This window comes from Anomaloglossus baeobatrachus, chromosome 1 (genome assembly GCF_048569485.1).
Source record: "Anomaloglossus baeobatrachus isolate aAnoBae1 chromosome 1, aAnoBae1.hap1, whole genome shotgun sequence".
In the NCBI taxonomy this organism is placed as follows: Eukaryota; Metazoa; Chordata; class Amphibia; order Anura; family Aromobatidae; genus Anomaloglossus; species Anomaloglossus baeobatrachus.
The window spans coordinates 262883334-263165133 of NC_134353.1; the positions used below are offsets into that span (position 1 = coordinate 262883334).

The 281800-nt window shown below is 45.6% G+C and overlaps 1 protein-coding gene across 1 annotated transcript; it reads left to right on the forward strand.

Moving 5' to 3' along the window:
- Window positions 1-86175: 86175 nt before the first annotated feature.
- Window positions 86176-235309, forward strand: ELOVL6 (ELOVL fatty acid elongase 6). Its single transcript, XM_075336544.1, has 4 exons — window positions 86176-86491; window positions 220406-220537; window positions 225809-225960; window positions 232920-235309. Exons 1-4 carry the CDS (start codon window positions 86403-86405, stop codon window positions 233342-233344), a joined length of 798 nt encoding a protein of 265 aa, XP_075192659.1. The 5' UTR covers window positions 86176-86402; the 3' UTR covers window positions 233345-235309.
- The last annotated feature ends 46491 nt before the right edge of the window (window positions 235310-281800 follow it).

The window sequence follows — 281800 nt, forward strand, 5'->3', positions numbered from 1 at the left end:
GCGATGTGCCGACACGCTGGAATTCGACTCTCCACATGTTACAGCGACTGTGGCAGCACCGCCGAGCCCTGGTGCAATACGCCATGACGTATAGCCTGGGCCAATGAGATGCAGAGGTGGGGCAGATCACCCTGATGCAGTGGTCTTAGATCAAGGACCCTTCTGTGCATCCTTCTGCACAGTTTCGACATTGCGACGAATATGTTTAGCGCTGACAATGCCATTATCAGCATGACAATTCCAGTCATTTACATGCTGGAGCACACGCTAAACACTATTCGGACTCAGGGGGTGGGACAACAGGAAGGGGAGGAACTACAGGAGGATTCATATGCGTAAGAGACAACAACATCACCAAGTTCCAGAAGTTCATTATCACCAAGGCGGCAGGCATGGGACCATGGGGGACAGGGATCAACAAGGGCGCATGGTAGCAGGCGAAATGTTGAGGAAGGTGCAGGAGAACATGAAGAAATGGAGGACGAACTGTCCATGGACATGGAAGACTCAGCGGATGGGGAGACCTTGGTCAAATTTCAGTTGAAAGAGGTTGGGGGGAGATGTCAGAGGAAGAAAGAACGGTTAGCACCTCTATGCCACAAACACAGCGTGGACTTGGTCCACATGGCTGCGCCAGACACATGAGCGCCTTCTTGCTGCACTACCTCCAACATGACCCTCGTATTGTCAAAATTAGAAGTGATGATGAGTACTGGCTTGCCACACTAGTAGATCCCCGGTACAAGTCCAAATTTTGTGACATAATTCCAGCCATAGAAAGGGACGCACGTATGCAGGAGTATCAGCAAAAGCTGTTACTCGATCTTAACTTGGCGTTTCCACCAAACACCCATGGTGCACGGAGTGAATCTCCCAGTTGTAACTCGACAAACATGGGACGGTCTCGTCATCTTCAACAGTCTAACCGTACCAGCAGCACCGTATCTGGTGCTGGTAACAGCAATTTTATTGAATCTTTTCATAATTTTTTTAGACCATCCTTTGCAAGGCCACCAGAGACAACAAGTCTGACACAGTCAACGGCTGGAGAGGATGATACAGGAGTATCTCCAAATGAACATCGATGCCATGACTTTGCAACTGGAGCCTTGCTCATTTTGGGCTTCAAATCTTGAAAAATGGCCAGAGCTCTCCACTTACGCCTTGGAGATCTTGTCGTGTCCAGCAGCCAGCGTTGTCTCTGAACGTGTCTTCAGTGCTGCTGGGTGTGTGCTGACAGATAAGCGCACGCGTCTGTCCAGTGACAATGTGGACAGACTAACGTTCATCAAAATTAACAAGTCATGGATCCACAAGGAATTTACTACCCCTGTGTCATCCTGGGGAGAGTAAATGCTTGTGTATTTTGACTGTGCTTGATGCAAATCTACCTGTGAAGTGTACAACTGGGGCACAAGTGCTGCCACTGAAGGGGTGGGTGTCTGTATGGCCCAATTTTTGGAAAAAGGGAGACTCCGCTTGGAGTAACCCTTGCTTGCTGTGTTTTTAAAAAGGAGCCAAGATGAATAAGTCATGGTTCAGCAAATACTTTGCTACGTACCCCGGCGTCATCCTGGGGACAGTTAAGGATGGCATATTTTTGAATGTGCTTGATGCAAATCTACCTGTGAAGTGTACAACTGGGGCACAAGTGCTGCCACTGAAGGAGTGGGTATCTGTGTGGCCCAATTTTTGGAAAAAAGGGAGACTCTGCTTGGAGTAACCCTTGCTTGCTGTGTTTTTAAAAAGGAGCCAAGATGAACAAGTCATGTTTCAGCAAAGACTTTGCTACCTACCCCAGTGCCATCCTGGGGACGGTTAAGGATGTCGTATTTTTGAATGTGCTTGATGCAAATCTACCTGTGAAGTGTACGACTGGGGCACAAGTGCTGCCACTGAAGGGGTGTCTGTGTGGCCCCATTTTTGGAAAAAAGGGAGACTCCGCTTTGAGTCACCTTGCGGTGTTTTACATCATTTTAGAAGGGCATGCCATGCCTATATCTGTGTCTCCTCCTCTTTTTCATTGTCCAGCTCTTTTGTTTTCGCATGAGTATATGTCCTTGTCACTTTCCCATGTGTTTGTGTTGTGTTGTGAGTTGTTTGCCACCTTTTGGACCCCTTTGAGGGTGTTTTCTAGGTGTTTTTATGTGTTTGTGATTGCCTCCCATTGTTTCCTATGCGGTTCGAGTGGTTCACCGAACCAGTTCGCCGAACCGAATACGAACCAGATCTCGGTTCGACGAACCGAACTCGAGCCAAACCACAACCGGTTCGCTAATCTCTACTGTTCGTAGGTTGACATACTATGATTTCAGTCACTATCATTTCCGTTGCTAGCACTATACATAATAGAGCAGGAGTGGGTAGTTAATCTTTCCACAGGACCACATGAGAAACCAGGGCTGGGATGAGGAGTAGGCAAGGTAGACACCCATCTAAGGAGCTACCTCCTGCCTTTCTGAAGAGGGCAAACTTTGCTGGATGCTTGCGGCCGCAAGGCACCTTTGTACGAGTTCAGGCTTTCAGCACACTGACGGCCATGGCGCAGGCATGGAGGTGAGTGATGTTAGTCAGTGACGACACTCACTATTCTCTATGCCTGCGCTGTGGTCATTGCTCTCTCCCTACACTGAATTGTATATGCGTCTATCACAGAGCTGGTGGATGTTAGAGACTTTGCGCTCCTCCACCTTCTGTTTGAGGATGCTCACACATGCTCAGTAGAGTTTAGGTCTGGAAGCATAGTTGGCCAGTCCAGCACCTCCCTCAGTTCCTTTAGCAACGCAGTGGTCGTCTTGGAAGTGTGTTTGGGGGTCATTATCATGTTGTAATATTGCCCGGCGGCCCAGTTTCCGAAGAGAGGGGATCATGATCTGCTTCAGTATTTCACAGTACATGTTGGCATTCATGGTTTGCTCAATGTATTTTAGCTCCTCACAGTGGCCAACACTCATGTAGCTCCAAACCATGACACTCCCACCACCAAGTCTGATGCAGTGTAAAGGCTGCTTTACACACTGCGATATCGGTCCCGATATCACTAGTGTGGGTACCCGCCCCCATCTGTTGTGCGACACGGGCAAATCGCTGCCCGTGCTGCACAACATCGCCCAGACCCGTCACACATACTTACCTGCCCGGCGACGTCGCTGTGACCGGCGAACCGCCTCCTTTATAAGGAGGCGATCCGTGAAGCGTCACAGCGACGTCACTGAGCGGCCGCCCAATAGAAGCAGAGGGGCAGAGATGAGCGGGACATACCATCCCGCCCACCTCCTTCCTTCCGCATAGTGGCCGGGAGGCAGGTAAGGAGAGGTTCCTCGTTCCTGCGGTGTCACACGGAACGATGTGTGCTGCTGCAGGAACGACGAACAACTTCGTTACTGCTGCAGTAACGATAATTAAGAATGGACCCCCATGTCACCGATGAGCGATTTTGCACGGTTTTGCGACGATGCAAAATCGCTCATCGGTGTCACACGCAACAACATCGCTAATGCGGCCGGATATGCGTCACAAATTCCGTGACCCCAACGACTCAGCATTAGCGATATCGTAGCGTGTAAAGCCCCCTTTAGTCATATGGTCTGAGCACTGACAAGTGCACCCCCCACCCCCCTTTAACCTCTGCAGCAATGCTGGCAGCACTCATACGTCTATTTTGAAAAGACAACCTTTGGGTATGACGCTAACAACTTGCACTCTACCTACTTGGAGATACCTGTCCTGAGTGGAACTTGTCTTGTTAAACCGCTGTATGGTCTTGGCCACTGTGCTGCAGCTCAGTTTCAGGGAGTTGGAAATCTTCTTATAGCCTAGGCCATCTTTATGTAAAACAACAATTCTTGTTTTCAGATCCTCAGAGAATTCTTTGCCATTACTGTAGGTGCCATGTTGAATTTCAAAGTGACAGTATGAGAGAGTGTGCGAGCGATAACACCAAATTTAACACACCTGATCCCCATTCACACCTGAGACTTTATAACACTAACGAGGCACATGATACCGAGGACAGAAAATGGCTGATTGTTAAATGACAATGGACAAATTTTGCCCAATGTACTCACTTTTGTTGTCAGCGGTTTAGACATTAATGGCTGTGTGTTGAGTTATTTAGAGGGCATATCAAATTTGCACAAGCTGTGCACTGACTACTTTACATTATATGAAGTGTCATATCTTCAGTGTTGTTCCGTAAAAAATATAATAAAATATTTACAAATACAGTTAGGTCCACAAATATTTGGACAGTGACACAATTTTCGCGAGTTGGGCTCTGCATGCCACCACATTGGATTTGAAATGAAACCTCTACAACAGAATTCAAGTGCAGATTGTAACGTTTAATTTGAAGGTTTGAACAAAAATATCTGATAGAAATTGTAGGAATTGTACACATTTCTTTACAAACACTCCACATTTTAGGAGGTCAAAAGTAATTGGACAAACAAACCAAACCCAAACAAAATATTTTTATTTTCAATATTTTGTTGCGAATCCTTTGGAGGCAATCACTGCCTTAAGTCTGGAACCCATGGACATCACCAAACGCTGGGTTTCCTCCTTCTTAATGCTTTGCCATGCCTTTACAGCCGCAGCCTTCAGGTCTTGCTTGTTTGTGGGTTTTTCCGTCTTAAGTCTGGATTTGAGCAAGTGAAATGCATGCTCAATTGGGTTAAGATCTGGTGATTGACTTGGCCATTGCAGAATGTTCCACTTTTTTGCACTCATGAACTCCTGGGTAGCTTTGGCTGTATGCTTGGGGTCATTGTCCATCTGTACTATGAAGCGCCGTCCGATCAACTTTGCGGCATTTGGCTGAATTTGGGCTGAAAGTATATCCCGGTACACTTCAGAATTCATCCGGCTACTCTTGTCTGCTGTTATGTCATCAATAAACACAAGTGACCCAGTGCCATTGAAAGCCATGCATGCCCATGCCATCACGTTGCCTCCACCATGTTTTACAGAGGATGTGGTGTGCCTTGGATCATGTGCCGTTCCCTTTCTTCTCCAAACTTTTTTCTTCCCATCATTCTGGTACAGGTTGATCTTTGTCTCATCTGTCCATAGAATACTTTTCCAGAACTGAGCTGGCTTCAGGAGGTGTTTTTCAGCAAATTTAACTCTGGCCTGTCTATTTTTGGAATTGATAAATGGTTTGCATCTAGATGTGAACCCTTTGTATTTACTTTCATGGAGTCTTCTCTTTACTGTTGACTTAGAGACAGATACACCTACTTCACTGAGAGTGTTCTGGACGTCAGTTGATGTTGTGAACGGGTTCTTCTTCACCAAAGAAAGTATGCGGCGATCATCCACCACTGTTGTCATCCGTGGACGCCCAGGCCTTTTTGAGTTCCCAAGCTCACCAGTCAATTCTTTTTTTCTCAGAATGTACCTGACTGTTGATTTTGCTACTCCAAGCATGTCTGCTATCTCTCTGATGGATTTTTTCTTTTTTTCAGCCTCAGGATGTTCTGCTTCACCTCAATTGAGAGTTCCTTAGACCGCATGTTGTCTGGTCACAGCAACAGCTTCCAAATGCAAAACCACACACCTGTAATCAACCCCAGACCTTTTAACTACTTCACTGATTACAGGTTAACGAGGGAGATGCCTTCAGAGTTAATTGCAGCCCTTAGAGTCCCTTGTCCAATTACTTTTGGTCCCTTTAAAAAGAGGAGGCTATGCATTACAGAGCTATGATTCCTAAACCCTTTCTCCGATTTGGATGTGAAAACTCTCATATTGCAGCTGGGAGTGTGCACTTTCAGCCCATATTATATATATAATTGTATTTCTGAACATGTTTTTGTAAACAGCTAAAATAACAAAACTTGTGTCACTGTCAAAATATTTCTGGACCTAACTGTATGTTAGGGGTGAACTCACTTTTGTGATATACTGTAGACCACTGTATACAGTACTAGCTGTAGTACCCGGTGTTGTCCTGGATAGTAAATAAGTGTCTCTCTATCTATCTCCCACTCTCTCTCTTTGTCTGTCTTTCCCTCTGTCTCTCTGTTTGTTCGTCTCTCTGTTTCTCTGTCTCTATGTCTGTCCAACTCTCTCTCTATCCATATCTGTCTCTCATTCTATCCATCTGTATCTCTCTATCTCTTTGTCTGTCTCTCTCCCTGTCTCTCGCTCCCTGTCTCTCTATATCCGTCTCTCTCTTTTTCTGCCTCTCTCTCTGTTTCCCTATCTCTTTCCATCTATCTCTCTTTATCCATCTCTCTCTATCTATCTTTGTCTTCCTCTCTTTGTCTGTCTCTGTCTCTCGCTCTGTCTTTCTTTCTCTCTGTCTGTGTCTCTAGGTCTGTCTCTTTCTTTCTCTCTCTGTCACTCTTTCTTTGTCTGTCTCTTTGTATGTCTCTCTCTGTCTGTCTCTGTGTCTGTCTGTCTGTTCTCGCTGTCTGTTTGTTCTCTCTGTCTGTCTCTCTGTCTGTATGTCTTTGCCTGTCTCTGTCTGTCTCTCTCTGTGAGTCTGTCTCTGTCTGTCTCTCTGTCTGTATGTCTCTGCCTGTCTTTCTCGCTGTCTGACTCTCTCTACATCTGTCTCTCACTCTTATTGTCTTTCTCTCTCTGTCTGTCTCTCTTTGTGTCCTTCTCAGTTTGTCTCTCTCTGTCTTTCTCTGTCTGTCTGTTTTTGTTTGTCTCTCTCTGTTTGTCTCTCTCCTATCTGTCTGTCTGTCTCTGTCTCTCTCTGTCTGTCACTCTCTCTTCCTCCACCGATATCATATTACCTCACACATAAGCTTCTTATACTAATGCAAGCCAGGACGTCACAGGTACTGCAACAACACACCCCACAACCCGGTTAGGCACATCAGTCACACGCAAATCCTTGTTGCCTCCCTCCAGGGGCTGATGTCCACACCAGGTGTGGTGGAGCCAGGCGGTTGGCCCCACCCACTGAGAAGTTCACAGTCCTGGAGGCGGGAAAAGGAGGTCAGAGAGAGAACGGTGAGGAAAAGTGAAAGGAGAGGAGTGAAGTGGTAGTGGAGCAGACTGACCGTGTCTGGGTACGTGGCCCGGGCACCCAAGAGCAAGGTTGGCAGACGGTGGTGACCGTCTGCAGGAGAGGCCGATTGACGCATAACCGTAAGGACCGGGAACGGGCGGTGGCCCGCCGGTACTGAACCGGGGAGCGAAGAGAAGCCAGCACCATTCGGCAGGGCCTATGGACCCCGACCAGGCTTGGAGTCGCCGTTAAAATTGTACATAAAAAAAATGGATTGGTCTCACCCAGTTGTAAGTGCAGGTCAGTTGTTAGAAGGGGGTCATCAGGATAGATAGATCGGGTGGCTGTCCATGGCCGGGTAGGAGCTCTCTCCCTGGCAGGAACTAGCTGAACCCTCAAACCCCATTAGCTCCAGCCCTTACAAGGGCCGTCCCAAACTGACCCTGAATAGATTGGCCCTAAAAATTCATCACCATGGAACCTCCCGACGCGTTTCGTCTGCCAGGATTCATCAGGGGAGATACTGTAGTTACTGTAGTTCCTGCCAGGGAAAAAATCCATTTTTTTATGTACAATTGTATGATGTATTATTGAACCGGATATTATAAGCAAGAGGCAATAATTATACCTATATGTTTACTGCCGTGACTATACTCTGAATTAAATCCAGGAAACACCACTGTGATCTTGGATGGATTTTTGTTAGGTTACGGTTGGTAATTTTTGGTGTTTCCATGTATGGTCAAAAGCTTGTTTCTTGGGACATTTATTAACCCCACACTGTACATTTCACTGGTGAGTCATCTTGGGAGATTTGGTTCCCACTGGAATATATCCTCCTATGACCCTAACCTAACTAACAGATAGGATTATAGGTTTATGCCTTGCTTACCCGGCTCATACCGTAGCAGTCATCACTTTACAGTGTCCATGAATCTTGGACACTGATTTGGTGTTGAAGCCCCTCGATGTACATCTGGCGAATATGGTATATTACTGATGGACACCACCGGGGTGGCTCCAACACTATCTGTGTTGGTCCTCTTGGACATGAATGTTGTTTCATTTGTTTGCACAAAAAATTCTTTTATAAATTGCAGCACTACGCAATTTTTTAAATGATAATTCTATTAAAAGTTATGTATTATCCCCTTTCTCACTGCTGATATTTATCTGAGTGAGTACTACCGTGCCATCTGGCACTGCACTGCCCCCGCGACCCTGCACCTCGCCAAACCCCGTCATCCACTTTTCAGTCACTATCACCGGGCCCCGGGACCACCAAAACCCCCTACCCACGGAGGGGAGAGAAACATCTCGGCTGCTCCCTGTCATCGCTCCCGGGATCCCCGTCCAGAGCAGCGGTGGTGTCCCAACCTCACCACAACCGTGGGTGGGACTGACTTCCCAAACCCCAAAAACTATTCCCCTTTCACTCACGGGCGAGGAGCGCCGCTCGAGTCCCCGGATCCGGCCCACCGCTCGAGCCACCGAGCAGCGGCAGCGCCGGACCCAAGCGTGGTGAGCGCAGCGTCTCCTGCCCGCCCGCAACACTAAGAATGTATTTTGTTGCCTATAGCAACCAATCAGAGCTCCTATTAATGATCTGTAGCTTCCAGCTTCATTGACTTCAATTTAAGCGGTTTTTTGGTGAATAACTGTAAAGTGCAGGGTTACATTTTCCCCGCAAAACATAGTCTATGACGTTCCCTCAGTCAAATGAGGTGTCTGTGCAAATTCGTGATTGTAAATGCGATGGTGCAGATTCCTTTAGCAGACATACACACATACATATACACATACACACATACATACATAAACTCAAACTTTACATGTTAGATGAGCCCTCACATTGCCCCCAATATACAGTATGAGCCCTCACAGCAAAACAATGGTGCAACCTACACAAATAAAAGTTACATATCCTTCAAGGACTGCCCACACTCTACTTCAGGATACTATTTTAGTATGGTGTGCAACTAGGGCTTATTTTTGGAGTAGGGCTTATATTAAAAGCATACTCCAAGAAGACTGGAAAATCCTGCTAGGGATTATTTGTACCGCCCCACGCTCGGCTGCAGCCGAGCCACTCGGATCCGGGCTCGTCGGTGGGTGGCTCGAGCGCCTTCGGATCCGGGGTCTCGTCGCTCTGAAAGGATGCTGGCGCTACGTAGGGGGTTGGTAGGTAGGTTTACGGCCGGGGCTGTGGTTTGAGTTAAGTTCGTGACGCCACCCACGGGTTGTGGTGAATGTAGACACCACCGCTGCTGTTTACTAGGCCCCCGGGGACGGTGTTGCACAGCCAGGTGTTGACCCCTCCGTGGGTAGGGGGTGATGGTCCCGGGGCCCGGTTGTGAGGGTGCGGGAGGATTGGTGTGCTGCGGGGCGGTGCGCGGCCCGAAGGCACAGTTGTACTCACTCTGACAGATACACTGGAGTCTCTGGTAAACCAAAAAGATGGTGGTCGGTGCCCGCAGCCAGCTGCGTCTGGTCCCCCACCCGGTTTGATGGTCCCCGCCTTTCTCCTGCACCTTGTTTTGTAGCTGTGGACTGCCTGCGCTTCAGGGACGGGAGTCCGCTCCCCGGCTGTGTGTGTGTCAGGAGAGACCGTTTGCCTGCAGACGCTGGCCCGTGGGATCTCTCTGCCTGAGCGGTGGCTTTCTATCCCACTCGTTGGGCTGTTGTCTTCAGTCGGGACTTGGTTGGGAAAGGACCTAAGGTCCAGACCTCAATCAGTGAATTAACTTAGTCCGGTAGATTCGGGATCTCGTTTCAGGGTGTGAGTACCCCCTTGTGTGCTCCAGTTTCCAGTCGGTGCTCCGGTTCGGTACCGGCGGGCCACTACTCTGTGCCTTACGGTTCCACCAGGCCGTCTTCCCGACTCCTGCAGGCGGCGACTACCGTCTGCCTCTTGGCCAAAGGGTGTCCAGGCTACGACCCAGACCCCTGTCAGACCTTTACTCCTCTCTCTTTCACCTCCTAGACTAATCTGCTGTCTTTTTCCCGCATCAGGCTATCCGAACTCTTCGGTGGGCGTGACCAACCGCCTGACTCCACCCCCTGGTGTGAACGTCAAGACCCGAGAGTGGTGACCAAAGCTTTAGGTTGGCTGCTGTTACCTTTTTAGGGGTACAGGTGTTTGTGCAAGGGCCTTTCTCTGACTACCTGGCTAGTCCAGGGCGTCAGATATTTTTTGGGGTAGGTATTCTTTTTGAGAAAACATGGTACCAGTTCTGTAAACTATATATTTAATTACTGTACAGCTATATATAGTGACTCCCCGGTCATGTTCTTTCTGATTTAATTCTACCTGTCTTTTCCATTTGGCCCAGACTGATATGACAATTTCTTCAAGCTACAACTCGTCTGCAGAGTTTACAACACGTGTTCCCACATTTCCAGCAGTATACCCACACACTCTCAACCTACATAAACTCTATATCTTGCTACTACTTCCAATTCTTTCCCTGTTGCTGTCAGATTTGCTCCTAAGGGTATGTGTACACAATGTCATTTTCAGGTGGGTTCTCTCCGCAACCTGCCTGAAAAAAGTGCCAAGACAACACTAAAAACAGTGAAAAGGTGCATTTCCTTGTAAAAATGACTTGCTGTGCATATGTGCTGCCCCCGTGCCAGCAGCCGCCGCTGCTCGAGTCCAGACCCGCTATGTGTGTCTGTGGCTCGAGGGATTCTCCGGACCTGGGGGTCGCGCGGACACGCCGAATAAAAAGGGGGGTCGTAGATGTACGGGCTAGGCCGTATTAAGTTCATGACGCCACCCATGGTGTGTGGTGAGGTGGGACACCACTGCTGCTGTTGTGGGACACCCAGGGGAGATGTAGTGGCAGCTGGATGTTAATCCCTCCGTGGGTAAGGATGGTTGCCCCGGGACCCAGTGTCTTTATGCAGGGTATGGCGATGGCAAGGGTCGGCGCACCTGAGCAAGCAGGGGGATGTTTGGTTACTCATAGTAAATGAATCACACGAGTCTTTTGGTAAACCAAGGTGCTGGTGGCAGGCCACCGCTGCCGATTGCATTAAGGTCCCCCATCCGGGCTGGTGGTCGCTGTCCTTTTTCCTCTGCACTTGTTTTGTGTATGGTGGACTGCCTGGTCTGGAACTCAGGAGTCCGCTCCCGGCTGGCTGTGGCCTAAGGAGCTGTGCCCGCAGACGCTGGCCCGTGGGATCTATGGGCCCTGGCGGTGGCCTTATCCCTATCGGTGGGCTGTTGTCTTCTTTTAGGGACTTTGGGTGGGACAGGACCTATAATCCTGCCCTCAATCGGTTAATTAACTAGGCCGCTGGTTTCGGTCCTGGCTTCAGGGTCCGAGTACCCCCTCTGTGCTACGGTTTCCAGGTCAGTTCTCCGTGTGGGTACCGGCGGGCTACAACCCTGTCCTGGTCCACCTCGGATCTGCCGATCCGTCATCCCGTCTCCTGCTGACGGAGACCACCGTCTGCCACCTAGCCAGTGGCACCAGGGCTCCGACCCTGGCACCGTTCAACTTGAACTTCCTCTGCTGGAGCTACACCTAGCTCCAGCCCACACTCCTCTCAACTTGAACTACCAAGCTATCTACTTGTTTTCCCACCCCGGGCTGTCTAGACCCCTGGGTGGGTGTGTCCAACCACCTGGTCCCGCCCACTGGTGTGTCTATCTTTCCCTAAGGGGGGTGACTAGGGTTTCAGGTCAGCTGTGTGTTACCTAGGAGAGGGATGGTGTTATGCGGGGGCCTATTTGTGACTACCTGGTTTTGGCAGGGCATCACACATATGTTCAGGCTTTTAAGAATCTCATTAGCATCACATCTATAAAGACGGAATGCGATTAAAAGAAGTTACCTGGCCACTTTTCCGGTGGCTTCTGCTCAGAAGACGCTCTATACTTTCAATATGAGTTAATGGGAAGGTTAAAAAGATAATTGTAAGACGGTATGAATGGAAGGAAACAAAACAAAAAGAAAATGTAACTACAAAAGACGACTTAAAAACGTTTATAAAAATTCTCAAATTCATGCTGAGCATTGGCGTTCACCACCTCAAAAATCTTACTCCAGCAGTGACTGGAATAGGATTTGTGGCGAGGCACACACTGAGGTGTACACCACTTGTATGACTCTCCTGATTCATGAAAAGGCATATGCTTCTGCATAAATCAGCAGCGTCTGACTCCAGCACAAATCTGCAACAAGACCAGTGTGAACAACGCCGGATTTGATTCACCGGGCCCACTATGTTCTCTTTCTTCTTGGCTTTCTTACATAGCACAGTATGCAGAGAATTATTCCTAAAAGGATTTGGAGCTCCCTCTGCTGTACTTCAATCTACAGCAAAGCGAACTCTGAAATATTATAATGGAAAACAATGGCTGAGAAACTGAGCATATTTCTGAAGAAAAAGCTTCATTCCTAAAAAAAAAATTTAAATCCTTTAAAAAAGTGAATGACACCCATGGTTTCAGCTGACATTAAATACAAAATCATGACTGACCCATAAAGATATCACACTGCTTGCCTTATAGTAATCTGTATCCCTTAATAGTCAACTAGCCAATGTGCTGTATGTGTCTCTTCACCAACCTAAACTTGTAGCACATGGGTGGGCAATTAATTTTACCGAGGGGGTCACATGAAAGACCATGACTGGTGTGGAGAGCCGAACCAATAGGCAGAAATTCTGCTCATTATTAATATTAAGATATTTAGAGCAGAATTTAGTATGCTGACATCCCCCTATATACATTATGAGCACAAACACAACACTACCCCTATATACAGTAGGAGCCTCCATACAGCCCATTACATACAGTGAGAGCCTCCTTAAAACCTTTTATATACAAAATCAGCCCACATCCAGCCCCCCTATATTCAGCATGAGCAAGTTTTGCAAGTTTTTGGCACCCCTCATCAAAATTACTGTTATTGGGAACAGTTAAGCAAGTTTAAATTGAGATGATCACTAAAAGGCATAAAGTTAAAAATGACACATTTCCTTTGTATTTTGGGCAAAAAAAAAATTTTTTTTATTTTTTCCATTTTAAAAGTAACAAATAAGGAAGATGGTCTGATGCAAAAGTTTGGGCACCCTGCATGGGGTGCACCTCCTTTGGCAAGTGTCACAGCTTGTAAAAACTTTTTGTAGCCAGCCAAGACTTTTTCAATTCTTGTTTGAGCGATTTTCATTTATTTTTCCTTGGAAAAGTCTTCCAGTTCTGTGATATTCCTGGCTCGTCTTGCATGCACTGCTCTTTTGTGACCTAACCAAATAGTTTCAATGATGTTCAGATCAGGGACTGTGAGGACTATTGTAAAACCCTCAGCTTGAGCCTTTTGACGTATTTTATTGTGGATTATGACGTGTTTAGGATCATTATCCATTTGTAGAAGTCATCCTTTTTTCAACTTCAGTTTTTTTATTTTTACAGATGGTGTTATGTTTTAATCAACAATGTGTTGACATTTCATTGAATCTACTCCTCCCTCTTCTCGTGAAATGTTCCCTGTGCCATGTACATAGATCACCTGTCATCTGGGACCCACAGCTATTATGCTGTAATCATCATTATTAACCAACAACTCTGCTGCTATCCTCCAACAATCTTTCATCTGCCTCCTGATGAACTGATATGGAGAAATGCATTCAGGCGACACATCAGGCAGACTAGCAGGGGTCTCCACAACTGCACCAAGAAAAAAGCACAACTTTCACCAGTGAGTCTGGGACACTACACGTCACAGACCAACATAGAACAAACTATAGCTGGCATGGGTGTGTTTAAACCAGCATAAATAGACGAGGAGCAGATGTGATAGGCCTTTCCATAAAATGTGATCAAAGGAAGCAAGCAGATCAGCCAAGATTAACTCAGGCTAGCCTGCCTATGAATCAGCACACAGTAGGTCGATGCCCAAGTCTTCCTGTGTTGATCCCAGACACCAGAGAAACCATCGGGAGGAGTGTCAGAATCTGCAATCTGAACAAAACCTGGCAAAGTTTGTGCAAAACTCTGTGTGACAACACTGGAGAGAAAAAGGAAATATGCCACTATCCACCCACGAGCCCTGGCCCTGAATGCCAGCATTTCAAACTTCCTGGCCTTTAAAATGCTGCCATTCCAGCTCGAGGAGATGAAATTTTTAAAAAACATATATCGGTGGCTGTCCCACATGCATTACATCCACCACTACTCTTCCAGGCAGGCCATCCCCTGTACGAAAATGTTGCTGGACAAAATCAAGTGTGTACTGCGCAGCGCCATCAGTTGCAAGGTCCACATAATTAATTATACATGGACCAGTAGGTATGGGCAGCGACATAATTTCTCCCTAACTGCACTGAGTAAATGTAGTGGCACCTAGGCCTGAGGTAGAAGGCATTTTGGCACGTCCTACCACCGTACTTCCCAACCGTGATGGATTCAGCGGGACTGTCCCAATTTCAGGGCTCTCTTCCGTAGTCCCATTGTCATAGCTGTTGTCCCGGTTCCTCCCATCAGTGCAGTGAATAAATTAACTCAAGATGAGCAGTGCATAAATGAAATTCTCATCTGAACTTGTGCACTCTTTGTCCATAAGCAGCAGCTCTATCATTCAGTCACAGCCTGTAATGAGAGGCATAGAAGGATTTGGTAATCTTCACCTGTATTACAGGCAGAAGAAGCCACAAGATAGAGATGATAGATAGATAAGTAGATAGATAGATAATAGATAGAAAGAGGGATAGATAATAGATAGATAGATGGATAGATAGATAGATAATAGATAGATAGATTGATAGATAGATATATAGATAGATATATAGATAGATAGATAGATAGAGGGATATATAATAGATAGATAGAAAGATGGATAGATAGATAGATAGATAATAGATAGATAGATGGATAGATAGATATATAGATAGATATATAGATAGATAGATAGAGGGATGTATAATAGATAGATAGAAAGATGGATAGATAGATAGATAGATAGAAAGAGGGATGATAGATAATAGATGGATGGATAGATAGATAGATAGATAGATACTGGCCCCATATCTGGAAAAACTCCCGGATCCCAGAGACCGCAGGACCCTGAGCCGATATAGACTCAGTGCCCACAGTCTAGCCATCGAATCCGCCGACACAAGCAGAGCTACAAGCCCAGGGAGGACAGGCTGTGCCAACACTGTGACCTGGAGGCCCTGGAGGATGAAACCCACTTCCTGCTACACTGCACCAAGTACTCAGCAGTGAGGGACACTCACTTCAGGAGACTCTCCCATCTCTTCCCGGATTTCAGCTCCATGAAGAGGAAGAGAAAACATATATCCTGCTGGGGGAAGAAGAGAGCGCAGTGGAGATAGCAGCACGGTACGTGAGCGAATGTCATAAACTTCGAGAAAGAGAACTATGATAAGCCATGGACTTCCATAGCCCCCAATGTCCCCACCCTAGATGCGCCCCATCCATTCTTCCTATAGTCCCCACCCTGGATGTGCCCCATCCATCCTACCTACAGTCCCCACCCTGGATGTGCCCCATCCATCCTTACTATTGTCCCTACCCATCATCCCCACAGTCCCAGTCCCTATTGTACACTTGCTTTGGCAAAACTAATTTGTATTTGGTCCTGCCAATAAAGCTGATTTGATTTGATTTGATAGATAGATAGAAAGAGGGATAGACAATAGATGGATGGATAGAGAGGAATAGGGATTGATTGATTGATTGATTGATAATAGATAGATAGGTAGGTAGAAAGAGGGATAGATAATAGATAGATGATAGATGGATAGATAGATAGAAAGAGGGATAGATAATATATCGATAGATACATAGATAAATAGATAGATAGATAAATAGAAAGAGGGATAGATAATAGATAGAAAGAGGGATAGATAATACATAGAGACATAGATAGACAGAAAGAAGGATAGATAATAGATGGTTGGATAGATACATAGATAGATAGAATGATAAATAGATAGATAGATAGATGATAGATAGATAGATAGAAAGAAATAGGGATAATAGATAGGTAGGTAGGTAGAAAGAGGGATAGATAGATGATAGATGGATAGATAAATAGATAGAAAGAGGGATAGATAATAGATGGATAGATATATACATAGAGAGATAGATAAATAGATAGAAAGAGGGATAGATAATAGATAGATAGAAAAAGGGATAGATAATAAATAGATAGATAGATCGAAAGATTGATAGATAATAGATGGATGGATAGATAGATAGATACATAGAAAGAGGGATAGATAATAGATAGATAGATGATAGATGGGTAGATAGATAGATAAATAGAAAGAGGGATAGATAATAAATAGATGGATAGATAGATAATTTTGCTCCTATAAAACTACCATAAAGAAATAAGAAAAAAAAGACAAAAATATAATTTGAGTTTTCAACCCCCACTTGGAATCAAACCAGCAGCTATCAAACACATCACAGCAGCCCTAGCAGTGGAGCCACTAGCTTTGATGATGTCAGAGGAAGGATTTTACATAGATGAACCTGCATTGCAGCCTCTGATTACAAAGAACATAGAAATGCCTTGTACAGAACATCATCTCTAGGTCCTGTATTCTAGAGGGAGAGTAAAGGATTTTTTTTCTTCTAATAATAAAATTACTAAAAATAATAAAAAAAATTGAACAACATAATTTTATTGTGCTTTTTTTTTTTAAATTAATAAACATCACAAATTAGCAAATAACATGGACATACATTTGGAGTCCCTGTAATCGTAATGACCCAAACAACAGAGCAATCGGATTATTTATGGGGATCGATAAATGGCGAAAAACATGGCACAATTGATTATTTTTCTCTATCAAAACCCATAAAAAATGTAATAAAAATGTATTGCTGAGACCGTGTTCACACGTAGCGTAAGTGTTGCGTTTTTTCTGCACCGCGTAACACAATAACAATCTTCTCTGATTATAGTGTGTTTGCTGTGTTTTTATGCATTTCCCTGACATTTGATACATGTTTGATGCAGATGTGAATCCGAGCTTTTAATGCTTTTAATGCTTTTTTAATACTACAGAAAAGCTTTGATTATGTTTTAAAGTGAAACAGCAATTTTTGACTTGCATTTTTTTTTCAAGCTCCACAAAGACATCTATAGAGAAACAAAAACACCAAACTGGACAGCTCATCAGTGTCTGTAGACGCACCGAGGGTGGAGGTTTCATGACGTCTCATCCACTTTGCTTGGACATTTAGCGTAAATGCTGGGGGTTTTTTCTGCTGCTTTTTTTTGCACATAAATTCTGCTGTGTTTAATTGTCCAAGGAAAGTGGATGTGATTTCATAAAAAGACGCCGTTGAAATCAGCATTTTTTTTTTCTCCGGAGATTTCTATGTGGAACTTAAAAATTGCATGTAAAAAATGCAGTTACTTTTATAAGTGCAGAATCCAAGCTTTTCTGTACTACACAATGAAGAGGAAGGAGGGGTCAATTCTCATGTCTTTATAGGATTTAGAACGCTACAACGACCCATACATCTGACTAACATGTGTGGAGGTGGGGGTCCAAGGCTCAAACTTTGCACCGGTGCCCATTGGGCTCTAGTTATGCCACTGCCCTTACCCCTTACTTCAATCATTTTACAACACAAACATTCTATAAAGTTTGAGTTACGTTCGGATACTAAACTGAACTTTTGACTACAGTTCAACCGAATCTGGCAAATCCTAACATCCTCGGGTCCACTCATCTCATCACAAGAAAGTGATAGGGGTCATCACAGACTTATACACTGACCTCTACTCCCACAAGACCACTAATCCCAAAGTTGACATTATGTTCCTGTTAGGTATCACTAAGCATCTTGATCCTTCAGGTGTAGCAGCCATGGATATCACTGTGATGATTGTGGAGCTGCTCTTAGCCTCTAAATCCGCACCCCGAGCAGTGTGCAGAACAGTGATGATCTTCAATAGTGCTAGGGTACCCCATTTGCTTGGACTTGTTGGTGCTGTATCTGAAGATGATGGCAGAGGGCAGAATATCTTTATTGCTGAGAGAAGAAATAATCATGAACATCGTAGTATCGATGTTTGTTCTATTCCTATCCAGAAATTAAAAAGTTCTTTAACAAATCATGTGTAGTGAACCCTCGCGGGCAGGATCCTCTCTCCTCCTGTACCAGTCTATTTTGTATTGTTAATGATTGTTGTATGTATACCCTCTTTCACTTGTAAAGCGCCATGGAATAAATGGCGCTATAATAATAATAATAATAATAATAAAGTAGGCAACATTGGTCCCATTAAAGAAAAAACTTACCGTATTCTGTAAATAAACAAGCCTCCATACAGCACAAGTGTCAGCTGAAAAATTTAAGAGCTATGACTTTTTATACACAATGTTAAAAACATAAACAATAAGCTGTGTCCTTAAGTTAATTTTATTTGGTTTAGTTGCTCCTGCCACTTTTACTAAAAGTTGTTTTTAAAGTATTATTAGACTTTTTGCAAATGAAATGTGTTAAGTTCTTAAAAGTACAAACTGTGCTGGATATGCTAAAATGCTTAGATAGGAAAACTGAAGGAGTAATGTTTGTTTTTCCTTAAGTTTTATGTGTAATTACAGAATGCAGTGTATCCAGAATTCTAACAGGTTTAGGGCTAAAGAAAGATACCGGTAGATGGAACTGCTGATTGGGAGTGCTGCTCTGCTTTGCTGTTGCAGTTTTCCTGTGGCACTTGTTATATAGTAAACATATAGAGCATCCTGTGATAACACTATATGCACTTGTTTGCTTAAAAAAACCCTTTTTTTAGTTACATGGGCCAATTGGTGTAATATATATATGTGCCTTCCTAAGCTTGCCACCACTGGGACTATAGTGATGTCAATGAATTTCAACTTTACCACTGAAGAGGATAGATCGAGGTCTGGTACATCTGCCCCATTGAAGGTCACATCCACCATGCTGGATGCCACATCCAAGCTGCTTATTGAGATGGTAACCAAGCCCTTTCTGCTGAATGGTGTAGGGAAAAGCTCAGTGAATTACTCATGGAGCTGACTCTACAGCTCACTCCATTCTTGGATTGAATTTATGTTCTTGGCAAGTTAAGCAGATTAGGCACTCTATGGTTCCCTGCTTCTTGTAGGACCACAGAGCTATTCATTTTCCAGGTGTATTTGGTCATAGTTTTCCATCTTGTACTGACTCCTAGAAGCTGCATTGTTTTCGGTTGAAATTAACTGGAGGACCATAGAGAAGCCTACATCATTTTCCCAAATATACAGTCATTGCCAAAAGAGTTGGCACCCTTTAAATTGTTCCATAAAATGAAGTATTTCTCACAGAAAATTATTGCACTTACATATGTTTTGTTACACACATTACTTTCCTTTTAGTGTAATGGAATAACACAAAAAAACAGAGGTAAAAAAGGCAAGTTGGACATAATTTCACACAACACTCCAAAAATAATCCGGACAACATTGTTGCCACCCTCAACTTAATATTTGGTTGCACTCCTTTGGAATAAATAACTTAAATCAATTGCTCCCTATAACCATTAGTAAGCTTCTTCCACCTCTCTACTGGAATTTTGGATCACTCTTCTTTTGAAAACTGCTCCAGGTCTCTCATATTTGAAGGATGTACTCTTTCAACAGTAATTTTAAGATCTCTCCCAGGTGATCAAAGGGATTTAGATCCGGACTCATTGCTGCCCCGTCAGAACTCTCCAGAATTTTGTTTCCATCCATTTCTGGGTGCTTCTTCAAGTATTTTTGAGGTCATTGTCCTGCTGAAAGACCCATGATCTTGAAAGCAAACTCAGCTTTCTGACTCTTTCTGACTCTCTGGCCAAACATTGTGACCCAAAATCCTTTTGTAATCTTCAGATTTCATGATGCCCTGCACAGAGTTAAGGCACCCTGTGCCAGTAGAAGCAGAAGAGCCCAAAATATCATTGAACCTCGACCATGTTTGACTGTAGGTACTGTTTTCTTTTCTTTGTAGGCTTCATTCCATTTTTTGTAAAGAGAATGATATGGTTTACCAACCAACTCTATCTTGGTCTCATCTTTTCACAAGACACTTTAACAGAAGAATTTTAGCTTACTCATACATTTTGCCAAACTGCAGTCTAGATTTTTTATGTCTCTGTGTCAGCAGTGAGGTTTTCTGGGTCTCCTGCCATAGCATTTAATTTCAACCAAATGTCGATGGATAGTTTGTGTGGTGCCCCTGACCTGGTCAGGCACCACAGAGTACTGCACGCATGCTAGAACAGTGCTTCCAGGTAATTCCAAAAGGCCAGAATGAGGTGTGTATACACAAACACATAGTGACCAGGTCTCCCACACCTTGAGAAGGGACCCTTGGGTAGCCCTGAAGAGGTTAGCTTTCAATTCTCAGCAAGGGGTGTAGTGGAGAGGCTGGAAGCTAGATGCAGTGGCAGACAGGAAAAGGAGGAGGAGCAAGCCAGTCTGGAGCAGTGTACAGAAGTTGCTGAAGGAAGCAGACGTACAGCCACGCTAGCCAGACACTGCTGGTGTGGTAGCTGTTAGCGGGGGAGTACAGTAATCAGAAAGTCAGCCTGAAGACACATGCAGAGAGGCAGTCGAGTACGGGGATTGCTGGTAACTACGCACGCACAGGGAACAGGTCCCTAGAGCCAGATATCGATCTACTGATCTGCTAAACCTGCCGGTGAGGGGACTAGAGGTTCCTCATCAAAGACACAGAGCTTGAGCCTCAGCAGCAACAGGGGGACCCATAAGGAGATAGGGCCAAAAGCCATCTCACCTGGTCCATGCTGCTGGCAAACGGGCCAGAAAGGGAAGGAGAGGCAGTAGCAACTTTCCCTGGATGAACCCCACGAAACTGCAAGTAAGGGGTTACCCGAAACAAAAGAAGTGCAAGGAAGGCGAGTTAATAGCTACCCTCAGAACGGCCTGCAGGAATTCCTGGTTCCACCTGGTATAATCTCAGCATCGCCCGGGTATCTCACCAACCAACTAAAAGTGAGTAAACAAGTTGAAAGACTTTCTGGACTGTGTTTGAGTTATTCTGCGACCTGTGGTTCCACACACATATACCCAAGCCCTTGGGGCCAGCCTCACTCTCGGGAGGCCATAACACCAGACTGCAGCCACATCAGCCCCAGACGCTCGTTAAACTGCAATGGCGGTCACCCCTTATCCTGACCGCAAAACCGAGAGTGGCATCACGACTCCTATACAAGTGAACCTGACATACCTGTTGCCAGAAGGGTCCCTACAGAGAAGTCCCCGCAGTGTCCTGCAGGCGACCGCTGCAGCGCTGTGGTGGGCGACTCATTTGCGCTGACACTTATGCACTCTAAGCCTGCAGGACAACTTGAATTTCTTTGGAACTTGTTTGGTGATGCTTATCCACCATCCAAACTATTCTGCATTGCAACAGTTCATCAATTTTTCTCTGCCGTTTGGGCGATTAGCTACAGTGACATGGGTTGTAATTTCTTGATTATGTTACACAGAGTAGACAAAACAACATCAAGATCTCTGGAGATAGACTTGTAGCCTTCAGATTGTTGATATTTTTCAACAATTTTGATTTTCAAGTCGTGAGGCAGTTCTCTTCTTTTTTTATTCTCCAGGAAATCAAGGACTGTGGAGGAAAGAACAGGCGCATAGGGTCTTAACTGATAAAAACAGTGAAAAGGATTAATAGGGTGCACTCACCTATAGATGTTGTGCGAAGTCACAACACCTATTGAAGCATAAACGCTGAAGGAGACAGCTGCGGACCTGTAAAATGGAAACAGAGACTTCTATAGGAAATCGGGGATCATCGCCGCGCTTGTCACCATTCAATCCAAAGAATTATTATTCCAAGTCATTTATTTGAGAACATTAACAAAGTCTACGCGTTTCAGGGGTCTCTGCCCCCTTCCTCAGGACAATGTAAAAATAATGACACAGAAGATATAAACAAGGACTGTGGAGGAAAGAACAGGTGTATAGGGTCTTAACTGATGAAAACAGTGAAAAGGATTAATAGGGTGCACTCACCTATAGATGTTGAGAGAAGTCACAACACCTATTGAAGCATAAATATCTTCTGTGTCATTATTTTTACATTGATCTGAGGAAGGGGGCAGAGACCCCTGAAACGTGTAGACTTTGTTAATGTTCCCAAATAAATGACTTGGAATAATAATTCTTTGGATTGAATGGTGACAAGCGCGGCGATGATCCCCGATTTCCTATAGAAGTCTCTTTTTTATTCTCCATGCATAGTGTGGCACACACAAACACACAATGCACCCTCTTCATTTGCTTTCAGGAGTGATTTTCATATTGCCCACGCCTGTTACTTGCCACAGGTGAATTTACATGAGCATCACATTCTTGAAGCAAAGTTTTTTACTGACAATATTGGAAAGGTGCCAACAAGTTTGTCAGGACCAGTTTTGGAGTTTTGTGGGAATTATGTCCGATTAGCTTTTTTCTCTCAGTTTTTTTGTGTGTTGTTCCAAACAAAGGAAATAAACATGTGTATAACAAAAAGTATAATTGCAATATTTTTTTGCTAGAAATACAGTACATCATTTTCTTTAACAATTTCAAGGGTGTTAACACTTTTGGCCATGACTGTAAATGACTGAGGAGAATTCGTAAAAGTTTCACTGCATCTGTCAAGCCAAGAGCATAAAATAAATGTATGAAAAGTGGATAGACTTCATAGGTCTGTAGCATAAGTTGCAGTCATTTCAAGACATTCTTTACTGCAGCTGGAAAGAATGGCCGGAGCACTGACCCCCCCCTCCCCCCGGGCATGTGTGGAGGCCAGCATGACACTGATTGGAGTGGAGGTCATGATGTCACGGGTAGGGGAGGGGGAGTAAGTCAGGGTATAGTAAAAAGGTGAAGCTGGGGGAGGAGCGGCACTTTTCCCGCTCTGGGACACCAGTGAGAGTCCCCATCCCTGTACCTGCTATGGACGCCGGGGATCAGCTCCTGGAGCGGCTGAGAGCTGCTGCTGGGACCATCCCCCCAGGTGGCTGCAGAGCCTGATAGCAAGGATCTTCAGTGGGAGTCCGGGGGGGGGGCAGGGACGGCACCCCTGCGACAGCGGCGCCCCCGGAGGTCTGGACTGGCAGAGAGGCGGTCACCTGACCTGACTCCCAGGGCCCAGCGTCGCCACAGAAGCCCCCTCCGGGGACCCTCCAGGCCGGACGCCGCGAGCTGCGAGGTCCGGCAGGCCCCGGCCTGGGAGGAATTCAGACGGGCGGCTGGGCCCGGCGGCAGTCGGCAGGCCTACGCTGGAGTTGGGGGCGGGGCCTGCTGCTGCCTTGTCGGCGAGTGACGTCGGCGGTGCGGCGGGGCGCTCTGGTGATGTACCGGCCGAGCGCCCTGAGCCTCTCCTCCCTGCAGCGATAGTATCCCGGATGGATCCCTGTGAGGTGGGCGGAGCCAGGCGGCTGCGGTCGGAACTACATCGGGCCTGGCATTCAGGGCCTGCGGCTACAGAGGCCCTGTCTGGAAGTGGGGCCACATGGAGCGGAGCAGGGGGGGCCGTGCTTGGAGAGCCCTGAGGATAATATGCAGCTCCCCCTGTTGGTCGGCGCTACTGATCGTCATGTCCAGGATATGCGGCCGGCGGGGCCTCGGGCCGCGCGGCTAAAACAGCAATGGAGCAGAGTCGGATGGGAGGAGCCAAGTCATGCTAGATCGGCAGGAGGGACGTCAGGATACAGGTGGTCCGGCTGGCGAGGTTATACCTTTGTGCAGCCTGGTGAGTATGATTACATGTTTTGTTTGTCTTCACATGCTGTTTAGGTACACAGTAAAGGGGGGGTGACGGGTCAGCTGGAGTTCGGTTTGGGGGTGCCAGCGGGTGTTAGGGGGAATGCGTTGAGTGGGGAGTTGTCAGAATTGAAGTTGCGTTCGCCAGTTGCGGGCCCGGATTAGGGGCCAGGAAAACCCCGGCGCCAGTGGCGGCTTGGGTTAATTTGTCCGTCATTGCGGCTAGTGAGTCCAGTTGGGAGTGTCTCTTCCCCAGTATTAGTGGCAGTTCAGACTGAAAGGAGTAAGGAGGTGGCAAAAATTTATTTTGACAAAGGGGGAAAAGACGATAGCAAGAAGGAAGATGGGGAGAAGTGGCGATGGCACTTGATTCCTCGGACTTATGCTAATAGGTTTAAGGCGTTGCAGTTTGGGCAAGAGTACTTGGCGACAGGCGCCAGAGAATAGTTTTCAGTGGTTTTGCTATATGGGCTCGATTGGTGAGGCCTATAGGATTTATGGGGGGTAGACCTGGATCCGTTATGAGGAGCAGTGTCATCAGAGGATGGCGACCGTCCATCCATAAGATGGGATCAGAAGGATATAGGCTTGTGGTTGCGGGTGATGGCGGCAGCCAGATATGGGCAGTCATTTCAGGTCGGGGCAGGGTTCCCCGGCCGGTCAGGAAGTTGGGGTGCCGGTGGTCAGTACGGACAGACAGGGTCCTAGAAGTCAAGTTCGTGTTGGTAAGTTAATGAGGGGGAAGGCAAGTCAGTGACACTTGTCGTTGTTTGGACATCTCCGCACCTATTGTAACGGAGCATCCCATGGGATGTCCAAGGGTCAGACACCGGTGAGCTTAGTTGCGATGCTGCCGTACTTAAATAGGGATCCTGTTAGGGCCAAAGCTGAGGTTTGAGGTTGGGTTTTGGGGAGGGTTTCAGGATTCCTTCCCCTGTTTTTGAAGTTCCAGGGACAACCAGGAATCTCCCTCGGTGTATCAGCATTTGGCGCTGGTAGGTGGAAAGTTAGGAAAGGAGGTGGCGCTGGGGAGAATGGGGGGCACAGTTAGTCACCCCCCTACCTTTTCTTATTTTGTGGTTTCGTCATTCGGGGGGGGGGGCCCAAGGAGGAGCCAGGTAAAGTTCGGCTAATCCACCATTTGTCTCATCCCAGGGGTAGGTCAGCGAATGATGGTATACTGGCTGAGCTTCGTTAGGTGTTGTATACGTCGTTTGATGAGGCTACAAAGTAGGTAAAGAGTTGTGGGAGGGGTATGTTGATGGCAATAGATGGATATTGAGGCAGCTGTCCGGCTCTTACCAGTTCATCCAAAATTGGGTTCGTTATTAGTTTGTTTTTGGAAGGGAAATTGTTTTGGAGACCCCTGCTTGCCAATGGGTAGTGCAGTATCGTGCACATTTGTTGAAACCTTTTGTTCTTTTTTAGAATGGGGGGGGCGTGATGTTTCTGGTTTGGCATCACTGGTACCTTACCGGGATGAATTGTCGGTGTGTGGGATTGGCTGTTTCGGCACAGGCACAAGAATTCTAGCAGCAATGGAATGGATAGCGAGAGGCTTTGGGGTGCCTTTGGCACCTGGGGAAGAACTGTTCGGCCAAATACCTGTATTTAGTTTATGGCCATTGTAATTGACTCAGTGATTTGGGAGGTTCGGCTTCCTGACGACAGGTTGCCACGCTTAAGGTTGAGGTAGCAAGGGCATGCCGGGTGAGGAAGTTACAATTAAAGGAGGTTTAATCGCTATTGGGGGAAACTTAATTTTGCGTGTCGGGTAAGGTCAATGGGCCGAGTTTTCACGTCGGCTAGCTTGCGCGACAGCTGGAGTGCTTGCTCTTCACCCCTACATAAGTTTGTCGGAGGAACATTGAGCGGCCTTGTTGGTTTGGGGAGAATTTTTTGAGGAGCAGGACAATGGTGGTTCGTTGCTTAAGGATGAGGTAGTGGTTAATTTCAAATTGGAATTGTTTACGGATGCTGTGGGTGACTCAGGTTTCGGGGCCTTTTTTTTTTTTTTTTCAGGGTCAGTGATGTGCGGATTGGTGACCAGAAAGTTGGATGGCGGAGGGGTTGACAAGGAATGTGTCGCTATTGGAAATTTTTTCCGATGATGGTCGCACTCCATTTGGGGAGTGACCAGTTGTGGAATAAGTAGATCCGGTTCAACTGGGACAATATGGGGGTGGTGCTAGTGATTAATAACGGCTCGGCATATTTTACCCAAGTTGTTCGGGTGTTGCGGCGGTTGGTTTTTATTTGTTGGGAAATTAATACGGGTCACAGCAGCTCAGGTACCAGGTATAGAGGACCTAATAGCGGATTTCCTTTCCTGTTTCAGTGAGATTGTTTCCGGGATTTTGCGGTAGTGGCGGACGGCAGCAGCTTGTAGTCCCCTGCGCAGCTTTGGAGCGTGGTCTTCAAGCAGCAAGACCACGGATTCAGGCAGTTTGACTGGTACCACGTGGGCGGCGTATTAGGCCACATGGGTTCCTGGGAGTGGTGGTTGGGTGGTGGCATGATGAATGAGGATTCCCAGTTAGGACTGTTCCTGGGAAATCGGGGGAGTGGCGATAACAGGTTGGTCTTCCACGAAGTTGAATCATTTGATTACAGGGTTGGCATTTGGTTTCTGGTTGCGAGGTGTACAGGATTGGGAACAAATTTTTGGGTTGTTCAGGCGTTGAAGGGTGTGCATAGGGGCCATAGGTAGACGGCCTGTGTGATTTAGCTTATTGGAATGTTTGGGTAGGGAATTAAGGTATCATTGTTGCGGTTGACTTTTCGTTGGCGGTTTTTCAGGGCTTGGTGTATTGGCGAATTGGTATTTCCCAGGGTGACGTGCCCCGGGGGCTTGGGTAATAGTGACGTCCTATTTTTGGAGCATGGGGATCGAATTTTGGATCCAGAAATCAAAAATGGATAAAGTGGGGGCAGGCGGGTTCGTTTAGGGAAGGTTATGGCATCAGGTATGTGCCATTGGCAGTGCGTTTTGAGCTTTGCAAAGGACGGGTCTTTTTGTCCAGATATTAGTTCATTAGTGTTTTGTGGGCATGTTTGAAATCATTGGGTCTGGTTGGCGAGGTTTGCGTTGCATTCTTTTCGTCTTGGGACGGCAGTGGAAACCTCTGGGTGTGGTCTCCCTGCTAAGACAGTTAAACAGATTGGTCGATGGAAGTCTCAGCGTTGTAAGTCGTGGGTTCGCAATGTTTCAGGGGCAATTGATCGGAAGACTGGTTCTGACGGAGGGGGGGGTGGGGGGGGGTGTCATTCTTTGGGGTGGTATTGGAGCTACTTGGTAATTTTGTTAGTGCTTTGTTTTTCAGACCACCCCCCCCCCCCCGTTTTTCCAGCCTGGTCTGGATCTTGGGCCATACTAATGTGTGCTGGGGAACACAGAGAGCGGATACGAGAAGGAACAGGAGACAGCTAAATTTTGTCGGAGGGATAGGGCTCCTGTCGGATGGGTTGGAATCAGGGGTATGGGGTGGAATACGGTGTTGCAGGGGGTGCATAACTATGCTCATTTGGGCAGGCCCCCTGACATTTTGGTTTTACGCGTCGAGGGACCTATTTGGGTGAGCGGCTTTCTCGGACTTTGATAAAGATACTAAGCATGACTTGTTGCGGTTATGGGTGTCTTTTCCAGGCGTGATAATTGTGTGGTGGGACATTGTTCCAAGAAGGGTTTGGGCGGAAAGCATGGTCTGTGGAGAAGCTGAATAAGGTGCGGGTGAAAGTTAATAGGGTTATCTCAAAAAATTTGGGGGCTGCAACGTGGGAGTCGCAGCTCGGCTTTTTGAGCTGGAGCGAGAGGATGACGAATTTGGTAGGCGGATGGGGTGCATTTGAATGCAGTACGGATTGATTGTGGGCACTTGGATTGCAGGGAGGTATTGAGCGAGCTTTGCTATTGAGGGGGGGTCTCAGGCACTTGAAGGTTATCAAGGTGCCCTCGTTGTGGCAGGTTTTTGGTGGGTCCTTGAAGTTGGTTCTAAATTGGTTCGGGGAACCCATCCGGGTATGGATCCCCTCATTGGCAGAATGGTTGGTCACCTGGTGATTTTTGGGGGATCCCGACGGGGTATGTCGGGGCCCCCGTGGGTGTTTTTGGTGGTTAATGAAGGAATAACCCTTACACTTTGGTGCTCCTGAGCCAGTGTGGGTAACGGCTGGGAGCAATTTGGTTATATGGCTTGGTTATGGGAATCACCAGGGTTTTAGCTTCAAGGACCTTACCACAATGCAAAATTTTACATGTTATGTATTTGTTTAATAAATGGCTGCTATGGCCAAAATTATCCAAAGATAAATTGGTGTCTGAGTGGTTATTAGCAGATAAGGGGGAATTGGAAAAGGGGTGTGTGTGCCTAATTATTATTGGCCGGAATCTACAATTCCAGGGTCAAGAATGGCCGGAGCACTGACCCCCCCCTCCCCCCGGGCATGTGTGGAGGCCAGCATGACACTGATTGGAGTGGAGGTCATGATGTCACGGGTAGGGGAGGGGGAGTAAGTCAGGGTATAGTAAAAAGGTGAAGCTGGGGGAGGAGCGGCACTTTTCCCGCTCTGGGACACCAGTGAGAGTCCCACCCGCCCTCCCTAAAGACTTTGAGTTCGCAATGGGCTGCAAGTTTTGTGGGAGGCGATATGGAAGTTTATCGGGTCGTAGTGGCCTGGTGGCAGGTTTTTGGTGGGTCCTTGAAGTTGGTTCTAAATTGGTTCGGGGAACCCATCCGGGTATGGATCCCCTCATTGGCAGAATGGTTGGTCACCTGGTGATTTTTGGGGGATCCCGACGGGGTATGTCGGGGCCCCCGTGGGTGTTTTTGGTGGTTAATGAAGGAATAACCCTTACACTTTGGTGCTCCTGAGCCAGTGTGGGTAACGGCTGGGAGCAATTTGGTTATATGGCTTGGTTATGGGAATCACCAGGGTTTTAGCTTCAAGGACCTTACCACAATGCAAAATTTTACATGTTATGTATTTGTTTAATAAATGGCTGCTATGGCCAAAATTATCCAAAGATAAATTGGTGTCTGAGTGGTTATTAGCAGATAAGGGGGAATTGGAAAAGGGGTGTGTGTGCCTAATTATTATTGGCCGGAATCTACAATTCCAGGGTCATGTAAGGAAGGAGCTGAAGGAAACCAAGGAGAAGGATGAGAAATGTAACTTCCCTTCCAGGAAACTTCACAACAGCCACACACACCTGAACAAACTACAGGACAAAAATGGAGATTTACAACGTGAGAAGGGGAAACTGATAAGGGTTATCATAGACTTCTACACCAACCTCTACTCCCACAAGACCACTGATCCCAAAGTCGCCAATATGTTACTGTCAGGTGTCAGTAACCATAATCCTGCAGGTGCAGGAGCTATGTATGTCACTGTGATGGTAATATAGAGCTGCTCTTTGCCTCTCAATCTGGACTTCAAGCAGAGAAGTCTTCCAGTACTGCTACAAGAGCTCATTTGCCTGGACCTGTTGTTACTGTATGAGAAGATTGTGGAAGAGTGCAGAATACCTCTGTTTCAAAAGGAAGGGTTAATCACGATCTTCTATAAGCATAAGGTGGAGAGATATAACTTGAAAAATTGGTGAAACATGGTCCATTACATCATAGATAGCCATGTACCTGGGACCCTTAGTAGTATTGACCAGCAAAAGGCATTTGACCAAGTCTCTAATGACTTCATTGGTAAGGATCTCAATAGGTCTAGGTTGGAAAAAATGTACCATTCCTAGGTTAACCTGATGTACCTTGATGTTTCTAGTACAGTGCTGGTGAATGGCTGGATGACTGACCCCTTTCTGGTGCTCACTGGGAATAGACATGGTTGTCATCCTTCTCCTCTCCTTTGTGTTTTTGTTATGCCTGCAACACACATCCGTGCCGCCGGTACGTGTTTGGGACTTTTTGACACGTACCGGCGGCATGAACACACGTGCACCAATGTTACCCTATGGTAACAGGCACACACACGTAAAGCCACACGGGACGTGTGTCTGTGTGGTTTGTACGTGTGTGCGTTTTTTAACACGAATGACATGTCCGCGTTTCACCGGCATCATGCAGACACGGACCCGCTAAAGTCAATGGGTCCATGTCTGCACGTACGTGACACAGACGTGTGTTTTCCGTACGGTCCGTGTGTTTTTTTTTTTTTTAAAAATGGTGAAACAGCTCAAGACACACGGACTGTACACGGACATGACACGTACGTATCTCACGCATACACAGACATTCAATCCGCACATCAATCATACGCCATCACACTGATGTCACACGTACCGGAGAAACGGACATCCAAAACGGGACACGGACCCGAAAAACGGACCGCGAGACACGCACGTGTTTTTTGCGGACGTGTGTTTCAGGCCTTATAGAGTGTTTTTTAGAGGCTATCAAGCAGAATGGAGCACATAAGAGAGGGAGAGGTCTGCAGCACTAAGAAGAAGTTACTGTTAATGGGAAATGTGGGTTCAGCAGATAAGAAGAGGATTACCCATTTAGCTAATCCTTTAAGGAATCAAATATCAACAGTAATATTAAAGCAGTGCAACTTTTCAGACCATTCATGGCTCTTCCTAAGGCTAGGTGGTAGAGCATATTGTAAGGATTCCATTTTAACATCTGCTCCTACTACTAGCCTGAAGAAGCCCTGTGACATCTTCACATATGCACAGTTAACCTAGTTGTCTACAATATAGGAGAAGCCAAGTGCAATTTTTTTACAACCCTTTATTAATTTCAGTGATCACGCTAGTAATATGTTTGGCACATTGTTTGGTATAATCACGCAATGTAATATATGGGCATTTTGTTTAAACTTGCATTGGAGCAAATATTGTGGTGAGTGGTTAAACAGGCTGATGATACAAGAAAGAGAATAAGACATACGACAGCAACAAAGATAATCCAGCCCCATTTATTAACATATTGTAGAGCAATAACATATTGTTATAGAAGTACATTGAAAGTAATAACTGAATGGGCGTTTTAAAAAACACTTGGTACTTGTAAATCTCTCATAAAATAAAATTCATTGACCAATCTCACATTATATTACTCCATTAGATGAAGCCACGGTTTGAGAAAAGGTATAAGAACTGTGACTATAACAGATAATATAAAAGCTACCTATAGGTGGCAATGATTGCTTACATTTTCAGTGACAACATAATAAAAAAAAGTCCTCAGGGACTAGTGTGATATCTTGAACATGGTGCACATGTAGTACAGACCGTACGCCGTTATTAATAGTAGCAGCAAAAACACTTAGCTATGCATTATGTTTCAGGAACCAACTGTCCCTGTGTCAGATGTGTTCACGGACCAGCAGCGTACAATGGGCTATAAATGGATATCAATTGATTAAGGTGCATTAGGGTCTGATGCCATTTGTAGAAACTAGGGAGTCAACATAGACTAGCACGAGTTTGTTAAAATGAAATCTAAATGTGCTTGCTAAACATTTGTCAATGCAGCTAAATATACTGTACATTATTGTAGATAAGGGTTCAGTAGACTTTTTATTTGACATTTTTCAGATGACTCAGCAACTTGATGTAGCTGCTGATGCTTAGAAAACTTGTAGACAGTTTTTTTCCCTCATTTTATAGTGCGCTTCAGATAGCCCAAGTGCAGTTTTATTGAATTGAATTTGTCACTAGGAGAAATACCGTTAAGGCCTGCTTCACATCCGTGCTATACATGTGCTGTACTTGTGTACGTGTGTGCCGTCCATGTGACATATGTGTGACACGCACCGGAAAACAACGCATGACACTGAAATGAATGGGTTTTTTATGTATTAAGGATGTGCAAAGATGGATAGATAGATAGATAGATAGATTTCACAGATATTAGTCAAATAAATAAATAATTAAATTAATTGGAAAAAAAACCCAACATGGGTCACCCTCATTTTTGATAATCAAAAAAAGTAAAGCAGACAGCTGTGAGTTAATATTATCAAGCTGGGAATGTCAATGATTATTTTCCCCTTCTCAGTCTACAAATACCAGCCTGCAGCAGTCCCAGAAGTCACATTAGATGCACCAATTCTGAAGCTTTGCCTTGGCTCTTCCCGATTGCCCTGGTACGTTGGCAATCGGAGTAGTGGTTTATGGCGTTGATATCAGCTCTGTAGTGTCAGCTGGCATCGAGCCCTGGTGTTAGTAATGGAGAGGCATCTATCAGACACCCCCATTACTAACCCAGTAAGCCAGAACAAGGACTGAACGAGGCTCTCATAGAGTTGTATTGAATTCTGACCTCCAGCGTGCTCCAACAGACACTGGAGCTGAGGGCAAGTCACAAATTGCCAGAGACCACCAGAACCAGCGGTGATAGAAGATGAAACTGTCGGAGTGTGACTATAAAGGGTGCTTTACACCCTGCGACATCGCTAGCGATTGCTAGCGATGACGTGCGCGATAGCACCCACCCCCGTCCGTGCGACATTTGTTGCTCGCTGCCGTAGCGAACATTATCGCTACGGCAGCGTCACACGCACATAGCTTGTCAGCGATATTGCTGTGACTGCCGAACAATCCCTCCCTCAAGGGGGAGGTGCGTTCAGCGTCATAGCGATGTCACTGCGGCGTCACTAAGCGCCGGCCAATAGGAGCGGAGGGGCGGAGATGAGCGAGACATAACATCCCGCCCACCTCCTTTCTTCCGCATTGCCGGTGGACGCAGGTAAGGAGATGTTTGCGTTCCTGTGATGTGTGATGCCGCAGGAACGAAGAACAACATCGTACCTGTGACAGCAGCGATATTAAGGAAAGGAGCGACATGTCAATGATCACCGTTTTTGAACGATTTTGCGATCGTTGATCGTCGCTTCTTGGTGTCACACACTGCGATGTCGCTACCGTCGCCGGATGTGCGTCACTAATGACGTGACCCCGATGATATATCGGTAGCGATGTCGCAGCATGTAAAGCACCCTTTAGGCCTTGTTCAGAAGAGATTATGAATCGGACAAGTGTAATGCAAGAAAATCTTGCACTCTGCAATCTGCATTTTTTTATCATACCAATCGGCATGAGGGAACATTCTCAGTATGCTGCGATTGGCAGTGTATCTCAGATCACGTGCACTCATACAAGTCTATATTTAGCAGCAAATCCAGCGAACCGCATACAGGGATATGTAAAAATTCATGCCCGAACCTGGGATATCCTGTGCTGACAACATGAGACATCTCAGACACTGAATGTGGTGAGCTGGATATTTGTGTGTATGAACTCATACAAGTCTGTAGGTGTGTGTATGAAACATCAGACTTGACTTGAATAGCATCCATGTGCAATCCGATATTCAGATATACGAAGACACAGGCAATGGAGAAGATGGAGAAATTCATGTATCCCTCTTCTCTGCACCTGTGCTCTGATTCTCGCATGCGAAGGGATCAAAGCACAGTAAAATGACACTCTGATCATGCTCGCAGCAGAGCTTGAGCTGAGCGTCATTAACATATCGCATCTAAAGCCTGCTTTACATGTTACGATTCTGCATACGATATCGTATACGATCGTAACCGCCCCCATCGTATGTGCGGCACGTTCAATTTTGTTGAATGTGCCGCACAAACAATTAACCCCCGTCACACGTATTTACCCTTCCATACGACCTCGATGTGGGCGGCGAACGTCCACTTCCTGGAGTGGGAAGGACGTTCGGCGTCACAGTGACGTCACGGCGGCAGCCGGCCAATAGAAGCGGAGGGGCGGAGATGAGTGGAACGCAAGCATCCCACCCACCTTCTTCCTTCCGCATTACCGGCCTGGAGCCGCAGGATGCAGGTAAGATCTGTTCATCGTTCCCAGGGTGTCACACACTGCAATGTGTGCTACCCCGGGTACGATGAACAATCTGACGTTCAATTCATGAGGAATGAACGACGTGCGTGCGATGAACGTTTTACCATTCATTCGCAATCGCACGTAGCTGTTACACACTGCAATGTACCTTACGATGCCGGATGTGCGTCACTTACGACGTGACCCCGCCGCCACACTGTAAGATACATTGCAGCGTGTAAAGCGGGCTTAACCCTAGAACGCGCAAGCAATTCAATCTACCATAGAAAACAAATGACCTAGCAGGCCTGCGAGGCCCCAGGTATGCGTTTTAGGGTTAATGCTCTCTCATTGGATGCTGTACGCTCATCTGACTCAAGCCTAACAGGGGTCAGGGGAATTAGATTTAAAGCGCCACTCCAGCAATACAGTAATGATAGAAAAAAAACCACAGCAATGGTGCTTTAAAAAAAAATGGGCACAGCATTGTGGTAAAAAAAAAAGTTTCTATCCTGATGGTTCCTCTGGTACCACTGCCCGAGTCCACTATTTTCTTTTCTAGCAGGATAGGCACATACAGTGAGATGTAAAAGTTTGGGCAACCCTGGTCAAAATTGTAGTGAGGAAGCCCACTTAATTTACGGGGTGCAAGTCTCCAGGAGAATGAGCTGGGCACAATATACGGACACTACAATGCACTAGACATGATGAAAAGGGCTTATTAACAATTTTTAATTCTGCAACATTCACTGCATTTGACTTCATGGGTGTTTTACTGAGACTAAATTGTCACTACACCCATAGATGAACTCCCAGATGGGTGTAATTTCCCAAATTTGATCACTTGAGGGGTTTCTGTTGTTCTTGCACTTAGGAGCTCTTAAAATGGAGTCTGAAAATTATTCTAGGAAAATCTGTGCTCCAAAAATCAAATGGCGCTCCTTCCCTCCCAAGTCCTGTGGTTCAGCCAACCAGCACTGTACTGTCACATGTGGGGTACTGCCACGCTCAGGAGAATTTGTGTACCGCATTATGGGACCTTTTTTTTTACCTATTCCCCTTGTGAAATTGGAAATCTCCTGTTACTCTTGTGAATTTGAAAAATTTGGGGTTAAAGCAACATTTGTGGTTAAAAATGTATTTTTTTCATTTTCACGGCTCAACGTTATGACATTCTGTGAAGCTCCTGGAGGTTCAAGGTGTTCACCAAACAAGTAAATAAATAAATTGAGGAGTCTAGTTTGCAAAATGGGGTCACTGTGGGGGAACTCCTTTGTTTAGGCACCTCAGCGGATCCTCAAATGCGACATTGAGTCCACTACCTATTTTAGACAATTTTAGACAACTCATGCTCCTTCAATTCCCAGCCCTGCAATGCACCCAAGCAATAGATTTCCATCACATATGGGGTATCAGTGTACTCAGAAGAAATTGCACAACAAATTGTATGGTGCATTTCTCCTGATACCCTTGTCAAAAAAGAAAGATTTGGGGTTAAAGCTAAATTTGTGTGATAAAAATATATTTTTTTATTATCACAGCTCAACATTATGAAATTATGTGCAGCACCTGGGTTTCAGGTGCTCACCAAACATCTAGATAAATTCCTTGAGGGACCCTAGTGTCCAAAATGGAGTCACTTGTGGGGGAGCTCCACTGTTTAAGCACATCAGGAGCTCTCCAAACGCGACATGGCGTCTGCTATCTATATGGAGCAATTTTAACATTAGGATATTAAGGGCTTTTTTTCCATGCAGAAAATAATCTGTAGCATGTCAATTCTTTCAGAATGTTTCCTATATTTTTCAACATTGAAAGCAATAAAAAAAATGTATGCAAAAAAAAAAGCATGAAAAAAGCTGCGGTTTTTCTGCCAAGAGATGTAGAGATGATGCAGAAATTTCAGACATCAAAAACTCAAGATGTGCACATACCCTTAGTGTGAATATAGCCAAGGAAGTGAAGCAGGCAGTTTTTTTGCTCTAGTTAAATTTGCCTTAGGCCCCCTTCATACGTCCGTGAAAAAACACGCACGTGTGTTACGTCCGTTTTTCGGGTCCGTTTTCCGTTTTTGTGTCCTTTTTTTGTGTCCGTGTGCCATCTGTGTGAATGCCGTATGCTAGCCATGTGTGCGTGTTGGTTGTCCGTTTATGCGTGAGAGAAATAACTGACGTGTATGTGTTGTCCGTGTGAATTTATGCGTGTTTGTGATGCACAATGTCATATATACATACCCGCTGACAGCAGAGTCGCGAGTAGAGAATGAACTGGGGTGAACTTCACCTGACTTCATTGTCATACCGCGGCTCTGTCTGTGTCGCGTCCTGATTAGCGGTCACCCGTGAAGGACTCACCGGTGACCGCTAATTGCCAGAGTGACTGAATGGAGTACCCCTCTCTCATACCACCGTTCCCCGATCACCGGCGCGGCGCTGCACAGCTGTTCTCTAAACTCCGGCAGCTTTTCCTCTTTTGAAAAAGCCGGCCGCTCATTAAACAATCTCGTATTCCCTGCTTTCCCCGCCCACCGGCGCCTATGATTGGTTGCCGTTAGACACGCCCCCACGCTGATTGACAGCTGTCTCACTGCAACCAATCACAGTCGCCGGGGGGCGGGACTATACTGTGCAGTGAAAAAAAGAAATACATAATTTAAAAAAAAACCGACGTGTGTCCCCCCCCATTTTGATACCAGCCAGGGTAAAGTCACATGGCTGTAGGCTGGTATTCTCAGGATGGGGAGCTTCACGTTATGGGGAGCCTCCCAGCCTAACAATATCAGCCAGCAGCCGCCCAGAATGGCCGCATACAATAGATGCGACTGTTCTGGGACTCTACGCGGCTCTTCCCGATTGGCCCTGGTGCGTTGGCAATCGGGGTAATAAGGAGTTAATGGCAGCCCATAGCTGCCAATAAGTCCTAGATTAATCATGGCAGGCGTCTCCCCAAGATACCTTCCATGATTAACCTGTAAGTTACAGTAAATAAACACACACACCCGAACAATCCTTTATTAGAAATAAAAAACACTAAAACACAAATACCCTCTTTCAACACTTTATTAAGCCCGAAAAACCCCTCCATGTCTGGCGTAATCCACGGACCTCCAGCGTCGCATCCAGCTCTGCTGCATGAAGGTGACAGGAGCTGCTGAAGACACCGTCGCTCCTGTCAGCTCCACGCAGCTAATGACGGGAATAGCGCGATCAGCTGAGCTGTCACTGAGGTTAATCGCGGCCACCGCTGGATCCAGTGGTGGCCGCGGATAACCTCAGTGACAGCTCAGCTGATCGCGGTACTCACCTCAGTTACTGTGTGGAGCTGACAGGAGCGGCGGTGTATTCTGCTGCTCCTGTCACCTTCATGCAGCAGAGCTGGATGCGACGCTGGAGGTCCGTGGATTACGCCAGACATGGAGGGGTTTTTCGGACTTAGTAAAGTGTTGAACGAGGGTATTTGTTAGAGTTTTTTATTTCTAATAAAGGATTGTTCGGGTGTGTGTGTTTATTTACTGTAACTTACAGGTTAATCATGGAAGGTATCTCGGGGAGACGCCTGCCATGATTAATCTAGGACTTATTGGCAGCTATGGGCTGCCATTAACTCCTTATTACCCCGATTGCCAACGCACCAGGGCCAATCGGGAAGAGCCACGTAGAGTCCCAGAACAGTCGCATCTATTGTATGCGGCCATTCTGGGCGGCTGCTGGCTGATATTGTTAGGCTGGGAGGCTCCCCATAACGTGGAGCTCCCCATCCTGAGAATACCAGCCTTCAGCCGTGTGACTTTACCCTGGCTGGTATCAAAATGGGGGGGGAACGCACGTCGTTTTTTTTAAATTATTTATTTCTTTTTTTCACTGCACAGTATAGTCCCGCCCCCCGGCGGTTGTGATTGGTTGCAGTGAGACAGCTGTCAATCAGCGTGGGTGCGTGTCTAACTGCAACCAATCATAGGCGCCGGTGGGCGGGGAAAGCACGGAATACGAGATTGTTTAATGAGCAGCCGGCTTTTTCAAAAGAGGAAAAGCCGCCGGAGTTTAGAGAACAGCCGTGTAGCGCCACACCGGTGATCAGGGAACGGTAAGTATGAGAGAGGGGGGAGACTGACCGACAGACAGCGAGAGAGGGACAGACAAGACAGAAAGAAACTGACAGACAGAGAGACCGACCGACGGACTGAGGGAGATTGACAGACATAGACAGGAAAAGAAAGAATGACCGACATCGCTAGAAAAAAGCACAAAACGTACACGGAGCATACAGAGATGCATCCGTGTCACGTATTGTGCGCACATAACCATTGACTTTCATAGTGTCCACGTGTGCGTGTTCCGTGCAGAAAACGGACATGCTTTCGTGCAAAACGGAAACACATACGGATCACGGACACGGACATTATGAAATAACGCACGTGTGACCTCAAACATAGATTAACATTGGTGCACGTTTGGCCGTGTCTCCGGTACATAAGGAAACGGGCCAAACACGCACGTGTTTCATGGACGTGTGAAGGGGGCCTTAGAAACACGTCATTACACAGGAAAGAATGTTTCCTAACATATTGTCCATTAAAATCTATTTTATCCTTGGTTTTCTACATTTTCTTGACACGGGCGTAATAGTTTGACAACTTTGTTTTCATCAGGGATGTGTATAGGCAACTTTCCCATGCTGTTCCCATTTCATTTCAGCGGTGTTTCAATCCATTTCAGTGACTTTCAGACCTCACGGAAAAATGCTTGTTTTTCCATTGACTTCCATTATCTTCATTACTCGAGACGAGCATCCGGGAATTAGAAATTGCTCAGCTCGAGTAATGAGCACCCGAGCATTTTAGTGCTTACCCATCACTATTTAATACCCAATCTGGAGCAAAACCTATGCCAATGCTAACTGAAAACTTAACCCTTATCGGAAATAATGTTCTTAGGCACTCAATGTAATTTCACTATATGCAAGATGACAATTGTAGCTGGCCTCTGAGCTGTAGGCAATCTTTAAAGAGGAACCAAATGAACCATTTTGTTAAAACAGTCCACCATCAACACTACAGTATTACCAGAATTAGGTACATTAGTGACAAAGACCATGGACCTAATGAGATAAGAGAAAACCCGCCGTTGACTGAAGAGAAGCTTTAGCCCTGTCACAAATTCTGCATTTACAGCCATATAAATTAACATCCTTATGAGCGTTCTGCCCCCAAAAGGACCTTGAAATAGCTCTCCAGCCAACACGGAATCATGCACTTCATTAAGAAGATCTATGTGTAAGAGGATGGTACAAACAGTTTGTTCTCAAGCAATCCAGAGCCTCCTAGATGTGCTGTATGAGATCAATCCCCAGAGCACCTACCACCACCCCTTCACTAAGAATCTTAACAGGATTTTCATCCGTCAACTCCAGAACAAAGCTACAAGCATCAGCTTTCATATTCTTAAGGCCACTTCACACATAACGAGATCGCTAACGACATCGTTGCTACGTCACAGTTTCTGTGATGAAACAACGACTTCACCAGCGATCTCGTTATGTTTTACACGTACCAAAGATCCGCCCCCTGCTGTGAGATCGCTGGTCGTTGCTGGATGTCCTGGGCCATTTTTAGCTCGTTGGAGTCCTGCTGGACAGGATGGATCTGTATGTTTGACACCTACCAACGATCTCGTTAACGACCTAGATGAGAACTTAAAGTGTGACACGTAGGCGTGTAGTTGCGTCACCTTTTCCGTGCCCCCTCTGCATCGATTGGTTGGTGCTGAGAACAGTAAGCAAACACTCGGGAACGAAGGAGGGATGAATCCGGGTGTAGATGCAGCTTAGATCCGAAAAGCAAGCAAGCAACTGGGAACAAAGTACGAATGAATCCGGGTGGAGTCGCAGGTTCTATCCTCAAAGCAAGGCTCAAAAAGGGACAAAGGATGAAGCGATACAAAGTTGCCTTCTAGGCCGGCCGCCTGATCAGAATGCAGTATTGGCCACCAATCGGAGCGGAGGGGTGTGGAAAAGGCGACGCATATGCACGCCTACATGGCTTACAGCGTCAAACACTATGCCCCTATTCGAGGTTGGAATCGTTACATAGCTGCTGTGTGACAGGGTCCCAACGACCAAGAGATCGTTATACAGGTCGCTGCATCGTTACTAAAGTCTTTGGGAAAATGACAGTGACATCTCACCAACGATCTCACCAACGACTTAACAACGATCCGGAAACTGTGACGTAGTAACGATCTCGTTAACGATCTTGTTATGTGTGACTGGACCTTTATATTCAAGGAGATAAGTCATAGAAAAATCAAACAGGATCAAAAAAAGGGCCCACTGGGCCTGTCTTGTGTTTAGACAATTGGCAGCATCAACTTACAGCAGCAAGTTTTTATAGTTGGTAAAGACTGTAACCTTATGATTATCCCCTCTTACCAAAGTCTACACTCCTCAAATCCTCCCTTAACTGCTAGAAGATTTTGCCCACCAATATCAGAGCTTCTGAGAAATAAAAGCACAAGGATGAAGATAACATCTTTCTTTTGTGAGATAACTGCACCAATCCTCACAGAAGAGGTGTCTACCTCAACCTTAAAAAGTCAAATCAATCTCGAGTTGACTGAGGATCGGAGCCTGTCTTGAGAGCAGCAAACGCCTTCAGAACAAGAGGAAAAATAAGTACCCTTCTTTGTCACATTGGCAAGAGATTTTACAATAACTGAGAAATTCATAATGAACTTTCAATAGTACTCGTAATTAGCAAAACAATTGAATCTCTGTAATGCTTTAAGGTTAGTAGGTTGTACCCAATCCAGGATGGCCTGTACCTTTATGGGGTACATCTGAAACCCCGATGAAGAAACCAAATGACCCAAAACACCTGTTGTACCCCAAATTGACATTTCTCTAGTTTGGCAAATAAATTATTGCCTCGAAGAAATTAAAGAACCTGTTGAATATGCTTATGAAGTCATCCAAATAAATTAGAACAAACCTATCTATGAAAGAGAGAAAAATGTAATTAATGAAGTTAAAAAAAAAATGCCGGAGCATTAATCAACCCGAACAACATCACCAAATTTTCAAAGTGACCCTCGGGTGTATTTAATGGGGTTATCCACTCATCACCTTTCTGAATATGTATGAAGTTATATGCCCCCTAAGGCCCCCTTCACACGCACATGTCTCCGGTATGTGCTAGGTCCGTGCCCGCATGTACCGGAGACACGGGCACACGTAAACCCAATAAAATCAATGGGTTTATGTGTACGCACGTGTGCAGCCATTGGCCCGTGCCTCCGTGTGGAGCAGACGTGAGCCCGTGTGCTCCACATGGATGCATGTCCGTTTTTCTCCGGCAGCACGGGTGTCACACAGCCCGCACACATACCACACGTATGTAGTGTGGATGCGGGCCCGTGTGACACGCGCCGGAGAAACACACGTGTCAGAGAAAAAAATAACAAAACATTACTCACCTTCTCCAGCCATCCTGTCTCTGCCGCTGCTGTCACTTGCTGCCGACCGCCGCTCATTATGCTCATTTAATATTCAGTAGTAAAAAAGAAAAGGCTAGGCACTGCAAGCCCAGGTGTGTACTCACGAGTCTGTAGTTTTTCCTTGGATCACAGATCTCCAGCCGATCCCTGTGGTGCTCTGCCGAGGTATAGGAATCCAATATGAGCTTCAAATGAGAAGGAATGGCGGCAACTCACTGGTGAATATTAACGGCAATTTTTATTGCACAATCTGCGGCATTGTTACAATGTAACCAGGGAGGGGGGAGTGCAGGGGCGCCGGACGACGGCCGTTTCGCACCGTAGCAGGTGCTTCCACAGGACCTGTGGAAGCACCTGCTACGGTGCGAAACGGCCGTCGTCCGGCGCCTTTGCACTCCCCCCTCCCTGGTTACATTGTAACAATGCCGCAGATTGTGCAATAAAAATTGCCGTTAATATTCACCAGTGAGTTGCCGCCATTCCTTCTCATTTGAAGCTCATTTAATATTCACTTCACTGCGGCGGAAGCGGCAGCAGCGGGGAGTCGGCAGGACCGGAGACCAAAGATCAGCACCACGGACAGCGATGCCAGGAACAGGTGAGCAGAAAGTGTCCGTTCTCCGTGTGTTATCACGGATAACACACGGAAAACACACGTAGTGCCATAAACACGGCACACGGAGGGGAAAACGCACCTTTGACACGTCCATGAAAATCACGCACGTGTTTCACGGACGTGTGAAGGGGGCCTAAGATCAAGTTTAGAAAACCATTTGGCTCCAGCTAGTTGACTAAACAGGTCAGGTATAAGAGGTAAAGGATATGGATTGAGAACGGTGCTCTTCCATCTTTTTTTTTTAGAAAGAAAAGCCCCACGACGACTACAGAGGTGGATGGCGGTATATGCCCCTTGGCCAGACTATTTTGGATTTCAGGAAGAGAGAGATTAAAAAAATGGGACTTGGTCATTTTGGCACCTGGTATGAAATTGATTGTGCAATCATATGACTAAAGTCTGCTTTACACCATACGATCCAGCATACAATATCGTATGCGATCGTACCCGCCCCCATCGTATGTTCGGCACGTTCAATTTGTTGAACGTGTCACACAAACGAATAACTCCCCGTCACACTCACTTACTCATTCACACGACCTCGATGTAGGCGGCGAACATCCACTTCCTGGAGTGGGAGGGACGTTCGGCGTCACAGCGACGACACACGGCAGCCGGCCAATAGAAGCAGAGGGGCGGAGATGAGCGGGACATAAACATCCCGCCCACCTCCTTCCTTCCGCATTGCCGGCGGGAGCCACAGGACGTAGGTAAGATCTGTTCATCGGTCCTGGGGTGTCACACACTGCGATGTGTGCTAACCCGGATACGATGAACAACCCGACGTTCAATTTTTAGGAATTAACCGACGTGCAATCGCACGTAGCTGTTACATGCTACAATGTAACTTACGATGCCGGATGTGCGTCACTTACGACGTGACCCCGCCGTCACATCGTAAGATATATTGTAGCGTGTAAAGCGCCCTTTATGGAGAGGGAGTACTTTATATCCGTCTCAGAAAACACATCCTTAAAATCCTGACTAAATCCAGGAAGATTAGATCTCACAGTTGCCAAGTACTTGGATAAGCAATTGGAGGAACAAAATTCCCTCAAGAATTAATCTCTTGAGTTTCCCAATTGGTGGTAGCATTGTGTTTAACCAACCAGGGCATGCCTAACACCAGTTTAGCAGTAAAGAAGGAAGGGCCATGAGTGAATTGGATTCTGTGTGTAACTCTCCTACCTTTATGCACACAATCTTCACCTTAGAAGTAACATGACTTTCAGCAAGGGGAGAATTATCGATTGCTGATACCTGAATAGTATACTTGAGTGTAGAAACACTGTAACCACATTCCATAGCGAAATCACTAGCAATGGAACCAAATCTACAAATGCAGAGGTGACAATAAATTGAGATTTTGTATTCAAAGACACTTGTAGAAAAAACTGTATGCATGAGAGATAGGTTCTAAGAATCTGAAATTATGTCATTACACCTTAAAATACCTTTTTTTTTTTCTTCAAGAAATTAATTCTTGTTCTTGAAACACTGAATTATAACATGACCAGAACAACCTCAGTATAAGCTAAAACAAGCAGATGTTCCCAGTTCAGTTCCCTCCTTGGACTCCTGGCAGGCACCAATGTGCATAGGTTCGCTCGGGTCCACTGAATGTGAGTAAAAAGTCATAGACACACCCTAAAATGTGTCCTTATCCCTAAAATGTCTGTCTAAATGAATAACCAGTGACATAGACAGCCCAGACTGCTGCCCCAAAGGGGCTCAAGGAAGGGCAACATGACTAGGAGGGATGCTAGGCCAGAGGGTATAGCAAAGGGTTAAGGTGAGCTATTTTGGGCGGGAAACCAGGAGGTGGGGCTACAGGAGTTATAGGGACATTTGATTGGTTAGGGGTAGGTCAGTATGGGCTAGTATATATAGGGCAGAGTGTTGGGGGTTGGTCATTCGGCACCTGGAAGACGTCTGCAATCGAGGATGGTCCGGCAGGAGGCCCCCGTCAGGAAGGATGTCGGCTGTGGCCGAGCGGCGTGGGCAGCGCTGGTTCCAGTGGACGCGGGAGTGGTGGACGTCGGACGAGTGGGAGGCTGAGACGACCGGACTCCCGTCGTCGGATCCAGAGACCAGCAGGACCCCGCCGGCGGCAGCAGCAGCAGTAATCTGGATGGCAGCGGCATCGAGGATGTCTGAGGGAGGCGACGACGTGGAGAGTGCAGCGACTATGGGGTGAGTGACGTCACCGCCCTTCTCTGTTGCGGCGCAGGGTCGGCATGGTGATGAGGGCGGCGCGGCCACGTGACCCACGGCGCGGTCATGTGGTTCGGCGTCGCAATCACTTGGCCCCGGCGTCCGGATGATGTGGTCATGTGGCCCGGCGGTGCGGTCATGTGACCGGACGGCGAACCCGGAGGTGCGGCCTGCGCATCCACGCAGGGCCGGTGCGCGATCCCGGGCAGCAGCAGAGAGGACGCCGGGGAGATTACAGCGATGAGGTGGTGAGTTACGTCATCGCCTTTCTCTGTTGCGGCACGGGGTCGGCATGGTGATGTGGCCGGCGCGGCCACGTGACCCGCGGCGCGGTCATGTGGTCCGGCGTTGCAATCACTTGGCCCCGGCGTCCGGAGGATGCGGTCATGTGGCCCTGCGGTGCGGTCATGTGACCGGACGGCGAACCCGTAAGTGCGGCCTGCGCGTTTGCGCAGGGCCGGTGCGTGCTCCCGGGCAGCGGCTGCGGCCTGTGCAGTAGTGCAGGGCCGGTGTAGGATCCTGGACAGCGGCGATCGTTGCAGACGACTGAGAGAAGCATAACGGAGGAGCGGCCGGAGCTGCCTAACTACTGCTCTGGGTCGGCAACAATCTTGAAGTTGGCTTCCAGCCTGGGCAGCCGGTCGACCTTGCTGGTGAAGCTGGTGAGGTCCCGAGGCCTGGGGCTGCTCGGCGCGGAGGATCACTGACGGCTGTTGGAGTCAGCCTGGTAAGATTTATGGTTCACTTGCACCTCGTACTCTGTTTATTGATTAGGTGGGGGGGTTGGTGATGCAGCATACTTGGGTTTGTATTTTGATTGTAGTGGGGGGAGTTTGGTTTTAAAGGTCTTGGTTCTGGGAGGTTACAGTTGATTGCAAGTTGTCGGCCCTGCAGCGAGCTCAAGTGCTGCTTGCATTTCTGCCTTTTGGCAAGCAGCGCTGGGGTGCTGGGGTTAACTATAGTGTTATGGTTGTCGTGTAGTTAGTCGCGCTTTGGTACAGGCATTGTGGCCTGGCTTAATATGGGGAAAAGTTGTAAGCCGGGCAGGATTGTTTGGTGGTCCTATGCTGGCGGGTCGACCAGGACAAGGGTCTTGAGCTCGGGGTGGTTTCCTGGATGTTGAATGGGAGTAGTTGCTGCGATCATGGAGGTTATTGCATTTTCTGGGGTCGGGGGTGTATACGCCGACGGTTTAATGACATGTGGGTTAGCCGGGGTTGTTGGGATTGTTGCATTAGTCTATTTTATAGCAGTGGTGGACCCTGCAGTTACTTCGGCGCTTTGGTAAGGTCCAGGTGCAATGATTTCAGATGAAGCTCATATATCTAATAAAAAAAAAAATGGTAAATGTATGTGTATACATGTATATAACCCCCTCGGCACTGATAGAGGCATGTATTGGTAGTTATTTCTCTGTTTGGGCTACCACGGGTGGCGTACGAGTGTTTTCTGTTTATTGAAGCAGTGGGGGGCTGTTGTTGGAGGCTGTAGAGGAGTGAGCTTGGCCGGTCGGGGTTGTGAGGAGTCCCCTTCTAGTGACTGCTGGGTTGCCTCACAGTAGAGACTAGCTGGGTTGTGAGGGGTCATAACGTGTCTTATCTTAATACCGTTCATTGGTACATTTCCGGGGTCAGGGGCCTGCCTCAATTCTTGACAGGAGGAACAGTGGCATGGCGGTATGCGCTGTTTGAGTTATCCTCTCGATAAGATATTTGTCCACTGTTTTCAGTTTCCGGTGTGGTTTGAGCTTTCACTGGTACAGTTTCTGCGGATGGATACAGCATGGGGTGGATTCCGGCTTGCTCGGAGTTGGGTAATTTTCAGTTGTCTTAGGCGTAGTTTGGCTGTTCCGGGTTTCGGAACAAAGTGCGGCCGGGCCGAACCCCCTATGGTTTTATGTCTGGCTGGCTTTGGACTGCTGCCCCAAAGGGGCTCAAGGAAGGGCAACATGACTAGGAGGGATGCTAGGCCAGAGGGTATAGCAAAGGGTTAAGGTGAGCTATTTTGGGCGGGAAACCAGGAGGTGGGGCTACAGGAGTTATAGGGACATTTGATTGGTTAGGGGTAGGTCAGTGTGGGTTAGTATATATAGGGCAGAGTGTTGGGGGTTGGTCATTCGGCACCTGGAAGACGTCTGCAATCGCCCACCCACCCGCCCTATTTTCGAGATGTCAGGATCACGGTGGAAGAGAAGAGGAGTGCACGCGTCGCAGCAGTTGGCGGAAAGGAGGGGGGTATTTGAAGTCGGTGGATTGCACAAAGAGCGGGGGGGAACCCAGTGCAGGAGCGGGTTACCCCTGGTGGTGCAATGGTGTGTTGGTTAAGGTGGGTCCCTGCTGTGCTGGGTCACAACGGGACATGTTAACGTGGGACCCTGCTGTGCTGGGTCACAGCGGGGCATGTTAATGTGGGTCCCTGCTGGGATCGGTCCCAGCAGGGCAGTGGTTGGGCAACACTCGGCTGGGTGTCCTCGAGTCAGTCTGGTGCGGCTGAGGGCACATGGTGGAGCTGATTTTGCAATCATGTACAATGGTACTCCTCAATTACCCCCCCTCCTTTGCTGGTGGTTATGTTTTATTAAATTATTACTATGTTTATGGTTAAAGTGTTATTATTTTGGTGATAATAAACGGGGCTGCTGTGGCCTTTACATCCAATGTCACGTAGTCTTGTGTTTTATTTTAGGTTAAGAGGTTAAAGGAGGTAAGGCCGTCAGTCAGACTTTCCATAGTCATGCCTTTTCCAGTGAACACAGGGAGGTATTACAAGTCATTATGTCTTTGATCTTACTAGAAAGTCCCTGACAAAACTCAATGCAGAAAGCTTGATCATTCCAGGAGGTGTTCACTATCCAATATCTAAAGTAGGAGCAATAGTCCTCCACCTTATGATTACCGAGTCAACTTGCGGATCACTGACTCGGCAACGGCAATCTTATCGGGGTCGTCAAAAATGACACTCAGTGCAGAAAAGAAAGTGTCTACACAGGAAAATATTTGGAGGATTCCTCAAGCAAAGAGAATGCCCAAGCCTGATAATTTCCATTTAGCAAAGACATAATAATACCCACTTGTTGCTTTTTTTCTCCATAGAAAACTGTACAGAGACAGAAATATAGTTTACATGAAGAAGAAAAAATTTAAATCTTACTTTGGTCCCCGTCGAAGCAGTCTTGCAATTTTACCCTAGGTTCGAGACAACCTTAGTATTGAACGATATCTCTGTATCGGTGGAAAGTGCATATTGTTGAAGATGGTTTTAAGCCCTGTCACTTCCAAAGACAGGGATTGAAACAGTATCCACAGCATCCATAGTGATGTTTCAGTACACACAAAAATGGAGTGAGCTGATGATAATGTTATGCACACTGACGTGCTCACAAGGAAAATAACGTAAAACTACTCCACCTGATCTGCCCGATTCTTGTACAGACTAGAGGTACCATCTGCACAGTCCCTAAAGGCCCCTGCACAGACTGGAACAACCCTAACTGTATGGACTCAGATGATCACTCAGTTCTTTGCTTCCTAAGAGACCATTGAGGGGTCCACATACCTCGTTAAGAATCCGGGGAAAGGTGCAGAGTAAAAGTAAGGTAAACCAAAACAAATAATCTGCCAAGAGAAACACCTGGAAGACAGGCTGTAGTTCTAAAGGCCGCTTTACACGTATCGATGGATCGTGCGTTCGCATGAGCGATCGCACCCGCCCCCATCGTTTGTGCGTTACGGGCAATTTGTTGCCCATTTCGCACAAAGTCGTAAACCCCCATCACACGTACTTACCTTCCAAACGACCTCGCTGTGGGCGGCGAACATCCACTTCCTGAAGGGGGAGGGACATTCGGTGTCGCGGGTGGCGGGGCGTTGCGCTCATTAACGCTCGGGTCCGGCGCTGCTGCTTGGTGGCTCGAGCGGTGGGCCGGATCCGGGGACTCGAGCGGCGCTCCTCGCCCGTGAGTGAAAAAGGGGTGGTTTGGTTTGGGGATTTAGTCCGTGACGCCACCCACGGGTTATGGTGAAGATGGGCACCACTGGTGACGGGGATCCCGGGAGCGATGGTAGGGAGCAGCTGGGATGTTGTTTTCCCCCTCCGTGGGTAGGGGTTGGTGGTCCCGGGGCCCGGTGAGGTGACGGGGAGGCAGGGCTGGCAAGGTGCAGGGTCGCCTGGACTGCGCAGCGCGGTGCCGGATGGCACGATTGTACTCACTCAGCCTCAAATGTACGCAAAGTCTCTGGTAAACCAAACGGCTAGATGGACGGGTCCCGCAGCCGGCTGTTGTGGTTTCTCCCAGACGGTTGGTGGTGGCTGCCTTTCCCTGCACCTTTGTGTATGTTCGGTCCCGATGGCTTCCCAATGGTAACCTGCTCCCCAGTGTGTATATGTGCCTGAGGAGCCCTTTTGCCCACAGGTGGTGGTCCCGGGGCCCGGTGGTGTGACGGGGAGGCAGGGTCGGTGAGGTGCAGGGTTGCAGGGACAGCGCGGCAAGGTGCCGGATGGCACAGGTGTACTCACTCAGTAAGAGATGCACAAAGTCTCCGGTAAACCAAACGGCTGGATGGACGGGTCCTGCAGCCGGCTGCAGTGTCTCTCCCCGGACAGGTGATGGCAGCTGTCTTTCTCTGCACCTTTATGTACTGTCTTGACTACGATGGGTCCCCAACGGTAGTCCGCTCCCCGGTGTATGGATGCCGGAGGAGGCCGTTTTGCCCGCAGGCGCTGGCCCTTGGGTCTCTAGCCTGTGGCGGTGGCTGTATACCCTCACGATGCGGACGGTTGCCTTCTAACGGGTCTTTGGTTGTTAGGAAACCCCTGGGGTTCCGGTCACACTCGGATTTGACTTTTGTCGGCGGCTCCAAGCCTGGTCAGGGTCCGATGGCCCTGCCTGTATGTGCTAGCTTCACTTCGCTCCCCGGTCGGTACTGGCGGGCCACCGCCCGACCCCGGTCCTACGGTTCCGCGTTGATCCACCACTCCTGCAGATGGCCACCACCGTCTGCCAACCTTGCTGTCAGTGTCTGGGCTCCGACCCAGACACCTCCACTTTACTCCTCTCACTTCAACCTCCTGAACTCTCTCTGACTGCTTTTCCTGCCTCCAGGCCTGTGAACTCCTCGGTGGGTGGGGCCAACCGCCTGGCTCCGTCCCACCTGGTGTGGACATCAGACCCTGGAGGGAGGCAACAAGGGTTTTGTGTCTAGCTAATGTAACTGTCCGGGGGTGGGGGTGTGTGTGTGTTTTGTCTGTGGCTACCTGGCTAGTCCAGGGCGCCACATTCGGCATCACAGCGACATCACACAGCGGCCGGCCAATAGAAGTGGAGGAGCGGAGATGAGCGGGACGTAAACATCCCGCCCACCTCCTTCATTCCTCATTGCCGGCGGGATGCAGGTAAGCTGCACTTCATCGTTCCCGGGGTGTCACATGTAGCGATGTGTGCTGCCTCGGGAACGATGAACAACCGTCGCACAGAAGGACGTTCGATTTTTTTGAAAATGAGCGACGTGTCAATGAGCAATGATAAGGTGAGTATTTTTGCTCATTCACAGTCGATCGTAGCTGTCACACGCTACGATATGTCAAACAATGCCGGATGTACGTCACTAACGATGTGACCCCAACGACATATCATTAGATATATCGTAGCGTGTAAAGCGGCCTTAAGCAAAGTCCATTTCAGATATACAGTATCACAAGCGGAAAATGGAAGCTTTAAATATTTTCACACAGAGGGTGATAGGGCAGACTAAATTACAGCATTGGAAACACTTATTGACAGAAAGGCAGTGAACACACAAAGTGTACAGAACTAGGACAGTGGATGAACCTGACAGTGGCTCAGTGGAGAGCGAAACAGAGCACAGCACAGGAGACTGTCAGATCAGATCTGAGGCATGACATCTTCACTTGGATTGATGCTGTGAAGGGAGGTTTCTTCACCATGGAAAGGATTCTGCAATCATCCATCACTGTTGTCTTCGGTAGATGTACAGGCATTTTTGAGTGCCCAAGCTCATCAGTGCACTCTTCATTTTTTTTTTTGCTGAAAGTACCAAACTACTGATTTGTTCACTCCTAACATTTCTGCTCTCTCTCTGATATATTATTTTTTGTCAGCCTGATGATGGTCTGTTTGTCTTCCATTCAGTGCACCTTTGACCGCCTGTTGTGGGTTCACAGCAACAGCTTCAAAATGCAAATGCCACACCTGAAAATCAGCTCCAGACCTTTTAAATGCTTAATTGATGATGTATCAATGAGAGAATAGCCTCTGCAGCCCATTAAAGAGCTATTGAGATAATTGTCCAAATGCTCTTTTGTCCCTTAAAAAAGAGGCAACTACATATTAAAGAATTGTAATTCTTAAACCCGTACTCCAAGTAGGATGTGAATAACTTCAAATACCCTCAAATCAAAGCTGAGATTTTGCACTTTAAGCCCATATTCATTATGTAACTGCATATTGAATATGTTTTGGTAAACAACTAAAAAAGCAATAATTGGGTTTGTATCCAAATATTTCTGGACCTACATAACTGTATCTCTTGGGGTGATCAGAATCATTAGAATCATCTTGGTTTCAAAAATAATTAGCATAAGGAATATTGATAACTACAACCAACACAACACACAATACTATTTTTTTTGCAACTATTACAATGCCACTGTTGTCTTGACAACCATTACAATATCATTGTTGACATGGGAGCAGGTATCAGGTCACCATTGTCATTACAAATGCATGGTTGTTGTGGATAACACCATGTCATTTTTCATGTCAGCAACTAGTGTCATGATCGTTATGTAACCATTTGGTTGTCACTTCTGCCCAGGTAATCACCATGTCCTGTCATGGGAAACAGGAGAGAATATCATTGTTGTCATGGAAACCACTACTGTCACAGTAATCACTTAAATGCTGATGCTTTTTGGCAGCCACAATAATACTGCTCTCATGGCAACCACCATGATGTCACCTTGTCAATTTTGCCAACCACTATACTTGCCATCATTGCATGGAATCCATTATCATATTACCATTGTCACGGCAACCTGTAGGATTACACTGATATTATGGTATCCAAGGATGTATTTGTAGGCACAAGGATTTCAGGATTTAAATAAAAACGGTCTGTTGCTGAAACCTCTTTCACACATTTGTGTTGCATCCTTGTTTTTAATGGATATAACACATACCCATTATAATCTATGGTGCTTTTTACATACCCGTGCAACATACATGGAGACATGTCCATTTTTTTCTGGCAGCTTGAATGACAATGGGCCAATATAGACCTATGGGTCCATCAAAAACACATAGAGCACACGGATGCCATCCATGTGATGTACGTGTTTAACATTGCAAAGTATAGTAGAAGTTTGGTATTATTTTAAATTTAATTAGCTACACGTGAAAAACACTGATGACCCATTGATGGTAAAAATGGACACATGAATGTCATACTGATGCAAAATACTGATGGACACACGTATCATTTTTTCACATACATGTGCAAACACAGATGTGTGAATGAGGACTTAAAGAAATTGGACTGATTTTGTGTAGCGCCGGCATCCCTGCACCTCTCCCTAGCAGGGACATAGACACACTAACCGCTACGGCTGACCTGCACCTCTCTCTGGCTTCCCCGCAGTCGTCCACATTCTCTGTTTCTGCCTCCTCCTCCTGGGGACTTTGCATGCCACACAGGTCCCTTGGGTATGTGCTTTGTGTACGTGCGTGCGTCCCTGCCCTGCTCTTAAAGTGCCTGCGTGCCATTTCCTGGAAGTACCTCTCAGCTTATGGCTGAGAGACACTAGCTGTTAAGGCACTTTATCACTAGGGGAGGTGCCTGAGCAACTTGGTCAGTTAGCGTTGTCGCTCTAGCTAGCTAGTTGTCAGGTCCCCTTGTCCACTGTCCATTACTTGTGCCATTGTTCATCTACCTGTCAACCATGTCTCGCCATGTCCTCGGTACCCGCCTGTTCTGGCCATATACCTTAGAAAAGAAAAGATGGTTCTGCACCACCACAACCAGCCTGACAATAATCCTGGGGGGAATGGACATCTCATGGAAACCCCATTTCACTCACCGGTCCTGGGTGCGTGTTGAAAGGATAAAGAGCCTCAATATAGCCAATGTTAGGAGAATGAAACAACCGCACAATCCAGCTCAGATCCAGTAAAAACGTCTTCTTTATTTTAGAAATAGGTGCAAATAAAATGCAGGGTAGAGACCGGGTGCAGGTCCTACCAGGACGATAGCCATTTCGCGTATAATCATGCTTCCACAGGTCCACAGCAGTGACTACAGACCATCCTCCTTAAAAGGAACACCCGATCTTCATCTCCACCAGTAAAAACTCTTACATGTAGCTATTGGATTTTTCAAGTCAGTATTCACACAGCAGTTTCTGCTATTTCATGTATTCCCCTTACATAGTCACTGGTGTTGCATACCTTATCTCCCCATAGTGATGTTTTTTTAGGTTTTTGCACCCAGTTCAGACTTAGAATGGTGTTCCAAACGTTATTCCTTATTGTTAGTAGTTTTTCGTTTGGGAACCCTCCCCACACACCTATTGCCAATCCATATCATACGCATATATAGCCTGGGTCTCAGCTTCCCATACACGGTAAGTTTTTTAACTGCATGAGAGGACACACACAAGCTAGGGACCCCAACGTAGAGAAATACTTTGGCGTAGTGTTGGGGCTCTATTGCATTGATCAATTCAGTAGCTAAATTTCTCTTTATTCATATGTTCATGGCAGTAATGCAGATTCCATTTTTCACATTTTCACTCTTACATGTAGCTATTGGATTTTTCAAGTCAGTATTCACACAGCAGTTTCTGCTATTTCATGTATTCCCCTTACATAGTCACTGGTGTTGCATACCTCATCTCCCCATACTGTCCTAGGAGTGGCACCTAGAATCAACTTCAGTAGGCGCTTAGTTAAGTCCAACCCACTAAAAGGTAATCCTGGGTTCCCCATGTGGTCCAGTTGGTCCACTTCTGCTCGCTGCCCCATCCTTCCCGGTGAGCATTACATTTTGTCTATTGCTTGGGCCTATGTTTTGCAGCACATCCTCAGCAATTTCAATGGAGAATTAGCTGCAATATAAGATACAGGTTGTACACAAGAGTGGCATTGTTTCCTAAAATTAAATTATTTTTTTTTCAAGTCATGTACAGCATCTTTAATGGCCATTGCATAGGGAGGCAGAAAGAGTTGGCGGAACCTTCTTACTAATAAATCAGTACATAAAAACATAATTCTAGATATCAATGGGAGGTGAGAGTAACTGTTAAAAGAACATAACTAAAAGAACTCTAGGGCTCCAGATTAACAAGCTAGAGGCTTAAGACTATGTTCACATGTTGGTACTTGATCAGTATCGGATGAGTGCAATGCGACAAAAATCTCTCATTGCACTCGGACCAATGTTAGACAATGAGGCAGAGCAGTTGGTCAGCTTTTTTCTCATCCAGATTCTGGATGAAGGCCTCTTCTCCACTGGCGTTTTTTTTCTCCAAATTTCCTCGCATTGAGAAACGGTTTGCAATCTTGCAAATGGTTTCTAATGATGCTGTCTCCATTTCCCTGTTTTTCTCAGACGATACACGGGCTCTCCTTGAAATCGCAGCATGCTGCGATTTGATGCGATTCTCAGCTCTCTCACCCCCATGCAAGTCAGAATCCGGGTGGCATGCGCATGTCACACGGATCCTGACACTTGCATACCGCATCAGACTGGCTACCGGAGGAATCTCCTGTAAAACCAGTCCTGGCCGCGGTTACTTGCCCTGAACCCTGGAGCTGTCCCCTGAGCTCCAGAGTGCAGCCTGAACAGCGAGTGCCGAGTGATGGATTCCCCGGCGACTGCTGTTCAGGTCAGCACAGCTGCAGACAGACCAGGCAGACGCTGGAGCTCAGGTTACAGCTCTGGAGCGGAGTGCAGGTAACCGCGGCCAGGACTGGTTTTACAGGAGATTTCTCCCGTAGCCAGTCTGACGCTGCTTACCTAAAAACTCACATAGCACTCGCATGACGCTCACATGTCATACGGATGCTATGTGAGGAAAAAAACACACACTGTACACATATCACACGCAGATCACACGCAGGATACTCGACTCACATTTTGAGCCGAGTATCACTCTGATTTATAAAACGCTAGTGGAGAAGAGGCCGAAAGAAAAGTCGCAACATGCAGCGATTTGTTGCCAAAATAGTGTGAGATTTGCCAATACAAGTCAATGGGTGCGAGAAAAAAACGGGCGCCACATGGACGGCACACAGACCATCCTAGTGGCGTCCGTTTTTATGGATAAATTACTATCATGTAGCACAGAACACTGTAAATGACTAATAACTGCTGTGAAAAAAATGGATTGCACACTGACAGCACACGGACAGCACACAGACAGCACACTGATGACAAGTGAGAAAAAAATCGTCCTACTCTCCTAGATGAGAATGGGACCCTTTTTTCATACATTCGTGTGACTCAAGTGTGTCGCTCGGGGACCAGGGGGTACTCAGATCCGGGCCACAGAGTCACTTCTGTGGGTATCACGGTGGCGTGACCCGGTCTGTGATCCCAGGCTCCACAGTATAAAGGGATTTGGTAAGGGAGATTTATATTGTCCGTGACGCCACCCACGGTTGTGGTGATTGGGACACCACCGCTGCTCTGGACGGGGATGCCGGGAGTGATGGTATGGAGCAGCTAGATGTTAGTTCTCCCCTCCGTGGGTAGGGGGTTGGTTGTCCCGGGGCCCGGTGATGGGGTAAGCAGGGAGCAGGGCGCAGTGCTGCAGTGCGGTGCCCGAGGGCACGGGTGTACTCACAAGTAAGTCACACGGAGTCACTGGTAAACTAGGAATTGCCGGTGTCCGCAGCCTTTGGTACGGGGGTGTTAGTGTCCCACACACGGTGCAGCAGCCCTTGTTGTTCTTACCCTGCAGCCAGGTGCCTCTCTCTCCACTCTCTTCCTCTTTCTCCTCAGCCGGGAACGGGGAATCCACTCCCCTGTAGTGATCCGGGTACCCAGGTACCGAGGGGCCACCGCCCTGCTCCGGCTACCTCTGGCCCCTTCCTCACTACGGCCTGTCCCGGCCCTCTCAGAGCACGCTTTGCTTTCAGCCTGGGAGCTACAGCTCCAGGCTCCACTTCTGTCTCCTTCTCCAACACTCTGCTCCAGCCCCTCCCCTCTGCTCTGCTTTTCTCCTACCCTGGGGGATGTGGTTTGTCTTGCTGCATCGGTGTGGGATCAGATTACCAAGGAGGATTAACTCTTTCTGTGACAACCTGGCTGTGCCAGGGCGTCACACACCCCCTTGGTAAAACACGGCCCGTCCTCGGGCCGTCTAGGCACCAACATTTATTAAAACTGGAAAAAGGAAAAATAAACACATTACAATCATACATCTTCCCACATCGGGAGGTACGTTTTCTAAAACTTTAAACCGTTCTGCCACCCCACACCTGCGGAGCAGATGGCCTCCTCCTGAACTTGAGGGCGTTCAACAGGGGTGACAGTCCATAAAACAGTCAACTTTTTAACTTGTGGGTAGCCGTCCATGCTCCACTACCACTGCCGCTGCCGCCACTCCCAGTACGGGGCACGGGTTCCGTGCTCTGCCTCCTGCTCAGAAGCCAGGCCCACTTGGATGCCCTCGGCGCCGGCTACAACCGGCCTCGCTAACTGCCGAGGGCTCCATCTCTCACTGGCCTGCTCCTCCTCTCTGCAGGTGCACTCCGGCTGCCCCACAGCCGTGACGGGGTACCTGGGAGCCGCTGGCGCCACATCTGGGGCAGACTTCCAATCGGGTGCCACCTCCGTTGCGGCCGGGCGGGCTGCCGGAGCCGTCGTCATCTCCGTCGCGACCGGGCGGACTGCCGGAGCCGGGTAAGATGTCATCGGGGTTGCGGCTACTACTTGTCCAGGAACGGAATTAGGCAAAGTCCTGGCGTCCCTGCCTTTACAGTCCTGGTCACATGAACTGCAGTTCCTTCCTACGGCTCCCCCTTGGTACTCGGGAGCAGTCCTTCTAGCAACTTTTAAAGTTTTTCTTTCGCTTCCGGTCCTCCGGAGCTTCACTTCCGCCCGCGTTCTCAGGGGGCGGAGCCTCTTTTTCGCGCCCACCGCTTGGGGAAGAAGGCGCTGGGCGGGAGATTTTCGCGCCCAAAATGGCGGCAAAGATGGCGACTTTCGCAATTTTTGCAGCGGAACACCGCTGACAGTCCAGAACAAGGCGCACTTCCTCCAGGTAACTGGATGGGTTCGATCCTGTTCGTGATGCCAAATGTCTCGCCCGGGGACCAGGGGGTACTCAGATCCGGGCCACAGAGTCACTTCTGTGGGTATCACGGTGGCGTGACCCGGTCTGTGATCCCAGGCTCCACAGTATAAAGGGATTTGGTAAGGGAGATTTATATTGTCCGTGACGCCACCCACGGTTGTGGTGATTGGGACATCTGGACGGGGATGCCGGGAGTGATGGTATGGAGCAGCTAGATGTTAGTTCTCCCCTCCGTGGGTAGGGGGTTGGTTGTCCCGGGGCCTGGTGATGGGGTAAGCAGGGAGCAGGGCGCAGTGCTGCAGTGCGGTGCCCGAGGGCACGGGTGTACTCACAAGTAAGTCACACGGAGTCACTGGTAAACTAGGAATTGCCGGTGTCCGCAGCCTTTGGTACGGGGGTGTTAGTGTCCCACACATGGTGCAGCAGCCCTTGTTGTTCTTTCCCTGCAGCCAGGTGCCTCTGTCTCCACTCTCTTCCTCTTTCTCCTCAGCCGGGAACGGGGAATCCACTCCCCTGTAGTGATCCGGGTACCCAGGTACCGAGGGGCCACCTCCCTGCTCCGGCTACCTCTGGCCCCTTCCTCACTACGGCCTGTCCCGGCCCTCTCGGAGCACGCTTTGCTTTCAGCCTGGGAGCTACAGCTCCAGGCTCCTCTTCTGTCTCCTTCTCCAACACTTTGCTCCAGCCCCTCCCCTCTGCTCTGCTTTTCTCCTACCCTGGGGGATGTGGTTTGTCTTGCTGCATCGGTGTGGGATCAGATTACCAAGGAGGATTAACTCTTTCTGTGACAACCTGGCTGTGCCAGGGCGTCACACAAGCCTAACAGTCAAAAAGAAAACAGTGATAAAGTCAGCTAATTAACTCTGATATATTATATCATTTATGACATTTCCTGTTGATAGCTGAGCAGGAGCTGATCAATCTGAAACAAGATGCCTAAATAGTTGAATATGTTCAATGTTGTTAAATGGACTTTGGTTTAAGGGGGACCTGTCACTCGATTCACATTGCCCAAACCACGCTCAGCATGAATTACCTACAGCAGAGCCTGTCTGCATGATTGGTTGGAGCGTTCCATAGAAAATATAGTTTGAAGATCTGGTCGGGGACAATAGGAAGCGATAGAACTAGACTGGCTCTGCACCTGACCAGCTTTCCCTAGTGCCACTACAGTTGACTGATTCTCTTGAAGTTCACACATGAGAAAGACTCATAAATCGCCTTATACGGTGCTCAGATAAACGGGCCAGGAGCAGTGCTGGACTAGTTTCATCTCTTTCTATAGTCCCTAGCTGGATCTACAAACTATATTTTTTCATTGGCGCCTTCTCTTTTTTACTTCCCTTGTTGCACCCATTTGTGCCGCCCCGACAGTAGATCGAACCGCTCGGATCCGTGGGGGTGATTATTCGTGGCTCGAGGGTCTCCGGACCTGGGGGCTTGGGGCCACACTCAAATGTGAAAGGGGGTATTTACAAGGGAGGTATAGTACGTGATGCCACCCGTGGTGTACGGTAATTGGGGAATACCGCCGCTCCCGTTGAGAGTACCCGGGGTGATGGAGTGGGGCAGCAAGGTGTTGACCTGCCTCCTGGCACAAAATTTAGATTCACTGTAGTCGCCCGGCAGCTTGGAACTTGCCTGGCCCCGCTTCCCACTGTGGCTAAGTGAGGGAGCCTGCTCTCAGGGACTCACGCTTGGGATTTCAGTGGGCCACTTGCTTGGAAAGCCCTATCCCATTCGTTGTGCTAGTGCCCCCGATCTCTGAGCTCGTGGGAACAGTCCATAAATGCCCCATTCTCCGCAGGTTAATTGCTGGGTTACCTGAAGCTTCTCCCCAACCTAGGGTCCGTGTACCCCGCCGTGCCTTTGGTGCCGGACCGGTGATAGGACCAGGCTGCTGACCGTCCTGCTTGACAGGTTCCAGGCACCTAGCCTCAATCCCCTGGGACCGAGGGTCCGAATCCTCTAGGCCCAGACCACCGTATGCAACCTAGTCTGCTTCCCCTGGGAGCCACTACTCCCAGCTTCCTCAGAGCTGCTCTCAGCTCGAGGATCACCACTTCACTGCGCTAACACCTTCCACCTCCCTGCCTGACCCCTAGGTGGGTGGCCCTATTACGCTTAAGCCGACCACTGGTGTGCCTAACTGGGTGTGGTGCAGGGTGTATCTAGGATTTGATTTGTTGTTGGAGGCAGTACCACAAGATGGGGACCCAGAACCATGAGGGGTTTGAATACTGCACGGGGAGGGCAGTTTGTGCAGTACCCTGTGACGACTTGAGTAGGCCAGGGGTGTCACACATTCTCTTCGGCCTTCTTCACCTTAGACCCTGGCTTGGAGTAGAGAGACCAAAAAGAATGTACACAATGTGGAAAGGAAAAGGAAGAGGTGCCAAGAACTTGACAGCGAGCTGCAGTGACGGTAGGAAAGGTGAGGGGTTAGGTATTTTTTTTTTTTACATCCTACATTTATTAAGCTCTGAGGTGTGAAGAGATGCTGGAGAGACCCTAACATAATAAGAAACATAATAAGGAACAACTTGGCAAATTACTTTGCTGTAAGTAGAATGTCCCAGTAAAATCTGTGTGATTTAGCAAATTCAAATTTTGTCAGCTCTGCTCATATCTACTGCACAGCTTTCCTGTCCACAATATGGGTGATGATGAGGAGCCCGGGATGTAGACCTGTCAATCAGCTTCTTGTAATTGAAAAATGTGAAATGTTTTTGAACTGGAGGAGGCTGATGAATAGATTTGGTTAGATGCTCGTCCATCAGCAGCCATTTTTGTGAACACAAGGGAGTTGTGGCGTTTGTGATAAAGAATGTTTTGATGGGTTAAAACTGCTGCCAAACACCCTTTTCCTGCATGAACCATACCACATGCTAAACTATTGTCACCCTGATTAAAGTGCACCCCACTGGTAAGGCTGAAGAGTACAAGACAATGTGGGCATTCTTGGGGCTGAAAGCCTGGCAATTTAGCAACTGTGTCCTATGTGCCTTTCCACCAAAATCAGCAGTAACCTGATTGGTGTGACAGTAAGTGACATTGCCATGCAGCTGCAGAGCACAAGTAGTAACCTCAGCACACACGTGGCCGCCTCTTTGGACGTCATTCCATTCAAGCTGCAACTGCAGATCTGTACATACTGGCGTCAGAGAGCCGAGCGAGCAGTATCTTTTTACCCGTTAATTCTATGCTTTTTTTCTGGATGTTACAAAAATTGTTCAAGAGTGAAATGCAATGTAGATACAATATTACTAGTAGGTGACATATTGGGTTTAATACAGGATGCAACAGCTGGAAAGAGTGACTGGTCTACATGCTCCTTTCCCATAAGGTTATTCATTCACATGCACTTAAACTGAAAATTAATGTACCAGAAAAAGGAAATAAATCCAATTACCACATGTATGAATATAGCTCTTACATGATTTTGAAAATGGATGGCTAAAAAACAAAAAACAGTTATTGCATAGTGCATACCTCCCAACATTTAAAGATGAGAAAGAGGGACAAAGTATGCGGTGCGCTACGCGGGCCGCGGCAATTTTAAGCCACGCCCCCTAACCACACCCATTTTGCAATCTGACACGCCCACATCCAATCCTTTTCAGCACTGCTGATCACATTGTTTAAGGCTGCGTGCCCACGATCAGTATTTGCAGCATTTTGGATGTAGCGTGTTTTTGCTGTGTCCAATACGCTGCGTTGTACAGTACAAGCACAGTGGAGGGATTTCTAGAAATCCCGTGCCCACTGTGCTTGTTTTTTCTGCAGCAAACACTGACCTGCGGAGCGTCTTTCTAGACTGCAGCGTATCAATTGTTTGCTGCAGTTGCATGCGTCCTCTGTAGGGAGAACACAGCAGGAGACCATGACTCGCCCACCCCAGGGCTATGGGACACCCGGTGCCGGGCCGGACTAGTCCGGTGGTAGTCAGTGGTGGCTGGGCCCGGCTCCGTGGCCCTGGTGGGTGTCAGTTGAATATGTGGCTTGCTTGTTAATGGTTGTGTTCGTGACGCCACCTGTGGCATGCGGCTATTAAGCCGCCGCTGCTGTGTGAGGCCTCCGGGATGATGATATAGCAGCTATGGTAGTACTGCTCCCCACAGGTGGAGCAATGCCCGGGGCACAGTTGGTGCTTGTGAAAGTCTATGGTGCTGTGTGACTAACACGGTGCAGGGCCGACAGGCGAGGAAAGAACCAGGCACAAACAACAGTCTCTTTACCTTTTCCTCTTTTACTCTGGGAACAGTCCAGTCCTGGGAGACCGTTACAGGTGGTGATGGGGATCCGGTCGGCCTGGAAGTACTTGGGGTGATCTTTCTGGCCAGCTGAGTATGAGGCCTACTCCTGTACCTTTCTTGGTGATGATAGGACCCTGCTTCTCTGAATCCAGCAATGGCCCTCTTCGCTGCTGGGACCAATGGCACGTCCCTTCCCTCTGTAGGTGGCTGCGCAGGCCCACTCTCTGGTGCTTCTCCGCTGGGGTCCACACCGGGCCCTGATGCTGCAGCTGTACCTTGGATGTGTCTGGGCCAGGGGCTTGCAGCTCCCCTGCCCTTCGGATTCGGCTACCAGGGACGGATTTTATACCCTGGCAACCACAGACTCCGATGTCCGAGTCTCTCTGCTGCCTCCCAGCTACTCCTGCTTCTCTGGGCCAAACTGCTCCAGCTCTAGGCCCCAGATTCACAGGACAGCTCACTCTGTGTCTGTTCACTTCTGCTGCTCCCTACAGACTAACTAACTCCTCCCCCAGGTCAGGCTTAAGGAAGCTCCCTGAAACTTCAGGTTCAGAGCTCCCCCTACTGGCCTGAGGGAGAAACTGCGGTGGATGTTAACTTACTGGCCAGTAGATTTCCCCATTACCTCCAGGCTCAGCATTAACCCTCAGGAGGGCAATGCCGTTGTGGCGACCAGGTCCTAGGGCGCCACACTCCCCCTTAGTTAAATTCAGTACTCCCGGACTGTAGAAACAAAACATAACATGTCATACATTTCATCCCAATATGGGAGGCACATTCTCTTTAACGTTACAATCTTAAACATTTCTATAAGAGTCCAGTGTGGCTCCCTGCCGGGTGTCCATTACACTGCTCCATGGGGGACCCGCCGCGATCAAACCCCCAACGTAGGCTCTGGGCGTGCGTCAGAGCATTGATGACCCCACTCTATGCACGCCGGACGGGTTTTTCTTCAGGGGTGTTTGAGCACACTGGTGCTAACTATGAACAATTTAGGTGTTGGCCACCCATAGTCCAGTGGCCCAATTGTCCATTTTCGCAATCAAAGAAAAAGAAAACATTTTGTACACAACATGACAGACATTTTGCATAACTATTTACACTCTAATAAGTACTCTTTACTTTATACAGTAGACTCCCTATACCTTAGAGGGGGTTGTCCCCGAGTGCTGCGCTGGGACCTACGTAGCTCTGGTGTTTGCCCCTGACTACGTGGTGCGTCTTCTATCTCAGCACTACAGGTGGGCCTAACCCCAATAGGTGAGCGTGATGGTTGCCTTTGTGGTCTAGGAGTCGCCAAGGGTATGACAGGTTCACCACTGACAGGGGGTTGATCCTCCTGTTCCACTGCTGGCGTGTCATCTCGTGCTGGAGCGGACGATTCTTTAGGTGGATCCGGAACCTTTTCTGTTTCTGGCTCGACCAACTGCGGAAACGCCAGAACTGGTACCACTATGGCATTGTTGATTCGGGTCCAAGTTTTGGGGAACTTCCCAAGGATGGTTTGAATCATCTCCCCTTCTTTCTCTTGACTTTGGGGACTTCCTTGTACTCCTTCCATTTCTCTTTGGATTCGGCACCGTTCAGGGCACGCTTTCAGGCGGTCTCGGGAAATTGCTTGACAGGTCTTGCCTTCATCTTTGCTTATGAGGCATACCTTACTATTGTCAAAGTTGGAGGGGATAATGGTGTAAGGCTCGTTTTCCCACTGATCATCCAACTTATGCGTCTTCCGCTTCTTCTTGAGGACTTGTTCTCCAGGTGCTAAGGGAGTTGCTGGGGCTGTTTGATTGTAATGCTGTTCTTGTCTCGTTCTTGCTTGAGACAGGCTCCTTTCCACGCACTCCTGGACCTTACGGTACCGCTGCTGCCGTTCTGCATCCCAATCCTCTATTTCTTGAACCGCCTCAGGCGACACAGTCCCCATCTCAAAGTCTACAGGCAACTTGCCTGGTCTGGCTCGCATCAGGTAAGCGGGGCTGCAGTTGGTCGAATTCACTGGGATGTGGTTGTACAAGTCTACCAGATCTGGCAACTTTTCTGGCCATTGGTTCCTCTCTTCCAGCGGTAGGGTCTTCAGCATATCAATAACCACATGGTTCATTTTCTCGCACAGTCCATTGGTCTGGGGGTGGTACGGTGTGGTTCGAATTTTCTTACAACCGTACATGTTACAGAACTCTTGGAACACTTCAGCCTCGAATGCAGGACCCTGATCCGTCAGTACCCTTTCCGGATAGCCGTGCGGTCGACAAAAGGATGCCTGGAACGCTCTAGCTGCCGTCCTGGCTGTCTGGTCCTTCACAGGCACTACTACCAGGAAACGAGAGTAATGGTCCACAATGGTGAGGGCGTACACATAGCCTGACCGGCTTGGTGTTAACTTCACGTGGTCCAGGGCCACCAACTCCAGGGGCTGCTTCGTGACAATTGGCTGTAGGGGAGACCTTTGGCTGGCATCATCCTTCCGCCTCAAGTTACACGGGCCACAGTCTCGGCACCATTTCTCGATCATCTTTCTCATGTGCACCCAGTAGAACCGATCACGGAGTAAGGCCTCCAACTTCTTCCACCCGAAGTGCCCTGCGTTATCATGATACGCTGCTAGGACCATTGGAGCATCCCTCTGCGGAACCACTATCTGCCAGACAAGTTCATTTGTTCGATAGTTGACATATCTCTTGCAGAGCTTGCCCTGGTAGGTGAACAGTCGTCCCCTCTCCTTCCACAGCTGCTGGGCTTCCTCTGGAGCGTCTGGGCCAAGATGGGTCTCAGCTTGCGCTAGCTTCTCTTTGACCAATCGCACGGCCGGGTCACCATTCTGTGTTTCTTCCCAATTATGGTGGAGTAATGAATTGACCGAGACCTCGTGCTGGTTTAAGCGCTTCACTCCCACAGCATGCTCCCACTGTGAAACACCCTGGTGATGGAAAGCCGGTAACTCTATCTCTTCGAGTTCATCCAGGTCTTCTCCAGACTCGGGTAAGTGAGGCATTCTGGACAGCGCATCAGCATTGTTATTCTTCTTGCCAGCCCGATACTTGATGGTAAAGTCAAAGTTAGACAGCCGGGCCATCCATCGCTGTTCCATCGCACCTAACTTGGCTGTTGCCAGGTGTGTCAACGGATTGTTGTCCGTGAAGATGGTAAACTTGGCCGATGCCAGATAGTGCTTGAAGCGTTCAGTCACTGCCCACACAATAGCGAGGAACTCCAGCTTGAAGGAACTGTAGTTTTCTGGATTCCTTTCCGTGGGCCGAAGCTTCCTACTGGCGTACGCTATTACCCTCTCTCTGCCTCCCTGTACCTGGGACAGAACTGCTCCCAGTCCCACGTTGCTGGCGTCTGTGTACAGTATAAACGGTTGGCTGTAGTCAGGGTAGGCCAGAATTTCTTCTCCCGTGAGAGCCCCTTTCAGCCGGACAAAGGATGTTTCCAGTTGGCTGCTCCATTCAAATGGAGGGCTCTGCTTCTTAGCCTGCTTCGGCTGGCCCACCAGGAGATCTTGAAGGGGCGCTGCTATCTTGGTGAACCCATCAATGAACCTTCGGTAGTAGCCCACCAGTCCAAGGAACTGCCGCACCTCCTTCACCGTGGTGGGTCTTGGCCAGTCCTTGATTACCGTGACTTTCTCCGGATCAGGTGCCACGCCTTCTGCGCTGACCACATGACCCAGGTACTGTACCTTTGGCTTCAAGAGGTGACATTTGGACGGCTTGATCTTCAGGCCATATTTCGACAAGGACTCAAACACTTCTGCTAAGTGCTTCAGGTGGTCCTCATAAGTCTTGGAGTAGACTATTACGTCATCCAGGTACAGCAGCACGGTTTCAAAGTTGTGGTGGCCCAAGCAGCACTCCATCAACCTTTGGAATGTCCCTGGGGCGTTGCAGAGCCCGAATGGCATACAATTGAACTCACAGAGACCCATTGGTGTCGTGAATGCAGTCTTCTCCTTGTCCGCCTCTGCCACGGGAACCTGCCAATACCCACTGGTGAGATCCAAGGTGGAGAAATAGTTAGCTGACTTTAAGGCTGTTAGTGACTCCTCTATTCTGGGTAGTGGATAGGCATCTTTATGTGTAATGCGGTTAATTTGCCTGTAATCTACACACATTCTCATTGTACCATCTTTTTTCTTTACGAGCACTAGTGGAGCTGCCCAGGGGCTACAACTATCTCTGATAACCCCAGCCTCCTTCATTTCCCGTAACATTTCCTTGGCACACTGATACTGTGCGGGGGGTACAGGGCGGTATCTTTCTTTAATGGGATGATGATCACCCGTGGGGATTTGATGTTGAACCCCTTTCACCTGCCCAAAATCTAGGGGGTGTTTGCTGAAGACCCGCTCGTACTCCTGCACCACCCGGTAAACCCCATGCTTTTGGTGTGAGGGGGTGGAGTCGGTGCCCACATGTAATTTTTGGCACCAGTCTTCCGGCTGCCCCTTGGAGCCATTGTCTTCCGCCTGGTCGGACGGGATCAAGGGTTCCACTGCTTTAATGGTATTGTTGCTGACAGTGTACAATTTTGCCACAGTGGCATACCGGGGCAATTTGGCCTCCTCCTCCCCACAATTCAGGACACGGACGGGCACTCTCCCCTTGCGGACGTCCGCTACCCCTCTGGCTATCAGGACTCCAGGCCTACTGTCTGAATACATTGGTTCTACCAAGGCATGGTAATCCTGACCCTTGAGGCCTATTGCTGCCCGACACCATATCAACATTTCACTTCTTGGGGGTATTACAATGGGGAGGGGGTCACTTACCCTCACACTGCCAATTTCTCCTCCGGCCAGCTCTACCTGCTGCCTCCTCATCAGGGCTCTGATCTCCCTCTGTAGGACACGCTGCTGCCCGGAGCTGGCAGTTTCAGACGCCTGTTGTAACAAAATTATCACTTCGGCAATACAATTTTCTATCACATTTGTACCAAGAGTTAGCAGTGGGTCAGATTCTTTGCGATCAATATCTACAATTATCATCCCCTGACATGGCAATTCCACCCGCCCCACTTTAATGGTTACTTCTTTGTACCCAATCTGAGGTAAGGGCTGACCATTACTGGCCACAATTGTTAAATCATCATCTGGGCCATGGTCAATGTCTGAATCGGCCCAATATCTTTTGTACAGTTTGTGGGGGATGGTTGTTACCTGGGACCCCGTATCCAGGAGGGCATTCAAAGGGATCCCATCCAGCACAATAGGAAGGACCGGTCGTCCTCCCACATACTTGCTGCGGCTGGGGGTTGAGCCGGGCTTCCTTACACCTGGGGGTCGGCTCCTGGCCCCAGGCTCGGCCCATTTAAAGGACAGCGTCGTGCAATGTGGCCCGCCTGGTTGCAGTTGCGGCAGATCGGTTGTCCTGTTGAATCGTACCGGTCTGTGTCTCTGCCTCGGGTCGGCGGAATCCTTCTCTGTCGCATCCATGGGACGTCCTCTGGGCTGGAGGCCAACTCGATTTTCGCAGGCGAGGGGGTCATTTGTAGAGACTGCACGGTCTTGGCAAGGGCAGCCACAGTCTTGGTCAGCTCCTGGACCTGTTGTCTGAGCTCCGCAGTGGGATCCTTATCCAGGGACTGCGCCTCAGCCCCTGCAGTGGCTCGTGTTGCAGGCACCACCCCGGGGTACGTGATAGCAGGAGGCCGGAGGGGTACTGGGTCATTCGGCGTAGATTCTCTCAGTACCCTGATGGCCTGGTCCTTAAACTTGGCAAAGTCCAGAGCAGGGTTCTGCAGGACCAGGATACGCAGCTGGGTCCTGTGGGCATCTGACAGGAGCCCCTCTATGAACTGCTCAGTTAGGAGTTTGTCTTCTTCACGTACACCCTCTGGGTCCACCTGTTTAACTGCTTTCAGGGCCTCTTGCAGGTTTAGGGCATAGTCCCTTATGCTGTCTGTGGCCCGCTGCTTGCACCCAAAGAATCTCATCTTTATCTCTGCTGCGGTGCGAGTGTCAAACGTACTCTTTAGCTTGGCCAGTATCTGGGCTGCTGTCCCTTTATCTGTATCAGGCCATGACTTCGCTTCACGCTGGGCTGCGCCGGCTAGCTGTCCCATTAATATGCCCACCTTCTGGCTCTCAGTCAGCGGATACACCCGGAATAAGCTGTGCAGGCTTTCTCTGAAGTCACTCAAGGTATGGGACTCCCCGGAGTATTGCGGCAGCCATTCTGCTCCCGGTATGTATGGCATGGTGATCGGCATTACCGGCGCTACAGTGGGGGCCGGGGCGACGGCGACTGGGATTGCTTCTGCTGGTGCTGCGGCGTCTCGGGCTATGGCAGCCACCTGCCCTCCCTCTGAGTCGGACATCTTCCTCCCCCTTAGTGAACCTTACCAGGCTCCGTTCACTTTTCAAATTTTCTTCCGGGTCGCGCGGGGTTAACAGCGCTCTGCTCTGATGGCGCACTCCCTTCGCGCTCTTTGTCAGGCACGCCCCCCTTCTTCCTGCGCTCGGCGAGGCTAATGGCGGCGGTGGTCTGCAGCCAGTACACAGTCTTTTAAGCACAATTCCGGCAGGCGCACAGTACCCGGTGGGACCGGGCACGAAATCCTGTTCGTGACGCCAAAATTGACTCGCCCACCCCAGGGCTATGGGACACCCGGTGCCGGGCCGGACTAGTCCGGTGGTAGTCAGTGGTGGCTGGGCCCGGCTCCGTGGCCCTGGTGGGTGTCAGTTGAATATGTGGCTTGCTTGTTAATGGTTGTGTTCGTGACGCCACCTGTGGCATGCGGCTATTAAGCCGCCGCTGCTGTGTGAGGCCTCCGGGATGATGATATAGCAGCTATGGTAGTACTGCTCCCCACAGGTGGAGCAATGCCCGGGGCACAGTTGGTGCTTGTGAAAGTCTATGGTGCTGTGTGACTAACACGGTGCAGGGCCGACAGGCGAGGAAAGAACCAGGCACAAACAACAGTCTCTTTACCTTTTCCTCTTTTACTCTGGGAACAGTCCAGTCCTGGGAGACCGTTACAGGTGGTGATGGGGATCCGGTCGGCCTGGAAGTACTTGGGGTGATCTTTCTGGCCAGCTGAGTATGAGGCCTACTCCTGTACCTTTCTTGGTGATGATAGGACCCTGCTTCTCTGAATCCAGCAATGGCCCTCTTCGCTGCTGGGACCAATGGCACGTCCCTTCCCTCTGTAGGTGGCTGCGCAGGCCCACTCTCTGGTGCTTCTCCGCTGGGGTCCACACCGGGCCCTGATGCTGCAGCTGTACCTTGGATGTGTCTGGGCCAGGGGCTTGCAGCTCCCCTGCCCTTCGGATTCGGCTACCAGGGACGGATTTTATACCCTGGCAACCACAGACTCCGATGTCCGAGTCTCTCTGCTGCCTCCCAGCTACTCCTGCTTCTCTGGGCCAAACTGCTCCAGCTCTAGGCCCCAGATTCACAGGACAGCTCACTCTGTGTCTGTTCACTTCTGCTGCTCCCTACAGACTAACTAACTCCTCCCCCAGGTCAGGCTTAAGGAAGCTCCCTGAAACTTCAGGTTCAGAGCTCCCCCTACTGGCCTGAGGGAGAAACTGCGGTGGATGTTAACTTACTGGCCAGTAGATTTCCCCATTACCTCCAGGCTCAGCATTAACCCTCAGGAGGGCAATGCCGTTGTGGCGACCAGGTCCTAGGGCGCCACAACCACAGCGCACTGAACCCTGATCGTGGGCACAGGCAGCTGCGTTCTCCTGCGGAGAAGACGTGCAGCCCCGCAGGTCAGGACCCACTGCCTCCAGGACACAGTGAGTCCTGATCGTGGGCACAGGCATAGGCACATATACGGTACATATTTGAAGACAAATTCCCTAAAATACATATAAACAGACAAATCTATACACAGTCATCTACACTGACATACATAGATATATACATCATACATATACAGACATTGGAGGTAATAATATGGGGAAGCCGGCAGCAGCCGCACTCACCTACCCCGCTTTTCTCTATCCAGCTCCTCCTCGGCATGTGATCACTTGGCATCACTTTAACAGACCTAGCCACGCACAGTGCACACTGACACCGCCGTGTATGTATCACAAGGGAGGATGGGGGTTTATATACTAATATATAAAACCCCCATCCTCCCTTGTGATACATACATAGCATATATATATATATATATATATATATATACACTGTATATCTATACAGTATATACAGCACAGGAGGGGCTGGGGGCTACAGTATATACAGCACAGGAGGAGCTGGGTGCTACAGTATATACAGCACAGGAGGGGCTGGGGGCTACAGTATATACAGCACAGGAGGGGCTGGGGGCTACAGTATATTCAGCACAGGAGGGGCTGGGGGCATAGACAGTACTTGGAGGGGCATCCATATTAGGCCTGTTTCAGATGTCAGTGATTCTGGTATGTATGTGCTAGTTTTTATACGTACCAGAATCACTGACCTATGCAGACCCATCATAATCAATGGGTCTGCACACACATCAGTGATTTTTCACTGACCGTGTCTCCGTGCGGCGTACATGCATATCCGTGAATACCGCACAGAAACATGTCCAGTTTTTTTCTGGCATCACTGATGTCCCACAGACCACACTATGGTGTGATCCGTGAAACACGTACCAGAAAATCATGGACATTTAAAATAAAAAGCTTTTTCAACTCACCTTCTCCAGCGATGCTGAGTTCGGCAGTTGCTCTCTGCTTCTTCCTGGCCGGTTCATTATGGCATGCATATTCATTTATGCAGCCAGAGCCAACCCGGAAGTAGCTGCAGAGGTGAGAGAGCGGTGGCTGGATGCTGAATCACGGGACTCTTCCTCACCATGGAGAGCAGGAGCGGGGGCAGGTGAGTATATGTCCATGTGCAATCACGGCGTACGGATCACGTATCATGGATTGCACATGGACAACCACTGTGTACCGTGAATCATGGAGTATGAAGGACTATATCCGTGTTTAACATGTCAGTGAAGAGCGTCTGTGTTTTTCACTGAGGGGCATACATGTTACTAAGGGGTATACACATTACTGGGGGAAATAAACTTTACTGTGGGGCATACAAATTACTGGTAACATAGATATTACTAAGGGGCATATAGCTCTGGTGTTGGGGCTTATACAGCTCTGGGGGCACATACAGCTCCGATGGGGGGGATGGGGGCATACAAATTTGGTGTGGGGGCTGGGGGGCACACAGATCTGGTGGGGGGGTGGTTGGAGGCATATAGCTCTGGTGAGGAGGGGGCTGCTGGGGCATACAGATCTGGTGAGGGGGGGCTGGGATACATATCTGGTGGGAGGGGCCTGGAGGCATACAGAGCTGGGGGGCATATAGATCTGGTGGGGGGCTGAGGGGCATACAAATCTGATGTGGGGGCTAAGGGGCATACAGATCTGGTGAGGGGGGGCTGGGGCATACAGCTATGGGTAGGTGGGGGGGTCACATACAGCGTTTCTTGGTGTTGCAACTCCTCTTCCTCCAGTCTCTTCATATGTGGACAGAGCTCAGCATGTTGCTCGGTAGCTCCGCCCACAGATGAACGTCCGTAGACAAGCAGCTCAACTGAGAGCAGTGAGTGCACACTGAGCTGCAGGTGCCGATTTAAAGCGCCGGCAGCCAGGGAAATGCTGCTGCCGCCCACCCATAACAGCGGCACCACAGAGCCAGAGCAGTGAAGCAGCGCTCGGCTCTGCTCATGTGCATCAGGAGGGGGAGAAAGTCAGATGGGGAGAGAGCGGGTGGGCGGAGCCACAGGACAAAAGCCTCACGATCGTGACACCGGGACACCCGCTGAAATCCGGTACAGTCCCGCTGTATCCGGGATGGTTGGGAGGTATGTATACAGCATGTTAGAATGTGTATATAAGAGTCCACTGGTGGTGGCCGCAGCTTATAGCCCCAAATCTGGTGACAGGTTCCCTTTAAAGTGAACCTGTGAGGTGCAATATGCACTCAGAGCCAGGAGCAGTTCTGGGTGAATATTGCTAATCCCTGCCTAACTGTCATTGTATACACTAGCATAGATAAAGAGATCATTAGAACAAATATTTTTAAAGATCTTATATCTTATGCCAATGAGCGGGGGACTAGTCACAAGGGCGTTACTTCACTTGGCTAGTCGGCTCACATAGCATGTTAGCATGTTATTACGCCCCTGTGTGAGTACTAACACACTATGTGAGCCGACTAGCCAAGTGAAGTAACGCCCTTGGGACTAGTCCCTGCGCTAATTAGCATAAGATATAAGATCTTTAAAAATACTTTTTCTATAGATCTCTTTATCTATGCTAGTGTATACAGGGACAGTTAGGCAGGGAATAGCAATATACACCCAGAACTGCTCCTGGCTCTGAGTGCATATTGCACCTGATAGGTTCCCTTTAGAGGGAACCTGTCAGCAGAAATTTAGTAAAAAAAATAAGATTCCCCTCTGCAGCTCCTGGGCTGCATTCTGGAAAGGTTCCTGTTGCTATTGTGCCCCCTTTGAGACCTAAAAAAATACTTTATGAAGTCTTACCTTTTTGTATGCAAATCTGTTTTTATGGTCATGGACCTGCGCAATCACATCAAAAGCGTTCACACTTTGCACAGTGCTCAGTCCCGCGAGAGTGCCACTGGGCATGCGCAAAACTTCGGGAGGACAGTTACATGAGGAAGGCGTCCTCATGTATGTAAATGAGCAATGGGGGACTGCGTAAAGCGGCAGGAGGGGGAATAACGGACGCCAGACAGCCCGCCCCCGTGACCATAAAAAAACATTCGCATACAAAAAGGTAAGGCTTTATAAAGTACTTTTTTAGGTTTCAAAGGGGGCACAATAACAATAGGAACTTTTCTAGAATGCAGCCCAGGAGCTGCAGAGGGGGAATCTTTTAGTTTTATTGCGAAATTTCTGCTGACAGGTTCCCTTTAACTGGTAGGGGAGCCAGGATAAAGCAGAGCTGAACCTGTTGGACAGCTAGGACCCAGCAGCTCCACAGGCAGGAGACCACTGATCGGTAAGCTAATAGAAGTCTGCAGATGTAACTCTGCATAGGTTATTGCTATTGCCAGTGCTATCTGCAGGAGAGAGAAGTGTTGGTTGCACTTTCTCCTCAGCTTCCTGATTCCCCGTGTGTCTGCAGCAGTGAGAAGCCGCACACAGGGAATCAGAGAGAACAGCTGCAGAGAAGCGCAGGCTCCGGGGCTGGGGATGTCCGCTTTGGGGGAGGGGGGGGTCGGCTCTGGTGCAGGGGATCCGCTCCGGGGCTGGGGATGTCCGCTCTGGGGGAGGGGGGGGTCGGCTCTGGTGCAGGGGATCCGCTCCGGGGCTGGGGATGTCGGCTCTGCTGCAGGGGGTGATTCATACCTCAGCAGCAGTCACAGGAGTTTCAAGGTGCACGCTCGGCTCTGTAATGAATAGAAGGGAGAAACAGCGAGGCGGGGCTACAGTGGGTGGGTGGAGCCACGGGATACTCAGGCCCACGGGCGGGACTCGGGATCAAAGGCTCAAAAGCGTGGGAGTCCCGCTGTATCCGGGACGGTTGGGAGGTATGATAGTGTGCCGGCCCCCCCCCCCACCCGCCAGCAGCCGGATCCGCAGTGTGGCTCGAGGGATCTGCGGACCCGGGGGTCTCGCGGACACTTCAAATAAAAAGGGGTTTTGGGTGTATGTGGGATTTTCTATGTTCTCCGTGACGCCACCCACGGTGTGTGGTAAGATGGGGTACCACCGCTGCTTTTAGGGAGCCCCCGGGGTGTTGGGATGGCAGCTAGTTGTTTGAACTGTCTGTGGGTAGGGGTGGATGCCCCGGGGCCTAGTGTTGCCATGCTGAGGATGGTGGCTGCAGGGGCAGACGCGCCCGGTCGGACCGTTGGATGTTAGTGTGGCGCCCCTGACCTGGTCAGGCACCACAGAGTATTGCACCCATGCTGGGGCAGTGCTTCCAGGTAATCTCCAAAGGCCAGGATGAGGTGTGCACATACAAACACATAGCAACCAGGTCTCCCACATCATTAGAAGGGACCCTTGGGTAGCCCTGAAGAGGTTAACTTTCAATTCCCTGCAAGGGGTGTAGAGGAGGGGCTGGAAGCTAGATGCAGGGCAGACAGGAAAAAGAGGAGGAGCAAGCAGTCTGGAGCAGAGTGTTCAGAAGTGTGGAAGGGAGCAGACGTACAGCCATGCTAGCCAGACCCTGCAGAGTGTGGTAGTTGTTAACGGGGGAGAACGGGTACCTGTGAGTCAGCCTGAAAGACACCTGCAGAGAGGTGGCCGAGTACGGGGACTGCTGGTATCCCGGCACGCACGGGGAAAGAGGTCCCCAGAGCAGAAATCTATTTACTGGAGCTGCTCAACCTGCCGGTGAGGGTACTAGAGGCACCTCACCAAACAAACAGAGCTCGAGCCTCAGCAGCATCAAGGGAACCCATAAGGAGACAGTGCCAGACGCCATCTCACCAAGGTTTACGCTGCCGGCAGACAGGCCAGGGAGGGGAGTGAAGTCAGAAGCAGCTTCCCTGGAGGAATCCCACCATACTACAAGTGAGGGGTCCTCCCAAACAAAAGGAGTGCAAGGAAGGCGAGTTGATAGCTACCCTCAGGACGGCCTGCAGGAATTCCTGGTTCCACCTGGTTATCACAGTATCGCCCGGGCATCTCACAGAAACACCCAAAAAGTGAGTAAACAAGTTAAAAGACTTTCTGGACTGAGTTTGAGTCATTCTACGAGCTGTGGTTCCACGCGTATACACCCGAGCCCCTGGGGCCAGCCTCACTCTCGGGAGGCCGCACCACCCAACTGCAATACCATCAGCCCCAGACGCTCGTTAAACTGCAGTGGCGGTCACCCATCCCTGACCGCAAATACCCAGAGTGGCGTCACGACTTCATATAAAGAAAACCTAACTGACCTGTTGCCAGAAGGTATCCCCCAAGGGCCGTCCCCGCAGTGTCATGCTGCAGTGCTGTGGTGGGCGACTCATTAGTGTACTCACAGTCAAAGAAATCCCACAAGTCCAGTGGTAAACCAAGGTGCCAGTGGCCGGCCGCCACGGCCTTGTGTATTCTGGTCCCTTACCCGGGGTGATGGTCTGTGTCACTTTCCTCTGCACGGTTTTAGTTCTCTTTGGACTTCCCAGTGTGGAACATGGGAGTCCGCTCCCAGAACTACGGTTGGGAGCCTTGCCCGCAGACGCTGATCTAAAGGGGCCCTGGCGGATGCCCTATACCCCGCGGTGGGCTGCTGGTCTGCTCTTTTGGGACTTTGGGTGGGACAGGACCTATAATCCTGTCCTCAACTGGTGAATTAACAAAGCCGGTTGTTCCGGTCCTTGCTTCAGGGTCCAGGTACCCCCTCTGTGCACGGTTTCTGGGTCGGTTCTCCGGTGTCGGTACCGGCGGGCTCCTACCCTGTCCCGGTCCACCTCGGATCTCCGGCAGCCGTCTTCCTGTCTTCTGACAGACACGGACCACCATCTTCCACCTGGCCAGCACGCCAGGGCTCCAACCTTGACACCTTTCCTGTCTGGCTTCCACTTGAAATTTACTTTCTCATCTCCTCTCCTGCTCAGCACTCCACTACTCAACTCCTCACTCCACTCAGAACTCTCTCTTCAACTTCTCTTTTCCCGCCCTGGGTTCTCTAGACTCCTAGGTGGGCGTTTTCCTTTCGCCTGGTCCCGCCCACTGGTGTGTCTTTCCTACCCTGGAGGGGTGACTAGGGTTTTGTCGGCTCGGTGTAACCCTGTGAGGGAAGGTGTTGTGCGGGGGTCTACTCTGTGTGTAGGCGCTAGGGCGTCACAATAGCATGGTTTTGCCAACATAACTGATATTATTTATTTTGTGGCTCAAATGAGTGAGCAGTGTACGACACTTTCATATCATTATTACTGTGGGGACACTACTGTTTAGTAAGGTCTCCTTCACACGTCCGTGTATAAATGTGACGCCCTGGCCTATCAGGTCGTCACAGGGTATTGTGCAATCTGCCCTTCTGCACAGTATCCACCCTCCTTGGTTACGGATCCTGGTCCTTTGGTGTTGCTAACAGCTTAACCAATCAAAATCCTAGGAACACTGCCCACTTTAACCTACCAGACACACAATTGGGGGGCCTGAAGGGAATAGGGCCACCCATATGGAGGGATGGTGAGTGGAAAGTGAGGAAAGTGACAGTTGAGTTGAGACAGTGGAGTTGAGAGGAGGTGTAGTGGTGGCTCTTGTGAGGAGAGGCCACGGAGGAGAGCTCCTGTGTACTAGGTGGCAGACGTTTGTCTGGGCCTGGTAGGAGCTGGAACCCTGGTCGCAGGGGACAGTGTTAAGGGGCACGGACTGCCGAGGAGGGCGGCCGGCGGCCTTGAGCTATCACCGGGCAGGGGCCAGGGTACGACGGGGTTGTAAAGTAGCTTCACGCGTTCCGGTAATTTACCCGACGGGGGTGAAGATTTCAAGTGTCATCCTCAACCCGCTCCAAAATCGGGGTACTAGCGCACCGATGGGATAGGACTTTCCCACTACAGTCCAAAGAAATCCTACGCATGAACCCTGAGAGCAAGCTCACTCCATTAGCCATATAGGTGAGCGGGACCCGAAGAGTTTTATACCCTCGGGTCCAACAGAGATGAAGGTGCCAAGGATAGGGCCACAGGCCAACAGCAACACCAAGGGCACGGATCCAATCGTGCTCCCCGCGGGCTGCAGTGGTGTTCAGAATTCTGGTTTACAGGCTGTCGGTGTAGTTATTCCAGGACTGAGTGAGTACATTGAAGACCCCTGTTCCTATCCCCCACGGCACCCAAATACCATCCCAACCATCTACGGGACCCGGGACACAAAACCCCTACCCACGAAGGGGTTAAACATCAGGCTGCCACACCATCGTCACCAGGCTCCCCAATGGCAGCGGTGGTCCCTCACATTACCACGCACCATGGGTGGCGTCATGAACTTTCCAAAAAGCCCCTGTACATATCTTCCCCCCTTCTTTTAATCGAGTGGCCGCGCAACCCCCGGGTCCGGAGACCCCTTGAGCCACCGCAGATCCGGATCCGAGCGGTAGCAGCCCAGCTGCTCGCACGGGGGCGGTACATAAACACATGCATGGAAAAAAATGGTACTAGTGTTTTGGATCAGTGTGTCATCAGTGTGTAAGAAAGTGTTGGATTCTTGCCCTTGAAGACACAAATATATGTTGCGGGCGGGGGCCGCTGCCACTTCTCTCTCGGGGGGCCTGCTCGGATCCGGGTTCGCTGCTGCGGCTCGAGTGGTGACCAGACCCGGGCCGCCCGTCCTCACAACCGTCGGAAAGGGGATATTTACAAGGGAGGTTGTCTATGACGCCACCCATGGGTTGCGGTGAGGGATGGTGATGGGGCGCCCGGGGCTGATGGAGTGGGGCAGCAAGATGGGATCCCCTCCACGGGTAGGGGAGGTGTAGTCCCGGTCGGAACACGGGAGGAATGGCTGCTGGAGGTGACGCGCCAGCCCGGACCGGGGGACAGTGGTGTACTCACAGTTCAATAATTTCACACAAGTCCAGTAGTAAACCAAGTTGCCAGTGGCCGGCTGCCTTTGGAGGGTGCACTCGGGTACCGCACCCAGGCTGATGAGCAGATAACCCTTCCTCCTGTACTTGGTGTTTCCTTCTCTTTTGGACGACTTTGCATGGAATGGAGACGTCCACTCCCAGTTCTATTTGTGTTGGGAGCTGTGGCCCGCGAAAGCTGACCTTTGGATTTTAGTGGGTTCTTGGCGGACACCCTATCCCTCGCGTTGGGCTTCCGTTTCGCTCTGTCTGGGCAGTAAATTGGGACAATGTCTGGAACCTTGTTCCCGGCTAGTTATTTGGAGAGGGGCTTGCAACCTTCCTCGCCCTAGGGTCCAGGCACCCCGACTGTGCATGGCCTCCGGACTGGATTCCCACTGTTGGTACCGGCGGGCTAGAACCCTGCCCTGGTCCACTTTAGGTCTCCCGCGACCGGATCTCCGTCGCCTGTGGCTCTGCTCACCGTCTGCCACCTAGCCAAGCAGTCCAGGGGCTACGACTCCTGACTACACTACAGTCAGCTCTCCACACTTTAACTGTCAAAGCTTGTCTCTTGGGTTCCCAGCCCTGACTCCTGAGGATCCCCAGGTGGGTCCTAGTTATCATGAGGGGGTGACCAGGGTTTTATGGCTGAGTGTTATGCCTAGATGTGGGTTGTGATGGTAACAAGGAGGATGTGAACTATTTGTGACTACCTGGTTTTGCCAGGGCATCACATATATTAATGTATATATTAGGCCCCTTTCATACGTCAGTGATTCCGGTACGTATGTCGCTATTTTTATACTTAATCACGGATAAAGGCAGACCCATTAAAATCAGTGGGCCTGAGCACACATCAGTGATTTCTCACGGTCCGTGTGTTCCGCACGGAGACAAGTCCGTTTTTCTCCAACATCACTGATGTCACACGGACCACACAGTGATGTAATCCGTGTGATATGTACCGGAGAAAGCACGTGTCTGTGCAATAAAATTATTTTTATACTCACCTGTCTCCAGTGATGCTGTCTTCAGCGCTGCTGTCACTTGTTTCCAGGCCCACTCATTATGCTCATGAATTTTCACTGCACTGCAGGCCTGGAAGTAGCAGCAGGGGACACATCAGCATCAGGGACAGCAGCTCCCGGGACAGGTGAGTATATAGTTCCTGCTCTCCATGTGCTATCACGGATAGCACACGGAGAACACGTGTGCCAAAATCATGGCATACGGAGGGGAATTTGCACCTTCAACACATCAGTGAAAAACGTGTGTTTTTCTGTGACGCCCCTGGACTAGTCAGGTTGTCACAGGTTACTGCACGCTCTTTATTCTTAGTGCAGGACTCAACCACCCATGGTTCTGGGTTCCTAACCTGTAGTACTGCCTCAACCAGCATCCAAAATCCCAATCACACCTCACATCACACCCTGTCAGATACACCAGTGGGCTGCTGAGCTGGAATAGGGCTTCCCACCTAGGGGTCAGGCAGACTGGTGGGAGGTGACACAGTAGTCGGCTCCAGGGGAGCAAAGTGTGAGGAAGTGGTAGAGTCAGCTCCAGGGGAGCAAAGAGAGAGGAGTTGAGTGGTAGCCCTCGAGCAGTGAGGAGCTAGGGGAGCATGCGGCTATTTTACCCCTTTAGTGAACAGCGTAAAGAAAACAAATACAAAATGTGGCAAAAAAATTATGCTTTTCATAACACCGAAAAATGAAATGCTATTCAAATGTTGAACGTTAATAAAAATGATAGAGTTGAAAACATCATCTTGTCTCGCAAAAAACAAACTGCCCTATAGCTCTGTCAGCAAAAAAGTAGAAAAACTATAGCTCTCAGACTATGCAATACAAAAAAATATTGTTTTCTATAAAATTGTCTTTATTGTGTAAAAGCAACAAAACATAAAAAAAATTATTTAAGTCTGATGTTGCTGTATTCATACTGACATGAAGAATAAATCTGTCATATTACTTTTACCAAGCAGTGAACAGTGTTAAAAAAAACAAAAAAACACAAAAAACAAGTCCTGAATTGCTGTTTCATGCTCATTCTGTCTCCCAAAAATCAGAATAAAAAAAATCCAAAAATGTAATGTGCCAAAAACAGTTTCACATAAAAACATCATTTCACCCTGCAAGAGAAAAGTCCTCACATGACTCTGTTGGCAGAAATCTAGAAAAATTATAGCTTTCAAAATACAGTAATGCAAAAACCTTTTTAGTAAATAAAAGACGTTTTTAATGTGTGTTTGGTGCCAAACTTATAAAAACTATATAGATCTGATATAGCTGAAATCACAATGACCCAAAGAATAAAGCCGTCTAACCCCAAATACTGCATGGTAAATTGTGTAAAAAATAAATAAAAGCAATTCTTGTCATCTATCCTGCTCTCTACATTGTGCGCTTACACTGAGGTTTAGGTGTAAAGCTCTGAAATATGTGATTCAGACAAAACCTCTGTCAGAACATTCCCTTTAATGAGGCAGAGGTGGTCGCCTGGACTGTGTCTGCTTATGATCTGGCAGTGTCCATCTTTTCAGTGGTATATAAAGGCATTGTTAACCAGTTTTGTTCACTTCTGGAAACCACACAGCTTAAGGCCTGTGCCACACATCCGTGCTGCCGGCACGTGTTTGTCATTTTTTACACGTACCGGCGGCACGGAGACACTTTAACCAATGCTACCCTATTGTAGCAGGCACACACACGTAAAACCACACGGAACGTGTGTCCGTGTGCGTTTGTACGTGTGTGCGATTTTCAAAGCGCTGACATGTCAGTGTTTTCTCCGGCAGCACGGGTGTTACACGGCCCGCACCCGCACCACACGGGTGTAGTGTGGATGCGGTCCCGTGTGACACGCGCCGGAGAAAACACACATGTCAGTGAAAAAAAAAAAAAACATTAACTCACCTTCTCCAGCCCTCCTGTCTCTGCCGCTGCTGCCTCTTGCTGCCGACCGCCGCTCATTATTCTCATTGAATATTCACTTCACTGCCTGGCAGCAGCAGCAGCGGGGAGACGGGAGGGCTGGAGACCGAGGATCAGCACCACGGACAGCACCGCGGACGTCAGGAAGGACCAGGTGAGTATAATAATTACTGATTCTACGTGTGCTATCGCGGATAGCACACGTAGAACACACGTGTCACGCACGTACCAGAGACACGTACTTACCTGCACACAACACGCAGGGAAAATACGTGTCTCTCGGCACGTGCGTGAAATTCACGTGAGTGTGGCAGAGGCCTAACAGAGGCCCCACGAAGTTCAGAGTAACTATGCAGCCTCATTACAGTAAATGGATTCCTTGGGGGTGTCATCTGAATCCCATCATATGGAGATTTAGATGAAAATTGTGATGTAAGTGCTCAGTGTAGAGCTCGGGATAAATGTGATCCAAAATGTTATGTAACATGTTCCCAATAAAAGCATTAACTCAATCCACAAAAAAACAAGTCCCCACTCAAGGTCCATCATTTATGAATGGAATTAAAGGATTTTTTCATGTTATTGGTAACACAAAGGCTCTGAAAAGGTGCTATGGCTCCCCCCAAAAGAAACTCAGCAAAACCTATGCTTCCAAATCCAAGTGCCCCCCTCCTTTTGAGCCCCACAGTGTACCTTAACCACATTTAGTATAAATGTTTGGCATTACTGTAGTGAGGAGAACCTGCTTAATTTACAGCATGTGTGTCTCCAGATGTACAAGCTGTGCACAATCTATGGGCACTACAATTTATGGGTACTACAATGGCAGCTTGCAATTTTTAATCAGCAACATCCATTGCTGCTTAGTTCTGGAAAACACCCATGGAGTTGAAAACATCACTACACCTGTAAATAAATTCCCAGAGGGGTGTATTTCCAAAATGGGGTCACTTGAGAGAATTTCTGCTTTGCTGTCGCTGTACATGTAGTCCTTTCCTAGAATATGTAGTCTGAAAAGCATTCTAGGAAAATGTTTGCTCCAAGATTTGAATAATGCTCCTTCCCTCCTGAGTGACGTGTGGCTAAGCAGTACTGTACAGCCACATATGGGGTATTGCTATGTTGAGCAAAAATTATATTACACATTTTGGTGCCATTTTTACTCATTCCCCCATGTGAAAATGTTACACCCCGGGATAAACTAAATTTTTGTTTTAAAAACTGACCACATAAGTAATACTGGTGTACTTAAGAGAAATAGCACAACAAACTGTGTGGTCCATTTTTTTCTATTAGCCCTTTTAAAAATTGAAAATGTGTTGCTAAACAACATTTTAATGAATAAAATGTAATTATTTTTTCTTCATCACCCAAGGTATAAAACTGTGTAAAGCACCTATGGTGTTAATTTGCTCACTGTACCCATAGATTAATTAATTGAAGGGTGTACTTTGTAAAAGTACATGACTTTTGGGTGGCCCTGCTGTTATAGCACCTTACAGGCTCTGCCAATGTGACCCTCAAACTATTCCAGCAAAATCTGAAATCCAATGTGGCGCTCCTTTCCTTCTAAGCTTTGGACTGTGCCTCAAACGTAGTTTACAACCACAATTGGGTCATTAACGTACTCTGGAAAAATGAAAAATAAATTCTTATATTCATTTTCTACTATTACTCCTTTTAAAAAGTAAAAACGTAGGGGAAAAGCAATGTTTTATTAGAAAATATGATAATTTTACCTCAGGGCTAAAGGGGACCTATCAGATGCACTATGCACCCAGAACCACGGACGTTCTGGGTGCATATTTCTAATCCCTGCCTAACTGTCCCTGTATACACTAGCACAGATAAAGAGATCTTTAGAAAAGGTATTTCTTTTACCAAGGGCGTTATATGCCCCTACTAGCCACCCTCTTAGCATGTTAGCATGCCCAAAGTAGTGCCGGTCAGTCAGAAGCGCGGTCACAATGAACACAAGTACGCGCGTCACTGCTGGTGATGCTGAATTGAATAGCATGTTAGTACTCCCCTGTGGGTGTACTAACATGCTAAGAGGGCAGACTAGTCAGGGGATATAATGCCCTTGGGACTAGTCCGTCGCTCATTAGCATAAGATAAAAGATCTTTAGAAATACTTTTTCTAAAGATCTCTTTATCTATGCTAGTGTATATAGGGACGGTTAGGCAGGGATTAGCAATATGCACCCAGAACTTCTCGTGGTTCTGGGTGCATATTGGACCAGACAGGTTCCCTTAAAAAATGCTCACTACTCCCCTGAATGGTTCTGCAGCAGGTGTAGTTTCCAAAATGTGGTCACCTGTGGGGGTTTGTTTTGTTTTGGCATGTCAGCGGCTTTTCAGATGTGACTTGGTGACAGTAATCTATTTCAGCCAAAATGGCGCTCCAAAATTCAAAAAGCGCTTCTTCCCTTCTGAGCCATGAACTGTGCCAAAACAGTAGTGTTCCACAACAAAAGGGAAAAAGAAGCTGTTCATATGCTGATATCTTCCATGATGATAACATATCATGATATCATGGAAGATATCAGCATATGAACAGCTTCTTTTTCCCTTTTTTCTCCCTCGGCCTCCTGATGATCTGAGAAACGGGCGGAGAAACACGTTGAGGTGGTGCAGTATGCACAATGTTTAAGGGAAGTGATTTATTTTTATTAATATATGCATCTCTAGTACTTTGTATATATAGATGTTGTTGTGTGTAGTTGCCAAATGTTGTGTAGGGCGCTGTAAATGTTCTGGGTGTTGTCTGGGTAGGGGTGTGGAAGAGCGGTGTTGTTTGTGTGTTGCGTTGTGTGTGTTGCGTTGTTTGTGGAGCGCTGTGTGTCTGCAGAGTTGTGTGTGTGTGGTGCTGTGTGTGTTGCGCGGTTTGTGTGTGGGTGTGTGTGGGGTGCGTGTGTGTGTTTTGGGGTGAGGTATGTTTTGTGCAGTGTGTGTGTGTTGCGCGGTATGTGTGTATATTTGTCTGTGTGTGCCGCGGTGTTTGTGTGTGCATGGTGTTTTATGTGTTGGGTGTTGTGTGTGTGCGGCGTTGTCTGTGTGTGTGGGTGTCTGTGTAGGGCGGTGTTTGTGGTTCCCAGTGTGTGTGTGTTGTGCGGTGCGTGTGTGGCGGTGTGTGTGTATGTTTTGGGGGGAGGTGTGCACCCCTAGCGTGCTCCATCCCCCATGCTGCGCATCCCCCCATCGTGCTCCATCCCCCATGCTGTGCATCCCCCATCATGCTCTATCCCCCATGCTGTGCACGCCCATCGTGCTCCATCCCCATGCTGCGCACCTCCATCGTGCTCCATCCCCCATGCTGCATATCCCCATTGTGCTCCATTCCCCATGCTGCGCACCCCCATCATGCTCCATCTTCCATGCTGTGCACCCCTATCGTGCTTCATCCCCCCATGCTGTGCACCCCCCATTGTGCTTCATCTCCCCATGCTGGGCACTCCCCATCGTGCTCCATCCCCATGCTGCGCACCCCTCAGAGAGGAGTATAATAGGAGGACTCTAATAGGAGGAGTATAATAGGAGGAGTAGTCCTGGGGGGAGAGGAGTATAATAGGAGGAATAGTCCTGGAGGTGAGGTGACAGGAGTATAATAGGAGGAGTAGTCCTGGAGGTGAGGAGTATAATAAAAGGAGTAGTCCTGGAAGTGAGGAGTATAATAGGAGGAGTAGTCCTGGAGGTGAGGCGTATAGTAGGAGGAGTAGTCCTGGGGAGAGAGGAGTATAATAGGTGGAGTAGTCCTGGGGAGAGAGGAGGATAATAGGCGGAGTAGTCCTGGTGAGAGAGGAGTATAATAGGAGTAGTAGTCCTGGGTGGGAGGTGTCTAATAGGTGGAGTAGTCCTGGGGGGAGGTGTGTAGGTGCCCAATGTATGCGGGGGGCTGAGCCGAGCAGCCAATGTGTGCGGGGGGCTGAGCTGAGTGGCCAATGTGTGCGGGGGGCTGAGCCGAGCGGCCAATGTGTGCGGGGGGGCTGAGCCGAGCGGCCAATGTGTGCGAGGGGGCTCCATGTGGCCTCCTTTCTCCTGCAGGCTCCATGTGGCCTCCTCTTCCCTGCAGGCTCCATGTGGCCTCCTCTGCCCTGCAGGCTCCATGTGGCCTCCTCTCCCCTGCAGGCTCTATGTGGCCTCCTCTCCCCTGCAGGCTCCATATGGCCTCCTTTCCCCTGCAGGGTCCATGTGGCCTCCTCTCCCCTGCAGGCTCCATGTGGCCTCCTCTCCCCTGCAGCGTCCATGTGGCCTCCTCTCCCCTGCAGCGTCCATGTGGCCTCCTCCTGCCCTGCATAGTCTATGTGGCCTCCTCTCCCCTGCAGAGTCACATCTTCAGCTCACAGTGGCCTCTTCTCCGTCCTCCTCCGCGGCACTCTGCACACTGACGCTGACAGGCGGCAGTATGGTGAGGTGATCTCACCACGCTGCCGTGACCTCTGCAGCGGCATCACACCTCCGGACGCCGAGTCAGAGAGCAAACTGGCTCCACTGAACCCGGAAGTGCGGCGTGCATGGAGGTACGGGGATTCATTTGTATTGGCGTCTTAAAGACGCCGATACAAATGAATACAGGGAACTGGATTACCGACGCTGATTCTTGCCGGTTCGGTGAACCGGCTATTATTTTAACAACTGGTTTTCCCGAACCGGACAGAAGCGGCTGAATCCCACCGCTGGGCTGAGCCGAGCGGCCAATGTGTGCGGGGGGCGGGGCTGAGCCGAGCGGCCAATGTGTGTGGGGGCGGGGCTGAGCCAAGCGGCCAATGTGTGCGGGGGGCGGGGCTGAGCCAAGCGGCCAATGTGTGCTGGAGGCTGGGCCGAGAGGCCAATGCGACGGTTGTCACTGTAATGATGTCATTTTGGAGCAAGACAGACAAACAGACAGAATAAGGCAATTATATATATAGATAAAGATAATGTTTTAAAGGGAATTCTGTTTACACGGTAAATTTGAGTAATCTAAAATTTGGGGATAAAATAACATTTTTGTGGCAAAAATGCCTTTTCTCATTGCCATGGCTCAACATTATATATATTTGTTTGATGTCTTTGAGTAAAGGCCCCGTTACACGCAACGACATCGCTAACGAGTTATGGCGAGGGTCACGAAATTCGTGACGCACATCCGGCGTCGTTAGCGACGTCGTTGCGTGTGACACCTACGAGCAACCGCTAATGATCCAAAAAACGGCACAAATCATTGATTGTTGACACGTCGTTCCTTTCCCAAATATCGTTGCTCTTTTTGGACGCAGGTTGTTCGTCGTTCCTGAGGCAGCACACATCGCTACGTGTGACACCCCGGGAACGACGAACAATAGCGTTCCTGCGTCCTCCGGCAACGAGGTGGGAGTGACGTTAATGCGGCTGGTCTCCGCCCCTCCGCTTCTATTGGTGGCTCGCTGTGTGACGTCGCTGTGACGCCGCACAAACCTCCCCCTTAAAAAAGAGTTTGTTCGCCGGCCACAGCAACATCGTTAGGAAGGTATATGCGTGTGACGCGTACTAGCGATATTGTTTGCCACGGGCAGCGATTTGCCCGTGATGAACAATATCGCTGCCCGTGGCATCGAGAGCATTTTTACATGAAGACGCCCCTGATAAGTAACTATAATGAAACGCGTTGGTAGGATGCGTTATTCTGCAGAGGATTGAGCAAGCTATGTGAGCAGAGAAGTGGTGTTTGGTATTTACATATCCAATATTTGGAAACCAAAAAAGAAAACTTCAGCTTGCTTCAATATGCCCATTCCATAGATGGTAAGACCATTCCTTTTTCTTGGACGGGACCCATTCAGTGTGAAGGGTGGGATCCTGGGTCTTTATAAAAAGGTTTTTTGGTTGTATGATCTGTATTCCACTACATGAAACACAATCATTTCTCCTGAGGGCGGTTCCTTCCGAGTTTATGCTTTGGGACTTTGTCCAACCATTTAATATGGTGGAATAGTTTTTGTGGGAGGTTTGTTTGTTGTGCCTCATACACAACATATGACGTATCAGTGTACTCAGTAGAAATTGCACAATAAATTGTATGGTGCATTTTTTCCTGTTACCCTTGTGAAAAAAAGATATCTTGTCGAAGTAACAATTTTGTGGTAAAAATGTATTTTTTTATTTTCATGGCTAAACGTTATAAATTTCTGTGAAGCTCCTGGGGGTTGAAAGTGCTCACCATTCATCTAGATAAATTCCTTGAGGGGTCTAGTTTCCAAAATAGGGTCACTTGTGGGGGAGCTCCACTGTTTAGACACCTCAGGGCGTCTCCAAACACGACATGGCATGTGCTAATGATTCCAGCTAATTTTTCATTCAAAATTCAAATGGCGCTTCTTCCCTTCTGAATCCTGCCATGCACCCAAACAGTTGATTTCCACCACATATTGAGTGTACTCAGGAGAAATTGCACAATAAATTGTATGGTGCATTTTTTCATGTTATCCTTGTGAAAATAAAAATATTTGGGGTTAAAACAATAGTTTTGTGAGAAAAAGTAACATTTTCATTTTCTCCTTCCACATTCTCATAAAAAGGCGCTAAAAGCGCTATTCTTTTATTGAACAAACTTCTGAATTTTTTTAACCCCTTAGATAAAAGTAAAAGTATACATGTTTGGTATCAACGAACTCGAACCGACCTAGGGCATCATACCGACACATCAGTTTTACCATATAGTGCATATACTGCACTTCAATTTTGTTTCACATTATCCAGTATACTATATGGTAACACTAATGGTTTCATGCAAAAGTACAACTCGTCCTACAAAAAATAAGCCCTTATATGGCAAGATTGATGGTAAAATAAAAAAACTTTATTGCTGTCGGAAGAATTGGAGCAAAAAAAGGAAAATCACCCTGGGTGAAAGAGTTAACCTATACTATATGCTAAATTTTTATTGCATACTTTAAGGGATGCGGGGGGGGGGGGAAGGTTGGTCACTGTTTCTGTTTGTTTGTTTGCTGTTTTTGTGGGGTTTTTTGCAAAGGAAAATAATTGGCTGTTGCTGTATAACATGTGATGCTTAAATGTAATAAAAAACTATTTGGTTAAAAACGAATACTGATGTAAAAAACGCACCAATAACTCAACGTGTGCACGGGGCCAAAGAAAAAAAACCTCATGTAGAGGCTTCAAATGGAAAAAGGTAGCATGGGAGGATAATGATTTCAGGATAGCAAACTGAACATGCTGTGGTCCTGTGGGGGGAATAAATAGTGTTGTCATCAGGTTTCTGCACTATTATCATTTCCATGGGTGAGGGTAGACCAGTGCAGGTGCCAGTGAGCGCCGTGCCCAGCGAGGAGGGGTGTCAGGTGCTCCAGCACAGCTAACAGGCGGCGTTAGGACCGCAGCGCTGCAGTGCTGCTGCCAGGGTGGATGCAGAAGAAAGGAGGAGGACGGCTTGTGACCCGGGAGGAGGATAGGGCGAGGAGAGAGCAATGCTAAATCAAGGGTACAGTTAGGCACAGACACCTAGGCTTGGGAGCAGAGGCTCTCCGGAACGCTCGGGCTCTCTCTCCCCAGGTGGCATCCAGCAATGAACATGTCAGTGTTGACTTTGCAGGAATATGAATTCGAGAAGCAGTTTAACGAGAATGAAGCGATCCAGTGGATGCAGGAGAACTGGTAGGTCCTCCTCGTGTATGGCTGGGATCCTAAGGATGGGGAGAGCAGGCCTCCATGGCAGCTCCGGGGGCATGCTGCTGTGCCAGGGCCCTGCTGTATGCAATGAATGGGCAGCGCTATAGGATGCAGCAAGGCTTGGGTAAGAGGGCCTAAGCTGTAATAAGCTAATGGCCAGTAACCCCCAGCCTGCCAGCAGCGCATCCTGTATACAGGCAGATGGGCACTATATTGTGTACTGGGTGCTGCCCATCACACAGGCTGGGGATGCACCTATAGGCTGTGACCTGTGCTGTCCTTCCTCCCTCACAGACATATGTAACACGTGTGATCATCTAATGGAAGAAGCTCAGGTTTGCCATTGTGGCTTTATCCTTCGCCATTGGGTATTATCACATAGTGCTTGTACATACCGGCATTTTTGCAATTTACGGCTCCAATGTGCGCCCGTGGGGGGGCGTGGCCTGGCCGGCTGCAGGGCAGAGCATCCTGACTGCCAGCAGCGGTACTCTGACGTCTGTGACCCCTCACTCACCTGGGGAAGGCAGAGCAACGGGTGAAAAGGAGCCGAGAGGATGTGTCGGAGGTCATCCTAAGATGGCCCTGTCCCTGCTCTCCCGCCACAGCAGGAATGATCCAGGAGGAGCAGTGAATGCCCGGAGACACTGTGGGTACAACACCCCATGCCAACGTCATATAGCAGCGTGGATTACCACACTGGGACAGAGAGAAAGCTCGGCTGGGTGTATGGCCGCACATACAAAGAAATCATTTGGGGGGCCGCATTCTTTTCAGGTCAAAGTGGCATTTTTATTACTACCATATTTTTTTCTATACATCTTTGGATCCCTGCTTTTGAACATGTTCACTCATTTATTATAACACACGCGCACTTTTTTTGTTATATATATATATATATATATATATATATATATATATATAAAATAAATTAAAAATGCCTTTTCTAAATAAATATATATATATATATATATTTATATTTATTTAGAAAAGGCATTTTTAATTTATTTTATTTTTACATTTTATCCCTTTCTTGTAAGTAATATCATTTTACAATTAGCACCATATAGTAATTTTGGCCAACATATTGTGGTAATGTTCCAATCCTGGTCCTCATCTTTTTAGTAATGTTCCAATCCTGGTCCTCATCTTTTTAGTAAGGTTCCCATCCTGATCCTCATCTTTTTAGTAATGTTCCCATCCTGATCCTCATCTTTTTAGTAATTTTCCCATCTTGATCCTCATCTTTTTAGTAATGTTCTCATCCTGGTCCTCATTGTTTTAGTAATGTTCCTATCCTGATCCTCATCTTTTTAGTAATGTTCCAATCCTGATCCTCATCTTTTTAGTAATGTTCCCATCCTGATCCTCATCTTTTTAGTAATGTTCCCATCCTGATCCTCATCTTTTTAGTAATTTTGCCATTTTGATCCTCATCTTTTTAGTAATGTTCTCATCCTGGTCCTCATCTTTTTAGTAATGTTTCCATCCTGATCCTCATCTTTTTAGTAAGGTTCCCATCCTGATCCTCATCTTTTTAGTAATTTTCCCATCTTGATCCTCATCTTTTTAGTAATGTTCTCATCCTGGTCCTCATCTTTTTAGTAATGTTCCTATCCTGATCCTCATCTTTTTAGTAATGTTCCAATCCTGATCCTCATCTTTTTAGTAATGTTCCCATCCTGATCCTCATCTTTTTAGTAATGTTCCCATCCTGATCCTCATCTTTTTAGTAATGTTCCCATCCTGATCCTCATCTTTTTAGTAATGTTCCCATTCTGATCCTCATCTTTTTAGTAATTTTGCCATTTTGATCCTCATCTTTTTAGTAATGTTCTCATCCTGGTCCTCATCTTTTTAGTAATGTTTCCATCCTGATCCTCATCTTTTTAGTAAGGTTCCCATCCTGATCCTCATCTTTTTAGTAATTTTCCCATCTTGATCCTCATCTTTTTAGTAATGTTCTCATCCTGGTCCTCATCTTTTTAGTAATGTTCCCATCCTGATCCTCATCTTTTTAGTAATGTTCCAATCCTGATCCTCATCTCTTTAGTAATGTTCCCATCCGGATCCTCATCTTTTTAGTAATGTTCCCATCCTGATCCTCATCTTTTTAGTAATGTTCCCATTTTGATCCTCATCTTTTTAGTAATGTTCTCATCCTGGTCCTCATCTTTTTAGTAATTTTCCCATCCTGATCCTCATCTTTTTAGTAAGGTTCCCATCCTGATCCTCATCTTTTTAGTAATTTTCCCATCTTGATCCTCATCTTTTTAGTAATATTCTCATCCTGGTCCTCATCTTTTTAGTAATGTTCCCATCCTGATCCTCATCTTTTTAGTAATGTTCCAATCCTGATCCTCATCTTTTTAGTAATGTTCTCATCCTGGTCCTCATCTTTTTAGTAATGTTCTCATCCTGATCCTCATCTTTTTAGTAATGTTCCCATCCTGATCCTCATCTTTTTAGTAAGGTTCCCATCCTGATCCTCATCTTTTTAGTAATGTTCCCATCTTGATCCTCATCTTTTTAGTAATGTTCCCATCCTGATCCTCATCTCTTTACTAATGTTCCCATCCTGATCCTCATCTTTTTAGTAATGTCCCCCATCCTGTTTCCTTTCATGTAGTAATGTGCCCCATTCTGGTCCCTTATTTTATATATTAATATTATTAAATATATTTATATTTATTTAGAAAAGGCATTTTTAATTTATTTTATTTTTACATTTTATCCCTTTCTTGTAAGTAATATCATTTTACAATTAGCACCATATAGTAATTTTGGCCAACATATTGTGGTAATGTTCCAATCCTGGTCCTCATCTTTTTAGTAATGTTCCAATCCTGGTCCTCATCTTTTTAGTAATGTTCCCATCCTGATCCTCATGTTTTTAGTAATTTTCCCATCTTGATCCTCATCTTTTTAGTAATGTTCTCATCCTGGTCCTCATCTTTTTAGTAATGTTCCAATCCTGACCCTCATCTTTTTAGTAATGTTCCCATCCTGATCCTCATCTTTTTAGTAATGTTCCAATCCTGATCCTCATCTTTTTAGTAATGTTCCCATCCTGGTCCTCATCTTTTTAGTAATGTTCTCATCCTGATCCTCATCTTTTTAGTAATGTTCCCATCCTGATCCTCATCTTTTTAGTAAGGTTCCCATCCTGATCCTCATCTTTTTAGTAATGTTCCCATCTTGATCCTCATCTTTTTAGTAATGTTCCCATCCTGATCCTCATCTCTTTAGTAAGGTTCCCATCCTGATCCTCATCTTTTTAGTAATGTTCCCATCTTGATCCTCATCTTTTTAGTAATGTTCCCATCCTGATCCTCATCTCTTTACTAATGTTCCCATCCTGATCCTCATCTTTTTAGTAATGTCCCCCATCCTGTTTCCTTTCATGTAGTAATGTGCCCCATTCTGGTCCCTTATTTTATATATTAATATTATTAAATATATTTATATTTATTTAGAAAAGGCATTTTTAATTTATTTTATTTTTACATTTTATCCCTTTCTTGTAAGTAATATCATTTTACAATTAGCACCATATAGTAATTTTGGCCAACATATTGTGGTAATGTTCCAATCCTGGTCCTCATCTTTTTAGTAATGTTCCAATCCTGGTCCTCATCTTTTTAGTAATGTTCCCATCCTGATCCTCATGTTTTTAGTAATTTTCCCATCTTGATCCTCATCTTTTTAGTAATGTTCTCATCCTGGTCCTCATCTTTTTAGTAATGTTCCAATCCTGACCCTCATCTTTTTAGTAATGTTCCCATCCTGATCCTCATCTTTTTAGTAATCTTCCCATCCTGATCCTCATCTTTTTAGTAATGTTCCCATCCTGATCCTCATCTTTTTAGTAATGTTCCCATCCTGATCCTCATCTTTTTAGTAATGTTCCCATCCTGATCCTCATCTTTTTAGTAATGTTCCCATCCTGATCCTCATCTTTTTAGTAATGTTCCCATCCTGATCCTCATCTTTTTAGTAATGTTCCCATCCTGATCCTCATCTTTTTAGTAATTTTGCCATTTTGATCCTCATCTTTTTAGTAATGTTCTCATCCTGGTCCTCATCTTTTTAGTAATGTTTCCATCCTGATCCTCATCTTTTTAGTAAGGTTCCCATCCTGATCCTCATCTTTTTAGTAATTTTCCCATCTTGATCCTCATCTTTTTAGTAATGTTCTCATCCTGGTCCTCATCTTTTTAGTAATGTTCCCATCCTGATCCTCATCTTTTTAGTAATGTTCCAATCCTGATCCTCATCTCTTTAGTAATGTTCCCATCCGGATCCTCATCTTTTTAGTAATGTTCCCATCCTGATCCTCATCTTTTTAGTAATGTTCCCATTTTGATCCTCATCTTTTTAGTAATGTTCTCATCCTGGTCCTCATCTTTTTAGTAATTTTCCCATCCTGATCCTCATCTTTTTAGTAAGGTTCCCATCCTGATCCTCATCTTTTTAGTAATTTTCCCATCTTGATCCTCATCTTTTTAGTAATATTCTCATCCTGGTCCTCATCTTTTTAGTAATGTTCCCATCCTGATCCTCATCTTTTTAGTAATGTTCCAATCCTGATCCTCATCTTTTTAGTAATGTTCTCATCCTGGTCCTCATCTTTTTAGTAATGTTCTCATCCTGATCCTCATCTTTTTAGTAATGTTCCCATCCTGATCCTCATCTTTTTAGTAAGGTTCCCATCCTGATCCTCATCTTTTTAGTAATGTTCCCATCTTGATCCTCATCTTTTTAGTAATGTTCCCATCCTGATCCTCATCTCTTTACTAATGTTCCCATCCCGATCCTCATCTTTTTAGTAATGTCCCCCATCCTGTTTCCTTTCATGTAGTAATGTGCCCCATTCTGGTCCCTTTCTTGTAGTAATGTGCCTCATCCTGTAGTAATGTGCCCTTCATTGTCCCCTTTTACAAATTTGCCCATGCTGGTGCTCTTCTTGTAGTAATGGCCCCATTCCTGGTCTTCTTGTAGCAATGACCTCATCCTGTAGTAGTGTCCCCAATTGTGACATTCTTCACACACACACACACGCACGCACGCATGCACACACACACACACACACACACACACGCACACACACGCACCTTCTCACCTGCCCTCCATTCCCCATGGTGTCCTCTTCCCTACTTCTTCTGCCCCGTGGCCCCCTTGACATTTGACGGACCGCTGCAATGAGCTTTTTACTTCAGATGAATGATTTGCGGTGCCACGCAGTAACAAGCACTGCAGACAGCTATTCCAATAGCAACCGCCAGCCAATCAAAGGCCAGCAGCTGATGTGTATGATGTCAGCTGCTGGCCTCTGACTGACCGGCGGCTGCTATTGTAATAACTGTGCTGAGGGCTTTCTTCTGTGCAGTGCCGGCAAACCATTCATCTGAAATAAAGAGCTAACTGTGGCAGCCCCTGCATCAGCTGCGATCGTTACAGGGGACACGGGCCTGCGGGCTGCAAGAAGCAGTCTCAAGGGCCTAATGCGACTCACAGGCCACGTGTTTGAGACCCCTGCTCTAGAGCCTGAACCCACACAGTGAAATCTTAGCAGCAATAAATGCCTGCAATACTACTCTGAAGGCTGTGAGTACTCAAATGGGTGATATGAAAGCTCATATATCCTGTATAAAGCGTAAACTGCACACAGTGAATGGGAGAGCTGGAAAGGTGGGTGGGCTTGACTGAGGATAAACTAAGCCCAATATATCTCTACTGATTACCAAAGTCAACGATTTGGAAAATCGTTCTCTCAGAGGCAACCTGTGCCTGGTAGGGGTTCCAGAGAGTGCGGAAGGCTGAAATAGTAAAATAGGAAAGTCCAGCTCAAATGAACTATTTCTTCTTTATTTCTTGAGAATTTCAAGAACACGGGACATCAAAACTTGCACAAAGAAACCGCTATAATGGCATATGCATCAACGCGTTTCTGGTGTCTTTCCACCGTTAATCATGATTAACCCCTTCAGACCCCAGGCGCTTTCCGTTTTTACATTTGGTTTTTTTGCTCCCCTTCTTCCGAGAGCCGTATCATTTTATTATTCCGTCAATCTTGCCATATGAGGGCTTGTTTTTTGCGTGACGAGTTGTACTTTTAAATGAAACCATAAATTTATAGTGTACTGGAAAACAGCAACAAAATTCCAAGTGTGGAAAAACTGCAAAAAAAGTGTGATCGCACAATAGTTTTTGGGATATTTTATTCACCACGTTCACTATATGGTAAAACTGATGTGTGTGTGTGATGCCTGAGGTCGGTGCGAGTTTGTAGACACCAAACATGTATAGGTTTACTTGTATCTAAGGGGTTAAAAAAATTCACAAACTTGTCCAATAAAGTGGCGTACATTTTGCACCATTTTCCGAAACCTGTAGCGTTTTCATTTTTTGGGATTTATGGCTCAGTGATGGCTTATTTTTTGCGTCTCGAGCTGACATTTTTAATGGTACAATTTTTGCGCAGATGCTACGTTTTGATCGCCTATTATTGCATTTTGCGCAAAACTTGTGGCGACCAAAAAACGTAATTTTGGCGTTTGGAATTTTTTTGTTGTTACGCTATTTACCAATCAGATTAATTGATTTTATATTTTGATAGATCGTTCATTTCTGAACGCGGCAATACCAAATATGTGTATATTTTTTATTTTTTTAACCCTTTAATTTTCAATGGGGTGAAAGGGGAGTGATTTGAGCTTTTAGGTTTTTTTTTATTTTTTAAAACTTTTTTTATTTTTTTTTTTAATTTTACTAGTCCCCCTAGGGGGCTATATGAATCAACAATCCGATCGCTCTGCCCTATCTGTAGATTTCAGCTACAAAGCTGAGAACTGCAGATACGCTGCTTTACTCTCAATGCCGGAAGTATGTCGGCACTGAGAGAAAGTGAGTCATGTTAGCTACAGGCGTCATCACATGACCATGGCAACCACCAAAAGTCACGTGGGGGGCGGTGGTAAGTGAAAGTAATGGCCGCACGCATATACATCTCGCTGCCAGACTTTGGCAGCGAGATTTAATGGGTTAAAAGTTGCAGGTGGAAGCGATTCCACTCGTAATTTGCAGGCACACATGTCAGCTGTTAAAAACAGCTGATATGTGCGCGGATCGCCGCAACCTGCCCACGGCAGGGGGCGGGGATTAACCTCACACGATCCATGACGGATATATCCGTCATGGGTCGTGAAGGGGTTAAGGATGGAAAGACACCAGAAACGCATTGATACATACGCCATTATAGCGGTTTCTTTGTGGAAGTTTTGATATCCCGTGTTCTTGAAATTCTCAAGAAATAAAGAAGAAATTGTTCATTTGAGCTAGACTTTCCGGTTTTACTTGTTCGATTATCAGGCAGGGGCAGGGCCTTTGTCCAGTCTTTGCACAGAGAGTGGATGCAGAGATGGTGAGCTGGATTCATTGCTACTATTACATATAGAAGGCTACATCCAGTTAACTTTCTGGAATCGTGGCTGGAAGGCGCCATGGGAAAAGACATTCTTTCCCCGTTTTTTTATTTTGAAAGCGGGCATAGGGTCCCTTCCGCCACCTCCACCTGGGACACCTCCAAGGCCAGCCTATCCTCCTGAAACTCCTACACTACAAAGATAGAGACGCTATTCTTAAGCGGGCTAGAAAACTTCAAGAACTCACCATTGATGGCAACAGGGTCGTTTTTGTCTGGTAAAAGCTTAGTTTAGGCTGGCAGTAGGGGCAATGTAAACATAGCCTAAGATATTGATGACATATTCTGTGTATGTGCAATAAGTGGGCTTTATGGGTTTACACATCTGTATTAATATATAGACTCTCTCAGGACCCCTAGTATACCATTGTGATCCAAGAGAATAAAAAATCGTGGCAATAGTTATTTATTGTCACACAGAGGGTATAACTCATGAGAACTCAAGAGCCCTTTGGTGGGTTTTCATTGTAAAGTGACAAACCAATGGAAGAGACAATCTCACTGGTTGCAGGTGGTAAAAGAAAACAAATATTTATTCCAATGTAATGTTGCAAGTGAAAAAAGGATTAGAAGAGTCCTAAAATCCTTTGCAAGTGGTGTCCATCATATTTTCAATATACCTATATCTAAACATTTGCCATTTTAGTGCATTTTTTTTTCTTTACAAAAATAGTGTGTGTAATCATCAGGACAGGTGAGTGTAGACGTTTCTATGTCTTCAGAGGTCTGACTTACTGGTCACAGCGGTCCAACAATCAGCCCAAGAGTACGTGCTCCTGGCACGGAGCCGATACAACTCCATAATACAGAACCGCACAGGCTCCATTAACTCCTTCTAGACTGTAGAGAATACCACAATTTATATTCTGCTTGATTTATGCATAATCTAACAACAAAAAAAATCCAACAGCATAACATAAGAGGTCTATGGTCATACAATAGGGAACTTGTGCAGCTATGTAAAATAGATGTCATCAAAATGTGAAGTTTCCTAGTTGATGATGACTATGATCAGATGAGTATGGACATCAGTACTGAATGAAGGGTACAGTATTTGTCACGGATGTTAGAAAATCCCAGAGATTGGAAGCACCTATCGTTATCAGACAGTTTCCCGTTTCTACAGCAGCGGGCTCTAGGACCCTGGGAAACTGTCAGTTATTCTTCTCTGCTGCCAGAATCGGACTTCCTTTATAAACCTCACCCTAGGGTGGTTTGAGTGTGGATTATAGTTGTTCCTGGCTGTGGTCATCTCCTCTCGTTGTTCCAGGGATTCCTGTGGTAGCTACTCCTTAGATAACTATCTACCTGGGCTCAGGTGGTAGCATTTGTGTTTCTCTGTATTGTTTATTTTTGTCTCCTTTAGTGGTGTTGACAAGCGCTCGTAGCGCCATCCTTAATTAGGGCCCAGATCAGGGTTTCCCTAGGGTGAGGTATTCCTGCTCGGCGACAGGTGCAGAACCTGTATAGGGTTGGTGAGGGCAGTGAGGGTGATCGGCAGGTTGTTGTCAGGGGTCTCCGCATCCCCCTTTTCCTAGCGATAGGGCATTCTTTTCCCCATCCCTTTGTATTGTACTATATAGCTGGTATAGCTTCTATCCCCAGTTGTGACAGTATTACATAGAACAGTGAAGGTATTGTTTCCTTGAGGCCAAGTTGTCCAACACAATACTAAAAAAAGCTAGTTGTCCAGGCATTATATAAAGTATATATTTGATTTACATGACTCCCAAAGCTCTGGTCAAACCAATTTGGAGCAGAAATATTCTGATTTCATTGGGCACATGCTGGTTTGAAGAAGTTCCTGCCTTCCTCTAGCTCAGTGTTGCCCAACTCCAGTCCTCAAGTGCCACCAACAGTGTGTATTTTCAGGATTTCCTTAGCATTGCGCAATGATGGAATCAGCACCTGTGCAATACTTAGGAAATCCTGAAAATATACACTGCTGATGGCTCTTTAGGACTAGAGTTGGGGAACCATGCTCTAACTGATAGATTGTTGCCAGAAACCAATCGTCCATTAACTCACAATGTCGGAAAATTTTGTCAAAACCCATGATATAAGGGCACTTTGTGAATATACAAAGTTCTACATTGAACTGAGACATATCTCTTATTTGGGGCTCATAACAGAAATAGGTGTGAAATTCAATCATATTCTCTCAAACCCCAAAAATAAGTATAGAACATGGTAGGCTTTTATTAGAATCAATATACAGAAGCATTTTTTTTATTAAAACCAGTCCCTCAATAGTGTTCTTATACAATTTTATGCTTTCTATTTTATATTGTTACTTCTGATGTAATTCTTCAAGGGATAAATCTTCACTTTATACTGGATTTTGCCCATGTATAGGTCTCAATAATGTTCCATTTTATATAATGCCTTATTTATTATATTCTTTGTGTACAGTGCATGGTTTACTGCTTTTAATCCTTTTTTTGTATTGTTATATATTAATCACAATGATATCCTATATTTTTAACTTTTGATATTTTCTGATACATTTTCACTACCTTTCTTTTGTCTACTTTGTAAGTGATTTGTTACACTGCTGAGAATGGCAGCAATAGCAGCTATTTCTTCTCTAAATTACGGTATTTTCACAAAGAAGTTTTGAAATGAACCTGCTCTAAAACATTAGACTATTAGCACCGCTCCAGTATTTTTATTTATTGCAGTGCTAGAGTGGTGCTTCATCCCCTGTCCCCTGTCCTATACTTACTCCCCTTCCGGCAGCTTCATCTTCTATTGCTGTCACTCCGGTCGGTCTCGGCGCTTAGTGACTTGGCTGCTGCTCCAGTGTCTCATGGAGCGCGCCGGTGGTAAAAACTAAATACAACTCTATGAGAGCCTCATTCTAGCCTCTTTCTGGTTCTCATTGAGTGCTTGTGATGTAAGCCAGCCAGACAGAAGTTACAGTCACAAGATGGCGCCAAGGGACCTGAGCTGCGTCGGTAAAAGGTGAAGACGCCAGAAGGTGAATATATGACAGGGGGCTTACATTTAACGTGATACGTCAGCGCTGAAAAAAAACCAAAACAAAATGCTGGAGGGTTGCAAATCTGCTTCAAAAACCATGTAAAACAACTGTGAACATACCCTTAAGGCCCCGTTACACGCAACGACGTATCTAACGATATATCGCCGGGATCACAGATTCCATAACGCACATCCGGTATCATTAGCGACGTCGTTGCGTGTGACACCAACGAGCGTCCGTTAACGATGGAAAATACTCACCATATCGTTGACACGTCGTTCATTTTCCAAAAATCGTTGATTGTTGCAGGACGGAGGTTTTTCGTCGTTCCCGAGGCAGCACACATCGCTACGTGTGACACCTCAGGAAAGACGAACTACAGCTTACCTGCGGCCACCGGCAATAAGGAAGAAAGGAGGTGGGCGGGATGTTACGGCCGCTCATCTCCGCCCCTCCGCTTCTATTGATGCCGCTGTGACACGGCACGAACTGCCCCCTTAGAAAGGAGGCGGTTCGCCGGCCACAGCGATGTTGCTAGGCAGGTAAGTCTGTGTGATGGCTCCTAACGATATTGTGCGCCACGGGCAGCGATTTGCTGTGACGCACAAACGACGGGGGCGGGTACGCCCGCTAGTGATATCGCTGCGTGTGACGGGGCCTTTAGTCCTCGCTTCATCATTTGAGGTTTTTTATGTCCCTTTTTTTGTCTTGTGTATCTGTTGCCATTTTTGCGCCAGATTTTTCAAAAAGTCGCACAACATTAAATTTTGTGCAAAGTCAAATATATATATTTTTTTAACTTTAACAATTTTTGTAACTTTTCAGCGCAAAATGTCAAATGTTTTACAACATGTCACCCAAAAAATGTGGACTACATAAAATCACTTAAGGGGGAACTGGAATACATTTGCAACAAATTTTGCAACTTTTCTAAAAGTTGCAAATGATGAATCAGGTGAAAATATCTAGAAAACACTACGGGCATGTGCGCACGTGTGCATATTGCATGTAATTACGCTGCGTCTAGCACCGCAGCGTAAATGCACGCATCCTGCGTCCCTAGCACAATCTATGAAGATTGTGGATAATTAGTGCGCACAATGCTTTTTTGAACGCAGCGATTTGGATGCTGAAATTTTAATCCAAATCCGTGCGTTCAAAAATGCAGCATATCACTCCTTTCGTGCGCTTTTGATCTGCTCACACTCTGTCTATGGGAGAGGCAGCATCCAAAGCGCATGAAATCGGCATCTATTTTGCTAGGTGGTGACCACACCTCCCTGACGAAGGCCACGTTGCGAAACACGTGTTGGTTTGGCGTTGGCACGGGAGCGGGACATGACTACAGGTAGATCCCTCTCACCACCTCTTCTATTCATTTAACCTTATGCTTGGGTATTGACCCTTTATTATCTTCCACCACATTTACTATGTATTAACATTTGGACATGAGTTATTCATAATGATTTTTGCACTACTCGATTGCACTTTATTACCAATATTAGTTTTCATGTTACAAATCCTGCACTTTACTTTGTGTACGGCTATTTATTGTTTACATACGGTACATCCACTTGAATTTATAGATTTATATTTATTACATACCTCATTGATATTTTGCACTATAGTCCAGCACTTTACTCAGTGCATGTGACTATTTATTGTATTTATCTTATTTATATCTATTTATTCACTGTCACTGTTTGCTGCATTTTGTGCAATCCTGTGCTGCTTGTATATTTATTTACCATTTGATACATATACATCATCTTATCCATATAATATATATATATTTTATACTATTTGTGGTGAAACTATTTACATATATTTTTTTGAGATATTTTTTGTGATTTTGTAAATTTTTCTTGTCCCCTGTCGTGCTATCTTTTTGTGCAAATTTGCACTTTTAATCATAATTTTAACTATTTATTAATAAAACCTGTTTTATTATGATCATTTGTGTATTGGCTATATGTTTATAGGGTTACAATGTGTGCACAGGCCCTTAAGGCTATGTGTCCACGGGGACAGTGTCCTGCGGATATATCCGCAGGACATTCCGCAGGTGCTCCCAGGAAACAGTACCACAACTTTTGTCTGTTCCCATGCTGCGGAATATCCTGCGGATGTGGTGCGGGCATTCTGCATTGAGGATACAGTACCATGGCTTCGGCACTGCAGCCTCAATGCAGAACAAGTGCTGCACTGATCGGGGGAGTTCATACTTACCTCCATCATGCAGTACCTCGCTTTCCGGCAGCCGGGTCACTCAGCGTCTGCAGGAGAAGGTGGGCGGGCCTGAACTAGCTCCGGCTGTCACATGACCAGAGCTCGTGCAGGCTCCGCCCACCTCTTCCTTCCAGTACCTGGATTCACCACGCTCCTGTACACCGGACGGAGAAAGTGACTCCGGTGAGGCAGGTAAGTATATGGGACCCTGCGAAGAAATCTGCAACAATAATTGACATTCTAGAAAAAAAAAAAAACAAGGAGAAAATTGTGGAAAAATAATTGACATTCTGCAGATTTTTCCGCACGAAAATCCGCACGATTTCCGCTGCGGAAAAATCCGCAGCGTGGGCACAGCATTTCCCAAATGCCATAGAAATGGCTGGGGAGTAGCTGTGCTGCAGATTTCTGGAAAATACGCGGCTTTTCCGCAGCGTTGGCACATAGCCTAAGGGTCTCAGAAATTAGTTACACAAGCTAAATTCATTTTTTTTTTTTTTTTTACAAATATCTGAATTTTTTTCACCGCTTAAATACAAGAAACTATGTCTGTTTGGTATCACCATAAGGGTATGTGCGCACATTGCGTTCTGGCGTGACAAATAAAACACAGTATTTTGAATGCATTTTGAATGGAGAATTTATGTGTTCTGGATGCTGCCTCTACCATAGACAGAGTGGGAAAAGCATCCAAAACGCACAATAGAAGTGACATGTGACGCATTAATTTTGTAAAAAATTTGGCATCCAAAACGCTGCGTTTCAAAACGCAATGTGCGCATGGAATTTGCTTAATTCTCATAGACTTTGCTGGGACGCAGAACGCATGCGTTCAAAACGCTGCGTAAATGCATGAAAAAACGCAACGTGCGCACAGACCCTTATTGCACTGACTTGGAGAATCATACTGCCATGTCACCTGTATTATATAATGCTGTAAACACAAATCTTAAAAATTGTAAAAAGAAAGTATCAATGCTTGCTGAAGGTAAATTCCATCTCCTTTGCCAAAAAAAATGATCGTCTGGCATGTTCCTTCTTCTTTTATACAAGATTTTAATCAGCTGCATTGTACAGTTCTGGCCGAAAGTTTTGACACTGACATTTTCTGCTTCAATGTTTTTAGATCTTTCAGTCAGATGTTAATATGATTACAGAGGTACAATTCTAAGCACGTCACACGTTTTCATACTTTTAGTGACAAATACATCGTTTATGCAAAGAGTAAATATTTACAGTATTCACCCTTATTTTTCAAGATTTCGGCATATTATCCTGGCATATCAGCTTCTAGGCCAAATCCTGACTGATGACATTGACAACCCATTCTTGTATAATCAGTGCTTAAAGTTTTTTTTTTTACAATTTTTTTTGTCCACCTACTTTTTGAGGATTGACTTATGGATCTCAAATACCAAGCAACACCATGGATACTACAGTCGTAGACAAGTTTTGAGACTCACACAAATATTGGTTTTCAGAAAGTTTGCTGCTTTCGTGTTTTCAGATCTTTTAGTCAGATGTTTCTGTGGTTCCGTACAATTAGAAGTTTTAAACTTTTATCGACAAATCAAGTTTATGCAAGGTTTCAATATCATCCACATCTTGACTGGTGACAGCCCATTCTTGCCTAATGAAGTTTATCACAATTTCTGTGTTTTTGTTTGTCCACCAACTATAGGAGGATTGACCACAGGTTCTAATTTGATTTGGAGAGCTTCCAGGCCATGGATCCAAATTTGCAATGTTTTGTTCACCGCACCATTTAGTTATCACTTTTGACATCATGCTGGAAAAAACATTGTTCATCACCAAATTAGTTCTGGATCGGTCGGAGACGTTGCTTTTGGAGGATGTTTAGACACCAATCTTTATTTATGGTATTCTTTGCTCATGGAAAATTTGTGAGTGAGCTCAATCCCTTGGATTAAACCCAACCCCACACATGGATGGTCTCAGGGTGCTTTACTGCTGGTATGACCCAGAACTCATGGTAGCGCTCACATTTTTTCTCTGTCCCAAACAGTCTGATGGTGGCTTTTTCAGAGAAAATAACCTCAGTTCTTTGCAGTCCTATCCCTGTACTTCCTGCAAAATTTCAGTCTATTCTTGATGTTTATCTTGGAGAGATTTGGCTTCTTTGCTGCCCTTATTGACACCAATGCAGCTTCCAGAATCCTTTGCCTAGCCTTGCAACTGCCTGCTGCCACTCCTGAGTCGGCTCTGCACTTGTTTTGAACTGATCCCATCACTGAATCCTCTTTAGGAGAAGGACCTGGCATTTGCTGGACTTTCTTGGTGCCCAGCAACCTTCTTCACAGCAACTGACCTCTCTTTTTGAAGAACCAATTGATGGATGATTTAGGGGCAATCTTACAAGCAGCAATGTTCCTGCTTGTAAAGCCCTTCGGATGCAAAGAAATGATAACGGCACATTTTCTTGCAGGTAATCACGGTTAGGCCGGCTTCTCACTTGCGATTTTCTCGCAGTAGTGCAATGTGAGAAATTCTCGCATTGCACTCGGACACATGTTAATCAATGAGGCAGCTCCCATCTGCTATTTTTTTCTCAGTCCAAATCAAACTGAGAAACAAATCGCAGCATGCTGACTTTTGGCGAATTTCTTGCACAAGTCTCTCCAATGCAAGTCTATGGGTGCATACGGACCATCCTAGTGACAGGCGTTTTTCACAATAGATTTCACGCATGTAGCAGAGAACAATGTAAATGCTTATGTACATAACATTACATGAGTAGCAGCTGCTGAGGGTAAAAACTGATTGCACACTGACAGCACACTGATGACTAGTGAACTAAAATCGGTCGACTTTTTTTCCTGCTACTCGGACCGATTTTACACGCATAAATGTGATTCCAGCCTTAAAGGTACTCTGTCAGCACAGAATGACTTTACTTAATGGTGGAGCTAGTCATTTAAATACACCTTTTCACCTGTTTGTTTTCACTCAATCTCCACCCTCACCTCTTCTTTGAGTCACAGTTCTGTCTTCATAAAGTCAGAGAAGGGAGGAGATAAATGTGAAACAAGCAGGTGGGAGGGTGTAATTAAATGATTAGCCCCGCCATGATGCACCAAGCGCCTGAACTTGGTTTGAACAGTCATTCTGTGCTGAGAGAGGTCCTTTAACAGAAGAAGTCAATAATTCAAGCACCTTTCCCCTTTTAAAGCAACAGGTCTGCTATTATAATTCAGTCAGCATGACAGAGTGATGTCAGCTAACTTGTCCTCATTAAGACTTGCTCCGGAAATAGGGCTCTTTTATATGTCTGCAATTTGTTCCTATGTTAGATCACACTATATGGACTGGCCTCGGCTCTCCCGACCCGAGCGTGACAGCTTCATATACTTGAAGCTCCCACGATCAGGTCGGAGGCCAGTCCATGCATTATAATTCAACATCAAACAAAACTGCATGGACATGTGAAAAAGCCCTTACCCAGAAGAGCACTGAAATGATGTAAGCAGGTCACTTTATGTCAGGGCTGAAAATGATTTTTTCATGGCAAAGAATAACTATGAAATATTTTTTGCAATTCATCTGATCGCTCTTCATAACAATTTAGAGTGAAAAGGAACCTGTCACCAGGTTTTTCCCTTATGAGCTGCTCCTCCATCTTAGGCGATCGCTGTCCTCCCGCTCAGCCCCGACTGCATGACGTGTCCTGCAGATCAGAGTACTGTAGTGCACAAGCGTGGGCGGTCTTTGACCTTTCCTTGCGCCTGCGCATTTCAGTACTTTGCTCTGCCCTCAGCAAGGCCTATCATAGTGCGCAAGAGCACAACGAAGGTCTCTGTGTGAATGACGCAGGACACGTCATGCCGACGGAGCTGAGCAGGAGGCTGGTGATCACCTAAGATGGAGGAGGCGCCGAAGTGAGAGCAGCGACACCCGTCGGACTGGACCGCCCCCCAGGTGAGTATAATAAAGGTGTTTTTTACATTGTACAGAGCGACCTGGGCTCTTGTATACAGTATTCTAGAATGCTGCATACAAAAGTACACTGGTGGTGGTGGTGCTTGCAGCTCATAGGGAAAAAACGTCATGACAGGTTGCCTAAATTGCCACTATAAAAACTGAAACAGGAAAAAGCAACAGTGTCTTTAATCCCTTTCTGACCGGGCAATGTTCCTTTTTTGAGCTTTTGTTTTTTCCTTCCTTTCTTTCTATAGCCATTGTTTTTTTCATTTTGTGTCGACATAGCCGTATGAGAGCCGTATGTTTTTTACGGGATGAGTTGCAGTTTTGACTGACACCATAGATTTTACCATTCAGTGTACTGAAAAACTAGTAAAGCAATTTTTTGGGGTGTTTTTATGGCGTTCATTTTGCTGTAAGGCTATGTGCGCACGTTGCGTCGGAGTACCTGCAGTTTATTCTGCACGTTTTCCTTCCCTTGGTTTTTGACCAAATGGCTTTTGACCATTTTTTAGCGCTAAAAACGCATGCGTATTTACCGCGTTTTCAGCGCTTTTTACCTGCGTTTTCACCTGCGTTTCTGCAGATGCGTTTTGTAGATCAAGACACTGAGAAATAAAGTTGAAATAGTCAAAAAGAATGAAAAAAGAGGAAAAAAAGTAAAAATTAACTTTTAATAAAACTATGAAAAATTATCAATTTTAATGAAATAATAGTGGTTATGCACATTTTAACTGGAAAATAGGTAAAGTTTATTATTTTTTAGCATTTAAATTTTCGGTTATTTGTGTGTAAAGGAACATTAGAACCCTTTAATTTTTGGCCAGAAAAGCATGCGTTTTTGGAGCCAAAAACGCAGTGGAAAAGCAGGTAAAAAGCATGAAAAAGGCAGGAATTGTGGTTTTGGTTGCATTTTGCCATTTCTCATTGACTCCAATGTTAAGGAAACGCTGCAGAAATGGCAAAAACAACTGACATGCTGCTTCTTTTTCAGCATGGTTTTTGACCCAAAATATGCAAATTAAACGCTGCAGAAAAAAAACAAAGTGCAGACAGGATTTCCGCTTTTCCCATAGACTTTGCTGGAAAACAAAAACGCATGCGTTTTAGCGCAAAAACGCTGCCGCTAAAAACGCTGCGGAAATGCGGTAAAAAACGCAACGTGCGAACATAGCCTAAAGGTGACATAACAACATGATTCTTCAGTTCAGTATAATTACATGGATTCCAAACCTATGTAGTTTTTACATTTAAATGGTGAAAAAAAAATGTTTTTGTCATGGCAGACTATTTTGATTATAATATATTAGGGGACATTTCACTTTTTTTTTCTCTTTACAGATTTTACTTATTAGATTAGTTTCAATAGATTTTAATATATAAGATGTGTACGGATGCAGCAATACCAAAAAGGTCTATTTTTACTTAGCATTATTAATGGGGGGCAATAGAGGTGATTCAAATGATCAGCTTGTGGCTCAGTTCCCAGGAGGACTAAGGTGGCATAGATTGATGGCATTCAGATTGGTATTTAAATGGTTAAATTACATCAACAAGAGCAAGCTCTGGTCACTGAAATTACAGGCCAATGCCAGCTGGGTACCACAGCCATCATCTCTCTGGTATTGTGCGTGCTTAGGTCCTAAGCTTACTCCATACATGTGGACCCGACATAGGATGGAACTATTAAATTTTATGTTGGGAAGTGGTTACGCGCAGTGAGTGTTCCACTTTGCTTGAACTGTTAAAATCAGCAGTGCAGGTGAATAAATGTAGTATTTGCTCTACATGGTAATATAGCTTGAAAAGAGTCTCCAATAAAGTAAAGTTTGTTGCTTTAGTAATGAAGCAGTATTTGCCCCAACACATTGGTGGAAGCCTGAAGTGGAAAGAACAGATACACAGATGACAGAACAAGACGAAGCGTATTATTATTATTATTATTATTTATTATTATAGCGCCATTTAGTCCATGAGCCTTTACATATGAAAGGGGTATACATAATAGGGGCAAGTACAATAATCATAAACAATACAAGGCACAGACTGGTACAGGAGGACAGAGGTCCCTGCCCGTGAGGGCTCACGGTCTACAAGGTATGGATGAGGATACAGTAGGTGAGAGTAGAGCTGGTCGTGCGGTGCTATATCAGACTGAGGGTTACTACAGATTGTAGGCTTGTCGGAAGAGGTGGGTCTTCAGGTTCCTTTTGAAGCTTGTCAAGGTAGGCGAGAGTTTGATATGTTGTGGCAGAGCATTCCAGAGTATGGGGGAGGCACGGGAGAAATCTTGGATGCAATGGTGGGAAGAGGAGATGAGAGGGGAGTAGAGAAGGAGATCTTGTGAGGATCGAAGGCTATGTGCAGGTAAGCACCGGGAGACTAGGTCAGAGATGTAGGGAGGAGACAGGTTGTGGATGGCTTTGTATGTCATGGTTAGGGGTTTGAACTGGAGTCGTTGGGCAATGGGAAGCCAGTGAAGGAATTGGCAGAGAGGAGAGGTCGGGGAGTAGCGGGGTGGGGGGTGGGGTGGGGTGGATTAGCCGGGCAGCATAGTTTAGAATAGATTGTAGGGGTGCGATACTGTTAGAAGGGAGGCCACATATTGCCTTAATCCCATACCTGCTCAATCAAAAGTCCATATAATGTTCAGAAGTACACTATAAATTAAAGAAATTACATACTCTCTTGGATGTTATAACAGAAAGAGAACCTGCATTTGTAAGGTGTTAAATATATGATGCCCATGCATATATACACTTCTCTATGCAGATGTGTATGAGTACTGAATTTTCTACTGTCTTTAGATTTTTTCCACTTGTATCCACTTCGATGTTGAATCAGGATTTGCTGCTGACATTCCTCACCAGATCCCAAGTCCTGCAGTTGGAGTTAGTATGGATCTATAATATTCATTCTGTTAGTTTCACCACACTTTTCTATAAAAGCTTTATAAACACATTTTTTGCCCCCTCCTATCCATGGGCCTGTACTGCGGCCTGATGTGTCCCGATTTCATAGGGAAGCAAATGAAATCATGGAATGTAGCATGACATGATGCCATATTACGATGCATTGCTTCTAGGCAGGGACACAAAGCTGGAGGTGGTATATGGAGTGACAAGTGCTCCATAATTCAGGACCGCGGGGACTTTGAGGGCTGTTGTACTGGCTGCAGGACTTTGCCATGTACATGAGACCTAAGGATTCATGGTTTTCATTGTGATCTCTACATTAAATATGAAGTGTACAGATTGATTGGGACTGTACTGTAAACAGATATATTTTAGTTTTTTCTTAAATTAGAGCAATTATTTTACATTGAAATAATTTTTTTTGTTGCCTCAACTAAATAATTAATTTGTAGCCTTTTCCAGCTGTATTCATCTGGGTTTATAAATCATCTGGGTATTGATTTTCCCTGGTAAACAGTCTTTACTAATTAAAAAGAAATATTCTAACTACATGCTCCACAGGATGATGTGTTTTGTGCTAAACTAATTGGCCTCATACAAATATGTCTGAAACTAGGCGAGATATGTCATAAATATCATACTTTTATGCACTTTTATCTTCTTGCTGTCAGCTGAGCTTGGTACAGCAGGGAGAATCATACATGTACACTATAGAGTCACAGATTGCATTTTGATGTTAAAAATGCTCTGAATTATGAATCTCTTGTGAAGAACTATGTGTTTCTATGGTAACAGACTACAAACAATCTTTGTAGTCTTTTTCCGCAGTCATATTGCCAGTCATAACTCCATGGTATGAAATGGAGTAAGTAGCAGGGGAGAATGCCTAACGGATCAAACTACAGTTTAGGCCTTATTCATACATTTGTGTGCACCGTACATGCTGTATCCATTTTTTTAACGTATACAGCACGCACCCATTAAAATCTATGATGATATTGACATGTTCTTGTTTTTTCACGGACTGTGTGCCCATGCAGATCTCAGAGACATAGATTCATGTTCATTTTTTCTGGTATCTTGGATGAAAAGGGAAAGTCTATGTCAGTGAAAAATACATACAACACACGGACGTGCCATCCGTGTGCTGTCTGTATATAACATTGGAAAAGATAGGAAAAGTTTATTTATTTCTTCTATCCATGCCTGAAATACACTGGTGACACACTGATGACACACTGATGGTAAAAATGGAGACACAGACCGTACACTGATGACACAATGATGGTAAAAATGGAGACACAGACCGTACACTGATGATAAAAATGGAGACCGTACACTGATGACACACTGATAGTAAAAATGGAGACACAGACGGTACACTGGTGACACACTGATGATAAAAATGGAGACACGGACGGTACACTGGTGACACACTGATGATAAAAATGGAGACACGGACGGTACACTGGTGACACACTGATGATAAAAATGGAGACACGGACGGTACACTGATGACACACTGATGATAAAAATGGAGACACAGACCGTACACTGATGACACAATGATGGTAAAAATGGAGACACAGACCGTACACTGATGACACACTGATGGTAAAAATGGAGACACGGACGGTACACTGATGACACAATGATGGTAAAAATGGAGACACAGACCGTACACTGATGATAAAAATGGAGACCGTACACTGATGACACACTGATAGTAAAAATGGAGACACGGACGGTACACTGGTGACACACTGATGATAAAAATGGAGACACGGACGGTACACTGGTGACACACTGATGATAAAAATGGAGACACGGACGGTACACTGATGACACACTGATGATAAAAATGGAGACACAGACCGTACACTGATGACACAATGATGGTAAAAATGGAGACACAGACCGTACACTGATGACACAATGATGGTAAAAATGGAGACACGGACCGTACACTGATGACACAATGATGGTAAAAATGGAGACACGGACCGTACACTGATGATAAAAATGGAGACATGGACCGTACACTGATGATAAAAATGGAGACCGTACACTGATGACACACTGATAGTAAAAATGGAGACACGGACGGTACACTGGTGACACACTGATGATAAAAATGGAGACACGGACGGTACACTGATGACACACTGATGATAAAAATGGAGACACGGACGGTACACTGATGACACACTGATGATAAAAATGGAGACACGGACGGTACACTGATGACACACTGATGATAAAAATGGAGACACGGACGGTACACTGATGACACACTGATGATAAAAATGGAGACACGGACGGTACACTGATGACACACTGATGATAAAAATGGAGACACGGACGGTACACTGATGACACACTGATGATAAAAATGGAGACACGGACGGTACACTGATGACACACTGATGATAAAAATGGAGACACGGACGGTACACTGATGACACACTGATGATAAAAATGGAGACACGGACGGTACACTGATGACACACTGATGATAAAAATGGAGACACGGACGGTACACTGATGACACACTGATGATAAAAATGGAGACACGGACGGTACACTGATGACACACTGATGATAAAAATGGAGACACGGACGGTACACTGATGACACACTGATGATAAAAATGGAGACACGGACGGTACACTGATGACACACTGATGATAAAAATGGAGACACGGACGGTACACTGATGACACATCGATGGTAAAAATGGACACAAAAACGGTACACTGATGATACATTGATGGCAAATACAGACACAGAGACTGTACACTGACACACTCAGCATACATTGAGCCAAAATACTGATGACACCAATACCATTTTATCACGTACGGGCTTAAACATGATGGTGTGAATGAGATCTTGTAGTCAGTAACCATGGAGATACATAAGTCTGTATAGGAGCTAAGGACATAAAATGGATACTTTAATGAATTATATAAATTGCTTAAGTTTTTCTTATGTTAAATGAAATAAATTAATTTGGCTGAGGATATTTGCATTAAATTGAAGTATCTTATTAACAATATTGGGCACTGGCTCCACCAGTGGAATGTGACTTTCTGGCAATGTTTTTGGATTCAATCCTTTAGGGCTCTTCTCCACTGGCGTTTTTTTTCTCCAAAACCCATCGCCTGGAAAAACGGATTGCAATCTGTCAAAGGGTTTCATATGATGCAGTCTCCATTTCCCCGTTTTTTTCAGACTCTACACGGGCTCTCCTTGAAATCGCAGCATGCTGCGATTTGATGCCATTCTCAGCTCTCTCACCCCCATGCAATCCTATGGGGGTGAGAAAAAAGTCAGAATCCGGGTGGCATGCGCATGTCACACGGATCCTGACACTTGCATACCGCATCAGACTGGCTACCGGAGGAATCTCCTGTAAAACCAGTCCTGGCCGCGGTTACCTGCACTGAACCCCGGAGCTGTCCCCTGAGCTTCAGAGTGCAGTCTGAACAGCGAGCGCCGAGTGACTGATTCCCCGGCGACTGCTGTTCAGGTCAGCACAGCTGCAAACAGATCAGGCAGAGAAATTAATCTCTCCCTCTTCTCCGCACCTGTGAGCTGATCACATGATGAGATCACAGTAGAATGACACTCTGATCACTCTCGCAGCAGAGCAGGAGCTGAGTGCCATTAGCATCTCACATCAGATGTATGCCGCCCCAGCAGTGGATCAAACCGCTCAGATCCGGGATAGTGTCCATTCATGGCTCGATGGTCTTCGGACCCGGGGGCTTAGGGACCACACTCTAAGGTAAAAGGGGGATATTTACAGGGGAGTTATAGTTCGTGACGCCACCCGTGGTGTGCGGTAATTGGGAGTACCGCCACTGCCATTGGGAGTACACGGGGTGATGGAGTGGGGCAGCAAGGTGTCGGTGCCCTGCACGGGTAGGGGTAGGCCCCGGGACTCTGGATGGTGGTACTCGGTGCCGTGAAGGGGGAAAATCACTCAGGTACTGACTCAGCAAATAAGCAGACGCTGACAACCGGGTAAACCAAGTCTCTGGGTGCCGCTGCCTCTCAAAGGGGAGCTCGTCCGAGTCCCGTCCCCTGCATTGCTGCCTGGTGATCTGTGACCTGCCTCCTGGCACAAAGTTTAAATTCACCGTAGTGGCCCAGTAGTCTGAAACTTGCCGGGCCCCGCTCCCCACTGTGGCTAAGTGTGGGAGCCTGCTCTCAGGGCTCACGCTTGGGATTTCAGTGGGCCGCTTGATTGGAAAGCCCTATCCCCCTCGTTGCGCTGGAGCTAGTGGGAACAGTCCATAAAGGCTCTGTTTTCCGCAGGTTAATTGCCGGGTTGCCTGAAGCTTCTCCCTGACCTATGGTCCGTGTACCCCGCCGTGCCTTCGGTCCCGGACCAGTGATAGGACCAGGCTGCTGACCGTCCTCTTTGACAGGTCCAGGCACCTAGCCTCAATCCCCTGCAACTGGGGGTCCGACTCCTGTAGGTCCAGACCACAGTCTGCAACCTAGTCAGCTTCTCCTGGGAGCCACTACTCCCAGCTTCCTCTGAGCGCCTCACTCACCGGGAGCTACTTCTGTTCTCCTTTTTTTACTACACTCCTCACCTCCCCATCCTGACCCGTAGGTGGGCGACCCTATTCCGCTTAAGCCGTCCACTGGTGTGCCTGGTGGGTGTGGTGCAGGGTGTATCTAGGATTTGATTTGCTGTTGGAGGCAACACTGCAAGATGGGGACCCAGAACCATGAGGGGTTGAATACTGCACTGAAGATAAAGAGCGTGCAGTACCCTGTGACGACCTGAATAGTCCAGGGGCGTCAGATGCATACGCTAATGTGACCCCGGCTTAACAGTGATCTCACATGCAGTGGAATTGTCATGGTTTTCAGAGCAGATTTCGCTCCAAAAAGTAGCAACAATTTACAATACATGTGAATGAGGTTTTCATAATGCGGGTTCACTAAATCTGCAAAATAATTCTTCTGCTGTGTCTCTAAAGCACGAACATATGAAAAAACAGTCCCATTCTCAAGCAGGAGAGTAGAACGATTTTTTTCTCACTTGTCATCCGTATGCTGTCTGTGTGCTGTCAGTGTGCTGTCAGTGTGCTGTCTGTGTGCTGTCCGTGTGCTGTCAGTGTGCTGTCCGTGCGCAATCCGTTTTTTTCTCAGCAACTATTATTCTACACTCACTTACAGGACCATTTGCAGTGTTTTATGCTACAAAATAGTAATATAGCCATAAAAACGGACACACTAGGATGGTCCGTGTGGCATCTTTTTTTTTCTCACACCTGTTGACTTGTATTGGCGAGTCTTGCACAATTTCGCATCCACTCACAGCATGCTGCAACTTTTTTGTTATCCAGAATCTGGATGAGAAAAAAACTGACCATCTGGTCTAACTCATTAAATAACATTGGTCCGAGTGCAATGCGAGATTGTTCGATTCATACGCTTATGTGCGTGTACCCTTGGGCTGAGGTCACATGTCCTTTAATCATCTGTTAAAATGGATCCTGCAGAGATCCCTTAGCAAACCTGTGTCTGCTGGATCAATTTTTTTAACATTGGAGTCTATGGAGGACGGATCTGTTAACAGATTGCTATTCATCTTCCATTTGAAACGGATCCATTACAAATGCAAGAAAAACAGATGGTTAAAAAGCAATCCGTTAACGGATCTGTTCTTCATATATGTGTGTATATATATATATATATATATATATATATATTATGCATATGAAGGCTACAGTATATAAAGGTCACCTAGTGATGGGCACTGAATATAAGGGACACTCATTCGCTGGGCACTATATGTGAAGGGCACTGTATATGAAGGGCACTCCGTCAATGCACACTGTATATAAGGGGCACTCAGCGGATGCGCATTGTATATGCGTTGCACTGTATATGAAGGGCACAGTATAAGAGGGCACTGTATATTAGGTGCACTCAGTGGCAGGGCACTGTATATGAGGGACACTCAGTGGCAGGGCACTGTATATGAGGGGCACTCAGTGGCAGGTCACTGTATATGAGGTGCACTCAGTGGCAGGGCACTGTATATGAGGGGCACTCAGTGGCAGGGCACTGTATATGAGGTGCACTCAGTGGCAGGGCACTGTATATGAGGGGCACTCAGTGGCAGGTCATTGTATATGAGGTGCACTCAGTGGCAGGGCACTGTATATGAGGTGCACTCAGTGGCAGTGCACTGTATATGAGGGACAGTCAGTGGTAGGGCACTGTATATGAGGGGCACTCAGTGGCAGGGCACTGTATATGAGGTGCACTCAGTGGCAGGGCACTGTATATGAGGGGCACTCAGTGGCAGGGCACTGTATATGAGGTTCACTCAGTGGCAGGGCACTGTATATGAGGTTCACTTAGTGGCAGTGCACTGTATATGAGGTGCACTCAGTGGCAGGGCACTGTATATGAGGGACACTCAGTGGCAGGGCACTGTATATGAGGTGCACTCAGTGGCAGGGCACTGTATATGAGGTGCACTCAGTGGCAGGGCACTGTATATGAGGGACACTCAGTGGTAGGGCACTGTATATGAGGGGCACTCAGTGGCAGGGCACTGTATATGAGGGACACTCAGTGGCAGGGCACTGTATATGAGGGGCACTCAGTGGCAGGTCATTGTATATGAGGTGCACTCAGTGGCAGGGCACTGTATATGAGGTGCACTCAGTGGCAGGGCACTGTATATGAGGGACAGTCAGTGGTAGGGCACTGTATATGAGGGGCACTCAGTGGCAGGGCACTGTATATGAGGGGCACTCAGTGGCAGGGCACTGTATATGAGGGGCACTCACTGGCAGGGCACTGTATATGAGGGACACTCAGTGGCAGGGCACTGTATATGAGGGACACTCAGTGGTAGGGCACTGTATATGAGGGGCACTCAGTGGCAGGGCACTGTATATGAGGGGCACTCAGTGGCAGTGCACTGTATATGAGGTGCACTCAGTGGCAGGGCACTGTATATGAGGGACACTCAGTGGCAGGGCACTGTATATGAGGTGCACTCAGTGGCAGGGCACTGTATATGAGGTGCACTCAGTGGCAGGGCACTGTATATGAGGGACACTCAGTGGTAGGGCACTGTATATGAGGGGCACTCAGTGGCAGGGCACTGTATATGAGGGGCACTCAGTGGCAGGGCACTGTATATGAGGGGCACTCAGTGGCAGGGCACTGTATATGAGGGGAACTCACTGGCAGGGCACTGTATATGAGGGACACTCAGTGGTAGGGCACTGTATATGAGGGGCACTCAGTGGCAGGGCACTGTATATGAGGGGCACTCAGTGGCAGGGCATTGTATATGAGGGACACTCAGTGGCAGATGTATGAGGTGCAGTCAGTGGCAGGGCACTGTATATGAGGGACACTCAGTGGCAGATATATGAGGTGCACTCAGTGGCAGGGCACTGTATATGAGGGACACTCAGTAGCAGATATATGAGGTGCACTCAGTGGCAGGGCACTGTATATGAGGCACACTCAGTGGCAGGGCACTGTATATGAGGGCCCCTCAGTGGCAGATATATGAGCTACACTCAGTGGCAGGGCACTGTATATGAGGGACACTCAGTGGCAGATATATGAGCTACACTCAGTGGCAGGTCACTGTATATGAGGGACACTCAGTGGCAGATATATGAGGTGCACTCAGTGGCAGGGCACTGTATATGAGGCGCACTCAGTGGCAGGGCACTGTATATGAGGGACACTCAGTGGCAGATATATGTGGTGCACTCAGTGGCAGGTCACTGTATATGAGGGACACTCAGTGGCAGATATATGAGGCACACTCAGTGGCAGGGCACTGTATATGAGGGACACTCAGTGGCAGATATATGAGGTGCACTCAGTGGCAGGGCACTGTATATGAGGTGCACTCAGTGGCAGGGCACTGTATATGAGGTGTACTCAGTGGTAGGGCACTGTATATGAGGGACACTCAGTGGCAGATATATGAGCTACACTCAGTGGCAGGTCACTGTATATGAGGGACACTCAGTGGCAGATATATGAGGTGCACTCAGTGGCAGGGCACTATATGAGGGACACTCAGTGGCAGATATATGAGGTGCACTCAGTGGCAGGGCACTGTATATGAGGGACACTCAGTGGCAGATATATGAGGTGCACTCAGTGGCAGGGCACTGTATATGAGGGACACTCAGTGGCAGATATATGAGGGACACTCAGTGGCAGGTCACTGTATATGAGGGACACTGTATATGAGGCGCACTCAGTGGCAGGGCACTGTATATGAGGGGCACTGTATATGAGGCGCACTGTATATGAGGCGCACTCTGGCAGATGTGCAGTTCCCACATTGTATGTTCAGTATCTGTATCCGCACATGACACCAGTATGTGGCACTGCTGTGAGGCGTGCACGTCATTCTTCTGGCTAGGTACTTCTTGCCGGAATGCAGAACAGCACATTGTTAAACGCGTAGCGCGAATATAGGAATTTGAATGGGAGTTTTCACCTCATGTAGCATGGTACAGATGAATGACGGCTACAGCGGCTGTGATCGACCAACCAATCAGCGTTACCTTGTGATGTCTGCTGACACGCGGCCAGCCAATTGTAAAGCTGCTGCTGTGTGCTGACCGCTGGATAGAAACCGTGCTTGATAACGTCACGGGGGCGGGGTGCTCAGCTCAGGAGATGCAATCTGGTGAATGAAGGGACGCTGTGTATTGTGTCCGGGGACGGCGGGGAGCGCGGCTGCTCTGTTACCGCCAGTCACCCCGGCCGTGAGGCTCATTGTGCTCTGTACACGTGTATTGTAACAGGCTGCTATCGCTGCGCTGAGATCCCACCAGTGGCTCTCCTCATGGCACGTAGTGTTCCCAGCACCAGACCTGTGTATTGTTACATGAGGCTAGATTCCAGGATTTATCTGTAGTCTTTCATAGCCAGTCTGTACTTTTCAGTGGCCAATTGGACCTCATGCAGTCTGCATATAGTGTACAGTGACGTCATTAGACCTCATACAGTCTGCATATAGTGTGCAGTGACGTAATATTAGACCTCATACAGTCTGCATATAGTGTGCAGTGACGTCATATTAGACCTCATGCAGTCTGCATATAGTGTGCAGTGACGTCATATTAGACCTCATACAGTCTGCATATAGTGTGCAGTGACGTCATATTAGACCTCATACAGTCTGCATATAGTGTGCAGTGACGTCATATTAGACCTCATACAGTCTGCATATAGTGTGCAGTGACGTCATATTAGACCTCATACAGTCTGCATATAGTGTGCAGTGACGTCATATTAGACCTCATGCAGTCTGCATATAGTGTGCAGTGACGTCATATTAGACCTCATACAGTCTGCATATAGTGTGCAGTGACGTCATATTAGACCTCATACAGTCTGCATATAGTGTGCAGTGACGTCATATTAGACCTCATACAGTCTGCATATAGTGTGCAGTGACGTCATATTAGACCTCATACAGTCTGCATATAGTGTGCAGTGACGTCATATTAGACCTCATACAGTCTGCATATAGTGTGCAGTGACGTCATATTAGACCTCATACAGTCTGCATATAGTGTGCAGTGACGTCATTAGACCTCATACAGTCTGCATATAGTGTGCAGTGACGTCATATTAGACCTCATACAGTCTGCATATAGTGTGCAGTGACGTCATATTAGACCTCATACAGTCTGCATATAGTGTGCAGTGACGTCATATTAGACCTCATACAGTCTGCATATAGTGTGCAGTGACGTCATATTAGACCTCATACAGTCTGCATATAGTGTGCAGTGACGTCATATTAGACCTCATACAGTCTGCATATAGTGTGCAGTGACGTCATATTAGACCTCATACAGTCTGCATATAGTGTGCAGTGACGTCATATTAGACCTCATACAGTCTGCATATAGTGTGCAGTGACGTCATATTAGACCTCATACAGTCTGCATATAGTGTGCAGTGACGTCATATTAGACCTCATACAGTCTGCACATAGTGTGCAGTGACGTCATATTAGACCTCATACAGTCTGCATATAGTGTGCAGTGACGTCATATTAGACCTCATACAGTCTGCATATAGTGTGCAGTGACGTCATATTAGACCTCATACAGTCTGCATATAGTGTGCAGTGACGTCATATTAGACCTCATACAGTCTGCATATAGTGTGCAGTGACGTCATATTAGACCTCATACAGTCTGCATATAGTGTGCAGTGACGTCATATTAGACCTCATACAGTCTGCATATAGTGTGCAGTGACGTCATATTAGACCTCATACAGTCTGCATATAGTGTGCAGTGACGTCATATTAGACCTCATGCAGTCTGCATATAGTGTGCAGTGACGTCATATTAGACCTCATGCAGTCTGCATATAGTGTGCAGTGACGTCATATTAGACCTCATGCAGTCTGCATATAGTGTGCAGTGACGTCATATTAGACCTCATGCAGTCTGCATATAGTGTGCAGTGACGTCATATTAGACCTCATGCAGTCTGCATATAGTGTGCAGTGACGTCATATTAGACCTCATGCAGTCTGCATATAGTGTGCAGTGACGTCATATTAGACCTCATGCAGTCTGCATATAGTGTGCAGTGACGTCATATTAGACCTCATGCAGTCTGCATATAGTGTGCAGTGACGTCATATTAGACCTCATGCAGTCTGCATATAGTGTGCAGTGACGTCATATTAGACCTCATACAGTCTGCATATAGTGTGCAGTGACGTCATTAGACCTCATACAGTCTGCATATAGTGTGCAGTGACGTCATATTAGACCTCATACAGTCTGCATATAGTGTGCAGTGACGTCATATTAGACCTCATACAGTCTGCATATAGTGTGCAGTGACGTCATATTAGACCTCATACAGTCTGCATATAGTGTGCAGTGACGTCATATTAGACCTCATACAGTCTGCATATAGTCTGCAGTGACGTCATATTAGACCTCATACAGTCTGCATATAGTGTGCAGTGACGTCATATTAGACCTCATACAGTCTGCATATAGTGTGCAGTGACGTCATATTAGACCTCATACAGTCTGCATATAGTGTGCAGTGACGTCATATTAGACCTCATGCAGTCTGCATATAGTGTGCAGTGACGTCATATTAGACCTCATGCAGTCTGCATATAGTGTGCAGTGACGTCATATTAGACCTCATGCAGTCTGCATATAGTGTGCAGTGACGTCATATTAGACCTCATGCAGTCTGCATATAGTGTGCAGTGACGTCATATTAGACCTCATACAGTCTGCATATAGTGTGCAGTGACGTCATTAGACCTCATACAGTCTGCATATAGTGTGCAGTGACGTAATATTAGACCTCATGCAGTCTGCATATAGTGTGCAGTGACGTAATATTAGACCTCATGCAGTCTGCATATAGTGTGCAGTGACGTCATATTAGACCTCATGCAGTCTGCATATAGTGTGCAGTGACGTCATATTAGACCTCATGCAGTCTGCATATAGTGTGCAGTGACGTCATATTAGACCTCATGCAGTCTGCATATAGTGTGCAGTGACGTCATATTAGACCTCATGCAGTCTGCATATAGTGTGCAGTGACGTCATATTAGACCTCATGCAGTCTGCATATAGTGTGCAGTGACGTCATATTAGACCTCATGCAGTCTGCATATAGTGTGCAGTGACGTCATATTAGACCTCATGCAGTCTGCATATAGTGAGCAGTGACGTCATTAGACCTCATTCAGTCTGTTTATAGTGTACAGTGACGTCATTAGACCTCATGCAGTCTGCATATAGTGTGCAGTGACGTCATTAGACCTCATACAGTCTGCATATAGTGTGCAGTGACGTCATATTAGACCTCATACAGTCTGCATATAGTGTGCAGTGACGTAATATTAGACCTCATGCAGTCTGTTTATAGTGTGCAGTGACGTCATATTAGACCTCATGCAGTCTGCATATAGTGTGCAGTGACGTCATATTAGACCTCATGCAGTCTGCATATAGTGTGCAGTGACGTCATTAGACCTCATACAGTCTGCATATAGTGTGCAGTGACGTCATATTAGACCTCATGCAGTCTGCATATAGTGTGCAGTGACGTCATTAGACCTCATACAGTCTGCATATAGTGTGCAGTGACGTCATATTAGACCTCATGCAGTCTGCATATAGTGTGCAGTGACGTCATATTAGACCTCATGCAGTCTGCATATAGTGTGCAGTGACGTCATTAGACCTCATGCAGTCTGCATATAGTGTGCAGTGACGTCATATTAGACCTCATGCAGTCTGCATATAGTGTGCAGTGACGTCATATTAGACCTCATGCAGTCTGCATATAGTGTGCAGTGACGTCATATTACACCTCATGCAGTCTGCATATAGTGTGCAGTGACGTCATATTAGACCTCATACAGTCTGCATATAGTGTGCAGTGACGTCATTAGACCTCATACAGTCTGCATATAGTGTGCAGTGACGTAATATTAGACCTCATGCAGTCTGCATATAGTGTGCAGTGACGTAATATTAGACCTCATGCAGTCTGCATATAGTGTGCAGTGACGTCATATTAGACCTCATGCAGTCTGCATATAGTGTGCAGTGACGTCATATTAGACCTCATGCAGTCTGCATATAGTGTGCAGTGACGTCATATTAGACCTCATGCAGTCTGCATATAGTGAGCAGTGACGTCATTAGACCTCATTCAGTCTGTTTATAGTGTACAGTGACGTCATTAGACCTCATGCAGTCTGCATATAGTGTGCAGTGACGTCATTAGACCTCATACAGTCTGCATATAGTGTGCAGTGACGTCATATTAGACCTCATGCAGTCTGCATATAGTGTGCAGTGACGTCATATTAGACCTCATGCAGTCTGCATATAGTGTGCAGTGACGTCATTAGACCTCATACAGTCTGCATATAGTGTGCAGTGACGTCATATTAGACCTCATGCAGTCTGCATATATTGTGCAGTGACGTCATTAGACCTCATACAGTCTGCATATAGTGTGCAGTGACGTCATATTAGACCTCATGCAGTCTGCATATAGTGTGCAGTGACGTCATATTAGACCTCATGCAGTCTGCATATAGTGTGCAGTGACGTCATTAGACCTCATGCAGTCTGCATATAGTGTGCAGTGACGTCATATTAGACCTCATGCAGTCTGCATATAGTGTGCAGTGACGTCATATTAGACCTCATACAGTCTGCATATAGTGTGCAGTGACGTCATATTAGACCTCATACAGTCTGCATATAGTGAGCAGTGACGTCATTAGACCTCATTCAGTCTGTTTATAGTGTGCAGTGACGTCATATTAGACCTCATGCAGTCTGCATATAGTGTACAGTGACGTCATATTAGAACTCATACAGTCTGCATATAGTGTGCAGTGACGTCATATTAGACCTCATGCAGTCTGCATATAGTGTGCAGTGACGTCATATTAGACCTCATACAGTCTGCATATAGTGTGCAGTGACGTCATATTAGACCTCATACAGTCTGCATATAGTGTGCAGTGACGTCATTAGACCTCATACAGTCTGCATGTAGTGTGCAGTGACGTAATATTAGACCTCATGCAGTCTGCATATAGTGTGCAGTGACGTAATATTAGACCTCATGCAGTCTGCATATAGTGTGCAGTGACGTCATATTAGACCTCATGCAGTCTGCATATAGTGTGCAGTGACGTCATATTAGACCTCATGCAGTCTGCATATAGTGTGCAGTGACGTCATATTAGACCTCATGCAGTCTGCATATAGTGTGCAGTGACGTCATATTAGACCTCATGCAGTCTGCATATAGTGTGCAGTGACGTCATATTAGACCTCATGCAGTCTGCATATAGTGTGCAGTGACGTCATATTAGACCTCATGCAGTCTGCATATAGTGTGCAGTGACGTCATATTAGACCTCATGCAGTCTGCATATAGTGTGCAGTGACGTCATATTAGACCTCATGCAGTCTGCATATAGTGAGCAGTGACGTCGTTAGACCTCATTCAGTCTGTTTATAGTGTACAGTGACGTCATTAGACCTCATGCAGTCTGCATATAGTGTGCAGTGACGTCATTAGACCTCATACAGTCTGCATATAGTGTGCAGTGACGTCATATTAGACCTCATGCAGTCTGCATATAGTGTGCAGTGACGTCATATTAGACCTCATGCAGTCTGCATATAGTGTGCAGTGACGTCATTAGACCTCATACAGTCTGCATATAGTGTGCAGTGACGTCATATTAGACCTCATGCAGTCTGCATATAGTGTGCAGTGACGTCATTAGACCTCATACAGTCTGCATATAGTGTGCAGTGACGTCATATTAGACCTCATGCAGTCTGCATATAGTGTGCAGTGACGTCATATTAGACCTCATGCAGTCTGCATATAGTGTGCAGTGACGTCATTAGACCTCATGCAGTCTGCATATAGTGTGCAGTGACGTCATATTAGACCTCATGCAGTCTGCATATAGTGTGCAGTGACGTCATATTAGACCTCATACAGTCTGCATATAGTGTGCAGTGACGTCATATTAGACCTCATACAGTCTGCATATAGTGAGCAGTGACGTCATTAGACCTCATTCAGTCTGTTTATAGTGTGCAGTGACGTCATATTAGACCTCATGCAGTCTGCATATAGTGTACAGTGACGTCATATTAGAACTCATACAGTCTGCATATAGTGTGCAGTGACGTCATATTAGACCTCATGCAGTCTGCATATAGTGTGCAGTGACGTCATATTAGACCTCATACAGTCTGCATATAGTGTGCAGTGACGTCATATTAGACCTCATACAGTCTGCATATAGTGTGCAGTGACGTCATTAGACCTCATACAGTCTGCATGTAGTGTGCAGTGACGTAATATTAGACCTCATGCAGTCTGCATATAGTGTGCAGTGACGTAATATTAGACCTCATGCAGTCTGCATATAGTGTGCAGTGACGTCATATTAGACCTCATGCAGTCTGCATATAGTGTGCAGTGACGTCATATTAGACCTCATGCAGTCTGCATATAGTGTGCAGTGACGTCATATTAGACCTCATGCAGTCTGCATATAGTGTGCAGTGACGTCATATTAGACCTCATGCAGTCTGCATATAGTGTGCAGTGACGTCATATTAGACCTCATGCAGTCTGCATATAGTGTGCAGTGACGTCATATTAGACCTCATGCAGTCTGCATATAGTGTGCAGTGACGTCATATTAGACCTCATGCAGTCTGCATATAGTGAGCAGTGACGTCGTTAGACCTCATTCAGTCTGTTTATAGTGTACAGTGACGTCATTAGACCTCATGCAGTCTGCATATAGTGTGCAGTGACGTCATTAGACCTCATACAGTCTGCATATAGTGTGCAGTGATGTCATATTAGACCTCATGCAGTCTGCATATAGTGTGCAGTGACGTCATATTAGACCTCATGCAGTCTGCATATAGTGTGCAGTGACGTCATTAGACCTCATACAGTCTGCATATAGTGTGCAGTGACGTCATATTAGACCTCATGCAGTCTGCATATAGTGTGCAGTGACGTCATTAGACCTCATACAGTCTGCATATAGTGTGCAGTGACGTCATATTAGACCTCATGCAGTCTGCATATAGTGTGCAGTGACGTCATATTAGACCTCATGCAGTCTGCATATAGTGTGCAGTGACGTCATTAGACCTCATGCAGTCTGCATATAGTGTGCAGTGACGTCATATTAGACCTCATGCAGTCTGCATATAGTGTGCAGTGACGTCATATTAGACCTCATACAGTCTGCATATAGTGTGCAGTGACGTCATATTAGACCTCATACAGTCTGCATATAGTGAGCAGTGACGTCATTAGACCTCATTCAGTCTGTTTATAGTGTGCAGTGACGTCATATTAGACCTCATGCAGTCTGCATATAGTGTACAGTGACGTCATATTAGAACTCATACAGTCTGCATATAGTGTGCAGTGACGTCATATTAGACCTCATGCAGTCTGCATATAGTGTGCAGTGACGTCATATTAGACCTCATACAGTCTGCATATAGTGTGCAGTGACGTCATATTAGACCTCATACAGTCTGCATATAGTGTGCAGTGACGTCATTAGACCTCATACAGTCTGCATGTAGTGTGCAGTGACGTAATATTAGACCTCATGCAGTCTGCATATAGTGTGCAGTGACGTAATATTAGACCTCATGCAGTCTGCATATAGTGTGCAGTGACGTCATATTAGACCTCATGCAGTCTGCATATAGTGTGCAGTGACGTCATATTAGACCTCATGCAGTCTGCATATAGTGTGCAGTGACGTCATATTAGACCTCATGCAGTCTGCATATAGTGTGCAGTGACGTCATATTAGACCTCATGCAGTCTGCATATAGTGTGCAGTGACGTCATATTAGACCTCATGCAGTCTGCATATAGTGTGCAGTGACGTCATATTAGACCTCATGCAGTCTGCATATAGTGTGCAGTGACGTCATATTAGACCTCATGCAGTCTGCATATAGTGAGCAGTGACGTCATTAGACCTCATTCAGTCTGTTTATAGTGTACAGTGACGTCATTAGACCTCATGCAGTCTGCATATAGTGTGCAGTGACGTCATTAGACCTCATACAGTCTGCATATAGTGTGCAGTGACGTCATATTAGACCTCATGCAGTCTGCATATAGTGTGCAGTGACGTCATATTAGACCTCATGCAGTCTGCATATAGTGTGCAGTGACGTCATTAGACCTCATACAGTCTGCATATAGTGTGCAGTGACGTCATATTAGACCTCATGCAGTCTGCATATAGTGTGCAGTGACGTCATTAGACCTCATACAGTCTGCATATAGTGTGCAGTGACGTCATATTAGACCTCATGCAGTCTGCATATAGTGTGCAGTGACGTCATATTAGACCTCATGCAGTCTGCATATAGTGTGCAGTGACGTCATTAGACCTCATGCAGTCTGCATATAGTGTGCAGTGACGTCATATTAGACCTCATGCAGTCTGCATATAGTGTGCAGTGACGTCATATTAGACCTCATACAGTCTGCATATAGTGAGCAGTGACGTCATTAGACCTCATTCAGTCTGTTTATAGTGTGCAGTGACGTCATATTAGACCTCATGCAGTCTGCATATAGTGTACAGTGACGTCATTAGACCTCATGCAGTCTGCATATAGTGTGCAGTGACGTCATATTAGACCTCATGCAGTCTGCATATAGTGTGCAGTGACGTCATATTAGACCTCATACAGTCTGCATATAGTGAGCAGTGACGTCATTAGACCTCATTCAGTCTGTTTATAGTGTGCAGTGACGTCATATTAGACCTCATACAGTCTGCATATAGTGTGCAGTGACGTCATATTACACCTCATGCAGTCTGCATATAGTGTGCAGTGACGTCATATTAGACCTCATACAGTCTGCATATAGTGTGCAGTGACGTCATTAGACCTCATACAGTCTGCATATAGTGTGCAGTGACGTAATATTAGACCTCATACAGTCTGCATATAGTGTGCAGTGACGTCATATTAGACCTCATGCAGTCTGCATATAGTGTGCAGTGACGTCATATTAGACCTCATGCAGTCTGCATATAGTGTGCAGTGACGTCATTAGACCTCATACAGTCTGCATATAGTGTGCAGTGACGTCATATTAGACCTCATGCAGTCTGCATATAGTGTGCAGTGACGTCATTAGACCTCATGCAGTCTGCATATAGTGTGCAGTGACGTCATATTAGACCTCATGCAGTCTGCATATAGTGTGCAGTGACGTCATATTAGACCTCATACAGTCTGCATATAGTGAGCAGTGACGTCATTAGACCTCATTCAGTCTGTTTATAGTGTGCAGTGACGTCATATTAGACCTCATGCAGTCTGCATATAGTGTACAGTGACGTCATTAGACCTCATGCAGTCTGCATATAGTGTGCAGTGACGTCATGTTAGACCTCATGCAGTCTGCATATAGTGTGCAGTGACGTCATATTAGACCTCATACAGTCTGCATATAGTGAGCAGTGACGTCATTAGACCTCATTCAGTCTGTTTATAGTGTGCAGTGACGTCATATTAGACCTCATGCAGTCTGCATATAGTGAGCAGTGACGTCATTAGACCTCATTCAGTCTGTTTATAGTGTACAGTGACGTCATTAGACCTCATGCAGTCTGCATATAGTGTGCAGTGACGTCATTAGACCTCATACAGTCTGCATATAGTGTGCAGTGACGTCATATTAGACCTCATGCAGTCTGCATATAGTGTGCAGTGACGTCATATTAGACCTCATGCAGTCTGCATATAGTGTGCAGTGACGTCATTAGACCTCATACAGTCTGCATATAGTGTGCAGTGACGTCATATTAGACCTCATGCAGTCTGCATATAGTGTGCAGTGACGTCATATTAGACCTCATGCAGTCTGCATATAGTGTGCAGTGACGTCATATTAGACCTCATGCAGTCTGCATATAGTGAGCAGTGACGTCATTAGACCTCATTCAGTCTGTTTATAGTGTACAGTGACGTCATTAGACCTCATGCAGTCTGCATATAGTGTGCAGTGACGTCATTAGACCTCATACAGTCTGCATATAGTGTGCAGTGACGTCATATTAGACCTCATGCAGTCTGCATATAGTGTGCAGTGACGTCATATTAGACCTCATGCAGTCTGCATATAGTGTGCAGTGACGTCATTAGACCTCATACAGTCTGCATATAGTGTGCAGTGACGTCATATTAGACCTCATGCAGTCTGCATATAGTGTGCAGTGACGTCATTAGACCTCATACAGTCTGCATATAGTGTGCAGTGACGTCATATTAGACCTCATGCAGTCTGCATATAGTGTGCAGTGACGTCATATTAGACCTCATGCAGTCTGCATATAGTGTGCAGTGACGTCATTAGACCTCATGCAGTCTGCATATAGTGTGCAGTGACGTCATATTAGACCTCATGCAGTCTGCATATAGTGTGCAGTGACGTCATATTAGACCTCATACAGTCTGCATATAGTGAGCAGTGACGTCATTAGACCTCATTCAGTCTGTTTATAGTGTGCAGTGACGTCATATTAGACCTCATGCAGTCTGCATATAGTGTACAGTGACGTCATTAGACCTCATGCAGTCTGCATATAGTGTGCAGTGACGTCATATTAGACCTCATGCAGTCTGCATATAGTGTGCAGTGACGTCATATTAGACCTCATACAGTCTGCATATAGTGAGCAGTGACGTCATTAGACCTCATTCAGTCTGTTTATAGTGTGCAGTGACGTCATATTAGACCTCATACAGTCTGCATATAGTGTGCAGTGACGTCATATTAGACCTCATGCAGTCTGCATATAGTGTGCAGTGACGTCATATTAGACCTCATACAGTCTGCATATAGTGTGCAGTGACGTCATTAGACCTCATACAGTCTGCATATAGTGTGCAGTGACGTAATATTAGACCTCATACAGTCTGCATATAGTGTGCAGTGACGTCATATTAGACCTCATGCAGTCTGCATATAGTGTGCAGTGACGTCATATTAGACCTCATGCAGTCTGCATATAGTGTGCAGTGACGTCATTAGACCTCATACAGTCTGCATATAGTGTGCAGTGACGTCATATTAGACCTCATGCAGTCTGCATATAGTGTGCAGTGACGTCATTAGACCTCATGCAGTCTGCATATAGTGTGCAGTGACGTCATATTAGACCTCATGCAGTCTGCATATAGTGTGCAGTGACGTCATATTAGACCTCATACAGTCTGCATATAGTGAGCAGTGACGTCATTAGACCTCATTCAGTCTGTTTATAGTGTGCAGTGACGTCATATTAGACCTCATGCAGTCTGCATATAGTGTACAGTGACGTCATTAGACCTCATGCAGTCTGCATATAGTGTGCAGTGACGTCATGTTAGACCTCATGCAGTCTGCATATAGTGTGCAGTGACGTCATATTAGACCTCATACAGTCTGCATATAGTGAGCAGTGACGTCATTAGACCTCATTCAGTCTGTTTATAGTGTGCAGTGACGTCATATTATACCTCATGCAGTCTGCATATAGTGAGCAGTGACGTCATTAGACCTCATTCAGTCTGTTTATAGTGTACAGTGACGTCATTAGACCTCATGCAGTCTGCATATAGTGTGCAGTGACGTCATTAGACCTCATACAGTCTGCATATAGTGTGCAGTGACGTCATATTAGACCTCATGCAGTCTGCATATAGTGTGCAGTGACGTCATATTAGACCTCATGCAGTCTGCATATAGTGTGCAGTGACGTCATTAGACCTCATACAGTCTGCATATAGTGTGCAGTGACGTCATATTAGACCTCATGCAGTCTGCATATAGTGTGCAGTGACGTCATTAGACCTCATACAGTCTGCATATAGTGTGCAGTGACGTCATATTAGACCTCATGCAGTCTGCATATAGTGTGCAGTGACGTCATATTAGACCTCATGCAGTCTGCATATAGTGTGCAGTGACGTCATTAGACCTCATGCAGTCTGCATATAGTGTGCAGTGACGTCATATAAGACCTCATGCAGTCTGCATATAGTGTGCAGTGACGTCATATTAGACCTCATACAGTCTGCATATAGTGAGCAGTGACGTCATTAGACCTCATTCAGTCTGTTTATAGTGTGCAGTGACGTCATATTAGACCTCATGCAGTCTGCATATAGTGTACAGTGACGTCATTAGACCTCATGCAGTCTGCATATAGTGTGCAGTGACGTCATATTAGACCTCATGCAGTCTGCATATAGTGTGCAGTGACGTCATATTAGACCTCATACAGTCTGCATATAGTGAGCAGTGACGTCATTAGACCTCATTCAGTCTGTTTATAGTGTGCAGTGACGTCATATTAGACCTCATACAGTCTGCATATAGTGTGCAGTGACGTCATATTAGACCTCATGCAGTCTGCATATAGTGAGCAGTGACGTCATTAGACCTCATTCAGTCTGTTTATAGTGTACAGTGACGTCATTAGACCTCATGCAGTCTGCATATAGTGTGCAGTGACGTCATTAGACCTCATACAGTCTGCATATAGTGTGCAGTGACGTCATATTAGACCTCATGCAGTCTGCATATAGTGTGCAGTGACGTCATATTAGACCTCATGCAGTCTGCATATAGTGTGCAGTGACGTCATTAGACCTCGTACAGTCTGCATATAGTGTGCAGTGACGTCATATTAGACCTCATGCAGTCTGCATATAGTGTGCAGTGACGTCATTAGACCTCATACAGTCTGCATATAGTGTGCAGTGACGTCATATTAGACCTCATGCAGTCTGCATATAGTGTGCAGTGACGTCATATTAGACCTCATGCAGTCTGCATATAGTGTGCAGTGACGTCATTAGACCTCATGCAGTCTGCATATAGTGTGCAGTGACGTCATATTAGACCTCATGCAGTCTGCATATAGTGTGCAGTGACGTCATATTAGACCTCATACAGTCTGCATATAGTGTGCAGTGACGTCATATTAGACCTCATACAGTCTGCATATAGTGAGCAGTGACGTCATTAGACCTCATTCAGTCTGTTTATAGTGTGCAGTGACGTCATATTAGACCTCATGCAGTCTGCATATAGTGTACAGTGACGTCATTAGACCTCATGCAGTCTGCATATAGTGTGCAGTGACGTCATATTAGACCTCATGCAGTCTGCATATAGTGTGCAGTGACGTCATATTAGACCTCATACAGTCTGCATATAGTGAGCAGTGACGTCATTAGACCTCATTCAGTCTGTTTATAGTGTGCAGTGACGTCATATTAGACCTCATACAGTCTGCATATAGTGTGCAGTGACGTCATATTAGACCTCATGCAGTCTGCATATAGTGTGCAGTGACGTCATATTAGACCTCATACAGTCTGCATATAGTGTGCAGTGACGTCATATTAGACCTCATACAGTCTGCATATAGTGTGCAGTGACGTCATTAGACCTCATACAGTCTGCATATAGTGTGCAGTGACGTAATATTAGACCTCATGCAGTCTGCATATAGTGTGCAGTGACGTAATATTAGACCTCATGCAGTCTGCATATAGTGTGCAGTGACGTCATATTAGACCTCATGCAGTCTGCATATAGTGTGCAGTGACGTCATATTAGACCTCATGCAGTCTGCATATAGTGTGCAGTGACGTCATATTAGACCTCATGCAGTCTGCATATAGTGTGCAGTGACGTCATATTAGACCTCATGCAGTCTGCATATAGTGTGCAGTGACGTCATATTAGACCTCATGCAGTCTGCATATAGTGTGCAGTGACGTCATATTAGACCTCATGCAGTCTGCATATAGTGTGCAGTGACGTCATATTAGACCTCATGCAGTCTGCATATAGTGTGCAGTGACGTCATATTAGACCTCATGCAGTCTGCATATAGTGTGCAGTGACGTCATATTAGACCTCATGCAGTCTGCATATAGTGAGCAGTGACGTCATTAGACCTCATTCAGTCTGTTTATAGTGTACAGTGACGTCATTAGACCTCATGCAGTCTGCATATAGTGTGCAGTGACGTCATTAGACCTCATACAGTCTGCATATAGTGTGCAGTGACGTCATATTAGACCTCATGCAGTCTGCATATAGTGTGCAGTGACGTCATATTAGACCTCATGCAGTCTGCATATAGTGTGCAGTGACGTCATTAGACCTCATACAGTCTGCATATAGTGTGCAGTGACGTCATATTAGACCTCATGCAGTCTGCATATAGTGTGCAGTGACGTCATTAGACCTCATACAGTCTGCATATAGTGTGCAGTGACGTCATATTAGACCTCATGCAGTCTGCATATAGTGTGCAGTGACGTCATATTAGACCTCATGCAGTCTGCATATAGTGTGCAGTGACGTCATTAGACCTCATGCAGTCTGCATATAGTGTGCAGTGACGTCATATTAGACCTCATGCAGTCTGCATATAGTGTGCAGTGACGTCATATTAGACCTCATACAGTCTGCATATAGTGAGCAGTGACGTCATTAGACCTCATTCAGTCTGTTTATAGTGTGCAGTGACGTCATATTAGACCTCATGCAGTCTGCATATAGTGTACAGTGACGTCATTAGACCTCATGCAGTCTGCATATAGTGTGCAGTGACGTCATATTAGACCTCATGCAGTCTGCATATAGTGTGCAGTGACGTCATATTAGACCTCATACAGTCTGCATATAGTGAGCAGTGACGTCATTAGACCTCATTCAGTCTGTTTATAGTGTGCAGTGACGTCATATTAGACCTCATACAGTCTGCATATAGTGTGCAGTGACGTCATATTAGACCTCATGCAGTCTGCATATAGTGTGCAGTGACGTCATATTAGACCTCATACAGTCTGCATATAGTGTGCAGTGACGTCATTAGACCTCATACAGTCTGCATATAGTGTGCAGTGACGTAATATTAGACCTCATACAGTCTGCATATAGTGTGCAGTGACGTCATATTAGACCTCATGCAGTCTGCATATAGTGTGCAGTGACGTCATATTAGACCTCATGCAGTCTGCATATAGTGTGCAGTGACGTCATTAGACCTCATACAGTCTGCATATAGTGTGCAGTGACGTCATATTAGACCTCATGCAGTCTGCATATAGTGTGCAGTGACGTCATTAGACCTCATGCAGTCTGCATATAGTGTGCAGTGACGTCATATTAGACCTCATGCAGTCTGCATATAGTGTGCAGTGACGTCATATTAGACCTCATACAGTCTGCATATAGTGAGCAGTGACGTCATTAGACCTCATTCAGTCTGTTTATAGTGTGCAGTGACGTCATATTAGACCTCATGCAGTCTGCATATAGTGTACAGTGACGTCATTAGACCTCATGCAGTCTGCATATAGTGTGCAGTGACGTCATATTAGACCTCATGCAGTCTGCATATAGTGTGCAGTGACGTCATATTAGACCTCATACAGTCTGCATATAGTGAGCAGTGACGTCATTAGACCTCATTCAGTCTGTTTATAGTGTGCAGTGACGTCATATTAGACCTCATGCAGTCTGCATATAGTGTACAGTGACGTCATTAGACCTCATGCAGTCTGCATATAGTGTGCAGTGACGTCATATTAGACCTCATGCAGTCTGCATATAGTGAGCAGTGACGTCATTAGACCTCATTCAGTCTGTTTATAGTGTACAGTGACGTCATTAGACCTCATGCAGTCTGCATATAGTGTGCAGTGACGTCATATTAGACCTCATGCAGTCTGCATATAGTGTGCAGTGACGTCATATTAGACCTCATACAGTCTGCATATAGTGTGCAGTGACGTCATTAGACCTCATACAGTCTGCATATAGTGTGCAGTGACGTCATTAGACCTCATACAGTCTGCATATAGTGTGCAGTGACGTCATATTAGACCTCATGCAGTCTGCATATAGTGTGCAGTGACGTCATATTAGACCTCATACAGTCTGAATATAGTGTGCAGTGACGTCATTAGACCTCATACAGTCTGCATATAGTGTGCAGTGACGTCATATTAGACCTCATGCAGTCTGCATATAGTGAGCAGTGACGTCATTAGACCTCATGCAGTCTGCATATAGTGTGCAGTGACGTCATATTAGACCTCATGCAGTCTGCATATAGTGTGCAGTGACGTCATTAGACCTCATACAGTCTGCATATAGTGTGCAGTGACGTCATATTAGACCTCATGCAGTCTGCATATAGTGTGCAGTGACGTCATATTAGACCTCATGCAGTCTGCATATAGTGTGCAGTGACGTCATATTAGACCTCATACAGTCTGCATATAGTGTGCAGTGACGTCATTAGACCTCATACAGTCTGCATATAGTGTGCAGTGACGTCATATTAGACCTCATGCAGTCTGCATATAGTGTGCAGTGACGTCATATTAGACCTCATGCAGTCTGCATATAGTGTGCAGTGACGTCATTAGACCTCATGCAGTCTGCATATAGTGTGCAGTGACGTCATATTAGACCTCATGCAGTCTGCATATAGTGTGCAGTGACGTCATATTAGACCTCATACAGTCTGCATATAGTGAGCAGTGACGTCATTAGACCTCATTCAGTCTGTTTATAGTGTGCAGTGACGTCATATTAGACCTCATGCAGTCTGCATATAGTGTGCAGTGACGTCATTAGACCTCATGCAGTCTGCATATAGTGTGCAGTGACGTCATATTAGACCTCATACAGTCTGCATATAGTGTGCAGTGACGTAATATTAGACCTCATACAGTCTGCATATAGTGTGCAGTGACGTCATATTAGACCTCATGCAGTCTGCATATAGTGTGCAGTGACGTCATATTAGACCTCATGCAGTCTGCATATAGTGTGCAGTGACGTCATTAGACCTCATACAGTCTGCATATAGTGTGCAGTGACGTCATATTAGACCTCATGCAGTCTGCATATAGTGTGCAGTGACGTCATTAGACCTCATGCAGTCTGCATATAGTGTGCAGTGACGTCATATTAGACCTCATGCAGTCTGCATATAGTGTGCAGTGACGTCATATTAGACCTCATACAGTCTGCATATAGTGAGCAGTGACGTCATTAGACCTCATTCAGTCTGTTTATAGTGTGCAGTGACGTCATATTAGACCTCATGCAGTCTGCATATAGTGTACAGTGACGTCATTAGACCTCATGCAGTCTGCATATAGTGTGCAGTGACGTCATATTAGACCTCATGCAGTCTGCATATAGTGTGCAGTGACGTCATATTAGACCTCATACAGTCTGCATATAGTGAGCAGTGACGTCATTAGACCTCATTCAGTCTGTTTATAGTGTGCAGTGACGTCATATTAGACCTCATGCAGTCTGCATATAGTGTACAGTGACGTCATTAGACCTCATGCAGTCTGCATATAGTGTGCAGTGACGTCATATTAGACCTCATGCAGTCTGCATATAGTGAGCAGTGACGTCATTAGACCTCATTCAGTCTGTTTATAGTGTACAGTGACGTCATTAGACCTCATGCAGTCTGCATATAGTGTGCAGTGACGTCATATTAGACCTCATGCAGTCTGCATATAGTGTGCAGTGACGTCATATTAGACCTCATACAGTCTGCATATAGTGTGCAGTGACGTCATTAGACCTCATACAGTCTGCATATAGTGTGCAGTGACGTCATTAGACCTCATACAGTCTGCATATAGTGTGCAGTGACGTCATATTAGACCTCATGCAGTCTGCATATAGTGTGCAGTGACGTCATATTAGACCTCATACAGTCTGAATATAGTGTGCAGTGACGTCATTAGACCTCATACAGTCTGCATATAGTGTGCAGTGACGTCATATTAGACCTCATGCAGTCTGCATATAGTGAGCAGTGACGTCATTAGACCTCATGCAGTCTGCATATAGTGTGCAGTGACGTCATATTAGACCTCATGCAGTCTGCATATAGTGTGCAGTGACGTCATTAGACCTCATACAGTCTGCATATAGTGTGCAGTGACGTCATATTAGACCTCATGCAGTCTGCATATAGTGTGCAGTGACGTCATATTAGACCTCATGCAGTCTGCATATAGTGTGCAGTGACGTCATATTAGACCTCATACAGTCTGCATATAGTGTGCAGTGACGTCATTAGACCTCATACAGTCTGCATATAGTGTGCAGTGACGTCATATTAGACCTCATGCAGTCTGCATATAGTGTGCAGTGACGTCATATTAGACCTCATGCAGTCTGCATATAGTGTGCAGTGACGTCATTAGACCTCATGCAGTCTGCATATAGTGTGCAGTGACGTCATATTAGACCTCATGCAGTCTGCATATAGTGTGCAGTGACGTCATATTAGACCTCATACAGTCTGCATATAGTGAGCAGTGACGTCATTAGACCTCATTCAGTCTGTTTATAGTGTGCAGTGACGTCATATTAGACCTCATGCAGTCTGCATATAGTGTGCAGTGACGTCATTAGACCTCATGCAGTCTGCATATAGTGTGCAGTGACGTCATATTAGACCTCATGCAGTCTGCATATAGTGTACAGTGACGTCATTAGACCTCATGCAGTCTGCATATAGTGTGCAGTGACGTCATATTAGACCTCATGCAGTCTGCATATAGTGTGCAGTGACGTCATATTAGACCTCATACAGTCTGCATATAGTGAGCAGTGACGTCATTAGACCTCATTCAGTCTGCATATAGTGTGCAGTGACGTCATATTAGACCTCATGCAGTCTGCATATAGTGTACAGTGACGTCATTAGACCTCATGCAGTCTGCATATAGTGTGCAGTGACGTCATATTAGACCTCATGCAGTCTGCATATAGTGAGCAGTGACGTCATTAGACCTCATTCAGTCTGTTTATAGTGTACAGTGACGTCATTAGACCTCATACAGTCTGCATATAGTGTGCAGTGACGTCATTAGACCTCATACAGTCTGCATATAGTGTGCAGTGACGTCATTAGACCTCATACAGTCTGCATATAGTGTGCAGTGACGTCATATTAGACCTCATGCAGTCTGCATATAGTGTGCAGTGACGTCATATTAGACCTCATACAGTCTGCATATAGTGTGCAGTGACGTCATTAGACCTCATACAGTCTGCATATAGTGTGCAGTGACGTCATATTAGACCTCATGCAGTCTGCATATAGTGAGCAGTGACGTCATTAGACCTCATGCAGTCTGCATATAGTGTGCAGTGACGTCATATTAGACCTCATACAGTCTGCATATAGTGTGCAGTGACGTCATTAGACCTCATACAGTCTGCATATAGTGTGCAGTGACGTCATTAGACCTCATACAGTCTGCATATAGTGTGCAGTGACGTCATATTAGACCTCATGCAGTCTGCATATAGTGTGCAGTGACGTCATATTAGACCTCATACAGTCTGCATATAGTGTGCAGTGACGTCATTAGACCTCATACAGTCTGCATATAGTGTGCAGTGACGTCATATTAGACCTCATGCAGTATATAGTGTACAGTGACGTCATATTAGACCTCATGCAGTCTGCATATAGTGTGCAGTGACGTCATATTATTCCTCATGCAGTCTGTTTATAGTGTACAGTGACGTCATTAGACCTCATACAGTCTGCATATAGTGTGCAGTGACGTCATATTAGACCTCATGCAGTATATAGTGTACAGTGACGTCATATTAGACCTCATGCAGTCTGCATATAGTGTGCAGTGACGTCATATTAGACCTCATGCAGTCTGTTTATAGTGTACAGTGACGTCATTAGACCTCATGCAGTCTGCATATAGTGTGCAGTGACGTCATATAGTGAACCTGACTAAAGTACAGATGGGTCCCTACTGGGACCAGTAAAATAAATTAAAAAAAATGTATAAAAAACCTTTAAAACCTTCCCCAAAAAACCTAAAGGTTCAAATCACCTCTTTTTGCCCCATTGAGATTAAAACAATAAAAAATATGCACATATTTTGTATTGCTGGGTTCAGAAATGCCCAATCTATCAAAATATAAAATCAATTAATCTGATCTGTAAATGGCGAAATGAAAAAAAATTCCAAACGCCAGAATTATGTGATCACATCTACACAAAAATGGTCTAATTAAAATGTCAGCTCAAGACGCCAAAAAATAAGAAAATGGCGACAAAAGCGCAATTGTTTTTTTTCTTTTACAAATTTCTGATTTATTTTTTTTGACCACTAAGATGAAAATAAACCTACACATGTTTGGTGTCTACGAACTCGCACCGACCTGAGGCATCACAGCAACACATCAGTTTTACCATATAGTGAACACGGTGAATAAAAAACCCAAAAAATAATTGTGCAATTGCACTTTTTTTTTGCAGTTTTTCCACACTTGGAATTTTTTCCCCGTTTTCCAGTACAATATATGGTAAAACTAAGGATTTCATTCAAAAGTACAACTCATCCCGCAAAAAGCAAGCGCTCATATAGCTATATTAAGGGAAAATTAAAAAAGTTATGGCTCTTGAAAAAAGGGGAGTGAAAAACAGAAAATTGCAAAAACATTTTTAAAGCGTTGTTTTAGTGTGTGATAGTAGCCAAACAGAAAAACTTGATATAAACCTGGTAAAAAAAAATCAGAAGCTTGTACAAAAAAAGAATAGTGCTTTTGTCGCCATTTTCCGCCACCTGTAGCGCTCATTTTTCAGTATCTGGAGCTCAGTGACGGCTTTTTTTTGCATCTTGAGCTGACATTTTTAATTATACCATGTTTGGGTAGATGTGATGTTTTGTTCGCTTGTTATTGCATTGTAATACAATGTTGCGGCAACCAAAAAGTGGAAATTTTGGCGTTTGGAATTTTTTTCACCACACCATGTACCATCGATTAATTGATTTTATATTTTGATAGATCGGGCGTTTCTGAACACGGCGATACCAAATACCTGTAATTTTTTAATTTTTTTATTGTTTTATTTTCAATGTGGCGAAAGGTGGGTGATTTAAACTTTTTTTTTACTTATTTTTTATTGATTTTACTAGTCCACCTAGAGAACTTTATCACTGCACAGTCTGATCGCCTGTACATTTCTGCTCATCATAGCAGAAAGTCACGGACAGACAATATTTTTACGGACACATTTTACATCTACAGTAAGTATTGTAGGTGACATTTGTCTACAGCTTATACTTCTGATGTGAAGATTTTAGCTGCATTCTCTGTAAACTGTAAAATAATGATAATTGCTGTCAAAATAATTTGTACAAGTTTCTTCAGCTGTAAAAAAAATTATGGACGCCTTAAATTTTATTTACGAAGAGGGAAAAGAAATGCCCGATTTTTACAAGGGGGTAAATATATGGTCGACAATGCATTGGTGGGATTTGTAGAGAACCTGGTGAGCTTCCCTCTCTCCCTTTCCCATACCTTGCCTAATTTTACGGACTGTCCTGAAATTTCTGGATGGTTGGGAATCTATACTGGGCAATAAACCAGATGTTCATCGACAGGTGTCCCATGAAGTTGTGTCACCACTCTTAGGCGGGCTTTGCACACTACGACATCGCAGGTGCGATGTCGGTGGGGTCAAATTGAAAATGACGCACATCCGGCATCGCATGCGACATCGCAGTGTGTAAAGGCTCGATGATATGATTAACGAGCGCAAAATCGTCGTAATCGTATCATCGGTGCAGCGTCAGCGTAATCAATGATTACGCTGACGCGACGGTCCGATGTTGTTCCTCGCTCCTGCGGCAGCACACATCGCTGTGTGTGAAGCCGCAGGAGCGAGGAACATCTCCTACCGGCGTCACCGCGGCTTCCGTAGGATATGCGGAAGGAAGGAGGTGGGCGGGATGTTTACATCCCACTCATCTCCGCCCCTCCGCTCCTATTGGCCGCCTGCCGTGTGATGTCGCAGTGATGCTGCACGACTCGCCCCCTTAATAAGGAGGCGGGGCGACGGTCGCAGGACAGGTGAGTCCATGTGAAGCTGCCGTAGCGATAATGTTCGCTACGGCAGCTATCACAAGGATATCGCAGTTGCGACGGGGGCGGGCACTATCGCGCTCGGCATCGCAGCATCGGCCTGCGATGTCGCAGCGTGCAAAGTGCCCCTTAGGCTGTGTCCGCACTTTGCTTTTTTACATGCGTTTCCAAAGCGTTTTCATGCCAAAATGCATGCGTTTGGATTTACAAGCAAAGTCTATGGGAATTTGTGATTTATTGTGCTCACTATGCTGTTCAAAACGCTGCGTTTAATTTGCATATTTTTGGGCAAAAACTCAGCGTTTAAAGAAGCAGCATGTCAATTATTTTTGCCATTTTGGCAGCGTTTTGCTAACATTAAAGTCAATGAGAAGTTGCAAAATGCATTCAACATCCAAATTCTAGCATTTAACATGCGTTTTGAACAAAATAAAAGCATGCATTTTTTACATTATATAAAAGGCATTATATGTCCCTTTACACACACACATAGTCCGACAATTAAATTAATGAAAATCCATAATTTAACGTTATTTTATGCATACATATAAAATAGTTATAATTTCAATTAAATTATATATTTTGTGCATGATTTTAAATATGATAATTGTTATAATTTTTTCAGTTTTTTTTCATAGTGACTGTTTTTTATTTAGCAGTGTTTTAATGTTCAAAATGCATCTTTCTTTATGCAATGAAAAAGCATGGAAAAAGCGCTTAAAACGCAGTAAAAACGCACGCAGATTTATAGCGTTTTTGTGATCACAAGCAACTTTGGCAAAAACCACTTCTGCCAAAGGGTGCGTTTAGAACTACAACTACCTCAACGCAACATGGGCACATAGCCTTAAAGGCAGAGCAAGACAGCATTGGAGGCTGGAATGGAGGTCAGCTTGTATCTTGTACACAGTGATACCTGGAGATTGGTCTGCAGACCACCTGGACAACTTGTTGAAGAGGCTTTCATAAGGAAACATCACATCAGTCTTACGCCCAGGATTATGGTGTTGTGTGATATACAGGAGCTGAACTCCTCTAGAATTCATTCCAGGTACACGGACAGCTCAGCGTTACATTTATTTTGACATAGAACTGGTGATACGGCCATTTCTCCAAAGTGTTCCAGGAGCTGTCTTCAACATAACACCTGACAGTATGTTGCTCGTACTACTGTTAGCAGTCTGCATGGCCTAAACCTTCTACCATGGCCTGCAGTATCTCTGAACTTGTCTTCCATTTAGCATATCTGGTTGTCAATTGCAAAGGCAATCTGCCAGCAGCATATCTTGATGATTTGCGTGTCCAAGTGTATTCTGTGTAGCAGAACATTCCTCAGACAACCATTAATAACTTAATTGATTGCATGCCAAGGTAGGCCACGTGCACACGTTGAGTATTTGGTGAGTTTTTTACCTCAGTATTTATAAGCCAAAACCAGGAGTGGAACAATCAGAGGAAAAGTATAATAGAAACACGGCACCACTTCTGTATTTTTTACCCACTCCTGGTTTTCGCTTATAAATACTGAAGTAAAATGCTGACCAAATTGTAAACGTGTGCTTGTGGCCTAAGCATGTATATTTCTGCATGGCAAGCTCAGACTTGGCACTGGATGGATTGAATGCTTTTAAAATTAAGTTCTAATCATTAGCATTTCATTAATGTCATTTATCCTGTGACTTCAAAAATTCCACAATGTCTCCTTCTTGGTTCATTCACAATGTTGAGGAGTGTACGTCTCGTGTGAGCAGACCTTTTGAGTTGCTTCGTTGGTTGATCAGTGTGCAATGATTTGACCACTTTTTTGTTGGTAGGAGCAGGGCTGTATTTTGCCTTCATGCTGCCCTAGGCACTTTAAGTGGTCGCGCCCCTTAGTGACAACGTAAAACTGAGTTTTCGCACACGACATCTGTTTAAGGCAGATCTACTCTGTAGCACACTTTAAAAAGTATCAATAAGAAACGAACCCCCCCACCCCAATGGGAATCACCACAGGCACATCAAAACATAGCATGAGTATAAAATATTCCCACCACACCGTCCCCACTTATATACTGTGACTGTGACACTGCCCCTAATAAACACCACACTGCCCTCCCTTATAAACTACTGTATATGCACCACACCTTCCTCGATTATGAAATATGATCTGTACATTGTGAGGAGGGAGCAGCATGATGTGAGGACAATGTCCCATGCATGCTGCCCCCTCCTCACAATGTCCCATGCATGCTGCCCCCTCCTCACAATGTCCCATGCATGCTGCCCCCTCCTCACAATGTCCCATGCATGCTGCTCCCTCGTCACAATGTCCCATGCATGCTGCTCCCTCCTCACAATGTCCCATGCTTGCTGCCCCCTCCTCACAATGTCCCATGCATGCTGCCCCCTCCTCACAATGTCCCATGAATGCTGCCCCCTCCTCACAATGTCCCATGAATGCTGCCCCCTCCTCACAATGTCCCATGCATGCTGCCCCCTCCTCACAATGTCCCATGCATGCTGCTCCCTCCTCACAATGTCCCTTGCATGCTGCCCCCTCCTCACAATGTCCCTTGCATGCTGCCCCCTCCTCACAATGTCCCATGCATGCTGCCCCCTCCTCACAATGTCCCATGCATGCTGCCCCCTCCTCACAATGTCCCATGCATGCTGCCCCCTCCTCACAATGTCCCATGCATGCTTCTCTCTCCTCACAATGTCCCATGCATGCTGCCCCCTCTTCACAATGTCCCATGCATGCTGCTCCCTCCTCACAATGTCCCCTGCATGCTGCCCCTCCTCACAATGTCCCATGCATGCTGCTCCCTCCTCACAATGTCCCATGAATGCTGCTCCCTCCTCAAAATGTCTCATGCATGCTGCCCCCTCCTCACAATGTCTCATGTATGCTGCTCCCGCCTCACAATGTCCCATGCATGCTGCTCCCTCCTCACAATGTCCCATGCATGCTGCTCCCTCCGCACAATGTCTCATGCTTGATGCTCCCTCCTCACAATGTCCCATGCATGCTGCTCCTTCCTCACAATGTCCCATGCATGCTGCTCCCTCCTCACAATGTCTCATGCATGCTGCCCCCTCCTCAGTGTCCCATGCATGCTGCCCCCTTCTCACAATGTCCCATGCATGCTGCCCCCTCCTCACAATGTCTCATGCATGCTGCCCCCTCCTCAGTGTCCCATGCATGCTGCCCCCTTCTCACAATGTCCCATGCATGCTGTCCCTCTCCATGAGCTCCTAATGCTGCCTTCCTCTTTTCCATAATGAAACCTTCATGTTGCCCCACTCATGCTAAGACCACCACACTAACGCTTATGCTGAGACCCCCCCCCCCCACACACACACTACCTCACTCTTGATATTGACTCCCCTACATTGCTCCACTCCATACTGATCCCACACATGCTGCCCCTTCTTCACAATGAGCTCCCAATGCTGTCCCCTCTTATTCTGAGTCCTTACACTCCCCCCACCCAATCGATTTTGTCATTGCACTATCCCTCATCCCTTGTCCTCTGTCTCTAGCATTAGCCCCTCTCTCACACTCCCCCAACATCAGCCTCTCTCCCCCAGCATCAGCCTCTATCTTCCCTCAGCATCAGCCTCTCTTCCCCAGTCTCAGCCTTTGCCTCCCCCCAGCCTCAGCCTACCCCAGTCTCCGCCTCAGCCTCCCTCCAGCCTCCCTCCAGTCTCAGCCTCAGCCTCCCTCAAGTCTCAGCCTCAGCCTCCCTCCAGTCTCAGCCTCAGCCTCCCTCCAGTCTCAGCCTCAGCCTCCCTCCAGTCTCAGCCTCAGCCTCCCTCCAGCCTCCCCCCAGTATCTGCCTCTGCCTCCCTCCAGCCTCACCCCAGTCTCTGCCTCTGCCTCCCTCCAGCCTCCCCCCAGTCTCAGCCTCAGCCTCCCTCCAGTCTCAGCCTCAGCCTCCCTCCAGCCTCCCCCAGTCTCAGCCTCTGCCTCCCTCCAGCCTCCCCACAGTCTAAGCCTCTGCCTCCCTCCAGTCTCAGCCTCTGCCTCCCTCCAACCTCCCCCCAGTCTCAGCCTCTGCCTCCCTCCAGCCTCCCCCCAGTCTCTGCCTCTGCCTCCCTCCAGTCTCTCCCCAGTCTCAGCCTCTGCCTCCCTCCAGTCTCAGCCTCTGTCTCCCTCCAGTCTCAGCCTCTGCCTCCCTCCAGCCTCCCCCCAGTCTCTGCCTTTGCCTCCCTCCAGCCTCCCCCCAGTCTCAGCCTCTGCCTCCCTCCAGCCTCCCCCCAGTCTCTGCCTCTGCCTCCCTCCAGCCTCCCCCCAGTCTCAGCCTCTGCCTCTCTCCAGCCTCCCCCCAGTCTCAGCCTCTGCCTCCCTCCAGCCTCCCCCCAGTCTCTGCCTCTGCCTCCCTCCAGCCTCCCCCCAGTCTCTGCCTCTGCCTCCCTCCAGCCTCCCCCAGTCTCAGCCTCTGCCTCCCTCCAGCCTCCCCACAGTCTCAGCCTCTGCCTCCCTCCAGTCTCCCCCCAGTCTCAGCCTCTGCCTCCCTCCAGTCTCAGCCTCTGCCTCCCTCCAGTCTCTGCCTCTGCCTCCCTCCAGCCTCCCCCCCAGTCTCTGCCTCTGCCTCCCTCCAGCCTCCCCCCAGTCTCAGCCTCTGCCTCCCTCCAGCCTCCCGCCAGTCTCTGCCTCCCTCCAGCCTCCCCCCAGTCTCTGCCTCTGCCTCCCTCCAGCCTCCCCACAGTCTCAGCCTCTGCCTCCCTCCAGTCTCCCCCCAGTCTCAGCCTCTGCCTCCCTCCAGCCTCCCCCCAGTCTCTGCCTCTGCCTCCCTCCAGCCTCCCCCCAGTCTCAGCCTCTGCCTCTCTCCAGCCTCCCCCCAGTTTCAGCCTCTGCCTCCCTCCAGCCTCCCCCCAGTCTCTGCCTCCCTCCAGCCTCCCCCCAGTCTCTGCCTCTGCCTCCATCCAGCCTCCCCCAGTCTTAGCCTCTGCCTCCCTCCAGCCTCCCCACAGTCTCAGCCTCTGCCTCCCTCCAGTCTCAGCCTCTGCCTCCCTCCAGCCTCCCCCCAGTCTCAGCCTCTGCCTCTCTCCAGTCTCAGCCTCTGCCTCCCTCCAGCCTCCCCCCAGTCTCAGCCACTGCCTCCCTCCAGTCTCAGCCTCTGCCTCCCTCCAGCCTCCCCCCAGTCTCAGCCTCTGCCTCCCTCCAGCCTCCCCCCAGTCTCAGCCTCTGCCTCCCTCCAGCCTCCCCCCAGTCTCAGCCTCTGCCTCCCTCCAGCCTCCCCCCAGTCTCAGCCTCTGCCTCCCTCCAGTATCTGCCTTTGCCGCCTCCCCCCCCCGCATGCGCAGATCTCCAGTCTGCATTAGAGACACTCCCACGCTCCTTATGAATCCACTTACCTGCTCCAGTGCCCGCCGCCATCTTCTTGGCTCACGTGAGTATCCTCTTCTGACACCGGCTTCCATCACGTCCTCCGCGGCGTCCTGCTGTGAGCTCTGCATGTGACGTCCACACAGCAGTGGACGCAGCACAGAGGAAGGAGCTGATTGGCGCGCGCCTGTGACCCCGGAAGTGCAGGCGCCGGCAGTTCCGGGGTCAATCAGCTCCCTGTGCTCGGCGGCCACAAAAAAAAAAATGTAAAAAAAAAAAAAATTTTTTTTTTTTTTTTTTTTTTTTTGCTGCCAGAAGGTGCCGCCCCTCACAATCTGCCGCCCTAGGCACCGGACCACGGGTGCCTAATGGTAAATACGGCCCTGGGTAGGAGGGAATGGTTTGTCTCCCTCACATTTCATAAAATGTGTAAAATGAGAACTGTAGATTCTTGCCGTGCTCTTCATCAGCAAGTATTTTTGTCTTGTACTTTCTCGGATTATATTCTTCACAGTTCATTGTCCCAGCAATTACTTTCCCACCTCACATGATAATTCTCCATCTCAACTGAACCTGTGTGAAATAACACCTTTTCTATCTTTCCAAATGCCATTTTCTTACTGGAAGAATGTGGTGCTTGCTAATTAAAAGTTTACAGTTTTTTAGGTTTCAGGATAAGTTTTTATTCAGTGTCTGACCTGCTTAGAAATCGTTTGCCCCGTTCTTTTACTACCGTAGTTCACACACGAGCAGTTCTTATACTGGATGATGATATAGTGGTCGATGATCGCACAAATGTGAAACAATCCTAGAAGACCTTCTGAAGAAAGAAAGCCAACCTAACTCCTAGGGGTATGTTCACCTCACAATGAGTTTTTGAAGGAAGAAAACTCCAATTAGTTTTTTTTTTTGTTTGTTTTTTTCCAATGGTGTTTTGGAGCCTTTTTGATTTGATAGTGTCCAAAAGGAATCCACCCAAAGAAGTGGCAAGTCACACTTTCATTTCCTGGACAGGGTTTTTTGAGAACCTTATTGGGTAAAAAAGTCTAAAAAATTTGTCGTATCAATAGCAAAGAGAATTTTCTACTAAAATCAATAGAAAGGGTAATTAAAGGGAACCTGTCAGGTGCAAAATACACCCAGAACCACGAGCAGTTCTGGATGCATATGTCTAATCCCTGCCTAACCGTCCCTGTATCAAGTAGCATACAGTGCCTACAAGTAGTATTCAACCCCCTGCAGATTTAGCTGGTTTACACATTCGGAAATAACTTGGCATTGTGACATTTGGACTGTAGATCAGCCTGGAAGTGTGAAATGCACTGCAGCAAAAAAGAATGTTATTTCTTTTTTTATTTTTTTTTTTTAAATTGTGAAAAGTTAATTCAGAGTGTCATTTATTATTCAACCCCTCAAACCACAAGAATTCTGTTTGGTTCCCCTAAAGTATTAAGAAGTATTTCAGGCACAAAGAACAATGAGCTTCACATGTCTGGATTAATTATCTCTTTTTCCAGCCTTTTCTGACAAATTAAAGGTCCAGTCACACTAAGCAACTTACCAGCGATCCCAACAACGATAGGGATCGCTGGTAAGTTGCTAGGAGGTTGCTGGTGAGATGTCACACTTTGACGCTCCAGCGATCCCACCAGCAACCTGACCTGGCAGGGATCGCTGGAGCGTCACTACACGAGTTGCTGGTGAGCTCACCAGCAACCAGTGACCAGCCACACGTGCAGAGAGCAGGGAGCAGCGCACACTGAGCGCTGGCTCCCTGCTCTCCTAGTACAGCACACATCGGGTTAATTACCCGATGTGTGCTGCAGCTACACGTGCACAGAGCAGGGAGCAGCGCACACTGCTTAGCGCTGGCTCCCTGCTCTCCTGGCTACAGCACACATCGGGTTAATTAACCCGATGTGTCCTGCAGCTACACGTGCACAGAGCAGGAGCCGGCACTGACAGTGAGAGCGGCTGAGGCTGGTATCAAAGGTAAATATCGGGTAACCAAGGACAGGGCTTCTTGGTTACCCGATGTTTACATTGGTTACCAGCCTCCGCAGAAGCCGGCTCCTGCTGCCTGCACATTTAGTTGTTGCTGTCTCGCTGTCACACACAGCGATCTGTGCTTCACAGCGGGACAGCAACAACTAAAAAATGGCCCAGGACATTCAGCAACAACCAACGACCTCACAGCAGGGGCCAGGTTGTTGCTGGATGTCACACACAGCAACATCGCTAGCAACTTCACAAAAGTTGTTCGTTACCAGCGATGTTGCTAGCGATGTTGCTTAGTGTGACGGGGCCTTAAGACTCTCCCCAAACTTGTGAACAGCACTCATACTTGGTCAACATGGGAAAGACAAAGGAGCATTCCAAGGCCATCAGAGACAAGATCGTGGAGGGTCACAAGGCTGGCAAGGGGTACAAAACCCTTTCCAAGGAGTTGGGCCTACCTGTCTCCACTGTTGGGAGCATCATCCGGAAGTGGAAGGCTTATGGAACTACTGTTAGCCTTCCACGGCCTGGACAGCCTTTGAAAGTTTCCACCCGTGCCGAGGCCAGGCTTGTCCGAAGAGTCAAGGCTAACCCAAGGACAACAAGGAAGGAGCTCCGGGAAGATCTCATGGCAGTGGGGACATTGGTTTCAGTCAATACCATAAGTAACGTACTCCACCGCAATGGTCTCCGTTCCAGACGAGCCCGTAAGGTACCTTTACTTTCAAAGCGTCATGTCAAGGCTCGTCTACAGTTTGCTCATGATCACTTGGTGGACTCTGAGACAGACTGGTTCAAGGTTCTCTGGTCTGATGAGACCAAGATCGAGATCTTTGGTGCCAACCACACACGTGACGTTTGGAGACTGGATGGCACTGCATACGACCCCAAGAATACCATCCCTACAGTCAAGCATGGTGGTGGCAGCATCATGCTGTGGGGCTGTTTCTCAGCCAAGGGGCCTGGCCATCTGGTCCGCATCCATGGGAAGATGGATAGCACGGCCTACCTGGAGATTTTGGCCATGAACCTCCGCTCCTCCATCAAGGATCTTAAGATGGGTCGTCATTTCATCTTCCAACAAGACAACGACCCAAAGCACACAGCCAAGAAAACCAAGGCCTGGTTCAAGAGGGAAAAAATCAAGGTGTTGCAGTGGCCTAGTCAGTCTCCTGACCTTAACCCAATTGAAAACTTGTGGAAGGAGCTCAAGATTAAAGTCCACATGAGACACCCAAAGAACCTAGATAACTTGGAGAAGATCTGCATGGAGGAGTGGGCCAAGATAACTCCAGAGACCTGTGCCGGCCTGATCAGGTCTTATAAAAGACGATTATTAGCTGTAATTGCAAACAAGGGTTATTCCACAAAATATTAAACCTAGGGGTTGAATAATTGACCCACACTTTTATGTTGAAAATTTATTAAAATTTAACTGAGCAACATAACTTGTTGGTTTGTAAGATTTATGCATCTGTTAATAAATCCTGCTCTTGTTTGAAGTTTGAAGGCTCTAACTTATTTGCATCTTATCAAACCTGCTAAATCTGCAGGGGGTTGAATACTACTTGTAGGCACTGTATATAGCATGCATAAAGCGATCTCTATAAAAAGTATTTCTAAAGATCCTTTATGATGTGCTAATGAGCACAGGGACTAGTTCCAAGGGCGTTATTTACTCCAACTAATCCGCCCTCTTAGCATGTTAGCACGCCCACAGAGGTGTACTAACATGCTATTCAATGCAGCATCACCAGCGGTGCTGCGCGTACCTGTGTCCGCTGTTACCGCTGATCCGAAGTCCTGACATTTCCGGTCATGCGCACTAGACCTCTCTGAAGCTGGGATGCTCATGACTGGAAGCGCCCGGCATTCAGAAGATCGGTGACGGCAGATACTGGTACGCGTGTCATCGCTAGTGATGCTGCATTGAATAGCATGTTAGCACACCCCTGTGGGCGTACTAACATGCTAAGAGGGTGGAATGCGCACAGCAACTAACACCCGTGCGACTAGTCGCTGGCTTCATCAGCATATCATAAAGGATGCATAGAAATACTTTCTCTAAAGATCTCTTTATGTATGCTCCTAGATACAGGGACGGTTAGGCATTGATTAGCAATATGCACCCAGAACTGCTCGTGGTTCTGTGTGCATATTGGACCTGACAGATTCCCTTTAAAGCATTGCTCCAGCATTTTTTTTTTTATTGCACCGTTGGAGTGCTGCTGTACTCCTAAGCTAAGTCCCCTGACCCCTCTCCTATAATTACCTTGAGGCAATTTGTTCTTCTATTGCCACCGCTTCAGCCAATCTCCTGTGAATTGTGACGTGCCAGCAGCTCCAGTGTTTCATGGAGCACGCTGGAGGTTACAACTCAATACAAGTCTATTAGAGCCCAGTCCTGGCCCTCATACAGATGCATTGAGAGCTTGTGAATATTGTTGAGCGAGCGTGCTCGCCACTGTTCAGTACTCGATCGAGCATCGGGGTGATCGGGTAATCGTGGTGCTCGGCCAAGTATCGCGGGTGCTGGGATGTCGTCTGTGAAACAACGACCACAAAACACAATCTTGCTTCACTGCATGATGTGTGAAGGTACCCCAGTGTGAGCTATTCGCAGTCTCTGAATGGCTGTCACTGAGGTTGCAAAAACATTTTCGCATGTAGTGCATCAAAAGAAAAAAAAAACTTGTGCCCTCCCCTCCCCTCGAAAATGCTCTGTTTATGGCTGTATGTGTTCGGAGAGCCGAACTGATCAATCCTTGACTTCTATAATACTTGTTACTCAAGTTGAGCTCTTTCATTGCATCTGACCTGCTTGACGTGAGTAACGAGCACCCTAGAATTTTAGTGCTCGCCGATCTCTACTTGTGACGTAAAGTGTGACTTCCGACCAGTCAGAAGTTACAGGCACAAGAGGGCATCACGGGTCCAGAGAGGTGATAGTAAAAGGTGATGTACTGGAAGCTCAGTATATGGCGGGGAGCTTAGATGTAAAGCGCCACTCCAGTGGTGAAAAAAACTCAAAACGCTGGAGTTGTGCTTTTAAGAAGATCAGCTTCAAAATCCTCCTTTAGGCTGGAAACACACTTATGCGTGTAAAATCGGTCCGAGTAGCAGGAAAAAAAGTCAGCCGATTTTAGTTCACTAGTTATCAGTGTGCTGTCAGTGTGCAATCAGTTTTTACCCTCAGCAGCTGCTACGCATGTAATGTTACGTACAGAAGCATTTACATTGTTCTCTGCTACATGCGTGAAATCTATTGTGAAAAACGCATGTCACTAGGATGGTCCGTATGCACCCATAGACTTGCATTGGAGAGACTCGTGCGAGAAGCTCACCAAAACGCAGCATGCTGCGATTTTTTTTTTCAGTCCGATTGTAACTGAGAAAAAAATAGCAGATGGGAGCTGCCTCATTGATTAACATGTGTCCGAGTGCAATGCGAGAATTTCTCGCATTGCACTCGTGCGAGATAATCGTAAGTGAGAAGCCGGCCTAAGACGCAACATAATGGTAATTGCTGCATTAGCTCCTACTCGGTAACAAACAAGGGGTGAGCGAGTTCTTTTAGTGCTTTTACTGAGGGATATGACACTTCTAAGAATCTGGAAAAACAGAGACCAAGTAGAGCGGACCTCATATTTGTTGTAATATAAATGGACCCCATAGAATACATACAAAAACTTGTGAACAAGAAGGGGTATTTATCATGTTTTTTTAAGTAAAACTACTGTACCACAGTTGTGAAAAAGTATACAGTTTTTATTATTACAAAAAGTGCAAATATCAAAAATCACATGTGATGACAATTAGTAGTTAAGCTAGGTTCACACTAAGCGACAGCGACGACGACGTCACTGTTACGTCACCATTTTCGGTGACGTAACAGCGACCTTGTAAGTCGCTGTTATGATCGCTGCTTAGCTGTCAAACACAGCAGAAGCAGCGATCATAACGTCGCTGTGCTACATGTGCAGAGAGCAGGGAGCCGCGCTTAGCGCTGGCTCCTTGCTCTCCTAGGTACAGTACACATCGGGTTAATTAACCCGATGTGTGCTGCAGCTACATGTCACAGTGCAGAGAGCAGGGAGCCGCGCGCACTGCTTAGCGCTGGCTCCTTGCTCTCCTTGCTACAGTATACATCGGGTTAATTAACCCGATGTGTGCTGCAGCTACATGTCACAGTGCAGAGAGCAGGGAGCCGCGCGCACTGCTTAGCGCTGGCTCCTTGCTCTCCTTGCTACAGTATACATTGGGTTAATTACCCGATGCGTACTGCAGCCACATGTGCACAGAGCAGGAACCGGCACTGGCAGCAAGAGCGGAGGCTGGTAACGAAGGTAAATATCGGGTAACCAGGGAAAGGTCTTCCCTTGGTTACCCGATGTTTACGCTGGTTACAGCTTACCGCAGCTGCCAGTGCTGGCTCCTGCTCGCTTCATTTCGTCGCTCTCTCGCTGTCACACACAGCGATGTGTGTGTCACAGCGGGAGAGTGACGACCAAAAAATGAAGCTGGACATTCAGCAACGACCGGCGACCTCACAGCAGGGGCCAGGTCGTTGCTGGATGTCACACACCACAGAAAATGGTGACGTAGCAGCGACATCGTTGTCGTTGTCGCTGTGTGTGACACCAGCTTTAGACATACATAGTTAAAATCCAATTAGATGAGACAGAGAGAGAAAAAGGTCACAGGGAGGGAGACAGACTACCCCTTAACTAAAACTGGTAAGAAAGTAGTATTACTATATCCTGGGGGGGGGGCATATAAGTAACCAAAAGATATCAATAGTATACCCCCTGGGCTAGTGGAGTGATGGAGTGTCCATACATTAAACAGTAACCAACAGGATAAGGCCAAATCAGGGCCTGAGTACACCAGTATGTAACACCACCAGAATAATCTCAGAAAAAAAAAAAGTCATATAGTGGTGGGTAAATTGGCACCTGAAGGACTTACCTGTGGTATGTATAGCACCCAGAAAGGGAGTCTGTCAGCCTCACATGTGGACCCGGTCCCGACACGTGTTTCGCATGTGCTTCAACGGGAGACATTAAGTTGAATTCTCAATCTGTGCATACGCCACATCTGGCACCATTTTATTGAAGCCAGTTTGTAGAATGACAGCACACAATCCTCAGTAAAATGCTGTCGGTGATGGTGTTATGCGCAGAACGAGATTTCAGCTTAATGAAGAGGTCACTGAGCTGAACTCTCATTCTGCGCATGCGCCACATCCGGCGCCATTTTATTGAAGAGCTGCAAACCACCATCAAACTGCACACGCGTTACCCACTACAATCATGGAGGCAGGTGACTGAATAATCAGTATCATTATGGAAGAAACAGAGGAGACAGGCGGAGGGGCGGAGAAGAAGAAAAAGACGCTACCCCCAAGTCCTGCCCCAATGCACAGGCGATGCACGGATGACATCATCATGAAAACTTTAGAGGAAGATTATTCAGCAACCAAAGACCGTATTTCTTCACTCCAATTATCCATTTAATCAGCATCACAGTGTCATTATGGCCATGGCTTTACTTTATAGTGCTAAATCCTGCTGACAGGTTCTCTTTAAATAAGGAGGTTTGTAATTAGAGCTGTAGTAGTGATTATGTCGTGGATATATATGCTGAACAGCCTTTAACATTAAGACCACTGACAGATAGAGAACAACTTTATTCCATTACCGTGGCATCTGTCATGATGACAATCCCAAAGGTGTCCGTTCACATTAAATAGCTGCTAACTTTCTGACCCCATTCTGCACAAGCACAAACAGTGAAGTCGGCATGTGTACTGCATGGGGAGAGGAGAGTACATCCTAATTTAAAACCTGTTTTTTTTCCCCTCAATTATCTGACTATTTGACTGCAGTTTGTGAATCCTAATATGGGCTCATGTCCACTTGCGTACGCTTCTGATGTGAGAGCATCGATGCAAGTGATATGCTAATGACCCTCTACTGGAGGTGTCAGCCGAGGGTCATGCGACTGTGATGCTATCTTGCGATCCCATCACAGGAGCGGAGAAGATAGGGAGAAAGTGTTCCCTCCATCTCCTCCGCTGTCTGTCTCTGCGTATATCGCACTGCAGTGCAGTGCGATGTTTCACACGCTACCATAGGGTTGCATGGGGGTGCGTGAGCTGCGATTTCGCCGAGAGCACGATTCGTACCATAGAAAAATAAGCAAGAGGACACTGTCTCATTAATTAACACTGGTGCGAGTGCAATCCGATGTTTTATCGGATCGCACTCACACATGAAAATCAAGTGGATATGAGCCCGATGGCATGCTGTCATGATTCTCCACCGCCGAACGTGGGTGGTTATGTCACCACAAGTGTGCATTTTGCATATTTCCTGCCACATTCCAACTAGCCATGTCCAGCTTCACTCAATTAACTTGTATTAGTGAGGCTGCACATGTCTAGTGAGCACATGACCGCATACATGCAAATCACATACGGTACTTGCGATCATGCTCCTGATCACGTTCCCGGCGCCAACACCGCAGACTCCCGACCTAAAGTCACTGCAGACTTGCATCTTAAGCATGGTAAACCTCTTTAACATCGCCTGTTGAGTTATGTTATGCAATATGTCCAGACTGTCTTGCTGAAATTGCAGAGTTCATCCAGCTTTACTCTGTGGGGGCTTATACAAATTAGATAAAAGTAGTTTGGTAGTTGAACAACCCTAGATCGAACAATTGCAGAACCAATGCAGCCATACCAGGGCTCTCAAACTAAGCTGGGTGTATGGGCCACATAGGGAAAAAAAAATTGAGAGGGGGCGCATTCTTTGCAGGACAAATTGACATTTTTAATGATCCCATGTTTTTTTTTCTATACATGTTTAGATTTCTTTTTTTGAACATTTTTTGCTTGTTTATTATAACAAACCTGCACTTTTTTGTTTAGTTAAGTTTATATATATATATATATATATATATATATATAACATTTTTAATGGAAAAAAAATTAATGCTTTATTTTGAATTTTTTACATTTTATCTCCTTCTTGTAATATTGTTTTACAATTATCAGCATCATATAGTAATCTTAGCCAACATTTTGTAGTAATGTCCCCATCCGTGTGCCATGTAGTAAGGTGCTCATCCTTGTAGTATTGTGCCCAGTAGAATTGTGTCCATCCTTGTAGTTTTCTGCCGTGTACTATTGTGCCCATCCTTGTAGTATTGTGCCCATCCTTGTAGTATTGTGTCCATCCTTGTGGTATTTTGCCCAGTAGTATTGTGCCCTTTAATATTGTGTCTATCCTTGTAGTATTATGCCCTGTAGTATTGTGTCCATCCTTGTGATATTGTGCCAAGTAGTATTGTGCCCTGTAGTATTGTGTCCATCTTTGTGGTATTGTGCCCAGTAGTATTGTGCCCATCCTTGTGGTATTGTACCCAGTAGTATTGTATCCATCCTTGTGGTATTGTGCCCAGTAGTATTGTGCCCATCCTTGTGGTATTGTGTTCATCCTTGTAGTATTGTGTCCAATCTTGTGGTATTGTGCCCATCCTTTAGTAATACGGAAAAAAAAATAATTCTCCTCACCTTTCCTCCGCTCCCTCTTAGGACCCGTGCACACGATCATCGTTTGCAGCGTTTTGGACACAGCATGTGTCAGCTGCGTCCAAAATGCTGCATTGCACAGTACAAGCATAGTGGATGGGATTTCTAAAAGTCCTATGTCCACTATGCTTGTACGGCCCGCAGTGAAAACTGACCTGCGGTGTGACTTTTAGAGGCCACAGGATGTGAAATGATGCTGCGGAATCACATGTGTCCTAGGGAGAACACAGCGAGGAGACCGCAGCGCACCAAACCCTGATTGCAGGCTCGGGCTGCTGCAATCTCCTGCATTCTTTTCCGGAGGAGACTCGTGGCCCCGCAGGTCAGGCCCCTCGCGTCCAGGATGCAGCCGGTCCTGATCGTGGGAACGTACCTTACCTGCGTGTTGCAGCCCGTGACAATCATGGCCCTATGCTGGGGGTTGGCTCTGGCAGGACTTTAATACAATTGAATCTTTTGCGATGCCGTGCAGAGGAGATGGTTGCTGCTTGCCAATCAGATGCAAGGAGGTGACGTCATACAGCGACGTCACTTCCTTGCATCTTATTGGCAGGCGGACAGCTCCTCTACGCTGTACTGCAAATGATTCAATTGTAGTAAAGTCCTGCCGGCACAGACCCTCGGCATAGGGCCGTGATCACCAGGGGGTCTGTGGGCCGCATGTGGCCCGCGGGCCACGTGTTTGAGACCTTTGGTTTAGACCATGTTGGTCTTCACAGCTGTCTTATGACACCAAAGGACAAATATTCTGCTTTGCTTATATAATACCATTAATTCCACAGCACTTTAGAGACATCATCATCACCTTCCTCATTGGGGCTCACAATCTGAATTTCCATCAGTCTTTGGAGTGTAGGAAGAAACCTCCACAATCACGGGCAGAATGTAAAAATTCCATTGTGGGATTTGAGGACAGGAATCCCAGAGCTACAAAGCAACAATACTAACCAATTGCTGCCAACTAATTCAAGAAAAGATCGTTTGTTGACTGAAAAAAAAATCAAACCCAACTGACTTTATTTCAAATGTCGATGGTCTGTGTTTTCGGTCAGCTAAAATAATAATTTGCTTTCAAAGTATTCTGTCAGCCCAAACTGACAGTATAAAATAGCACATAGCTTGCTTAGGCCCCCTTCACTCGTCAGTGATACCGGTACGTATGATGTCCATTTTCATACGTACCAAAGACATGGACATACGGAGGCCTATTAAATTAATGGGTCTGCACACACATCAGTGATTTCTCACAGGCAGTTTTTCCAGGCAGTTTCCGTGTGTTCCGCACGGAGACAAGTCCGTTTTTCTTCGGCAGCACTGGTGTCACAGACCAAACACTGATATGATCCATGTGACATGTACCGGAGAAAACAAGTGTCTTTGAAATAAAATTATTTTCTTTACTGACCTATCTCCAGCACTGCTGTCTTCGGCGCTGCTGTCACTTGCTTCAGGGCCCGCTCATTATGCTCATGATAATTCACTGCACCGCAGACCCAGAAGCAGCAGCAACATAGACAGCAGCGCCAGAGACAGGTAAGAAATTCATGATCTTCATGTGCTGTCAGTGATAGCACACGGAGAACACACATGTTCCAAAGTCATGGCACACAGAGGGCCATACGCACCTTCAACACGTCCGTGAAAACCGTGTGTTTTCCATGGATGTATGAAGGAGGCATAATAATAATAATAAAAAACATTACACAAATCTTTGCTGATCGCTATTCTTTAGGCAACTTCTATTGTGTCTAGAAAGAAATATGCTAAATAAATTGTGATATGTTTTGAAATAGGACTTTTTTTGTGCCATTTTGCTCTTTTATCACTAGACTGCTAGCAGCATGTCCAAAATGGCTAGTCTTGTTAAGGTTTCCCATTGTGTAGTGTACAGTACCAGTGCTAGTTATGATGTGTCAGAAAACATTGCTCTTCTTACCTTGCTCTCTGAAGCTGCAGACCTGTCAGACTGACCATAACATATGAGCATCAGAACTGGACTATGAAGGTTTGGAAAATGGTGGCATGGTCTGATTAGTGTATTGCTTACTTCATATAGATGCCCAGTTGAATGTGTTGATTAACTGAGAGAGTGCAAGAAGGGTAGAAGGCCATCCAGTAGAGTTAGTGTGACGATCTGGGTAATGTACTGCTGGGAAACCTTGGACCCTGACTTTTCTTTAGCTGCTACTTTGACGAATTTCTTAATGAAACGTTGCAGATCAAGTAACCCTCGTCTTGGCAATGATATTCTAGTAGCTTAATACATTCTGCCAGACCCCAAAAATGTTCGGGAATGGCTTGGGAAACATGAAAAACAGAATTGTCAGCATTGCTGTCAGAGACCAGGGGACATATTCATGTAGCCTTATGGAATCCCTGTCTTGATGGGTCAGAGCTGATTTTGGAAGCAGGTGACCTCCACAGTATTAGGTTACTGGTTTTGATGTTATGGCTGATCAGTGTGTATATTCATTGGTCAATGCTCTTTCCTATAAATGAATATTAGAGAATGGAACTGGATTTCATTTATTTTTGGTACATTGATTGCAGTGGCTCTTTCTTTAAAGGGAATCTGTCACTAGGTTTTTGCTACTTAATCTGAAAGCAGCATAATGTAGGCAAAGAGATTCTGAAGCTAAGGCTGGAGACATATGAGCGTATGGCATCCGATACGAGAGCAACGGTGCGTTATGCTAATGACTCCCGAATCAGGGTCTGCTGCGAGCCTGAGCCGAGTGTCATGCGACTGTGACCTGATCTTGCAATCGGATCACAGCTGTGAAGCTGAGGGCGGGCGCTGCGGAAGAGAGGGAAGGGTTAATCTCCCCCCATCTCCTCCATTGTCAGCCTGTGCATATATAGAACATCCGACTGCAGTCCGATGTTTCTCTTGCACCCATAAACTTGAATGAGTGCGAGTGATATGGCTCTCTCAGAAAATCACAGCAGCATGCTGCGATTTTTTTCCTCAGTCCGTTTAGGGCTGAGAAAAAAATCGCTGATCTGAGCTGCAGCATTGTCTAACATGGGGCCGAGTGCAATGCGAGATTTTCTCGCTTTGCACTCGTCCGATTTATACACTGGTGTGAATGTACCCTAACAATGTTTATCTTAGATTACATGGTGCAGCTGTTGTGACCTTATCTCAGAATTGAGTGTAGCAGAGCTGGGAGCTGTCCCCGCCCACACTAGGCTCTCTATAGAGATTGTGCATTGACTGTCAGGTGTCAATCACAGCAGGGGGTGGGCGGTCTACTGTGCAGAGGAGTCACATCAATGTTGGTCACAAAGCAATAAACCCTTTAGTATGAGCAAACAATAGCTGAAACACAGATAAGAGAAACACAGATTTTGTTTCCTTGTTTTTTAACCCTTGCAGCATTCTGTCCTCAGCTTACATTGCAAAATCCTGGTGACAAATTCCCTTTAAGTGCTAATGTGGTATTTTCTGGACTTTGACAGTATGCATATGATCCTATAAAGGACTCTAATTCTTCCAAGTTTAGTAGTTAATGTGAACGATTAATCAAATGCGTAGATGCTACATACTGTAAAATCCGGCCTGCAGTGGACCTCTGCCAGCAGTGGACAGAGATTGTCCTCATCAGCAGAATTCCAACATGGTGTTAATCATCAGCTATTGCCAGCATCCTCACCATCTGTTATCTTTTCTAAACTGAGGACAATTTTTTTTTTTTGGCGGTTAGTAGAATAAAAACACCTGAATATCTCGCCACTCACTCATCTTTCCAGACAGATCCCAAACTGAGTAAAACATTTTGAGTGGACGTAATAAGTTTCAGTCATTATTTATAAGGCAAAGTTCATACATGTAAAACAATATGCTGAAAAGCCACAACAAAACCTGAAATGTATAACGTGGAATTACCTGCATTGCACAGAATTAAATATGCAGTAAAAAATGACACGCAAAAAATTTCCCGTGATATTTTTTTCTGCTTCATCATTTTCAATTTACTTATATATTAACTTTATATTTAAGGTGTTTTCTTGGCTGATAAGAAAAGTCTGCAGTCACCTTATGAGTCTGTAACCTGCCGAATCGGGACAGTGTGCAATGCGCACACTGTCACGATTCCATTGTATTTGCAGCACAAGTGGACGGTCAGGTGACCACATCTATGTGATTTGCATATTTATGTTTACGTGCCAAATAGATTCTCAGTCGTTTCTTTCAAAGTTTAATTAACCTACACCGCAGATTGCGTATATGTGGTCATGTGACCATCCACCTGTGCTTTGAATACAGAGGAATCGTGACAGTGTGCAGAAACTCGTGTAAACTCTCACAATTTGGCAGTACAAGTCACATACAGTAACTGCAGGATCTTTTATTTTTTTTACAAAGTTCTAAGCAAAATGTTAAACAAACAATGAAGTACATTTGATAGAAAACTGATCATGCGCAATGAGCCTCTTTGAATTCGATACGCGTACACCCGGCATCAGAAAAGCGCGATGCTGAGGGGTACAAAGCTGTGTGCATGCGCAGCTTTGTATCGCGCTGCCGTTGACGCTAACTGTTGTAAAGCATGTTATCGTGCCCACAGGGGAGTGACAACATGCTTAGTGGACCGACTAGTCAGGGAACTAACGGCCCTGCAACCAGTCACTGGCCTAATTAGCATCTCATAAGCGGTCTTTAGAAATACTTTTTCTAAAGATCTGTTTATGTATGCCACTATATGAAGGGTCTGTTAGGCAGGGCTTATAGATAGGTGCACAGAATTACTCATGGTTCTGGGTGCACAAGGGACCGGACAGGTTTCCTTTAAGTTATTACACTGTGTGCAGAATTATAAGGCAAGTTGTATTTTAGAGGATTTTTTTTATTATTGATCAACAAATATGTTCTCAATCAACCCAAAAGACTCATAAATATCAAAGCTTAATATTTTTGGAAGTTGGGTTTTTTTTTTTTTTTTTAGATTTGGCTATCTTAGGAGGATATCTGTTTTTGCAGGTAACTATTACTGTGCAGAATTATTAGGAACCTTAATAAAAAACAAATATATTCCCATCTCACTTGCTTATTATCACCAGGTAAACCAATAGAACTGCACAAAATTTAGAAATAAACATTTCTGACATGCAAAAACAAATCCCAAAAAAATTAGTGGCCAATATAGCCACCTTTCTTTATGATGACACTCAACAGCCTACCATTCATAGACTCTGTCAGTTGCTTGATCTGTTTACGATCAACATTGCGTGCAGCAGCCACCACAGCCTCCCAGACACTGTTCCTAGAGGTGTACTGTTTTCCCTCCCTGTAGATATCACATTTTATGAGGGACCACAGGTTCTCTATGGGGTTCAGATCAGGGGAACAAGGGGGCCATGTTATTATTTTTTCCTCTTTTAGACCTTTACTGGCCAGCCACGCTGTGAAATAGTTGGATGCATGTGATGGAGTATTGTCCTCCATGAAAATCGTGGGTTTTTTTTGTTTTTTTTTAATGATACCGACTTCTTCCTGTACCATTGCTTGAAGAAGTTGTCTTCCGGAAACTGGCAGTAGGTCTGGGAGTTGAGCTTCACCTCCATCCTCAACCCGAAAAGGTCCCACAAGTTCATCTTTGATGATACCAGCCCATACCAGTACCCCACCTCCACCTTGCTGGCATCTGAGTCGGAGTGGATGCCCTTTACTGATCCAGCCTCTGGCCCATCCATCTGGCCCATCAGGAGTCACTCTCATTTCATCAGTCCATGAAACCTTTGAAAAATCAGTCTTAAGATATTTCTTGGCCCAGTCTTGACATTTTATCTTATTTTTTTTAGTTCAAAGGTGGTCGTTTTTCAGTCTTCCTTACCATGGCCATGTCCCTGAGTATGGCACACCTTGTGCGTTTTGCTATTCCAGTAACGTTGCAGCTCTGAAATATGGCCAAACTGGTGGCAAATGGCATCTTGGCAGCTTCACGCTTGATTTTCCTCAATTCATGGGCAGTTATTTTGCGCCTTTTTTGCCCAACTCGCTTCTTGCAACCCTGTTGGCTATTTGCCATGAAACGCTTGATTGTTCGATGATCACGCTTCAAAAGTTTGGCAATTTCAAGACTGCTTCATCCCTCTGCAAGACATCTCACAATTTTGGACTTTTCAGAGCCCGTCCAATCTGCCTTCTGACCCATTTTGCCAAAGGAAAGGAAGTTGCCTAATAATTAAGCACAGCTTATGTAGGGTGTTGATGTCATTACACCACGCCGCTCCTCGTTACAGATATACACATCACCTTATTTACTTAATTGGTAGTTGGGTCTCAAGCCTATACAGCTTGGAGTAGGACATGTATAAAAATTATCATGTGATCAAAAATACTCATTTGCCTAATAATTCTGCACGCAGTGTATACTGGTATGGACTTGTGGAAGTAACACAGGCCTAAAGATAGTCATCTACATTGAGGTCTGACACACAGGGTTCATATTCGAGATTGTACCGTCCTGATAAGGCACATCTTGTTGCGGTGGTATGGCTTTTTCACTTTTTTTTTTTTTTTAGCAAAATAGTGTTACAAAGCACCCTGTGTTGTTTGCATGTACTATTACAATTATTTATTTACTTATAACAGGGTATTTGTTCATATTGTTTTTTATCTCAGGTTTTGTCTATAAAATGGCCACAGTGTGAACGTGCGTCTGCAGTTTAAAAAATAAAAAATTAAATTAAAGAAATAAACCAGACCATATGTTGGTGTTAGTGCAAAGTGTAGGTGCACATTCAGGGTAAGTTCACACAGTGCGTTTTTCGCGGCGTTTTTGCTCATTTTTCGGGTGCGTTTTTGCTGAGAAAACTGCATGACTTTGCTTCCCCAGCAAAGTCTGAGTTTTCATTTTTGATGTCTGCACACAGCGTTTTTTTAGCTGCGTTTTTGTGGTGCCCACAAAAACGCAGCATGTCAATTATTTTTGCGTTTTTCACTGTGTTTTCCACCCATTGAGTTCAATGAGATGTTCAAAAACGCAATGAAAACAGCAAATTGCTAATATAGCTGCGTTTTAGTGCGTTTCTATGACTAAAAACGCAGCTATAAACGCAAGGGGTGGGTAGTAAAGTGACATGTACAGGGAGAGGATTCCTTCTGTCAGTTAATACAGAAGCGTGAATCCTCCCGGTACCGTCACCGCTGTGTCCACCTCCAGTCCTGTGCATGTCCGCTCCCGTGCGGCGCCATGTCTGGACGGGAGTTGGAGGCAGCTGCGAAAACAAAAGTGAACAGTAGAAAAAAGAATGGCATACCTGTCTGCAGACTCCCGGTGCCATGTCCGCTCCCAGCTCCTCTCCCGGTACCGCCGCTCCGGCTGTATGCAGTCTCCCTGGGCACCTCCGATATCTGCAGGACCTGGCGATGGATCACCTGACGCATCAGCTGATCGTAAGTCTCGCAGTGACGCCGGCGCCCGGCCGGCTTAACCTGTCAGCGGATGCCGTCAGGAGACTTCATCCCTGATTACCGGCAGCTCCTGCAGCGATCGGACGGGATCAGACTCCGTTCCAGGAGCTGCCGATAATCAGCACATAAGTGAGTATTTTTTTTTATTTTTTTTTTTTTTGCACTGATGCATCATCTGATTGTATAACCGGCTTTTATACAATCTCCTGCAGTGTCATGTGATTCACATCCTAGAACCTGACACATAATCTGATCGGTATGCCTTCCAGCAAACCGATCAGATGATATTGGATCCGGATTGGACGGCGTGGGACCCTTGACCCAGGATTACTGTGGAGGGGGGTTCTTTATTTCAATAAAGATGGAGTCACTAATTGTGTTTTGTGTTTTATTTCTAATAAAAATATTTTTCTGTGTGTTGTGTTTTTTTTTTTATCTTTACTAGAAATTCATGGTGGCCATGTCTAATATTGGCGTGACAGCATGAATTTCGGGCTTAGGGCCAGCTGATAATATACAGCTAGCCCTAACCCCATTATTACCCAGAGAGCCACCCGTCACCAGGGCAGCTGGAAGAGTTGGATACAGCGCCAGAAGATGGCGCTTCTATGAAAGCGCCACTTTCTGGGGTGGCTGCGGACTGCAATTCGCAGCGGGGGTGCCCAGAAAGCATGGGCACCCTGCACTGTGGATTCCAATCCCCAGCTGCCTAGTTGTACCTGGCTGGACTCAAAAATTGGGCGAAGCCCACGTCATTTTTTTAATCATTTCATGAAATTCATGAAATAAAAAAAAAAGGGCTTCCCTATATTTTTGGTTCCCAGCAGGTACAAATAGGCAGCTGGGGGTTTGGGGCCTGCTGTACCTGACTAGCATACAAAAATATGGCGAAGCCCACGTCATTTTTTTTGTTTGGGGGGGGTGGGGGGGGGGCAAAGAAATCCTGCATACTGTCCTGGAAGGAGGATGCTGAGCCTTGTAGTTCGACAGCTGCTGTCTGCTCTCCTGCATACACTATTGGATGGAGGATGCTGAGCCTTGTAGGTCTGCTCCCCCTGACTCTCACTCCAGCATACAGTCCTAGATGGAGCATGCTGAACCTTGTAGTTCTGCAGCTGTCTGCTCTCCTGCATACACTAGTGGAGAATGAAGAACATATAGAAGAAGGAAATAACATCAGACCTTTTTTTTTTTTTTTCAACAATCTTTAATGGCAATGTTCACTGATAAAAAAAACGCAGAAAAACGCGGTGAAACCGCATGCGTTTTTTTCATGCGTTTTTTTAAAGACTCTGCATTTCTGTGCGTTTTTAGCGCTAAAAAATGCACAAAAACGCAGCGTCAAAAAAACGCAGTGTGTGCACATAGCCTCACACTGTGGTCAATTAACAGACAAAGCCTGAGATAAAAACAAAGTAAACAAACACCCTGTTGTAATTAAAATAAATAGTAAATAACATAGGGTACTTAGCTACCACTATTTTGATCATAAAAGCCAAGCCACTGCGATAGGACTTTCCCGATTGGGTACATCTTATAAATGGAGATAAAGAAAGTCCCCGACCCAGGTGTTCAGATACCTGCCCATGGAAAGCTACAGTATATAGCCTGCTTAAAAAGGGGAAAACACACCCTTGTTTGTACAAAGTACAAGATACTAATACTAAAACCAAAGAATTAAGCTGGACCATATGTTGGTACTGTATTTGTGCCCATCTTATGCTTGTGTGAAACTGACCTAAGACTGAGGGAAGAAATTGCAGTGTTAAAAGTAGGGTCAGTTTGGAACTACATACAGTTAGGTCCAGAAATATTTGGACAGTGACACAAGTTTTGTTATTTTAGCTGTTTACAAAAACATGTTCAGAAATACAATTATATATATAATATGGGCTGAAAGTGCACACTCCCAGCTGCAATATGAGAGTTTTCACATCCAAATCGGAGAAAGGGTTTAGGAATCATAGCTCTGTAATGCATAGCCTCCTCTTTTTCAAGGGACCAAAAGTAATTGGACAGGGGACTCTAAGGGCTGCAATTAACTCTGATGGTGTCTCCCTCGTTAACCTGTAATCAATGAAGTAGTTAAAAGGTCTGGGGTTGATTACAGGTGTGTGGTTTTGCATTTGGAAGCTGTTGCTGTAACCAGACAACATGCGGTCTAAGTAACTCTCAATTGAGGTGAAGCAGAACATCCTGAGGCTGAAAAAAAAGAAAAAATCCATCAGAGAGATAGCAGACATGCTTGGAGTAGCAAAATCAACAGTCGGGTACATTCTGAGAAAAAAGGAATTGACTGGTGAGCTTGGGAACTCAAAAAGGCCTGGGCGTCCATGGATGACAACAGTGGTGGATTATCACCGCATACTTTCTTTGGTGAAGAAGAACCCGTTCACAACATCAACTGAAGTCCAGAACACTCTCAGTGAAGTAGGTGTATCTGTCTCTAAGTCAACAGTAAAGAGAAGACTCCATGAAAGTAAATACAAAGGGTTCACATCTAGTTGCAAACCATTCATCAATTCCAAAAATAGACAGGCCAGAGTTAAATTTGCTGAAAAACACCTCATGAAGCCAGCTCAGTTCTGGAAAAGTATTCTATGGACAGATGAGACCAAGATCAACCTGTACCAGAATGATGGGAAGAAAAAAGTTTGGAGAAGAAAGGGAACGGCACATGATCCAAGGCACACCACATCCTCTGTAAAACATGGTGGAGGCAACGTGATGGCATGGGCATGCATGGCTTTCAATGGCACTGGGTCACTTGTGTTTATTGATGACATAACAGCAGACAAGAGTAGCCGGATGAATTCTGAAGTGTACCGGGATATACTTTCAGCCCAGATTCAGCCAAATGCCGCAAAGTTGATCGAATGGCGCTTCATAGTACAGATGGACAATGACCCCAAGCATACAGCCAAAGCTACCCAGGAGTTCATGAGTGCAAAAAAGTGGAACATTCTGCAATGGCCAAGTCAATCACCAGATCTTAACCCAATTGAGCATGCATTTCACTTGCTCAAATCCAGACTTAAGACGGAAAGACCCACAAACAAGCAAGACCTGAAGGCTGCGGCTGTAAAGGCCTGGCAAAGCATTAAGAAGGAGGAAACCCAGCATTTCTTGATGTCCATGGGTTCCAGACTTAAGGCAGTGATTGCCTTCAAAGGATTCACAACAAAATATTGAAAATAAAATTTTTTTTTTGGGTTTGGTTTATTTGTCCAATTACTTTTGACCTCCTAAAATGTGGAGTCTTTGTAAAGAAATGTGTACAATTCCTACAATTTCTATCAGATATTTTTGTTCAAACCTTCAAGTTAAACGTTACAATCTGCACTTGAATTCTGTTGTAGAGGTTTCATTTCAAATCCAATGTGGTGGCATGCAGAGCCCAACTCGCGAAAATTGTGTCACTGTCCAAATATTTCTGGACCTAACTGTATTACATGCCCTGGAGATCCAAATTAGAGAACAGTGTATGGTCACTTGCTTTTACCAGAAACTAGCTGTAGTACCCGGCGTTGCCCAAGATAGTAACTGTCTCTCTCCCAGTCTCTGTCTGTCTCTTTCTTTCTCTCTCTCCACGTCAGTGTCTGTCAGTCTATCTCTTTCTCTGTCTGTCTCTCTCTTTGTCTCTTTCCCTATCTGTCTCTCTATCTCTTTCCATGTCTGTCTTTGTATGTCTCTTTCCCTGTCAATCTCTGTGTCTGTCTCTTTATCTGTGTGACTGTCTCTGTCTTTCTCTTTCCCTGTCTGTCTATCTATTTCCCTGTCTGTCTCTGTTTCTTTCCCTGTCTGTCTCTTTGCCTGTCAATCTCTTTGTCTGTGTCTGTCACTTTCCCTGTCTGTTACTTTTCATGTCTATCTCTTTCCCTGTCTGTCTCTTTCCCTGTCTGTCTCTTTCCCTTTCTCCTTCTTTCCCTGTCTGTCTCTTTGTCTTTTTGTCTGTCTCTTTGTCTGTCTGTGCCTGTCTTTCTGTCTCTTTCCCTGGCTGCATTGTGACACGCCAACATTCTTCTGAAGTTCTGGCTGCATTGTGCCTCCCAGCTCCATTGACTTTAATGGATGTAGTTTTTTTGGTGAATAACTGTAAAGCGTGTGGTTAAAATTTCCCCTCAAAACATAGTTAATGATGTTCCCTGAGTCAAATGAGGTGGCTGTGCAAAATGTCGTGATTGTAAACGCGACAGTGCAAATTCCTTTAGCGGATCTTTATTTTGCCCAAAATGTGATGATCATAATTAGAGAAAAAAAATGACTGTAGCACAAATAAAGATTATAAGTACATTTTCTGAAGGTAACAACAGTCACCAGTTAGTAGGAAATGTACAGGCCTTTGCTTTCAATGAGTTCAGCACATCTGCAGCCACAGGTCATCACTAGTCTCTCACATTGCTCTGGTGTGATTTTGGTCCACTCTTCTTCCAGTCTCTTACACAGTTCTGACTGTTGTGGAAGTCTTGGCCTTATCTTTGTCACCAAGGATTTTCCATAGGTTTTCTATTGGGTTCAGATCAGGACTCTGAGCTGGGCATTTCATTGTTTCAATGTTTTCAGTTTCAAGGAACTGCTTTACCCGTTTTACTGTGTGACAGGGGTCATTGTCCTGCATGAAAATTGCTGGCTGATTGAGTGATGAATGCAAGTAAGGAACCACGTAATGTTGAAGAAGGTTCTGATACACACTTGTGTTCACTCTGCCATGTAGCTGTATGAGAGCTCCAACTCCTGCTGCAGAAAACATTCCCCAAACCATGACACTTCCTCCACCACCTTTCACTGACTTCTTAACACACTTTGGGTTCAGTCTATCCCCAGTTTGTCGACGGGCATAATGTTTCCCATCAGACCAAATAAATTAAACTTGCTTTCACCACTAACTGTGGACTACTTATCTTCTATCCACACAATATGCTCCTCACCAAAGGTGAGTCTAAGCTTTTTATTCTTTCAGCTTATCAGAGGTTTGGTCACTGCAGAGTGGGCTTTTAGTCCAAATGCTCTTAAACTTCGTGATACTGTATGACGAGACAGAGCCTTATCTTATTCAGTGGTGCACTACTGAGCAATTCCAGCTGCAGTGTTGAAATGATTACTCATGTAGATTCTTCGCATTATCCTGTCCTCTCTTGCATTTGTCTTCAGCCTTCTTGGGGATCTTGAAAAAGTTTGTGATGTTGAAAAGAAGCAATATTATCAAAATCACAGATTTGGAATGACCAACTTTTATTGCTATGGCTGATACGGTCACCTCTTTAGCCATCGTCTGGACAACCTGCTGCCGGAGGGTTTCAGTCACTTTGGAATGGCACACCATTTTTGCAAACTCAGTGCAAACTGGAAAGTTAGGCTGCCAGATACAGATATTTAAGGGAATTAGCACCAGGTGACAGATTAACACCAATAACTTGCAGGTATCGGAAAGTGTTCTCTAATTTTGATCAGTGTTTTTTTTTCATTTATCTCATTTACATTTTTATTATGTGCTTTAAGTAATTTCAATTTATGAAATAAGCTTAAAATACTGCTAGTTTACTCATGTTACAATATAATCACATAGGACTACACGATGACCTTATTAACATTTAAGAAATTGTGTGTTGTTCTCTAATTTTGATCTCCAGTGTACATAAAAGCCAACAAACATGCATCCAAAGATGGGTACCAAGTAAAAAGTGTGTCTTGAATATGTGCATCGCTATTATAAGTTAAATACTACTCTAAAGTACAGTGTGGCCGACTTGTGCCGGTCTCCAGGTAGATCAGGTATCAGCAGATGTATGCAGTACAGGGAGTGAACATGGCAAATTTGTTCATCAGCGGCTTACATTATTGATTGGACCAAGTACAACAACATGAATACGACTTGGCAGGGTTTATTGTATATCTCGTTACTCTCTCGTAGCCCTTTTAAGAAGAAATGTCTACTGGTAATTAATGTTTTGGGAATATTTGTAATCTAAATGTATTGTGAGCAGAACATTTTAGATTTTTGCCATTTTTACAATAAATGCATCTTTTAATAGCTGTATAATCTAAATAGAATATCTAACATGAATTCTAAAGTCATGCAGAATATGTTGGTGTGCTAGAAATAAAAATTGCTATAAATACAAATTGCTCTGCTCATATTACCCTTATTAAAAGGGAACCTGTTAAGCTGTGTGCGCACAGTGCATTTTTGATGCCTTTGTGTTGCACATTTGGTTCAGATTTTGTTACAAATCTGCATGCCTATCGTTCTTAGCCCTTCCACCCATTGACTTCATTAAGAAAAATGCATGGCACAAAACTTACCAAAAATGCATGTGTTTTTTAGTACTTTGTTTCTGTTAGAAGGTGCAGATTTGATGCAGACAATTTCTGCACCAAATACTCAACGTGGCCTTATAATGTCTAAACTATCAACCCATTTACATGTCTATGTAGCTTTTTAAAAGAATAGCAAGTTGATCCCTTTATAAAGCACAGTTGAGCACATTGAGAAATGTTTTGAAGTTTTGTATATACAGCTCTGGTAAAAATTAAGAGACCACTACAAAATTATCAGTTTTTCAGATTTTTCTCTTTATAGGTATATTTTTGAGTAAAATGTAAATTGTTTTTTTATTCTATAAACTACTGACAACTTGTCTCCGAATTTCCAAGTAATAAATTTTGTATTTATTTTCTGAAAATGAGAAATAGTCAAAATAATAAAAAATACATTGCTTTCAGACCTCAATTCAAAGAAAACAAGTTCATAATCATTTAGAAACAACAATACTAATGTTTTAACTCAGGAAGAGTTCAGAAATCAATATTTTGTGGATTAGCCATGATTTTTAATCATAGCTTTCATGCCTCTTGGCATGCGTTCCACCCAAACTAGAGATTCTAATGTACTTGTCTTGTTGCTCAGTTGTGCAGCGGGGCCTCCCACTTCTTTTTCTACTCCGTTTTTTTTTTGGGTGATATGCGGTGCCTTTTGGCCTCCAAACATGGTGTGTATTATGGCATCCAAAGAGTTCAATTTCTGTCTCATCTGAACAGAGTATATTTTCTCAGTGTTTCACAGGCTTGTCTAAATGTTTTTGAGGAAACTTTAAATGCGCTTGAAGATGCTTTTGCCTCAGCAGTGGAGTCTTGCATGGTGAGGGTGCATACATGCCATGAAGGTTGAGTGCATTACTTATTTGAATAGAAGGAAAAGATATCGGCACATCCAACGTAAAATAATTTTTCTTTATTGTCACATGGTATTAAAAAAAGTCCATCCATATTTAGAAGACCCTGACGCATTTCCGATGCAAAAGAGCATCCTTAATCATAGGCTGTGCCTATCTTTTGAATTCCTTAAATCTTGGACAACTCTTTTGATATTTGTTTTCACTCCTCTATCTGAAAACCTGCAGGAATAGGAGGTTTCAATAGGAGCTGATCTACAGCACTTAGCAGCAGCCACTAAAAAGTGTGATGTTTCCTTCTTTCACTGTTAACATCTTGCTCAGCCTCTCTCCCCCCCCCCCCCCGCTATAGGTAATTGTTGGGGATTCATGCTGGGATACTCAAACAAAGCGTCATCAGGGGGTAGAGGCTGCAGACACTGCCGCAGCCTCTTCTCCTACCCCCCCACGAAATGAAGCGTTAATGTGTAGCGGTAGCGTTGGTCTCTAAAGGTGCGCAGTCAGTGTGCACAGTATACAGCGCGAAGGAATTCACGCAGACCCTGAAACGAGCGTCACTGATGATGCATGCTTTCAACGAGGGGGCAGAGGCTGCAATGGTGACTGCAGCCTTTGTACCCTGATGACGCTTCATTGGAGTATCCCAATATGCACTGGGATTCTAAAAATAAAGCGTCATAACAAAGGAAGTAAAAAAGCATGTAGTGTAGTTAGAGAATTTTTAATTCAAGTATATCAGAAAATAGGTTAGGAATTTAGGAGGAAAATTACTTTGGACTTTGGGAACAACCTTTTATGTGGGTTCAGGTTCATGCCTATCCTTAAATAAATAAGGACCATGCTGCAGGGAATGTAGCACAAATTAAATAACTTTTTTAGATTTTTGCTTTTATTTCTTTTTTTTTTTAATTCCTGTGTATGGGTTAACAATAGAGTTGAAATTTTAAGCTTTTGAGTGAGTTGTTTCTCAGTATTGTGGATCCGGTTGTATGAGAAGACAGTGAAAGTGAGGCATCAAGTATAACAGTGGAAATAAACTCCTTATGGCAACTATAGCAAAACAATAGTTATCACAGCTGAAGAACTTGTGCTGTGCTTGCAGGAACTGGATTGTAGAAGCATTGTTTTCTCCAAAGGGTGATCGGTACTGCTTGCTGAATATACAGCCACAAGAATTGTCTCATTACTGTGCAGAAATTTCTGTTCCTACCAGTATGTGACCCAGAGGCTGCCTCTGACATTATTGGAGCATGATGTACTTTTCAAAAGATAGAAAAATCAGCATTTATATTTGTCATTTCTAGCACAGAAGGGCACGTAATGTTATTTGCTAAAAGAAATAACGTTATTTCCTTTGAGGTCACATATTTATATTATTTATTTAAACTTGAATAATATTACATTTGAAAATATCTTAAACTGGAACTAGAGATTACAATGAACTTATTCTACCTTTTTTATTATTATTTTCCACTCCATGAATGTTTCCTGAACATATAAATGGGTATGAACCAATATAGTACCTTTTTTATGCTTCCAATTTGAGACTCAGCCAGGATTCATGCTGTGTCCCATCAAAATGCTTGATCAGGTATACAGTTAGGTCCAGAAATACTTTGACGGTGAACACCACACCATGTGTTACAAAGGATGTAGTGTGCTTTGGATCATGAGCCGTTTCAAGCCTTCTCCATACTTTCTTCTACTCATCATTCTGCTACAAGTTGATCTTAGTTTCATCTGTCCAAAGAATGCTTTTCCAGAAGTGGTCAGGATTCTTTAGATGATTTTTGGCAACATCTAATCTGGCCTTCTTAGTTTTAAGACTGATTAATGGTTTCCACCTTGTGGTGAACCCTCTGTGTTTGGGCTCATGAACTCTTCTCCTTATATTAGACTTAGATAATTAAACACCTTCATCCTGGAGAGTGTTGTTTAGTTGGGTGGATATTGTTCAGTGGTTTTACTTCTGCGATCATCCACCACTATTGTCTATCTTGGACATCTGGGCCGTTTTGAGGTCTCAAGCTCCCCAGTGCACTCTTCTTTTTTGCAGAATGTACCAAACTGTTGATTTGGCCACTTCTAATTAGAGTTGATCGAATCCGCCAAAATCCATTACCGGCGGATTGAAAAAAAAAATCTGTTGCCCATATAAGTCTATGGGGACCAGAAACCGGAGATTAAAAATGTTTGTGGAGGGGATGGGGGAGTAGGAACGCGCGCGGTGTACTCACCCGAGGCTGTGTCATGGCAGCATACTTCTTCCGGGTCACGCTTTTCCCTTCCGGAGCCGACAATTCAATATTCATTGTTTTACCCCCCAATCGGCGTGTGTAATTGGTTGCAGCTAGACGCGCTCCCACCCTGAGTGTCAGTGTATCAGCTGACTGCAACCAATCACAGGCGGCAGGACGGCTGGTGGGCGGGGAAAGCAGTGCTGGTGTCTGCCGGTCAGAATGGTGAACGTGCATGTCTTTCAGAAACACATGCACGCTCCTGTCAGAAGTGAGCAGCTGTGCCAGTGATGCGCTGTTAGACTCGTATAAGTCTGACATGACATCAGCCGGCACAGCCTGCGCTCTCTGAACATGAGTGTGCATGTACACAGGAACACATGCAGGCACCTGTTAGAAGTGTGCACGGCTATGCTGATGATTCGCCTTTTTTTTTCTATTATTCTTATTATTTAAAGAAATAATTAAAAAAAACGACATGCGGTTCCCCCTAATTTTGATACCGAGCCATGAAAAAGCTGGCTGGGGGCTGGTAGTCCAGCCCGCAGCCACCTGGTATTGCCGTATCTATTAGATGTGACAAACCCGGTGCTCTACTGGTTCTTCTCGATTGCCCTGGTGCGGTTGCAATCGGGGTAATAAGGGGTTAATAGCAGCGCACAGCTGCTACTAAACCCTAGGTTAGTAATGGCACAGGCGTCTATGAGATACCTGCATCACACTAACCTGTAAATGAAAGTAAAGAAACACAGACACAGAGAAAAATCCTTTATTTGGAATAAAGTACAAAACACACCCTCCTTCACCACTTTATTAACCCCCAACACCCTGCAGCTCTGGCGTAATTCACATGAGGTCCTACGCCGCTTCAGCTCTGCTACGTAACACAGCCAGCGGCCATAGAGCACGACCGCTGGCTGTGCAGACAATGACTGAGCCCCGATGACTGCGCGGCAGGCACATACTGTCACAGGCTCGGGGCGCAGTCTGCCTGCAACCAATCACAGATCAGAGAACAGCTGGTGGGCGGGGAGAACATAGAAAGCTGTGTATATACGATGCACAGTACAGGAAGTGAATGCGCGACCCGGAAGCAGTGTGCCGCCATGACACCGAGTCTCAGTAAGTATGAAACACTGTTTTATTCCTGTTTTTCTTTATTTTTCAATTATTTTCCCCAGTGCCGGATCCGGATCGTGCATCCAGAATCCCGGATCCGGGTCTGGGACCCGGAAATCTTTGAAACCACGCGGATCCGAACTTTTACAGTTTGGATCTGCTCAGCCCTACTCCTAATATTTCTGCTATCTCTGTTATAGATTTTTTTCTTTTTTTTCCAGACTAATGATGGTCTGTTTCTCTTCCATTGAGAGCTCTTTTGACTGCAGGTTGTGGGTTCACATCAACGGCTTCAAAATGCAACTGCCACACCTGGAATCAGCTCCAGACCCTTTACCTGTTTAATTGATTATATCGAGGGAATAACCCATGCAGCCCATTAAAGAGCTTTTAGATAATTTTCCAATTACTTTTGGTCCCTTGAAAAAAAGGCAACTCCATAATAAATAATAAAGTACTGTAATTCCCAAGCCCTTATTCCAATTACAATAAGAATACCTTCACATTAAAGCTTAGAGTCCACACTTTATGACCATATTAATTATATAACTGTATTTTGAAAATGTATTGGTAAACAACTAAAATACGAAAACTTGTGTCACTGTCCAAATATTTCAGTTTCGTTCTGTTCCTGACCATGTCTCTGTGCCTCATGGATTTCTGGCGAGAGACTCATCAGCAATGGTACATGAAACTACTGCAGATCTTTTACTACTACTACTACTGTCCAAAGACACGAAAATTATGACAAAAGTGTTCTAGGATTCTAGGAGTGATACCCTTATTGGCTAACCAGAAATGTTATATTTGGAAGCTTTCAGAGCACAGTGGCTCCGTCTTCTGGCAGGTTTACAAATGTATTAGGCTGCTTTCACACATCCGGTTTTTGCAGTGCGGCACAATATGGCGCTCTGCAGAAAAAACGCAACCGTTTTTTTTTTTGCCGCCGGTTGCGTATTTTCCCGCATAGACTTGCATTAGCGACGTATTGTGCCGCATGGCCTTGCGTTGCGTCTGGTTTTTGATGGATGCGGCATATTTAGCCCATGCGGAGGCCAGATGGAACGTTGCCTAGCACTTTTTTTTGTGCGGCGAAAAAAACGCATTGCACTGGATCTGGCGCGATGCGGCGCGATTTACAATGCAAGCCTATGGATGCGTTTTTTTGCACTGCGCATGCTCAGTATCAAGCCGCATCCGTCAAAAAACGGACGGGCTACATGGAAAAACTTATGCAACGGATCAGTTTTTTCGCCGCATCCGTTGCATACGTTTTTGAGCCGGATTGAGCTGCACTGCAAAAACCAGATGTGTGAAAGCAGCCTTACTAAAGCAAGCGCACAACATTTAAGAGATGTTGCAACAGGACATTTGTGCATAGGAATAATGGGGTTATGCCTCCTAAAGATAAGCCAAAATTAGCCAATAAAGGTATCACCCCTAGAATACGTTTGTCTTTTATGGGCGTAAAAGAATTTATATAAATTTTTCTAACACAGAACCACAATATAATTTTGTATTGTAAACCATTACACTTATAACACAAAAGTAAAATACTTATAAGTTTCTATGAGCAAAGATATGCTAATCAACCATACTCTTTTTCCAATGTATCCCCCAGTAATAAGCTATCCAGCCCCTTTCACTCATATGACCATCAATGCACCAGTTCCCTTCACCCGCTTGTTCAGTGATGTGGTGATGTATGGGGGAGCAGGCAGCTCTGTGTGTCTTGAAAATGTTTGAAAAGTGACAAGATTTTTAGAATCACATGACCTCGCCTCCATTGTGTATGGAAACTTGTTAATACAGTCTTCCTCTCAGACTGCACAGCTTTCCTATTCATATAATGGCTGCTGATGAAGGACCATCAGCCTCTTCCAATACAAACTTTGCCATATTAAGTGTTTTTCATTTGGAGGACGCTGTGTCACGTCTGTCTCTCTCCATTATGAGACTAGTGACATATTCAGGGCCAGAGAGTCATTTCCATGCAAGGCTATTAATATTAAATGTTTTTTCCTTCCTTTTGGCAGTTTTAGGGTTAAAGTCAGTTACTCCTTGCCAGCAGTATACTCATTACCTCTCCTTTTGGAATCCTTTCTGTCTGTTGTGGTGTAGGCTGCAGTCCTGGTGCCTGACTGCAGTCAAGAAGTTGGAGTTTATCCTTTGTTGATTCCCGTTTGTCTTCCTTCTCTTGTGTGTTGTTTTAGGGCAGCAGTGGGACGAGTGATCCTTACCTGTCCACTCACTAGCCAAGATTATTGTAGGGTCACTAAGGGCTTCAGGTTCCTGCTCGGCGACAGGTGAGGAACTTGTATAGGGACAGGGTAGGAGTGCAGAGTACAGTTGCAGATAAGTGGAGCAGGTGTCATCTTCCCTCTCACTAGCGCTAGGGCCCACCGTTGTTAAAGTGCCTCCGGTGTACCCCTTGTTTGCCTGGTTGAGTGGTTTGCCCCATGCCGGACCTTCCCTAAGTCCGTACGTTTCACACTGATGGACAGAATTGATAACATGCTCCTTCATCAGCAGCCATTATATGAATAGTAGTGCTGTACAGTCGAGGCGGGTACTAACAAGTCTTGTGCCAGCAGCGGATCTTGATGATTTGCATGTCCAAATGTATTCAGTGAGGCAGAACATTGCAAAGGCGTGTAAGTGTGTGCGTTCCGGTGTGTGGTGCTCATACTCGATATTGAATAAATAGAGATATTTTTAAGATTTTGCCTCCATTTTGTCACCATTTGAATACCATTAACATGTATATTGATTGATCCTGTGATTTCCATAACTCTACTACTTTTCCTTTTTTCTATTATAATTTTAAAGTTGAGGATTGTATTGCTAAGTGCTACAAAATCACATTCCCCAAATATTTATTAAAATAAAGATAAAATGGTTAAACTCTAAAAATTAAAGGAGTCTGATAAACACATCGGTCACATTCTCTTCTCATCAACTGCCATTTTTAGAACTGGGCCAACAGTCTTGCATGACCATATTGCTGAGGTTTTTATACCTGAAAAACCATACGCTTTTTCTCCTCTGCAGAACCTGTAATATGTACAGTGGCATGCAGACGTTTTGTCGAACCTTGTAAAAATTACTGTTATTGTGAACAGTTAAGCAAGTTGAAGATGAAATGTCTAAAAGACATAAAGTTAAAGATCCTTTGTATTTTAGGCAAAAAAACCCAACAATATTATTTTCAAATTTCAACTTTTTAAATTAACAAAACAGGAAAATGGGCCAATGCAAAAGTTTAGGCACCCTGAATGGTTAGTACCTAGTAGCACCCCCGTTTGACAAGTATTACAGCTTGCAAGGGCTTTTTGTAGTTAGCCAAGAGCCTTTCAATTCTTGTTTGAGGAATTTTCATCCATTCTTCCTTAGAAAAGTCTTCCAGTTCTGAGAGATTCTTGGCTCGTCTTGCATGGTCTAGCCACAGATTTTCAATGATATTCAGATCAGCGGACTGTGAGGGCCATTATAAAAACCTTCTGCTTGCGCCTTTTGAGGTAGTCTATTGTGCATTTTGACGTGTGATTAGGAGCATTATCCATTTGTAAAAGTGTAGCGCCCCACGGGGCAGGTGTTTTTAACCTACTCGTCGCCGGGCCGGGGGTGCAGTCCTCTGCATCATCACGGGGTGGCCTGGCCCGGTTCCGTTGCCCCGAGACTTACAGGAAGGAGAATTGGAGTGTGGTAGGGAGGATGGAGGTAGTAGTTGGAGGTTAGGAAAGTCTATTAGGAACATGACGTCACCTGTGATATGCGGCCAGGGATGGGGGCCGCGCTGCAGGGTCTCTCACCGGGGCAGATGTTAATTGCACCTGGGATGGTGTCGCTCCCCACAGGTGGAGAGAGATTAAACCGGGAGGATGGTGGTAGTCCCCGTTAGCGCCGCAGTGCTGGGCATCGGCGCCGGTTAAAGGAGAGGCAGGGGCTGCAGTTCCAAGTGTTTTTACTCACAAGTCCTTTTAAGCGCTGCCCAAGGTGCCGTTCTCTGCCATGATGGGCTCCAGCCGATCCCGGATCCGACGGCGGTCACCGCCGGTGGCCGTGAAAGTTTAGTGAAGTGTCTCTCTGTAGCTATTCGGAACCCGGGCCGAGCCTCCTGCTCCAAGCCACGGGTCCACGAGGAAAAAGGAACACTAACTCCAGTTGTCAGTGCTAGGTGTTATCCTAAGCTGTGCCCAGGAAGGTTCTGTTTACAGTGTGATGGTTGCTCCTACTCCTACCCCATGTGGTGCCCGCCCCCAGTGGTTGTCCTAGCGACTGGGAAGTCCCATACTTCGTGATGGCTGGCTACCCTGTTCCCTAATCCAACCTCCTGTGAGTAAGCACCTGCTGTTGTTTGTGTGTGTTTTATGAAGGCAATGGCAGGGTAACCCCCTCCTGACCCAGGATAGATATTACCCCATAAAAGTGGTATAATACCCTGTGGCGCCTGAAGCCCAAGGATGCCACAGAAGCATGAGTGATCCCCCATGGTTAATGGTTGGAGATATATTCTTTTCCTGAAATTCTGAGCCCTTTTTTCTCCACTCATACTTTTGATCATTGTGGCCAAAGTGTTGTCTTTTAATCTGATTAGTCCACAGGACTTGTTTCCAAGATGCATCAGACTTGTTTAGATGTTCTTTGCATACTTTGATGCTGAACTTTATGGTAAGGACGCAGGAGAGGTTTTCTTCTGATGACTCTTCTGTGAATGCCATATTTCTGCAGGTGTCTCTGAACAGTAGAACAATATACCACAATTCCAGAATATGCTAAATCTTCCTGAAGGTCTTTTGCAATCAAGTGAGGGTTCTGATTGCCTCTCCAGGAATTCTACAAGCAGCTCTCACAGAAATTTTGCTGAGTCTTCCAGACCTTATCTTGACCGCCACCGTTTCTGTTAACTTCCATTTCTTAATTATATTTCGGACTGAGGAAAGGGCAACTTGAAAATGCTTTGCTATCTTAAATCCTTCTCCTGCTTTCCGTGCCGCCACCATATTCATTTTCAGAGTGCTAGGCAGATGCTTAGAAGAACCTATGGGAGGCTGGGTTTTTAAAAAGCTGTGTAGTTTGCATCACCTGGGCTTTCCTAAGGGTCCCGTTACACGTAGCGACATTCCAGCGATCCCGACAACGATACGACCTGCTCCGGATCGCTTGTACATCGCTACATGGTCGCTAGTGAGCTGTCAAACAGGTAGATATAATTAGCGTCGCAGCAAAGATACGGAGATCCATATTTCAACTTCGGCGGTCATCGAGACCCTGGCACACAGCAGCTATTCTGATGACTCAGACCTAGATAGAACGCGGAGTTCTGAGTAGCTAACGAGGTCGCTTGTCGTTGTTATGGCGTCAAACAAAGCGATGCATGCTGCTCAGTGGGACACCAATGATCAAAAATGAACCAGGACGTTCAGGTATGATTGGCGATATCGCAGCGGGGGCCGGTCGCTGCTATGTGTCATACGTAGCGAGATCGCTAGCGAGGACGCTGTTGCGTCACAAAACCTGTGACATTTCCACGATCTCGCTAACGACATCGCTATGTGTGACGGGGGCTTTACAATGATGGTGAACAAGCCATAACCCCAACAGGTTAATTAAGGTCTGAAACCTTGGTCAAAGTTATCTGATCACACAAATCTCCAAGGGTGTCCAAACGTTTGCATTGGCCCATTTTCCTTTTTGTAATTCTTAAAATGTAAACTTTAATACTTTTAGAGATCATTTCAATTTGCTTAACTGTTCATAACAGTAATTTTGATCAGGGGTGCAAAGTTTTACATGCCCTGTATAAAAGTTGCACAAAATCTCGTCCCCAGGATTTATGATCAAGATAAAGTAGACACCTCCTTTAACAATTCCACCATCATTTTAACTTACTTTGCGCTACCCATATACCATTCATTAATATTACAAGTAGTATTTTCTCATTACATTTTTGACAAGATATATATACCCCTCATAAACAACACGTTTATAAATTGATGTCAGGGATTTACATTCTCGATAGCAATTTCTTTTAAGACTCTGCAAGTAAAAACTTTTTTTAACCCTGATTTTATTCCTCCCTTGGTTCACTAATTAGTCCCTATGGACACTGCTGTTATTTGAGCCCAGGTATGATGAATAGGTGTACTTGTTATATGCCGCTGTGCTGAGGATGAGAACCACTGTAAGAATGGACATGCTGTTAGAGGATGGCAGTACCCCGGCAATTTAAAAACTGCAGTGCAGCTGAAAAGAACAAGTAAATTGCTGCTTCTCGCAGGTCTGCTGATCTGTTCCTTTTCTCTAACTTTAATATTTTGATGAGTCTAGATGGCAATTTCGTTTCATCTGCTGCGTCAACTGTTGCCTTCCAAAAACTGTTTGACTTTCACCCTCAGAGTATTGTATAAAGGCCACTTTACACGCTGCGATATCGGTACCGATATCGCTAGCGTGGGTACCCTCCCCCATCGGTTGTGCGACACGGGCAAATCGCTGCCCGTGGCGCACAACATCGTCCGGACCCGTCACACAACTTACCTTCCCTGCGACGTCGCTGTGACCGGCAAACCGTCTCCTTTCTAAGGGGGCGATCCGTGCGGCGTCACAGCGACGTCACTAAGCGGCCGCCCAATCAAAGCGGAGGGACGGAGATGAGCGGGATGTAACATCCCGCCCACCTCCTTCCTTCCGCATTGCGGGCGGCGGCAGGTAAGGTGAGGGTTCTCGTTCCTGCAGCGTCACACGGGGCGATGTGTGCTGCCGCAGGAGCGACGAACTACATCGTACACACTGCAGCAGCGATATTTGAGAAGGGACCCCCATGTCACCGATGAGCGATTTTGAAAGTTTTTGCGACAATTCAAAATTGCTCATAGGTGTCACGTAACAACATCGCTAATGCGGCCGGATGTGCGCCACAAATTCCGTGACCCCAATGACATTGCATTAGCGATGTCGTAGCGTGTAAAGCGGCCTTTAGTCTAATAGGAATGCATACAGGGAATATTTGTAAATAAATTAATTTCTTCACTTCTTTCTTTTTATCAAATTCCTCTTTGGTCTGAAGCAACTTCCTACGTTTGGATGTCCAGGAGGAACGCTTTAAATAAAATTTTGAATCACATTTATCCTGTGCTCTAGGCTGAGTACTTGCATCAGGGTTTCTATCCAAATGTCCGAATGATGTGAAAAAGATAAATTCCCAGAGAGATCATTTCACTATAATGAGACAGGAGAGTTAGAGGCCCTTTGCACACTACGACATCGCAAGCCAATGCTGCGATGCTGTGCGCGATAGTCCCCGCCCCCATCGCAGCTGCAATCTCATGGTGATAGCTGGCGTAGCGAACATTATCGCTACGCCAGCTTCACATGCACTCACCTGCCCTGCAACGTCGCTCTGGCCGGCGACCCGCCTCCTTATTAAGGGGGTGGGTCATGTGGCGTCATAGCGACGTCACACGGCAGGCGGCCAATAGAAGCGGAGGGGCGGAGATGAGCGGGACGTAAACATCCGCCCCCCTCCTTCCTTCCGCAGAGCCGGCGTGAGACGCGGTGATGCAGGTAGGAGATGTTCCTCGCTCCTGCGGCTTCTCACACAGCGATGTGTGCTGCCGCAGGAACGAGGAACAACATCGTACCTGTCGCTGCTGCCAAATAACGGACCCTACACCGATGATACGATAATGACACTTTTGCGCTCGTTAATCGTATCAAAAAGGATTTACACACTACGATATCGACTGCGACGCCGGATGTGCGTCACTTTCGATTTGACCCCACCGATATCGCACCTGCGATGTCGTAGTGTGCAAAGCCCACCTTACTCTGGACTCCATCTGTCCCCTGTTCAGTTTTGCTCATATTTTCTGAAGTGCACAAAATTGTGGTTGACCACGCTTTTATGCATGTTTAAAAAGATTGACAGCATCAAATCATAGGCCAGAGACAATCAACAGTGTCTCCATCTGCCTCATTTTAGGAAATCTCATTTCTGCGATTTTGCATGGAAAACTAGATCGCTGGCTCAGTGTTTAGCACTGCAGTCTTGCAGCGCTGGGGTCCTGGGTTCAAATCCCACTAATGACATCATCTACAAGGAGTTTGTATGGTCACGTCGTGTTTGCATGGGTTTCCTCTGGGTACTCGTATTTTCTCCCACATTGCAAAGACATACTGATAGGGAATTTAGATTGTGAACCCTAATGGGGATGGTGATGATCACGTGTGTAAAGGGCCATTTTCATGCTGCGACATCGCTAACGATATATGGTCGGGGTCACGGTGTTTGTGACGCACATCCGGCATCATTAGCGACATCGCAGCGTGTGACAGGCTGGAGCGACCTTAAACGATTGCAAAAGAGACAAAAATCGTTTGTCTGAGAGAGGTCGTTTATTTATGAAAAATCGTTGTCTCGTCAGTAGCGATGTTGTTCGTTGTTCCTGCGGCAGCACACATCGCTATGTGTGACACCGCAAGAATGAGGAACATCTCCTTACCTGCGTCCACTGGCAATGAGGAATGAAGGAGGTGGGTGGAATGTTCCAGCCACTCATCTCCGCCCCTCCTCTGCTATTAGATGGCTGCCGTGTGATGTCGCTGTGACGCCACACGAACGCCCCCCGTAGAAAGGAGGTGGTTCGCCAGCAACAGCGACGTCGCAGGGAAGGTAAGTATGTGTGATAAGTGTTAACGATGTTGTGCGCCACGGGTAGCGATTTTGCCCGTGACGCACAACCAACGGGGGTGGGTACGCTTGCTAGCAATATCGGTACCGATATCGCAGCGTGTAAAGTACCCTTTAAGCTCTGTGAAATCAATAGCATTATATAAGTGAGTAAAATAATTAAAAATAAATAAATATAAGTGCTCAGTGTACAGCGCAGGATAAATGTGAGATGAGATTTCTTGCATCAACAGCAGGTCAAAAACTGTTTGGTTTTTTTTTTGTTTTTTTTTACAACGTTCTTCATTCACTATAAGTGATAAGATGGATTTATTTTATCAGTCACTATGATTACAACACCACCACATTTATATCCTTTTTTTTTTTGTTTTGTCGCTTTTACACAATAAAAACAATTTTATAGAAAAAATATATTCTGAGAGCTATAGTTTTTTTTTCTGCTAATAGTCATGTTAGGGCTTATTTTTTAAGAGATGAGTTGAGGTTTGTATTTTTAGAAGCCAAGGATCGGTATTTGCTGTATCTTTCCCCACCCTATATGTCTAACTTTCCTCGTGTTGTTTTATTGTAAAAGTGGGAATAATGTCTCGCTGACCTTCTCACTAGTCAGGGTCAGTGAGGGCCAAGGCATGTGATGAAGCACAGGGGGAAGGACTCATCTAAGGACATTAGTGAACTCAGGGATCAGTCACAGGTGAGTGTGAGGTGATGACTACTCTTCCCTTTCCCTATCGTCAGGGCCTTCCTCTACCTCTTCTCTGAGTTTTCCCCTATGTGTTGCATTGCGTTCCCTTGCCCAGGCATGACAATATGGAGTTAAACTCCAGATACCAGTATCAGATAATCTTGGCACTGCCCGCTGTGAGGAGTCATAATTCTGCAGTCACATACAGTGACTGCAGACTTGCGTTGCGCCCTAAGCCTGTACAACCCCTTTAAATTCTTTAAAGCGTTAACGACACAGTCAACTTGCTGTATGCAAACTTCTGATCTGGAATTTTTGTATTTGGAATTGTAAATGAAATTATTTCTTTGTAAGCATTTGTTGGAAAAGTACATGGGTCATGTACAAAGTGGATATCCAAGACAACGTGTTAATACTAGTTTTGATGTAGAATCTGTAGTTATAAGCCCTTAATCATAAATGTATATAAATGTATGACTGTAATAGACTCTGTAATAAATGTCAATTCACATCACACTGCAGTTACAGTGTACATTCAGTGAATGCTCCCTAAACAAAAACTATACTTTCCATTGATTTTGTTGAGTCTGATGGATGCCAGTAGAGTGTTATTTCATCGTCTTCTTGTTCCATCTACTTTTATTTCAAAAATGTTTATTGAGAAAGAAATAAAGACTTACAAAATTAAGTATAGGCAAATCCGTAACACAGTGGTATACAGTTAGGTCCAGAAATATTGGGTGGCATGACAAGAATCTGCATAACTAATCATATAGTAAATAGTTGGAAGTCATTTATACAGTTAGGTCCAGAAATATTTGGACAGTGACACAATTTTCGCGAGTTGGGCTCTGCATGCCACCACATTGGATTTGAAATGAAACCTCTACAACAGAATTCAAGTGCAGATTGTAACGTTTAATTTGAAGGTTTGAACAAAAATATCTGATAGAAATTGTAGGAATTGTACACATTTCTTTACAAACAATCCACATTTTAGAAGGTCAAAAGTAATTGGACAAATAAACCAAACCCAAACAAAATATTTTTATTTTCAATATTTTGTTGCGAATCCTTTGGAGGCAATCACTGCCTTAAGTCTGGAACCCATGGACATCACCAAACGCTGGGTTTCCTCCTTGTTAATGCTTTGCCAGGCCTTTACAGCCGCAGCCTTCAGGTCTTGCTTGTTTGTGGGTCTTTCCGTCTTAAGTCTGGATTTGAGCAAGTGAAATGCATGCTCAATTGGGTTAAGATCTGGTGATTGACTTGGCCATTGCAGAATGTTCCACTTTTTTGCACTCATGAACTCCTGGGTAGCTTTGGCTGTATGCTTGGGGTCATTGTCCATCTGTACTATGAAGCGCCGTCCGATCAACTTTGCGGCATTTGGCTGAATCTGGGCTGAAAGTATATCCCGGTACACTTCAGAATTCATCCGGCTACTCTTGTCTGCTGTTATGTCATCAATAAACACAAGTGACCCAGTGTCATTGAAAGCCATGCATGCCCATGCCATCACGTTGCCTCCACCATGTTTTACAGAGGATGTGGTGTGCCTTGGATCATGTGCCGTTCCCTTTCTTCTCCAAACTTTTTTCTTCCCATCATTCTGGTACAGGTTGATCTTTGTCTCATCTATCCATAGAATACTTTTCCAGAACTGAGCTGGCTTCATGAGGTGTTTTTCAGCAAATTTAACTCTGGCCTGTCTATTTTTGGAATTGATGAATGGTTTGCAACTAGATGTGAACCCTTTGTATTTACTTTCATGGAGTCTTCTCTTTACTGTTGACTTAGAGACAGATACACCTACTTCACTGAGAGTGTTCTGGACTTCAGTTGATGTTGTGAACGGGTTCTTCTTCACCAAAGAAAGTATGCGGCGATCATCCACCACTGTTGTCATCCGTGGACGCCCAGGCCTTTTTGAGTTCCCAAGCTCACCAGTCAATTCCTTTTTTCTCAGAATGTACCCGACTGTTGATTTTGCTACTCCAAGCATGTCTGCTATCTCTCTGATGGATTTTTTTCTTTTTTTTCAGCCTCAGGATGTTCTGCTTCACCTCAATTGAGAGTTCCTTAGACCGCATGTTGTCTGGTCACAGCAACAGCTTCCAAATGCAAAACCATACACCTGTAATCAACCCCAGACCTTTTAACTACTTCATTGATTACAGGTTGACGAGGGAAACGCCTTCAGAGTTAATTGCAGCCCTTAGAGTCCCTTGTCCAATTACTTTTGGTCCCTTGAAAAAGAGGAGGCTATGCATTACAGAGCTATGATTCCTAAACCTTTTCTCCGATTTGGATGTGAAAACTCTCATATTGCAGCTGGGAGTGTGCACTTTCAGCCCATATTATATATATAATTGTATTTCTGATACAATTTCTGAACATGTTTTTGTAAACAGCTAAAATAACAAAACTTGTGTCACTGTCCAAATATTTCTGGACCTAACTGTATATTCACCTATCAAGTCTTTACTTCCACATATCAAGTCGTTAAAGAAAAGGATAAAAAAAGGAACAAAAGAACATGTATACACAACTCTCCAGTTGGACTTAACTAATTAATCTATGTATATAGAAACGTAAAGTTCTGCATATAATAAACTTTGAGTAATAAAACTAGCAAGAGAAAAGAGTATTAAGAGAAAGCGAAGAGAGAAGTCAGATAAGAGAAGAACAGATCAGAGAGAGAGAAGAGAAGGGAGGAAAGCAAGAAGGGGGGTGAGGGGGGGGACTTAGGGTCTCTCCTGGCACACAACCGATTCCGGGTAGTCTACCAACTACCTCTCAGCAGGGACCAGGCATAGAGTGAACAAAGGAACCTTAAGAGGAAAGGAGCACCTCAAATTTGGCAGATTCTCTAAATAGGAGCCACGGCGTCCAAGAGCTATACAATTTACTTAGTTTGGGCTCAGAATGCGAATATAATTTCTCCAAATTTATACAAATGTGGTCCATTTCCACTAGCCACTCAAGAATCGTCGGGGATACACATGACTTCCACTTTCTCGGGATGGTTGCTCTGGTAGCAGTAACAAAGTGACGGAGAAGTCCTTGCTTGATCTCTTTGAAGGTCCCAGGAATAAAAGACAAAAAAACAATCCGAGGGGAGCAAGGGGTTGTCAAGCCTGTGATATGATTATGAATTTGGAAAACTTTACACCACAAATCCTGAATTGCCGGCAGGACCACCAAATATGTAGCATAGATCCCTCATCAGCGTCACATCTTCAACATGTCTCAGGAACGCTCGAAAACATTTTGTGTAGTTCTTGCAAACACCTATACCAACGGGAAATGATCTTAAAGTTCTTTTCTTGTACTTTACAAGGCAAGGGAAGCTTATGTACACACATAAAAGCTTTAGACCAGTCTAGATCAGAGGAGGCACTTCCCAGGTCCTTCTGCCAGACTGGATCCAAGTCCGTACGATCAACAAGAATGGTGTCAATCTGTGAAATCACGTAAGATGGGGGTTCTAGTTGGGTCAGGAGGGATTCAAAGCCGGTAAAAACCCTGGTTAGATCGGAGGCTGAGCAAGCGGAGGAGAGGAATGACTGCAATTGAAGATACATAAACCATTGGATTTGCTGATCAGGGAAGGCAGCTCGGAAATGCAGTAGGGTTAGAAGAGAAGGCACACCCAACAGGGTAGCTCTCACCCTAGGCCTCTGTGAGGAAGACCAAACCATGAACCTGTCGACACCAACAGCTGGTGGGAAGTCGGGATTACCAAAAAGGGGGGTCAGAGGGCCCCATGCTTCAGACAAGTTAAAATAAGCATTGACTCTATCCCAAATGAGAAGGTCCCTTGTCAGAGGAGAGCTCAGAATGCTCTTGGGTTGCTTACTTTTCACGATCCAGGGCAAGGAAGTCAAGGTCCAATCCAAAAGGTTGGCCTCAATATCCACCCACTGCTTCATCACAGTCCTGTGAAACCAATCTACCACCCTGGTGAGGATAGCTGAATTATGAGAAAGACGGAAATCCGGGAGTCCTGTGCTCCCTTTTGTCTTTCGTCTTGTCAAATATTTAAAGGCCAGTCGGGGTTTACCTTTTTTCCAGACAAAGGCTGTCGTGATTCGGCGAAGTTGGGCAAAAAAGGATCTGGGCAAGACTATAGGAACTGCTTGAAAGAGAAAAAGTAGTTTAGGGAAGACATACATTTTTAGAACGTTGATACGTCCAAACTAGGATAGAGCATGAGCACTGTAAGCCTGGAGATCAACAGTTATGCTCTGCAGTAAGGGTTTGTAATTCAAATTAAATAGGTGTGAAGGATCCGAAGTCAGACAAATCCCTAAATATTTCAATATTTCAGTGTGGAGGCATACCATTTAAAGGGAAAGGCTTATTGCAAAGAGGATTTACGCATAGCAGGGAGAGTGATGTTTAGAATTTCTGACTTGGAGGTGTTAACCTTGAAATTACTAACTATAGCATAACGCTCGAACTCCTTCAGAATAGAAGGAAGAGATGTTTCAGGGTCAGAGATATAGAGGAGGAGGTCGTCAGCATACAAGGCCAGTTTATGAGTTTATTTCCCTATACAGATCCCATGAATATCAGAGTTCTTCCTGGGAGCTATAGCTACATTTTCCATGACCAATGCATACAGAAGGGGAGACAGGGGACACCCCTGTCGAGTCCCATTCCTGATATTGAATGAGTTAGAAAAAAATCCCATTACAACGAATCTTAGCTGTAGGGAGTGTATACAATGCTAGAACCTTTTTTCTAAAGCTCGCACCGAAACCCGCCCGCTCAAGCACATGTCCTAGAAAGGGCCAACTGACCCTATCAAAGGCCTTCTCTGCATCTACTGACAACACACAGGCCGGTATTTTTAGCTTCAACAGTTGGGGAATAACCAAGATTGATTTAATTGTTTATCTCTATCCTCTCTGCCCGGTACAAAGCGTACCTGGTCGTTGTGTATCAGCAGAGGCAGAGAAGGACCCAGTCTATTAGCCAAGAGTTTAGCGAACAACTTCAGGTCCACATTAATTAGAGATTTTGTGGCAATAGCTTGAGCAGAGCAAGGGATCCTTGCCCGGCTTAGGAATAACCATTATAGTTGCGGCCAGTGATTGTTTTGGGAAAGGATGGTCTTTGGATATGGAGTTGAAAACCTTAGTTAGGAAAGGGGCCAGCTCAGTAATAAAAGTTTGGTAAAATTTGGTAGTAAAGCCATCTGGAACCGGGCTTTTGCTTGGGAGGCAAGAAGACACAATCTGGGTAAATTCCACTAGTCATAACGGGGTATCCAACTCAACAGCCGTTCCAGGTAATAGGGAGGGAAGCGGTGTACCCGAGAGATAGTTGTCTATTTTCGCAAGAAGCTGGGACTTAGAGAGATCTACAGGATTGTCATTGATGTTATATATGGTCTCATAATACTTCTCAAAGGCCAAAGCAATGTCAGTGGGGTAAAGTACCGTCTGTTTGTCAGCTGTCTTAATCGAGGGGACATACGTTGTTGATGTTTTCGGGTGAATATGTGTCGAAAAAGGTCCTCCACACTTATCTGCAAACTCATAAAAAAAATGTTGGGAGTGTTCCCTAAATTTGGTGTGTGCCAGGTTGCGTTCTGCTTTAAGGTCTTTCCTGAGCTTAGTCAGTTTAAGTAGGGTATCTTGGTCAAGAGTCACTTTATGTGTTTGTTGCAAAGAATGGATTTTGGAAAGATGTTCGCCAATCTGTTTGGATTTGACTCTCTTGAGTCCAGAGCCCTCTTGTATAAATTTTCCTCTAATAACACACTTCAGTGCTTCCCAATTAGTCGGAAGTGGGGAATTGTCGTCTGCGTGGAACTGTAAAAAGTCAGCTATAGTTGTCGAGATTTTTCCCGAACGTCTGTATCTAGGAGGAGATTGAGTCTGCAATTCCAGGACCTGGATGGTAGGTCGGGGGATTGAGAGTCACAAAGACAGGGTCATGATCAGACCAGGTCACTGAGCCGATTAAAAGCAGTGGGGGACCAACAAAGCAGGTTATGGCCAATCAGGAAAAAATCAATACGGCTGTATGAATTGTGTACCGCTAAAAATGAGAAAAGTCCTTATCTGACGGGTGGAGTAAGCGCCAGATGTTGACGACTCTACTCGAATGCATAGCAGACCTGAGGGATGCAAGCTGACTACATGGAATCACCGACTTACCCGCCAACGTGTCAAGCTTCGGGTTCAGAGGTAAATTAAAGTCGTCCCCAATGATCAGATGTCCAGTCGCAAAAGACCCCAATCTCCTCAGGTGCTGAACCCCGGAAACAGTTTGACCTTTATTGGGAAGATAAAAGTTAGCAGCTGTGTATTTTTGATTCTAAAGTAGTAAGTTGATAAAAAGGAATCTACCGTATGGATCAGAGCTAACCTCCGTCACCGTGCAGGGAAGATTTTTGTTTAACGCAATACTGACTCCTTTGATCTCATCAAGGGATTAGGTGCATGATGCCAAAGCGGAAAATATTTGTTAGGGATATGAGACACATGTATGTAAAGCGCTGTGGAATTAATAGCGCTATATAAATGAATAAAATTATTAATTATGACCACACTTAAAATGAGTTTCTTGTAGTAGGAGTACTTGAACTCCCAATTTGTGCATACCGTGCAGGATCTGATTGCGCTTTTGCAGAGTGTTAAAACCTTGCACATTTAGCGATGCAAACTTCAAAGAGGTCGTCGTGTGTACCAGTAGAGGCAAGAGTAGGCTCTGGCAGTTCAGGGAGCCCCAAGTCGTAAGGGAATAGGTCAGGAGAGGGTCAAAGGAGGAATGAAGGAGGGAGGCAGTACAAGTAAGAAGGGAAGATTTGAAAAAAAAGAAGCAATTTAGGCAAGAGAAAATAGAAACAGAAAAGACTTAAGAAGGAAAGCCTACTGAGAAGATAGGCTATGGCCTCGCTCCTAGGTCGAGGTAAAAGGCCCAAGACCTAGGTCAGGGTCAGTACAGTCACACTTGAGAAACAAGTGTCCCTAGTGGGGCGTGGCCAACAACAGGGAGACAGCAACAAATCAGAAGATTACATTAACAAAAGTACTTAAAAACTGCAGCAAGAGAACTTGTCAAACAAGATAGGACCATCTCACGGCACTTGGATCCAAAGGGAAAAGGGAAACAGTGGGCAGCAGAAATTACTACCAGAGCATATTAATCAGAAAATGAATAAGGCTTAAGAACGATTGTGTTTCTAGGCCGGACCTTATATGTGGTAAGGCCCTAGGATCTGAGAAGGGAGAGATAGGGGGAGAGAAGAGAGAGAGGGGGGGTGAGGGGGAGGGGGAAGGTTAGGGAGGCACAGTGAAAACCCACCAAGACAATAGACCGCTCACTATATAATCTAACACCAGGATGAGTCAATTATCTAAATATAAACGGACAAATGCCAGTCAACATGCCAGAAGTAACGATTCCTGACTACTATATTAACCGTTCTCACAGAGGAACAAACCAGGAGATCCGTTAAGACAAAGTCATTGCTCATCTAGGAGAGGTCCTGAAATATTTAGTCTTCGGGGTCTTTGAGAAGGTGTGGGTCGACGTCTCTCGTCCCCCCGATGGAAGGGCAAATAAGGGTTAGAGGGCCAATCAGGAATTGATATCTCGGGTAACTCCAATCCCTCCAGGAAAGAGCTCAGATCAGATGGGCCACAAGAGTGAGAAGTCCTCTATGATGTCGGACCTGCAACTGGAAAGGGAACCCCCACGATTGTGGGATTTCCCTCTCCCTGAGAGCTTCTGTGATGGGTCGGAGAGCTCTGCACTTGACCAGCGTAGCCCTGGATAAATCCGCCAAGATATAGACCACAGCCCCATCAAAGGGCCTTTGAGCCGAGCCTGTTTCATGATCTCCTTCTCATGGTAATAATGTAGGCGGCAAATAACATCTCTTGCATTGTTGGGATCGAGAGATCTAGGCCTCAAGGCTGGATGGGGTCTGTCGAAAATAATGGCTGTGTCTGGGGGTCTGTTCAGCAAATTATTCAATAGACCTTGTAGTGTAAGGCAAGTTTTGGCAGCCCTGTCACCTCTGGGAGATCCCATATGCGTATGTTATTGCGACGGTCTTTGTTTTCGGAATCCTCCATTAGGTTGAAGAAAGAAGAGATTTGATCCGTATGAAGGTCTAGGGTCTTACCATGTTTAGACTGAGCAGCGATTATTTCAGAGATGGCCGTTTCTGTAGCTGTTGCTCTATCTGAAATCTGTGAGATAGAAGTGCTAAGTCCCTGTAATTCAGCTTCACAGAGACTTTCAAGGCGGGATATATAGCCTTCCATATCCGTTTTAGTAGGGATTTCAGACATTCTCGACCGCAAATCTTTGATCTCTCCCAAAACAGAATCAGAAACTCCGGAATTGTGGGCTTGGTATGCAGAGGGCTCTGTGGTGTGCAAGTTCGAGGACTCCACCAATGTAGCACCCCCGGGAGCATCACAGGAGACCGGAGTGTTTACTGGAACCGAGTCCAGGAGATCAGCCAGGAACCTCTGTATATTACCGTCCTTGACTTTAGTTTTGGGGGTGCTCAACCCGTCAAGTGAGGGGGCTGGAGATTTTTTAGATGCCATGGTGCCTCTATACAAGAATAGCAGAGCACACTGGTGAGAGGTGGTCTTCAGAAGTCCAGGGAAGCGAGAGACTTTTGTGGCAGGTCCCCTGGTCAAAATGCAGGGTCACGAGTAGGGAAGGCGACCTTACTACTCAATAAAGCTTAGTTGGATGGAGGGCCCCATGGTAGACAGGGGCACACAGGCGTCACAGAGCTCTGACAGCACGGGAGGCCAGAAGGGTTGCTGCTGCTACTGTACAGAACACATCCACTGGGCAGAAACTAATATTAAATCATACAGACTATTCCCAGAGGAAAAGAACACAGAGGGCCTCACCAGGAGCGGATCTCACCCACTTCTCCCAGCGCCTGCTTCTGCTGCTCAGTCTCCGTCATTCAGTGGTGGCCATCTTGGGAACTCGCCGCCTCTCCTAGCTCACCACAACGTCACTGATCTGGACTTCGGCGGGTCTCCGGTAACGGACCTCAGAGCACCTCCGTGTGCAGGGAGGAGAGGGGATGTAGCTGGGGCTGCAGTTTTGTGCTGTCGCTGTCTCTTGGACCGAGGAAAGCCAGGGGCTGCAAGAGCTTTAGAAATCACAGCCCGCCGGCGCCATCGTCAGGCCACGCCCCCATTCCATCTACTTTTTATTAATCCAGATTAAAAGCTGAACACTACAGGATAGAAAAGCCACAACCACTGATGAGTAAGGTTTGAGCCAATGATCAGGCTTCCTGATGTTCTGAATACAGCGTAATTTCTCTTCCGGAGATGCTAGTGTCCTGTACGGGATAATGTGCTGCACGTACCCACGATCAGAGTTACTGATACATCCTATTTTCAATGTGTTTTGCTGCTCAGACCACTAGCTTCTCTGCAAGAATACACTGACATGCTGCGTTTAAAACGCTCCTAACATGTACCCTTGTATGACCACACGATCAGGGCCCTCTGCGTCATTGATGCGGCGGGTCCTAACCTGCGGGGCAGCGAGTTTTGTCAGCAGGAGACCACAGCTGCTTGTGCCCACGATCTGTGTTCAGGCCCCTGCGGTCTTTCTCTCTGTTCTTCCTGTGGAGAACACTCGGGTCTCCACACTCCACAACAAACATTTGACATGCTGGGACTCGGTAAGCCGCACCGCAGGTCAGTTTTTGCTGCGGGAAAAAAAAGCACAGTGGGCATGGGATTTCTAGAAATCCCATCCACTGTGCTTGTACTGTACATCGCAGCGTTTTTGACACATCGAAAACGCGCTGCATCCAAAACTCTGTGAAACCTGATCGTGGGCAAGCAGCCTTATAGTTATGTATATGCCATGGATTTCCAGTGGATTCGTGTCCTAGACAAAGCTGCCAACAATTTATTTTGAGGTCATTTACTTTCTATAAAGTCTATAAGTATCTGGAAGAAATGTGTACTTTGTGTCTCCGTTTGCACAGTGTGACTAGATTTTCAGCAAAGTTAATTAATTTTCAGAACAAGAAACCAGATCTTTTTGGATGTCACATAGGGCAAAGTAAAGCGACGGAAAATTCAGGTGTAGGTTTCTATCACTTAGCATGCATCAGACCAGCGAATCTTTATAGTGGGTTCTGTGTGAGTATGTGAAGAAATATATTAGAGCGCAGGTTATACTAGAATGTTGTCATACACTTTGGGCCTTACGGAAAATGTGGCCTTGTTCTACATACTGACCACAGACAACAAGGCTAGCTTTCATTTTCTATACTTCCCTGAAAGAAATACATAAGCCGATTCATCATTGTTGTATCTCCAGTCTGCTAGAATAAGTAGCTCTTTTTTAGTGACTTAAAATGTTTTGTAAATCTTCTAAAGAATAAGGCGCAGATACTGAAGTCATTATTTTTTGCCAAGTCTTTTTTTTTTTTTTATCCAAGTGTTTTTAAAATACGGTAATTGATATAATGCCATTCTTACCAAATGTCACTTCTTTTTTTTGCCGCTTCTCATTCCAGTCCCTGCCCTGGAGTAAGATTTCTTGCAGAATTTTTAATTTGCCGTATGTTTAGACAGATTTAATATTTTTAAGGTTTTTTTGCACAAACTGGTTAAAATCAAAAAGAAAAAATATTTTGTGATTGTGAGCTAAATTCATGAACTGCATTCACCATTTTCAAGGATTAAAAAAAAATAAAAAAAAAAGTCAGCTAACCCACAAGAGAATAAAAAATGACTTGAAAACAATGGCAAATGATGAATCAGGGCCATGAATTTTTACCAACTTTTTCCATTAAAGTTTTAATACATGAGGCATTTTGTACTTTAAAGAGGACCAACCAGCAGGATTTTCATATATAAACTAAAGCCAGTGCTATACTGGCGCTATCATGGTGATTCTAAACATACCTTTTAGTTGTGAGATCAGATGTATAGTTTCTGAAATATAAGCAAGTAAAGTTTGTGAAATTCACTGTAAGGCCTTGTATCCACAGGGCGTTTTTACAGCGTTTTTTCTAGCGTTTTTCATTGCTTTTTTTTTTAATCAATAAAAGCAAGGAAAAAGCATCCTAGGAAAGTGTATGAGAATCGGGACTTGCTGTGCCCACGTTGCTTCTTTTTCAGTTGCTTTTTTTCTTGCTGAAAAAAGAAGCAACATGTCAATTGTTTTAGCGTTTTTTCCTGCTTTTTCCCCCAATTGACTTCAATGGAGTCAGGGAAAAAAGCAAGAAAAAACGCATGTATAATGCCCACGTTGCTTTATACTTTATGCGTTTGGGCGTTTTTAGGGAGAAAAGAAAGCTATGGCTATGTAGATTCCTTCATAGAAGAAAGCCACATAGCCAGCGTCGGCAGCTATTTGCTTATCTCCCATTCTTTACGGGACACCTCTGCAGAGACCCCCGCTGGCGTCAAAAGGTAAATTCATCCCAGCGGGGATCTCCAGGAAATCCCCCAGTAATCTTCCTGCAGGAATTGTATTCACCTCCTGACATCCCAGAACTTGTACAGGGAGGTGTCGCGGTAAACAATGCAGGGACCCCTGCTGACGTCACAAGGTAAAGAGTTCATCCCAGCGGGGATCTCCAGGAATGCGGGGGGCATTGCTCGGTAATCCCCCTGCATGAATTGTATTCACCTTGTGACATCCCCGAACTTCCCTGCAGGGAGGAGTCCTGGTAAACAATGCAGGGACCCCCGCTGACTTCACAAGGTGAATAGTTCATCCCAGCGGGGATCTCCAGGAATGCGGGGGGCATTGCTCGGTAATCCCCCTGCATGAATTGTATTCACCTTGTGACATCCCCGAACTTCCCTGCAGGGAGGAGTCGTGGTAAACAATGTAGGGACCTCCGCTGACGTCACAAGGCGAATAGTTCATCCCAGCGGGGGATCTCCAGGAAACCCCCCGGTATTCCTCCTGCATGAATTGTATTCACCTCCTGACATCCCCGGACTTCCCTGCAAAGAGATGTCGCGGTAAAGCACCGCAAGAATACTGAATGCCTGGTGCACAGCCTATGTCACATAAATGCAGGGAACCCCCGCTGACGTCAAGGTGAACCCCGAAAAACCCCAGTGATCCTCCTCATGAACTGTGTTCACCTTGTGCCGTGCACCAGGCAATCAGTATTCTTGCGGTGTTTTAGCGCGACAGCACTCTACAGGGAGGTCCGGGGATGTCACAAGGTGAATACAGTTCATGTAGGAGGATCACCGGGATCACCGGGGTTTCCTGGAGATCCGCCGCTGGGATGAACTCTTCACCTTACTCACCTCTCTGCAGTCTCCTGGGTCATGTCCGATGAGCTCCAGGACCCGCCGGTAAGCAGCTGATTGTTTAGGTCCAGCGGTGAAAACCCTGCCGTTTTTTTAACAAGCAGATGATGAATCAGCTGATCTTCGCTGAACTTAAACGATCGCATGATGCTATCAGGTGATAGCATCAGCTGCTTACCAGCGGGTCCTGGAGCCCATGGGACTTTTAAACAATCAGCTGATGTGTAATCTGATTCAGGTCCTTGAACCTGTGTCAGGTTCAAAGACCTAAATCCAATATCCTCTGATGAGAAGGCAAACCGATCAGATGATGTGTCATCATCTGATCAGTTTGCCTTCCGATCAGATGATATTTGATCCATAGTGGACATCGCAGGACCCTCGACCCAGGACTACGGCGGAGGGGGGTTCTTTAGTTCAATAAAGATGGAGTCACTAATTGTGTTGTGTTTTATTTCTAATAAAAAATATTTTTCTCTGTGTTGTGTTATTATCTTTACTAGAAATTCATGGTGGCTATGTCTAATATTGGTGTGACACCATGAATTTCAGGCTTAGGGCCAGCTGATAATACAAAGCAGGTACAACCAGACAGCTAGGGACTGGAATCCGCAGCGCAGAGTGGCCCAAGCTTTCTGGGCCCCCTGCTACGTATTGCAGTCTGCAGCTGCCCCAGAAAATGGTGCTTTCATAGAAGTGCCATCTTTTGGTGCTGTTTCCAACTCTTCCAGCGGACCTGGTAATAAGGGGTTAATACCAGCTTTGTTTTACCAGCTGGTATTAAGTCCGAGATTCTTAATGTCAGGCCAAGTTTGACCCGGCCATTTAGAATCTCCAATAAAGGGTTAAAAAAAGACACCACACAGAAAAAATACTTTTATTAGAAATAAATGCACAGACACACTTAGGGACTCCATCTTTATTACTCCCTCTCACCCCTCCTCGATGCTGGTCTTCTGTCACCGATCTAGCTCTGCTACATCAGAAAGCACGGGGGAGGAAGAACGCTTCTGCTCCTTGTGCTAATAGCAACAGTTGAATAAGGAAATAACATCAGAACACATGCTTCTTTTCATGCTTTTTTTGTTACTATTGAATGCTTGTTTCAGCTCATTAAAGTTGGATGTGAACTAAAAGGTGTTCTGATGTTATTTCCTTATTCAACCCATTTTCTTTAATCTCCATTTTGGAATAAAAGGGAGGCTAGGTGTGCAGAGAGCCAGCGCTAAGTGGTGTGCGCTGGTAACCGAGGTAAATATCGGGTTGGTTACCCGATATTTACCTTAGTTACCAAGCGCAGCATGCTTCCACGTGTCGCTGCTGGCTGGGGACTGGTCACTGGTTGCTGGGGAGATCTGCCTGTGTGACAGCTCACCAGCAACCCGTGTAGCGACGCTCCAGCGATCCCTGCCAGGTCAGGTTGCTGGTGGGATCGCTGGAGCGTCGCTTTACTGTGGGATTTCCTGGAGATCCCCCTGCAGAGGTGTCGCGGTAAACAATGGGAGATAAGGAAATAGCTGCCAACGCTGGCTATGTGGTATTCTTCTATGAAGGAATCTACATAGCCATAGCTTTCTTTTCTCCCTAAAATCGCCCAAACGCATAAAATATGCGACATGGGCATTACACATGCGTTTTTTCCTGCTTTTTTTCCCTACTCCATTGAAGTCAATTGGGGAAAAAAGCAGGGAAAAACGCTAAAACAATTGACATGTTGCTTCTTTTTTCAGCAAGAAAAAAAGCAACTGAAAAAGAAGCAACGTGGGCACAGCAAGTCCCGATTCTCATAGACTTTGCTGGGATGCTTTTTCCTTGCTTTTATTGATTAAAAAAGCAATGAAAAACGCTATAAAAAACGCTATAAAAACGCCCTGTGGGCACAAGGCCTTACTGTTGCCTGCTTCGCCTTTCTCCCCTCTGTCTCTGTCATTACAGGGGGAGGAAAGAGGGAGGAACGACAGGGTGATGAAGGACAGGCAGGCAGACAAGGCCGGGAATAACTATCAAAACCCGACCCACCTATTAGATATTCTGTAGCACCTATCAATCAAGTAACAATGAATTTTAAAAACCTTTACTAGGCTCTATTCCAGAATCTGTATATTCAATCTAACAACTACAGGTATGTATACAGTGTGCAGAATTATTAGGCAAGTTGTATTTTAAAGGATTTTTTTTTTATTATTGATCAACTTTGTTCTCAATCAACCCAAAAGACTCATAAATATCAAAGCTTAATATTTTGAAAGTTGGAGTGTTTTTTTTTAGATTTGGCTATCTAAAGGGGGCTTTACACGCAGCAACATCACTAGCGATGTCGCTGGTGAAAGCACCCGCCCCCGTCGTTTGGGCATCATGGGCAAATCGTTGCCTGTGGCGCACAATATCGTTAGGAGCCGTCACATGGACTTACCTGCCTAACGACGTCGCTGTGATTGGCGAACCACCTCCTTTCTAAGGGGGCGGTTTGTGTGGCGTCACAGCGACGTCACTAAGCGGTCGCCCAATAGAAGCGGAGGGGCGGAGATGAGCGGCCGTAACATCCTGCCCACATCCTTCCTTCCTCATTGCCGGCAGCCTCAGGCAAGCTGTAGTTCATCGTTCCCGAGGTGTCACACATAGCGATATGTGCTGCCTCGGGAACGACGAATAACCTGCATCCTCAACAATCAACGATTTTTTGAAAATGAACGACATGTCAACGATGGACGATATGGTGAGTATTTTCCATCGTTAACGGCCGCTCGTTGGTGTCACATGCAACGACATCGCTAACGATGCCGGATGTGCGTCACGGAATCTGTGACCCCGGCGATATATCGTTAGATACGTCGCTGCGTGTAACGGGGCCTTTGGGAGGATATCTATTTGTGCAGGTAACTATTACTGTGCACAATTATTAGGCAACTTAATAAAAACCAAATATATTCCCATCTCACTTGTTTATTTTCACCAGGTAAACCAATATAACTGCATAAAATTTAGAAATAAACATTTCTGACATGCAAAAACAAAACCCCAAAAAATTAGTGACCAATATAACCACCTTTCTTTATGATAACACTCAACAGCCTACCATCCATAGATACTGTCAGTTGCTTGATCAGTTTACGATCAACACTGCGTGCAGCAGCCACCACAGCCTCCCAGACATCTTCCGAGATGTGTACTGTTTTCCCTCCCTGTAGATCTTACATTTTATGAGGGATCACAGATTCTCTATGGGATTCAGATCAGGTGACCAAGGGGGCCAAGCAATTATTTTTTTTATCTTTTAGACCTTTATTGGCCAGCCACGCTGTGGAGTAGATGGATGCCTGTGATGGAGCATTGTCCTGCATGAATATCATGCTTTTCTTGAACGATACCGACTTCTTCCTGTACCTTTTGTCTTCCAGAAACTGGCAGTAAGTCTGGGAGTTGAGCTTCACTCCATCCTCAACCCGAAAATGTCCCACAAGTTCATCTTTGAGGATACCAGCCCATACCAGTACCCCACCTCCACCTTGCTGTTGTCTGAGTCGGAGTGGAGCTCTCTGCCCTTTACTGTTCCAGCCTCTGGCCCATCCATCTGGCCCATCAAGAGTCACTCTCATTTCATCAGTCCATAAAACCTTTTGAAAAATCAGTCTTAAAATATTTCTTTGCTCAGTCTTGACGTTTTATCTTTTTCTTGTTCAAAGGTGGTCATTTTTCAGCCTTCCTTACCTTGGCCATGTCCCTGAGTATGGAACACCTTGTGCTTTTTGATACTCCAGTAACGTTGCAGCTCTGAAATATGGCCAAACTGGTGGCAAATGGCATCTTGGCAGCTTCACGCTTGATTTTCCTCAATTCATGGGCAGTTATTTTGTGGCTTTTTTTGCCCAACACGCTTCTTGCGACCCTGTTGGCCATTTGCAATGAAACGCTTGATTGTTCGGTGATCGCGCTTCAAAAGTTTGGCAATTTCAAGACGGCTGCATCCCTCTGCAAGACATCTCACAATTTTGGACTTTTCAGAGCTTGTCAAATCTCTCTTCTGACCCATTTTGCCAAAGGAAAGGAAGTTGCCTAATAATTAAGCACACCTTATATAGGGTGTTGATGTCATTACACCACACCCCTCCTCATTACAGAGATGCACATTACCTGATTTACTTAATTGGTAGTTGGCTCTCAAGTTTATACAGCTTGGAGTAGGACAACATGTATAAAAAGTATCATGTGATCAAAATACTCATTTGCCTAATAATTCTGCACACAGTGTAGAATCAGCATGATAGCGCCAGTATAACACTGGCTTTATTTCACATAGGAAAATCCTGGTGGTTGGTCCTTTTTAATATGGACTCCAAGCTATGATCTTGGAAACATTGCTACAGGGATTGTGACAATGTTTTATTCTGTCGTGTTTTGTATTTGGTGAATTAAAACTATATGTATGTATTATATCTCATGCTAGGCATGATTGCAGCATAAGATTGCCGCATGTACTGTAAATACATGGGATGATATCTCTTCCGTCTGACATCAGTTTTGCTTGTTAATTCTCTGCTAACTACCACAGTGAACAAAGCTGCTGCTGTTGATTTATTGGATTTTACTGGAACTAAATGTTTTAGGAAATGTTCTCCCTTCGAATTTATTATTAATGCTGGAAAGGCTATCTCTCGGAGATGCTCATTGAGAATTGCTGGAGAAGTTACAGTGCATCGTCTCGGCATCATTCTTTTATTTATATCAGTATGTTTTAACGGTTTTTACTTATATATTTTAGTTGAGTTGTTTATTAGAAAGGTTACAGTAAATAGGACTTCTAGGATATGTGCACACGTTGAGTATTTGTAGCAGTGTTGGCAGGAAAAATGCTGATTAAATTACACGCGTTTTTATGCATTTTTTATATGTTTTTACTTTTTTCTTATTCTTTTGAATGGGTGAAAACTGGTGTAAAAACACTGAAAGAGTTGACATGCTGCTGACAGGGGCATACATAGAAATCATGTGGCCTCATGGCAGAATTTCTAATTGCCCCCTATAGAATAACAGTAATAATAATAGTAATAATAATAATAATAATAATAATACTAATAATAATATTCATCTGGGTCACAGAAGAGCATATTGCGCAACTTTGCAGCCCTTACAATGTAATTTTCCCCTTATTGAAGCCCCTTGATTTCCGTTTTATTGCAGCCATAATGTATGATGGCAACATAAGTGCCCCACAAATACTGTATGGTAGCCCATAGTGAATTCCTCCACAGTACCTTCCACACAAACAGTATGATGACCCTGCTGTACCCCCCTTTAACTACCCTAACGCAGTAAGATATCAAACTGTTACCCTCACATAGTTCACCATATGTTATAATGCATCCCCCATTATCCTCCATATAGATTAATGCACCCCCATAGTCCTCCATATAGTATAATGTACCCCATAGTCCTTCATATATTATAATGCACTTCCCATAGTGCTCCATGTAATATAATGAACCCCCATATTCCTCCATATAATATAATGCACTCCCATATAGTATTATGCAGCCACCATATTTCTCCATGTAGTATAATGCACCCCTTACATTCCTCCATATAGTATAATGCACCTCTTACAGGCCTCCATATAGTATAATCCACCCCTTATAGTCCTCCATATAGTATAATGCACCCCTTAATAATCCTCCATATAGTATAATGCACCCCTTATATTCCTCTATATAGTATATATTCCTCCATATACCTGTAGTATTATGCAGCCCCCATATTCCCCCGTATAGCATTATGCAGTCGCCATATAGTAGTATGCAGCCCCAATATAGTATTATGCAGAACACATATTATTTAATGCACCCCCATAATCCTCTGGCCACTGTGTACTCACTAATTAAAAACATAAATAAATACCTCTCCTCGTCACCTGCTGCTCCGGTCTCTGTGCGAGTGTCCTGCGCTCTGCACATCTCATTACAGCAGTGGGCAGTAGTGACATCATAGCGCTTCGCTGTGTTGAGACGTCAGAGTACAGACACAGCAGGAGAATGATGACAGAGGGAGCACTCCGCTGCCACTTTCATCATTGCTTTCAACTGTATTGGCACCTATGATGCCGATAGAATTGAAAGTGCGATACTGGGGGGGGGGGGGGGGCGATGCCAGTGCTGGCACTGGGCCCCCCTGACTTTTGGGCCCTCTACAAAAATGTTTCAAAAACATAGGGTCCTTTTAAATTCTTTGTGACTTTCTTGATGCTTCAATTGAACTATGCTGTGATGTAGCTGCAGCAAACAATAATAATAATATTTATTCACTTATATAGCGCTATTCATTCCGCAGCTCTTTACATATATCAGCAACACTTTCCCCATTGCCCCAATCTAAATCCCTATCAGTATATCTGTGAGGAAACCCACACAAATACGGGGAGAACATACAAACACCTTGCAGATGTTGTCCATGGTAGGATTTGAACCAAGGACCCCAGTGCTTCAGGAATGCAGTGCTAACCACTGAGCCACTGTGCCACTCTATACAACAATATTTATCCTGCTTTTCAGTCCAAATCGGCAAGTAGTCGCCATTGCAGCACAATAGTTATGAATTTCTCCTTTGTAAAAGTAGGCTCATCTGAAAAGCAATGCATAGAAAAACAAATGCATATTCATTAGTAAAGTATAGTATTCCAGAAAATGAGATAGAAATGCATCAGCTTCGAAAATTCTAATTCATGGGTTGTATCTAACGTAAATGTAATAATAGTAGAAAACATGTTTATAGCTTTTTGTTACCAAAGTGCTAAAGACAAACTGTAAAGTGACACACACTGATAGGTGCCGCCAATATACACACCTAACATTGCTTCACACCTAAGCAGACTCTGCATTATAGAATTCTCCAAAACTCAGGCTAATGTATCCCTCCAGATGGCTTGTTGACTGGACTACAGTAGCTTATTGGGAGAAACTGCCATCTTCTGCTATCAGGGCTTAAAGCTGAGTTTCTCTTAAGTGTTTAAAGGGAACGTGTCACCAGATTTGGGGCCTACAAGCTGCGGCCACCACCAGGGATCTCTTATATACAGCATTTTAACATGTTCTATATAAGAGCCCAGGTCGCTGTATAGAACGTAAAAATCACTTTATAATACTCACGTAAACGGTCGCTGCGGTGGAGTTAGGTCATATCGGCGTCTCCGCTCTCCAGTGCCAACGCCTCCTCTTTTTCGTCCTTCTTCTGAAGCTGGGGTGCATGACACGTCCTATGTCATCCACACTCGCCGGCATTCAGGTCTTGCACAGGTGTACTACAGTGCACTCAGGGCAGATCAAAGCACTGTAGTGCGCCTGTGCGGGACCGGCAAGTGTGTATAACGTAGGACGCAGCATGCACCCAAGCTTCAGATGGAGGACAAAGATGGCCAAAAGAGGAGGCGCCGGCACCGGAGAATGGAGACGCCCAACTCCACTGCAGCGACTGTTTTAGGTAAGTGTTATAAAGTGTTTTTTATGTTCTACACAGCGGCCTGGGCTCTTATATACAGCATTCTAGAATGTTAGAATGTATATAAGAGATCCCAGGTGGTGGCCGCAGCTTATAGGCCCCAAAACTGGTGACAGGTTCCCTTTTAAAGGAATATTCCCATCTCCAAAATCCCATCCCAATATGTAGTAGGTGTAGTAATATTTGAAAATACCTCCAAATAGAAATGTAATATAGTTTTCCTGATTAGCTATGTCGATTACCTCATGTGCAAGGCATTACAGGTTAGGTATCCATGGTTATGACCACGAGCATTTAACTAAGTGTCACTGAGTGGTCGTAACCATGGATACCTAAGCTGCAATGCCCTGCACATTAGGAAAGAAACATAGCTAATCAGGAGAACTATACTACATTTCTAATTGGAGGCATTTCCTGTTGTTGTTATTATTATTATTATTATTTATTATTATACCTACTACATATTGGGATAGGATCTTAGAGATGGAAATACACCTTTAAGCAAAGATCTCTACTATTTCTCTTTTTTTTTTTCCTATTCTATTTAACATTTGTTATTCATTTAATGTTGAAGGATTTTTTCTTTTTGTATTTATGGGAGTTTGTTTTATAGGGGATATTTCCGTACTGTGGAGAAATTACATAACAAATTGTGTGACACTTTTCCTCTTTTGTTTAATTTCAACCAGTTGATTGTAGTACCTTCTCGAAAATCCTTGTAGAGTCCTGTGTAGCTCCTCTCCCCATAGCTGTAGTCTGCTATCATTTATGTAGGACATGACCGTTTCACTTGTTTTGTTTTCTTATCCATGTGTAGAAAGTCAATATACTTGTGTTATAAATTTTACAACCATAGAAAGGAAACTGGGTTCATTATGTTACCTAATATGATCCCCCCCAAGTCATATATGAGCATGCAGGTCTTATTTTCTATCGATTGCTGCATTCCCAAGAAATCTGATTTTTCATTTTTATTCTAATGTGGCTGTAGGTGCTCAGGGCTTGACACACCACCTCCAAAGCCTCTGCCTCCCGAAATAGTCCCCTGCTCAGCATCAACCTCTTTACCTTTATTGATAGCTCACTGTCTGTGTAATGTTAGGCTACAGGTAAAGAAATCAGCTACTTATCAATCAAGGTGCTAGGGGCTGAAACATCCTTCAGAGGCTTTAGGCCCCTTTACACACTAATTTTCTAGCGATCCCACCAGCGATCTCGACCTGATCGGGATCGCTGGAAAGTCTCTAAAGGGCTCTTTAAATGCTAAGACATCGCTAGCAATGTCGCTAGCGATCGCACTCGCCCCTGTCGTTTGTGCATCACGGGCAAATCGCTGCCCATGGCGGACAAAATTGGTAGTGCGCGTCACACGTACTTACCTACCTAACGACGTCGCTGTGGCCATCGAACATCCTCTTTTCTAAGGGGGCGGTTCCTGCGGCGTCACAGCGACGTCACACAGCGAGCAACCAATAGAAGCGGAGGGGCGGGGAGCAGCCGCATGAACGTCACTCACACCTCGTTGCCGGAGGACGCAGGTACGCTGTTGTTCGTCATTCCCGGGGCGACACACACAGCGATGTGTGCTGCCTCAGGAATGACAAACAACCTGCGTCCCAGAAGATCAACGACATTTTGAAAATGAACGACGTGTCAACGATGTGGTGAGTATTTTGGATCTTTAGCGGTCGCTTGTGCGTGTCACACACAACGACATTGCTAATGAGGCCGGATGTGCGTCACGAATTCTGTGACCCCCAGCGATATCTCGTTAGCGATGTTGTTGCATGTAAAGCTGCCTTAACAGTCGCTGGTGAGCTGTCAAACAGGCAGATCTTGCCAACGATGCAGCAGTGATATGGACCTGCAGACCGACCTCGCTGGAAAGGGAACGCTAGCTTGCCTATGGACTGGGTCGCTAACTATGTCGTTGTAATTGTGTCAAACACACCGATACATGCTGCACAGCGGGAAAGAAAGGACCAAAGAATGGTCCTAAACGACTTGTAGCGATCAGCGACCTCACAGCAGGGGCCAGGTCGCTGATGCGTGTCACACACTGCAATGTCGCTGGGGAGGTCGCTATTATGTCACAAAACCGGTGACGTTACAGCGATATCGCTAGCGATGTTGCAGTGTGTATAGGGGCCTTTAGGAGGTGCTCGGTTTTGCCCAGAGCACTTAACTCCTCATTTGCATATGAATTAGAAGACTACTTTCTCAGCAGATAGAAGATATAAAGGTGTCGATGGATTTAACGTCTATTTTTACTGGAAGATTATCACAAACATTTCTAGGAACACTCTTCACAATAGTCTTGTGGTCTAAACTTGCAACTGGTCACCCAATGAACGAGCAAAACGCTTATTCTTCGGTATAAATGTCCTTTTGTACTGTACAACAGGTCATCCTTTATCGTCCTGTGTGAACAGGACTTTAGCTGACGAAAGGAATGACCACCCATGCACCACTAAACAACCTATTACAGATCGATCCATGCATATCTGAAGAGTGATTAAAAAACAGGAGGACAAAGTGGATCATATGCAAAAATATCAAATGTATTTAATAGATAATACAGAGATTATAAGTACAAAAAATATCGTGGAGAAGGAAAAAGAGGCATGAGAACTTGTATTGTGTGTGCCGGCAAGTTCTCATGCCTCTTTTTCCTTCTCCACGATATTTTTTGTACTTATAATCTCTGTATTATCTATTAAATACATTTGATATTTTTGCATATGATCCACTTTGTCCTCCTGTTTTTTAATTGATCTTTGTGGTTTGCATTTACTTCCACGGTTTGCCTTCAAAGGATTTTTCCGTGGTTCCTTTTCTCTCTTTAATTGAGATCATGCTTTAGCCTTGATGGATTTCTTTTGTATTCTATATCTGAAGAGTGGTCTGCATGTTTGCCTTTAAAATCACACTTTTAAGGTTGAAACAAGACACAAGTCCTGAAAGTTCAACCTATAGCCTAACATGTTGGTCTAGAGCAGACCTGGGCAAGGGGCGGCCCGCAGGCCGGATGCAGCCCGCCTACTGTCTGTAACCGGCCCGCCTACTGTCTGTAACCGGCCCGCCCGTCTTGCTGAGAGTTGGAGGCGCGGCCTGATCTATGCCTCAGCCTCGCTCTCACTGCCGAGAGCTATGTATCCCGCAGTGCAGTGATAAGCAGCTGCCAAGCCCCCACTCTGCCGGTCACGCCCCCTCTGGATGCTGATCACACTCTGGATGCCTTCTACGGCATCTATGCTGCTTGCCACACCCCCTTTTGATGTCATCCACGCCCCCTCAATGCTGGACACACACACTCCTTGGATGCCTCCCTTGTCCCCTCCCCCTGCTCTGTCAATGCTGGCCACGCCCCCTTTGCCTGCCCCTTCTACCCTGGGATCCTCACATGACCGGCTCAGCTTCACAGCGGCCACTTCAAAAACGTCTGTTCTACAAACTGAGGTAAGTGCACCAGTAGCAGCAGGGAGAGTGCAAAGTGGCTGCAGGAGGGGGGAGCAGGAGAGCAGTACTTGCAGTACTTGTGTCTTCTCAGATCCCCCCCTATGCCTGCAATAGAGGAAGCAGACACACAGGGGACTCAGAGAAAGCAGCCAGAGGAGCCCTCAGGCTCCGCTGCTGCTGTGCTGTCTGCCTGTGCGCCCTCAGCATCCCCAGGGCCAGTATGCATGCCCCACTGGCCACCACTGTCAGTATGCATGCCCCACAGGCCACCACTGTCAGTATGTATGCTCCACTGGCCACCACTGTCAGTATGTATGCTCCACTGGCCACATGTATGCTCCACTGGCCACCACTGTCAGTATGTATGCTCCACTGGCCACATATATGCTCCACTGGCCACCACTGTCAGTATGCATGCCCCACTGGCCACCACTGTCAGTATGCATGCCCCACAGGCCACCACTGTCAGTATGTATGCTCCACTGGCCACCACTGTCAGTATGTATGCTCCACTGGCCACATGTATGCTCCACTGGCCACCACTGTCAGTATGTATGCTCCGCTGGCCACCACTGTCAGTATGCATGCCCCACTGGCCACCACTGTCAGTATGCATGCCCCACAGGCCACCACTGTCAGTATGTATGCTCCACTGGCCACCACTGTCAGTATGTATGCTCCACTGGCCACCACTGTCAGTATGTATGCCCCACTGGCCACCACTGTCAGTATGTATGCTCCACTGGCCACCACTGTCAGTATGTATGCTCCACTGGCCACCACTGTCAGTATGTATGCTCCACTGGCCACATGTATGCTCCGCTGGCCACCACTGTCAGTATGCATGCCCCACTGGCCACCACTGTCAGTATGCATGCCCCACAGGCCACCACTGTCAGTATGTATGCTCCACTGGCCACCACTGTCAGTATGTATGCTCCACTGGCCACATGTATGCTCCACTGGCCACCACTGTCAGTATGTATGCTCCGCTGGCCACCACTGTCAGTATGTATGCCCCACTGGCCACCACTGTCAGTATGTATGCTCCACAGGCCACCACTGTCAGTATGTATGCTCCACTGGCCACCAGGGCCAGTATGTATGCTCCAGTGGCCACCATGGCCAGTTTGTATGCTCCACAGGCCACCAGGGTCAGTATGTATGCTTCACAGGCCCCAGTAATGTGTATGCCCCCTACTGACCCAAGTAATGTCTATGCCACTTACTGACCCTAGTAATGAGTATGTCCCTCACTGACCCCAGTAATGTCTGCCACTTACTGACCCCAGTAATGTGTATTCCCCCCACTGACCCCAGTAATGTCTATGCCCCCCACTGACCCAAGTAATGTCTATGCACCCTACTGATCCCAATAATGTGTATGCCCCCCACATTTTCATTGAATCTTATTATTGTTTACCTTACTGTTTGTTTATGAAGGGATAGTATATATACTATATACAGTATTTGGTAGAACTGAGCTAATTCAATTAGTCCGGCCCTCTAAAACCATCCCAACTTCTCTTGCAGCCCCATGGGAAAATTAATTGCCCACCCCTGGTCTAGAGCAAGGCAAAATCCACATAAGGCAGATGCTAATTGCCTTATATTATGGGAAAAAGTGATACGTTCCTTTCCTTCTTTATACAGTATATGACAGACTAGTTTCATGCATCAACATCCCATCACTGAATCTATTGCCCATAACCTGTAGTATATTTTCAAATAAGGCATCCAGGCCATCAATAAACTTTTGTAGTGAATCAACCACTATCACACTATGTGGCACAGGGTTCCATAATCTCACTGCTCTTACAGTAAAGAATCTACATCTGTGATTATGATTAAATGTTCTGTCCTCTAGATGTAGAGGAAGCCCCGTTCTCACCATCGCTGGTTTAGGTGTAAAACGACCATAAGCAAGGTTTATGCATTATCCCTTTATATATTTATACATTGCAATAAGATCACCCCTAAGCATTCGTATTTTCCAAGCTGAATGGACCAAGTTTGATCACCTATAGCAAGAAGAGAATGGCACTTCCTATATATGCGTCGGAGATATTGGGGTGCACTTCAGGTTCCAAAGCCAAAGAGTGAGAAGTATACAAGGCACTCCCAAGATGATTTAAAGAAAAATGTATTCATGTGCGTAACAAAAACGTTTTCGGTCCTATGTGGACCTTCCTCAGTAGCACATGTGTGAGGGAACACACTGTGTGGGCTGTCAGACGCGGAATCCACCGCACCCCTTGGCAGCCCCCAATACAGCGGTGGATTCCGCGTCTGACAGCCCACACAGCGTGTTCCCTCACACATGTGCTACTGAGGAAGGTCCACATAGGACCGAAAACGTTTTTGTTACGCACATGAATAAATTTTTCTTCAAATCATCTTGGGAGTGCCTTGTATACTTCTCCTTCAAGTTTGATCACCTGTCTTGGTATCACAGGTCACCCATTGCCTTAATAACTGGTTGCTCTTCTCTGAACTCGCTATGTCACTCATTCAGCTATGTCCTTCTTATACACTGGAGAACAAAATTGTACACAAAGGGGTTGTCCGTTAAAAAAATAAGCTTTTTATTACTAGGTAAGTCTAAAATAAAAAAAACTTTTGATTATCAAATCTGGATTTCAATCCTTTGTTTCCTGTCCTAGAAGTTCTTCTTTCTATAGTTGGACAAAGACAGAGAATTTTCAGCTCCCAAATATGTAACCGGGACATGATGAAACGGATGGTCAGCTGGCTCTGTTAATTAGCCAAGCAAGCCTCTTTTATGTCTGCATCAGCTTCGACGGCAGAGGGCATAGCTAAAGAGCTGATCAGTTTTGATAATCAGTTTATATCAATAAATACATTTAGTTGAGATTTTCCTCATCGATAAATACTTTTTTATTTTGTCAGACAACCTCTCTAAGTAATGCATAGGGGTGTGTTATTAAAGATAATGTCTTACAAGACATGTCATGTAAAACCAAGGAACACACCAGACTGGTCAGGGATAATGTTGTGGAGAAGAGTATAGCTGGCTTAAATGATATAAAAAAAAATAACCCAATCTTTGAACACCTTACAGAGAAATGTTCACTCCATCATCTAAAAATGGTAAGAGAACAGCAAAATTGCAAACTTACCAAGACATGGCCATCCACCTAAACTGACATCCCATGCAAACCGGGCACTAAGTAAAGTAAAAGTCAAGAGGCTCATAATCACTTTGGAGAAAGCTGCAAATTACCACAAGTCAGGTGGTAGAATCTGTCCACTGGACAATTAGTTTTATACTTCACAAATCTAGTTTTTATGGAACAGTAGCAAGAAGAAAACGATTTTTGAAAGCCACCCATAAGAAGTCCCATTTGGAGTTTGCAAAAAATCTTGTAGGAGGCACAGTTAGCAGGTGGAAGAAGGTGTTCTGGTCAGATGAGAGTAAAGTAGAACTCTTTGTGCTAAATGCAAAACAGTATGTGAGGCAAAAAACTAATCCTTCACTTGACCCTGAAAACACCATCCCCACTGTCAAACATGGTGGTGGCAGCATCATGCTGTGGGGATGCTTATCTTCAGCAGGTACAGGGAACCTGGTCAAAGTTGATGAGAAAATAGAGCTAAATACCAGGAGTAAAACCTGTTAGAGGCTGCAAAAGACTTGAGTCGTGTGAAGATTCATCTTCCAGCATTTCAACGACTCTAAACATAATCGAGAGCTACAATGGAACAATTTAGATTAAAAACATATTCATGTGTTTTAATGACCCAGTCAAAGTCCATAGCAAAGTCCCATTGAGAATCTGTGGCAAGACTTAACAATTGCTGTTTACAGGCGCTCTCCATCCAATCTCACTGAGCTAGAGCTATTTTACAAAGAAGAATGGGAAAAAATGTCATCCTCTAGATGTGCAAAGCTGGTAGAGACATACACCAAAAGACTTGTAGCAGTAATTACAGCAAATGGAGGTCCTACAAATTATTCACTCAGGGGGGCTGAATCCAAATACACATGACTTTTTTCAGATTTATGTTTTTAAAACGTTAGAAACCCATATATCATTTCCTTTATACTTCACAAATATTTGCTAATTGTGTTGGCATGTTGCACAAATCCCAATAAATTAGATTTAAGTTTATGGGTGTAATGTGAAACAAATGTGGAAAATCTCACAGGATGTCAATGATTTTTCAAGGCACTGTATTTATTTTGCTGTGACACATTACTTAATCTGTGACTTACATAAGGTGCTCTGTCTTATGAGAGCAGCTTAACCACCACAGACTATAACACTTTTTCTAGTTAAGCATATATTAAAAGCCCTCACTTCAGGAACACTTACTATTTATCCAGTGCAAAAAAAGACAACTTTGCAAATAGTCTTAAAGGGACTCTGTCAAGGCGGATAATGCAACATTCAGATACAGTATAGGGTTAATCTACAGTTTAGTAGCATTGTAAAGGTTGCCAGCCTCTGTGCTGAAAGCCCACCTCCCGGGATAAAATGAACTAGGTTTCCTCCTGGAGCCGCCAGCTTTCAGTCATAAAGGTGCGGCTACTGTCCCTGCGCATAGCACTGTGAGTATCATCTGTAAGCACGTCTTGGTACTCTGATTCACAGCTCACAGTATAGTGCATCACTGCATGTTTGACCTGTTAGTCAAAGTGCAAAGCCGTGCATACAGGCAGTACAGTACTGCAAGCGGTGACGCCACACCTGTATGACTAAAAGCCGGTGGCTTCTGGGAGGAACAAAGTTCCTTTTTTTTCCCAGGAGTCACACTTTAGGTACAAAGGCTGGACACATTTCTAATGTATATAATTTTGTGTTTTGTCATAGTTTAATCAACTTTTACTTGCCCCCATGCAAACATATGGAACATGGCATTGGGTTAGGCTGCACTTAAACATCCATTGTACAAATTCATGCGCTGTTCGTTTATTAGATAGCACATAGATCCATAAAGTTTCATTGAGCCACACAGGTATCTATTAAAAATTAAAAAAAAAGATCCGATTCATGAGATTCAAAGCTTTTACTATTCTCATTAATTTTGCAGATTAGACTCGAACACTAAAGTCTATGGGTTCCATGAGATATGGATGAATAATGGAAGCCATAGTTTGCATTCCAGTTTTCCATCCATGTTTGATCCTTTTATAATTGATCTAACCCCTTCACATTGTTTGACATAAGTGTATGTCATGGTCGGGAAGGGGTTCCTGCAAAATGTCGTAAATTTACATCATAGCGATCATGCAGGCACTGTGCCGCACGATTGCTGACAAGAGCTCAGCGTAACTTATAGTCGAGCTCCAGCTGTCATAGCCAGGGCTGGTCACTGCACTGCCAAATCACAGCTGACATCAACCTCATTAACTTAATTCCCCAATTGCCACCGCACCAGGACAATCAGGAAGAGCCAGGAAAAGCTCCACTTCTGGGGCAGCTACATAGACATGGGCCTTCCCAGCCTAAAAATAACAGCCCCCGCTGTCTGCTTTACCTTGGCTGGTTTTCAAAAATAGGGCAGAGACCATACAGTTTTTTTACAGTTTTTTTTATTTAAATAGTTATTTTAAAAAAAAGAAGAAAAGGCAATGGATCCCATCTGTTTTTATAACTAGTCAAAGTAAAGCTAACAGCTGAGGGTTGCAGCCTGCAGTTGTCTACTTTACATGCTCTGGTTATCAAAAATAAGCTTGACCCTACGTCTTTTTTTTTAATTTATCTATCCACATTTGTTTGCAGGGCAACCGCTCCCATGTTGCTTCCTCTTGCAGTCCCCTAGCCCTCCTTACTACGACCATTTTACAGGATAGACCTTCAGGTCTCCATTGACTTATATCAAGTCTGGGTCCCAAGCTAAACTTTTATGTAAAGTCCAGGTGAACCTGAACGTCCACGGGTCCGCTCATCCCTAATCAAGAATTTAGAAATTACAATAATGCAAAAAAATAAAATATTGTCTTTTCAAGCTGTAGTTGCGATATACTGTGTTCCATTATGAAGATGGACACATTTATATATTATTTTTTAATAATTTAAGCCTTTAAAATAAACAAATGTGGTTTTTGTAGGAACACGTCAGGGAGGTAATCTTTTTCTTCTGCAAATTCCTAATATGTGGTTCTTGATTTCGTTCCATTGCTCATATCAGCATGTAAATGAGATTGATTATCCAAATACTGTGGTTTTCATTTTGGCAGGTGCCCTGTTTTTTGAAAACCAACTTTGATAAAATTCTTAGAAACTCTATTTTTAATCAGATACTCTCGGTTTTTTTTGCCTAGCTAAGCCAACTTTTTATCATTAATTTACAGCGAATCATTTTTATAAAAAAAAAAAAATAAGCAAACCAGGAGGGAATATTGTCTTTTTTCAGATTAAGAAAATCCTATGGATATCTGATCATAGATGTTAATTGTTATGGGACCTGAACAGGTACGATATGGTTGATATTAATGCTTCTATTATGTAACGGAAAATGTTGAATTCTATGGATGTTATGGTAAAGAAAAATGGCAAATCAAATGATCACCAGTATGTAAAGCGTGATAGCGTAGAATTAGGCTGTGTGCATACTTGTGTTAAATTTCTCTTGCTGGTTCCAGTATTTTTAAACTACAGTGCCTTGCGGAAGTATTCGGCCCCCTTGAATTTTTCAACCTTTTCCCACATTTCAGGCTTCAAACATAAAGATAAAAATTTTAATGTTATGGTGAAGAATCAACAAGTGGGACACAATTGTGAAGTTGAACGAAATTTATTGCTTATTTTAAACTTTTGTAAGAAAGAATAAACTGAAAATTGGGGCGTGCAATATTATTCGTCCCCTTTACTTTCAGTGCAGCAAACTCACTCCAAAAGTTCATTGAAGATCTCTGAATGATCCAATGTTGTCCTAAACTATTGATGATGATAAATATAAGCCACCTGTGAGCAATCTAGTCTTCGTATAAATGCACCTGCTCTGTGAGTCTGTGTTCTGTTTAAAGCACAGAGAGCATCATGAAGACCAAGGAACACAACAGGCAGGTCCGTGATACTGTTGTGGTGAAGTTTAAAGCTGGATTTGGTTACAAAAAAACTTCCACAACTTTAAATATCCCAAGAAGCACTGTGCAAGCGATCATATTGAAATGGGAGGAGTATCATACCACTGCAAATCTACAAAAACCCGGACGTCCCTCATAATTTTCATCTCAAACAAGGAGAAGACTGATCAGAGATGCAGCCAAGAGGCCCATGATCATTCTGGATGAACTGCAGAGATCTACAGCTGCGGTGGCAGAGTCTGTCCATAGGACAACAATCAGTCCTACACTGCACAAATCTGGCCTTTATGGAAGAGTGGCAACAAGAAAGTCATTTCTCAAAGATATCCATAAAAATTGTTGTTTAAAGTTTGCCACAAGCCACATGGGAGACACACCAAACATGTGGAAGAAGGTGCTTTGGTCAGATGAAACAAAAACCAAAAATTTTGGGGCACAATGCCAAACGATATGTTTGGAGTAAAAGCAACACAGCTCATCACCCTGAACACACCATCCTCACTGTCAAACATGGTGGTGGCAGCATCATGCTTTGGGCCTGCTTTTCTTCAGCAGGGACAGGGAAGATGGTTAAAATTGACGGGAAGATGGATGGAGCCAAATACAGGACTATTCTTGAAGAAAACCTGTTGGAGTCTGCAAAAGACCTGAGACTGGGGCGGAGATTTGTCTTTTAACAAGACAATGATGCAAAACAGAAAGCAAAATCTACAATGGAATGGTTCACAAATAAACGTATCCAGTTGTTAGAATGGCCAAGTCAAAGTCCAGACCTGAATCCAATCGAGAATCTGTGGAAAGAGCTGAAAACTGCTGTTCACAAACGCTCTCCATCCAACCTCACTCAGCTCCAGCTATTTGCAAAGGACGAATGGGCAAGAATTTCAGTCTCTCGACGTGCAAAACTGATAGAGACATACCCCAAGCGACTTGCAGCTGTAATCGCAGCAAAAGGTGGCGCTGCAAAGAATTAACTTAAAGGGAACGAATAATATTGCACGCCCCAATTTTCAGTTTTTTATTTTTTATAAAAGTATAAAATAAGCAATTCATTCAACTTCACAATTGTGTCCCACTTGTTGTTGATTCTTCACCATAAAATTTAATTTTTTTTATCTTTTATGTTTGAAGCCTGAAATGTAGGAAAAGGTTGGAAAATCAAAAGGGGCCGAATACTTTCACAAGGCACTGTATTTTAAAGCACTAATTTCATAGTCTGCAGCCCTATTTTTGCCATCAGCCATCAAGCATACCAAAATAATCTATGAGACCTGTCAAGATTTGTTGGGATCTGTTCAAAAACTGATTTGAAATTACTCATCAACATCCTGAACTTACCTTTAGAGATGAGTGAACTTGTTTAGAAAAAGGTTCACCAATTTCAAATTCGGTACCAGCCTTGCCCATTTGGATTTGTGTTCGGATGATTGAGCACTTTTCTCAAAAATTGGCAAAGATCGGCTTTGTTCGGTAACTGTTAATTTGTGTTTAATCACGTACGTGAAAAAATTCTACAGGTGTCATCAGTGTATGGTCCATTGGCAATTTTTACCATCTGTGTATAGTCAGTGTTTTTCACAGATAGATCAATAAATTACATTGCTTCTCCTTTTGCAATGCTTAATGTGAACAGCTGTGTGCTGTATGTGTTTTTCATAGATTTGAATAGACACTTTTTATCCATGATACCTGACTAAAACAGACATGTCCTTGAAAAAACATAGTCATGTGAATAGCACCATAGACTATAATGGGTACTTGGTCCATCCGTGAAAAAAGGATACAACATGTATGTGCAACATGGGTGTCTGAGTAAAGCCTAAGGATGTTTTTTTGCAATTAAGGTTGGCTCTAAAAAAATATACTTAATTCTGTTCCTTTTCACATCAGAGTAGTAAAACGGATGGAAAAGAGATTTAAAACATTGAAAAATGAAGTTGGGTGGAGGGTCCAACCGCTAAGACCATGTGCACATACCGAGTATTTGGAGCATTTTTTACCTCAGTATTTGTAAGCCAAAACCAGCAGTGGGTGATAAATACAGAAGTAGTAACATGTTTCTATTATACTTTTCCTCTGCTTGTTTCACTCCTGGTTTTGGCTTCCAAATACTGAGGTAAAAAGCTCTCTAAATACTCAATGTGTGTACGAGGCCGTAGTGTCTGTTCTCAGCCAGAGAGCAAGATAAGTGTGCGTTGTCCTTTAGCCATTGCAATGGACACTAGTTTTATTAGGCCCCTTTCACATTGCGTTTCAGTGGCTCCGTTGGGGCATACGTCCGAAATACCGCCCCTCCCCCCACAAAACATGTTTCGGACGTATGCGCCGACGGCCATTGAGTATAATGGAGCATACAGAGCAAGCGTGTTCTCTGTCTTGCACCATTTTCGGGTGTATACGCTTTTTGCAGGCGGGCACCCGAATGTAGTCTGCTACGTCTGGGCATCCACCTGCATAAAGTGTATACACCCGAAAATGGTGCAAGACAGAGCACATGCTAACTCAGTCTGCTCCATTATACTCAATGGCCCTGTCGGCGCATATGTCCGAAATGCGTTTTATGGGGGGAGGGGCGGAATTTCTCATGTATGCCCCGACGGAGCCACTGAAACACAATGTGAAAGGAGCCTTATTGTACTAATTACCGTATTTTTCGCTTTATAAGACGCACTTTTGTTCCCCCAAATTTTGGGGGAAAGTAGGGGGTGCGTCTTATAATCCGAATATACGGGGGGTGTATATATATATATATATATATATATATACACACACACTACAGAGTCCAGGGGAGGTGGTGGCAGCTCTTGAGCGGTGCTGGGGGCAGCTGCGAGCGGCAGCGTTTGATCTCCTGCTCCCGCTCATATAATATGCACAGCCGCTGTCCATCACCATGGTGCTGAAACTGTACTACGGCGATGGGCTGGGGCAGCGCGCATATTATATCTGCCTGCACCCTCCTTTGATCGCACATGCCCCCCCTGTGTTAGCTATGGCCCCCATACTGCTGCCCATAGTAAAATAAAACACTTTACTCACCTCCTCCAGCGCTGATATCCCGGTCTCTTGCTGCCGCTGTGATCAGGCACGCAGAGATGATATCACTCTGCCTTGCCAATCACATGACCGGCCGAGAACCAGGAAATGCAGGAAGCCGGAGCTCAACCCCGAGGAGGGAGTCACGAGACAGGACAGTGCTGGAGAAGGTAAGGAAAGAGTTTATTTTACTAAAAGCAGCAGCAAGTGTGCAGCCACAGGGGGGCTGTGTGTGCAGCCACAGGGGGGCTGTGTGTGCAGCCACAGGGGGGCCGTGTGTAGCAGCCACAGGGGGGCCGTGTGTAGCAGCCACAGGGGGGTCGTGTGTGCAGCCACAGGGGGGGCCGTGTGTGCAGCCACGGGGGGGCCGTGTGTGCAGCCACAGGGGGGTCCGTGTGTGCAGCCACAGGGGGGTCCGTGTGTGCAGCCACAGGGGGGCCGTGTGTGCAGCCACAGGGGGGGCCGTGTGTACAGCCACAGGGGGTGGCCATGTGTGCAGCCACAGGGGGGGGGCATGTGTGCAGCCACAGGGGGGGCAGTGTGTACAGCCACGGGGGGGCGCATGTGTGCAGCCACAGGGGGGGGGCATGTGTGCAGCCACAGGGGGGGCCATGTGTACAGCCACAGGGGGGGCCATGTGTGCAGCCACAGGGGGGGGCATGTGTGCAGCCACAGGGGGGGGCCGTGTGTGCAGCCACAGGGGGGGCCATGTGTGCAGCCATAGGGGACGTGTGCCAGCACAAGGGGGCTATATTCAATATAAGGTGGCCATATCCAGATTAAGGGGGCTAATTTTAGCATGGGGGGCTATGAGGGACATATACCCTATATGATTTGTTAGACGGACACTGGCATTATAAGACGGACCCAATTTATTAAAAAAATTCTCTATTCCTTCACCAAATTTGGGGGTGCGTCTTATAATCAGGTGCGTCTTATAAAGCGAAAAATACGGTAATCAGTTTATTTTTTTAACTCCCACTTTTCATGGAGCTTGGCTACATCTAAAGTAGTTACCCAGCTGACCAGCCAAAAATAGGAAAACTGGGCCTTTTGCCCTTTCGGACATCTATAGTTCAAAATGTTTTAGTGTGCTTCACCAATCATATATTTAACCTTATGCAAATAAGCACAATGATATTTAGAGGTTTTAAAACCTAATTATAATTACTATTCTGAAGATGGTAACATCCTTGTGAATGGAAAGTTAGTGCAGAGTGCATGAGATAGATGTACAACCATAATGTACAGCAGATCTGTCACATGGAGTTTTGCACAAATTTCACTGACCGTCGGTCTCTGTTCAGATTGCAGATTCTGACACTCTGCTCGATTGGTTTCTCTGGTGTCTGGGATCAACACAGGCAGACACGGGCATCAGCCTACTGTGTGCTGATTGATAGGCAGGCTAGCAAGAGTTAGGGGTACTTTGCACACTACGACATCGCAGGTGCGATGTAAGTGGGGTCAAATCGAACGTGACGCACATCCGGCGTCGCTGTCGACATCGCAGTATGTGAATCCTTTTACATACGATTAACGAGCGCAAAAGCGGCGTTATCGTATGATCGGTGTAGGGTCCGACATTTCCATAATTTCGCAGCAGCGACGGTACGATGTTGTTCCTCGTTCCAGCAGGCAGCACACATCGCTGTGTGTGAAGCCGTAGGAGCGAGAAACATCACCTTACCTGCGTCCTGGCTGCTATGCGGAAGGAAGGAGGTGGGCGGGATGTTTACGTCCCGTTCATCTCCGCCCCTCCGCTCCTATTGGCCGCCTGCCGTGTGACGTCGCTGTGACGCCGCACGACCCGCCCCCTTAGGAAGGAGGCGGTTCGCCGGCCAGAGCGACGTCGCAGGGCAGGTGTGTGTGAAGCTGCCGTAGCGATAATGTTCGCTACGGCAGCAATCACAAGATATCGCTGCTGCGACGGGGGAGGGTACTATCGCACTTGGCATCGCAAGCATCGGCTTGCGATGTCGTAGTGTGCAAAGTACCCCTTAGCCTCTGTTGGTCTGCTTACTCCTCTGGTCACATGTTGTTGGGAGGCCTATCACATCTGCACCCCTTCTATTTATGCTGGTTGAATTCTTCCTTCTATTGTTTTGTAGCTTCCTTCCTGATCTTGTTTTCCTCCTGAATCTCTTATTGTCTTACCCTTTGTGTGTGCGTGCTATTTGACAGAGTTTTGTTTTTTCCTTGTCTGTTTTTATCTGTGGATTTCAAACAATCTTGTCCTGTCCCTCCCTGGAGGTAGGGGGAATCAGATCAGAACTGGTCAGGAGCAGGGCCAGGAAGAAGACTTGGGCATCTCCTCCATTAGGAGTAGCCCTGAGATTAGGGATAGTTTCAGGCCCCCTTAGTTTAAGATTAGGAGCCCCAGTTCCCTGCTATCCCATAGTCATCATGACAAGATCACTACAGGAGAATAAAGTATAAGTAAGCTTTTCAATATTGCTTATTGATCTGCATTTGTATTGATATTTTGCTTTAATTGTCTTTTATGCCTGGTATTCATGGAGTTTCAGCCTCTTGCATAAAGTGTTGTCTGGCTTGGTATCTCCATTTCCACTTTTATTAATGAACCAAGAGCACAGCTGTTATCAGTTCAACAAACACCATTATTGGCACTGTGCTTGTCTCACTCCTATTGCCAAGTGTCTAATCGGCTCCATAAGAAGAATTGCCAAGAAACTGACACTGCGAATATTTAGCAAAGAGGCTTAAACTTCGCATCTTGACATGTGGGTCACTTTGGCTTCCTTTCAATGACCTATTCTGTATCTCAGCATTTTCATTATCCATGTTATTTCCCAAAAACTATACCCTAGTTTTTGTTTTTTTTATTCACATTTCTTAACCGTTATTGGACTGTTTCCCTGCTGCGTAAGATTATGCTTTATAAGCAATATTTAACAGAACAAATCACTATTATATGATAAATTTATAATGTTATTATATTACATAATTTAATAATTTCTTATTGGCAGTTGGTGTGATTTTTTTTTTTTTTTTTTTTTTGCTGTAACCACAACATTTTTGCCACAACCTTGGAAAATTGCGGCAAAATTATGCATTTTCTAAGCAATTGTGGCAAAAAACACGACTTGTGAGCCCATTCATTTCCTTGGTCAAATTATTTAATCCAAGCTTAGGTTCCTGTATACTAGATCAGCTGCCGTGCTGTCGTTGGCAGTATCTTGATGGGAATAGTTAAAGTGTTTGCCCCCAGAGCAGACTTTGAAGAAATGCCCAGTTGACCAGCAAGGAGAAATTTCACATATTGTACTCCAAAAGCAATCAATGTGACTATCTCAAGTATCTCAAAGGAGCTCGGGGATTTTTATAAGGTACCGTAATTTTTGGACTTTAAGATGCATCGGGCGATAAAACGAACCTAGGTTTTAAAGCAGGAAAATAGGGGAAAAAATTGAAGCAAAAAATGTGGTCATGATGCACTTTTATGGGGGTTCTGCTGCTCTCAATGTTTTAATGTCCCCCACTTTTGTACTAATGACCCCATCCTAGGCCCTGTCCAGGTTTATGGGTCCCCCATGCTGGTGTATATGTTCCCCATCCTTGTCCCATCCTGGTATATATGATCCCCATCATCAACCCATCCTGGTATATATGGCTGTCATCCTGGGCCCACCCTGGTATATATGATCCCCCAACCTAGTATTTTTGTTATCAATCCTGGGCCCATTCTAGTATATATGATCCCCATCCTGATATATATGATCCCCATCCTGGAACCTCATCCTGCTATATATATCTCCTTAATCTTGATGTCCCCCATTCTGGTATGTATATTTCCCCCATCATTGGCCTCTCCTGCTGTATATGCCTCCCATCATGCCGCACACAAACACAAATAAACTATTATACTCACCATCCCTCTGCTCCCCCGTTATGCGGTGTCCTCTTCTGATGTTGGCAACTGACTTCAGCGTGTAAGTGGAGCAGCACATGACATCACTTCAATGCTCCCCTACTTTCTCACAGAAGGCAGTGAATATTCACTGCTCCCCACGCCCATAATCCCTCCCACCTCTTGGCACCAGATTCAGCACCGATAGGACGGTGGGATTATGAGTGTGGGGTCGGGAGCAGTGAATATTAATTTTCTTTATTAGCATACACACTGTTAGCCCCAGCGCCGGCTCCTGACTCCTGTTACTCGTTCCTCTGCCACCTCCTCATAGCCACAGCCAGCTATATCCAGACTATAAGACGCACCACCTCAATTCCTCCCCCAAAAATTTGGGAAAAAATGTGTCTTAGTGTGAAAAATATGGAATTTATCTTAGAGGGAACTGGTCACATCCTTTTTTTGATGTTAAACTGCTCCCAATGTCTTGTTAGTGATGCAATGTGCATCACTAAAATGGTTTTGCCAAACAAAACTTCCCTATATTTATCTTAAAAAAACACTTCTTGTAATCAGGTGAATGAAATAGATACCTTCTTTTTCAGTCATAGGGGTGGCGCTTAAAACACAAATTTTGCATTTTCACAAGGGTAACAGGAGAAAATGGATAGTACAGTTTGTTGTGCAATTTCCTTGAGTACACTGATACCCTATTTGTAGTGGAAAACTACTGTTTGGGCACATGGCAAGGATCGGAAGGGAAGGAGCATCATTTAACTTTTGAAACACAAAATTGGCTGGAATCCATAGTAGATGCCATGTTACAATTGGAGAGCCCCTGATGTACTTAAACAATGGATCTAGATGTGTGGTGAGCAGCTAAAAACCACAGCTACTTCATAGAATTTTATAACGTAGAGCAGGGAAAATGAAAAAATACATTTTAACCACAAAAATGTTGAATTAACCGCAATTTTTTCATTTTCACAAAGGTAACAGCAGAAAGTGATACATAAAATTTGTTGTGCAATATCTGCTGAGTACAGGGATACCCCATATGTGGTATATGTACTGTTTGAGCGCACAGCAAGGTTTGGAAGGGCAGGGCCACTATGTGAATTTTGGAGCACAAGATTGCCTAGAATAGATAGCTGATGCCATGTTGGATTTGCAGAGCCCCTGATGAGCCTAAATGGTGGAAATCCACCTACATGTAACCTCATTTTGGAAACAACACCTCTCAAGGAATTTATGTTAAGTTTTGGTGAGTACCTTGAACCCACAAGTGCTTCAGAGTTTTATAACATTGAGACGTGAGAATGAAAAAATAAATTTTTAGCAAAAAATATTTCTTTAATCCCAAATCTTTCATTTTCACAAGGGTAATAGGAGAAAATGGATCATGCAATTTGTAGTGCAATTTCTCCTGAGAAAAGTGATACCCCATGTGTGGCGGAAAACTAATGTTTGGGCGCTTGACAGGACTCAAAAGAGAAGCAGCGCAATTTTGTCTGGAATAGATTGCAAACGCCATATCACATTTGAAGATCTACTGAAATGCCAAAACAGCAGAAGCTCCCCACTCTTGAAACTACACCTCTCAAGGAATTCATCTAGGGGTGTTGTGAGCAATTTCAAACCTCAGAATTCACTGAATTGTATAGCGTTGGAAAATACTATTTTGCTTTGGCCCCAAAGTTTTCATTTTGAAAAAGGTAATAGGGGAAAATGGACCATGCAATTTGTGATACAATTTCTTCTGAGTGCGGCAATCCTCTATATGTGGTCGAAAACTGCTTTTGAGGCACAGTGCAAAGCTAAGAAGGGAAGGAGTACCATATAGGATTTCAGAATTTGCTGAAATTGGTTTTGGGTGCCATGTCACATTGCAAAGCCTCTGAGGTGCCAGAACAGTAGAAATCCCCCACAAGTGACCCCATTTTACAAGCTGTACCCCTGAATTAATTAATCTAGAGGTGCTACTGATCATACCAACACCATAGGGGTGTCACAAAATTTTTACACTATTGTGCAGTGAAGAAAAAATAAATACATTTTAACCACTAAAATGTTTCATCTGCAGGAGGGGTGATGATTTTGGCTTGAGAAAAAACACCCATGGAGTCAAACACAGTGAATGTTGAAGAATTAAAAATTGCAAATAATGCCCAGTACATTTTAGTGCCCGTACATTGTGCCCAGACGTACCCCGTAAATTAAGTAGTCTTTCCTCACTACAACAATTCCAAACGTGGACATTAACTTTGGTTTAGGCACTTTGTGGTGATCAGAAAGGAGGGGTAAATTTGGATTTGATGAGCACAGATTTTGCTGGATTTATTATTGAAAAGGGAGTCGTAGCGCTTTTCCAGAGCCATTGTGCTATTAATAATTTGGAAGCCCCCTATATTTCCGTTAACAGATGGCGAATCTAACTGGGGACTTGAATTTTTGTGGCTTGAGTTGAATGTTATTGGTAGTACAGAACAGAATTTGGGGTACAGAACATTTTGGATCAGTTCACATTTATCCTGTGCTCTATGCTGAGCACTTACATTAGGGTTTCCATCTACATTTCCGAAATTTGTGATTCATGTGAAACCCCCAAGGGATCCATTTACTAATGAGGCTGTAGAGTTACTCCAGACTCCATTTGGCCTTCGTTCAGCAGTGTCTGTCTTTTTAAAGGTGCACAAAACTGTTGTTGACCACACTTTTGTGCATGCCTAAAAAGACATGTAAAAAGATGGACACCACCCGAACACTGGCTAGAGGGAAGTTCAAAGTGACCCACCCACTCTGCATCAATTTTCCATTGGAAATTTTCTCTGAATCACCTATTTCTGAGATTTGGAGTTTTTATTAATAGTATTTTGGGCCACATAATATTTTTTGATCACTTTTATTATGTTTTTTTGTGAGATAGAATGAAGAAGAAACAGCAGTTCAACATTTTTTTGGGGGGGGTGTAATTTTACGCTGCTCACCGTATTGTAAAAGATATCTTAATTCTTTGGGTCAGTATGAATACAGCGATGACACATGTATATGTTTTTTTATGTTTTGCTGCTATAACACAATAAAAATAGTTATAGAAAAAAATAGTTTTTGCATTGCTGTATTCAGAGAGCTATAGCTTTTAATTATTTGCTGACAAAGCTGTGTAGTGGCTTGTTTTTTGCAGGACAAGATGATGTTTTCAGCTATACCTTTTTAATTTTATAAATGATTTTTTTTATCGCGTTTTGTTCCACTTTTTTTGTCAGCTGTTTGAAAAGACAGTTCTTGCTATTTTTTTATGGTGTTCATGGAAGGAATTAACTAGTGTGACAGTTTTACAGATCGGGTTGTTCTGGATATCAAATATGTGTACTTTTCTTGTTAATTTTAGTTTTTACATAAATATTTATATACATTGGTATAATATTTTTTTTTGTTCTTTATTTTCTGATTTTTTTTGCCTTTTTTTACGTTTTTACTTAGTCCTTATATCTGTCATTAATTTTTATTATTCTGATCTCTGGCATAATGCATTGCATCGCACCAGCAGTGCAATACATTATATATGTCAGTGTGACACTGACAAATCGCCTCTTAGACTATGCTCCTGCATTGTCTAATAGGCCACCATAGCCAGGTAATCTCGGATTGCTATTGCAACAATCGGACCCTCATGATCACGTTGCACACTCCCTTTTCCAGCCTCCTAAATGTTGCGATCTCTATTGATCACAATATTTAGGGGGGTTAGCCTTCCAGGGATGGTGCAGGGACCGCTCCTGGCTGTGAGAGCTGGGTCTCTATGATATATACTTAGTGTATTTATTTTCTATAGAATCCACTGGTAGTCTAAATTCTTCTGGTGGTTTCTACTTGCTGGAATCTGAGTTGAAGTGGAGGTTTTTGCCCACTGCTAATCCAGCTACGGGTCCATCTAGTCCGTCAAGAGTCACTCTAATCTCATCAGTCCATAAAATTGTCTTTGCATATTTCTTGGCCCAGTCTTGACATTTCAACTAATGTGTCTTGTTCAGTGGTGGTTTCAGCCATAAGGTCAAAACACTCGTCTATAATGCAGTGGGTTGTTTCAAATGAATAAGACACTTGCAAACCTTTCTGCATCAAAATCTGCAACAGGTGAATTTACCCCTAAAGTGGTTCTTCGGACTGTCCTATGTGATCCCATGTTAGGACATACAATTGTGAATTGTTTATTATTGTCTTTTTATTCACTTTTTATCTTTGTCATCCAAAGATGTATGACAAATAAATATTAGAAATGACCTGTTTTCTGTTTCAGGAAGAAGTCCTTTCTATTTTCAGCAATGTATGCTGCCTTTATATTTGGTGGACGGCACCTAATGAAACAACGAGAAAAGTTTGAGCTAAGGAAACCCCTTGTTTTGTGGTCCCTCAGCCTTGCAGTTTTTAGGTAGGTGTTTACATGTGGGAGCTATTGATGCCTGTATAGATGATAAACTTGATTCCTATATACAGTGTGTCCACCCATATCCTGTCCACCGCCATTAACTTGAGAACGGGGGCAGCTATAGGAATAGAAGTGGTGTCTAGGTAAAGTAAAGTAGCCATGCGCTGCGCAATGAAACCGCCTATAGCGCCACCTGGTGGAAAAAAACGGAGTTAGCATTTTTATCTCAAATTGTAGGGCATCAACAATTCAATACGAATCGACACCTTGCATACAGAAATGCTATGATATGAAACCCATGCCCCCCCCCAAAAACATTGAATGCTGGTCTCGCATATGGCGCTCATTTAACTTTGATGCTCAAAGTGGCCACTTTCAGCTGCAATGCACATCTGGACTCTGGACAGCATACTGTATCTTGCTGCACGTTGTGCAGTATGGTAGGTGACTCGTTTGCACAAGCATCTGTAATACGTCGTCGTAGGTCCTGCAATGTTGGTGGAGGGGTCGCATACACCTGCTGTTTGATGTGACCTCACAGAAAGAAGTACAATGGGGTCAGGTGAGTGTGGAGGCCACTCCACGCAGCCACCATACCCAATGACTTGTAGGAAGGTCTCCCTGAGGTATCGCTTCACGTCTGCAGCCTTGTCAGTTTTACACGTTCTAATCGAAGCATTTCTGCATGCAAGGTGTCGATTCGTATTGAATTGATGAAGCCCTACAACTTTGTAATTCACTTTTTTCTCTATCTCGTTCCGTTTTCGAGATAAAAATGCTAATTCCGTTGTTTTCCACCAGGTGGCGCTATAGGTGGTTTCATTGCGTAGCGCATGGCTACTTTACTATACCTAGACACCACTTCTATTCCTATAGCTGCCGCCATTCTCAAGTTAATGGCGGTGGACACACGGTATATGATAAACTTGCTAACTGTGTATATTACATCACTGAACTACTGATAACAGCGTTTTTATTGTTTGATGTGGTGTGGCATAGTTTTTATTAAATGAAGTCTGTCAGCAGATTTTTGCTATGTAATCTGAAGATAGCATGCTGCAGGGGTTAACACAGAGATTTCAATGTTGCGTCTCTTATTAAACTGTGTGCAGTTGTTTACCTTCAATATTTGTCTTAGCTTCAGAAGATTATAATTGACAACTATGATTAGCATCTCACTGTCTATAGAAATGTATAGAGCGAGCCTGGTATGGGTGGGGTTAGCCTTCTGAGCTCTGCTGCATTGCTTAATCTAAACCTCTGATTGTGTCAGAGCTACTGTACCCAATAAACTAAGCGATGCATTGTTGGATTCAGGGTCTCTTTGCCTACATCTTGCTGCTCACAGTTGAGGTAGCAAAGACCTCTGACAGATTCCCTTTAAGCAGAAGTCATATGCAGTGCCTTGCGAAAGTATTCGTCCCCCTTGAATTTTTCAACCTTTTCCCATATTTCAGGCTTCAAACATAAAGATAAAAAAATTAAATTTTATGGTGAAGAATCAACAACAAGTGGGACACAATTGTGAAGTTGAACAATAATTTTTGTAAAAAATAAAAAACTGAAAATTGGGGCGTACAAAATTATTTGTCTCCTTTACTTTCAGTGCAGAAAACTCACTCCAGAAGTTCATTGAGGATCTCTGAATGATCCAATGTTGTCCCAAATGACTGATGATGATAAATATTATCCACCTGTGTGTAATCAAGTCTCCATATAAATGCACCCGCTCTGTGATAGTCTCAGTGTTCTGTTTAAAGCGCAGATAGCATCATGAAGAACAAGGAACACAACAGGCAGGTCTGTGATACTGTTGTGGAGAAGTTTAAAGCTGGATTTGGTTGCAAAAAGATTTCCAAAACTTTAAACATCCCAAGGAGCGATTATAGTGAAATGGAAGGAGTATCATACCTCTGCAAATCTACCAAGGCCCGGCCGTCCCTCAAAAATTTCATGTAAAACAAGAAGACTGATCAGAGATGCAGCCAAGAGGCCCATGATCACTCTGGATGAACTGCAGAGATCTACAGCTGAGGTGGGAGAGTCTGTGCATAGGACAACAATCAGTCGTACACTGCACAAATCTGGCCTTTATGGAAGAGTGGCAAGAAGAAAGCCATTTCTCAAAGATAGCCATAAAAAGTGTTGTTTAATGTTTGCCACAAGCCAACTGGGAGACACACCAAACATATGGAAGAAGGTGCTCTGGTCAGGTGAAACTAAAATCGAACTTTTTAACCACAATGCAAAATGATATGTTTGGCGTAAAAGCACCACAGCTCATCACCCTGAACACACCATCCCCACTGTCAATCATGGTGGTGGCAGCATCATGCTTTGGGCCTGCTTTTCTTCACCAGGGACAGGGAAGATGGTTAAAATTGATGGGAAGATGGATGGAGCCACATACAGGACCATTCTTGAAAAAAACCTGTTGGAGTCTGCAAAAGACCTGAGACTGGGAAGGAGATTTGTCTTCCAACAAGACAATGATCCAAAACATAAAGCAAAATCTACAATGGAATGGTTCACAAATAAACGTATCCAGGTGTTAGAATGGCCAAGTCAAAGTCCAGACCTGAATCCAATCGAGAATCTGTGGAACGAGCTGAAAACTGCTGTTCACAAACGCTCTCTATCCAACCTCACTCAGCTCGGGCTATTTGCAAAGGAAGAATGGGCAAGAATCTCAGTCTCTCGATGTGCAAAACTGATAGAGACATACCCCAAAGCGACTTGCAGCTGTAATCACAGCAAAAGGTGGCGCTACAAAGTATTAACTTAAAGGGGCCAAATAATTTTACACGCCCCAATTTTCAGTTTTTATTTTTTACAAAAATTTAAAATAAGCAATAAATTTCGTTCAACTTCACAATTGTGTCCCACTTGTTCTTGTTCTTCCCATTGTTCACCATAACATTAAACTTTTTATCTTTATGTTTGAAGCCTGAAATGTGGGAAAAGGTTGAAAAATTCAAGGGGGCCGAATATTTTTGCAAGGCACTGTATGTCTTGTGCATTGTATCAAGGAGTTTGAATTAATTTATTTTGCAGTAACCATTGTACTGTTGTCAACAAAGTATAGAGAAAGGACATTCAAGAAAGAAAAAAAAAAGAAAATTAAATTTTTTTTAAATGCAAAAAATGTTTCTACTTCTGTACAGACACCAATCATTCATATCATTTAATAACACTAGTAAATAAAGTGGCTAAGGCACATGTTAAAGTGAAGGATAAATTGGGGAAAAAATGAGCATTAATTTATTCTGAAGTCTTAAAAAAAATGGGAAGCATAAAAATCTGACCACCTTTGTCATGAGCCAATTTGAGATGTCAAAGTATCGCTAAAATGGCAGGAGTTCCCGCTATGCAGTGGCTAGTAACTACTAGAAAAGGCAACAGGTAAACCAGCAAGTGAGTCATGGTCCCCCAATACAACTTGTGTTCTATAAGGAGCAAAGATTAGACTCTCTGGTTCCATCACAGAAAAAAATCTATTGTAGCATATAATGCTGAAAAAGATAATGCTGACTTATGGCAGAAAAGTTGCAACACTGAACATGCCATGTCATAACAAAAAAAAGACAGCTGCACTCTGAAATGGTAAAGCATGCAAACCATGAATGTAAGGATATAGACATGCATTACTGCTTAAAGGGAACCTGTCAGCTGCAATATGCATCTAGAACCACGAGCAGTTCTGGGTGCATATTTCTAATCCCTGCCTAACCGTCCCTGTATACACTAGCATAGATAAAGGGATCTTTAGAAAAAGTATTTCTAAAGATTGTATATTATATGCTAACTAGGTCAGTGACTAGTCGCAATGGTGTTACTTCCCTTGGCTCGTCAGCCCACATAGCATACTAACACGCCCCTGTGGGCATACTAACATGCTAATGAATGCGCAGAGACTCGCACATACCTTATTCTTGATGGCAGTCGGAGGTGGATCGATGCAAACTGGGCATGATCCGGAGTCCCCAGGACTTCCAATCATACCATGCTATCATGCTATGTGGGCCAACTAGCTAAGGGGAGAAACGCCCTTGGGACTAGTCCCTGGCCCCATAGCATATAAGAAATGATCTTTGGAAATACTTTTTCTAAAGATCTGTTTATTTATGCTAGTGTATACAGCGACGGTTAGGCAGGAATCACTAATATGCACCCAGATCTTCCCATGCTTCTTGGTGCATATTGGACTTGTCAGGTTCAGTTTAAGAAAATCTAGGAAAAATTAAGATATTTAGCATACACAAAATGGCCTTTTCTATATCTGCCTAGTAGCCATGTTAAAGCATATCTCGTATACTGGGTACCGCCTCTCTCTGGGTTAAAAACCTCCATTTGTATGGACAAGTAGGAACCACCTGTGGCTAATGGGGGGGGTGCACAGTCAGAGGGCCTGACTCCATAATCTAGACGAAAAAAGGAGTGCCATCATTTTTTTTTTGTCTAGGTTATGGAGTCATGCTGTGCACCCTCCTATTAGCCACAGGTGATTTTCTTCTCTATTGGCAGTTTCCTACGTGCCCATACACATGGAAGTTTTTAACCCAGAGCGAGGCATTGTACACATTGTACCAACTAGCATCAAGCCCTGGTATTAGTAATGGATGGGTGTCTAGCAGACACCCTCCATTACTAATCCAGTAGTTGAAAAAAGGAAAATAAATTTTATTTAGAAAATACCCCCTGAGAGCAGCCCTCGTTAACTAATTTATTACAAATTTTACCCGAAAAACGTCTGATGTAATGCATAGCGACGTCCCACGACGTTCCCCCAAAAGCCAACGTACATTGTACCAACTGCCATCTCCTATCTCAGTAATGAAAAAGTCTTCATTGAATACAGATTTTACCTCTGATAACATATATTACAAAGTTGCTTATTTTCATGTGTACTATTGATTTATTATATAAATATTAAAAACAATGGTTACGCTTTTAAATATGGTGTATCCTATTTGTGTATTTTATGTACTGTGTTTTCAGAGCTTTCTTTCATATGCAAGATGTATAAAGGTCAGGAAGCACTGAAAAATTGTAAAAAAGAAAATAAATAAAAATCACATTAGTTTGAGCTTCTCATTGTGATTATGTGTCGGCCCACCAGGTGCAGTTATCATGTCATGAGAAATAGCAAATTACAAGTCTTTCATGTTCTTGGAAAATGAATACCATTTTCTCATTAGTTTGAGGATGCAAAGGGTTGTACAAATGTTTAATCTAACGTTCTAAAGATATTAATCCCTTGTTTTTTCTCCTTAGTATATTTGGTGCTGTCCGGACAGGTGCTTATATGTTGTACATTTTGATGACCAAAGGACTTAAGCAGTCAGTTTGTGACCAGAGTTTCTATTATGGACCAGTCAGCAAATTCTGGGCCTACGCATTTGTACTTAGCAAAGCTCCAGAGCTGGGTGAGAAACTTTCATTCTTTACTCTTAAGAAATATCAGTTCTGTGAAATGTGCATTATTGCTTGTGTTGTGAAAAAACAATAACACAATGTCCTCCGTTAAGAGACTCTGTGGGGGTTGCTGCTACTTCTGACATTTAAAATTTTGCTACACGAAACCTCATCAAAATGATGCAAACCCTGACAGACTTCATAAGTCAGTGGTTGAGTTGAGCAAAAATATTCGCAGGACCGTGGCTCGACGTCCAGGTCGGTAGTACAGGGTAGCAGACAAGGGCAGTGTGAACTTCTTTGGCCAACTCTTCAAATGCCAACATCCTGGGCACTTGTTTTTATTACTAAGCCCTGCGACATCATGGGGCCCAGCTACTAAGGGAGCTAGTTATCACAAGAGGCTTTTTGGAAGCTCTCTGCTCCAAACAGAAAATTTGATGACTACTACAGAAGCATCAGTCTATATGAGATTCTTCACTCTAAATGCATAACATTTCTAAAAATATCTGCAGCGGAAATTAACCCGCACTGCCAGTTTGATATGCACAACATGTTAATTTATGCTGCAGATGTAACAGCAAATTTCACTTTTTGCAAGGTCAACTAGAAGAACACCCCTACATGTACCCAACTGGAACTGGAAAACACACTACTGGAAACTATCTGAAACAACTCTTTACATGTACCCGACTGGCAAAACCCCCTACTTGTACCCAACTTGATCGATCACTACATGTACAGTCATTGCCAAAAGTTTTGAGAATGCAACAAATATTAATTTTTACAAAGTCTAGTTCTTAAGTTTTTCTAATGGCAATTTGCATATACTCCAGAATGTCATAAAGAGTGATCAGCTTAACAGCAATTACTTGCAAAGTCAATATTGGCTAAGAAAATGAACTTTAACCCCCAAAACACATTTCAACATCATTGCATTCCTGCCTTAAAAGGAGCAGCTAACATTGTTTTAGTGATTGTTCCATTAACACAGGTGTGGGTGTTGATGAGGACAGGGCTGGTGATCAATCAGTCATGATTAAGTAAGAATGACACCACTGGACACTTTAAAAGGAGGCTGGTGCTTGGTATCATTGTTTCTCTTCAGTTAACCATGGTTATCTCTAAAGAAACACGTGCAGCCATCATTGCTCTCCACAAAAATGGCCTAACAGGGAAGAGTATCGCAGCTACAAAGATTGCACCTCAGTCAAAAATCTATCGCATCATCAAGAACTTCAAGGAGAGAGCTTCCATTGTTGTCAAAAAGGCTCCAGGGCGCCCAAGAAGGACCAGCAAACGTCAGGACCGTATCTTAAAACTGTTTTAGCTGCGGGATCAGACTACCAGCAGTGCCGAGCTAGCTCAGCAATGGCAGCAGGCTGGTGTGAGTGCTTCTGCACGCACTGTGAGGCAGAGACTGCTTGAGCAAGGCCTGGTTTCAAGGAGGGCAGCAAAGAAGACACTTCTCTCCAGAAAAAACAGCAGGGACTGACTGATATTCTGCAAAAGGTACAGGGAGTGGACTGCTCAGGACTGGGGTAAAGTCATTTTCTCAGATGAATCCTCTTTTCGATTGTTTGGGACATCTGGAAAACAGCTTATTAGGAGAAGAAGAGGTGAGCGCTACCACGAGTCTTGTCTCATGCCAACTGTTAAGCATCCTGAAACGATTCATGTGTGGGGTTGCTTCTCAGCCAAGGGAATCGTCTCACTCACAGTCTTGCCTAAAAACACAGCCATGAATAAAGAATGGTACCAGAATGTCCTCCAATAGCAACTTCTCCCAACTGTCCAAGAGCAGTTTGGCGCCAAACAATGCCTTTTCCAGCATGATGGAGCACCTTGCCATAAAGTAAAGGTGATCACTAAATGGCTCATGGAACAAAACATAGAGATTTTGGGTCCATGGCCTAGAAACTCCCCAGATCTTAATCCCATTGAGAACTTGTGGGCAATCATCAAGAGACGGGTGGACAAACAAAAACCAACAAATTCTGGCAAAATGCAAGCATTGCTTATGCAAGAATGGACAGCTATCAGTCAGGATTTGAACCAGAAGTTGATTGAGAGCATGCCAGGGAGAATTGCAGAGGTCCTGAAGAAGAAGGGTCAACACTGCAAATATTGACTTGCTGCATTAACTCATTCTAACTGTCAATATAACCTTTTGGTACTCATAATATGATTGCAATTATATTTCTGTATGTGATGTAAACATCAGCCAAACACAATTAAAAACCAGAGGGCAACAGATCATGTGAAAATATAATTTTGGGGTCATTCTCAAAACTTTTGGCCATGACTGTACCTAACTGAAACGACTCCCTACATGTATCCAAATGGAACTGGACAACCCCCTACATTTTCCTAACTGGAGCAACTCCCTACATGTACCCAACTAGAACTGGACAACCCTCTACATGTACTTGACTTGAACAACCCCCTACATTTACCCAAATGGAACAACCCCCTACTTGTACCTGACTGGAACAACCCCATGCATGTACTCGACTGGACCAACCCCCTACATGTAATTGACTGGAACAACCCCCTACATGTACCCAACTGGAACTCGACAACCCACTACATGTACTCGACTGGAACAACCCCTACATGTACTCAACTGGAACAACCCCCTACATTTATCCGACTGGAACAACCTCCTACATGTACCTGACTGGAACAACCCCCTACATGTACTCGACTGGAACAACCCCCCTACATGTACTCGACTGGAACAACCCCCCTACATATATCCGACTGGAACAACCCCCTACATGTATTGAAGTGTAATAAACCCCTACATGTACCCAACTGGAACTGGACAATCCCCTACATGTACTTGACTTAAACAACCCCGTACAGTTACCCGACTGGAACAACCTCCTACATGTATTTGACTGGAAAAAAACCTACATGTTCTTGACTGGAACAACCAGGTACATGTACCCAACTGGAACAACCCCCTACATGTTCTCGACAGGAACAAACCCCTACATGTACTCAACTAAACTGAACAACCCTCTACATGTATTTGACTTCTTTACTTGAACAATCCCCTACATGTACTCCACTGGAACAACCCCTACATTTACCCGACTGGAACAACCTCCTACATGTGCCCAACTAGAGCAACCCCCTACTTGTACTCAACTGGAAGAACCCCCTACATGTATCCGACTAGAACAACCTGCTACATGTATTCAAGTGGAACAAACCCTCTACATGTATCTGACTGGAACAACCCCCTACTTGTACCTGACTGGAGTAAACCCCTGCATTTACTTGACTAGATCAATCCCCTACATGTACCTAACTGGGAAAACCCTCTACATGTACTCAATTGGAACAAACCCCTACATGTACTTGACTGGAACTCGACAACCCCCCTACATTTACCCGACTGGAACAACCCCCTACATTTACCCGACTGGAACAACCCCCTACATGTACCTGACTGGAACAACCCCCTACATGTATTCAACTGGAACAAACCCCTACATGTAACCAATTGGAACACCTCCCTACATGTACTCAACTGTAACTGGACAACCCAGTACAGGTACCCGACTGGAACAACCTCCTACAGAGCAGTATTCTAGACCTTTATCTCTTAACCTCCTAGAGTCATCCAAGCTCTTTCACTAAGTTCCATAGAATTATAAGAAGTGGAAGGGCATATGGTGGACTAATATAAGAAGTGGCAGTGCATATGTTGGACTAATATAAGCAGTGGTAGTTTATATGTTGAACTGATATAAGCAGTGGTAGTGCATATGTTGGACTGATATAAGCCATGGCAATGCATATGCTGAACTGACAGGTAATAATTTTTCTGCTGGAATATTCCTTTAGGTATTCTTGAGTGAAATGACCTGCATCACAGCTAGGTCAGGATTTCTTTACTATCCAACAGTCAGTAGAAAGTTGAAAGTGTTGCTTACGTTATAGATATTGCCAGTAAATTGGAATACATAAGACTTAGTAAATGAATGCTTATTCTACTGACTGTATTGCTGCTGGATGATCACATTCACCATGTCTGGTGTCCTGATGCTATGAGTAAAATCTATACTAGATTTAGGCCGGAAATGTAATAAGCAGCACATGCATGTTCTGTAATGCGTGCTCATCTTCCAGTAACCAGGCTATTAGGTTTATAATATGACTTCACATGAAAAGACCTCCTGATCTTTCTAATGCACTTCTGCATTTAGGTCAGAGCGGGAGCTTGTGTGAAAAAGCACAGTGTAAACTAATACTTTCCTAATCTACAATGAGCTGATTAATTTCCCTTTACATTCTTTTTCCAATATATAAATATATGTTTGTATGCCTTTTGCATCGTGTCGTTCCCAAGACTAGGCCGACACAAGTACACTTAGAGGTTGTATTATGTCCGTCATAATGCTGACAAATCATAGGCTGCTCTCTTATAAGCTTTAAATGACCTAATCTCTGCTTAAGCCTTCAACTGACTATTATCTACCTTGGATCAGTTCATGGCGATCAATGTCATATGGTAATATATAGTGTTTTTAATAGCTTTAGCATTTGATGTAATAGAGTGGTATTTTGCATTAATGCATTGATTAGCAGGCAAACAACTTTTAATTGTTAGTTTGTTGTTTTATTATTTATTTTTAAAGCACCATCAATTCCAATGGGGCCTTACATGTTAAAAGTGTATACATTCATATAATACATATGTAAAGCATATCTAAAATGCAGTACACAAACTGACAGTTTGGTTAGAGGGGGTTCCTGCCCTCTCAGGCTTATAGGGTATTGTAGGAGAAAGTGGGTCGGGAAGTGCAGCTTAAAGGGTATATCCGAAACTTTTTAAAACAAAAAAAATGGCCTATGCAGTAACAGGCAGGTAGTTGCTACTCACCTGCTTGTTGTGCCTGGCATAGAACCTCGAGCAGTTCTGGGTGCATATTTTAATCCCTGCCTAACCATCCCTGGCTATAGTAGCAAACATAAAGAGATCTTTACAAAAGAGTTTCTAAAGATCCTTTATGATATGCTAATGAGTGCAGGGACTAGTCACAAGGGTGTTAGTTCCTGCGCTCATTCCACCCTCTTAGCATGTTAGCACGCCTACAGACGTGTTAACATGCTATTTAATGCCCATTGCCTAGCGTCATCAGCGGTGACGTGCGTACCTGAGTCCGTTGTCACTGCTTCAGATGCCAGGCAGTGCACATGATCAGAATGCCCTGTACTTCCGGTCATGCGCACTAGACCTCTCTGAAGCCGGGATGCGTACACCCATCTTCTTAGTGCACCTGACCGGACATGCCAGGCATTCTGATCATGCTCACTGACCCTAAGGCGGGCTTTGCACGCTGCGACATCAGTAACAATGTGTTACCGATGCTGCAGCAATAGTCCCGCCCCCGTCGCACGTGCAATATCTAGTGAAAGCTGCCGTAGCGATTATTATCGCTACGGCAGCTTTACACGCACATACCTGCCGTGCGACGTCCCTCTGGCCGGCGACCCGCCTCCTTCCTAAGGGGGCGGGTCGTGCGGCGTCACAGCAACGTCACACGACAGGCGGCCAATTGAAGTGGAGGGGCGGAGATGAGCAGGATGTAAACATCCCGCCCACCTCCGTCCTTCTCATTGCAGCCGGCGGCAGGTAAGGTGAAGTTCCTCGCTCCTGCGGCTTCATACACAGCGATGTGTGCTGCCGCAGGAGCGAGGAACAACATCGTACCTGTCTCTGCACCGGCATTATGGAAATGTCGGAGGCTGCAGTGATGATACGATAACGACGCTTTTGCGCTCGTTCATCGTATCAAAAAGGTTTTACACGTTGCGATATCGACTGCGACGCCGGATGTGCGTCACTTTCGATTTGACCCCATCGACATCGCACGTGCAATGTCGCAACGTGCAAAGCCGCCCTAAGCCCGGCATTCTGAAGCGGTGACAGCAGACACAGGTACATGCATCACTGCTGATGATGCTAGGCAATGGCTCTGTGGGCGTGCTAGCATACTAAGAGGGCGGAATGAGCGCAGGAACTAAAACCCTTGCGACTAGTCCCTGCGCTCATTAGCATCTCATAAAGGATCTTTAGAAATACTTTTTCTAAAGATCTATTTATCTATGCTACTAGATACAGGGACAATTAGATAGGGATTAGCAGTATGCACCCAGAACTGCTTGTGGTCTTGGGTGCATATTGCACCTGACAGGTTCCCTTTAAGTTATAGAAAATCAAAAAAGATGATTTTAATATTTTTTTTTTAAAAAAAGATAAGTGTAAATCGCACCCACAGCATGACTGCACAGCCATAGTACTAAGGCGCTGTTCACATCTGCATTATGTTCTGTCTAAAGCTTCCAGTATTTGTAATGGCAAGAATAGCAACGTTTGCAGTTCTATCATTGCTGTCAATAGGCTATAAACTTGATGGAAATTTGACAGACTCCATTATAGGGCAATATCCTTGAGATCTGTCTGAAAATGCATCCGATGTAGCTGTCATAGCTCCAATATGAACTGAAGCCAAACCCAGTTATCAGTCACAGTTCAATTACAGGAACTATACATACAGGATACCGGTATGCTGCAACATAATCCTCAGAGGACAGTTCCTTTTAATGTGTATGTCAATAATACTTAATATGATTGAGCTATTGGTGTATGATTGGTGATGTGCGAATGTATACTTGCAATACAAAGTGGAATAGGTTACTATACTCCCCAGTGACAGTTTTCTTTGGCAGAACACCAATTATCAAGTATTGTCCATTATGATGAATGCATTTCCAATTAAAAAGAACTTCATCTAGTAAACTTGTTTTGTTTGTCTCATATATATTATAATAATAATAATAATAATAATTTTAATTAATATATATGCTAAATGTCCTTACAAGTTCTAATTTCTGTTCCATTCACACTGTATATATGCTAACACCCTGTTTCTTTCCATTCTTTTTTTCCCAGGAGATACTATTTTCATTATTCTTAGAAAACAGAAGCTCATCTTTCTCCACTGGTATCACCATATAACAGTATTACTTTATTCGTGGTACTCGTATAAGGACATGGTAGCTGGTGGAGGTTGGTTTATGACCATGAACTATGGAGTGCACGCAGTAATGTATTCATACTACGCCTTGCGTGCAGCTGGCTTTAGAGTATCCCGAAAATTTGCCATGCTGATCACGTTATCCCAGATCACTCAAATGATCATTGGTTGTGTGGTAAATTATCTGGTCTTCTCATGGATGCAGCAAGGACAGTGCCCATCCCATGTACAAAACATTGTGTGGTCCTCCATCATGTACCTCAGCTACTTTGTGCTCTTCTGCCACTTCTTCTTTGAAGCATATATCACCAAAACCAGGAAAGCTGCCAAGGCTGACTAACCGTGGAATCTAATGCCAAGTCATAACTCAGGGTCATCGAAAATTAAAGGAAAAAAAAAAAAACAAACGAAACAAAAACACTAAACAGAATTGGAAGTAAGAAAATAAATTAAAGGCACAAAGAAAACCATATCTAAGCACTTAGATCCTAAAGACAAAAATGTATTAATTCTATATAATAATTGTCTTAAAAGTGAAGGTAATCTGTGCATTCTGCACTACCGGTATTTCAAGGAGCCATGGGAACTAGACCGTTCTGTGGCAATCAGGTCAAATGGGAGAAATGCTATGTTTTCCGTTAAAACCTCTGTTTTTACTACTGTCCAAAATAAGTTATCCGCATAAAGTGGTAATTACTTCAAGTATACGTGAGGGTGAGCAAAACGCTGTGTGAGGTAGAATAGAACCTGTTTTCTTCAGTTATGGATTAATATATCGGTTTAATGTTAAAAAATGGACGGGTTAGGAGGAAAATAATAAGGTTGAACATTTAGGATGCTTGCCCAATGTTGTGTGTCGTGTTCAGCTACGGTTCTTTTTAATATGCAAATTAACCACTTGCCCAAGATGGTTACTACAGTATTAATACTAGACCTTAATTTTCATACATATCCGCTAGATGTTGTGTCCAGCGGGATCAAAATCGGACTTATACAGCTACTCCATATTGACAGTTGTCGTGGAGAGTACACATATCCAAGCCTCATCCATCTCTGTGGAACTACCTGTGGACTAGAAGAACAAATATCTCATAGAAGGGGTGGGGAGAGAATTTATTTGTGAATGTTACGGTCTCCAGGACATGGTAAAAGTCTGGTTTATACAGAGGTTTCTCGAAATCCTAAAATCAGTCATGTTTTCGATTTTTCTGAACGGTCAGATATCTTCTGCAGGGCTGTGCGCGTGAGTTCGGTAACACTGTGCTTTTGTATTCGCTCACTAAGCAGTACAGATTAAAGTGCCCTCTTCTGGTTAACATAGAGAAGACAACACAACAGGATATTTGCTACAATCTAATGTTTTGGGGTTTTTTAAATTAAACCTTCAGAAAGGATTACTAATCCTCCTTCAACAATCTCAAACAATAATCCAAGCGATTTGTCTTATCTTCAGTCTCCTGTATTTTTCTATGTCCTTGTGCATTGAAAGCAGGCCAACATGCAAAGGGTACCACTATACCCGGGTATGAAACTTGAGAGCTCACGTTGTTGTAAAGCCATATTCTTCAGATCATAAAGTGTTCTGTCTGTTATAATGAAGTCCAGAGAAGCCAAATATGTGTACAATTTTCCTAGTATTTCAAGGAAGCACTTAATGTAACTTGATGTTAAATGTTTTAATGTAGTCTTAATTGTATTAGATAGTTTAATATATTAGCAAATTAGAAGAGAAAAGGGTTAGAGGCGGCAATCATACATCACAGTACAGTAAGTTATACTGTAAAAACAAACTTGTAGGAAACATGCAGTCATCATTGTACTACCCCGTGGTATATAGAAGCACATTTCCTAGCTACTTCAAAAGCGTCTTTAATTTCCAGAAACAGTGCAACACAAGGGATTTTTATTTGATTTTTATTTAGCTTTAATGGTGCTGCCATCCATGCTGCTTTTTTATAATTAGTTTCCTGGTAGACATGGCAGAGGCGCTCTAGTGTCCCATGTAGGGGAAATAAATTAAAAAGGATGTATTGTTTTCATGCATTTTGTTTGAATGGTTACTCAGAATGAAGCGGAGAACTTGCAGTTCACTATTGTAACAAACAATAAAGTTTACATTTATGTTAAAGTATTTGGAAGTGTTTTTTTTCTAAAGACTTAGATATGATTCTGTTTAATAATCTTTTCATTTATCTGTTATAGAACTTGTGAACCCAACAATTAAAGGAAATGTTCAGATTTGCAACCAATTTTTTTTAATGCTTATGTGCATTTAAAATAAATTTTGCCAAATCTTTATTAAAAACCTTTCATTGTTTTGTGTAAAGCTCCTATGCAGACCTACACCATATGGAAAAAAGTGTAGAGTTGATCGAATCCGCCAAATCCGGGATCGGCGGATCACTGCCGGATTGGAAAAAAAAAATTCGGATCAGCTCCGGATTCCGGTGCCCATATAAGTCTATGGGGACCAGAATTCGGAGATTAAAAACGTATGTGGAGGGGATAAGGGGGTAGGACCGCGCGCAGTATACTCACCCGAGGTGGTGTCTTGGCAGCAAACTCCTTCCGGGTCACGCTTTTCCCTTCCGGAGCTGACAATTCAATATTCATTCTTTTGCCCACCCACCGGCGCATGTAATTGGTTACAATTAGACGCGCCCCCACCCTGAGTGGCAGCGTGTCAGCTGACTTCAACCAATCACAGGCGGCAGGACGGCCGGTGGGCGGGGAAAGTGCAAGTGTTTGGGGATCAGTATGGTGAACTTGTATGTGTTTCAGAACACATGCACGTTCCTGTCAGAAGTGTGCAAATGTGCCGGTGATGCAATGTCAGACTCGTACAAGTGTGACATGACATCAGCTGGCACAGCCTGTGCTCTCTGAACATGAGTGTGCATGTACACAGAAACACATACATGCTCCTGTCAGAAGTGTGTGCGGCTGTGCCAGTGATGCGACTTTTTTTTTAATTTTAAATAAATTTAAAAAAAAACGACGTGCGGTTCCCCCTAATTTTCATCCCCATCCAAAGCCAGCTGGGGGCTGGTATTCTCAACCCGCAGCTGCCCGGTATTGCCGCATCTATTAGATGTAACAATCCCGGTGCTTTACCAGTTCTTCTCGATTGCCCTGGAGCGATGGCAATTGGGGTAATAAGGGGTTAATAGCTGCGCACAGAAGCTACTAAACCCTAGGTTAATAATGGCACAGGCGTCTATGAGATACCTGCATCACACTAACCTGAAAGTAAAAGTAAATAAACACAGAGAAAAATCCTTTATTTGGAATGAAGTACAAAGCACACCCTCCTTCACCTCTTTATTAACCTCCAACACCCTGTAGGTCCGGCGTAATCCACACACGGTCCCACGCCGCTTCAACTCTGTTACATAACACAGCCAGCGGCCATAGAGCACGACCCCCTGGCTGTGCAGACAATGACTGAGCCGTGATGACTGCACGGCAGCAAATACTGTCACAGGCTGGGGGCGCGTTTGCCTGCAACACAATCAGACAAGAGGACGGCGGTGGGCGGGGAAAACACGGAAAGCTGTGTGTATACGATGCACAGTACAGGAAGTGAATGCGCGAGACCCGGAAGCAGTGTGCCGCCATGACACCGAGTCTTGGTAAGTATAAAACGCTGTTTTATTTCTATTTTTCATTATTTTCCCCAGTACCGGATCCGGATCGTGCACCCGGAATCCCGGATCCGGGTCCGGCACCCGGAAATCTTTGAAACCGTGCGGATGTGGACGTTTAAAGTTCGGATCCACTCAGCCCTAGTTGGGACACATCTCTTAATCATTGACTTCAGATTTTTCATTCATTCTCACCCCCATAGGTATATAATATCCAGCCCCTATACATGCAGTCTGCCTTTACTAACACTTGTGAAGCATTGGGTCATTCTAAGTAGCTCACCAAATTTGAGCATGCTACTGTAATTGGATGCCACAACCACGAAGTGACAGATCATAAACAACCAACTCACTCAAAAACCAACTCAAAAAATAATCAAAAAGAATTTTTATTAGTAATAAAGAAAAGATAAGGTGTAATGACATCGATGGCACACAAGATGGCGCACATCCACAGGCAGGAGAAAACAGGTCAAATAATAAATGTATAACAACTAGGCAAAACAAAAGCAGATATATAAAATGGCCAAAAGGTAATCCGAACCGCTAAAGAAAAACCTGTAAAGGTGAAAGTGTCCACACAAAAATTCGGATAATAAACAGTGCATCAAAATAAATGAATCTAAACCATGGACAGACCTGTAGACAGGGCTCCCTGCTAGGATGGCGTTAGCTCCCTACGCGCGTTTCAGCACAGGGCTTTCGTCAGGGGGAGTGGCGTCATACCGGTGTGCATTGTCCTTAAGTTTGAGCGACGTCCATGAAGCTTCCTGGATTCCATGCTGCGGTGGTTCTGATGTGCGCATGCGCCGACGTCATTAGGTGATTTAGCCATATGCTTTGATTGGACGCTGCTCATACTTAAGCACAATACTTAGGGATACCAGTATGACATTGATTTTGAAGCAATGTTTATTAACTGAATTTTTGTGTGGACACTTTCACCTTTACAGGTTTTTCTTTAGCGGTTCTGATTACCTTTTGGCCATTTTATATATCTGCTTTTGGTTTTGCCTGCTTATTATACATTTATTATTTGACCTGTTTTCTACTGCCTGTGGATGTGGCCATCTTGTGTGCCATCAATGTCATTACCCCTTATCTTTTCTTTATTACTTAATATAAATTCTTATTGATTATTTTTTTAGTTGTTTTTTCAGTGAGTTGGTTGTTTATGACTGTTTCCACACCAACCTGTTTTAATACTTTACACTGTGGTGGTGTAGAGGGGACTACAATTTAATGTGATATTTTTCTGAATATATAAACTCCTCCCCTTTTTCACCTTTTGGCTGAAGTTTATAGTTGAAGTGACAGATCATGTAGAATCACAGAGTGGAATCGTTCACTGCTGAGGTCCTTAGTCCAAAAGTCTCCATTGCTCTGCTGACTCAAAAACTGCAGAGTTCCAATCCAGTTCTTAGGCTATGTGCGTTTTTCGTGGCGTTTTTGCGCGTTTTTCGGGTGCGTTTTTGGCCTCAAAACTGCTTGACTTTGCTTCCCCAGCAAAGTCTGAGTTTTTTAATTTTTGCTGTCCGCACACAACTGTTTTTTTAAGCTGCGTTTTTGAGCTTAAAAAAAAAATGGACATGTCAATTCTTTCCTGCGGTTTTCTGCGTTTTCCCCCCATGCAATGCATTGGAAAAACGCAGAAAAATGCAGAGATCAAAAACGCAGCCAAAAACGCACCAAATCGCGGTAAAAACACATGCGTTTTTTGCCTCGTTTTTTTGACGTGGGTGCGTTTTTGTGCGGTTTTAGCGGCCAAAAACGCAGCGTCAAAAAAACGCAGTGTGTGAACTTAGGCTGCTTTCATACTATGCTTTTTTAACATGCGTCATGAACGTTTTGCAAACGTATGTGTTATTTTAAAGGATCCTGTCACTTTAAGTTTATGGGCAGGCATTGGAGTCATGTGATCGGGAGTGAGGGGAACTGAACGTGAAAGACTGGGAGCCGGCATCTAACAGCTGTGGAGGCTCGTAACCAAGGTAAACATCGGGTAACTTGCTTGGATACCCGATATTTACATTGGTTACGAGCGTCTGCAGCTGCTAGGAGCCGGCTCCCTGCACACGTTACCAACGTAAACATCGGGTAACTAAGACCGCGGTTACCCGATGTATACCTTGGTTACGAGTGTCTGCAGCTGCTAGGAGCAGGGCTGCCTGCTCCCTGCACACGTAACCAAGATAACCATCGGGTAACTAAGACCGCGGTTACCCGATGTTTACATTGGTTACGAGCGTCCTCCGCTCTCAGGCAGGGGAGAGTGGAGAGAGAGGGAGGGGGAGGGGGAGAGAGAGAGGGAGGGAGGTGGAGAGTGGAGAGACAGGGAGGGGGAGGGAGGGAGGTGGAAAGAGGGACTGATCACCCGAGGCTGGTTTCTGGGCATGCTCAGTAGAGCAAGCAGGATCCTGTCTATCAGCATGCCAGCGTTCACATGCGTTTGCATGCTGTTTAGTCAGGATCCAGCAATTTGCACTATTTGGACGCAGCTCAAAAACGCTACAAGTAGCGTTTTTGAAATAAGTTAAAAAACTGCAAGTCGCTGGATCCTCACTATAACGCATGCAAACGCAGGTGAACGCATGTTAACGCGAGTCCATTGCAAATGCATTGAAATGAAAATGCATTTGCACTGGATCCGTTTTTGCGTTAAAAAAACGTTCATCACGGATGTTAAAAAAACATAGTGTGAAAGCAGCCTTAGCCTTATAATGAATAGCTTGCTCTATCTACTGTCATTCTTCTGCTGTAAGAGCTTATATCTTACATAGTTTACAGTTTGTTGCCAAGGAGACACCACCAGAACTTGGCCAAGTATGCACAGTAGTTCCAGACTGAAGAATTAACTCCTGAGATACCAGCAAATTCCCTCTAGCTCAATGTTTTCTATTGGCTGTTTTCTGCTCCCCTCTCTTGCAACCCCTAACCTGTTATCAGTCCCATGATATGATAATTCTCCTACCCCAACAATCAGCGGTTTCCATCCTGGTTCTCCTAATTCCAGCTCTTACTTTTGTGAGTTGTGTACTTGCTTAACCCCTTAAGGACGAAGCCAGTTTTGTACTTAATGCCCAGGCCATTTTTTGCAATTTTGACCAGTGTCACTTTATAAGGTTATAACTCTGGAACGCTTCAATGGATCCCGGTGATTCTGAGATTGTTTTTTCGTGATATATTGGGCTTCATGTTAGAGGTAAATTTAGGATGATATTTTTTTATTTTATTTGTGAAAAAATCTGAAATTTGACAAAAAAATTAAAAATTTTGCAATTTTCAAACTTTTAATTTTTATGCCCATAAACCAGAGAGTTATGTCACACAAAATAGTTAATAGATAACATTTCCTACTTGTCTACTTTAGATCAGCGCAATTTTTGAAACAAAATTTTTTGGGGTTGGGAAGTTAGAAGGGTTCAAAGTTCATCAGCAATTTCCCATTTTTTCAACAAAATTTACAAACCATTTTTTTAGGGACAACATCCCATTTGAAGTGACTTTGAGAGGCCTAGGTGACAGAAAATACCCAAAAGTGACAACATTGTAAAACCTGCACCCCTCAAGGTACTCAAAACCACATTCAAGAAGTTTATTAACCCTTCAGGTGCTTCACAGGAACTAAAGTAATGTGGAATGAAAAAAAATTAAAATTAACATTTTACCTAAAAATGTTGCTTTAGCACTAATTTTCTTACTTTTTCAAGAGGTAACACCAAAAATTGGACCTCACACTTTGTTACCCACTTTCTTATGAACGCGCCGATACCCCACATGTGGTCATAAACCTTTGTTTGGGTAAATGGGAGAGCTTGGAATAAAAGGAGCAATATTTGAATTTTGGAAAGCAAAGTTGGCTGAAACAGATTGCGGGCACCATGTTGCATTTACAGATCCCCTAAGGTACCTAAACAGCAGGAACCCCCCTTAAGTGACCCCATTTTGGAAACTAGACCCCTTAAGACTTCTATCGAGGGGTATACTGAGCATTTTGGACCCACAGGTACTTCACAGATTTTGATAACGTTACGTTGTCATATTGAAAATTGTAATTTTTTTCTCAAAAATGTTGCTTTAGCATCAATTCTCTCACTTTTTCAAGAGGTAATTCCAAAAATGTGACCAAAATGTTTGTGACCCACTTTTTTATGAGCGCGGTGATACCTCACATGTGGTCTGAAACCTTTGTATGGACAAATGGGAGGGCTTGGAACGAAAGGAGCAATATTTGAATTTTGGAAAGGAAATTTGGCTGAAAAAGATTGCGGGCACCATGTCGCATTTGGAGGACCCCTAAGGTATGTAAACAGCAAAAAAAACACCACAAGTGACCCCATATTGGAAACTAGGTCTCTCAAGGAATTTATCTAGATGTTTGCTGAGTACCCTGAACCCCCAAGTGCTTCACAGAAGTTTATAACGTTGAGCCATGAAAATAAAAAAATAAAATTTTACCACAAAATTGTTACTTCAACCAGGTAGCTTTTTTTCACAAGGGTAACAGGAAAAAAAAATCACCATGAAATTTATTGTGCAATTTCTCCTGAGTTTGGTGATATCTTATATGTGGTGGAAATCAACTGTTTGGGCACACGGCGGGTCTTGGAAGGGAAGGAGTGCAATTTGACTGCAAAATTGTCTGGAATCAATAGCGGACACCATGTTGCATTAGGAGAGCCTCTGAGGTGCCTAAGCAGTGGAGGTCCCCCACAGGTGACCCCATTCTGGAAAATAGACCCCTCAAGGAATTTATCTAGATGTTTGGTGAGTACCCTGAACCCTCAGGTGCTTCACAGAAGTTTATAATGTTGAGTTGTGAAAATAAAAAAAATACATTTTTACCACAAAATTGTTACTTCAACCACATAGCTTTTTTTTTAACAAGAGTAAAAGGAAAAAAAGGAGCATAAAATTTATTGTGCAATTTCTCCTGAGTATGCTGATACCTTATGTGTGGTGGAAATCAACTGTTTGGGTGCACAGCAGGGCTCGGAAGGGAAAAAGTGCCATTTGGCTGGAATAATTAGTGGACGCTATATCACATTTGGAAAGCCCCTAAAGTGCCTAAACAGTGGTGGTCCCCCACAAATGACCCCATTCTGGAAACAAGACACCTCAAGGCTTTTATCTAGGTGTATATTGAGCATTTTGAATCCACAAATACTTCACAGAATTTGATAAGCTTAGGTTACCATATTGAAAATGTTCATTTTTTTCACAAAAATGTTTATTTAGCATCACATTCCTCACTTTTTCAAGAGGCAACAACAAAACGTGGACCCCAGAGGTTGTTATCCAATTTCTTGTGAGCGCAGGGATACCCCATATGTGGCCAAAAACCTTTGTTTGGATTAATGGGAGGGCTTGGAATGGAAGGAGCACCATTTGAATTTTGGAAAAGTTGAAATAAATTGCACGCACCATGTCACATTAGCAGGGCCTCTTGGGTACCTATACATCAGAAACCCCCCCACAAGTGACTCCATTTTGGAAACTGGACCCCTCAAGGATTTTATTCAGGAGTATAGTAAGCATTTTGAATCCACAGGTACTTCACAAAAATGTTGCTGTGCAACAAATTTCTCACTGTTAGGCTATGTGGCCATTATCCAGCGACACGGCGTCTAGTACACAGTGTCAGCCTTCCTGCAGAGATATGAGTGTTGTCCACGGGAGAACGCAGCTTCTCATGCCCACGATTTGGGTTCAGGCTGCTGTGGACTTGCTCTATTCCTACCTGCAGAGAACACTCTTGTCTTCGCAGCATAAATTGACATGCTGAGGTTCGGGAAGCTGCACCACAGGTCGGTTTATGCTGCGGAGAAAAGAAGCCCAATGGGCATGGGATTTCTAAAAATCCTTCCACTGTGCTTCTACTGCACAACGCAGCGTTATGGATGCAGGGTAAACAATCTGCGCCCAAAATGCTGCAAACCCTGATTGTGGGCACATAGCCTAAAATGCTACAATGGATAAATGGATAGATGTCAAACATATATAACGTCCCACCCCCTGCATATTCTAAGCTGGCGCCCTTTAGTGCCTTTCATGTGCCACTAAAGGGTGCCTAGCCTTGTATTTAGCCCAAAAAGAAAAAAAAATTAAAATAAATGACGTGGGGTCCCCCCTATTTTTGATAGCCAGCTAGGGTAAAGCAGACAGCTGTAGCCTGCAAACCACAGCTGACAGCTTCACATTGGCTGGTGATCAATTTGGAGGGCTCCCAAGCTGTTTTTTTTTTTTTTAATTATTTATAAATAAATAATTAAAAAAAAAACAAAACATAGGGTCCCCCCAAATTAGATCACCAGCCAAGATGAAGCTGACAGCTGGGGTCTGGTATTCTCAGGGTGGGAAGAGCCATGGTTATTGGACTCTTCCCAACCTAAAAATAGCAGGCCGCAACCGCCCCAGAAGTGGCGAATCCATTAGATGCGCCAATCCTGGCGCTTCGCCCCAACTCATCCCGTTGCCCTGATGCGGTGGCAAACGGGGTAATAAATGGGGTTGATACCAGGTGTGTAATATCACCTGGCATCAAACCCAGCAATTAGTTATGTCACGGCGTCTATTTGATACCAGACATAACTAATTGACAGTAATAAAAAAAAAAAAATTGACAACAAAAAAAAAATTTATTTGAAAAAACACTCCCCAAAAACATTCCCTCTTTGGCCAATTTATTGAAAAGAAAAAAAAAAATCGGGTCCCTGCTGTAATCCATTGTGAAAGTCCCGCGGCGATTCTGGACCTTCTAGAATATGGGGGGCACGTTCAGGGAACGTATCCCCCATTTTCTAGGAGTCCAGACCCTCTATTTGAGGAGAGTCACAGCTGCACAGTGCCGAGCAGCAGCAGCAGCCAGTGTCTCTGAGTCAGACACAGGAAGCTGACAGCCGCGCTCTGCAGTGTGACCGGCGTGCACTGTGAAGGAGGAGGGGGCCGCGGGGGATCAGAGCTGAGACAGGTACGGGGGACACCGGGGTGGGAATAGGGAGTGACCTGGCAGGGCCTGGGGAGCAGGTTTCTGTCGTATGTGTCATAGCACATGCGACAGAAACCATAGGAAAGGGGGAAATGCGGCTGGCGCGCTGCTGTGCGCGCCGGTATGTGCGGCGCCATGTTGGATTTTCGGGAGGAAGGGGGGGGTGGGGGGACACTTTGGCGACAACGGGGGACCGGAGAGGACCGGGGGATGAGATTTATCTCCCATCTGACATGTTTGTTTATGTCAGATGGGAGATAAATGATGTTTTACCGGCGCGGTCATTTACTGTAACCTGATCATCGGTATACGGTGTATACCGGTCATCAGGTGAGCGGGGACCGGAAAAACCGGCCAGAATCATGATCTCCAGGGTCTTAGCTACCCCCGGCAGCTGAGACCCCCGAAATTTTCTGACTCTGGGGGGCGCTAGACCCTTTTTTCCGACCGCCGTTAAAAAGCGGCGGATCGGAAGAAGTACCCTAATTTGTCACCGTTCAAAGGCGTATCGGCGGTCGTTAAGGGGTTAAAGGCCTAGTTATCTGTATATGCTATTATAACAGTTTAGACTTCAGAACAAGCATTGACAGTAACATATACTCAGCAGTAGGAAAGAGCAACTGAGCCAGACCTGTCACTTAAATGGGTTGCTTGGGACTTTTATTTGATGACCTATTCTGAAGATACTGTAGGTCATCAATATGTGAATTATGGGGGTGTGAAATCTGTCACCACTGCTGATCAGCTGTTCCTGTATAGGGAACGGATGTGCTGTACCTGGCCGCAGCTACTGTACCGTTGACAGAGCTGTGATGTGCAGTTCCCCAATGGAGCACTTCCAGTCGGTTACAGATGATTAGCTGGGGTGATGGGGGTCGCTCCCCCACTGATCAGATATTGATGACCTATCCAAAGGATAGACCATCACATGACTCCAATGCCCGCCCATAAACTTAAAGTGACAGGATCCTGCAAAATAACACATGCGTTTGCATTCGTTTTTTTGCTGTAAAAGCAGGATCCGCTTTTACAGCAAAAAAACGTTCATGACGCATGTTAAAAAAACATAGTGTGAAAGCTGCCTAAGTAGATCAGAGATCTGTGTGCTGCTCAAGACATAAACTGGATATTAGCCCTTTAACATCAACACAAAACTGTTTCTATGCGTGTAAGATTTAAATCAACAAACACAAAGCCAATGCATTAGTTGGAATAGAGTATAGCATGCCAGGACTCAGAGGCAGTGGAAATGTGGAGTGACAATTCTTACTTCTCTAGTAATCTGATGGTTTAATCCGAGTTTGGTGAGCACTAAGAAAAAATTACTTGCCTTTCTGCACAGTGCCACCTATAAAAGTCAATGGAGGAGGGATTAATGCTGGAGGGTTGATTTCAGAGGTTAACCTAGGAACCTTACTTGGTTCCAGTGAAGGCATATCTTAATTCTTCAGCGTACCAAGACATTTTTGACAATTGTATGCTTCAAAGAATTTGACTGACCCACACAACCTTGACCTCAATCAAATCTAAAACATTTTGGACAGTGGTGTAACTAAAGTCCGATGGGAACCAGTGCAAAATTTGATCTAGGTCCCTCTACATGTTGGTCAAATATATGGGCTCTTTTAACTTTCTAGATCCTTTAAAGACATGTGTTCACCCCCCATATAATCATGTCCCCCATCGTGGCACCTTTCGGTTATAATGTTCCCATCCTCACCTCTTCCAGTAATAGTGTCCCCCATCTCAAGCCCCTTCCTGATATGATGTCCATTATCTTGGGCACTGATGGACACAGACAGAAACTGACCCCAGTACAAGAAAAATATGCGGGTTCTTTGCAGCCTAAGTGCTCATCAAAATTCATAATTCCACCTGCTTTGGAAATAGTAATGGGACCCTAAACTCTTGGGACCATGTGCGGCTGCACCTGTCATATGTCTGCTCCTGATTTCGGGACCATTCCTCGTATAATGTTCCCATTCTGAGACTCTTCCTAGTATAATGTCCCTGTAAGGGAAATGTATAATATCAGAAAAGTACTGTAGCATTAGTTTGTCTGCAGCCACATGACTGTCTCTGCACAAAGGACATAACCCATAGTTACTCTTATTATAGGAACTCAGAACCAGGGGGTTTTGTTGATAATACCGAGATGTCAATCGTGACACCTCGACCTCCTGAGTCTGAGCTTCAAAGTGTGGGCAGTTGGTCATTACAACCAGACGGGATATTCCCTATGTACTATCTGGAGGGGGGGTGGTTAGGAGACACAGTGTATTTAAAATGCAAGGTGCTTTCCCTAAATTAGCTCATGGTACAGTCACAGAACAGCAATTGTAATATTATAATCTAGGCCTTCCTGGAAACATGAGCCCAGGATGGGGCATACAAAAGATAGGTGACACAATAGGAAAGTGTTCACATGTTGGGGTCAGCCTGTGCTGATTGTGATCCATAATTAATTTCTCCTTCCCTCAAGGAAACAGACGATAACTTTAGACTCGAGTGTTTGGTATTTCTGTTATTTCTCCCTTTTTGCTTTAGAACTGTTTTGCATATTTGTCTATTGCTTTATTTTAATCTTTTATACCTTTTATTGTAAGAATTGTATTTTTTATATTAAAGCTTAAACTTTAAAACATTTGATCCTTATATGCTCTAAAGAAGCCATAAGCTTACAAAGTGTGTGACCCTTTTGATTGTTGGACAGTTGCATATTTCAGGGACTCATCACCCCATGTGTCTGATGAGTGTTGTGCAGCAAGGGCGTGTGGACTGTCGGGGTGTGGTATATTCTCACTTTAAAGCCTAGAACAGTGGTTGACTGCTGAATTGAGTGAAAGGAGATAAATTAACCCTTGCAGGCTCACCCCACATCTCATGCTGAGGATTGTATATGTGACAGTTCGCCATATTGAGCCCCTTCCAGTAATAATGTCCACCATTCTGAGACCCTTGCTGTTATAATGTTAATCATCTCGGGCCCCTTCCTGGCATAATCTCCACATCCTAAGCCCCTCCCTTGTATAATCTTCCCCATCCTCAGCCCCTTTCTTGTATAATGTATCACATCCTGAGCACCTTACAGTAATAATGCCTGCCATCTCTAGTACTTTCCTTGGTCCCATCTTATAATAATGCCCCCATCCTGGGCTCCATCCTATAATAATGTCCCCCATCCTGTGCCCCTTCCTGTGTAATGGTCGCCATCCTGAGCTCTTTCCTGGTATAATTTTCCCCATCCTGAGCCCATTCCTAGTATAATGTCCCTCATCCTAAGCCCTTCCTGTAGTAATGTCCTCCTTCCTGGGTTACTTCATGGTATATGGTGTTCCCAATACTGAGCCTCTTCCTGGTATAATGTTTCCCATCCTGGTCCCTTTCCAATAATAATGTTCTCCATTCTTCTCACATAAAAAGAAACAAAAAACTATTTTTCTTTCCTTTTTCTGCTTTCACAATGTGTGGCGCCCCCTTCCATAGCCAATACAGGATCTTGCAGTTGACTTTGACTTGCTACAACACATGATGACACTGACATGCGCTGCATGTGATGAGCACACTGATATCAGCTGCCAGACTCTGATTGGCTGGCAGCGTGTATTGCTGTGCATGGAGCCAGCGGGACTCTGCGCCACAATACATTTCAGATGAATGTACGACCTCAGGCGCACATTCAGCTAAAATGGGCACTGGTTTTGGCAGGCCCCTTCCAGTCTGGTTGAAATCACACCCTCTGTGACTGCAATCATTACACCCCTGATTTTGGATATACTAGAATAGAGATTATGAGCCAGACTCTCTCACAGTATTTGACCTCTCGGTCGGGTGTGCATAGTGGTCTGCCTATGTGCAATTACCCTGGCATCACACTGCACACCCGAAGTCTGATTGGCCACTGTTTGTCAGCTTAGCGAGATATACAACAGCGCAGTACATCTGGTATGAGAAGACCTTTTCGGTCTGTGCTGTGATGATCTCTGTGTGCCACTACGTGCCAGCTCTGTACTATACACTAGTGCAGTGGCACACAGGGAGATCACAATGCAGACTCCTCTCACAGCTGATATGCTGCACTGCTGTGTACTGCATTGAGTCGGTCGATAGTGGCACATAGGGCACTGTTCACTGAATGAGCAACTACTGCGCGGTAACAGATTGTGGAGGGAAGTGCTCAGCCAGTCAATCTTCAGGTGTGCAGTGTGACTCCAAGGTAATGAAAAATAGGCAGATCACTGTGCACACCGAGGTCACAGCGACTGTCAGGGATTTGTGAGATAGGATGTTGGAAGGAAACAGAAGGGCATTACAGGAACCATAACCACTCCTCGATGAGTGTGATATTGACTGGCTGGGTTGGATTGCTAAACAGAAGTAATGGGCTAGTACAACGAGTCAAACTAATTAGCATATGCAGGAACAAAAGATTAAAATGCTTTTCTTCCATTTATGCAAGCAACTTACCATTAAAGGAGTTGTCCAATATAAACTCAAAAATTTTTGGTAAGCTAATCTGTGCTGTATTGTCATCTAAAACAACTCTACATTGTTATTTTTTGTTTTCTAACTTTTGTTCCTCTTGAATTATGACTTTATTCTATGCAGCTCTTTGTTTACATTCAGCTCCAGCAAACTGACCACTTCCTGTGCTAAACCTCCCAGTCACAGCTGGCACCGCCCGGCCTCATTCTCCAGCCTCGGCCTCTGCCTGCCCTCTGCACACACATTCCCTGTCAGTATTCTGCCCCAGCACCTGACCTGTTATCACTCTAGCATTGGAAATAACAGCCCCACATAGGGCTCTGCACCCCCACACACACATCTGGCTCAGCAACCCCACAGTCACATCGAGCTCTGTACCACACACACACACATCTGGCTCTGCACCCCCACACACACATAGGGTTCTGCACCGCCCACCAAACACATCGGGCTCTGCACCGCACACACACATAGGGCTCTGCACCCTCCACCACATCGGGCTCTGCACCCCACACCACATCTCTGCACTCCCCCCACACACACACATCAGGCTCTGCGCTGCACACATACATAGGGCTCTGCACCGCCCACCACATCAGGCTCTGCACTCCCCACACACACATCGGGCTCTGCACCGCACACACACATAGGGCTCTGCACCCCCCACCACATCGGGATCTGCACTCCCCACACACACATCGGGCTCTGCACCGCACACACACATCGGGCTCTGCACTGCACACACACATAGGGCTCTGCACTGCACACACACATAGGGCTCTGCACTGCACACACATATAGGGCTCTGCACCACACACACATATAGGGCTCTGCACCCCACATACATATAGGGCTCTGCACCCCACATACATATAGGGCTCTGCACCCCACACACACACATAGGGCTCTGCACCCCACACACATCGGGCTGTGCACCCCATACACATAGGGCTCTGCACCACGCACACACATCGGGCTCTGCACCGCACACACACATCGGGCTCTGCACCGCACACACACATCGGGCTCTGCACCGCACACACACATCGGGCTCTGCACCGCACACACACACACATATGGCTCTGCACCGCACACACACATCTGGCTCTGCACCACACATACACATAGGGCTCTGCACACCACACTCACATATGGCTCTGCACCGCACACACACATCGGGCTCTGCACCCCATACACACACATCGGGCTCTGCAACCCTCCCCCCCTTCACACACACACACACGGCGCTCTGTACTGACCCCCCCACCATTGTTCTGCACCAAACCCCCCTTCCATATGGAACACTTGTAGGGAATACATACTTACCCCTCCTCGGTCCCTGCCGCTCCTGCACAATCGTCCGCTGTCTTGTCTGGACATATCAGCACAGTAGTGACGTCACCGCTGTCCTGAACTGTCAGCAGACACAGACAGCGGGATAATGATGAGAAGCAGCGCTCCCTCTCATCAGTGCTTTCAAATGTATCGGCATCACAGATGCTGCTGATACATTTGAATGTGCGATCCTGAGCAGGGGGCCCGGTGCTGGCGGTGACACCACGGCAGCCGCCGGCAGGCCCCTCCCGTCAGCTCACGGGTCCCACAGCAGTGCCGGGGAAGGTTGCGGGGAGAGTACGGGGTGCGGGGGAATGTGTGGGAGGGTGCAGGGAAGGGGGCGGGGACTCACGCACTGTACCCGCCCAGCAGGGCGGCAACAAGCTATTCCCAGATTTGCATGCCAACATGGTCCTGCCCATGTTGACATGAAATGACCGGAAGCAGCAAAATTGTGGCAGGAGCGGTCACATGACCACTCTGAGCCGGGGGAGAGGGGCTGACAGCAGGGCAGGTAAGTGCTCTCTATCTACTTACCTGCCCCAATGTAGCCCAATAGGGAAATAATAAAAAAAGTCAAAATAAGCCGGATAACTCCTTTAACATTGGGGTTACTTGCAACGAGCATTTAATTACAAATGTATTTAGTTAATAGGGGTAAATCCTTGTGTCAGGTTTCCTTTAAGAAAGTTCATATTGTATATTCAGGAAAACTAGAATGTTGCATGATAATATTTATTTACTTAATTTCACAAAGGCATGCAATGTGATAAATTCCCAAAAGAACCTAAACTTAGCACCCCTGCTGCTTCAGCACTCTCTGACAGTTTTTGTTTTTTTTTTTTTGGGGGGGGGGGGTTTGATATGATTCTAATGGGTAAGGTTTCTACTGGTGGAGAGTGACATGCCAAGTCTGGTATGCCAGTACGAGGAGACTTAAATGCCGTGCAATGTTTTTCTGGGAAATTAAATATGCATGTTGTGTCTTCAGGGAGGATGAGGTCTTGAAGTCTGGTACAACCTATTGGAAGTATATAATCATAAAATCAATATCAACCCTTTAATGAGCTTTGCCATATGACTTAGGATAAAAAGCTAAACCAGAATCTCAATTTGCAGACACAGTGTTTCAAGGTATTGCCCCTCTTCAGTGCAAAGTATGAGATCTGCTTTGGCTAGGTGAGAGGCTAAGAATGAGATCTAAGAGGTAAGGTTTCTCCTTGTAGAGACTGACATGCCAGTATGAGGAGACTTAAACGCCTTGCAATGCGGCAGCCAAACACTGGCACCCAGCTGTGTAGTGATGAGGCCAGTTATCTGGCTGCAGCAGACACTCATAGACAGTATATCATCACTGAAGGCAAGTATATAAAGACCTGCGGCAATGGAGAAGCTAAAGATATATTGGTTGAATTGGCTAACTTTGGCCAAGACAAGAGAAGCCTGAGTAGTAATATGAAATGTTCATATAATGTTAATTTTCATGGTAATAGCATTTACCTAGATAAATATGATTTAATTGTTATGAGAAACAATTAAACAGATTTATTGATATTAAATTGATTGTCTAGGAAATAAAAAATGGTTAGCACTGTAGCCTTGTAGTAACGGGGACCTAGGTTCAAATCCCACAAAAAAATATCATCTCACAACCGGGTTGGAACACAGCTGAGCAATGCTATGCTGAAGATCACACTGATATGAGCTGTATTTGCACCTAATGACTCTATGGAGTTCATGAAAATCTGATGCAGATATGACCCTGTCAATAAACATCTTTGACCAGCATCCTAATAGCCCTAGATGTCGTGTTATAGCACAATTCAGGTATTTTATGCTTAACTCTGCAATGCATGCAGGGGTAGAGCATGATTAAGCGCTTCAGATCCACATGAACCACCAATGAAATGTGCAATATGTAAATAGTAATGAATATTAGTCAAATAGTAGGTTTGCAGTCACTACATTCAAAATTATCAATGGTCACCTCTTCCAAATTGCCCATAATGAGATCTGTCTCAGGAAGCACACAGGAGAACAGAGGGATCATCCTGCAGCACTGAGAAGCCATGTGCTGCTGGGAAATGTAGTTTTAGCAGAGAAGAAAAAGACCACCCATTCGGCGGGATTCACAGAGGGGCAGAAGATGAAAAAAGATGTAAACGTATAAAAAAGAAAATTTATGTTGGGCTTATACTATATATTAACACTAAACATACAGATACTGAGCTGTATAAAATATATGGCCATTGTCAGAATGACCCTTGAAGTGCTGCAGCCATGTTGTAGGAAAGAAATGGGGCCTCAAAATTGTTTGATCGGTAGTAGAACAAATGTTACTTATTTATGTCAAACAAAAATGTTGTTTTAAGACTGTTTTCTCTTTTAAATGACTTTTTCAGTATCAGTAAAAACTAATATGGCATATATTTTATTAGATGTGTTCTTGACCAAAATATCTTGAATTCTTATTTCACACCTTACAGAAACAGTGGGCAATTTTTTTTCCAAATGGCTACATGAGAGACTGATTGCTGTGCAGAGCCAAACCAACATGCTGAAAATAATTTTGCTCAGTATTAGTATTAAAGCACCACTGCAGCTTTTTTTTAAATTTGTTTTACAGCGGCTTTGCACGTTGCAACATTGCACGTGCGATGTCGGTGGGGTCAAATCGAAAGTGACGCACATCCGGCGTCACTTTCGACATCGTAGTGTGTAAATCCTAGATGATACGATTAACGAGCGCAAAAGCGTCGTTATCGTATCATCGGTGTAGGCTCCGACTTTTTCAAAATTACGCTGCTGCGACAGGTATGATGTTGTTCCTCGTTCCGGCGGCAGCACACATCGCTGTGTGTGAAGCCGCAGGAGTGAGGAAGATCTCCTTACCTGCCGCCGGCGGCTATACGGAAGGAAGAAGGTGGGCGGAATGTTTACATCCTGCTCATCTCCGCCCCTCCGCTTTGATTGGCCGCCTGCCGTGTGACGTCGCTCTGACGTTGTACAACCCGCCCCCTTAGGAAGGAGGCGGGATGCCGGCCAGAGCGACATCGCAGGACAGGTGAGTGCATGTGAAGCTGGTGTAGCGATAATGTTCGCTACACCAGGAATCACAATATATCGCTGCTGCGACGGGGACTATCGCGTGCAACATCGCAGCATCGGCTTGCGATGTCGCAACGTGCAAAGCCCGCCTTAGTCCCCTTTCCCATGTCTTATGCTCACCCTCCCACGTATTCATTTGCTTCAGCAGTGCTTCTCGGTCTTTGGCAGTTTGTGACCTGTGAACTGTTGTGGCCATAAATATTGCTGTAGTTCATAGATAAGCAGTGTGAAAGTTTTATTGTCCTCTGATTGCGGTCTGGTCCGGGCTGTGATGCCCCCAGATGCTTTGAGGAACACATTTCTTAATTGATGTAAAAAGACATAAATCCATGTGACACATTCATTCCTGCTCTGAATGTGTTAAAGGTCATCATAAGTTTGTACTCCCATAGTCTCCTATCTCTCTGGGACTTGAAATTTCCTTTCAATACCAGCAATTTCATGTCCATGATGCTGTGGTCTGGGTTACAAAAATTTTTGGCCACAGGTAAATCTAGCCTTTTTTCTCTAATTGTGTGGCGGTAAGAATTCATCCTTGTCCTGGGCTGTTGTCCTGTCTTCCTTACATACAGACCCCCAGTTGGACATTTGGTACATATAATTAAGTACACCACATTGGTTGTGATGCAGCTGAAGGTACCTGGGATCTTGTAGTCCTGATGTGATCTGGGAATCTTTATCTTGTTTGTTGTCAATATAAATGGACAGGTCTAACATTTTTTCTGGTTGCAGGGAAGTGTTTCTATTGTTGTTTGGGAGGACAGGGAGCTTCTGACAATGATGCTTCTTAGATCTAGGGTCTGGAAAAATAGATTTTAATCAGGCATCTTTTTGCAGTAATGGTTGTAGTTTCCGTGAAGCTCCTCTCAATACCTCTAGATTTGGATTGTAGGCGATTACAAGAGGGACCCGGTTGTTTTCTTCTTTAGTTTTATAATGTAGGGGATGGTTTCTTGATATTCTGGTGGCTCTTGTAATCTGGTTTTCAATTGTTCTTGGGTGGTAGACTTGATTCAGAAAGGTCTTTCTGAGGCCCTCAAGGTGATTGTCTCTATCTGTACTGTTGGAACATATCCGATTGTACCTGATGGCCTGACTGTACACTATAGAGTTTTTTATGTGTTTTGGATGAAAACTGTCCCATTTCAGGTATGTTGGACGGTCAATTGGCTTCTTGTACAGGGATGCCTCTATTTTATTGTTCCGTAGTTTAATGATGGTGTCCAAAAAGTTGATTTCAGTTCTGGAGTAGTTGAGTGTTAGGTTGATGGTGGGGTGAAACTGATTAAAGTGTTCATGGAAGGTGTCAGGGAAAGTGGGAGGAAGAGGAAGGAACAGCCCCCCTTTCGACCAGACAAAACACGTCACTCGCTCTCTAGCGCCCCTCTTATAGTCAGGCCAATTTTGAAATTGCCCGACAATAAGCAAGGAGGCTGCTATTCTACTATGCCGATGATTGAAGGGTTCCCGGTGAGAGTAAGGTATATATTCCCCCCGACTCCTGAGAGCGGAATATATCTAAACCTCCCCTGATCTCACTGAATGCCCCACAATGATCCTTGGCATAAACTTGCTGCCATCAATCGATTATGATAACTATTACGCCGAGCCCACAGACGTGGAATTCAGGATCGAGATAACTGAACAACCCAAGATTAAATTATATATATTTAATCGCCTTAAGGGCACACTAGATACTGCAATATATACAAGGTTGAATTTACAGAATATATAATTGTGTGTATATATATATATATATATATATATATATATAGAAAAAAATTTCAGCCACACACTGTGAAAAAACAAAATACATTCTACCTTATACATAAATGGAGGTATTTAGAATATTATAATGGCCATTGAAATACCAGCCCAGCGCCCCTTCACGGCAACCTCCTTTGCTGGGTCCTACACTACACTGCATCTTCTCTGGGTTTTAAAAACCTGCAAGATCAGCTGGTGAACAAAAAGGAGGCTAATGAAGCAGCCAGGAGCTGGGGTGCAAAACCAGCAAACAGAGCACCATTCCCTGTTATATGCATTATATAATACCTTTATGTATAAGGTAGAATTTATTTTGGTTTTTCATAGTGTGCGGCTGGAATTTTTTCTCAGATTTATACACCATCCAGATACGCACCTGTTCACATTGTAAAGGTGCTGCCAGTACGGTTTAAACTCAGGTTAGTACCAGTGTGGGAAACCAGCAAGGGAACCCCTGTTTTCTTCTATATACTGTGGAACCTTGCTTAACGAGAATAATCTGTTCAGGGACCATGCTTGTTAACCAAGTTACTCGTTAGGCAAAGCAAGATTTCCCATAGGAAATCATTGCAATGCAGACGATTCGTTCCACAACGTGTTAAATGTCCCATCCTGGTCCCTCTATTCTATCCTAGTCTACTCATTCCACACATGCACAAACACACACAAACGTACAAACACACACAAGCACGCACGCACATGCACATGTTATATGCTCACCTTACCTTCCGTTCCATCGCCGGTCTCCTGGGACTTGCTGTTCTCTGGTACGGGGCCGGGCTGTGTATCGCGTTACCATAACGACGAGGGAGGAACTTCCTGGCCAGAGCACTGACGTCAAAGGCAGAGCTGCTTGCCTCTGATTGGCCAGCGCGCTGCCTTTCAGTAGCGGTGACAGGAAGTTCCTGCCTCGTTGCTATGGATGCCGATACACAGCCTGGAGTGGAGCGGCGAACTACAGGACCCAGGAGGCCGGCGATGAAACAAAAGGTACACTATATTATGTTATATTATATGCTCACCTTACCTTCCGTTCCATCGCAGGCCTCCTGAGTCTTGTAGTTCGCTGCGAGGACGTCGCGATGTATCCGGGAACTACAAGAACCATGACACCGGCGGTGGAACGGAAGGTAAGGTGAGCATAATACTGTATGTGCGTGTGTGTTTGTGTGTGTTTGTGCATGCTTGTGTGGACTGCAAGTGCGGGTCAGAGCGAGGTGGATGTACGGAACCGGAAGTGTGTGCAGTGAGGATTTCGCTCGTACAGCAAAGCTTTCTCGTAAAGCGGGTTACAAATTTACAGAAAGCTTTGCTTGTTAAGCGAAATTCTCGTTAAGTGGGTTACTCGTTAAGCGAGATACCACTGTGTATATATATATATATATATATATATATATATATATATATATTGTCAGAATACATTTACAGGTAAGTCATGGATCACAAGCAGATATCAGTTGTATCAATTACCTTATTCCCTACACAGGGGGACGCTGTGTGGCTGCACGGTTCTTGGATCTTCTACCATGTGCACCACACAAGACCACCCGAAGAAGAACGCCCAAAAATGTCTGTACTGTGTTTATCAAACTGGCTTCAATCCATGTCCCCTCCCACCGGTGCCCTCGCTGGGCTGGCCTTCTACTTGTCCAGGGAAAGTATGGATTTTCAATTTTTGTTCATAACTCTGCCCCTGAGCTTCTCACACGGAAGATATGACCCTCATTTTTGTTGTGAATTGATCTCCATTTTGATAGGAAATATGAGAGTCCTGCGGGCTTTCTGTGGCCAGTTATTAATTATTGAGGGCTACGCACATCATACAATTTTGCCGAAATGTGTGTTACATGCATCTGGTCCTCAGGAGTATGAAAATGTGCCTATCTAATTTGTTTGGGCGACGCACTCCCCAATAATGAAACTTTTCTAATGGCTCCGAAAGGCTGCGGGATTTTGATTGAAGGAAGATTATAAAACTTGTAAGCAGAGGACTTGCCCGCCCCTATATCCTGCTGAATGCACCACTCTGCAGGGGGTTTCCTTCTACTTAAGGGACTGTCCTAATTAGATTTTGACACCTTCCCAGTTGCTGATCTTTGTCAGAGCAGGATGTGTGTTCTTCTGGCTGAGCTGCAAGGGGGCGTAAGTTGGGGATATGTACAGTGACAGCTAACTGACCTCTGTCATAACTCTCATAATATATTTCAGCATAATCCTCACATCTCCCCGCTTTAGAGGGCGCTAGGGGTCGCACATTCCTGTGGTTCCCCGGTCGCCCATCCGTAATCTCCCCTGGATCCCACAGGACCCTTTCCCTTTCGGATTTGGAAACATTCGCCTCCGTGGGGTCACCCAGCGCCTCAAGACTGACACCTACTGTTAGGGCAGCCTGCAACCCCTGGCACGATCTAGCCAGAAGAGGCGTTAAGGACCCACTTTCAACAGGACCCTCCGGGCCCTGCTCTGGGTCAGCACCTTGTTCTGTTATCCCTCTGGTGGATGAGGGCTCAGAAGGCAGTGCGTTGCCTGCATTCTCAGTGCTCAGCCTGCGGGTGACAGCACCTAGGCATGCTGTCTCCCCGGGGAATAACAACCCCTCCTCATCAGCCTGACTGGTTAGGGACAACACTTTCCTTTCATTCTGACAGGCTAGGGATACCACTTTCCCACTACCCTGACAAGTTGTGGGCAACACTGGTCCCTCAACTGGGCAGGCTGCAGGAAACACGTCCTCTCCATCCCGACAGGTGATGGGTACCATGGTCACATCCCCCTGCCAGACTGAGGGTCCAGCTTCCCCTCCAGACAGGCTGTGGGTACAACTTTCAAATCACCCTGACCCAGCTACGGGAAGTATTTTCCTACCACCTTGACAGGTTATGGGGACCGCTTTCCCATACCCCTGACAACTGGTGGGTACCCTTCTCCCATCACCCGGGCATGTTATGGGTGCAACTATCCCATCACGCTGACCAGCTGTGGGAAGCCATTCCTCACTGCCTTAACAAGGGATGGGGACCGCTTTCCCATCACCCTGACAAGCCGTGAGTACACCCTTCCCCTCCGCTGGGCAGGTTATGGGTGCAACTTTCCCATAACTTTGACCAGCTGTGGGAAGTCCTTGCCCACTCTCAACTACCTGTTCCTTCCCTGCCGCAGTGGCCGAACCCTGCTTTGAGGCCTGTTCCCGGGGCTCCGCATTTGCTGTAGCAGCCCCCACCTCACGCACTGGCTCCCTCCCTATAGCGGTAGCCGAACCCTGCCGTGAGGCCTGTTCCTGGGGCCCCGCATTTGCTGTGGTAGCCCACACCTCACGCACTGGCTCTCTCTGCAGTATCCTGCTCTCTGCTTATCCCCGCAGAGGGCAGGAGGTCCCAGCACACTGGCTGATTACCTAAAGGCATTTTCACACCTTTCTCTGACCCCCTCCCCTCCTGTCACAGCTGCAGCTGCGTGTGTGTCTGTGGTGTCAGTGTAAGCAGAAGACTCAGAGTTCACTCCCTCCTCCCTTACAGCAGGTAGATATAACACATCAACATCACCAGGGGGTATGTCAGCACTGGCTGAAAGATCAGCCCTTGGGGTTTCAATGGCCACATACTGGGACACTAGCCGCCCCAAATCTGTCCCAAGCAACACCTTGGTGGGAATATTATCAGTTATTCCCACCTCCCTCACCCTTCGTCCCGCGCCCCAATCCAAATAAACCTTGGTGACGGGAAGCGCTGGTTCAATGCCTCCAATCCCGGAGACAGCGAGGGTTTTTCCAGGTACCAAGTCTTGGGGGGACACCATCTCAGGCCATACCAGGGTCATCTCAGCGGCGGTCTCCCTCAGTCCCATGGCCCTGGCCTTACCTATGGTGACGGGTTGGAATTTGTCCAGGGACCCACCACCACCCCCACCCACACACATCACCGTGGACGGTCTTTGGAAAAGGGACAGGGTCTTATGGCGCTGGGGACACATAGCCTTGAAGTGTCCAACTTCATTGCAAAGGTGGCACCTTCCGGGTTCTGCCATGGGCCTGGAGAGGGGAGTCAAGGGGGACACCCCCTGCAGTCTAGGGGCAGGGGAGACAGTTGCAGGATTCGTCTTGCCCCCTCTCCAGGTACTGCTGGCGGCCACTCTCTTGGCCTCAGGGGCCGATTGTTGGTGTAGTCATCTACCAGGGCGGCCGTAGCAGTGGACCTCTTTGGCTTCTGGTCTCGGATGAACTGGCGGAGATCTTCAGGGCAGTTCCACAAGAGTTGTTCCGTGATGAACAAATGCAGGATCTCCGGTCCGGTGGTAAGCTGCAGGCCTTTGGCCCAGTGGTCGGCAGCTCTGGCAAGGGCCTGCCGGAGGTCGGTCCGGGAACCTAACTTAAATGCCACTATCTAGGTTAAAAACGGATAGGTTTTTAACCTAGATAGTGGCATTTAAGTTAGGTTCCCGGATTACAGAGATAAACCTTGCTGTTGGTGTCCGGGCTTACATGCATTGGCTAATACAGAAACTAAATATCTCTCTTTTGCAGTAATGCAGTGCCATATTTTCCCTTGTACATTTTTGGCTTTTTCAGTGTGCGACTGTATGCATTTATAGCTAACTGACCTCTGTCATAACTCTCATAATATATTTCAGCATAATCCTCACAGAAGGTCTTCAGCTGCTCCTCAGACTCTGTCCAGATAATTAAAATATCGTCAATGTAACGGTAGTAGGCCAGAGGCCTGATAGGACAAGAGGATAAAAATTCACTCTGAAGCTTGGCCATGAAAATATTTGCATATTGTGGTGCCATTTTTGCTTCCCATTGCAGTCCCAGTCTCCTGTAGATATATGTTATTGTCAAATGCAAAGTAATTATGGGTGAGGATGAATTTTGTAAGCTTCACTACAAAATCAGCATCAGTTCCTGTATTTTCCGGCATTCAATCCATCCTGATGTGGAATATTCAAGTACAAGGATTTCACATCCATAGTGGCAAGGATGGTTCCCTCTGGTAGAGGACCTATTGCTGATAGTTTTTTCAATAGGTCAGTAAGTGTTCTGGATGTAGCTGGTTGTATCCCTTACCAAGGGTTTGAGGATACCCTCTACCCATCCAGAGACTTGTTCAGTTAGGGTGCCCACTCATGAAATGATGGGTCTTCCTGGGTTTCCAGATTTTTGAATTTTGGGAAGCATGTAGAATGTGCCTATTCTTGGACTTACCGGTATCAGTTCATCAGCTGTTGAGGATATGTCAGGCAGACAAGAGACCAACTTGTTAAGTTTCTTGTAATAGTCCTGTGTAGGGTCAGACTTTAATTTTCTATAGTAGCATGTGTCCATCAGTTGTCTGTGTGCTTCATCAATTAAGAAATGTGTTCTTCAGAGCATCTAGGGGCATCACAGCTCGGACCAGACCCCAATCAGAGGACAATAAAACTTTCACACTGCTTATCTATGAACTACAGCAATATTTATGGCCACAACAGTTTGTCCTCTTGCCATAGTGATAGTTCTGCTTCATATAACTTGTTTTATTTACTACCCAATTCTATGTCCTGTTGTGTATAAATATGTGGCTCTTCAGATTATGTGTTATATTGACCCTGAAGAAGAGACTTGAGTAGTCTTGAAAGTTTTGTATTATTACCAACTTTTCAGTTAGCCATTAAAAGGTATCAACCACTGAGGACTTCAGTTCTTTTAAACAATTTTTTATCTCACTCTCATAGAGATGCATTGAGAGCTAGTGACATAGCGTCTGATTTCCATCCAGTTTGAAATTACACACATTAACAAGATGACGCTGCAGGACCAGAGAGACACTAAACAAGGTGAAAAAGCCAGAAGATGCGTATAAGACCGGGGACAGGGGACTTAGGTTTAAAGCACCACTCCAGAGTTGAAAATATAAAACAAAAACACTGGAGTGGTGCTAAAACATATCATTTTATATTAATGTTAATCACTTCTTATATGCAGAATTAAGTACAGCATTTTTCGGATTATAAGACGCACTTTTCCTCTCAAAAGTTTGGGAGGAAAATGAGGGGTGTGTCTTAAAATCCAAATGTAGCTTACCTGGGCGTGGTGGAGAGGGGTCACAGGAGGCAGGGGCAATGCTGGGGGCTGTGCTGCTGTCTGCGGCGCTGCTCTGTGCGGTGGGCAGCAGGCTCTTTGCTGCAGGCAGCGAGACATGAGCCATTCTAAAGATGTCGGTGGTAAGGGCTTCAAATAATGGTACCCAGAGTTGGCACATGTGCAGATGGAGCTCTTGGCTCAAGCTCTCATCTGCGCACTCGCCGACTCAGGCCACCATTACTTTGAAGCTCGCACCGCCGGCATCTTCAGAATAGCTAGTGTCTTACCACCCGCAGCAAGCACCAGCACAGAGCAGCGCCTGCTGTCCCAGCACAGAGCAGCGCCTGATGCCCCAGCACAGAGCAGCGCCTGATGCCCCAGCACAGAGCAGCACCAGCTGCCCCAGCACAGAGCAGCACCAGCTGCCCCAGCACAGAGCAGCGCCGGCTGCCCCAGCACAGAGCAGCACCGGCTGCCCCAGCACAGAGCAGCGCCGGCTACCCCAGCACAGAGCAGCGCCGGCTGCCCCAGCACAGAGCAGCGCCGGCTGCCCCAGCACAGAGCAGCGCCGGCTGCCCCAGCACAGAGCAACGCCAGCTGTTGGTGCCTCTGGAGTTCCTCAAACCTCAAGATGTAGGATCCTTCAAAGGCTTCCAGTGGTGCATAAACCTACTATTCGGCTACCCCTAACCAGTGCTCACAAGCAGAAACGTTTGCAGTGGGCCCAGACATACATGAAGACTAATTTTCAAACAGTTTTGTTTACTGATGAGTGTCGAGCAACCCTGGATGGTCCAGATGGATGGAGTAGTGGATGGTTGGTGGATGGCCACCATGTCCCAACAAGGTTGCGATGTCAGCAAGGATGGGGAGGAGTCCTGTTTTGGGCCAGAATCACGGGGAGACATCTGGTAGGCCCCTTTCGGGTTCCTGAAGGTGTGAAAATGACCTCTCTTAAGTATATACAGTTTCTGACTAACAACTTTCTTTCATGGTACAAAAAGCAGAAACGTGCCTTCAGAAGCAAAATCATCTTCATGCATGACAATGCACCATCTCATGCTGCAAGGAATACCTTTGTGTCATTGGCTGCTATGGGCATAAAAGGAGATAAACTCATGGGGTGGCCACCATCTTCCCCTGACCTCAACCCTATAGAAAACCTTCGGAGTATCATCAAAAGATCTATGAGGGTGGGAGGCAGTTCACATCTAAACAGCAACTCTGGGAGGCTATTCTGACATCATGCCAAGAAATTCAAGCAGAAACTCTCCAAAAACTCACAAGTTCAATGGATGCAACAATTGTGAAGGTGATATCAAAGAAGGGTTCGTATGTTAACATGTAACATGGCCTGTTAGGATGTTTTGGATTTAAATAGCTTTTTATTTTAGCGAATGTGACCTCCTAATGCTGCAAATTCCACAAATGAGCATTTTCAGTTCTTTAAAACATATAAAATGTTTAGAAACTCTACTGTGCCTAATAATTTGGAACAGTGCATTTTGAGGATTTTTTTTTAACTTTGAAGATCATACTGTTATCATTGGGAGGTTTCTTCAATAAAATTCAATGTATACTCTAACGAGTGATGACTTTTATGAGACTGACTGTCATTTTCACCGACCATTTAGGAAAATCAGAGAAAAATATAATTTGCATAATAATTTGGAACATGGTGTATTGAAGTCTAAATCAACCTTGTACATGTGTTTGGTTTAAATTTCCTGAAATAATACCTAAAATGTTGCCAATTGCTGTGTGGCATTGCACCTACACACCTATATTTTAAAACAGAAAAAACATGTATGTAATTTGCGCTTAAATGGAAAATAGGAATAAAATTGCATCATGTTAGTGTAATCGGCACGGGGCAGGCAGTAGTAGTCGTGTGTTCAGGGGATACCAGTTTGCAGCGCAGCCGCTCGGTAACCCCTTGCCTCCCAGTCTCTGCACTCTTCAATAGTCGCAGAGATTTCTTATTTGTAAACATACCTTATAAGCCATTTATATAAATGCTCTGGCCCCGATTCAGCAAGAATGGTGTCATTCATGCCGGTCTTGATGATGGGGCATATCGGAGTCAGGGGCATCTGTTTCATTAGGAAGTGCATGCCTCTTAATGAATCAGGCTCTTCTTAAAAGTGGCTGGAGTAAAGCCTGCTTTACACATTGCAATTTCTCGTGCGATCGCATGTGTGATCGCACCCGACCCCATCGTTTGTGCGGCACGGGCAATTTGTTGCCTGTGTCGCACAATGTTGTAACCCTCCATCACACGTACTTACCTTCCAAAGGACCTCGCTGTGGGCGGCGAACATCCACTTCCTGAAGGGGGAGGGACTTTCGGCGTCACAGCGATGTCACACAGCGGCCGGCCAATAGAAGCGGAGGGGCGGAGATGAGCGGGACATAACATCCCACCCACCTCCTTCCTTCAGCATTGCCGGCGGGACGCAGGTAAGCTGCAGTTCATCGTTCCCGGGGTGTCACACGGAGCGATGTGTGCTACCCCGGGTACGATGCACAACAGGACGTGCGATTTTTAGAAAATGAGCGATGTGTCAGCGATGAACGAGAAGGTGAGTATTTCTGCTCGTTCATAGCTGTCACACGCTATGATATCACTAACGAGGCCGGATGTGCGTCACTTACGACGTGACCCCGCCGACATCTCGTTAGATATATTGTCGCGGGCGGAGGAGGGGACGCCGCGCTCTCCCTACTACTGCTCGGGTCCGGCTGCCGCTGCGGCTGCTGCGGCCTGCTGCTGCTGCTGCTCGGTGGCTCGAGGGATGGGCCGGATCCCGGGGACTCGAGCGGCGCTCCTCGCCCGTGAGTGAAAGGGGGTTGTTGGGTGTGGGGATTGTTTATTGTCCGTGACGCCACCCACGGTTGTGGTGATTTGTTGACACCACCGCTGCTCTGTATGGGGATTCCGGGAGGGATGGTATGGAGCAGCCAGTTGTTGTGTTGCCCCTCCGTGGGTAGGGGTTGGTGATCCCGGGGCCCAGTGAAGAGGTGGGAGATGCAGGGCTTGGTGGGCGCAGGGACGCGGGGGCACCGCTGTGCCTTGCGGCACTGTGGTACTCACTCAGCCTGAGACGATGACACAGTTCTCGGTAAAACACACGGCTGGAAAGACGGTTCCCACGGACGGCTGCACTTGCTTTCCCCAGTAGGTGACGGTGATGTCCCTTTTCCTGCACCTAATGTTTCTGTGTTGGTAGCGATGGGTTCCCACCGGTAACCCGCTCCCGGGCTTGGATATAGGCCGGAGGAGCCCTACTTTGCCCGCAGGCGCTGGCCCTGAGAAACTGGTGCCCTGGCGGTGGCGGTGTCTCTCCGTTACGGTCGGACTGTTGCCTTCAATCGGGACTTGGTTGTTTGGAGACAGACGTCCCCTTCACTGACGGATTTGGCAAATTATGGCGACTCCTAGCCTTGCCGGGGTCCGAGAGGCCCCTGCCCTGGTGCTGACTGTTCTTCGTATACTGCTCCAGACCGCCGGGCCACTACCCGTCCGCGGTCCTTCCAGCAACTTCCGAGCAGTCTCCCCTGCGGACTCCCACCGCCGTCTGCTGACCTTGCTGTCACTGTCCGGGCACACAGCCGGACCAACTTCAGGCTTTACTTCTGGCACTTCAGCTTTTCTCTTTAGCTTTACTACTACTTTCTTCCACTTCCCTCACTTGACTCCACTGTTTACTTAGCTCCTCACTCAAGCTCCCCCTGAGCTAATCTGCCTGGTTCTTCCTGCCTCCAGGGCTGTGAACTCCTCGGTGGGCGGAGCCAACCGCCTGGTCCACCCCCTGGTGTGAACATCAGCCCCTGGAGGAAGGCAACAAGGATTTTGGTAGCCTTGGTGTTCCTAACTGGGGTGTAGGGTGTGGTGGTGTGATGACCTGTGACCCGTGGCTTGCCCAGGGCGTCACATTCCCCCTTAGCAAAATGCAGACCGTCCGCGGGCTGCCCGTCCAACACCGGTTTTATTTTCTGAAAAAGGTTAAAAGAATAACACACATACAACTTATGACATCATCCCACAACGGGAGGCACATTTCTTAAACGTTACTAACAGTTTACGGTTACGGTCTCTGCTCTCTCCCATCCAAGCAACCTGGCCCTGATGCTGCCCCTAAAACCCAGGCAGCACCCCTTGACCCAAGTCCAGCACAAGTCACCCGAGCGGGATCTGTCCTTCCCCTCCAGAGGGTAGCCACCGGTTCCTGTGGTGGCTGGGCCCCAGCCTGCTCTGCTGAGGGCCCTCCCTCCAACCTGCCTCTCCGGAGGCGGCAACTGCGGAAACGGTAACGGTAAAACAACTTATTTACAAGCCACTAACGTTTGTGGTTGCCCTGCAAGTTCACGGGCTTGTCCATGGAAAGTTCTCCATGCAAACTTTTTAAACGGTCCCCACGGGGACAACGGTGCCGGCAACGGCCGGTTTCCTCAATCACGGTAAATCAGGTAACTCCATCAGTTGATCACTTTCATTTATAAACTTTTTCAAACAAACAACTCAGTGGTGGTCCCAACGGGGACTGGACAACGGTGCTCCGCTGCCCTACTCCGGATATTCAGCGTCATCCGAGGGAGGGGGTGCAGAACTCACTCGGCTCTCCTGGCTGCCCCTCAGTTTTGCATCTAGGGCGAACCACCCCCTCTCTCCACAGTGCCGGGTATACTGCACGATGTCACCCGGCATCAGATTACGGCCGGGGTGCTCCTCGGGCAGGTGGGCATTCACATCCCGCCGGGCTACAAACACTTCGGCCTCCAGGCCCGGTTCATATATAAACCCGTAGCCCCGGCGGACATCAAACCGCCTCACCTGTCCTTCGTACAGCGGGCCCCGGACCCGGAATGTTGCTTGACGGAGGCTTTCTTTTTCTCTAATTGCTCGGGCAACCAGCTCCGCCTTTTTCCTCTCTCTCTCACCGATCTCCAGGCCCAGCGGTACCGGCTCCCTGTTCCAATACGGCGCTGCCGCGAGCTCCGGCGCACGGGTCGGGCCCCTCGGGACATTCTGAACGTTGCCCACTGTCAGGGATCTGGGCGGCAAGTCCCGCGGTGTCTTGGCCTTGGGCGCCACCTTACAGCGACAACCCGGCGCTACCTCAGCCGAGGTGTGGGGGATGGGCACAGGGGCTTTCCGCAGCTGGGCCTCCGGCTCGGAACGGCTCATCAGCTCCGACTCGGGGACTTTCTCTGGAGTCGCCTCCGGTGCGGTTTTCGGAGCCTTCCAAGGCAGCACCTCCGGTCGACTACGGGCTCCGGCTGCAGGTCGGCCCGCCTGGGCGGGCATGCTGGGTAATGCTACCGGTTGCGGTGGTAGCAGGCCTAGTGGCGGGGTCACGGCCTCCGAGACGGGTGGTGAGGGAGGCAGCGGGGGGAGAGGGCTCGGACCGGGTCCCGCAGCCATGATGACCGGCCCTTCCAGGGCATCGGGGCGTGGGTCACTCACCCTCCCTTCCTCCGCTTCCTCCTCGCGTCTCCGCACGGCTGCTATAACGTCCGCCATGTCGGTCTCCCACTCCTCCATGAGGAGCTGCATCTTAACCTGCAGCCGTTGGTAGAGCGGCGCGGTCCGGATCTCCACCCACGCCGCGGTTCCTGGCGCTGGGGCTACGGTGTTGCGGGACGGCATCCACATGCTGCTGGCGGCTTTTCCCAGGAACAAGATGTGTGCAGAGTCCTGGCGTCCCTGCTTTTATAGCTGCTCTCACATGCAGCCAGCCGCCATCGCGAACCCCTTAGCTTCTTTCCGGCCCCTCCTCTATTGGGGAGGGGTTTTGGCCTTCGCGCCTCTGCTACTCGAGAAGACGCTCGAGCGGGAACTTTTCGCGCCAAAGATGGCGACTTCCGAAATTTTTCAGCCGGATACCTCCGGCGGTCACAAGGCGCACCTCTACCCAACGGCAGAGCGGTAAGACCCTGTTCGTGACGCCAAGTTGTCGCAGGCGGAGGAGGGGACGCCACGCTCACCCTACTGCTGCTCGGGTCCGGCTGCCGCTGCGGCTGCTGCGGCCTGCTGCTGCCGCTGCTCAGTGGCTCGAGCGATGGGCTGGATCCTGGGGACTCGAGCGGCGCTCCTCGCCCGTGAGTGAAAGGGGGTTGTTGGGTGTGGGGATTGTTTATTGTCCGTGACGCCACCCACGGTTGTGGTGATTTGTTGACACCACCGCTGCTCTGTATGGGGATCCCAGGAGGGATGGTATGGAGCAGCCAGTTGTTGTGTTGCCCCTCCGTGGGTAGGGGTTGGTGATCCCGGGGCCCAGTGAAGAGGTGGGAGATGCAGGGCTTGGTGGGCGCAGGGACGCGGGGGCACCGCTGTGCCTTGCGGCACTGTGGTACTCACTCAGCCTGAGACGATGACACAGTTCTCGGTAAAACACACGGCTGGAAAGACGGTTCCCACGGACGGCTGCACTTGCTTTCCCCAGTAGGTGACGGTGATGTCCCTTTTCCTGCACCTAATGTTTCTGTGTTGGTAGCGATGGGTTCCCACCGGTAACCCGCTCCCGGGCTTGGATATAGGCCGGAGGAGCCCTACTTTGCCCGCAGGCGCTGGCCCTGAGAAACTGGTGCCCTGGCGGTGGCGCTGTCTCTCCGTTACGGTCGGACTGTTGCCTTCAATCGGGACTTGGTTGTTTGGAGACAGACGTCCCCTTCACTGACGGATTTGGCAAATTATGGCGACTCCTAGCCTTGCCGGGGTCCGAGAGGCCCCTGCCCTGGTGCTGACTGTTCTTCGTATACTGCTCCAGACCGCCGGGCCACTACCCATCCGCGGTCCTTCCAGCAACTTCCGAGCAGTCTCCCCTGCGGACTCCCACCGCCGTCTGCTGACCTTGCTGTCACTGTCCGGGCACACAGCCGGACCAACTTCAGGCTTTACTTCTGGCACTTCAGCTTTTCTCTTTAGCTTTACTACTACTTTCTTCCACTTCCCTCACTTGACTCCACTGTTTACTTAGCTCCTCACTCAAGCTCCCCCTGAGCTAATCTGCCTGGTTCTTCCTGCCTCCAGGGCTGTGAACTCGGTGGGCGGAGCCAACCGCCTGGCCCACCCCCTGGTGTGAACATCAGCCCCTGGAGGAAGGCAACAAGGATTTTGGTAGCCTTGGTGTTCCTAACTGGGGTGTAGGGTGTGGTGGTGTGATGACCTGTGACCCCTGGCTTGCCCAGGGCGTCACAATATCGTAGCGTGTAAAGCCTGCTTTAGATTTGTGACGTTTGGATCGCTACTACTGATGAGCGAACACTACAATACTCGAGTGCTCTTTTTTACTCTAGTTGAGCAGGTCAGAAGCTCAGACGGGCTCAACTCAAGTAACGAGTTTAATGGAAGTTACTGATTAGGCAGTTCAGCTTTATGCCTACATATAGCTAGCTATAAAGAGAACATTTCTGGGGAGGAAGTGTGGGGTATTTTTTTGGGGGGAGAGGGGTACACTTCAGTGGAAAATGTTGTTTTTATCCCCAGTGAGAGCCATTCACAGACTGCAAATGGCTCTAATTTGGGTGCCGCTCGTATGATACAATAAAACGAGCTTGTGCTTTGTGCTTGATGCGTCACAGACAACACATCCAAGCAACCGCGATACTCGACCGAGCGCACCTGAGCACCCCGATAATCGATCTAGTATCAAGCAGTGACAAGCACACTCAAGGCTGCTTTACACCAGACAATCTATCGTGCGATAGATCGTCGGGGTCACGGTTTTTGTGACGCACATCCGGCACCAGCGATGCCGGCCTGTGTGACACCTCCTAGCGACGCAGTATCGCTCACAAATCGTGAGTCGTGTACTGGTCGCTAGGTTCCATAATATCGGTCCTGAAATCGGGCGACGGTTGTTTATCGTTCCCGTGGCATCACACGTCGCTCCGTGTGACACCACGGGAGCAATTAACATTGCGTACCTGCCTCCCGCGTCAGCCGCCAGCTCTATGTGGAAGGAAGGAGGTGGGCGGGATGTTTACGTCCCGTTCAGCTCCGCCCCTCCGCTTCTATTGGCCGGCGGCTGTGTGACGTCGCTGTGACGCCGAACGTCCCTCCCACTCCAGGAAGTGGACGTTCGCCGCCCACAGCCAGGTCGCACGAGAGGTAAGTATGTGTGACGGGGGTTACCGACTTTGTGCGCCACGGGCAGCGATTTGCCCGTGACGCAAAAAGGACGGGGGCGGGTACGATCGATTGTGAAATTGCACAATCGGTCGTACCGTGTAAAGCAGCCTTCACTCATCATTAATCACTACAGCTTGTCATGAGTCAGCCGAGCGGACGACACATTGCAGCTTTATCCAGTTAATGCAAACTGGCATGAAAATGTCAAAGGTTGCTACACTTTTGAAGCTTTTTAGTGTTTACACCTTTGTTTTTCCCACTGTATTTTTATTTTTTGGTGCAGAATGTGCAGTGGATGTGATTTCACAACTAGTGATGGGCGCACCTGGACTTCAAAAGTCTGGATCCATGCGGTTTCAAACTTACCCAAGTGCCGGACCTGGACCTGGGATTTCGGGTGTTGAACCGGATCCGGCAACTCAGTAAATCACAAAAATAGAAAAAATAAAGAAAATAAGAATGAAGCGAGCACTTCATACTTACCAAGGCTCCGGCGTGGCTGTAACTGCTCCCGCAGCTGCCCATTCACTTACAAAGCTGCTCATTACTTTCATTGCATATGCACTGCTTTCCCCACCCATTGGCCGTCCTGGCATCTGTGATTGGTTGCAGTCAAACGCACCTTGAGCCTTTATGATAGCATCTGCAGATAAAGCTGGTGACTGGTATTCTCACACTGGGGAGACCCATGCTTATTGCCCCCCCCCAGCCTAAAACTAGCAGCATGAAGCTGCCCTTAATTGTTGCATCCATTAGATGCGACAGTCCCGGACCTTTACCTGGTTTGTGCGGTGGCGATCGGGATAATAAAGGGTTAATAACAGCCCAAAGCTGTCATTAAGCCCTAAATTAGTATTGGGGAGGGTCTATGAGACCACTTCATTACAAATATGTAAGTGAAAGTAAATAAACACAAACACCGAAAAATCCTTTATTTGAAATAACATGCAAAATAACCCTCTTTCACCACATTATTAACCCCCAAAACACCCCTGCAGGTCCGACGTAATCCACACGTGGTCCCACGACGATTCCAGCTCTGCTACATATCTGAAGTCACAGAGCACGATCATGGAACATGACTGCATCCTGTTATTTTAGGCAGACTGAGCCGCACGATCAGTGGTGACTTCACTCAGGTGATTTTGCAGTCACAGCTGGGAGTTCCCACAGTGTTCCACCTCAGGTGACCTCAGTAATGTTAGTGACCTCACCTCAGGTGAGACCTGCATCTCCTGGCAGAAAACCATTTTTTTTTTTGCCAAAAGATGTAGATTCGGTGCTGAAGTTTTGATGTGTTTTTTTTGCCAGGAGGTGTAGATTGCATGCATGAATATGGCATAAAAAAATCCTCACTAAATCTACACTTCTTGATCGAAAAATGCAAAAGAAAGGTTTTAACGCAATTTTGGTGCAGTGTTCTGCCAGGAGGTGCAAATTTGTTGCTGATTCTGCACAAGTTTTCAGCAGCAAATATGCACCTCCTGGCAGAAAAAAAAAAAAAAACATTTTTATTTGCCATTTTTGGGCCAAGAGATAATTTTGGTGATGAAATTTATACACCATATTCATCAAAACAGCATGCGGTATGATGCAGTAGTGATGGGTGCAGGAATATGGTGTAAAACTTTCAGTACCAAATCTACATCTCTTGCAAAAAAAATGCGGTTTTATGCCAGGAGATGCAGATGAGTTCACTGAGATTAATGATGCCATCTTAGGTCCTCTGAGGTCAGGTTACCTGCAGTCACAGGTGGAGGACTCCAGCTGTGACCACAACTAACCTAAGTGATGTCACCGCTGATTGCTGCAGCTCATTCAATCTCTGCCTGGCAAGACAAAACGATCACTGATCTTGGGAAGACCAGCCATAGTAAATACTGCCAGCAGCCAACAAGGGCGCTCAAGACAGTGAAATCCTAGGTGCATTGCCCCCTGGGAAATATGCAAATCAAAAAAGTCCGTGGAGCCATCTCTGCCTGGAGCTCACAACGAGCAGTCATATTTCATCATCGCGCGCTGTCAGTTCAGATGTAGCACAGCTGGAATCGTCATGGAACCTCGTGTGGATTATGTCGGACATGTAGGCATGTTTGGGGGTTAATAAAGGGGTGAAAGAGGGTGTTTTGTATAGTTTATTTCAAACAAAGTTGTTTTTGGTGTTTCAGTTTATTTACTTTGACTTACAGATTAGTAATGGGGGGTCTCATAGACCCTCCCCATTACTAATCTAGGGTTTAGTGACAGCTGGCATCTAATATATGCAACAATTTTGGGTGGCTGTAGGCTGCAATTTTCAGGCTGGGAGGCGGCCCTATAAGCATTGGTCTCCGGCTGGGTATAAAAATTGAGGGGACCACACATCGTTTTTTTAAATTATTTTTTAAAAAACAAAAGCCACATGCGCTTCCTCTTATTTTGATACACAGGCAAGATAAGTGCACAGCTGGGGGCTGCAGCCTGTAGCCGTGGGCTTTATCTGTGCTTTGTATCACAATATGGGGGGACCCTATTGTTGTTTTATTTTATTTATTTTTACTGTACGATAGACCTGCAGACAGCGCCTGTGATTGGAAGCATCAGACATGATTTCACTCAGCATGGGGGCGCGTCTGACTGCAACCAATCACATACACCAGTTGGTGGGGTAAGCAGTGCATATACATGAGCCTAAAGCCTGCTTTACACGCTGCAATGTATCTTACAATGTGTCGGCGGGGTCACGTCGTAAGTGACGCACATCCGGCATCGTAAGGTACATTGCAGTGTGTGACAGGTACGTGCGATTGCGATTGAACATTAAAACGTTCATCGCATACACATCGTACCTTTCTCTAGAATTGCACATCAGATTGTTCATCGTACCCGGGGTAGCACACATCGCAGTGTGTGACACCCCGGGAACGATGAACAGATCTTACCTACGTGCTGCAGCTCCCGGCCCACAATGCAGAAGGAAGGAGGTGGGCGGGATGTTTACATCCCGCTCAGCTCCGCCCCTCCGCTTCTATTTGCCGGCTGCCGCGTGATGTCGATGTGACACCGAACGTCCCTCCCACTCCAGGAAGTGGATGTTCACCGCCCATATCGAGGTCGTATGGAAGGTAAGTACGTGTGACGGGGGTTAATCGTAAGTGCGGCACGTTCAACAAATTAAACGTGCCACACATACGATGGGGGCGTTGCAAATCGCATACGATATCGTATGCGAAATTGCAACGTATAAAGCAGGCTTTAGGCACAGCCCCGGAAGTGAATGAGCGACTTGGAAGCAGTTTACAGCCATGACCAAGCCTCGGTAAGTACAGAGCGCCTGCTCCTATCCCCCTATTCCTTCTACCAACATTTTTAATCACCGGATTCTAAACCCCATAGACTTATATGGGGACCGGCATCTGGGCTGGATTGGGATTTTAAAAACCAGATAACAGGGACCCGCCGATTCTGGTAATCTGTAAGTCCGCTCATCACTATTCACGATACATACCTGCTGTGCATTTAAAGGCGCTGTAGAATTGTGTATTTTTTTTTTCTCAAATAGATTCTATTGTGAGTCTGATAAAAAGAAAAGTAAAATCGCAATTGCTGTACTGGCATTTATTGGTAACTATAAATCATAGATGGATAATTCTCAAGCATTTGTAGAAAGTATATATGATGTCGACTTATTTTGCCTTAGTGCTAAAATAGAGATGACAGTTTGCAAAATTTCATTATACAAAATTATTAATTCAATCTTTATAGATAATTTATGGGAGACAATGGTAGTAAAATATCGCTTTTCTTAGCTTAACCTGCCACTTCACTTGGCAGTGTTCTTGCTGTTGCTTCCAGATGACTGCAATTTTTGGGGTTTTCCACTTTATTTTAACAAATGTGTTGGGGACATGATTTTAATTTACTAACAGTTTGTAACTTTGCAATATACCTCATATTAAAAATCCACTGCATTCTAAAGAATGGAATGATTTGTTTTAATTTATTGTGTTCGTTACTGGCTACCTCTACAGTCTATCAACACTGGCCGGTTTTCTAGGCAAGGAGGACATTCTTGTATGATCTATGTTTAGTGCATGTAAACACTGCTCTGAAGCTGTCTGGATATCTGGATTTTGCCAGCTTCAATGACCCTGCGCTTTTCCTATGATGCAGAAATAAAGCAAGCAACATTGGAGAGCGCCTAGTTTGGACTAGCGGCACGTCTATGCTGCTGGTCCAAACTGTCTAGCTTCAGGAGTGTACCTTTTCTGCCCCAAGCAAGCAGTAAGGCTAAGGAGCAGTGCACTCCTGAAGAAGACTATCATGGAACGCCTTTACTACTAAAAAATACAGCATTAACCAATTGTTATCAACTCAAATTTTTTAAGGTCCTATACATTTAGATGAACCCGCATTTGTGGTGTACACCATGATGAGCTTCGACATGCTCCATACCACCCATGCTCTTTCCACTGGTGTAAAAATGGCAAAAGTCACAAAATTGTATGCAATTTCTAAAAAATTGTGATGTGTCAATCAGATATACAGTAGAATTCTATTGAAAACTACTTGGAGAATCAGGGCCCAAGTCTACAGATCTGGGACTGCCTCTGTTACCGTATGATGCTCTATGCTGTGTGTAAGGTAACGCGTCCTGGCCAGGAGGTATGTCTCATTGAAGTGGCTAGCCTCGGGGATGTAGAATTCGGAATAGCAGGCTCCAGCACATATAGTGCTGAGAGAGGTTTTGTTTTATTTTTTTTGTTGTTTTTTTTAGATGGACCTAGATGTTGGGTCCAGGTTTTGAGGAATTGTCCAGGGGACCTCAGTAGGACTTGGTGTTTTATACCTTCATTCCATGTTTTGGTGAGACTATGTAAGGGAGATCAGCTGCTTTAGTTAAAGTTTGTGTGTGGGAGGTGGAAAGACCTTAATGGTGGACAGCGTATGTCTCAGCAGTGCCTGTACTGCTCTGTGAGTGGAAACTATTCGCATGTACCTCTTTATTGTGCCAACCTAGTAAGAGGACTGTTTTGTTTGCTTTGAATGTTTTGGCCAAAGAAGTTTATTTTTGTTGTAGGGAAGTTTATGCAAGAAATAAACTTTAACCTGTTTTACCATAAGAACTTGGTGCCTGTGTACAGCTGCCAGAAAGCGAGGATCCCTACAGCTGTCACATGGGAACCAATGCTCCCCGGGGAGAACATGCCAGGGTTATTTCTGCAGGATTCTTAGCTAATGACTGGGGAAAACGTATTCAGGAGTTCAGTTGAGCCTTATGAAGGTCAATTATTTCTCTATCATGGCTACATCAAACATGGCAGTTCTAAAAAGCAATAATACAGCAATGAGCCCTGAGTAAACGAGCAATGGGTGTAACTGATGAAGAGACATCGCCATGTGCCTGGGTAACTACTCTTCTCTATAGTCAATAAGTAATGCCCGGGTTAAACGTCTATTGTTATACATACTAGAAGATCTACCTATTGGTTTCAAAAATGACCTTAAAAAAATACTATTAAAAATGCTCAAAAGAAAAATGTCACTGTGTAACAAGAATAGTAGTTAATCTTGATCTCATTTACTAAATGAATTATATTCCTTTCCATACCTGTGTATTCTTTGCCAAGTCTTATTTCAGGATGGACCACTGAATATAAACCTGTGACAATACTGCCCTCTACTGGATGTCATGAAGCAGAGCAGCAATAAACCTGTTCATTTTACTTTGTGGCATATTGTTATACAGGCACAGTTATATATAAGTATTTTATCAGGTTTGGTGTTCAATTAGGTATAATTCTGCTTTCTTCTTTAGCCATCTGATCGTCTTGACATCTATTTCACCACTAAGACTTGGCTTATAACGCTCACTAATGTGTAAAATTAACAATTAATTGGTTTTTTTTTACAGTTATATCTTCAAAGTCGGTGGTCTCTGTGGCTGTTGGAAAACTGTAGCTGTCAGAATGTCCTGGCAGTCTATACTCGCTGTTCAGCCATTGTCTTGTCTTGCTTTATGGTTGAGATATTGGGTGACAACCATTGATAGCTGCCATAACAGTGCAATTACAAAGGTTGTCAGCAGGCATTCTTCAGGCTCTGAGTATTGTAGGATTCTATTCTTACCTCTGATTTCTCTTTCATGTTTTTACTGTGTGTGATTTCATTGACGCGCTGCCATTCTCTTTCTTAACCCAAGAAACTACTGAAGATTCTTGGATACTGAAGAAATAATATAGTATCAGAGATCACATTCGATGATCGCGCCTCTTGAAAACTGGACTGAGATGTATGAAGTAGAGAATGGATCCAAATTGTGATGAAAAAAATGGTTCTTTTTTGTTGTTAAAAACATTAAAATTGGTTACAGCATTTAGCAATGTACAACGCGTTTTGGATATTAACATCTTCCTTAGGTAGATGCTCCTGAGGAAGGCGTTAATAGCCGAAACGCATTGTACATTGCTAAATATTGTAACCAATTTTAAATGTTTTTAAAAACAAATAAAACAACATTTTTGTTATCACGATTTGGATCCACTCTCTACTTCGCACATCTCAGTCCAGTTTTCAAGAGGCTCGATCACCGAATGTATTCTCTGTTACTTGCATCCTACTCGTGGTCCACTAGAGGATTCCCATTCAGCGGTTCGACCAGCTGCTGATGGCCCTTCTGGTATCTGGACATTGCTCTCCTACGTGCTTTAGCTTTTCAGGTGAATTTTGTAATCACTTCACATCATTATGGTGTTAACTAACCACTACACCCAGAAATCATTTTCTCATTCCTTCACAGCATTTTTGTGACTAAAAACTTTTTATAAACATGATAGTTGTATAATCGCAACAGCAAAGACCACAAGGATTAATCTTTAATTATAATGTCAGTTAGATATATTGTAATAATGTAGGGGAGTGCAGCCTCTACTAAGCACATTGTTTTACTTTGACTTTAAGATTTCGCTGTACTGCAGTTCAAAGAGATGGGGCTCCCCTGCACAGGACAATGGAATGGCCCATGTCTCCCCTACTGTTTGGTGTTTGTTTGGTCTGCCCCAGTGTGAAAGTGCAGGAAGAAGAAGCAGGAAGTGGGAAAGAGAGAGTTCTGAGAAGCCAAGAGTCAGGCACGTCTGAGAGAATCGGTATTCGACCTTGTAGAAGACCTCGCCAGATGAGCTCAGCTGCCCAGTGGATAAAGGGAAGAAAAGTCCGGCCTCGTCCTCCTCGAGTCAATTGCGCACCACTGCATCATCAAGCCTCAGAGTGGACCGATCCTGCGGACAGTGCCGTGAGTTTACACCCGAGTGTCTATAATCAGAGTGAGGTAGATGCATGGTCCCTTTCAGGGAGACCAGTTAGGATAGATGACAGAACAGGATGGTTTAATAGCTTGGCAGCTTGCGATTGTTATTCCCTGTAAATAAACATGCTCCTTGGTTTATTCGTCAATCCGCCTGATCCCGTGACTTGCTCTGCATAGTGGAGGGACCTCAGTTCATCGCTTCAATAACGCAGAACCTAAAGGTATGAAAAACTCCAAATCTACAACACAGACATAGAAAAATACCTTGCTGATGTGACACCATGGCCTATCAGGTCGTCACAGGGTATTGTGCAATCTGCCCTACCGGACAAAATCCACTCCTCCTTAGTTACGGATCCTGGTCCTTTGGTGTTGCTAACAGCTTAGCCAGTCAAAATCCTAGAAACACTTTACACCAAACCCACCAGATACACCATTGGGGGGCCTGAAGGGAATAGGGCTGCCCATATGGGGGGTTGGTAGGGGAAAGCGAGAGAAGTGAAACAGGAGTGGAAGGAGAAGGTGGTGGAAACTGACTCTCTGGGAGAGACAGGTCACTGGTCACAGGAGCAGGGCTCCTTTAGTCTACTAGGTGGCAGACGTTGGTCTGGGCCTGGTAGGAGCTGGAACCCCGGTCGCAGGGGGATCGCGTCAAAGGGCACGGTCTGCCGAGGAGGGCAGCCGGCGGCCTTAAGCCATCACCGGGCAGGTGCCACGGCACGATGGGGTACGTGGACCCTAGGCCGGGAAGTAGCTTCACGCGTCCTGGTAATTTACCCGATAGGGGTGAAGACTTCAAGATTCATCCCAAACCCGCTCGAAAATCGGGTTACTAGCGCACCGATGGGATAAGACTTTCCCAAATACAGCAACACCAAGGGCACGAATCCCAGAGTGCTCCCTCTAAGCTGCAGTGGTGCTCAGAATTCTGATTTACAAGCTGTCGGTGTTATTATTTCTGGACTGAGTGAGTACACTGAAAAGCCCCTTTTCCTCTACCCAACGGCACCCCGATCACCAACATCCCAACGGGCTCCGGGGCATAAACCCCCTACACACGGAGGGGTTAAACACCTAGCTACTATACCACCGCCACCGGGCTCCCCCACCAATGGCAGTGGTGGTACACCATCTTACCACACACTGTGGGTGGCGTCACAAACTTTCCAAATCCCCTGTACATGCTCCCCCCCCTCTCTTCCTTTATATTTGAGTGACCGCGCAGACCCCCGGGTCCGGAGACCTCTCGAGTCACCGCGGCTCCGGATCCGAGCGGCTCGGCCGCTGGTTCGGGGTCGGTACACTGACACCCTGCAGCCTCCCTATTGGAGTCATGTCTAAATCGAGGATACGGAGACCTGAATAGAGAGAAATGTACTGAAAATTTGTTAACATATTCATATTAAAGGGAACCTGCCCTGAGCCGGGCAGATCGCAGTGCGCCTGTGCAGGACCTCAATGCTGGCTCGTGTGTATGATGTAGACACGTCATGCACCGCGGCTTCAGCATAAGGAAGATCAAGATGGCCGAAAGGGGAGATGCCATCGCGGAGAACGGTGCCACCCATCCGACTGTTGTGCACTGGAGCGACCTTCTAGGTGAGTATTATAAAGTGTTTTTTATGTTATACCCCCGGCCTGGGCTCTTATATACAGCATGTTAGAATGCTATATATAAGAGCCCACTGGTGGTGGCCGCAGCTTATAGTCACCAAATCTGGTGACAGGTTCCCTTTAACACAATACTCATCAAGGGAAAGAAGAAACTGCTATACTAGAGGTCATAAAGATGAGCATAAATATATTATTTACTGTTCGAAAAGTAATCAACAGAGGGAAATATAAATTACAGTTTGTGTAGTAAAGGTAATTTAAAGAGAATGATATTGGTGCTGGGTGAGATGTCTGAAACTGTTTCGGATGGAAGTGTAAGCGCTGCAGTGCTTCAGAGGCCGCTGATTGGCTGCAGTGGTCATGTGACATAACAATGCACGCTCTCACACATACATTGACTACATTGTTGGAACAGCAACGGTCTGGGAAGTGACTATATCCTGTTCTCATGTTACACAGTACTCCTAAGGCTGCTTTCACACATCCGGTAGGTGCAGAGCCGGCCAGTCTGGCTCTAAAACCTATGCAACGGATGCGGCGAAAAAGCCGCATCCATTGCATAAGCTTTTTAAATGCGGCCCGTCCGTTTTTTGCCGCTTGCGGCATGCTACTGAGCATGTGCAGTGGCAAAAACCGCATGCGGCGGCCGGATGCGGTTTTTGCTGCATCGCGCCTCATCCGGCGTCCATAGGCATGCATTGAAAAATGCACCGCATCGGCCGGATGCTGCGCGATGCGTTTTTTTTTTTGCCGCACAAAAAAAGTGCCAGGCAACGTTCCATCCGGCCGCCGCATCAGCTAAATCTGCCGCATGCGGCAAAAAACGGACAGAACGCAAGCCCATGCGGCACAATGCGGCACTAATTAAAGTCTATGCAGGAAAAATGCAACCGGAAGCAAAAATAACGGGTAGTGTTTTTCCTGCAAAGTGCCGGATTGTGCCGCAGAGGAAAAACCGGAGGTGTGAAAGCAGCCTAATTCTTTCCTAAATAACTGATGTATATTTATTAGAACCAAAAGATCCTCATATATGGTAGCTCTTATTTAGTGATTGACCATGCCTTTGCACTATACTGGACAGTTCATTTTTCATTCTGTGGTATATGTGATACCCTAATAGTAAAATAAATAATATTTCTGTATCTTGTTTAATATTTTAAGTACTAACTGAGTACAATCTGAGCCTGGACTGTTAAATATTCGGGATAGATATCCAGACAATATACACCTTCCAGGCGGCTGGGGTCACGTATAAAGGTCTACAAAGATAATTAACTTAAACTCATATTTAAATGGATTCTAAAAGTAGTAAAGGTCATTGGCCTTGGAGGGCTGAGGTACGCAGACTGCGAATGGTATTCAGTAAGAAATGTGTATATTGTACAATATTATTGTTTTTGGTTTTGTTTTCAAGAAATCACATCTCTTTCAATTAAAGGACGAAAGCAAATGCTCAGCTCTGCTGAAATCCTACACTGCGTATTGAGTGGATACTTTCATTTGATGATTAAACCCTTGTTTGTGTCGGGATCTTTAGGAAGTTCTTTCATGTCCCAAATTGTAGAGAAGAAGGCATGACATGGATGTTGGGAATATCATACATCAATATATGCCTCTATGTTATTTTAACTCTGACTCATATATAAGGTCTGAAAGGAGAAAATCTAAACCTACTTTAGAGCTGTGAGTCTAAGGTATGATCAACAGATTATCTACATCTGAGGCTGGGGAAGAGAATGGAAATAATTTACATTGCAGAGTCTTGGTTTCTGGCCAGACTTCGCTCTTGTCAGATATAAACTTTAATCGGGTTATGAGTAAACATTGTCATGGTAAGCTCGGAGCTAAATCACTCAAGAGCTGCCTCCTATAAAACACAAGTGAATTCCTACAGCCTGAGTTGTGCTGTGAACAATGCACAGTAAAGTCCTAGACTAGCAATGAATGGTGAGAAGTAGTGATGGGCGGACCCGGACTGTAAAAGTCCTGATCCACGCAGGATACCTAATATCTGTGCACCGACCCCCAAACCCAGAGTTCTTAGGGAACTCCAGGTAACTGTCCGGATCTGGCAACCCAGATAATTAAGAAAAGAAAAAGAAAGAAAATAGGGAGTAAAACAGGAGCGTTATACAGTACTTACTGAGTCTCACGAGTGGCGTTAACACTACTTCAGGAGCCGCTGATTACCGTTGTCGCGGGCGGAGGAGGGGACGTTGCGCTCTCCCACTGCTCGGGTACGGCTGCCGCTGCTGCTGCGGCTGCTGCTGCTCGGTGGTGGCTCGAGCGGTGGGCCGGATCCCGGGGACTCGAGCGGCGCTCCTCGCCCGTGAGTGAAAAGGGGATTTTGATTGTGGGGGTTTTGATTATTGTCCGTGACGCCACCCACGATTGTGGTGATTTTGGTGACACCACCGCTGCTCTGGACGGGGATCCCGGGAGCGGTGACAGAGAGCAGCTTTGTTGTTAGTTCTCCCCTCCGTGGGTAGGGGGTTGGTTGTCCCGGGGCCCGGTGATGGGGTAGGTATGGATGGCAGGTGGGCTACGTGACTGGTGAGGTGCAGGGTCACGGGGGCAGCGCTGTGCCGCACGGCACGGTGGTACTCACTCAGCCAATGATGAGGACACAGTTCTCGGTAAAACACACGGCTGGATGGACGGGTCCCACAAACGGCTGCGGTGTTGTTTTCTCCCAGCAGGTTGGTGGTGGCTGCCTTTCCCTGCACCCAAGTAGTTTGTACGGTTCCAATGGGTTTCCACCGGTAACCCGCTCCCTGGCTTGGATATGGGCCGGAGGAGCCCCTTTTGCCCGCAGGCGCTGGCCCTGAGAAACGGTTGCCTTGGCGGTGGCGGTGTCTCTCTCACTTGGTTGGACTGTTGCCTTCTGTCGGGACTTGGTCGTTGGGAAACCCAGGAGGTTCCCTTCACTAACGAACTCGGCAAATTCACGGCGACTCCTAGCCTTGCCGGGGTCCGTAAGCCCCTGCCAGATGGTGCTGGCTTCTCTTTGCGTACCGGTCCGATACCGCCGGGCCACCGCCCGTCCACGGTCCTTACGGTAGACTCCAATCGGCCACTCCTGCAGATGGTCACCACCGTCTGCCAACCTTGCTGATCTGTCCGGGCCACACACCCGGACCAACTTCAGGCTGCTTAGCTGTCACTTTTCTCCTTCCACTTTCACTTCAACTGTCCTCTCTCTCTACAAAACTGATCTGCCTGGTTTTCCCGCCTCCAGGACTGTGAACTCCTTGGTGGGCGGGACCAACCGCCTGGCCCACCCTCTGGTGTGGACATCAGCCCCTGGAGAAAGGCAACAAGGGTTTTGTGTCTGACTTCGGTGTGCCTGCTGGGAGTGTGGGTGTTGTGGGTGTTGTTCTCTGTGGCCCCTGGCTTGTCCAGGGCGCCACATTCCCCCTTAGTTAAATGCAGACCGTCCGCGGGCTGCCCGTCCATCACCGGTTTTATTTTCACCAACTGGAAAATAGAAAAACGGTATAAACACAGATTACAATTAAAATAACAACATCTTCCCACATCGGGAGGTACTCTTACTTAAACGTTGCGTAACGGTTACGGCTTCTGCTCTATCCCACCCAAGCAACCTGGCCCTGATGCTGCCCCTAAGCAAACAGGCAGCACCCCTTGACCCCAGTCCTGCACAAGTTGCCCGAGCGGGTTCTGTCCTTTTCAGGGGACCCACGTCCATGGGGAACCCCTGAAACCCCCAGAGGATTGCCACCGGTTCTGGTGGTGGCTGGGCCCCAGCCTGCTCCACTGCGGGCCCTTCCTCCAATCTGCCTCTCCGGAGGCGGTAACGGTAAAAGCCATAACATTTTTATTTACATGCCACTAGTTTGTGGTTGCCTTGCAAGTTCTCAGGCTTGTTCATAAGTAGTTCCTTATGCAAAATGGTGAAGGGGGTCCCAACAGGGACCAGTTGCCGGCAACGACCGGTTTCAAATCACAGTAGTAAATCAGGTGACTTCATCGGTATTCATTCACTTATCATTAATGTTAACTTTAAACACCCACAGCTGGGTGTCCCAATGGGGACAACTGCAACGGGACTCCGCTGCCCTTACTCCGACTCTTCTGATGAGGCAGCCCCATCCTCTGCCATCAGCATATCAAACATGCAGTGGCAGGCCTGCTGTGACAGGGGTGCCCGGTATCCATTCCCACCATTACGCACGGTGTAATAGACTACCGGTTCTCCCACGTAGCGGAGACGCTCACTTGCCTCCTCACTTTCAGGGGTGGGTTCAGCACCAGAGCTGGAGTCACTGGAGTCACTATCACTTGTCTCTGCGTCAGGCGGGTTGCCGCCAGCTGCCGCAGCCTCCTGGCCTCCAGTATCCAGCACATCAGATCCTTC

What these genes read in the sequence shown, in the direction of transcription:
- ELOVL6 (XM_075336544.1), top strand. Translation starts at nt 86,403, where the DNA reads ATGAACATGTCAGTGTTGACTTTGCAGGAATATGAATTCGAGAAGCAG. An exon ending in CTCAGCCTTGCAGTTTTTAG is followed by an intron (nt 220,538 to 225,808) that starts GTAGGTGTTTAC and finishes TTTTCTCCTTAG; the next exon opens with TATATTTGGTGCTGTCCGGA. An exon ending in TAGCAAAGCTCCAGAGCTGG is followed by an intron (nt 225,961 to 232,919) that starts GTGAGAAACTTT and finishes TTTTTTTCCCAG; the next exon opens with GAGATACTATTTTCATTATT.